Source organism: Calonectris borealis, chromosome 4 (assembly GCF_964195595.1).
Source record: "Calonectris borealis chromosome 4, bCalBor7.hap1.2, whole genome shotgun sequence".
Classification (NCBI taxonomy): domain Eukaryota; kingdom Metazoa; phylum Chordata; class Aves; order Procellariiformes; family Procellariidae; genus Calonectris; species Calonectris borealis.
This window is the reverse complement of record NC_134315.1, coordinates 81,603,748-81,862,549: the sequence shown is the minus strand read 5'-3', so window position 1 is coordinate 81,862,549 and position 258,802 is coordinate 81,603,748. Positions and strand designations below refer to the sequence as shown.

At 44.4% G+C, this 258,802-nt stretch overlaps 1 protein-coding gene and 1 long non-coding RNA gene across 7 annotated transcripts; both read right to left on the bottom strand.

Annotated features, from left to right (window-relative positions):
- Window positions 1-41,781: 41,781 nt before the first annotated feature.
- Window positions 41,782-42,439, bottom strand: LOC142082519 (uncharacterized). Its single transcript, XR_012673721.1, has 2 exons — window positions 42,378-42,439; window positions 41,782-42,134 (listed from the first exon to the last, which is right to left on the bottom strand). It is a non-coding gene; the product is annotated as an uncharacterized LOC142082519 (long non-coding RNA).
- A 17,864-nt stretch (window positions 42,440-60,303) lies between these two features.
- On the bottom strand, window positions 60,304-218,346 carry CAMK2D (calcium/calmodulin dependent protein kinase II delta). 6 transcript variants are annotated; one of them, XM_075150291.1, is made up of 25 exons: window positions 218,233-218,346; window positions 217,632-217,936; window positions 216,641-216,735; window positions 156,963-157,022; window positions 156,435-156,478; window positions 156,242-156,347; window positions 127,428-127,482; window positions 118,941-119,006; window positions 116,267-116,339; window positions 110,426-110,528; window positions 104,286-104,369; window positions 103,162-103,256; window positions 101,523-101,645; window positions 100,399-100,482; window positions 99,628-99,670; window positions 95,564-95,601; window positions 93,989-94,021; window positions 89,664-89,723; window positions 88,054-88,095; window positions 85,430-85,478; window positions 69,586-69,661; window positions 68,304-68,398; window positions 66,803-67,031; window positions 62,890-62,939; window positions 60,304-62,346 (listed from the first exon to the last, which is right to left on the bottom strand). In XM_075150291.1, the coding sequence occupies exons 2-24, from the start codon at window positions 217,697-217,699 to the stop codon at window positions 62,933-62,935; spliced, it is 1,728 nt and encodes a 575-aa protein (XP_075006392.1). In that variant the 5' UTR covers window positions 217,700-217,936; window positions 218,233-218,346; the 3' UTR covers window positions 60,304-62,346; window positions 62,890-62,932. The 6 variants fall into 6 exon arrangements, with proteins under 6 accessions (XP_075006392.1, XP_075006393.1, XP_075006395.1 ...); XM_075150292.1 differs by lacking the exons at window positions 88,054-88,095; window positions 89,664-89,723; window positions 93,989-94,021; window positions 156,242-156,347; window positions 156,435-156,478; XM_075150294.1 differs by lacking the exons at window positions 88,054-88,095; window positions 89,664-89,723; window positions 93,989-94,021; window positions 156,242-156,347; window positions 156,435-156,478 and having other exon boundaries at window positions 95,564-95,598.
- Window positions 218,347-258,802: the final 40,456 nt, after the last annotated feature.

The window sequence follows — 258,802 nt, the reverse complement described above, 5'->3', positions numbered from 1 at the left end:
CCCCCCCCGCCAGTCAGGGAACCCCTCCCGCCCGCCGGAACCACCCGCCGCCACCCAGGGACCCCCCTCCCCAGCCACGGACCCCCCCGCCCGCCGGGACCCCCCGGCCCCGCCGATACCTGCTCCCGCTCCCGCTCCCGCTCCCGCTCCCGCCGCCCCGTCCCGCGCGCTGCTCCCGCCGCACAGGCGCCCCCTGGCGGCGGCGTGCGGTACTGCGCCCCGGGGCTTTTTGAAGCCTCGGCGATCAGCGCGCACCTGCCGGGCGGGGGCGGCCCGACCCGCGCCGACCAATCAGCGGTGCCGGCGCCTCCGGGCAACAGCCAGTAGCGAGGCGGGGCGGGAGCAGTCCCCCGCGGTGGCGCCGCCTAGCGGAGGAAGAGCGCCCCCGCCCGCAGCCCCGCCCCGGCCCCGCGGCCCCGTCTCTGCGGGGCCTCCCGCGGGGCTCCGCGTCTGTAGCGCGGGCCGGGGCTCGGCAGGGCCCGAGCAGCGATCCTCGTTAGTGGTCATTGACAGCCCCGGAGCGCGCGCCAGCAGCGCCTGCCACAGCCCCGCTGACTCAATTACAAGTCACGCTTACCCTTAGTTCGCACACGGGCGGACAGAGCTGCCTGTACCTGAACGTACAGCGGGCGCCTGTTCAACGTTCCCCTCCAGCGCGGGGAGGAAACCCCCGCCGAAACGGCTCGGCACCTCTCGACGGGCGAGGGGCGAGGAGCTTCGGCCCGGGTCCCGCCGGACGACGGGCCTCCCGGCATGGCCGGCTCCAGGCGCCGCCAGTGAGGTTAAGCACAGACATGAGCCCAACAGCCAGGTTTGCCATTGTAGCAAGGTTCAGCTTTGCACGTGGTCGCTCCCTTCTGAGCCACAGTAAGTCAGGAAAACATCTTCCCTAGTGAGAAATTAAGGCAGGAATGGACGGATGCCTAGAAGCCGTTCCAGCCGCATTTCCAGCAACAGCCGTCCTCCCTCGCCTGTTCAGAGTGAAGCCCAGCTGGTTTTTAAGATGCTGTGCTTAGAAAGGTGCTTAGAAGCACCCAGGACTCACCCGCACCTCTGATGTCGTCTCCCTGTAGCTAAAATGCGGTTTTCAAGGCTGTCCAGCATCACATCTGGGCGATGAAGCCAAATGCCGAAGGTCTCGAGCGTCTCCGATCAAACTCCTCCGCTGTTCTGCAGCCGCGCTACATCTACATCCTAAACGCACGGGTGTCTGCACGGCTGAGCCCGCCTAAGCTGCTGAACTCGGTTTCTAGAAGTAACGCTTCCCTCATTTCTTCCCCCCCTAAAAACGTCCGCGCTCCCCAGGCACCAACAAAGTCATCCCAGGCCCATTTTCCTCCTGACCCTGAGCAACCCACCCGACTCAAAAGAAATCTCCAGTTCCAGCTATGGTCATGGCTATAGAAAATTACCGTAGCCAAAACCAGTTTCCTTTTAAATTCTCATCTAATGAAAGACGGAGAGAAAGGGCAGTCGTGCCACACCGGGAGGAAGGAGAGCGTGAAGTGTAAAAGCTGGCCGGTTTAGGTTTTGAAATGCCATTCCAGAAACCTTTCCCAGCGTTCGCTCTTTTCTTGCCTGCACAGGTCGGAGCGTATTTGCCCGCACCCGGCGCGTGTCCCCACGTCAGGGTGGCTGCCCAGGGGTCTCGCTGGCTGCACTGGGAGTTCAGAATTCGCCAGGGAGCATTTCTTTCAAGCTGTAAAAATCCCGTATGAAAAATATTTGGGGGTACCTTTTGCTTATGCTTTTCCCTATGAAAAAGCTTTCTAATTTCCCACCTAAATTTGCTCGTGGCCAGCTGATACCCAATAGGTGCCTTTCAATGCTCTCTTGTAGCTGAACGCGTTGGTTTTGTTTCCTGGTCTTTACTTCTGAGATTCAAGAACGGCGAAAAATGAGATCCTGCCTCAGCACGTGCTGTACGGGCCACACAGCGGGGAGATCTTTGCAGTTTCTCTCCCGCAAAGGGCTCCTCTTCCAGTCCTTCAGCAGCATCTCCCCGAGTTTGTTTTAAATTAACCTTTCCGCAACGTGTGGGCTGTGACTAACACCGACTATTCCAGGTGAAGGCTTTCCAGTCCTCCGGGGAACTTCCAAAACCACCACCTCCACTTCATGTCGTGCTGTCCTAAGATCCCACCGAGTTACCAGCTGGCTCGTACGTTCCTTGGGTTAATAAACCCAGCGCTTCCTTCTTCCCCGGTGTTTCTTACCGACGAGCTCCCAGGCTTAACAGCCAGAAATCACCGCTGCGACACAAACCGCGGCCAACAAAAGCACTCGCCCTGCGCCGGAGGTATTTTGGGAACGACTGCTCCGGTGTGCAGAGAGAGGGGGTCGTTGTCCTCCGAGGCCATCGCGAGCGTCGGCAGCGACATCCCACGCCACAGCAGTGTCACGGGCTGCTTCAGGACCCGCAAGAACAAAACCAAGTCGATAACCGCACGCCCGAGCATAGTTCATCTCCTGCACAGCAACTTCCCCTCTGACAGCTGAAGGACTTTCAAAGGAGGAGAAGAGATTCGACCACAAGGCAGGCACTTTGTGATCGACGCTTTGTGAGCCGTTCTGAGGAAAAGAAAGCCGATATTCCCACCGTCACCTCCGTGAGCCGCTCACCCGGGACACAAACCCGAGTCCCGCTCTGCTGGCTGCAGGCTCCCGCACCCAGGCAGCGGCACCTCTCAGCGTACGCACACCCACAGAACCGGCACTTCCCGCTGAACAGGGACATTTCTGTTTTCTCCTGGCAGAAAAGGCTGCTTTGGAGTGAGGTGTTCCAATTTCAGATTTTTTTTTTTTCTTCGTCAGGCCAGACGGGACGGTTACAAGCCTCACGATGTATTCGGAGGCGTCTAACAAAATACACATGCCTAATCTCGGCGTGGGATTGATGCTCCCATCCCGCACAGCATCCGTCGAGACCTCCTCGCTTCTGCTCGGGCCACCCGTGCTGCTGGCCGCAAATCGTGACAGCCCGGTACTTGGGCTTCACGTGCTGGGATGGGTCTGGGACCTGGAAGAGCTGAAAATGTTTCTCCCTTGCCTGCCTGTCCCCACACTTATTGTTTTAGATGGGTCTTTCTAATTTCAGCTGTTGTTGATGGATTCGGAGGACAGTAGGCAAATCAAGTAGTAAAGATTCATTCACAGTCTGTGCCCATCAATCGTTTCCCTGCTCTCACGAGAAAAAAAAGGACGGCACTGCCCACGCAGTGGATCCCAGGATACGGATCACAAGACCGCGGTGTGTAGGGTGACTCTGCTAACAGCCCGTGTGCCACACACACGCTTCTCCCTGCTTGCCCTCAGCGTGCGTCACCGCCGAGAAGGCACTTTGACGCGTCCCAGACCGAGGTGCTGTTCCTGCCCCCCCCTTCCCTCCGAAGGGTGCTGGCAGCCCCGCTGGGAAGCCGCACTGGAGGTGGCAGCGGAGATGTCGGAGCTGCTTGGTTTCGGCTGCTGATGGAGGCATTCAGAGGCCCCAGCAGGTCCCCATCACCCTGACGGCCCCACCTGAGCCCCACCACCCCCACGCCCGGCCCCATTGGCCCCAGCTCTGCATTTAAGCTGGGGCCAGGGGGCTTGTGTCTCACTCTGGTGGTGGCTGTGTTGTGGGGCCTCTTGTTTTGTGTTAGTCTTGCTCTTCTGTGGCTGTCCTTGTTTTCTGCTTTTATTGGGGTGGTGTTCTTGTTCTGCCTTTGGCTCCTGCTTGGGTGCTGGGGGCTCTGCATGCGGAGGGGGGCTCTGGTTTCCAGCTGTCATTAGGTTTCAGTCTGTTTGTCTTCCAGTTCTGTTGTGGTCTGTCTGCATCCCCTGAGTTAGTGGCAGTGTGGGGCTTAATGGTTTTTTTTCCACTCCCACTGGCTGATGAAGTAAGGCTGGAGCACGTTCTCTTTAAAGCGTACCCTGTGAGGCAGGGTTGGTTCACGTGGGAGGGTCTGGGTATTTCTGTTTTGCCTTTTGCAAAATGAAGGGCCATTTACACCCCAGGCGTGACCTTTGCCATCTTGGGGAAAAACCACCTTTGAACTAAATGTTTAACCAGATTTTTAAAAACATCCCGCTTCTACCACTGGGGAGTGCGGGTTGCAGAGAAATTGGGGGAAAGGAAGGAGAAAGACTTGTTATGTTAGAGGCTGCGTGAGAGGCTTCAGATTCTTGCCCACCTACCTTAATCTGGAGACTTTTTAATGAGTGTGTAAAACTACAGAGCCATTGCAACCACTGCCCTGCCGCTGACTTCCAAGGCGGCAGAAGGCACCAGGGGATGCAGCCGGGCCAAATGCTCAGCCTGGTTACAGGGTCCTGGAGGACCTCCTTGTTCTCCTGGCCTCTGGCAAGGTTTCTGTCCTCCGCTGAAGCCCAGTTCAGGTAAAAGGGCCGTCTGGGTGACCTGTGCCCCCGGAGCGGTGCTGCGGGAACCCCTGAGCGCAGGGACACCTCCTCCAGTTCAAGTGGGAGCCCTGGAGCCTCTTCTCTTGCCCTGGATGTGGAGATCAGGTTGGGCCTGGGGCACTCGCTGGCCCTCCCGAGATGCCCTTCCTCCAGCCCTCAGCCCTGTGAGGAGGGCGAAGGCTCCCAGTGGGCCTGGTGGGATGAGCGTTACCCACTTGGGGTCTGGGTGGGAGCTGGGTTTGGGGAGACAGAAGCTGTGCCGGTAGGGCTGCACGCTGTGCCGGGGAGCGCGGGGTGCTTTGGGGGTGGCCCTGGGCTGCTGCCCCCCGGCTGGGATGGGGGGGTGCGTGCCGGAGGGTGGCATCTGCGGAGGTGGCGGTGAGTCCCTGAGCCTGGTGACAAGCGTCCTCAGGCCGAGGGGTGCCTGGGAGCAGGAGGGGGAGGCTCTGCAATGCAGCCTCGCAAGAAACCCAACCTGAAGGGCAAACCAGGCACCCCTGCACCCGGGGCAGCGGTGGCCGCAGGTGACAGCCCTCTGGCCCCGGGGCTCGCAGCTGGGCTTTGGGCTCTGCTCTCCAGTCCCTCCGGCCTCCCCTCCCTCCTCCCCGCCCCAGGAGCGTGCGGCTGCTGCGGGGCTCTGGCCCCCGGGAGTGGGGGTGCCCTGTGGGAGCGGGGTGGGGGGCTGCTGGGCGCTGGGGTGGGGCTGTTCCTCCCTCTGCTGTAGCTGGGAGCGGAGGTGACGCTGCCTGTGCCTTGTTAGCAACAGGTTTGGGTGGGGGTGTGAGGTGGGGTGCTGGTCCTGCTGCTCTGGGGGGTGCCCCGGTTTACTCCGGGTGTGTTTTTCTCTTCAGTGGCTTCTTTCACCCAGCTGAGAGATCGCTCGGCCAGCAAAGCTCTGCTGATCTGAGGGGGAACTGGCTTCCAGCCGTGCTTCAGACTGACAAGGAGACATCGCTGGGTGGCCAAGGGACCGGTTTGGCTGAAGACAAGACAAGGAGCACAAGGAGAAGTGATTTTTCCCCTCCCGGTTTTTAGAAAGCCAAAAAGAAAAGAGCAGGATTGGATCACTGGCTTGAAGAGCAGCAGAAGTTCTGGAGAGGACGTGGGAAAAGGGCTATCTCGGGGACAGCCGATGGACACAGGGAGGGAGGAGAAAGCGTGGCAGCGATAACCTGAGTAACGAAGAGAGGAGGCGCCGGTGCTCAGGGGAGGAAGGTCCCACTGCAGAACTCGTGTTGGCGAGTCCTGGTCTCCTGCTGTGTCCAACAGCGTATTCCCCCTGTCCTGGTTTCGGCTGGGGTAGGGTTAAATTTCTTCCTAGTGCTGTGTTTTGGATTGAGTATGGGAAGACTGTTGATAACACACTGATGTTTTAGTTGTTGCTAAGTGCCCTGCTAGTCAAGGACTTGAAGGTTAAAAAAACCCAAACAACCAAGCATTGGGAGGGAGCCCAGCCAGGACAGCCGGCCCAGCTGGCCAATGGGGTATTCCATACCATGTGACGTCATGCTCAGGACATGAATGGTAGGCGTGATCCAGGAGGTAGCGATGGCTACTTGGTTATCGGTCAGCGCGGGTGGTGAGCAATTGCTTTGTGCATCACTCATTTTGTATATTCTATTATTATTATTATTTTCCCTTTTCTGTTCTATTAAACTGTCTTTATATCAACCCACGAGTTTTTCTCACTCTCACCTTTCCAATTCTCTCCCTGTCCCACAGGAGTGGAGAGGGGAGTGAGCGAGCGGCTGTGTGGTATTTGGCTGCTGCCAGGTTAAACCAGGACACCCCCGACAGTCAGAAGGGAGCCAGCCCATTCCTTTTCAAGGCGTATTTTAAAATGCTGTCGGAAGAAAGGCTGTAACTGCAGAGCCCCTCTAGCTTTAGTCAACGCAGTTATTGGTTGGCGAGGCAGGAAAATAATTGCGCGGTCCTTCACAGCAGGCACACGGGAGGACACCGGCTGCACCCAGCCCTCCCTGCCCACGGGATGCACCTTAACTCTCCGAGCTGGAGAATGCCAAGGTGAGGGAGAGAGAGAAATCTCAGAATCCAAGACGCTTCAAGGACCGTTCCTTGCAATAATGCAAACCCGGGGAGGCAGTCCCAGCCTTTTTCTCACTCACCAGCAGTCTATGTTTTGTGATAACAATAAAAAACCTGCGCTAATGGGCAGGTCTGAGCAATTCGTAATAATAAAACCAAACACAAAACCCCAAGCCCTCTGCCCCCAGTCAAACCAAAGACAGAGAGGAGAACACGAGGAGCATCTGGAGGAACATCCCTTCTCCCTCACCCTGCCCCAAGAGGCTGCAGGAGCGGGGTCTGCCCTCGGCACGACAGGACTCTCCTCCAGCCACTTCAAGGCAACCCCAAGGGGTGAGAGGTACCGGCCTCACCCCACAGGCTGCTCGACGCTTGTCTTTGTGCCTGTTCTCACTGGCAGAGAAGGCTTTGTATTACCACCTCCAGAGCTACATGCAAAAATGGGGCAATTAAAAATAACTTAACATGGACAAAAGCTGGTTGAACTTTTCTGAGGCCAGAATTAACCTCCACCCAGCTTTCGCTGAGCATGGCACAAGACCTTTATGAAACAGCCCCTGGAGCACAGCGACTCGTCAGTGTTCCATAGAAATAGCCCCTGTTTGCCCCGGAGCCGGAGCAGGGCAGGCTGAGCGCCTGCTGGCAGCACGAAGGGAGCTGTGCCCGGCCCTGGGAACGGGAGCTCGGAGCGGGTGCGAGGGTGCGGGTCGCACTGCCAGCGCTGGAAGGCAGGAGGGGAAAGGAGAGGGATGCAGGGGTGCTGCTGCTTTCGCCTTTGTGCCAGTCCTGTGACCCCCGGAGAGCAGCGATCGAGAGGCTCCTGCCACACCGTGGAACTGCGTCTGAAAGAGGGCGGAAAATCTCTTCCTCTGGGGCAAGGCGACGTGCCGAAACGATGCCCGAGAGAACCGCGCCGGTGACCGAGGAGTTGGTTCCCATCGATTTAGAGCAGATGAGTCCCTTTCCCTCAGCCCGGCCGCTGATAAACCCCTGACACCCCGTCCTGTCCCGCCCGGCCGTGAGCCGGTGGCCGGCAGCTCCTCGCCCCCCAGCCCATCGCCATGGGGAGAACAGCCCCAACGTCCGGGGGGATCCCAAAGGCCCTTTGTCCCGGACAGGCCCCGTGTGCTCGGCAGCGCGGGAGGGATCCCTGTGGTTTTGGGGAGCACAAAACCTGCCTTTCACCGGGGCTTGGGGGGACGCTGCTGCCCCGGGAGGCGGCTTCGGAAGAACCTTTTAAACAAACCTCCAGCCCCGAGGAGAGGAGAGGGGGGGGAAGGAGCCCACCCCCAGGGCCGCGCTGCCTGGGGCTCGTTTCCCTTTCCCGGGGCTGGGCAGGACAGCCCCAGGCCCTGGGAAGCGGGGCATCCCTCGGGGGCGGCCGGGTACCCCGAGGGTGCGGGACGGGGATGCTGCGGGAGCTGGGTGCTCGCCGTGGGGTGCCCCACGTGCCCCCAGCCGCAGGAGCAGCAAGAACCGGAGGGTTTGGAACAAACCCCTGGGGAGGAGGGGAAAGGCGACAGCAACATGAGGCGCCATTTACTTTTATGACTATTATTTACAAACACAGCCTCTCCCCACGGCTAACTGCGCCTCCCCAGCCCCCCGCCGGCCCTCCGTGCTCCCCCCACTCCAGCGGGGCTCAGGCGCCGGAGCCTGCGGAGACCCCGGGCTCTGCCCTGGCCCCACAGCCGGACCCGCCGCGTTCCGGCTTCTCCCCTGGGATGGGGCCGGGGGGTGGCTGGGGTGGGTGCAGGGACCCCCAGGCCGGGTGCACCCCTGGGTTACCCCGTAGTCACACAACCCCCCCTGCCGCTGCTGAATTGCCTGGGGTTTTGGTTTTGGTTGTGGTTTGGTTTGGTGGTTTTGCTGTAATATAAATGGGAAGGGTGATGGGAGAAATGCGCGTTTACGAGGGGTTTAATGGTTTAAAAAGCTCCGGGGGCTTTGCTGCTGCTTTGCTCCCTTTTTGGCATGGTTTGTGTGTGGGGCTTGGGGTTTATTTTTGGTGTTGGTTTTTTTAGGCGGGGGCTTTGCGGGGTCAGTTTTGCCGCTTCACCAGCTTTTTCCCCCCACCGGCCGCCCATGGGGTGGGCGGGTGGGTCTGCTGCTCCTGGCGCTTCCTTTGCACCTCTACTTTTTATTTTTGTCGTTTTTTATTTTATTCTTTTTCTTTTTTCTCTTTTTCTCTTTCTTTTTTTTATTTTTTTATCTTCTTTCTCTTTCCTCTTTTTCCCGTTTTTCCCTTACTCCTTTTTTCCTGTTTTCCTTGTTGTCTCTTTTTCCTTCTCTTTTCCTGGCCCGCTCCCAGGCTCTCCGGCGCCGCGCAGCAGCAGCTGGGGCAGCCCCACAGCTGTGGGCACTGCCCGGCCGATGAGAAAGGACCCGCACCGGGGGTGGGCTCGGCTGGGGGCGGGGGGCGAAGGGGATGTGATGGCGGGTGCAGGGTGCAGGGAGGGGGCCGGGGGCTGCTGAGCCCCCCGGGGTGCGTGCGGGGGAGCTGCGGCCGGGCTCTGGGTTTTGCTGCTGCTCCCTCGCCCCGGGGCTGCCTGAAGCCCCGGCGGGTCTTGGGCGCGGGGGTGCCCAGAGCCTGCGGCCGTCCCCGGGGCGGCAGGGCCCCAGCGACGGCTTTGGGGAGCGCCCTCGCCCCAGCCACACCGCCCTGGAGAGGGGCTGCGAGGAGCCTGGCCGTGCGGAGGAGAGCAGCCCTGGCCCCCGCGTTCGTGCCCGCCGTGGGCCTGTGGGCCCCGAGGTCTCCGTGCTGCCCCCGGGACGCCCGTTGGGTTCGTGGCGCTGATTTTCCTCCAGGACCCCCCGGCATCGCGCCGAGGAGCTGCGGGGCCGGGGAGAGGCGGGGACCGGCCGGGCTGCCGCCGCTCGCCCCCTCGGGATCCCACCCGGCGGAGGGTCCGTGGGGGCTGCGGCTGCCGGGGCCGCACAGAACCGGGGGTCCCCGCCGCCTCTGCGGAGGCCTCTGGGGCCGGTGATAGCGGAGAAGAGTTTCCTGGAATCCCGCCCCGCCCCAGACAGGTCAATGCGCTGCTGGCCCCGGGAGCCCGGGCATCGCCAGCCCAGCCGGGGGTGCAGCTTTTCTTGAGGGGTGCCGGGGCTTTCCCTGTGCGGGGGGGTAGCGCAGAGCCGCAGCCCGCGCTGCAGAAGCGAGGCGTCTGGTCAGTGGTGGCCTGAATTCCTCACGAATTACAGCAGCAGCCTCTCGGGGCCGATTTTCAGGCTCTCCCCATACGGGGGTGGCTCTCCGGAGCCTGCTCGGGGCTCAGCCCCGGCTGCTGGGGTTTGGGGGGGCCCCTCCTGCTCCCCGATGTAAAAACTAGTTCTGCTTTTTGTTGTGAGCTCGGCATTTCCCCCCCGGCCCCCGCTTCGTGTGTTTTGCCTTAAGAGCACGGAAAAGGAGAGAGAAGTGGAAATGGGGATGGGGACAGTGACCCCAGCGGCTGGTGTGGCCTCTCCTGCCCTGCGCGGGCCTCTGGCGGTGGTGGGAAGGCCGGGCTTCTGCGAAAGGCTGATTTCTGACACCGAAAGGGTGGGCTTTCTTGGTTTCCTTACTATTAACATGGCAAAACACTTATTTCCTGACCAGCCTGGAATGACTTGAGCCTTACGAGGCACTTGGGAACCTCCTTTTGTTTCCTGGGTTGCATTTTGGTTACTGGGTAAAGGAAAGCGTCACAACTTTTCTCATTCTATTCTTATTCTCATTCTATTCTTATTCTCATTCTAGACTTGAGCTATCAGTGTCAAAAATGATGCCGTAAATGAGATTTAGAGTCTCCACCCTGTCCCTTATACGGGACTAGACGTGGGGAAAACCGTTCGGGAGCGAAGCGGCGCCTCTCCGCCTCGCCCCATCCCCTCCCCGCCGCGGTGCCACCGTGAGCTGCTGCCGGTGGCGGTGGGTTTATTTCCCGTGAGGTTCCCGCTCGGGTGCTGCTGACCCTGCGGCCTCCCGGGCCCGCCCCGCCACATCCGCGAGTGTGTCGCCACCCCCCGCAGCCAACCGGGGGTTTATGGCGCTGCAGGGACGCCGATGACGGCCCGGGCCGGGGGACGAGAGGGAAGCGCGCCCCGGGGAGCGGGCGGGCGGGCGGGCGGCAGGACCCGGGGAGGCCCCGGTGGGCGGGGCGATGTCTATAAGGGAGCGGGCGGGGCGGGGCGGTGCCAGGCGCGATGTCTATAAAAGGAGTGGGCGGGGCTCGGCGGGGCGGTGGCCCCGGGGCGGTGGGTGCGGGCGGCTCTGCCGGGGCTGCCGGCGCGTCCCGGGGCTGCCGGCGGCGCGGGGCGCCGGGGAATAAAGCCCGGAGGGCCCGAGCCCGGCGCCCCCACCCCGCCGGGCCCCCGGCCCCTTCCGAAGCGCCGCCGGGGCTCCCGGGCCCGGCCCTGCCCGCGGGGCTCGAACCGGCTCTGGGGCTCCGGGCCGGGCTTGGAGCAGAGGGCGAGGCCCGCGTTCCCGGGCCGGGACAGCGGCTGCTGGGGGGCCCCGGGCCCGGCTCCGGCCCAGAGCCCCAGCGCTGCGCGGTGGGGCTGGCAGCCGGCTCCCTGGGCCGGTTCCGGGCTCCGGACCAGAGCCCCAGCCCCGCGTGCTGCAGGCTCGGAGCCGGGCCCGGGCCTGGTTTTGGGGCTCCAGCAGCCAGGGAGCCCAGCGGGGTTTGGGGCGCCAGCACACGGCGCTGAGGCCGTGAGACGTGTTCAGGTCTGGGAAACGGAGACCGAGTCCTGCGAGTTCAGGGTTTGAAACCGGGCTCAGAAACAGAGACTCAGTCCTGCGTTTTGGGGGCTCGAAACAAGGCGCATGTGGCCAGATCCAGGGCTCAGAAATCGAGACCAAGTCCTGGGAGTTTAGGGTTTGAAACCAGGCTCAGAGCTTAGAAACAGAGACTCAGTCCTGCGTTTCGCAGCTCCAAGCCACAAACTAAGTCCTGGGTTTTCTGGGCTTGAAACCAGGCTCATTTGGCCAGTTCAGGGCTCAGAGGGACTCAGTCCTGCGTTTGGGGGGCTTCAGAGACCAAGTCCTGTGTTTTGGGGGCTCGAAACCAGAGTCTCATGGCCAGATTTAGGACTCCAAATGAGGCTCATGTGGCCAGGCTTACTGCTCAGAAACAGAGACCAAGTCCTGCGTTTGGGGGGCTCAAAATGAGGCTCATTGGGCCAGACTCAGGGCTCAGAAGTGGAGACCAAGTCCTGTGTTTTGGAATCTTAAAACCAGGCTCATTTGGCCAATTTTGGGGCTCAGAAACCGAGACCAAGTCCTGTGTTTTGCAGCTCAAAGCCAGAAAGAGTCCTGCATTTATTTTGGGCTTGAAACCAGGCTCATTTGGCCAGTTCAGGGCTCAGAGAGACCAAGTCCTGCGTTTGGGGGTCTTCAACCAGAGACCAAGTCCTGTGTGTTTGGGCTCACAAAGAGAGACCAAGTCCTGCATTTGGGGGCTCGAAATGAGACTCATTTGGCCAGGTTTAGTGTTTAGAAACGGAGACCAAGTCCTGCGTTTGGGGGGCTTCAAACCAGGCTCATGTGGCTAGGTTCAGAGCTTTGAAACAGAGACTAAGTCCTGTGTTTTGTGGGCTTGAAACCAGGCTCATTTGGCCAGTTCAGAGCAACTCAGTCCTGCATTTGGGGGGCTTGAAACAGACCAAGCCCTGTGTGCTTGGGCTCACAAACAGAGACCAAGTCCTGTGTTTTGGGGAGTCAAAATGAGGCTCATTTGGCCAGGTTTAGTGCTTAGAAACAGAGACTAAGTCAAGTCCTGCGTATTGGAGTCTTGAAACCAAGGTCACTAAGCCAGTTTTTGGGCTCAGAAAGAGAGACCAAGTCCTGCATTTGGGGGGCTCAAACCAGGCTCATAGCTTCAAAACAGAGACCAAGTCCTGCGTTTGGGGGTCTTCAACCAGAGACCACGTCCTGTGTGTTTGGGCTCACAAACAGAGACCAAGTCCTGCGTTTTGGGGAGTCAAAATGAGGCTCATTTGGCCAGGTTTAGTGCTTAGAAACAGAGACCAAGTCCTGCGTGTTTAGGACTTGAAACCGGGCTCATTCAGCCACTCCTAGAGCCGAGAAGCAGAGCCCCTCTCCTGTGTTTCGGGGCTTGAGACCAGGCCCCTGTGGCCAGGTTTAGGGCTCACACAGACAGACCCACGCCTGCATTTGGGGGGCTTCAAGCAGAGACCAAGCCCTGCGTTTTGGGGGGCTCAAACAAGGCTCATGTGGCCAGGTTTAGGGCTCAGAGACAGAGACCAAGTCCTGCGTGTTTAGGGCTTGAAACCGGGCTCACTCGGCCAGTGTCAGAGCTGGGAAACGAGACCAAGTCCTGCGTCTGGGGGGCTGGAAGCAGAGCCCCAGCCCTCTGCTGGGGCCGGGCTGGCCGCGGGGCAGCGCCTGCAGCCCCGGGGGGGCAGGAGAGGAGCCGGGCTCGGGGCAGACGGTGCCTGCCGGAGCCCCCGCACCCAGGGCCGGGCCCCGCGCCGCCGGCCCTTCCCCGCCTTTATTCAGCGTCTGCACGAAGCCGCCGCCTTTATTCCGTGACCGCGGCCCCGCAGAGCCCCCGGCCCCGCCAGAGCCCCCCGCGGCCGAGGCGGCGCCGTGCCCGCAGCCCCGGCGGGGCACCCCCAGACCCGCGCAGGCAGCAGCCGCGGGCAGGAGCGAGCAGCACCGGACTTGGGCCCCGGGCCCCGCCCGAGGCCTGGCCCCGGAGCGCGGCTCCTCCTGCCCGCGGCGGCGGGACAGAGGCGGCGAGGCCGGGCTCGGGTGAGGCCGGGCCCGGGCCTACCGCCAGCGCTGCCACGGTTCTCCAGCCCCGGGACCCGCACCCCGCCCGCCCAGGAAGAGGCGGGCACCGGCCGGAACTGCCCCGCCGGCACCGGCAGGGCCCGGCCCCCCGCGCCCGCGAGGCCCGGCCCCGTCCACGGCCCCCACCCGGCCCCGCCTCACCACCCCCAGGCTCCGCACAGCCCCAGCAGAAGCCCCGGGACCGGGCCAGAGCTCCGTCCCCGCGCCCCGAGCCATGGGTCCCGCCCGTTGCTCCCGCCCCGCTACCGGCGTCCGCCGCGCTCGCTGCCGACGCCGCTCTGGCGGCGGAAGAGGAGGCGCGTGCGCAGGGCGGGGCGGGGAGGGGCGGGGCCTCAGCGCGCCTGCGCGGGGCGGGGCCTGGCACAGGTGCGAGGGGCGGGGCCAGGCACAGGTGCGAGGGGCGGGGCCTCATGGCGCCTGCGCGGGGCGGGGCCTGGCACAGGTGCGAGCGGGGCGGCCCCAGGGCGCCTGCGCGGGGCGGGGCGGGCACAGGTGCGCAGGGCGCGGCGAGCGGGCGGGGCCCCAGGGCGCGTGCGCGGGGCGGGGCCGAGCAGATTTGAGCCCCGGCGGCCGCCGTCGCCCCCCTTTTCCCGTTCCTCCCCCGGTGGCGCCGCCCGCGGCCCCGGGGCGGCAGCGGCCGGGCCGGGCTCCCCCGGCGGGGCCCAGGTGAGGCGCGGGGGGCTCGGCCCGTCGGGCCGGGGCCGCGAGGCCGTGGAGCGGGGAAGGGGCCGCGGCCGAGCGGGGCCGCGGCCCCGGGGGGTGTCGGGGCGGAGGCGGGTGGGCGAGCGCCGCTGCCCGGGCGGCCGCGCTGCCGGTGGCTCCGCGGAGGAGCCGGCGTAGCCGCGGGGCTCGGGGCGCCGGGGAATAAAGCCCGGAGGGCCGGAGCCCGGCGTCCCCCGTCCCCGCCCGGGCCGCCCGCGGGCACACGGGGCCGGGCCCGCTCCGCGGGTCCCCCCCTGCCAGTTCCCAAGCACCGCCCGACACCGCCGGGGCTCCCGGGCCCGTCCCGACATCACACGCGGGGCCGTAGGGGTTCGGGGCTCAGCCGGGCGTTTGGGTGATTCAGAAGCGGGGCCGGGGCTCTGCAGCACGGGGCGAGCCGGGGTGTGCCAGGCCCGAGAAGGGAGCCCCGGTCCCGCGTTCCCGGGGCCGGGCGAGGGGCTCCGGGGCTGGGGCAGGGATCGAGTCCTGTGTGTTTGGGCTCAGAAACGCAGCCCCCGTTGGCTGTTTCTGGGGTCAAACCCCGGGGCTGGGGTGGCCGTGGCTGGGGGGGGGGGTGGGAGGTGGGTGGCAGGCGGGTGTTGGGGGGCAGGCGGGAGGGGGTGGGCAGGTGCGTGGGCCCCCACCGGAGGTGGGGGTCCGGGGAGGGTGCGTGGACCCCTGCCGGAGGCGGGGGTCTGGTCGCGTTGGTCCCCGACGCCTGGGAGGCTGGCATGCACCAGGCCGAATTAAACGTCTGAGATAGTCTCTGGGCGAAAAGGCACTTTTCACACCCTCCTTGTGCGTCCAACTGTTTATTCACCGGACTAACCATAAACTCGTTAGCCCATATTTAGACAGTGTACAATTATGACAGTTCATATTCATATACAAGTCGTGACAGTGATTGATTTACGACCTGGCCAAAAGCCAGGATCATTTTAACAAGCACAAGCTGTGATCGGCTGGAGGTGAAACCGAGGAGGAGCTGGGGCAGCAGCAAAGGAGCTGGAGGCGGAAACGAGCTGGAGCCGCAGACAGGGGGGAGCTGGAGATGGGCTGGAGCAGCAAACTGGGCTGGGGACGAAACCGGGCTGGAGATGAAAACGAGCCGCAGCCAAAACTGCAGTGGAGCTGTCCTCGAGCTGGACCTGAAACAAAGAGAAACAATGACCTGAAGCTGCAAACGGGCTGGAGCCACAAACAAACTGGACCCATCCATGAGCTGGACCAGAAACAAAATGGGGGCAGAAACAGCCAAGCTGGAGCTGAAACGAGCCAGAGCCACCCATGAACTGGAGCTGTCCGTAAGCTGGACCTGAACCCAGGGCAGAACCAAACGGGAGCCGCAAATGAGCTGGAGCCAAAACTGAACCAGAGCCGTCCAGGAGCTGGACCTGAAACAAACGGGTGCAGAAACACTGACCTGAGCTGCAAATGCACTGGACCAGAAGCAAAACGGGCAGAAACAACCGAGCTGGAGCCACAACGAACAGGAGCTGAAACGAGCCAAAGCCATCCTTGAACTGGAGCTGGAAACAAACTGGAGCTGTCCATAAGCTGGACCTGAAACCAGGGCAGAAACAAACAGGAGCCGCAAATGCGCTGGAGCCGAAACTGAACTGGAACCGTCCAGGAGCTGGACCTGAAACAAACGGGGAGCCCAAACCAAAACCAAACCTAACAAACAAAAAAAAATGGGGGCCCAAACAACCGACCTGAAGCTGGAGGCGTGCGGCCCCAGCCACGCGCAGGGCAGGCGGCAGCGTCGGCCTTGGCGCAGGCAGCCCGGCTTCTTCCTGGGGCTCCGCACCCCACGTGGCTCCCGGCGTGGCTGGGGCTCCTCCGTCCGTCTGTCTGTCCGTCCGTCCCTGCACAGGGAGAGACGTGGGACAGTCAGCTCCTGGCAGCGTGGCCCGGCCCAAAGACCCCAGAGCTGCTGCCCGGCAAACCCTGCTGCTCCCGGGCACGGGCAGCTCTGCCCGGCCCCCTCGGCAGCAGCAACCCCGCACCGCGCACCCGAGATGGGAGGGGAGGCAGAAATGGGGACGGGACACCAGAAACGTCCCGTTTCTCCCCAGAAGGGTGGGCGACAGCCAGGATCTGGCTGAAAACCCACCTGCCCTGTGCAGCAGCCGCACAGACCGACTCCAGCAGCCCCAGGCAGGGGCTGGCACCGCACCAGTGCCAGTGGGGTCTGGGCTGGGCCCTGGCAGCGCCCATTCCCACCTCCCCAAACACCCCTCGCAGCCACGGCTCCCCGAAACATGCGGCCCAGACCTGCCCGGCCCTGGCTCAGGGTGGGCTGCGGGGATGGGACCCATGGGGCCCCCCAGGGCCCCGCCTGCACCCACAAACAGCCTCTGGCCACGGTGGGACCCTGCCCAGGCAGGTGCAGGCCCTGGCCCCAGATCCCCGCCGGCACAGCCGGCCCCGGGATCCGAGTGCCTCGGTCTCACCGCGCAGCTCCGCTCGGCCGCCGTGTCAGGGCACTCACCTCACCGGGCACGTCCTCCCCGCTGGCATCCCCCGGCGCTCGCTGCCTCGGGGCCGTGCTCCTCGCCCAGGCACCGGGATGAGCCTTCCCCACACATCGGCACAGTCATGCGGCATCGCCTGGGCCCCCAACACCTCCCGAGGGACCGGCAGCACCGGGACGGCCGTCGCTCCCCGTGCCCGGCCAGGCCCAGCTTCGCCGTTTCACCGATGGGGCTGCAGGAGCTGGGTGCGGATCCCGGGAGCAGCTTCTGCTCCCATCGCAGCACATTTTGAGCTGGAAAATAAGTTTTTAAGTAAAACATGGGAGACAGGAGCCCCTCTTGTTGGGAACAGGACCGGGAGGGAGACGCAGCGTGTGAAGCCCATACGGCTGTGGCCAGTTCATGGTTCAAATGGGGGTTGATCCCGCAGCTGAAATCGGGAGCTGCCGGGGACCCCCAGCCCCACAGGCCGAGCTGCAGCCCCTGCCCCCGGGAGGGGACCCCAGAGGGTCGGTGCCGAAACCCGCCGGGAAAGTCACCGGGCCCCAGCCGGGCACCCGCGGGGATCCCGCACCGGGGGAGAGGGAAGGGGAGCGCTCACCCGCGGCTGCCCCGCGGACCTGCCCGGAGCGGAGGAGCGGAGCAGGACCCGGCACCTGCCCATGAATTGGCAGCCGGCCCGAGCCGACCAAGGAGAGAGGCTGGGACGCAGAGCACAGAGTCCCCAGAGGAGACGCTTGTTCACGCGCGTGAGGCGTCCCAGCCAAACTGGGGCACCCCAACACCCGGGGTTCTCGCACCCTTCACACGGTCGGGTCCAACACGTTTGACTGATCACTGGCACCCACGCTACCGATGACCGATCCCAGAAAAACTTGGCAGAGCAACTCCATTTCTGCGGCGTTCTGGCTGCTTGTCTGTTGATCCAGACGCCCCTGGAGTCCGTCTTGCCAGGGTCACTTCTCTGTGACGCCAGCCGACGCCGGGAGGGTTTCAAAGCCACGTCAGAGGGGCTGGGATGCCGGCGTCACCTCGGATGTCGGGGGTGTCCTTTATCCTTCAGGGACAGCTCTCAGCTTCCACCAAGCAAAGTCCTTATGTCCAGGGCCGGGCTGTCCGCTAGTTTTACTTAAGCATGAGCAATATCAAAGTATAGAATAGATTAGAATAGAATAGATTAGAATAGACTGGAATAGTTCAGTTGGAAGGGACCTACAACGACCACCCGGTCCCACTGCCTGCCCACCTCAGGGCTGTCCGAGTTAAAGGACGTTGTGCGGGGCACTGTCCAAATGCCCCTTGAACACTGCCAGGCTTGGGGCATCGACCCCCTCTCCAGGAAGCCCGTCCCAGGGTTTGACCACCCTCCCGGTAAAGAAACGCTTCCTCGTGTCCAGTCTAAACCTCCCCGGTGCAGCTTTGAACCTTTCCCGGGCGTCCTGTCCCTGGATCCCCGGCAGAAGGGCTCAGCACCTCCCTCCCCACGTCCCCTCCCCAGGAAGCTGCAGAGAGCCAAGAGGTCGCCCCTCAGCCCCCTTTGCTCCAAACCAGACGAGCCCAGAGTCCTCGGCCGCTCCTCACGGGACCTGCCTTCCAGCCCCGCCACCAGCTTTGTTGCCCTCCTCTGGAGGCACTCAAGGACCTTAACACCCTCCAGCCACTCCTCTCCCAGTTTATCCTTGTGCCCGGCGTTACCCCGTGCCAGGTGCAGAATCCGGCATTTGTTCTTGTTCAATTCCACGCCGCTGATGATTGCCCAACGCTCCGACCTACCCAGATCCCTCCGCAAGGCCTCTCGTCCCTCGAGAGAGTCAACGGCACCTCCCAGTTTGGTACCACCGGCAGAAGTGCTGGTGGTGCACCCAGCTCTGCCCCCAGGGCACAGGTGAACGGACAGAACCGCACCGGCCCCAGGGCTGCGCCCGAGGAGCCCGGCTGGCGGCCGCTCCCCGGCCAGATGCAGCCCCGTCCCCTGCAGCCCTCCGAGCCCTGCGTCCCGCCAGCTCTTCCCCCAGCGACCGTCGGGTCCAACACGTCTGACTGATCGCTGGCACCCGCACTAAGGGTTACTGATCGCAGAAGAACCTGGCAAGGCAACTCTGCGGCGTTCTGGCTGCTTGTCTGTTGATCCAGGCAGCCCTGGAGTCCGTCCTGCCAGGGTCACTTCTCTGTGACGCCAGCCGACGCCGGGAGGGTTCAAAGCCGCGTCAGAGGGGCTGGGATGCCGGCATCACCTCGGATGTCGGGGGCGTCCTTCATCCTTCAGGGACAGCTCTCAGCTTCCACCAAGCAAAGTCCTTATGTCCAGGGCCGGCTGTCCATTAGTGTGTTTTACTTCAGCGTGAACACTACCCACGTCTCCAGTAAAGCTCCACCACCTCATCGCGTTTGGTGTAGAGCGGGAACTAGTACAGATGAGCAACGTTAATACGCTTTCGTACGATACAGACCGACTGATGTCATCGTTAGGGAAGGGCATTTTCTTAACACACCCCGGGCAGGGGGCACGCGCAGCACACGCCGCTGCCTGGAGCCGCCCCCGAGGCCCCTCAGAGCGAGTCCTGCCGGGAGGCGTCAGCCCCCGGGGCTTCGGCTGAGGGGTCTGCGGTCGCCCCAGACCCCCACTGCTCTCTCCCGCACCCCGAGCAAAGTCCCCACTCACCAGTGGTGGGAGCAGCCATGGTGCCAGCCGGTTCCCTCGAGACGTGGCTGTCCTCACGCCGGCGGCCCTGTGAGCGAGTGGCCCTCGTGCCGGGCACGCCGCAGAGCCCCGCGGAGCTGCCAGAGCGCAGGCAGCGCAGGCAGCACAGCCACGGCAGCTCCCGCAGCCGGGAAACATCGTGGCCGGCAGCCAGAGCCATGTCTGTCCACGGTCACTCGTGGGCTCCTGGCAAAAACCCGGCGGCTGAGAGACACCGGGGTCAGGCACACGGACGGGAAGGGCTCGGAGAGGGACGGGGAAAAATAAAACTCCGTTTTCTGTGGAGGAAAGAAAAGCGTGGTAAAAATTAATGCACAAATACAACAACTGCTGTGCAAAGTCAAAACTTTTATCTGAACCGTAACCTGTGGCTAGCAAGCACACACAGGGGACTGGTGAACAGCCGCTTAAACACATCAGCTGATAAACTGCGTTAACCAAAAGGAAACAAAAATGCATTTAATTACACCCTTGAGCTCACCCAAAACTCCTACAGAAAGGCTGTTCTTGTTTGGGTGACCTGAAGAACCGCTGCAGCAGTTCTGGTCCCAGCCCTGCTGCCCCCAGCAGCCCAGGGGACGGGATCCCCCCCAGCCCCGGCCCTGCTGGGAACCAGCTGCAGCTCTGGGGTTTCTGAAGGAAGAAACAAAACCCATTCTTCAGAGTAACTGCCGACACCTGAAGCTGAGAACCAGAGGACATGGTGGACAAACCCAGGCACGAGTTGCCACCGACCCCCCAAAATGCAGTACAGTACAGGGAGAGGTGTTGTGTCCCCGTGTGCAGCTCGGGGATCCCACCAGAACACAGACCCCTGTGCCAACACCAGGGGTAGCGTCTCTCCTGCCAACGCGGGAAGGGTGACGCGTGAGCGGTGCCCGCACACGTCACGCCTCGCCCACAGCGTCATCCCGGCTGTACAACACGTAAAACAACACGCCAGGATGAGCAGAGCTTCAGGAGATGAAACTCCTCAGCCATTCCCAGCACGCGCAGCCAGGAACAAGAGCGGGGCTGGACACCGGCCGGGAAGCTCCCCGTGACCGGAGAGCAGCAGCAGCTCCCGGGATGAGAAGTGGGGCACGAGCCCCCGTCCACCGCCGCGGGGGTCTTCACAGGGGACGGTCACCCACAGCCGCCCCACCGGCGTCGCATCCGAGGTCGCTCCCTGCGCACCCTCCCCGCGAGGCGGCCGCTGTGCACGGGGGCCCCGCACCCCCTGGCTGAGCCCCGCAGGGCCCCTCCGGGACAGAGCTGCCCCCCCTGCCCCAACCCGAGGGTCCAACACCCCCAGCCCCACGGTCCCACCGCCCCCGAGCCCCAGCCAGGGCCCAACACCGCCTCACGCCCCAACCCGAGGGGGCCCAACACCCCCAACCCCGGGCACCCCCTCACACCCCGCCCGGGCCCGGACACCCCCTGCCCAAGCCGCGGCCGGGCACAACCACCCCCCCGGGCCCAGGGTTCGCCAGGGGTACGGCGGGGCCCCCCCGGCCCGGGCATGGAAGGGACCCTCCCCCCCCAGTCAGGGACCCCGCCCGCCGGGACCCCCCCACGCCAGTCAGGAACTCCGTCCCGCCCGCCGGAACCACCCGCCGCCACCCAGGGACCCCCCTCCCCAGCCACGGACCCCCCCGCCCGCCGGGACCCCCCGGCCCCGCCGGTACCTGCTCCCGCTCCCGCTCCCGCTCCCGCTCCCGCTCCCGCCGCCCCGTCCCGCGCGCTGCTCCCGCCGCACAGGCGCCCCCTGGCGGCGGCGTGCGGTACTGCGCCCCGGGGCTTGTTGAAGCCTCGGCGATCAGCGCGCACCTGCCGGGCGGGGGCGGCCCGACCCGCGCCGACCAATCAGCGGTGCCGGCGCCTCCGGGCAACAGCCAGTAGCGAGGCGGGGCGGGAGCAGTCCCCCGCGGTGGCGCCGCCTAGCGGAGGAAGAGCGCCCCCGCCCGCAGCCCCGCCCCGGCCCCGCGGCCCCGTCTCTGCGGGGCCTCCCGCGGGGCTCCGCGTCTGTAGCGCGGGCCGGGGCTCGGCAGGGCCCGAGCAGCGATCCTCGTTAGTGGTCATTGACAGCCCCGGAGCGCGCGCCAGCAGCGCCTGCCACAGCCCCGCTGACTCAATTACAAGTCACGCTTACCCTTAGTTCGCACACGGGCGGACAGAGCTGCCTGTACCTGAACGTACAGCGGGCGCCTGTTCAACGTTCCCCTCCAGCGCGGGGAGGAAACCCCCGCCGAAACGGCTCGGCACCTCTCGACGGGCGAGGGGCGAGGAGCTTCGGCCCGGGTCCCGCCGGACGACGGGCCTCCCGGCATGGCCGGCTCCAGGCGCCGCCAGTGAGGTTAAGCACAGACATGAGCCCAACAGCCAGGTTTGCCATTGTAGCAAGGTTCAGCTTTGCACGTGGTCGCTCCCTTCTGAGCCACAGTAAGTCAGGAAAACATCTTCCCTAGTGAGAAATTAAGGCAGGAATGGACGGATGCCTAGAAGCCGTTCCAGCCGCATTTCCAGCAACGGCCGTCCTCCCTCGCCTGTTCAGAGTGAAGCCCAGCTGGTTTTTAAGATGCTGTGCTTGGAAAGGTGCTTAGAAGCACCCAGGACTCACCCGCACCTCTGATGTCGTCTCCCTGTAGCTGAAATGCGGTTTTCAAGGCTGTCCAGCATCACATCTGGGCGATGAAGCCAAATGCCGAAGGTCTCGAGCGTCTCAGATCAAACTCCGCCGCTGTTCTGCAGCCGCGCTACATCGACATCCCAAACGCACGGGTGTCTGCACGGCTGAGCCCGCCTAAGCTGCTGAACTCGGTTTCTAGAAGTAACGCTTCCCTCATTTCTTCCCCCCCTAAAAACGTCCGCGCTCCCCAGGCACCAACAAAGTCATCCCAGGCCCATTTTCCTCCTGACCCTGAGCAACCCACCCGACTCAAAATAAATCTCCAGTTCCAGCTATGGTCATGGCTATAGAAAATTACCGTAGCCAAAACCAGTTTCCTTTTAAATTCTCATCTAATGAAAGACGGAGAGAAAGGGCAGTCGTGCCACACCGGGAGGAAGGAGAGCGTGAAGTGTAAAAGCTGGCCGGTTAGGTTTTGAAATGCCATTCCAGAAACCTTTCCCAGCGTTCGCTCTTTTCTTGCCTGCACAGGTCGGAGCGTATTTGCCCGCACCCGGCGAGTGTCCCCACGTCAGGGTGGCTGCCCAGGGGTCTCACTGGCTGCACTGGGAGTTCAGAATTCGCCAGGGAGCATTGCTTTCAAGCTGAAAAAATCCCGTATGAAAAATATTTGGGGGTACCTTTTGCTTATGCTTTTCCTATAAAAAAGCTTTCTAATTTCCCACCTAAATTTGCTCGTGGCCAGCTGATACCCAATAGGTGCCTTTCAATGCTCTCTTGTAGCTGAACGCGTTGGTTTTGTTTCCTGGTCTTTACTTCTGAGATTCAAGAACGGCGAAAAATGAGATCCTGCCTCAGCACGTGCTGTACGGGCCACACAGCGGGGAGATCTTTGCAGTTTCTCTCCCGCAAAGGGCTCCTCTTCCAGTCCTTCAGCAGCATCTCCCCGAGTTTGTTTTAAATTAACCTTTCCGGAACGTGTGGGCTGTGACTAACGCCGACTATTCCAGGTGAAGGCTTTCCAGTACTCCGGGGAACTTCCAAAACCACCACCTCCACTTCATGTCGTGCTGTCCTAAGATCCCACCGAGTTACCAGCTGGCTCGTACGTTCCTTGGGTTAATAAACCCAGCGCTTCCTTCTTCCCCGGTGTTTCTTACCGACGAGCTCCCAGGCTTAACAGCCAGAAATCACCGCTGCGACACAAACCGCGGCCAACAAAAGCACTCGCCCTGCGCCGGAGGTATTTTGGGAACGACTGCTCCGGTGTGCAGAGAGAGGGGGTCGTTGTCCTCCGAGGCCATCGCGAGCGTCGGCAGCGACATCCCAGCCACAGCAGTGTCACGGGCTGCTTCAGGACCCGCGAGAACAAAACCAAGCCGATAACCGCACGCCCGAGCATAGTTCATCTCCTGCACAGCAACTTCCCCTCTGACAGCTGAAGGACTTTCAAAGGAGGAGAAGAGATTCGACCACAAGGCAGGCACTTTGTGATCGACGCTTTGTGAGCCGTTCTGAGGAAAAGAAAGCCGATATTCCCACCGTCACCTCCGTGAGCCGCTCACCCGGGACACAAACCCGAGTCCCGCTCTGCTGGCTGCAGACTCCCGCACCCAGGCAGCGGCACCTCTCGGCGTACGCACACCCACAGAACCGGCACTTCCCGCTGAACAGGGACATTTCTGTTTTCTCCTGGCAGAAAAGGCTGCTTTGGAGTGAGGTGTTCGAATTTCAGACGATTTTTTTTCTTTGTCAGGCTGGACGGGACCGTTACAAGCCTCACGATGTATTCGGAGGCGTCTAACAAAATACACATGCCTAATCTCAGCGTGGGATTGATGCTCCCATCCCGCACAGCATCCGTCGAGACCTCCTCGCTTCTGCTCCGGCCACCCGTGCTGCTGGCCGCAAATCGTGACAGCCCGGTACTTGGGCTTCACCTGCTGGGATGGGTCTGGGACCTGGAAGAGCTGAAAATGTTTCTCCCTTGCCTGCCTGTCCCCACATTTATTGTTTTAGATGGGTCTTTGTCGTGGTTTAACCCCAGCCAGCAAAAATAAACGCCACGCAGCCGCTCGATCACACCCCCCCCGGTGGGATGGGGGAGAGAATTGGGAGGGCACAAGTAGGAAAGCTCCCGGGTTGAGATAAAAACAGTTTAATAATTGAAATAAAACTAAGTAGAACAGTAATAATAACAGTGAGAACAACAACAATAACAGAATACACAAAGCAGGCAATGCACAACAGAACCGCTCACCGACCGCCGACCGCGTGTCACGAACGGGGGGCGAGCCCCCCCACACACCTGGTTTTTATACTGAGCATGATGTCACATGGTATAGAATACCCCATTGGCCAGCTGGGTCCACCACCCCGGCTGTGCTCCCCCCTCCCGGTGCAAGCATCACCCAGCAACAGCCAAAGCATCAATGGGCCATCAACGCTCCTTTCACACCGAACCCAAAACACAGCACACCCCCCAGGCTACTGGGAAGAAAGTTAACCCTGTCCCAGCTGGAACCAGGACAATATCCACCCCTTATTCTATACCATCTACATCATGCCCAGGTCTCACATTTTCCCATACATTCCAATTAGTCACCGCTCCTTTTCCCTGCCTTTTGATATATACGCACACAGAGATATCATTCCCTTAGTCCATGGGCCATCCCTCTAAAACGTCCGTTGAGTTCATTTAGTCCATGACTTCGGGTTCCACCTGTCGTAACAGTCTTGCAGGGCAGGAGAGATGGTGTGTGGTGTCGGGCTCTTGCATGCGGAGGCCAGTTCTGGGCGCTCGTCTGGTTCTATCATTGTTGCACCTTGCTCAGTTTCATCGGCGTTCATCCTAAATTAATCTGGGTGATTCTTACTGTAATACTGTTAATATGGCATATGGTAACCATAAAAGTGATGACATACAGTACTATGTAATAACTAACATCGTACAATTCAGTTCATTGGCTATTTTCACCCAAAATTAAATCCCCCTGAGGTACACACCGGACTTCCCCATCCTTTCTCATCACCCACCAAGTGCACCCAGGTCCCTGAGCAAAAGCAATCCCACGGATGGGTTTTCCCTTGCCAGAGGCAGGAGCAACCCAGACTGTCTTCCCCAGCATATTTCTCATATGCACGACAGGGACTTTATCCCCCTCTACAGCACGTAAGGGTTTGGATTGGGCAGGGCCAGCTCGAGTGACAGATCCCCTAGTGTTCACTAACCAGGTGGCCTTTGCTAAATGTGTATCCCAATGCTTGAATGTCCCACCACCCATTGCCCTCAGTGTTGTCTTTAGCAGCCCGTTGTATCGTTCGATTTTCCCGGAGGCTGGTGCATGGTAGGGGATGTGATAGACCCACTCAATGCCGTGCTCTTTGGCCCAGGTGTCTATGAGGGCGTTTCGGAAGTGAGTCCCGTTGTCTGACTCAATTCTTTCTGGGGTGCCATGTCGCCACAGAATTTGCTTTTCAAGGCCCAGGATGGTGTTCCGGGCGGTGGCATGGGGCACAGGATATGTTTCCAGCCATCCTGTGGTTACTTCCACCATGGTGAGCACATAGCGCTTGCCCTGTCGGGTTTGTGGGAGCGTGATATAATCAATCTGCCAAGCCTCCCCATATTTATACTTCAACCATCGTCCTCCATACCAAAGAGGCTTTACTCGTTTGGCTTGCTTGATTGCAGCGCACGTTTCACATTCGTGGATAACCTGTGCAATAGTGTCCATGGTTAAGTCCACCCCTCGATCACGAGCCCATCTATATGTTGCATCTCTCCCTTGGTGGCCTGAAGTGTCGTGGGCCCACCGAGCTATAAATAATTCACCTTTATGTTGCCAGTCCAGATCTACCTGAGCTACTTCGATCTTGGCAGCCTGATCCACCTGCTGGTTGTTTTGGTGCTCTTCACTGGCCCGACTCTTGGGTACGTGAGCATCTACGTGTCGTACTTTTACAGTCAGGTTCTCTACCTGGGCAGCAATATCTTGCCACAATGCGGCAGCCCAGATGGGTTTACCTCTGCGCTGCCAGTTGTTCTGCTTCCACTGCTGCAACCACCCCCACAGGGCATTTGCCACCATCCATGAGTCAGTATAGAGATAAAGTACTGGCCATTTTCCTCGTTCGGCAATGCCCAAGGCCAGCTGGATGGCTTTCACCTCTGCAAACTGACTCGATTCACCTTCTCCTTCAGCAGTTTCTGCAACTTGGCGTATAGGACTCCATACAGCAGCCTTCCATCTCCGATGTTTTCCCACAAGGCGACAGGACCCATCCGTGAACAGGGCATATTGCTTCTCGTTTTCTGGTAGTTTGTTATATGGTGGGGCCTCTTCAGCACGCATCACCTCCTCCTCTGGGGATATTCCAAAATCTTTGCCTTCTGGCCAGTTCGTGATCACCTCCAAGATTCCTGGGCGACTGGGGTTTCCTATTCGGGCCCGTTGTGTGATCAGCGCGACCCACTTACTCCACGTAGCATCAGTTGCATGATGTGTAGAGGGGACGCTCCCTTTGAACATCCAGCCCAGCACCGGCAGTCGGGGTGCCAGGAGGAGCTGTGCTTCAGTGCCAACCACTTCCGAAGCAGCTTGAACCCCTTCATATGCTGCCAATATCTCCTTCTCAGTTGGAGTGTAGCGGGCCTCGGATCCTCTGTATCCCCGACTCCAGAACCCTAAGGGTCGACCTCGAGTCTCCCCTGGTGCTTTCTGCCAGAGGCTCCAGGTAGGGCCATTCTCCCCGGCTGCGGTGTAGAGCACATTCTTCACATCTTGTCCTGCCCGGACTGGCCCAAGGGCTACTGCCTGAACTATCTCCTGTTTAATTTGCTCAAATGCTTGTCGTTGCTCAGGGCCCCATCTGAAGTCGTTCTTCTTCCTGGTCACGTGATAGAGAGGGCTTACGATCTGACTGTAATTTGGAATATGCATTCTCCAAAAGCCCACAACGCCTAAGAAAGCTTGTGTTTCCTTTTTGTTAGTTGGTGGAGACATGGCTGTTATTTTATTGATCACATCTGTTGGGATCTGACGACGTCCATCTTGCCATTTTATTCCTAAAAACTGGATCTCCTGTGCAGGTCCCTTGACCTTACTTCGTTTTATTGCAAAGCCGGCCTTCAAAAGGATTTGGACTATTCTCTCCCCTTTCTTGAAAACTTCCTCTGCTGTGTTGCCCCACACGATGATGTCATCAATGTATTGCAGGTGTTCTGGAGCCTCACCCTGTTCCAGTGTGGTGTGGATCAGTCCATGGCAAATGGTAGGGCTGTGTTTCCACCCCTGGGGCAGTCGGTTCCAGGTGTACTGGACACCCCTCCAAGTGAAAGCAAACTGTGGCCTGCACTCTGCCGCCAAAGGGATGGAGAAGAAGGCATTAGCGATATCAATGGTGGCGTACCACTTGGCTGCCTTTGACTCCAGTTCGTATTGAAGTTCCAGCATGTCCGGCACGGCAGCACTCAGTGGTGGCGTCACTTCGTTCAGGCCACGATAGTCTACTGTTAGCCTCCACTCTCCATTGGACTTTCGCACTGGCCATATGGGACTGTTAAAGGGTGAGCGAGTCTTGCTGATCACTCCTTGGCTCTCCAGTCGACGAATCAGCTCATGGATGGGGATCAAGGAGTCTCGGTTGGTGCGGTATTGCCGCCGGTGCACTGTTGTGGTAGCGATCGGCACCTGTTGTTCTTGGACCTTTAACAACCCCACAACAGAAGGATCCTCTGAAAGACCGGGCAAGGTGGACAGCTGTTTAATTTCCTCCGTCTCCAGGGCAGCTATACCAAAAGCCCACCGGTACCCTTTTGGGTCCTTGAAATACCCTCTCCTGAGGTAGTCTATGCCAAGGATGCACGGAGCTTCTGGGCCAGTCACGATGGGGTGCTTCTGCCACTCCTTCCCGGTTAGGCTCACTTCCGCCTCCAACACAGTTAACTCTTGGGATCCCCCTGTCACTCCAGAAATACAAATGGGTTCTGCCCCTTTATAGCCTGATGGCATCAGGGTACACTGCGCACCGGTGTCTACGAGAGCCTTATATTCTTGTGGATCTGATGTGCCAGGCCATCGAATCCACACAGTCCAGTAAACCCGGTTGTCCCTTTCCTCCACCTGGCTGGAGGCAGGGCCCCTCTAGTCCTGGTCATCATATTCGCTATCTACTTCTTGTAAGTATGAGTCAGAAGTCCCTTTGTTAAGGTCGGAAGTGGAATCAGCCCTTCTACTCTGTCTGGGGAACTCACTGGAGACCGGAGCAGCGGTTTTCCTGGAAGAACCCCCTTTTGTGGTTGTTTTCCCTTGCAACTCATGTACCCGTGCCTGTAGGACTGAGGTAGGTTTTCCATCCCACTTCCTCATGTCCTCTCCGTGGTCACGCAGGTAAAACCACAGGGTGCCCCGGGGTGTGTACCCACGATGTCTCCTCTCTTGAGCAGAGGGACGCTTGCTCCTAATGGCTGAGACGCTGGCCCGTGCAGGGGGGAAGCAGGACATATCCTCTTTGATTTGCTGGACCTCCTGAGACAGTTTCTCCACAGCAGAGACACAGGCCCGTAGGGAGGAAGAGAGACTTTCTTCATATTGCCGGAGTTGGCCAGCCAGTTCATCCACTGTTTGTTCCTCTCCATCTCTCCAGGTCATTACTGCCAATGAGTTTGCATGTGACGCTGGTGCGCTCCGTACAAACTTCCGCCACATGGGTCGGGTGCATTTGACCTCATCTGGGTCTTTGGATAACTGCTCGTTGTTCAGGTCATCATAAATCACTTCCAGCACGGCTAATTCCCTCAGGTACTGGATACCTCTCTCCATGGTGGTCCACTTGCCTGGGTGGCATATAACATCTTCCTTGAAGGGATACCTTTCCTTCACACCTGACAGGAGTCGCCTCCAGAGGCTGAGGACTTGTGCCCCTTGTCCAATTGCTTTGTCAATGCCCCCTTCCCTAGAAAGGGATCCCAGCTGCTTGGCTTCCCTACCCTCTAATTCCAGGCTACTGGCCCCGTTATCCCAGCATCGGAGCAGCCAGGTGACAATGTGCTCCCCTGGACGACGGCTGAAGTCTTTTCGCATATCTCGCAGCTCCCCCAGGGATAGGGATCGGGTGGTCACCATCTCATTCACGGGTTCTGCCTCCTCCTCCTCCTGTTCTCGTGATGGCCCTGGTTCATCTTCATCCCTTACTAGACGAGCTGATTTTCTTGTGCATTTTCTTTTTTGTATAGGGGCGACTGATACCGGTGTGGGTTGGTTCTCTGTCGCAGGGGGCGGAGTAGCTGCTGTGCCTGCCCTGGGGGGTGAGGGAGCCGCTGTGCTTGCCATGGGGGGTGGGGTAGCCGCAGGGCCTGTTGCTTTGTCATCAGCTGCAGGGACGTTTCCTTCCCCTTGGGGGTTCTGAGTGGTGTTAAATAGGGCTCGGTAGGCGTGGGCCAGGCCCCAGCACATTGCAGTGATTTGCGTCTCCCTGGAATGGCCAGGGTGACAGCACACTTCTTCCAAATATTCTACTAATTTTTCAGGGTTCTTCACTTGTTCAGGGGTAAAGTTCCAGAACACTGGGGGTGCCCATCGCCCTAGGCATTTGCCCATGCTATCCCACTCGCCCTGCCACTCATAGCTATCCAACCTTGGGGCAGATCTCTGGATGACATTCTTAAATTGCTTACTAACCTTGGATAAAACCGCAACAATATTCCCAAGGAGTACCAAGAGATATATCTTAACTACCCAGGGATGTTCAAGGTACTGGCAAGTTATTTTAACAAAGGAGATGAAGGTAGCGAGGGTGCCATTCTCTATTTCCTCCATAAAAAATCTCTCGGAGGAAAAGGTATAATTGCTAATGGTCTCCATGAGGTGGTACCCGAAATGCAGAAACGGCTTCATTACGAATCCCAAATACCAAATAACCCCCAATGCCAGCGTTTTAGTAACAAATCTCCCAGGCAAAACATCATTAATCACGGCAGAGCACAACAGACTACAAAACCCAACTCCAATTTTTAACAGGTACAGTAAAAACAAGAGCATGGTGCAGAACAAACGAATATGTCACCAGATATAAATTCCTTAATATGTTCTAAATAATCTGTCGTTATCTCAACCCTTCGTGCCCCACGTTGGGCGCCAAAAAAGGACTGTCGTGGTTTAACCCCAGCCAGCAAAAATAAACGCCACGCAGCCGCTCGATCACCCCCCCCCCCCGGTGGGATGGGGGAGAGAATTGGGAGGGCACAAGTAGGAAAGCTCCCGGGTTGAGATAAAAACAGTTTAATAATTGAAATAAAACTAAGTAGGACAGTAACAATAACAGTGAGAACAACAACAATAACAGAATACACAAAGCAGGCAATGCACAACAGAACCGCTCACCGACCGCCGACCGCGTGTCACGAACGGGGGGCGAGCCCCCCCACACACCTGGTTTTTATACTGAGCATGATGTCACATGGTATAGAATACCCCATTGGCCAGCTGGGCCCACCACCCCGGCTGTGCTCCCCCCTCCCGGTGCAAGCATCACCCAGCAACAGCCAAAGCATCAATGGGCCATCAACGCTCCTTTCACACCGAACCCAAAACACAGCACACCCCCCAGGCTACTGGGAAGAAAGTTAACCCTGTCCCAGCTGGAACCAGGACAGTCTTTCTAATTTCAGCTGTTGTTGATGGATTCGGAGGACAGTGGGCAAATCAAGTAGTAAAGATTCATTCACAGTCTGTGCCCATCAATCGTTTCCCTGCTCTCACGAGAAAAAAAAGGACGGCACTCCCCACGCAGTGGATCCCAGGATACGGATCACAAGACCGCGGTGTGTAGGGTGACTCTGCTAACAGCCCGTGTGCCACACACACGCTTCTCCCTGCTTGCCCTCACCGTGCGTCACCGCCGAGAAGGCACTTTGACGCGTCCCAGACTGAGGTGCTGTTCCTGCCCCCCCCTTCCCTCCGAAGGGTGCTGGCAGCCCCGCTGGGAAGCCGCACTGGAGGTGGCAGCGGAGATGTCGGAGCTGCTTGGTTTCGGCTGCTGATGGAGGCATCCAGAGGCCCCAGCAGGTCCCCATCACCCTGACGGCCTCACCTGAGCCCCACCACCCCCACGCCCGGCCCCATTGGCCCCAGCTCTGCATTTAAGCTGGGGCCAGGGGGCTTGTGTCTCACTCTGGTGGTGGCTGTGTTGTGGGGCCTCTTGTTTTGTGTTAGTCTTGCTCTTCTGTGGCTGTCCTTATTTTCTGCTTTTATTGGGGTGGTGTTCTTGTTCTGCCTTTGGCTCCTGCTTGGGTGCTGGGGGGCTCTGCATGCGGGGGGGGGCTCTGGTTTCCAGCTGTCATTAGGTTTCAGTCTGTTTGTCTTCCAGTTCTGTTGTGCTCTGTCTGCATCCCCTGAGTTAGTGGCAGTGTGGGGCTTAATGGTTTTTTTTTTCACCCCCTCTGGCTGATAGAGTAAGGCTGGAGCAGGTTCTCTTTAAAGCGCACCCTGTGAGGCAGGGTTGGTTCACGTGGGAGGGTCTGGGTATTTCTGTTTTGCCTTTTGCAAAATGAAAGGCCATTTACATCCCAGGCGTGACCTTTGCCATCTTGGGGAAAAACTTCATTTGAACTAAATGTTTAACTTGATTTTTAAAAACATCCTGCTTCTACCACTGGGGAGTGCGGGTTGCAGAGAAATTGGGGGAAAGGAAGGAGAAAGACTTGTTATGTTAACGGCTGCGTGAGAGGCTTCAGATTCTTGTCCACCTACCTTAATCTGGAGACTTTTTAATGAGTGTGTAAAACTACAGAGCCATTGCAACCACTGCCCTGCCGCTGACTTCCAAGGCGGCAGAAGGCACCAGGGGATGCAGCCGGGCCAAATGCTCAGCCTGGTTACAGGGTCCTGGAGGACCTCCTTGTTCTCCTGGCCTCTGGCAAGGTTTCTGTTCTCCGCTGAAGCCCAGTTCAGGTAAAAGGGCTGTCTGGGTGACCTGTGCCCCCGGAGCGGTGCTGCGGGAACCCCTGAGCGCAGGGACACCTCCTCCAGTTCAAGTGGGAGCCCTGGAGCCTCTTCTCTTGCTCTGGATGTGGAGATCAGGTTGGGCCTGGGGCACTCGCTGGCCCTCCCGAGATGCCCTTCCTCCAGCCCTCAGCCCTGTGAGGAGGGCGAAGGCTCCCAGTGGGCCTGGTGGGATGAGCGTTACCCACTTGGGGTCTGGGTGGGAGCTGGGTTTGGGGAGGCAGAAGCTGTGCCGGTAGGGCTGCACGCTGTGCCGGGGAGCGCGGGGTGCTTTGGGGGTGGCCCTGGGCTGCTGCTCCCCCGGCTGGGATGGCCGGGGTGCGTGCCGGAGGGTGGCATCTGCGGAGGTGGTGGTGAGTCCCCGGGCCTGGTGACAAGCGTCCTCAGGCGAGGGGTGCCTGGGAGCAGGAGGGGGAGGCTCTGCAATGCAGCCTCGCAAGAAACCCACCCTGAAGGGCAAACCAGGCACCCCTGCACCCGGGGCAGCGGTGGCCGCAGGTGACAGCCCTCTGGCCCCGGGGCTCGCAGCTGGGCTTTGGGCTCTGCTCTCCAGTCCCTCCGGCCTCCCCTCCCTCCTCCCCGCCCCAGGAGCGTGCGGCTGCTGCGGGGCTCTGGCCCCCGGGAGTGGGGGTGCCCTGTGGGAGCGGGGTGGGGGGCTGCTGGGCGCTGGGGTGGGGCTGTTCCTCCCTCTGCTGTAGCTGGGAGCGGAGGTGACGCTGCCGGTGCCTTGTTAGCAACAGGTTTGGGTGGGGGTGTGAGGTGGGGTGCTGGTCCTGCTGCTCTGGGGGGTGCCCCGGTTTACTCCGGGTGTGTTTTTCTCTTCAGTGGCTTCTTTCACCCAGCTGAGAGATCGCTCGGCCAGCAAAGCTCTGCTGATCTGAGGGGGAACTGGCTTCCAGCCGTGCTTCAGACTGACAAGGAGACATCGCTGGGTGGCCAAGGGACCGGTTTGGCTCCAGACAAGACAAGGAGCATGAGGGAGAAGTGATTTTTCCCCTCCTGGTTTTTAGAAAGCCAAAAAGAAAATAGCAGGATTGGATCACTGGCTTGAAGAGCAGCAGAAGTTCTGGAGAGGACGTGGGAAAAGGGCTATCTCGGGGACAGCCGATGGACACAGGGAGGGAGGAGAAAGCGTGGCAGCGATAACCTGAGTAACGAAGAGAGGAGGCGCCGGTGCTCAGGGGAGGAAGGTCCCACTGCAGAACTCGTGTTGGCGAGTCCTGGTCTCCTCTGCTGTGTCCAACAGCGTATTCCCCCGACAGTCAGATGGGAGCCAGCCCATTCCTTTTCAAGGCGTATTTTAAAATGCTGTCGGAAGAAAGGCTGTAACTACAGAGCCCCTCAGTTAACAGTTATTTGTTGACAAGGCAGGAAAATAATTGCTCGGTCCTTCACACCAGGCACACAGGAGGACACCAGCTGCACCCAGTCCTCCCTGCCCACGGGATGCACCTTAACTCTCCGAGCTGGAGAATGCCAAGGTGAGGGAGAGAGAGAAATCTCAGAATCCAAGATGCTTCAAGGACTGTTCCTTGAAATAATGCAAACCAGCCTTTTTCTCTTTCACCAACAGTTTGTTTTGTGATAACAAAAAACCTGCGCTAATGGGCAGGTCTGAGCAATTCGTAATAATAAAAACAGACACAAAACCCCAAGCCCTCTGCCCCCAGTCAAGACAGAGAGGAGAACACGAGGAGCATCTGGAGGAGCATCCCTTCTCCCTCACCCTGCCCCAAGAGGCTGCAGGAGCGGGGTCTGCCCTCGGCACGACAGGACTCTCCTCCAGCCACTTCAAGGCAACCCCCAAGGGGTGAGAGGTACCGGCCTCACCCCACAGGCTGCTCCACGCTTGTCTTTGTGCCTGTTCTCACTGGCAGAGAAGGCTTTGTATTACCACCTCCAGAGCTACGAGCAAAAATGGGGCAATTAAAATAACACAAAATGGATAAAAGCTGGTTGAACCTTCCTGAGGCCAGAATTAACCTCCACCCAGCTTTCGCTGAGCACTGCACAGGACCTTTATGAAACAGCCCCTGGAGCACAGCGACTCGTCAGTGTTCCATAGAAATAGCCCCTGTTTGCCCCGGAGCCGGAGCAGGGCAGGCTGAGCGCCTGCTGGCAGCACGAAGGGAGCTGCGCCCGGCCCTGGGAACGGGAGCTCAGAGCGGGTGCGAGGGTGCGGGTGGCACTGCCAGCGCTGGAAGGCAGGAGGGGAAAGGAGAGGGATGCAGGGGTGCTGCTGCTTTCGCCTTTGTGCCAGTCCTGTGACCCCCGGAGAGCAGCGATCGAGAGGCTCCTGCCACACCGTGGAACTGCGTCTGAAAGAGGGCGGAAAATCTCTTCCTCTGGGGCAAGGCGACGTGCCGAAACGATGCCCGAGAGAACCGCGCCGGTGACCGAGGAGTTGGTTCCCATCGATTTAGAGCAGATGAGTCCCTTTCCCTCAGCCCGGCCGCTGATAAACCCCTGACACCCCGTCCTGTCCCGCCCGGCCGTGAGCCGGTGGCCGGCAGCTCCTCGCCCCCCAGCCCATCGCCATGGGGAGAACAGCCCCAACGTCCGGGGGATCCCAAAGGCCCTTTGTCCCGGACAGGCCCCGTGTGCTCGGCAGCGCGGGAGGGATCCCTGTGGTTTTGGGGAGCACAAAACCTGCCTTTCACCGGGGCTTGGGGGGACGCTGCTGCCCCGGGAGGCGGCTTCGGAAGAACCTTTTAAACAAACCTCCAGCCCCGAGGAGAGGAGAGGGAGGGGAAGGAGCCCACCCCCAGGGCCGCGCTGCCTGGGGCTCGTTTCCCTTTCCTGGGGCTGGGCAGGACAGCCCCAGTCCCTGGGGAGCGGGGCATCCCTCGGGGGCGGCCGGGTACCCCGAGGGTGCGGGACGGGGATGCTGCGGGAGCTGGGTGCTCGCCGTGGGGTGCCCCACGTGCCCCCAGCCGCAGGAGCAGCAAGAACCGGAGGGTTTGGAACAAACCCCTGGGGGGGGAAAGGCGACAGCAACATGAGGCGCCATTTACTTTTATGACTATTATTTACAAACACAGCCTCTCCCCACGGCTAACTGCGCCTCCCCAGCCCCCAGCCGGCCCTCCGTGCTCCCCCCACTCCAGTGGGGCTCGGGCGCCGGAGTCTGCGGAGACCCCGGGCTCTGCCCTGGCCCTGCCGTGTCCCGGCTTCTCCCCCGGGATGGGGCCGGGGGGTGCCTGGGGTGGGTGCAGGGACTCCCAGGCCGGGTGCACCCCGTGGGTTACCCCGTAGTCACACAACCCGCCCTGCCACTGCTGAATTGCCTGGGGTTTTGGTTTTGGTTTTGGTTTGGTTTGGTGGTTTTGCTGTAATATAAACGGGAAGGGTGATGGGAGAAATGCGCGTTTACGAGGGGTTTAATGGTTTAAAAAGCTCCGGGGGCTTTGCTGCTGCTTTGCTCCCTTTTTGGCATGGTTTGTGTCTGGGGCTTGGGGTTTGTTTTTGGTGTTGGTTTTTTTTAGGCGGGGGCTTTGCGGGGTCAGTTTTGCCGCTTCACCAGCTTTTTCCCCCCACCGGCCGCCCATGGGGTGGGCGGGTGGGTCTGCTGCTCCTGGCGCTTCCTTTGCACCTCTACTTTTTATTTTTGTGGGTTTTAAATTTTATTCTTTTTCTTTTTTCTCTTTTTCTTTTTTCTTTCCTTTTACATTTTTTATCTTCTTTCTCTTTCCTCCTTTTCCCTTTTTCCCCTTACTCCTTTTTTCCTGTTTTCCTTGTTGTCTCTTTTTCCTTCTCTTTTCCTGGCCCGCTCCCAGGCTCTCCGGCGCCGCGCAGCAGCAGCTGGGGCAGCCCCACAGCTGTGGGCACTGCCCGGCCGATGAGAAAGGACCCGCACCGGGGGTGGGCTCGGCTGGGGGCGGGGGGTCGAAGGGGATGTGACGGCGGGTGCAGGGTGCAGGGAGGGGGCTGGGGGTTGCTGAGCCCCCCGGGGCGCGGGGGAGCTGCGGCCGGGCTCTGGGTTTTGCTGCTGATCCCTCGCCCTGGGGCTGCCTGAAGCCCCGGCGGGTCTTGGGCGCGGGGGTGCCCAGAGCCTGTGGCCGTCCCCGGGGCGGCAGGGCCCCAGCGACGGCTTTGGGGAGCGCGCTCGCCCCAGCCACACCGCCCTGGAGAGGGGCTGCGAGGAGCCTGGCCGTGCGGAGGAGAGCAGCCCTGGCCCCCGCGTTCGTGCCCGCCGTGGGCCTGTGGGCCCCGAGGTCTCCGTGCTGCCCCCGGGACGCCCGTTGGGTTCGTGGCGCTGATTTTCCTCCAGGACCCCCCGGCATCGCGCCGAGGAGCTGCGGGGCCGGGGAGAGGCGGGGACCGGCCGGGCTGCCGCCGCTCGCCCCCTCGGGATCCCACCCGGCGGAGGGTCCGTGGGGGCTGCGGCTGCCGGGGCCGCACAGAACTGGGGGTCCCCGCCGCCTCTGCGGAGGCCTCTGGGACCGGTGATAGCGGAGAAGAGTTTCCTGGAATCCCTCCCCGCCCCAGACAGGTCAATGCGCTGCTGGCCCCGGGAGCCCGGGCATCGCCAGCCCAGCCGGGGGTGCAGCTTTTCTTGAGGGGTGCCGGGGCTTTCCCTGTGCGGGGGGGTAGCGCAGACCCGCAGCCCGCGCTGCAGAAGCGAGGCGTCTGGTCAGTGGTGGCCTGAATTCCTCACGAATTACAGCAGCAGCCTCTCGGGGCCGATTTTCAGGCTCTCCCCATACGGGGGCGGCTCTCCGGAGCCTGCTCGGGGCTCAGCCCCGGCTGCTGGGGTTTGGGGGGGCCCCTCCTGCTCCCCGATGTAAAAACTAGTTCTGCTTTTTGTTGTGAGCTCGGCATTTCCCCCCCGGCCCCCGCTTCGTGTGTTTTGCCTTAAGAGCACGGAAAAGGAGAGAGAAGTGGAAATGGGGATGGGGACAGTGACCCCAGCGGCTGGTGTGGCCTCTCCTGCCCTGCGCGGGCCTCTGGCGGTGGTGGGAAGGCCGGGCTTATGCGAAAGGCTGATTTCTGACACCGAAAGGGTGGGCTTTCTTGGTTTCCTTACTATTAACATGGCAAAACACTTATTTCCTGACCAGCCTGGAATGACTTGAGCCTTACGAGGCACTTGGGAACCTCCTTTTGTTTCCTGGGTTGCATTTTGGTTACTGGGTAAAGGAAAGCGTCACAACTTCTCTAATTCTATTCTATTCTAATTGTATTCTAAGTCTATTCTACTCTATTCTATTCTAATTCTACTCTATTCTATTCTAATTCTACTCTATTCTATCCTAGACTTGCTATAGCTATCAGTGTCAAAACTGATGCCGTAAAGGAGATTTAGAGTCTCCACCCTGTCCCTTATACGGGACTAGACGTGGGGAAAACCGTCCGGGACCGGAGCGGCGCCTCTCCGCCTCGCCCCACCCCCTCCCCGCCGCGGTGCCACCGTGAGCTGCTGCCGGTGGCGGTGGGTTTATTTCCCGTGAGGTTCCCGCTCGGGTGCTGCTGACCCTGCGGCCTCCCGGGCCCCCCCCCGCCACATCCGCGAGGGTGTCGTCACCCCCGCAGCCAACCGGGGGTTTATGGCGCTGCAGGGACGCCGATGACGGCCCGGGCCGGGGGACGAGCGGGCAGCGGCGCCGCGGGGAGCGGGCGGGCGGGCGGCGGGACCCGGGGAGGCCCCGGTGGGCGGGGCGATGTCTATAAGGGAGCGGGCGGGGCGGGGCGGTGCCAGGCGCGATGTCTATAAAAGGAGTGGGCGGGGCTCGGCGGGGCGGTGGCCCCGGGGCGGTGGCCCCGGGCGGCTCTGCCGGGGCTGCCGGCGCGTCCCGGGGCTGCCGGTGGCGCGGGGTGCCGGGGAATAAAGCCCGGAGGGCCCGAGCCCGGCGCCCCCACCCCGCCGGGCCCCCGGCCCCTTCCGAAGCGCCGCCGGGGCTCCCGGGCCCGGCCCTGCCCGCGGGGCTCGGGAACCGGCTCTGGGGCTCCGGGCCGGGCTCGGAGCAGAGGGCGAGGCCCGCGTTCCCGGGCCGGGACAGCGGCTGCTGGGGGACCCCGGGCCCGGCTCCGGCCCAGAGCCCCAGCGCTGCGCGGTGGGGCTGGCAGCCGGCTCCCTGGGCCGGTTCTGGGCTCCGGACCAGAGCCCCAGCCCCGCGTGCTGCAGGCTCGGAGCCGGGCCCGGGCCTGGTTTTGGGGCTCCAGCAGCCAGGGAGCCCAGCGGGGTTTGGGGCGCCAGCACACGGCGCTGAGGCTGTGAGACGTGTTCAGGTCTGGGAAGTGGAGACCGAGTCCTGCGAGTTCAGGGCTTGAAACCGGGCTCAGAAACAGAGACTCAGTCCTGCGTTTTGGGGGCTCGAAACAAGGCGCATGTGGCCAGATCTAGGGCTCAGAAATCGAGACCAAGTCCTGGGAGTTTAGGGTTTGAAACCAGGCTCAGAGCTTAGAAACAGAGACTCAGTCCTGCGTTTCGCAGCTCCAAGCCACAAACTAAGTCCTGGGTTTTCTGGGCTTGAAACCAGGCTCATTTGGCCAGTTCAGGGCTCAGAGGGAGTCAGCCCTGCATTTGGGGGGCTTCAGAGACCAAGTCCTGTGTTTTGGGGGCTCGAAACCAGAGTCTCATGGCCAGATTTAGGACTCCAAATGAGGCTCATGTGGCCAGGCTTACTGCTCAGAAACAGAGACTAAGTCCTGCGTATTGGAGTCTGGAAACCAAGGTCACTAAGCCAGTTTTTGGGCTCAGAAACAGAGACCAAGTCCTGTGTTTGGGGGGCTCAAAATGAGGCTCATTGGGCCAGACTCAGGGCTCAGAAGTGGAGACCAAGTCCTGTGTTTTGGAATCTTAAAACCAGGCTCATTTGGCCAATTTTGGGGCTCAGAAACCGAGACCAAGTCCTGTGTTTTGCAGCTCAAAGCCAGAAAGAGTCCTGCAATTATTTTGGGCTTGAAACCAGGCTCATTTGGCCAGTTCAGGGCTCAGAGAGACCAAGTCCTGCGTTTGGGGGTCTTCAACCAGAGACCAAGTCCTGTGTGTTTGGGCTCACCAAGAGAGACCAAGTCCTGCATTTGGGGGCTCGAAATGAGACTCATTTGGCCAGGTTTAGTGTTTAGAAACGGAGACCAAGTCCTGCGTTTGGGGGGCTTCAAACCAGGCTCATGTGGCTAGGTTCAGAGCTTTGAAACAGAGACTAAGTCCTGTGTTTTGTGGGCTTGAAACCAGGCTCATTTGGCCAGTTCAGAGCAACTCAGTCCTGCATTTGGGGGGCTTCAAACAGACCAAGCCCTGTGTGCTTGGGCTCAGAAGTGGAGACCAAGTCCTGTGTTTTGGGGAGTCAAAATGAGGCTCATTTGGCCAGGTTTAGTGCTTAGAAACAGAGACTAAGTCAAGTCCTGCATATTGGAGTCTTGAAACCAAGGTCACTAAGCCAGTTTTTGGGCTCAGAAAGAGAGACCAAGTCCTGCATTTGGGGGGCTCAAACCAGGCTCATAGCTTCAAAACAGAGACTAAGTCCTGCGTTTGGGGGTCTTCAACCAGAGACCACGTCCTGTGTGTTTGGGCTCACAAACAGAGACCAAGTCCTGCGTTTTGGGGAGTCAAAATGAGGCTCATTTGGCCAGGTTTAGTGCTTAGAAACAGAGACCAAGTCCTGCGTTTCGGGGGGGGCCCAAACCAGGCTCAGAGCTTTGAAACAGAGACTAAGTCCTGCGTTTTGCGGGCTTGAAACCAGGCTCATTTGGCCAGTTTAGAGCTCAGAGAGACCCAGTCCTGCATTTGGGGGGCTTCAAACAGAGACCCAGCCCTCTGTGTTTGGCCTCAGGAACAGAGACCAAGTCCTGCGTGTTTAGGACTTGAAACCGGGCTCATTCAGCCACTCCTAGAGCCGAGAAGCAGAGCCCATCTCCTGTGTTTCGGGGCTTGAGACCAGGCCCCTGTGGCCAGGTTTAGGGCTCACACAGACAGACCCACTCCTGCATTTGGGGGGCTTCAAGCAGAGACCAAGCCCTGCGTTTTGGGGGGGCTCAAACAAGGCTCATGTGGCCAGGTTTAGGGCTCAGAGACAGAGACCAAGTCCTGCGTGTTTAGGGCTTGAAACCGGGCTCACTCGGCCAGTGTCAGAGCTGGGAAACGAGACCAAGTCCTGCGTCTGGGGGGCTGGAAGCAGAGCCCCAGCCCTCTGCTGGGGCCAGGCTGGCCGCGGGGCAGCGCCTGCAGCCCCGGGGGGGCAGGAGAGGAGCCGGGCTCGGGGCAGACGGTGCCTGCCGGAGCCCCCGCACCCAGGGCCGGGCCCCGCGCCGCCGGCCCTTCCCCGGCTTTATTCAGCGTCTGCACGAAGCGCCGCCTTTATTCCGTGACCGCGGCCCCGCAGAACCCCCGGCCCCGCCAGAGCCCCCCGCGGCCGAGGCGGGGCCGTGCCCGCAGCCCCAGCGGGGCACCCCCAGACCCGCGCAGGCAGCAGCCGCGGGCAGGAGCGAGCAGCACCGGACTTGGGCCCCGGGCCCCGGGCCCCGCCCGAGGCCCGGCCCCGGAGCGCGGCTCCTCCTGCCCGCGGCGGCGAGACAGAGGCGGCGAGGCCGGGCTCGGGCGAGGCCGGGCCCGGGCCTACCCCCAGCGCTGCCACGGTTCTCCAGCCCCGGGACCCGCACCCCGCCCGCCCAGGAAGAGGCGGGCACCGGCCGGAACTGCCCCGCCGGCACCGGCAGGGCCCGGCCCCCCGCGCCCGCGAGGCCCGGCCCCGTCCACGGCCCCCACCCGGCCCCGCCTCACCACCCCCAGGCTCCGCACAGCCCCAGCAGAAGCCCCGGGACCGGGCCAGAGCTCCGTCCCCGCGCCCCGAGCCATGGGTCCCGCCCGTTGCTCCCGCCCCGCTACCGGCGTCCGCCGCGCTCGCTGCCGGCGCCGCTCTGGCGGCGGAAGAGGAGGCGCGTGCGCAGGGCGGGGCGCGGAGGGGCGGGGCCTCAGCGCGCCTGCGCGGGGCGGGGCCTGGCACAGGTGCGAGGGGCGGGGCCAGGCACAGGTGCGAGGGGCGGGGCCTCATGGCGCCTGCGCGGGGCGGGGCCTGGCACAGGTGCGAGCGGCGCGGCCCCAGGGCGCCTGCGCGGGGCGGGGCGGGCACAGGTGCGCAGGGCGCGGCGAGCGGGCGGGGCCCCAGGGCGCGTGCGCGGGGCGGGGCCGAGCAGATTTGAGCCCCGGCGGCCGCCGTCGCCCCCCTTTTCCCGTTCCTCCCCCGGTGGCGCCGCCCGGGGCGGCAGCGGCCGGGCCGGGCTCCCCCGGCGGGGCCCAGGTGAGGCGCTGGGGCTCGGCCCGTCGGGCCGGGGCCGGGGCCGCGAGGCCGTGGAGCGGGGAAGGGGCCGCGGCCGAGCGGGGCCGCGGCCCCGGGGGGTGTCGGGGCGGAGGCGGGTGGGCGAGCGCCGCTGCCCGGGCGGCCGCGCTGCCGGTGGCTCCGCGGAGGAGCCGGCGTAGCCGCGGGGCTCGGGGCGCCGGGGAATAAAGCCCGGAGGGCCGGAGCCCGGCGTCCCCCGTCCCCGCCCGGGCCGCCCGCGGGCACACGGGGCCGGGCCCGCTCCGCGGGTCCCCCCTGCCAGTTCCCAAGCACCGCCCGACACCGCCGGGGCTCCCGGGCCCGTCCCGACATCACACGCGGGGCCGTAGGGGTTCGGGGCTCAGCCGGGCGTTTGGGTGATTCAGAAGCGGGGCCGGGGCTCTGCAGCACGGGGCAAGCCGGGGTGTGCCAGGCCCGAGAAGGGAGCCCCGGTCCCGCGTTCCCGGGGCCGGGCGAGGGGCTCCGGGGCTGGGGCAGGGATCGAGTCCTGTGTGTTTGGGCTCAGAAACGCAGCCCCCGTTGGCTGTTTCTGGGGTCAAACCCCGGGGCTGGGGTGGCCGTGGCTGGGGGGGGTGGGAGGTGGGTGGCGGGCGGGCAGATGCATGGGCCCCCACCGGAGGTGGGGGTCCGGGGAGGGTGCGTGGACCCCTGCCGGAGGCGGGGGTCCGGTCGCGTTGGTCCCCGACGCCTGGGAGGCTGGCATGCACCAGGCCGAATTAAACGTCTGAGATAGTCTCTGGGCGAAAAGGCACTTTTCACACCCTCTTTGTGCGTCCAACTGTTTATTCACCGGACTAACCATAAACTCGTTAGCCCATATTTAGACAGTGTACAATTATGACAGTTCATATTCATATACAAGTCGTGACAGTGATTGATTTACGACCTGGCCAAAAGCCAGGATCGTTTTAACAAGCACAAGCTGTAATCGGCTGGAGGTGAAACCGAGGAGGAGCTGGGGCAGCAGCAAAGGAGCTGGAGGCGGAAACGAGCTGGAGCCGCAGACAGGGGGGAGCTGGAGATGGGCTGGAGCAGCAAACTGGGCTGGGGACGAAACCGGGCTGGAGATGAAAACGAGCCGCAGCCAAAACTGCAGTGGAGCTGTCCTCGAGCTGGACCTGAAACAAAGAGAAACAATGACCTGAAGCTGCAAACGGGCTGGAGCCACAAACAAACTGGACCCATCCAGGAGCTGGGGCAGAAACAAAATGGGGGCAGAAACAACCAAGCTGGAGCTGAAACGAGCCAGAGCCACCCATGAACTGGAGCTGTCCGTAAGCTGGACCTGAACCCAGAGCAGAAACAAACAGGAGCCGTCCAGGAGCTGGACCTGAAACAAAACAGGGGCAGAAAGAACCAACCTGAAGCTGCAAACGAGCTGGAGCTGTCCATAAGCTGGACCTGAACCCAGGGCAGAACCAAACAGGAGCCGTCCAGGAGCTGGACCTGAAACAAACGGGTGCAGAAACAATGACCTGAAGCTGCAAACGAGCTGGGGCAGAAACAATCAAGCTGGAGCCACAACGAACAAGAGCTGAAACGAGCCAGAGCCATCCTTGAAATGGAGGTGGAAACGAACTGGAGCTGGAAATGAACTGGAGCTGTCCGTAAGCTGGACCTGAACCCAGGGCAGAAACAAACAGGAACCGCAAATGAGCTGGAGCCAAAACTGAAGCGGAGCCGTCCAGGAGCTGGACCTGAAACAAACGGGGGCAGAAACAACCGAGCTGGAGCCACAACGAACAAGAGCTGAAATGAGCTAGAGCCATCCTTGAACTGGAGCTGGAAACGAACTGGAGCTGTCCGTAAGCTGGACCTGAACCCAGGGCAGAAACAAACAGGAGCCACAAATGCGCTGGAGCCGAAACTGAAGCGGAGCCGTCCAGGAGCTGGACCTGAAACAAACGGGGAGCCCAAACCAAAACCAAACCTAACAAACAAAAACAAATGGGGGCCCAAACAACCGACCTGAAGCTGGAGGCGTGCAGCCCCGGCCACGCGCAGGGCAGGCGGCAGCGTCGGCCTCGGCGCAGGCAGCCCGGCTTCTTCCTGGGGCTCCGCACCCCACGCGGCTCCCGGCGTGGCTGGGGCTCCTCCGTCCGTCTGTCTGTCCGTCCGTCCCTGCACAGGGAGAGACGTGGGACATTCAGCTCCTGGCAGCGTGGCCCGGCCCAAAGACCCCGGAGCTGCTGCCCGGCAAACCCTGCTGCTCCCGGGCACGGGCAGCTCTGCCCGGCCCCCTCGGCAGCAGCAACCCCGCACCGCGCACCCGAGATGGGAGGGGAGGCAGAAATGGGGACGGGACACCAGAAACGTCCCGTTTCTCCCCAGAAGGGTGGGCGACAGCCAGGATCTGGCTGAAAACCCACCCACCCTGTGCAGCAGCCGCACAGACCGACTCCAGCAGCCCCAGGCAGGGGCTGGCACCGCACCAGTGCCAGCGGGGTCTGGGCTGGGCCCTGGCAGCGCCCATTCCCACCTCCCCAAACACCCCTCGCAGCCACGGCTCCCCGAAACATGCGGCCCAGACCTGCCCGGCCCTGGCTCAGGGTGGGCTGCGGGGACGGGACCCATGGGGCCCCCCAGGGCCCCGCCTGCGCCCACAAACAGCCTCTGGCCACGGGGGGACCCTGCCCGGGCAGGTGCAGGCCCTGGCCCCAGATCCCCGCCGGCACAGCCGGCCCTGGGAGCCGAGCACCCCGGTCCCACCGTGCAGCTCCGCTCGGCCGCCGCGTCAGGGCACTCACCTCACCGGGCACGTCCTCCACGCTGGCATCCCCCGGCGCTCGCTGCCTCGGGGCCGTGCTCCTCGCCCAGGCACCGGGATGAGCCTTCCCCACACGTCGGCACAGCCACGCGGCATCGCCTGGGGCCCCAACACCTCCCGAGGGACCGGCAGCACCGGGATGGACGTGGCTCCCCGTGCCCGGCCAGGCCCAGCTTCGCCGTTTCACCGATGGGGCTGCAGGAGCTGGGTGCGGATCCCGGGAGCAGCTTCTGCTCCCATCGCAGCACATCTTGAGCTGAAAAATAAGTTTTTAAGTAAAACACGGGAGACAGGAGCCCCTCTTGTTGGGAACGGGACTGGGAGGGAGACGCGGTGTGCGGAGCCCGTACGGCCGTGGCCAGTTCGTGGTTCGAACGGGGGTTGATCCCGCGGCTGAAATCGGGAGCTGCCGGGGACCCCCAGCCCCACAGGCCGAGCTGCAGCCCCTGCCCCCGGGAGGGGACCCCAGAGGGTCGGTGCCGAAACCCGCCGGGAAAGTCACCGGGCCCCAGCCGGGCACCCGCGGGGATCCCGCACCGGGGGAGAGGGAAGGGGAGCGCTCACCCGCGGCTGCCCCGCGGGCCTGCCCGGAGCAGAGGAGCGGAGCAGGACCCGGCACCTGCCCATGAATTGGCAGCCGGCCCGAGCCGACCGAGGAGAGAGGCTGGGACGCAGAGCACAGAGTCCCCAGAGGAGACGCTTGTTCACGCGCGTGAGGCGTCCCAGCCAAACTGGGGCACCCCAACACCCGGGGTTCTCGCACCCTTCACACGGTCGGGTCCAACACGTTTGACTGATCGCTGGCACCCACGCTACCGATGACCGATCCCAGAAAAACTTGGCAGAGCAACTCCATTTCTGCGGTGTTCTGGCTGCTTGTCTGTTGATCCAGACGCCCCTCAGTCTGACTTGCCAGGGTCACTTCTCTGTGACGCCAGCCGACGCCGGGAGGGTTTCAAAGCCACGTCAGAGGGGCTGGGATGCCGGCGTCACCTCGGATGTCGGGGGCGTCCTTCATCCTTCAGGGACAGCTCTCAGCTTCCGCCAAGCAAAGTCCTTATGTCCAGGGCCGGGCTGTCCGCTAGTTTTACTTAAGCACGAGCAATATCAAAGTATAGAATAGATTAGAATAGAATAGATTAGAATAGACTGGAATAGTTCAGTTGGAAGGGACCTACAACGACCACCCGGTCCCACTGCCTGCCCACCTCAGGGCTGTCCGAGTTAAAGGACGTTGTGCGGGGCACTGTCCAAATGCCCCTTGAACACTGCCAGGCTTGGGGCATCGACCCCCTCTCCAGGAAGCCCGTCCCAGGGTTTGACCACCCTCCCGGTAAAGAAACGCTTCCTCGTGTCCAGCCTAAACCTCCCCGGTGCAGCTTTGAACCTTTCCCGGGCGTCCTGTCCCTGGATCCCCGGCAGAAGGTCTCAGCACCTCCCTCCCCACGTCCCCTCCCCAGGAAGCTGCAGAGAGCCAAGAGGTCGCCCCTCAGCCCCCTTTGCTCCAAACCAGACGAGCCCAGAGTCCTCGGCCGCTCCTCACGGGACCTGCCTTCCAGCCCCGCCACCAGCTTTGTTGCCCTCCTCTGGAGGCACTCAAGGACCTTAACACCCTCCAGCCACTCCTCTCCCAGTTTATCCTTGTGCCCGGCGTTACCCCGTGCCAGGTGCAGAATCCGGCATTTGTTCTTGTTCAATTCCACGCCGCTGATGATTGCCCAACGCTCCGACCTACCCAGATCCCTCCGCAAGGCCTCTCGTCCCTCGAGAGAGTCAACGGCACCTCCCAGTTTGGTACCACCGGCAGAAGTGCTGGTGGTGCACCCAGCTCTGCCCCCAGGGCACAGGTGAACGGACAGAACCGCACCGGCCCCAGGGCTGCGCCCGAGGAGCCCGGCTGGCGGCCGCTCCCCGGCCAGATGCAGCCCCGTCCCCTGCAGCCCTCCGAGCCCTGCGTCCCGCCAGCTCTTCCCCCAGCGACCGTCGGGTCCAACACGTCTGACTGATCGCTGGCACCCGCACTAAGGGTTACTGATCGCAGAAGAACCTGGCAAGGCAACTCTGCGGCGTTCTGGCTGCTTGTCTGTTGATCCAGACGCCCCTGGAGTCCGTCCTGCCAGGGTCACTTCTCTGTGACGCCGGCCGACGCCGGGAGGGTTCAAAGCCGCGTCAGAGGGGCTGGGATGCCGGCGTCACCTCGGATGTCGGGGGCGTCCTTCATCCTTCAGGGACAGCTCTCAGCTTCCACCAAGCAAAGTCCTTATGTCCAGGGCCGGCTGTCCATTAGTGTGTTTTACTTCAGCGTGAACACTACCCACGTCTCCAGTAAAGCTCCACCACCTCATCGCGTTCGGTGTAGAGCGGGAACTAGTACAGATGAGCAACGTTAATACGCTTTCGTACGATACAGACCGACTGACGTCGTCGTTAGGGAAGGGCATTTTCTTAACACACCCCGGGCAGGGGGCACGCGCAGCACACGCCGCTGCCTGGAGCCGCCCCCGAGGCCCCTCAGAGCGAGTCCTGCCGGGAGGCGTCAGCCCCCGGGACTTCGGCCGAGGGGTCTGCGGTGGCCCCAGACCCCCCGGAGCCCCACTGCTCTCTCCCGCACCCCGAGCAAAGTCCCCACTCACCAGAGGTGGGAGCAGCCATGGTGCCAGCCGGTTCCCTCGAGACGTGGCTGTCCTCACGCCGGCGGCCCTGTGAGCGAGTGGCCCTCGTGCCGGGCACGCCGCAGAGCCCCACGGAGCTGCCAGAGCGCAGGCAGCGCAGGCAGCACAGCCACGGCAGCTCCCGCAGCCGGGAAACATCGTGGCCGGCAGCCAGAGCCATGTCTGTCCACGGTCACTCGTGGGCTCCTGGCAAAAACCCGGCGGCTGAGAGACAGCGGGGTCAGGCACATGGACGGGAAGGGCTCGGAGAGGGACGGGGAAAAATAAAACTCCGTTTTCTGTGGAGGAAGGAAAAGCATGGTAAAAATTAATGCACAAATACAACAACTGCTGTGCAACGTCAAAACTTTTATCTGAACCGTAACGCGTGGCTAGCAAGCACACACAGGGGACTGGTGAACAGCCGCTTAAACACATCAGCTGATAAACTGCGTTAACCAAAAGGAAACAAAAATGCATTTAATTACACCCTTGAGCTCACCCAAAACTCCTACAGAAAGGCTGTTCTTGTTTGGGTGACCTGAAGAACCGCTGCAGCAGTTCTGGTCCCAGCCCTGCTGCCCCCAGCAGCCCAGGGGTCGGGATCCCCCCCAGCCCCGGCCCTGCTGGGAACCAGCTGCAGCTCTGGGGTTTCTGAAGGAAGAAACAAAACCCATTCTTCAGAGTAACTGCCGACACCTGAAGCTGAGAACCAGAGGACATGGTGGACAAACCCAGGCACGAGTTGCCACCGACCCCCCAAAATGCAGTACGGCCCCAACGCCCCCCCACGCCCCAACCCGAGGGGGCCCAACACCCCCAACCCCGGGCACCCCCTCACACCCCGCACGGGCCCGGACACCCCCTGCCCAAGCCGCGGCCGGGCACAACCACCCCCCCGGGCCCGGGGTTCGCCAGGGGTACGGCGGGGCCCCCCCGGCCCGGGCACGGAAGGGACCCTCCCCCCCCAGTCAGGGACCCCGTCCGCCGGGACACCCCCCCGCCAGTCGGGACCCCCCCCGCCAGTCAGGGAATCCCTCCCGCCCGTCGGGACCCCCCGCCGCCACCCAGGGACCCCCCTCCCCAGCCACGGACCCCCCCGCCGCTCAGGGACCCCCCTCCCCAGCCACGGACCCCCCCGCCGCTCAGGGACCCCCCTCCCCAGCCACGGACCCCCCCCGCCGCTCAGGGACCCCCCTCCCCAGCCACGGACCCCCCCGCCGCTCAGGGACCCCCCTCCCCAGCCACGGACACCCCCGCCCGCCGGGACCCCCCGGCCCCGCCGGTACCTGCTCCTGCTCCCGCTCCCGCTCCCGCTCCCGCCGCCCCGTCCCGCGCGCTGCTCCCGCCGCACAGGCGCCCCCTGGCGGCGGCGTGCGGTACTGCGCCCCGGGGCTTGTTGAAGCCTCGGCGATCAGCGCGCACCTGCCGGGCGGGGGCGGCCCGACCCGCGCCGACCAATCAGCGGTGCCGGCGCCTCCGGGCAACAGCCAGTAGCGAGGCGGGGCGGGAGCAGTCCCCCGCGGTGGCGCCGCCTAGCGGAGGAAGAGCGCCCCCGCCCGCAGCCCCGCCCCGGCCCCGCGGCCCCGTCTCTGCGGGGCCTCCCGCGGGGCTCCGCGTCTGTAGCGCGGGCCGGGGCTCGGCAGGGCCCGAGCAGCGATCCTCGTTAGTGGTCATTGACAGCCCCGGAGCGCGCGCCAGCAGCGCCTGCCACAGCCCCGCTGACTCAATTACAAGTCACGCTTACCCTTAGTTCGCACACGGGCGGACAGAGCTGCCTGTACCTGAACGTACAGCGGGCGCCTGTTCAACGTTCCCCTCCAGCGCGGGGAGGAAACCCCCGCCGAAACGGCTCGGCACCTCTCGACGGGCGAGGGGCAAGGAGCTTCAGCCCGGGTCCCGCCGGACGACGGGCCTCCCGGCATGGCTGGCTCCAGGCGCCGCCAGTGAGGTTAAGCACAGACATGAGCCCAACAGCCAGGTTTGCCATTGTAGCAAGGTTCAGCTTTGCACGTGGTCGCTCCCTTCTGAGCCACAGTAAGTCAGGAAAACATCTTCCCTAGTGAGAAATTAAGGCAGGAATGGGTGGATGCCTAGAAGCCATTCCAGCCGCATTTCCAGCAACAGCCGTCCTCCCTCGCCTGTTCAGAGTGAAGCCCAGCTGGTTTTTAAGATGCTGTGCTTAGAAAGGTGCTTAGAAGTACCCAGGACTCACCCGCACCTCTGATGTCGTCTCCCTGTAGCTGAAATGCGGTTTTCAAGGCTGTCCAGCATCACATCTGGGCAATGAAGCCAAATGCCGAAGGTCTCGAGCGTCTCCGATCAAACTCCTCCGCTGTTCTGCAGCCGCGCTACATCTACATCCCAAACGCACGGGTGTCTGCACGGCTGAGCCCGCCTAAGCTGCTGAACTCGGTTTCTAAAAGTAACGCTTCCCTCATTTCTTCCCCCCCTAAAAACGTCCGCACTCCCCAGGCACCAACAAAGTCATCCCAGGCCCATTTTCCTCTCGATCCTGAGCAACCCACCCGACTCAAAATAAATCTCCAGTTCCAGCTATTGTCATGGCTATAGAAAATTACCGTAGCCAAAACCAGTTTCCTTTTAAATTCTCATCTAATGAAAGGTGGAGAGAAAGGGCAGTCGTGCCACACCGGGAGGAAGGAGAGCGTGAAGTGTAAAAGCTGGCCGGTTTAGGTTTTGAAATGCCATTCCAGAAACCTTTCCCAGCGTTCGCTCTTTTCTTGCCTGCACAGGTCGGAGCGTATTTGCCCGCACCCGGCGAGTGTCCCCACGTCAGGGTGGCTGCCCAGGGGTCTCACTGGCTGCACTGGGAGTTCAGAATTCGCCAGGGAGCATTGCTTTCAAGCTGAAAAAATCCCGTATGAAAAATATTTGGGGGTACCTTTTGCTTATGCTTTTCCCTATGAAAAAGCTTTCTAATTTCCCACCTAAATTTGCTCGTGGCCAGCTGATACCCAATAGGTGCCTTTCAATGCTCTCTTGTAGCTGAACGCGTTGGTTTTGTTTCCTGGTCTTTACTTCTGAGATTCAAGAACGGCGAAAAATGAGATCCTGCCTCAGCACGTGCTGTACGGGCCACGCAGCGGGGAGATCTTTGCAGTTTCTCTCCTGCAAAGGGCTCCTCTTCCAGTCCTTCAGCAGCATCTCCCCGAGTTTGTTTTAAATTAACCTTTCCGGAACGTGTGGGCTGTGACTAACGCCGACTATTCCAGGTGAAGGTTTTCCAGTACTCCGGGGAACTTCCAAAACCACCACCTCCACTTCATGTCGTGCTGTCCTAAGATCCCACCGAGTTACCAGCTGGCTCGTACGTTCCTTGGGTTAATAAACCCAGCGCTTCTTTCTTCCCCGGTGTTTCTTACCGACGAGCTCCCAGGCTTAACAGCCAGAAATCACCGCTGCGACACAAACCGCGGCCAACAAAAGCACTCGCCCTGCGCCGGAGGTATTTTGGGAACGACTGCTCCGGTGTGCAGAGAGAGGGGGTCGTTGTCCTCCGAGGCCATCGCGAGCGTCGGCAGCGACATCCCACGCCACAGCAGTGTCACGGGCTGCTTCAGGACCCGCAAGAACAAAACCAAGTCGATAACCGCACGCCCGAGCATAGTTCATCTCCTGCACAGCAACTTCCCCTCTGACAGCTGAAGGACTTTCAAAGGAGGAGAAGAGATTCGACCACAAGGCAGGCACTTTGTGATCGACGCTTTGTGAGCCGTTCTGAGGAAAAGAAAGCCGATATTCCCACCGTCACCTCCGTGAGCCGCTCACCCGGGACACAAACCCGAGTCCCGCTCTGCTGGCTGCAGGCTCCCGCACCCAGGCAGCGGCACCTCTCAGCGTACGCACACCCACAGAACCGGCACTTCCCGCTGAACAGGGACATTTCTGTTTTCTCCTGGCAGAAAAGGCTGCTTTGGAGTGAGGTGTTCCAATTTCAGATTTTTTTTTTTTCTTCGTCAGGCCAGACGGGACGGTTACAAGCCTCGCGATGTATTCGGAGGCGTCTAACAAAATACACATGCCTAATCTCAGCGTGGGATTGATGCTCCCATCCCGCACAGCATCCGTCGAGACCTCCTCGCTTCTGCTCGGGCCACCCGTGCTGCTGGCCGCAAATCGTGACAGCCCGGTACTTGGGCTTCACCTGCTGGGATGGGTCTGGGACCTGGAAGAGCTGAAAATGTTTCTCCCTTGCCTGCCTGTCCCCACATTTATTGTTTTAGATGGGTCTTTCTAATTTCAGCTGTTGTTGATGGATTCGGAGGACAGTGGGCAAATCAAGTAGTAAAGATTCATTCACAGTCTGTGCCCATCAATCGTTTCCCTGCTCTCACGAGAAAAAAAAGGACGGCACTCCCCACGCAGTGGATCCAAGGATACGGATCACAAGACCGCGGTGTGTAGGGTGACTCTGCTAACAGCCCGTGTGCCACACACACGCTTCTCCCTGCTTGCCCTCACCGTGCGTCACCGCCGAGAAGGCACTTTGACGCGTCCCAGACTGAGGTGCTGTTCCTGCCCCCCCCTTCCCTCCGAAGGGTGCTGGCAGCCCCGCTGGGAAGCCGCACTGGAGGTGGCAGCGGAGATGTCGGAGCTGCTTGGTTTCGGCTGCTGATGGAGGCATCCAGAGGCCCCAGCAGGTCCCCATCACCCTGACGGCCTCACCTGAGCCCCACCACCCCCACGCCCGGCCCCATTGGCCCCAGCTCTGCATTTAAGCTGGGGCCAGGGGGCTTGTGTCTCACTCTGGTGGTGGCTGTGTTGTGGGGCCTCTTGTTTTGTGTTAGTCTTGCTCTTCTGTGGCTGTCCTTATTTTCTGCTTTTATTGGGGTGGTGTTCTTGTTCTGCCTTTGGCTCCTGCTTGGGTGCTGGGGGGCTCTGCATGCGGAGGGGGGCTCTGGTTTCCAGCTGTCATTAGGTTTCAGTCTGTTTGTCTTCCAGTTCTGTTGTGGTCTGTCTGCATCCCCTGAGCTAGTGGCACTGTGTGGTTAATGTTTTTTTTTTCACTCCCACTGGCTGATGAAGTAAGGCTGGGGCATGTTCTCTTTAAAGCGCACCCTGTGAGGCAGGGTTGGTTCACGTGGGAGGGTCTGGGTATTTCTGTTTTGCCTTTTGCAAAATGAAGGGCCATTTACATCCCAGGCGTGACCTTTGCCATCTTGGGGAAAAACTTCCTTTGAACTAAATGTTTAACTTTTAACTATTTAATTTAATATTGAATTTTAAAAACATCCCGCTTCTACCACTGGGGAGTGCGGGTTGCAGAGAAATTGGGGGAAAGGAAGGAGAAAGACTTGTTATGTTAGAGGCTGCGTGAGAGGCTTCAGATTCTTGTCCACCTACCTTAATCTGGAGACTTTTTAATGAGTGTGTAAAAGTACAGAGCCATTGCAACCACTGCCCTGCCGCTGACTTCCAAGGCGGCAGAAGGCACCAGGGGATGCAGCCAGGCCAAATGCTCAGCCTGGTTACAGGGTCCTGGAGGACCTCCTTGTTCTCCTGGCCTCTGGCAAGGTTTCTGTTCTCCGCTGAAGCCCAGTTCAGGTAAAAGGGCTGTCTGGGTGACCTGTGCCCCCGGAGCGGTGCTGCGGGAACCCCTGAGCGCAGGGACACCTCCTCCAGTTCAAGTGGGAGCCCTGGAGCCTCTTCTCTTGCTCTGGGTGTGGAGATCAGGTTGGGCCTGGGGCACTCGCTGGCCCTCCCGAGATGCCCTTCCTCCAGCCCTCAGCCTGTGAGGAGGGCGAAGGCTCCCAGTGGGCCTGGTGGGATGAGCGTTACCCACTTGGGGTCTGGGTGGGAGCTGGGTTTGGGGAGGCAGAAGCTGTGCCGGTAGGGCTGCACGCTGTGCCGGGGAGCGCGGGGTGCTTTGGGGGTGGCCCTGGGCTGCTGCTCCCCCGGCTGGGATGGCCGGGGTGCGTGCCGGAGGGTGGCATCTGCGGAGGCGGCGGTGAGTCCCCGGGCCTGGTGACAAGCGTCCTCAGGCGAGGGGTGCCTGGGAGCAGGAGGGGGAGGCTCTGCAATGCAGCCTCGGCAAGAAACCCACCCTGAAGGGCAAACCAGGCACCCCTGCACCCGGGGCAGCGGTGGCCGCAGGTGACAGCCCTCTGGCCCCGGGGCTCGCAGCTGGGCTTTGGGCTCTGCTCTCCAGTCCCTCCGGCCTCCCCTCCCTCCTCCCCGCCCCAGGAGCGTGCGGCTGCTGCGGGGCTCTGGCCCCCGGGAGTGGGGGTGCCCTGTGGGAGCGGGGTGGGGGGCTGCTGGGCGCTGGGGTGGGGCTGTTCCTCCCTCTGCTGTAGCTGGGAGCGGAGGTGACGCTGCCGGTGCCTTGTTAGCAACAGGTTTGGGTGGGGGTGTGAGGTGGGGTGCTGGTCCTGCTGCTCTGGGGGGTGCCCCGGTTTACTCCGGGTGTGTTTTTCTCTTCAGTGGCTTCTTTCACCCAGCTGAGAGATCGCTCGGCCAGCAAAGCTCCGCTGATCTGAGGGGGAACTGGCTTCCAGCCGTGCTTCAGACTGACAAGGAGACATCGCTGGTGGCCAAGCCAACCAGTCTGGCTCCAGAGAAGACAACGAGCAGGATAGTCTAAGAAATACTAAGGTAATTTCTTCTTCTATAAGGCATACGCTACTGATACTGTCTGTGTTGGGGAGCACGTAGCAATACGATCTTTAAACCCGAGTTGCTAAGGCCCTTTAATGAAACCAGTATACTCCTCATCCTCCTGGCTCTTCCATTCTCTCAAATATCCTCTTTACGTCCTTTTGGCAGACAGTAAGACTTGTAGGATGTAAAGCAGCTCTGTCTTGTGTGTGTGAAAAGCTGGTCTTAACTGGGGAACAGTGCTCATAGGAAGGTGTGAATGCAGTGCGACTCAAACACCGAGATCCCCTATTTAACTATAGAGGGGAGTCAATACTCTCCCTTGCTGCCTCTTGGTGCACCTCAGGGTCCTGATCTGGAGAAACCCATTACGAAGCGGAGATGAGCAAAGCATCAACTGAGGACTTCTAAGCTGTTGTTATTGGTAGCTGTTCACATATTGAAATCATCAAATGCATCTGTTTATTTAAGTAGAGACACTTGTAATGTTTCCTACCCTCAGCTTTGTGTTAATTAAGCTTCATTGCATTTTTGCAGCCTTTGTGGCACCTTCAGTTGACAGGTGCCCAGGGAAAGGGATCCTTTCTGCTGTTATTAGAGAGATTTTGACAAGTTTTTTAAGCTGCATTGAAACACAAACTAGATCCCTCCCTACTTATTTTTTAGTGAAAAAACAGAGAAAGGCTGTCTCAAATATTCACTCAGTGGTTATGGCACTGATGTTGCACAAGGGACACTTACGCTCAGATTCCTAGCCTGAATGAAAAAGAGCAAAAACTCCCCACTTGTGTCTTCCAGATCCCTGTCAAAGTGCTGCTGTGCTTGTCTGTCCCCATCACAGAGTATTTAAGTATTTATACAAAGTGGTTTGGTCCCAACAGGAGCCTGCAACAGTGCCTCCAAAAACAGATCACAGAATGATGTGCCAACACCAGTATGTTTCTAACCATGTGCACACAAAGATGTTTGAAACACGATTTTCATACCAAATCAACTGTGTTGCTGGACTCACAGATGTATTTCAAACCACAGTGATAGCTTTGAGAGGCATTTCACTTCAGTTCTCATTAGGGGTCAGCACAGGCCAGCCTGCCATGCTTGCACTTATCAGTTAAATGCTTCTATTGAAGGATGAATGGCTTGCAAAATAAAATTCCCTCTTCTCTTTCCCCCATTTTTATCTCTGCCCTAAGTAGTTAGGGCAGAATTTAAAAAAAAAAAATCTATTATTTGTCTTTAGAAGGGATTTGTTTGCATGAGTACTTGCTGTACGCTTTTTAAAAAAAAAAAATTTTTGTTTGACTACTGGCATGCAGGAGAATTCTGCCATTCTCATAAGCCACAAATGTGCAGTTTTCCAAGAGTCACTGATAATTTCAGATGGCTCAAACTGTATTCAGAAATGGCTTCAATCATGTTGTGAAAATGCTGTGACCTGGAGATACAAAGCAAGTTCCTGCAGGTGTTCAGCGGAAGCAGACCTTAGCTGGGTCCCTCTCAGGTGCTGGAAACTAGTTAATACTCCCAGGTCCTTCAATATACTCCATGTATGTATTTTTAAGCCTTTAACTAAAAGGTAATTTTGTTTAATTTTCACAGAACCCTTTAATCCACTGGTTCTCCAGGGCCTAGAGAGACAGTCTGAAAATGACCAATACAAAGAATAGCAATTAAGGCATGGAAACGGAGACTGCCACATCAGAGTTAAAAGTGCACATATCTACATGGTATTCTACAGGCAGCCCCAAGGCCAACCAAAGGATCGGAAATTAAGTCTGCAAACAGCAGGCCGGGCATGCTACCATTCCCGATTATTATGTGTAAAGGTGCTCTGCTGTATTCTAACTCCTGTTTAGAATAACTTTGCAGGAAGATTAGGTTTAGGGAGTGCTGTCTGTGGAGGTTTTCTAAGTTAGCGTGTTCAGCTGCTAGGAGACAGAAAAGAAAGCAAAGCTGTCAATTATTCACCTAGAACAAACAGATTACCTGTCACTAATCTGCTTCCCAAACAATTTCTGAATGATTTTATTAAATCATCTTCCTAATTTACTAAAATGTATTACAATATTTACTTTTATCAAAGCCAAAAGAATATCCATCTGTCACTGTGAAAGAAAGTTAAGCTCCTTAAGCGTACTTCTGTTGGTGCAGTATGATTTGAACTACTAGAAAAAGAAATAAGCACTTTCTAACTTCTGATAGTGTCTTCTTCCTGGTTTGGTAATACAGTGGTTTGATGATTTCAAATTTTGTTGATGTAGTGGGGTATAAACAAGGCTGTTCACACATACATACTGTTTTGTTTTTTTTCCTTTGTAAAGACTTGTTTGGAGCTCAAGTATCCACATGAGAAACAGAATTCATTTATGAAGGTCACAGTAGCATGTTTTCCATAACTGTATTTGCCGCAATGAACAAGGCAGGCAAGTTTTGGCATGGCCCAGCCGCTGTACTTCAGTCTCTAGTAAGTTTGGTTTAGAAAAACCCCAGAATGCACCATTATCAGTTTCAGAGCTGCTGATCTGGAGTGTCTTTCTTTACTTCTCTTGTGTGCATGCAAGAACTGGAAAGAAATCCAGTGACTGATGTATGAAAAGGTGTTTTTCCTTGGCTTTAGATAAGGTATCTGGAGAAAAACATGTACTAAGCTGAATCTAATGAGCCCTTCTGAGGGGCCAGGCTATCGCCCTCTCCACTTGGAACAGTTTGCCTGACCTTATGGAATATTTTTGTAAGAACTTTGGAATATTTCCTGTAAGAACTGTGACCTGTGGCATTCGCTGTGAATGAGTTAAGTGAGTGATGAAAAAAGAGCTACTGCTTTTTGGACTTCTCTTAATTTGGGTTGGTCACTTTTCTTTCCTCCTGGGGTAAAAATGCTTAATATGGGCTTGTAGCAGAATTCAGTTTCCTGGGAGTGATCAGTATCTCACTTTCAAATGGAGAATGTCCCCGGTGCCCAACACTTGCTTTTGCTTGTATATTGAGGCAAGTCACTCGTGACAAAAGGGACAGCTTGGCACTGCAGGGCTACAGGCTGAGCTTCTCGTCGTTACTACACAACATCCATAGGGTAGCTGGGTCTCTTCTACTCAACAGCAGCCAGTCAGCTAGTGGTCGGGGCACTGTGAGAGAAAGGAAAACTGGCTTCTGCTCCCAGGACTACTTACATGTTTTATACTCATCTTTTCTTGTTGCCGTCACCCGCGAGTCGGGCCACACCAAGCTCTCAAAAACCAGATGAGAGCCGTACTCCTTCCACCCTCACGGAAATGTCCAGCTATTGTTTTTTGAGGCTGTTTCTTGGAGCCAGTCCAGGTACTCATGTTCCTAGATTAGAAGGTACTGGTGCTCAGTTTCTCTTGAAGAAAAGTTGATTTTTTTTTAATTATTATTATTAAGGGTGCTTTGTAATTATCGAAATTGTCACAGCTTTATACTGTAATACAATTTGAGTTTGAAGAAACCTACTTTAGAGCTATTGATCCTTCTCCATTGCCAGCCAAAATAAAGCACCTGAGAAAGGGCATGATATTATAGTATGAGACATTCACAGAATGACGGATGATAAGGGAAAGTCCAGTTCATGTGTGCTGTAGAGATGACTAGAAATAACAGGTGTGGGAAGCAATATAAAGGTCTGTGTTCGAAATTGCTAATCTGCAACTAGAATTAACCTACTGGTAGGAAAAAATAATTGGAATTTTATGGGAGTCAAAAACTGAGGGAGGAATTGCTATTTTCATCAACTTTACATGAAGACATATAGCTGTACACAGTTCATTTTTTAAGTTGTTCACCTGCTCTGGACCCTTGACAACAAACTAGTATGTTGGTAGATAGGCTGCCTTAAATTGCTTAAAAAAAAAAAATTGCATATACATCTTCTCCAGTGGTAAAACTGGTTTAAGAATCCTACCCTTTCCCATCCAAAGGTTATTGTAGGTAACTCCTTTGTTATGCTGATGCAACCTCTTGTCAGATAACCTTGCAAAACTAGACCAGTAAAATGACCTGAGTTAAAAAAAAAAATCTCTTAAAAAACCCCAGCTTTTAACCGTGATCAAAAGTGGGAATAAGTACCTGGAGTGGAGACAGGAGGCACCTTTTGAAATAGTATTGTCCTGCAGAAAAATGTAAGACTGCAATGTGAGCATCAACATTTTAGTACACCAGAGAGACTCCAGAGACCCGACCTCTAAAACAAAAAGGGAATTCAGCATTTAGGCACTTCCAGCACAGTGAAATGGCAGCCCACTAGGAACCTGAAGCAGGAACAGGAGCTACACCCAAAATTGTGATTGTAGAACTGCTACACAGCTCATAGCCCTTCTACAGCAGTGCCTAGGTTTCATGGTTTTTTAAGTGTCCAAGGCACTTAGGATTTCATTTCAGCATACGCCCAGCAGCACTCCCAGTTGAACAGCAGAGCAGCCGTGCTCTCAGCTCATGCTAAAACTCTAGCTCAGGCCAGGGAGCAGATATCCAGATGCCCATTTTGCATGAGTAACTTAACCAAATAAGCGTGCCGAGAACACGCCAAGCTCCTGATGTTCACAAATCCCTCCTTCGGGGCAGGGAGAAGCGGAGGCATCACCTACACGCCTCAGAAAACAAATGTGGGGGCAGAAGGAAATGTACAGCGAGAGGGTGAAAACCGAGTTCAAGACAGAGGTTTTCTGACAAGGGAAAGAAATAAGGCTCAAATGCAACTTAATGCCACTTTTCAGAGGCTATTCTGTGGCTACGCAGACTCAGCCCTTGCTATTTTAAGGGAAGCAACCTTGTCCCAACTGCTTGCCACATTCAACTGTCTTAAGTTGGTTAACTAATTAGAAGTCATTATGATGAAAAAGGTTATATAGGCCAAATTTCCAGTTAGTTCATAAGATGGTCCAGACCCATAGCTGGGTTCTGGCAACATCTTTAAAGAAAGCATGCAACATTTCTGTAAATGCAGAAATACCGTTCTCCTATCTTTTTACCTTGTAAACCCTGTTTTCTATCAGCTTGTCTTTTCTGCATTGATTCTCCTCCCCTCATACTCTGTGATTAAATGTTCTCCTCTTCCCCAGACTTACTGTCTGCAGTGCCTTTCGCCTAGGCTCAGAGTCTGGACAAGAACATGCTGGAAACAAGCAGCCTTGCGCTGCTGTTCTGCAGCATACGAGCATGCGGAATTGCTGCATTCTCCTCGTTTAACATGCATGCTGCCTCGGAAGCAGATCCTGCAACTTGTTCTGCTCAGCCACGGATATCTGCGCAAGAGAGGGAGGAGAAGGGAGGAAAGGCTTCTAGTTTGCTATACGTAGGATTCCTTTCATGCGAGGCATAGACAGTCCTCAGGATAGGTAAGTCTCCCCTCTCATGGGGATCAAAACCTCCCTATGCTCCTGTCAGGCCTCTACTACAGCGGCTTGCCCTGCAGCAACCAGACACTTAGCAGTTGGACCTTGCAGCACTGAATTTTTAACCCACTCACCCACAGCTGTCTGTATTTTACCAATAATTGGTTAGGAAGAAAGAAACTGAAATGTCCTGAAGCAATTTGGATCAATTCTCCAACTAACACAGTTAATTTTTTGACTAATGGTCTTTTCTTAAGTTGAGTTATGTATAAAGTATGACTGTACAAATTTAAGAAGAAAGAAAAGCCCTGAGAAGAACAAAGTAATTCTGTTCTCTGCGAGCACACAGTCCAGAGAGATGATACATTACAAAGGATTGATAGTACACTGAAGAAACAGTAAATTAATCTTTGACATAATGAACTCCGGATTTAATATACAACTCTACGAGATAAATGTTTATTTTCTTAACTGTGTCCTGGGAGCCCATTTTTAGAAGGCGGAGTCAATCTGATACCTCTAGGTATATGTATACTGTGTATTCAAGACCCAGCAAATGGACATTTCCAGCCTCTGAAATATTCTGTGTTCCTTACTCACATTAAAAAAGTGAACGCGTGAAAGCATTGGATTCCCTTCTCCTCAGAACAAATAGCTGCTTCTTGTGCATGCCTAAATAGAAAACATCATTACAAAAAGCCACCAGGAGGCAGCATGTTAAAACATTTGTGCTATAAATGGACATCCACAACAATTAAAAAAAAAAAAACAACCCAAACAAAAACCACCAAAAAACCGCACCCCTCTCCCCAATCTTTAACCTGATATTTAGCAAGTGTTTCCTTCCCACCCCCCTCCTCATCATTATGCTTTACATACTGATCTCTTCCTCTCTACATACCTGATATTAGTAGCAATTCCACTGCTGTCAAACAGCTTACTGCAGGCGCACAGTTAAAATGGAAGTCAAACTGATTTCTGGAATAGCATTTAGTGGAAAAAATGAGTAAACAAAGTAGGTAGAAGCGATATGACAAAGTACAAAACCTCCCAACAGACTAAACCACTTTTGCTTCCTCTGGGGTTTACCGAAACATTCCAAACCTCTGAGCACCCTCCTAACTATTTTTCTTTTTGTTTACAAATACATAGCAAAATGCCACCCAAAAGGAAGCACTGACGTTTTCCCAAACCCAGGAATACGCTCTCGCTCCTTCCACAGGCGGTACTCCTGGATGGCTGCCACGGGTCTGGCTCACGGCTACGCTGGCACAGAAGCCGAGAAGTGATCCAGCTCTGCGTTTCGTTGCATGACCCGCGAAAGCTGGAAGTTGTCTCCTCTCCTCCGCCCCCTCGGTCCTTCTTTTCTGCTGGTATGAAGGACTGTTCCCAGTTGTGGCTCAGCGTAGGGTAAGAGAGCCTAAAATCACTACAGACATAGGCGGAAGCTTTTAAACTGATATGTTATTTTAAATGTTAATTATTTATGGACTTTAATGCATTTCGGTCTGCAACATATGGTCTGCAACGCTAAACATACAATAACTGCTCTTACAGCATCTTCTGTTACTGATGAGGCTGAGCGTATGAAACACAGTAAGGCAGCTACAGAAATGTGCAAGCTACCTAAAACATTTCTAAATATAGACCTATAAATACAAGGTATGTGCAAAATCTATCAACAAAGTACAGCATAAACGGTGTACAAACGGGTCCTCAAGAAAGGCAGTTAAGAACTAACCAAAAAGTCAAATCACAAAAGCAAACACTCGTATTTTCAAACTGCAAATTCGGCTCGTAAGAAACTGCATCTGTGTCTCCGACTTCTTAATTCAAACAGACACTACACATTTTCCAATGCAAAAATCACAATTAACTGGGAAATTAAAACACGAGCACAATGTCAGCAGAAATCACAAATTTATTAATCCTTAAATATATCAATCATTTACCATTATGGCAAGAAATATGTACACTGTGTCCCATGGTAAACTGCAGTGTTCCAAAATGACAGAAGAGAAGAGTATAATTCAATTGTGGTGGAGAGAACAAATCACAATTTCCTCACGTCTTGGTGTGGAAGACAAACTTGGTCTACAGTAATACGTCAACACCACATGCTATGTTAGAAGTATAAAAAAACCACCCTACACCTAATTTGTTAATTTTAAATACAGTTATGCCACTTATAGCCGCTTCACAAAAAAAAGTAAAGAAATTAATGAGGAAAAAAAATGAGGCCATTACTTTTTTCACAGATCCCATTGGCAGGTTAATATGGCTCAACACATTTATTGTAGATGCTTATTTTAAATACATATTGTTTAAAATCATGTAGTAATTATCAGAGAAGCTTAAATCCATCTACCATACATCCACTAGTAACAACATCAACATGTTTAAGAACTGCTTTTGATTAGTAATCAACACAGAAAGGTGAAATGATACAAATTAGGAAGCTTTCCCATTTTAAAAACTTCAGGCTGCCGAGTTGTAAATTTTTAACCGCTAAAAAGGACATTGATTGAGATATCATGCACTGTACAGCGCTGCAGAAAACAGTTAGCCCTGTTGGTAACAGAACAATTAACAAATGGAAAAAAAAAAAGAAATAACCGATCCCTGTATTTTTCTATTAAAAGTGGAAGGGAATAAACCTAAACGCTTGCAAGGATGTATTTTCACGGCAACATAAGGGAAGCAAAAATAGCCCCGGTTACAAAGTTTGTGACACCGAGAGCGTTCCCCGCGCAGCGTACCGGTGTTGGCAGCAACCCATCAGGGGCCAAAACAATTTGGTAATGCTGCAAAGATTGTTATCCTTGATACTGTTCGCTGCGTGAGGATTTTAAGAAACCAAGAGCAGATTGAGAGGGAAGACAGGGGAGAAACAAATCTGTGGTAAAGTGTTAGAGTCTTATTAGAAAACTGGTGTATCCGTAATACATTTCCAGAGAAGCAACAGCAGCAGTGTAAAGTAAATAAACTCTTCATACTAAGCTTTTAAAGCCTAATACTTCTCGAATATATTAACCACACAACTGGTCTATAGCTTAATCAAAATTTTATATTTTTTTAAAGCCTCCTTAAAAATCTACAGTACACCCTAAAAGCGATAAAAATCTTTCTCTATTCTTCCATTTTAATCCTCAAAAACTGCCCCTCAATCATCACTTAGTTCCTTACAATTTTAAATTTTGCTTAATCATCCAATAGAAATTTTCAGTTAGCATAGTAAGAAAGCAAAGGTCAAGACTCAAAAGAAAAAAAGAAGCTGCTAGCTCACCAGAACATCGACAGTTAATTCTGAAGTGCCCAAGCCAGCAAATGATGAGATTTTTCCAGTTTACACAGCCTAATAAACTAAGAAGGCTTCAGCTGGTATAAAGCCAAGATATTTTCATTTCCACATTTATCAGTGATTTTGTCCATCTACATGCTGTAATAAAAACCCGTTTTATAGTAACGGAGCTGCCAGCGGAAATCCTAACCATTCCTACCAGAACCAAAGAAAAACCCTGGGACTCAGGGGAAAAGGAGGAGTCAAAAAACAGTTCTTAAAAAAAGAGGATAAAATGTACTTTTTCTTTTTTTTTTTCTTTTTTTTTTAATAAACAGGATAGTTTTTGAAGTTGTCTGTCCAAACTTGGCATAAATGGAGAAAGTGACAAATGTATTCTGTATCTACTGCTGTCCATCAAATATTTTTTTTGCCTTTTATCCCTTTTTATTCTCTATTTGCATGGAACATCACCTTCATTGAAATGTTAACAGTGTACAGATGGAATATACAGCAACATGGTGCATCACAAATGTGTTACATGAAGAACCTTCACAACTTCATGCACTCAGAAACATGCATGAAGAGAACGGGATGGCCAAGATGGTAATCAACCAGGTGCGTTGGGTACAGAAAATGCAAGAGCGGCACCGCTGATATTTTTAGCTAGGAGGAAGAAAAAAAAAAAAAAAACAGATTGCCATTACTGAAGTAACATCACCACCAGATTAACAATACATGCTCAAGTGTTAGCCAATACTATTTAAAAAAATCTCCTCAAGATCATTTAACACAATATTGTGAAGAAAACCAAGGGAAAAAAAAAAAACCCAAACGCTCAGGCAAAGCATTCTTTTATTTTTCAAACCACTTTACAGACATTTTCCATCTTTACAACATGCCAGAGAGGCTGTTAAAATAAAAAAGGAAACTGAGGCAGGAAGCCAAAGTGCCTTAACCAATTTCTTCAAGGAGGGAGGGCAGAATTCAGATGTGAATCTCTGAGTTTAACTCACTTCCTCAGCACGTACATTACAGACACTGCCACGGACTGAGATTCTCACACAAAAATTGAACCAAGTAACAAGGAAGAATCGGATGTCATTTACATGCAAGACATGCTAGAGCCGTATGCAAAGGGAAAACGAAAGAAAAGGCGCGTGTAAGCAAGTAGTTAACTAACTCAGCTTATCATATCATTTGTATTACCGTAGCATCTAGGGGCCGAAGTCATGATGGGGATCCCGCTGTGCTAGGCACTGTACAAACACAGAACACACTCTTTACTTAAGTCTTCCTGTGGTTCGGTATTTAACTTAAGAAAGTATAAGAAGGTGTAAGGTGTGCTAAGTGAGGGAACATCAGCCTGGCAGCCTCAGGTCTGAATTTAGGTTTGGAAGTCAGTTTTAGGTCCAATAGCCCTTTGACTGCCCATATCCACTCTCTGTGTAAATGCAGACGCAGTTCTGCAGAAACACATAAGCTCAAGTTCTTAAGAACATGGAATACAGAGAAAAATTTCCTACCATGAGTCATATCACTCGGAGAAAAACAATGGACAAGAGAGAAACCAAAGTCTGTCTTGTCTAACTCGCAGCAAAAATGACAACTAAAATTTATTTATGAGCTAAATATACATTTGTGCTCATATTCTTTTCCAAATAAATTATCTGCCATAAGGAAACGTTTCCATATACCTATAGCTACCAAAGAGCTCAGTTCTGTCCTTAGATTTATGCACACTCCTCACTGTAGTCCTGAAAACAAATAAGCTACTGTGCTCGCAGCAAATGATTTGACATAATCTAGGATTCTATGTTTGCAAAAGCAGGTCACAGCTATAATTGCTTTTGCAAGTTTATTAGATTTGAAATTCTTCTTCAGACATTATGTGTAAGATACTTTTTTATTACGGAAGTGCCATTATTAACTACTGTGTGTTGGTAATAATTAAATAAATAGCTGAAGACTGTATAAATTTCCAATAAAAGAAAAGAAAGGAAGGGTAATCAAGAACAATATTTTAATTAAATTTCTTCTGTAGTTTTCCAAAATAGAGTTACACTGCTGCTCTGACTGGGAAAAGCAAAGGTGAAGCTCGAGGCAGTCTAAAAGACGGTCAGGATGGGTTACGGAAGGCGAGTTCTGGCATGGCGCTACATGGGAATCTACCAGTTAAACTTGAGAAGATGGGGATTAAAGAAAGAATATGTAAAATAACTAGAAGAGACATGACAATGCTTGGGCTGAAAGGGGAATTATCAGCCGAGAGGAGACTCATTAGTCTTTGCCAATGACCTGAGCACAAGTAGGACTGGTCTCACGTAGTGTACTTACACTTAGGTGGAAGGCACCATAAATACAAAGGAAAGCAGGAGTATTGTGCAAGAACAACCAAATAACCTTGAGGGCTGGGTAATCCAGCAACGTTACATGTAATAATAGCAAGTACAAAGCTGCATGCTCAGCAAAAGTTTCTATACACTCATTGGTTGGAAATGACAGTTGAGGATAAATACGTGGCTGTCTTAGATGATCTGCTGATGTGATGTAGATCACACAACTGCAAAAATCATGCCAGAACGTAGCAGGCGTGGCATTCTCAACGGGGAAAAGACAGACATTGTGAAGTTAAATAAAGCCCTGACCACAATTGTACACAGTATTTCAGAAGAACCCAAGCTAATGAAAAGACAAACCTCAAACCAAAAAAGACAGTGAAGAGCTATTAAGGTAGCCAGGAAAATGGATATACTATCAAAAAAAGCCAACTACGTTAGCATTGTTTATTTACCCTACGAAAATAGAAGGTGGGAAGTGATCTAATCAGCCTTCGCATAAAACAGCTCGCGTCTGCATACCTATCCCCAGTATAGGAGAACAACGATGAAATAAGAATAATCAAGGATTCATTGAATACAACTAAAATTTAGACTGGAAAGTAAGGTTTCTAACCATCAGACCGATGATATTTTAGAACAGTGATATGAACAAGTCCAAAAAACCCCTCTGAATTCAAGATGAGGGTTAGGTAAGGGATTTATGGATGTTGTTGCCAGCGCTACATAGGGGCTACACGTCTAGGGCTACGTTGCAATCTCAGAGCATCTCTCCTTCAGCCTTAGCCATGCTCTAAGGCTTCGAGCCCCTACCCCTCCTCTGGGACCTTTTCAGCTTGGATACCCTCCCGCAATCCTGAAATCTCCTCTGTCTGACCCCATAGGCTCAGAACACCCACTGACATAGGCACAACCCTGCAGTCTGAAAAAAGTTACCTCTCAGCTTCTTCTGCAGCTGCAGAAGCTATTCAGTATCTCTCTATAAAGTATTATTACAGGAATTATTGGGCAAATTCTATAATCCTCCATGAAAATAGTAGTAAGACGGCTATTTTGTTGCCTTCTGGTTTTGGTGTATAAGTGTCATAAATTACCTTTTCTCTTTAGGATTGTTTCCTATAAATATGGTTAAGTTAAAAAAAAATTGACACCCCCCCCAACCCTTCTCAAAAACAGAGGGGGAAAAAAAAACAACAAAGGAAAAGATTAAATAATTCTCTAGCCCACTTCATGTCATTCTGCTGTAAACGCTTACTGTCCAGGGTGCACTGGGACAGGTGAACATGTGTCACTTATAATTTCTGGCTCTACACATACCCAGGTCAGATCCCTTGACAAAACACTCCTTTATGAAAACATCAAAAATCTATGTAACGCTGCATTTCAAGAAAATGTAACTACTCTTTCAATATTATCTGTTTAAACACCAGCAGTGCAGCTAGAAAGTGAAAAACAAGAGCGACATAGTGTCTGCTCCCATGGGTTTCAGATTTTTAAATAAAATACAGTAGTTATCACTAGGTAATCGAATTACTTTTTCCCTAAATAAAAAAAAAAAGAAAAAAATTCATTCCCACTGAAGTTTAACACTTCATTCTATCATGTTCCTTATTTTATTAAGTATTATTTCATATGGGAGAATAGTCTTGCAAGGAGTAATATATGGGACATGATGAAGTTCGAAGGATGAAATCTAAGCTCCTATCCTAACTCATGCCAGGAAGTTCAGCCACTGTCCACATTAAGACACCTCACGCAAACGTAATTATAAGCTATTCAGAGGGTTTGCACCTGAGCTAATCAAGGCCTATACCAATTATATACTAATTTGGGAACAGCCTAACCTAAGCCAGAAGTCAGCGAGGTTGGGCTCTGAGGGACACAGCGGCATTAGCGAAGGCTGCAAGCAGAAGAAAAGCAAAGGACTTGAGCAGAACCTCTCGAAGAAGCCGTGACTCTTTTACCTTGTTATCGCAACTATGAGCGTGCTGTAATTTACGCCGCTGAAAATCCGGCTCAAGGAATTCAGGTTTGCGCGCGTGGAGTCACGGCGTGACTCCGAGGGTATGGGAGGGCATGCAGAGGTGCCCGAATGAACAGAAGAGAAAAATGGTGACGGGAGAGCTCTGAGGCTTACCCACGTAGATGTCGTAACTGTCGGACAGTGACTATTCAGCAGTTAAGCAAAGAGAGTGTGGGGACAGAGATAAGAATGTGGTAGGTTCCTGTATGACTTAATTTGCGAAGTAAATACGTAAACGGGCTCAAAACCAACTTGCAGTGAACATAACTAGGTCTGAGTAAGTAGAGGTGGCTGGAAATCACAACGAGTATTACTCAAACTTCAGTTTTTCAGAACAGTGATACTTTTTTCCTTGAAACTTTCCGGTCAGCTCTAACAGCTCCATGTATCCTATTGCTTTTTATTTTTTCAGGTTTTCCTGAAATTCTATTTCAGGTTTTCCAATCTTATTTTGTGTGACTTGTATCAATCAAGCCTTATCGACATTAAAACATTTTTCTGCTCTTCAAGCTGTCAGTTCAGGGACTGAGCTGGATCAGTGGGCATCACAGTTGAAAACAACAACAAAAAAAGCATTATTTTAAAAATATTTGCACCAATACTATATGCACACTACTGAATATAATACAGACTGCATAAACGACCACAAGAAATTACACTATCAAGAGGACAGTTTCATAGTTTTTAAGGCCAAAAGCAGCTATTAGACTATCTGGTCTGACCTACGTAGTTTAAGCTTGTGGTCCGAATTGTTTCTTACTTGATAGGTACTGTTGGTGACCCTGAACGGTGAAAATGAACGTTCTGCCATTTCCCGTCACGACGGTGCCAGACCCGCGTCTCCTCCGACTGCATAGTCTTTGGCATCCCGCTTCCATCCATGTACTGCGTGAGCCGGATATATGCGATGCAAGCGGCATCGTCACCCACAAGGTGGACATGGGGATTGAGGATGATGGTGTGGATTGGCTTATTACTTTTGGATAAAGCTAGGAAACAAACACACACACGCAGAGGATAAATGAAATTTTCTCTGTGTAAGCCAAAATAACTCATCTCACGCCATTTTACAAAACAAAAATCCCAAGCTTAGCAGATACAAAGCAATAATTATCGTTTACTGATAATCACGACTGACAACTAGCTCAAGTACATTGTAGAATTGAGCGCAGTCACAGCATAAATATGTTTTCCCCTTTCCTATAAGGAAACCAATCAAATGTTTAATAGTGCATATTATTTAATCCATATACATACATGGATTATATAAAGCGCGGGCCACCATCTTGAGTTTCACAATTGAGTTTTCCACTTCAGTTTCACTGCTGCGTCTAATGTCTAATGACATTTGTACTTAATATTTTCAGTTAAAATAATTCTGCTTTTAGCTCACTCTTGTGACATTTTATTAAGTGTCGAGTATTGATATCTATGAAAACTAAAAAGCAGCGGTAACGAAAGGAAACATTTTAAGGAAAAATATGGAAAATGCTGTTTTGGAGATGGATGAGAATTTAGGAATATGATAATCCCATTTTATGCTCAGACATTTCTCAGAAATTATTGGATAAGCTGGTATCTTAATTTACAGTATTTTATTTCCTTTTGAGTCAAGTCTACTCTAAAATGATTACCTATATTACATGATCCTCCAAAACCTTACTAAATCCACTCTATGGGTAATTTTTCTTTCTTATAGCTGACATGATTGTAATATATATATATAAAATATATATTGGTGTTCTCATATACATATATATATATATAGACACACACATACCCCCCAATACAAAAAAGACAGCCGATCAGGTCCTCAGCGGTACAGACGGAGTGACTACAATGTCTTCCCCACTACATCACATACTCACTGGAAGTGCTGACTGTTAGTTGCAATCACTGTAATCACACCATTTAGGGACCTTTCTTTTAAGTATACTCACAGCACGATTTTCTCTTTTCCCCAATGGAAAAAAAAATAATGTATGAGAATTACTTATCTATGGTTTGTTTGTTTTTTTCTTTTATACCTCTTGACTTTCCCTTTCCAAATACCTGAAACTTTCCTCCGCTATCCAAGGTGCCCTATGATGGGTGAATGAGCGCAGCAGAAACAGACAGAAAAACACATACAGCGGAACTCTGAAAAAAATAATACTCCCTTCCCCTGCCCAAATCAATGAATTCTCAAAACCAAAATGCTAATTAGACTGGAGAAACACAATCACAAGGAACAGATGAAGGGAGGAAAAAGGAATGTTTACCATTTTCAAAGTAAAACCGGTGAAAGTCCATCCCTTCTACTAGATTACCCAAAGCTTCAGGTTCAAAAGATGTAAGGCCTGGATCACAGATTTTCCTGTGGAAAAGAGGAAATTCTGTAATAAACACACGCAGTTATGTGACACAACTTTGGAGAGATTACTTTTTAAATGTTTTCGTTTTTTCCCATTGGACATGTTACTTACCTGTGCCATCACACTGGAGAAGAACAGAATTTAAATGGGGAGAAGTGATGGAGTTCTGGTTTCACCTAAATTAGTACATTTGGCTGCTTACTTTAGGTGAACTAGATTTCATATAAATCATCTTTTGACCAAAAAAAAGACTGCCAAAGAAGGCCCCACAAGTCAATGGTATTACAAGTAGGAATTTTTACTTGTGACTCTGAAAACTGCTTCCGTGCGATCCAAGGGATATTTTTTATGTCTCGCATCATTATTTAAGCAAGATTTAATTTTTTTTTTTTTAAACTGACAAAATTTAGGTAAGAATTTGGAATAAGTTTCCACTTGACATTTGTACAACAAAGCTTTTAAAGTGATCATACCAATTGAAGTTTAGTGCTTGGCGAGTCTTTAAACAGGACGAGCAGCGTCGCTGTTGAACTGTGAGGCTTGTGCTGCAACAGGATAGAATCCACCCAGAGAAACACAGGAGACCAAAAGAAATGCTGAGAAGGGCTTTCCTCTACTTTTTAAAATTTTTTTTTTGAGGTAGGAAGAGAACAGAAGCAGTGATGGAATTGTGTCTTTGCAGAGAAAAGCTGAGAGAGAAATCAGTCCGCTTTCCCCCAGCAAATTCTTGCACAGTGCTCAGTAGAGGCTGCTGGAAGCTAAATTCCACGTGGTCTTTCACGCTCTGAAGTACAAACGGGATTCTAGTTAACATCAACCTCTACATACAATAAAAATTTTCTGCTAAAAGAGGCTTCTGCTGTGCTTTCTGGATTCTCAATCACAAACACGACTTTAATTTCCTACACCAAGACAGATCACTGCATGTTTTGCGTGGGGATTGCGATCCTGTCTCGGCTGAGTAGTACGCTGGATTTACAGGAGCGGCTCCTCTGAAATTGGCAACCAGGCGCGTGTAAAGCCGGGCAAAGCAGCAATGAACACGTCTTGTGTTTCTGGGGGGATCCGAGAATGAACTTCAACAATACATCAATACAAACATAGACACTCATATATAAATATGCATATTTACATATACAGTGTGCAATACATCAGCTCTCCTCACTCCCTCCTAAATGAGAACACTTACGTGTAAGCTTCGAAGTCCCCGTTGTTGATAGCTTCAATCAACTGCTCGGTAACCTTGATAATCTCCTGCTTACGAGCTAGAAAGAGACACAAATACAACTCTTAAAACGGAAGGCGAAGTGGAAGGTGACAGCTGAAAGGCCGTCAGAAGAACAGCCGTAACAAAGGTATTCTGTCATTCCTCAGCTGGCGCAACAGCCACTTCTCTTCCTTTCCTACGAGCACGGGACATGATGGCATATTGCTGCTTTACGCTGTTTTGCCTTCAGTGTACGCCTGTATTCATGAGGAAATTAAACGCGTGTCAAGATCAAGCCACTTTCCTTCTAATCATCTTTCCTTCACTGCAGGATCTGCTGCTTAAAACGAACCCAAACCCCAACTCTTAACTTCAAATTAAAGGAAACTGATTATTGTTTTACAAGCAATGCTCTCACGTTTCATATACGCTGGGGGCCTTTACCTTTTAAGCGTCTAATGCTGATTTCCAGGAATCTTTGTAACACTTGGTGTTCGCTTTGGCCAAATGTGTACATTTAAGTAAAGAGGAATTTGGGCCCTAAGCCGATCATCAAGCTCGCCTGGTGCAAAGCTCGCGGACCGCAGGTAAGGCACACACACCCACACAGGTCTCACTGCAACGCAGCTCCTTCAGCTCTGACTTCTGTGATTGCGCCTAGCCTTCGCTGGTCAAATGCTTAATGCATCTATATTACAATAAACCTCAATGAGATCATTCGGAGATAGTACAGTACATCTGCGAACTAATAATAATCAATGCTAAATAGTAACAGAAGAATAATACATTAAAACCAAGCAGAATATGTATTTCTAGTAAGAATATTCAAACACAAGCAGTGTTTGCATATGCCTTAAGGCAAAAGTACGTGAAACAGTTTCTCCTTTATCTATCAGTCCAGAAATAAGCCCAGAGTTCAGTATTTGTTAATGTTGATAGGAGTTACATTAAAACAGCGCGGAGCAAACAAACTCCTGCACAGTGGTATGGTTATTACTAATACCGGTTACTCTAGGAGGGCAAAGTTTAAGGACTTTATCAAGATGGAAAATCTGACTTCACTTTGAAAACTGACTTCTACTTTTAAAAACTTGTTTTTTGAGGAACGGAGGTTGAAATTTTTGCACTGTATATTCATCATTTGGTAAAGTTCAACCTTACACCGATGAAGTTCAACCAGAGTGGCACTGCTCTCAAATACAGATTTTTGTGAGTTTAATGCTAAACGGGTAAGGGAGATAGATTTTACCGGTACATTTGCAAGGATTTAACTTACATTCAACTCCTTATTAAACCTCAGAAAATCAATTTGGAAGACCAAGCTTGAAATAAAAAGAAATGCAAGAAACCAGGCTGTGGCAGCTCTCTTGCGCAAGCAATCGTCGTAATTCTCCTGCACACGCCTACACGTGGACTAGACTATTAACACACACGCAAATACGCTTGGAATGTTAAAACCGAAGTACTGAGAAAGCTCACATTCTTCTTCAGAAAGAAAACGCTGGGGAGCATAGGCAGAATGCAAGTCTCCAACACCACTGCAAGAACTGGCGTCGTGGTGTTAAAGAACCTTTTAATTTCTTTTATGCTCCACCATCCCTTTTAGTAAGTGCAAACCTAATATATCGCGATAAAAAGCAGCTAAAAGAAACCAGCAAGGAAAGAAGTGATGGAGAAAAAACTGGATAGAAAAGTCTAGCAAGGCTTTTTGTGAGTAGTTCTTGACTACTAGATAGCATGATGGGTAAGAATATTTCAAGTATGAATTGCCTTATTTTTCACAAAGATTGTGGAAAGAACAAAGAATTTTAATGAAGAGATGTTTTGACTGCAGATCAGCAATGCCTCCATTGTCGTATTTTTAAACAACATAGACCAAACTGCGGACATTGTATGGCATTGTCAGCACAAGCCAAGGGGTAGGATGGTTCAGTAAGAAATAATGGTGCAGTGTTAGAAAAGGCTGGCAAAAAGAAATCCAGACTTCATGCCGTGAGGAAATCACAAGTTTTGCACGCTACATCTCATATACGTACAACTAAACTAAAGGATTTGATTAAATAACCTGGTAACAAATTCCAATCAAAGACTAGGAAATTACAGACTATTAAATCAGTGGAAAATGAAGTAAAAATCTCTGATGAGCTGCTACATAATCATGAGATCATGTTATTGGATAACTGTTAATGTAAGCAATGAAAACACCTACAAAGGTACTGTAGTTTCCACACACAAGAGACATAAAACCACACGGACACGTAATTTTACTTTCACTTGGCTCGAGACAATTGGCAATATTCCCTTTTTCACTAACATCAGTCATTTCTTTTTGAAGTTTTACCGTGAGAAGCCCCCAGTTAACCTACGTGTTATACATACTCTGACAGGGAAGAACAAACAGCGAATATCTGAATACATTCTATTACACGACATTCTGTGATCCAAGCCCAGAGGCTTATTAAGGTGTTTTGTGTTGTTTTAAATGGATGGTGTGCAACAGCTCAATTTAGTTGGATGGTAACCTGACTCACTGGCATCTGTTCGTGCCTTCTATAGTATGAGTTAAAGGAATGTGAATGACAGAAGTTCCTCTGTGGGAATCTTTGAGATTTTGAGACTTGATTTCAATCTGAATGAGAATGGAAATTTTTGCTAGCGTACGTTTGAAAAAATTGTTTTGGGTCCATCAAAATGTTGCACTTCAATCCTGCCTTTGATGTTGTACTACATTACAAGATCTATTACAACATCAACCCCAGAAGGGGGAAATTGAACCGCACTGCCAAATTGCTCTTTTTCCTGTTTTTTCTTCCAAAATGAATTTGCAGTGGAACACACATGTTCATGAAGCTTTCTGCTAGGAGCCACCTAATATTACAGAATATGGTTCCAGCAAAGTTTCTCTGGGCAGTACTAACATCTAGTAGAGCTGTGTCTGCTGACCTGTCCATGGAATATAAAACACATCCATCGGGAAGCTCTACGGGCCAGCAAAGTAAGTCAAGGACGTAAAGGCAGTATCACTGGCTCAAATCAATCACCGTCCCACGCCAGCACTAGCATCAGTTCTTCCAGTACTTGTGGAAAGGCTTCGCAATTCACGATGCGGACCGTCAGAAAGATGTTGCCAAATCATCTGCCTTCCAACTCGTTTCTCAGTTTTTCTACAAAATTACAAGCACCACGTGAAACTCTGTATGAAAGCAACTACGCTGCCCTTCCCTTTCAGTAACACACAAATAATTACACACATACTAGAAAATTAGATTTCTTCCTATTTCGTGATCTGATATGCAACCTCATCGGCAGAAAGTGACTATGTGGACAAGTAGTGGAGAAGAAGACAAGACAGACGTGGAGCGTAATTTAGAATCTGGAATTCCAGAAATGATTTATCCTGTGTGCAAAACCCCACCGTGTTCTCAGCTCTTACTTATTTGAGAGCAAGAGTGAACGTTACAAGAAAAAGATGGTCAAGAACAAGGCAGTATGAAATATTCAGTAACATCAGAAATCAAAGAATAATTAAAAATCTCAGTAGTCGCTGTGATTATACACTAACCTCCTCCTGATTGTTTTTGAGGATCTTTTTTATCTTACCATTTTGTACTTTCTGTGGAGGTATGCGTGTGGGTGCAGGGAAACAGAGTACAAATACAGACCAAAAGCATTTCAGCCTATAAACGCATTGTCTAGGAAGCAGAGGCGGAAGGCGGCGAGAAGGAAAATGCAGCCCTGACTTGGCAGCCATGTGAATCAAGTCAAATAACGGAGCTTTTCCTTAGCACGAAGGAAGAAGTAGGGAGGGCACTGAAGATGAACTAAGGTGAAACGGGTGTTGGTAGGAACAAGGTCCTGCTATTGCAGACAACACTTGACAGAAATAATTAGCGCTTATTAAAGCGGTAAGAAAATTACCAATTTTTCATTATAAATTTGATGGACTCCATGTAACATATGCTCTTCCAAACCTCCAATTTCTTTTTCCATCTAAACACATTACAAACTACACAAGGACAAGAAGGGAACACGCGATGCACTAGGGCAGAGACATCTGGCCAGTCCCCATCTGCCAGATAACTGTCACTTACAATCACCATTTTAATTTGATTCTTTTTTTTTTTTTTTTTTGATCCAATAGTAAACTTTGCTTGAATTGAATTCTAGGAGGATTATGCCGTTTGACGTACAGTGGCAATTTTATGCTATTATACTTTTTATTTGATGTGCAGTAAGAACTTCCTAAATAACGTCCTTCAGCTTTGGTTAAAGCTGGCCGGAGATCTGTGTGCCCTCTCACGGCGCGATGAGACGATCGGACTGAACCAAAACGTGCAGTTTCTTTGGGTGCATCACGGCTGTCTTATTCTCTCCCTTTAAAATACCATCACGTGTTCAGAGCGCAAGGACTGTATTTAGTCTTATGGCATGTAAGAGTTTGTCTGATAAATAACAAAAATACTGATACAGGAGGAAAACTCAAAAATTGTAATGGGATTCTGATCAAACTGATGCAGCTACTTTTTCTAAGGGGAGCGGTAAGAACCAATTGAAAAATTAAAGCCTAACCCATCTATACCGTCTCAGAATACGGCAATGGCTTTCTATGGCACAAAATTACATCATCTCTGTAAGCCAAAGATTACTAGGCAAAAATACACGTGGTGCTTTTAAAACAACTGAGGTGTGAGGGAAGAACGTTGTTAAAAGCAGTCAAAGGCGCCGAGCCGTTTTCTTGAAAAACTAATAATGAAAAAGACTGCAGATAGTATAGCAGAAAGCTACCATAAAAGGGCAAACTTCTGTGGAAAACATGGTAGCTTTTACATTCCTTGCTCAGAATACAGGTGAAGTAAATCCATTAAAGAAAAGACCACGGACCTACCCTCTAAATATAATTTTTACCCCTCTAGGGACAGCGAGTTAAGGTAATAAGATATTAGCAGTTCAAAAAAATACGACCCCTGCTTTGGCAAGTGAGTAGGTATATGACTAATGCAAAGGCAGTTCAAGCAAAAAAGAGCTATAAAAAGACCAAATAAGAAGAAAAGAACAAACTAGAACATTTTGTAACACTGGCTAAAATTATTTCTGCAGTGCCGCTGTAGTACGCATGTTAACTTTAACTGAGTTATTAACCTCTAGCTATATTTCACTACCTTTCTTCCCCACTAAGCTACAGGGTGGGGATAATTTTCATAACTAAAGAACACCATTAACACTAATATCTAAAGGACACAAAATAAGTAAGAACACCATTTACTCAAAAAGCATCTAACACTATAAACGCCTTAAACCTACAAGGTGCAGCCTCACAGCTAGTGAAATCAGGTATCACAGGGAAAAAACAGGACAAAAAACCAGCAAAAACTGTTTTTTTAGGAGTGAACTATGGGGGTTTTCTTCCCTTCCTGTAGCCCCAAGCAATGTTTGTAAACTCAATCTACAAGAATCACACAGAAACGACAGATGTTTTGGTATTTTAATTGCAGAGAGAAGGTGTAGAATAAAAATGAGCTGTAGATATGTGAAAACGAAGTCTTCAGAAATACACGTACCAGAAACTCATGTTTTGTGAAACACGAAAAAGAATCCTTGGTAACTGACTGACCACCATATTACCCATGAATTTTTTCAAAACTGACAACAGTATTTTTGTCCTGAAAATAATAATTTAAAACACCTTGTGCTTCATTCCAATGTAGGAGTATCTTTCTACTATTATCAATACTCTAGACGATTGACTATGTAATTACTATACTGGAATGGTTATTAATTACCCCCACTGATCTTACTGAAGTAGGAATACACTTTTTTTATTGTTCTTCGACATATTTCTTTTAACACAAAATAATCCTAGGAACACTCATCATACTAGCGAAGTACAAACCCAGTATTTTTGGTCTTTCAGACAATAGCTTATCAGATAAGCGCAGTGCAGACAGCACTCGCAACAGGGCCTGTGAAATCCACAGCAAAGACAAACCACCTTCATCTTTCAAATAATACCCAGATCGGGGAACTGCATACCCCTTACTACCGTTTGCTTTGAACCAGATAGCGATGAAATCCCTGCTGCGCAGTAAAACACCTTTCCAGAAGCATGAGGTAGCCTGTTTACAGACTAGCACGTGAACTCGAAGATGATTAAAATGATTCTGCTTCTTACCTGCTCACACGCTGTTTCTCAAGAAAAAAACCCTTCAAACTTTTCAACTCGGTACTCTTAACCACCTATCTTGGTACACATCAGACTGGATTAATCTCGCAACGTTTTTGACATGTATAAGTACAGACAAGCGGGTTTGTTCTCTCAGCTCCCCTCCCTTACAGTCAATGGAGAGAAGTAAGCGCTTGGAGGGCACGATTCATCATACCCTAAAATAGATCTTTAAGACAAGCGTGACTCATCTGACCTATCTGCGTCGACTAAAGGCAGGCTAGACAACTAGCTCAAATAGAGACAGCTATACTATGGAGGAAGGCTAAATCTGGGGAGACAAATCCTACCCGCTGTGCTACCATTTTAAAACAGTACAGTCCTTATCAAGGTGACATTGGTCTGCTAAAATTGAACGGGACAGTATGGGGAAACCTAGCTTCAATTCTAACCTGAACATCGGCCCAACAAATAGCAATTAGATGGAAAGCATACAGCCACTAATGTTATTTCTATACTCTGAAAATAACCAAAGTTTGAAAAGAAAGAGGAAGAGACTAGAAATTTTATCCTGTGTTGTATAATGAACTCTGGCTATATGGATGTACCAAATGTCATTCAACTTTACAGCATGGACTGCTACCCCAGAAGCAGAGGAATACAGCAAATGTCAGCTGCTGCCCCAGAAGCAGCAAATGTCACAAAACGTTTTTCAAAACCATCCTCTTCACACCAATATTTGAAAATTCTCTGCTGGTAATTTCTCTTACAATTTATTCCACAAATATTCCAAGAAAGTAATTTCTGTGAAGAAAATAAAAGGAGGTGCTGCATGAATAAACGACTGATTGAATCTTAGCTCTAGATAAAAAAATACCTAGACCCTCAGATGACAAGGCATGCTCCAGGGGACTTCTCATTCAAGAAGTTTATCAAAATTTAGTGTATGTAAGATTAGAGCTTATCTCTCACCACACCGCTTAACCTTAAACTTTGATATGAACTAAGACATCTGAGTTGTCATCTTACATGTAACATCTCTTTCCTAGCGCCTGCTGATTCCAAAGGTTCACTCTGATTCATCACATTATGAGATGGGTGGTCGGTTTGCAGAATTTTTTTCAGGCTATCGACTGTCTTTCACCTTTCTGAAAACCCGTAAACCTACTACTTGCCTAATGAAAAAAATGTAATTCATTAGATATGTAGGCAAATATCTGAAAAATTATCCCAACACTTTTCCACCCTATACTGACAGAAAAGACCAAACAAAATGAATGCATCTCCTATTTAAACCTTTCTCATAATGTGATGTTAAGCGACTTGTCATATGCCCTACATAGTTTCTTTTTACTTATATGAAATTAATTATTTGTAAAGATGCTGTCTCCTCGGAGCTACCATACGATTAAACTAATATTTATACTGTGTGGCAGATGTTGGCGAATGTTTGTTTTTTAATGACAAATTACCTACAGTCTCAGAACAAAGCTACATCATGGTCACTGCACTTACAAGGTACTGCACTATGGTTTCTCAACATGTTACATTAATCATGGAATCTGGCTGCTGTCTCAAGAAATGATGTTTAAAGTCTTGATAATTGAGACATTAACAAGCTTTGCCGCTGTGCACATTTTTATTTAAACTGTGCTCCTTCCTAATCACTCTACCAATTCAGAGGAACTGGTGTTTTACAATGGAAAATCAATAATACATTCTCAATTCTACATCTCTTTCCTTTTAAATAAGCTTTAAAAAGCAATGAGATGTGTTGAGATAATAATAATCATCATCATCATCTCCAAACAGTAATTCTAAGAAATGAGGCATTTGCCTATTTTACTCATAGGAAAACTGCATTACCTTTAAAAATTTATTCCTCAATACCTCAAGCACCTAGGGCTGGAATGGAGATGTTTTATTCTCCAGGACTTACTTTCACTATGATAATCCTTCCTCAACTTGTCCTTTCTCAAGATGCCACATTTACATCATCTTTTTCCCATGTCTGTGACAGCAGATTGAAACCTATCAAGTTTACCAGCTAAGAAATCAGTATTTTTCTTGTTGATAATTATAATGTATACCGATAATTATAATAATCGTTACTTAACAACAAACAGAGAGTAAGTTCAGTTTTATACTACGCAGAGCTAACACTATAGACTATTTTTGTTCCCACCTTCTTACCACTGTTGCTGTCACGAAATAGCTGGCAGGTACGGGTATTCATCCAGGTAATCTTTGCAGCCCTTCTCATTTCCTGAACTCTTTTGACATAAAGAAACTGCACGTGCCTCTGACCACCACCTCCCATCCTAAACTTTGTAGTCTGACTTCACTTCGTAATTTTTTTTTTCTTCTAAGTTCTCCAATTTGCTCTTCGAAAACACTGACTTGCATTCTCCTGTGATGCAATTTAAAAATCATAATCACTTGAGCCTATATAATTCTCTCCGGCAAGCCCAGTAACTCCCATGTGGTTTACCAAAAATACTCAGCAGTATTAACTTTCACTGATTTTTTAGTATTGCTCACTGCTAGTGAAAACTATTCATTACTATAGCTCTTTGTAGCGGTTATCTTTTTTCTGGTGAACGTAGGTCTGCCGAATGTACACAACTCGAATAGCCTCTTTATAGTAATATTGCAGAGACCTCTCTCGTCTGTAGCAGATTCTGAAACAGATCGTTAGAGCTATCCCAACAAAGCTCCACTTCAAAGCCAAGGTAGCACAAACACATCTTCCGCTAGCCACACCGGCAGCTTTTACCCTAACAGCCTACCATGTTCCTAACGTCTTCTCTCAGCACTTATTCTTTTTACTTGTACTTGAATTAATTCTATTCTTGGTAGACAATAACTGCTTTTGGTTTTCTGAACTTTCTCAGGCCACGGGACTGCTGATTCCTATTAAATGTAGAGCTACAGAAAACACGGCATATCACGGCCATTTCTAAAATCGTATTACACCAGAATCACACATTTTTACAACAGGACAGGTGAGGTTTCGGGGACTTTACAGTTTCTTTGGTCACTTTACTTTGTTATTTAATGAAATTAAATATTCCTTTTACTGCAATGAAGTTATTTTGAAGCATCAGAATAAAAAAATACAAGCAAGTCTGGTGCATATTCAGATACTGGGTTAACTTCTGCTGTTTTGCCTACTAGTGTTTTGGCAAATTCTAAATTTCTAATCTATAAATCCTTTAAACAAAACTGAGTTGGCAGGCTAACTACCAGATGCAGTAGTACCATCATGTCTCCACCAAGGAGCTTTACCAGAATAGTTTCACCTAATCCTTTTCCTGCAGATGGTTGTTTAGTTTGATCGTTGTTGCATTCCTTAAACTAAGTTCTACCTGCACTTTTTAACAGGATTTATTTTGTGGAACAAAGTGGCAAAGAAGTGTGCTTGTTTCTGAAGTCACAGAATGAACAGAATAAATACGAGATTGTTCACTTTCTTGAAATGTCACTGTATAGACATACCACCCCATTTCTGCACCACGCTCTTTCAGGGAAACTAAAATAATTCTACTTTTTTCAAGGATAGTGGTGTTACCTGAGGTACCTCTGTTCCTAAATGTGGTAACAAGTAATGAACATCTACGTTTAAACATTAACAGTGGTCTTAGCACCATTAACTACCCAATGAAGCAGGAAATGTGAGGCTGCTAGCATTCATATCTGAAAACGCTGGGTACATAACAGATTTTCTGGGGACATATACTGCGGATGGAATAAAAGCCTTATGGCACGTGTTACTGGTAGCTTGAAACGTTGTACAGGTCCACGTCTTGCCTATTAATTGCTCTTTTCTTTAAGGTTCTGCGCAGTTTGTGCTGTTGGTATTTGTAGTTCTAGTTTGATATATAGTCATCTTTATTGATATATACTACCCTGCTCCTCCCTCGGAAGGAAGCTATTCTTTCAACATTACCTGACAACAGTCGTGACCGGAGACAGCCCATCATCTCGGGGACTGATCCCCCTCCCACCTGCATTAGTTGCACCTAGCAAAAATTTCACTCAAATTTAAACGAAGGTTCAGGCCAATTACACCCGGCCCGTGTTTCCGAGGGCCCACCTGCACCTCACCTTTACCAGCGCACGTGCCCACCCTTACTACCCGCGCAACCACCCTGACACCCACCGGATGCAGGAGCAGAGTCTGGCAAGCAGAACCTACATTCCTAGGAAGTCATTCCCCGTTTCGACTCACAAGGTCCCTCCACTCTAAAGAATTTCTGACTTAATTTGTAAACAAGAAATGCATCTACCCAGGCCTTTTATGGTCTACCAGTATACAAGCTACTAACACAATGCCTTTTTCCTCTCGTATTTAAACTGCTCAAACATAGTCTCCTCGCCCTAAAGATCTCCTTTACAGTTAATTGGTCACTAATCATCACAGATCTCCTCCTAGGCCAAGCACGAAACTTTTCGGTTGTCATGAATCAATGCTGCAAGCGAACAGCTGTCACAGCAGCTTTAAGGTTGCTTTATCAACGGTGATGCTAAAGAAAGTAACCTGATGACATACATAAACATAACAGGTGATTAACCTGGAGACCCTATCCAGGATCCAAGCCGGAGGTGAGAGTGAGATCTATCTCCAAGTTGAAAACTCCTGCAAAGATTACCTCTGAAGGTACAACTTTCTGAAACACGTACCTATTTATACTGCTCTTACAGCTGATGATAATATGTTTACAATTAAAAAAACCTGGCCAAGAAACAAATATCTAAAAAAACATACCCCGTACTTTTGTGAACCCTACGAAAAGGTCATTCCCAGATCAGACAGATCACAGTGTTGACCTTTTTCGTGCTACTGTCAGATGATGGGGAGGGAGGAGAAGGAGAGACAAAAGAGATCATCTGAAGAGATGAGTCTCTCAACTTACACCGTACAGAGGAAGGAGCGGAGTGGGAGAGCTCAGACTCAAGCGAATGACTCTCCGAGTTTGCATTTTTCGTGGACTTGCCCGCTGAATTGATGGAAAGAAACACAACATATGAACAAACAAAGATGAAGAGGTAGAGTGTGATCAGACTCCTCAGCAGGCACCGGCAGCAGGAGCGGCCGCTGGGGCACGGCAAGGGTGGTGACCAGTGAGATGAAGAAGCAATGGAAGAGGAGGAGTGGCGGGCTGAACATAACCTCTCCACGTCACCCTCCTTTGTGAGAGCTGTAGGAGGGTCAAGTAGATGTGAAGGAAGAAAAAGAGAAGGCCAAAAGAAAAATAACGATAATTTAATTACAAGCAACAAGAACTTATAAAACCTTTGAGCACACAAACAATGTTAATGATGGACTTTTGGGAGGTGGTGTGGGTGCCAAAGAAGAGGTGTAAAGGGCGTAGCCATAAATGACTCTGTTCAGATGCCAGCGCAGATTTATTCCTCTATCCAGTACTGAGATATACAGGGTTTTGAAAGAGCTTTTAAAAAAATGTTCTTAGAAATTTGAAGGTTTTTCTTCAGGAAAGTATGTTCCAAACGGATTAGTTTAAATTGGTTTCTTTCTACTGCTAAATAAAATAAAACCAACGGGTATAAAATGAAGTAAATTAGCAAAATATATGAAAATACATGCCTCCTGAATGGTTAAAGTTTTGAAGAGATGTACCTTACCGATGTATGAAGTAGCACAGATTAGCCAGAATTTACCTAATCTGTAAATGCCCTACGAGTCAGCAATTTTTCCCATCGGGAATCATCATTCTTACTAGTGCTTTCATTAATTCATTTCCAGGGGCAAAAAAATACCATAAGAAATCTAGATTTCCTGACCACGATAAATTTAACAACTCAGCTTTCTAAAAGCCTGTGTGCATTTCTGGCAAAAATAACGATGGTATTCTACAGCATCACTGAAAAAACCATATCAATCTCTTATCAAAGAGACGCTGCCAAAGAGTCCCAGACTCATTACTACAGGAAGGAGAAATCCCACAAGCAATTCCAGAAAAAGGCATTGCCCACGGTCCAGTTTTCAGTATGTTCTTTCTGTCCACTCCTGCCTTTATATTTAGGAGGGATCACTGTCATGCCGATAAGCCCATGATCAATCGTTAAGGTCAGAAATTTATGTTGGCAAGGAACCTGAGCTACAGCTTCGAGTCATTTCAGTCTCAAATCCTAGAATTAGCTTATTCCTTGAATTATTAAAGCTCACTATTGTTTGCCAAGCACTATTTCTAGTGAAAGAAATATGTTCCAGTCCTAAAAGATGTAAATGCATACATAAGCAAGACAAAGTTACAGACACTAAGTTTTTCAATAAATAACAAATGAAAAGTAAGCCTGATTTCACTGCCTTCAGGTTAAAATGTCTGCCTTCCAACGTGAAAACAGGGTGAGATCCTGACATGAGAGGAGAATACTGTATGCATTCCCTGACAGATACGAGGTAAGAATCTGTTCCTAAAGACACATTTGTGATAGCTGATTTAAAACTTTTTTTTTTTAAATCGCTACCTTTCTTAATGAATCGTAACATTTGTAATACTTTGACAGTACACAGACATGCAAGGAAGAGTCATTCTCTGCGGGGTGTGGGTCATACCGCAATACTATAAAACATGTACTAATAATACTTTTCGGTTACAGAGTGGCATCCCCATTTCCCTTCTCCTTCGTGGGAAGGAGGGAGCCTCTTCCCATGTTGTACGCCACGCTGCGAAGAAAAGCAAAAAGATTTTTAAGGTCCTTTATCACCTAAGGTGGGAAACATTCCTTCTAGATCTCAAATTCGGTGACAAGCGTCATCTTGAGCCTATGCATAAGGACCCAGACAGTCGGTAATCGGAGAGAATTCTCTCTGCTGCCTCCGAAATCCACTCGTCCCTATCAGTACCTTGCCGCCAGCTGCAGCCAGCAGCCGTTCCTGACAAGAGAACAGCTTTCTCTCTGTTGTCCTAGAAAATCTACATCCAAAAGTTTGGTGTAGGGGGAAAATATCTTTCCTAAGTGCCCTGCTAAAGCATGAAGCTTGAGCTTGTCATAGCTGTCAGGGTTGCAGGACTGCCTATTCCCTGAATCATTCTAGAAATTAGACCCTAGGGGTACTGTTAGCTTTAATTTATAATAAATAATCTGAAAAGCAGCCTCCGGTGGAAAGACTGGAAGTGTGAGAGGAATACTAAAAAGTGAAAACCAAGCAAGCTTGTAAGCATCTAATGACAGGGAGATTATATTTGTTTTTTAAATAAACAGAAAATGAAATCCCCATACACCGGAATAAAATGTGCCCTGGTGTCTGGTGACCAGGGCAGTGGTACCGCCGTGTACCCGATGCTGACACAGCCGCATCAGTGTGCGAGGTTATCGTGCCCATCCCAGACGTCAGCAGTTCGAACTGTGGTTCTCGGTGGGGAAGAAGCATCCCACCTTCGCGCCACAGGTGAAGAGCAATACGACGGCACTCTGCCTCCTCTCCTGCACGCACAGTTAACATCGTTCAGCTCCTCCTTCTGGAAAACACACAACGCCACACTCTTTCTGGAGTACAGCCTCAGCTCACCTTACTGGCTTAGCCGCTTCGTGCCCTTTGTATCACTGTTAGGTAGCAACGGGGCAGGAACCTACACAGAACAGAAAACTTCATCTGCTAAACCTTTTACATCAGCTACAGCAAAGAGAAGGGCACAACCAGCAATCACAGGTCTCTCAGACCTGTGATTACTGCAAGATCCTTTTGGGAATAAAGTACAACGTGGCCATCCCATCTGCTCTTAACTGTGATTCTACGGAATCATATAAGATTATCACATACATCTTATATTATCATATAAGAATTAGGCGAAACATTTTCATTGTTGTTTTTCTTATAATTGTATTCCTGAGATATAATTCCGTGCGCTAAGCTTGAGACAGAATTTTATAAAAATCCTACCGTTACAACATCATGTTATATCATCACGCAGAGGCCCTATAATTAAATTATTCATTTAATGAGGTTAGTTGCTAAACTACACACAATGGTTTGAAGGAAGAAATACAAAGCGTTATGAGTAGAGGTAAATTACACTGTATTTTCCTCTGCATCAGCTGCAGATACCTACAATTGTTCTCCAAGCCATTACTTCGCATTAACTGAAACCGCTATCACTAGGCTGTTACTTAAAGCGAGTGGGCACTGGCTGTTAATGCACCCAAGACTTTGCTCAAGTGGAAGTGAAATGATTCACTGAAACTTTGAGAACAAAGTGCCAACATCAGCGACTTCATCAGAGCTAACTGCAGCTCGCACAGTCACAACTTACAGCTGCATTGCTACTAGCAGTGGATAGAAAATCTTCTTTCTACCGAGGGAAAACCACCAATGCCAAAGTAGAGAAACTTCTCGCAGCCCAGCAGACTGCAGACATTCGCCCGTCCACCAGCCGAGCTCCTCAGCCTTTCCAAAAGCAGGGAAGAGCAGCAGCAGAAACGCGACGCTGGGCTCTGCCAGGGGCTTGCTCCGCTCTCCCGCGCACGCCTGCGCTAAGCTGCCAGGACGTACGTGCCCGATGAATCTCACGTGCAGCGTAAAATAAAATCTGCGTTTTCCACACGGCGCTCCTTGGACAGCCGCCACCCGCAGACTGCTTTCATGCTTACGCTGTCCGTTCGTTACCCTGGCAGTACGGGTATTTTTATCAAACATGCATAGCGCCTGTTCTACCGGTCAGAAACTGAGCGCTAGGTATTTTTGATAGAATTCCAATCTCTTCTAAATTCTGCAACTCTCTCATGCTCTTCAGAGGCCAATGAAGCTCTTTAGCAGATTCAGGTCTGTATTTTAGGGCACAGCTTTGCTAATGCATGTTTTTAACAGTTGACTTAGGCATTATACTACTTCCAACATAAAGCAAACTTTATATTACAGCGGTTCACTAAGAATTCTCTTTTCTTTTCCATTCTCCACATGTTACCTTTGCTATCATCTCTGGCTTGCGTTTCACCTGTACATAGAATATTGTTCTTTGAGGCTGAAAAACAATCTTTTCTGTCAACCGGAGATACACAAACCTAATACTCTTTTTTTAAAACCCTTTGTTTTAGAACACAGTGTTATTAAAGTAAGTATGAGTAACACCACGGTATAATATTTAGAGGGGAAAAAATTGAAACAAAACCAATATCTGTGAAGTTACAGAACTAATTTTACAAAAAAAATATTGATTTTAGTTTTTTAAAGAATAAAAGAAGATTAAAATAAGTGTATGGACAGAACAAAAGAGAAACGTGAAAAAACACTGGCATCTGAACAGAATAAAAATTAAAACGGTGACATCAAAAAAAAAAAGGCAAACCCAAAACACAAATGCATGCTAAAAGTACATAAACTAAGTAAGAGTTACAAAGCACTGACTTACACATTTTTAATCTACTACTATTATTACTGGAACTAGTATCTTAGTTAATAAACAGCAACTTTATATTCTTCATTCCAAAACATCATGGCAAATGGTGTTTTGGGAAATGAAAAGTCAAAGGTAAGTCTGAAACATGTCAGAAGAAGAGCATAAAAGTAATTTCTTTTAAACAAGGAAAAATACTGTTCTCTCTTAAGATTCATTAGGACTTTCTGTGTTTAATGAGCTAATGAAATACATTCACATAACTCATGTTATTGCTTCTCCAAATGTTTCAAGCTTAGAATCGTACCTTTCACATCCTCATCTTCGATGGTTGTATTGGAACTCTCCGTTGATTCCTGTTGAGAAGTAAATAGAAGTAGAATGTATAACCAAGCCAAGACTTCTTTGCGTGCCTTTGAAAAGTACAGTTAGTTACAGGTATCATGCAAAGCCTTGAAGCAGGGTGGGATGTAATTCACAAACAAATGGTCACACACCGATTAAGACATTTCCACCTGAAACTGATACCGAACATTGCCATTCTCTACAGTAGGGAACAGAAATACATTTCCTGCTGTCTAAGGCTTTTACTTCACAGGAATGTAAAGGCAACTTTGTTTTCTTTAACAGCCGACTGTACAAAGTCCGTCTGAAATGTTATATGAATTACCTCAGCCAAGTAGGAGAGCTTGCCATTTTAAGCTTAGTGATTAAACCAACTGTGCAAAATAAGTCATTCCATTCCAGCTTTCAAATACGCAGACTTCTGCACGCTACAAGTTACAACTGCTTTTCTGCTCGTATGACTTATGCAATGTATATTAAAACAAAGTCTCCCAGTGATTTTAAGGACATTGGATCAGATTCTGTCATTTTTATACTGTTTTGGTGATAAAAAATTTGTTTGAAGGAGATGGAGAATTGATAAATATACGATAACGACTTTGACAAACTAAGGTATCTTTGCAGTGGTATTCTTCAACCCACCAGTCACGTAGAGGAATGACTCATCTATCAGACAGTTTACACTTAAGCCACCACACTGTTAAAAAGGCAAGGATACTGTATCTCAGTCTTTCATGAATTACCAGAAACATGAAATATTATGGGTACATTCAACAAGGGCACTGTCAAATCTAATAGGTACACAGTTTTAGAAAGCCGGGAAGTTTTTAAACTTGATTTTTTTACCTGTATACTTACTTGAAAAGCAGAATCAATATAATTTTTTTTAATTCACAGCTCAGTAACAAAAAGGATTAACTGGTCTGTTTTTATTTGATAGACAGAAGATAGGACTGGTATTGTCTTTAACTTTTAAAAGGATTTTACAATTAAATAATAAAAGGTAAATTTGACAGTGCCCTTTATTTACTGTGTCCTCACAAGGCTGAGCCGAAGGAATGTTCAAAACGGTTAATGCATTACTCAGACCTTAAAAAAAACCAAAACGTATGTGCATCCATAAATAAAACTACACGAATTAATCCACACACAAACAAAACCGAACAAGTCACCATGCTTTTCCTCAACCGGCTGGTGTTAGACGTTTCACTCTACACAGAAGTATCATGCTCTATCACTTAAAATATTAGATAAAGTACTTATAAGTAAACAAAAACCCCCACACAAATACAAGTTGTAAACACCATGCACAAGCTCACACGGCAGATGTAGCCTGTAATATTGAAGCATCCACTCCAGTTGCCATACTACAACGATCAGTCTGGCAGACAAATTTGGGAGTAACTCTCCGCATTAAGCGGTTTGCTTGTCTGCTGTGACCTTTTGGGACATTGAGTATCTGAATTGCTATGATTACATAAGAAAGTCAAGTAGATGTAGTCACGCCAATATTTTATCTGGGTTTTCTGGTCTTTAGCGGACTGCAGCGACAAAGATTAGACTCGTGTTCAAACACAGGCTGTTTGTCGCCTGTGAGTTTAAACTCGGGGAGCTGAAAAAGTAGTAACGTGAAAATAAAAGCTCTATGTTCGACAGATGCAAGGTACAGAGAGGAATGGGATATACAAGCACAATACACACCATCAGCACTTTCATGCTTGAGAAATGAATGTGTTCAACGTCTGCATGCGTTATTTTTTCACTCGGATTCGATCCTTCTCATAGGAAATAACCACATAGTTAAGACTAGATAAATGAAATGTCAATTCTTTAAGTCAACACTGTAAACAGGGACATTTTTGTTGAAGAGTAAATTCTTTCCAGGAAACCTAGGAACATGAGTTATATGTAAATGATGATATTTCCTGGCCCTTTTCAAGTCCATGCATGAAAAAACCAAACCAAAACACGTTTTAGGAATCAGCTGCCAAACGCAAACATCACAATACACAAGAAAAAAGAAAAGAGCGTGAAGAAAACGTATAAAAACCAAAAGACCTCTTTGTCACTTGAAACGTTAACATTTTTTGGAAACTGCTCAGTGATGTTATGGAAGAAAACCAAAGTCCTGTGCAAAAGACACGTCACGACATGGTGTATAAGCATGCTGAGAGACAGCAGATGGGATAAACCGAAATGACATCTTTATCTAAGGTGACAACTGCACATAAAACCCGTCAGTATGATCTCACCACACTCTGAGAACAACGTTCTTGGGTTTTACTTAGACTGCAGCGTTTTTGGCTGAAACGGGAGAGACCCCAGGCTCCCCCAGCCTGGCTGCGCAGGGTGCTGAACTCTGCCAACCGCTACCGACTCCCCCCGGAGCTTCGGCAGCTCAGCGATCAGCAGGACGCACGTAGCAGATGAACACAGACGAAAACAGGCTCAAGAGACACCAGGTGTAACAAATGCAGGAATGAGTTTTTCCTTGACAAATTCCTGGAATGGCCCTATTTCGCTGTGGAACAGTGGATGAAATGTGGGGTGTGGAAAAGCGAGATGGAGTTGATTCTTTCTGAATACCTTATTTCCATCAGGGTTGTGGATTACTGTAGTTTGGGGCTCCTGAGCGAGAACAAAATAAAGAGAAAAAGAGTTCCCGTTGGTAAACACATTCTCATTAGCGTGAGGGAGTGCAAGAAGAGCCAGCTCAAACGCTGAACCCTGACAAGAGCTAAAGCAAAGGTTAACTGTTGTCAGAGGGTGAAACTGGATGTCTCTAAGACAGATTTCCTCAACAGCAAGCCAGCAAAAAAAGACCATCTCACCTAATGCAGCGGCATGCAGAGACCTTATTCATGACCAACGCGTACAGGGCTTTGAAGCTCCGGGGACCTGCAGAGGCTCTCTTTTGCTCGAGGGCATACTGAATGATTTGCGCGTTTTCCTGTCCGAGCCAGGCAAGAAGGCCAGAAATCGCCTCTTTTCTTTAAGCATGTTTGCTTGTTTTAGTATTAGGTGATCAAATGAAAATACAGATGAATCCATAGGGATTAAGGACGAGTTAACTACCTCTAAACACTACCCTGTTTTGGAAGATGTAGATTACTACCAATGGCTGCCCTGGCAGAGCAGCGTAAAAGTAAGCGAGAGAGATCTTTGCGTCATTTTAAAGTGCAATTTCCCCAAATCCTTTTCCCTTAAAAAAAGATTACATAATCTTTGAAATGGCAGTGGACTATCGTGCACGGCTATGTCTGGGAACAGACTGCCATATACTCATGCATGAAACCTGTTAACTGGTCCTTAGAAATGACTTAGCAATGTTTGCTTCAGTGCCAGCTGCACAAAAAAATTCAAGAGGAAAAATCTCTCCCGATGTGTGCGAATGATCCGCATTTTCAAAGCTATATACGCAGGCATACGGGAAACGACACCTCACAAAATTAGGTACTTACACGCTGGCATTTGTATTTGTGAGCCTTGTGATACGTGTATGCCTAAGAAATAGGAGCTACTAATAAAAGCAAGACTGCAACAGAAACGTTCATGAACAGCGCACTGATTAGTAATATGTTCCTAACAGAGCTTATTAATGAGTAATAGCTCCTGCAGATTTAAATGTAAGAGAAACAAGCAAAAATGTTTAGCACTAGATGCCTCTTGATCCCAGTGAAGACTTGCAAAGTCCTGCTGAGTTTTAGGAAATATGGAATGAAAATCTGAATAAGGTCTATTTTATGGTAGCCTAGCAATAATCCTGTTAGCTCTCCTTGGTATCAATACTTGTACTACGACAAAGGAGAGAAAATAATAGAGCTGCTTTTTTTTTTCTTTTGTGCAAAAGGTTAGCATTAAAAAGATGGAAACGGTCATCAGGCAAAGAGCTTAGAGCAACACAAAGCGCATTCTACTCACTTTCTGGCACAGCATGCAAAAAATCCAACTACAGTTACAAACGCTATGACTCTACCGCATCCAGCCTCCATGTAACATTTTCTATTAATAAACACGCTCTAATCGACTTCCTCACAAAAAAAAAAAGAAAGCATAATTCAAACAAAAAGTTTTTCCAAAACCTGTTTTTAGAAAGCAAACAGAGTAAATGCATGAAAAAGCAAAAAAGAAGGAAGAACAAACAGAAGACAGTCAAAAACTTCAAGATAGCATGAGAAGGAAGATTCCAGGTATACCAGCGCCGGGGTAGGAATATTTTCCTTGGGGCTGGTTACCACGTTCGTTTTGTTGTTTATCTGTAGGTATGCAGAAAATAGAAACAGACAGGCCTTAGAACTCGCGGTAGGCGCCGTATCTATATCTCTCTGTATAGAACATCTATATACAGATATAGATATCTATATATAGATATAGATATGGAAATAAAGAATCACAGAAAGATGAACTTATGAACTTGAAAGAACATTAACAATAAATCCGATAGCTAGCTGCAACTCCTCCAAACATGCTAGCTACGGGTTTTCAGATGCACTATACGAAGGTCTATACAAGGTATAGATGACTTCAGCTGTGACACTTAAAAGAACAGAGAGCCTTTAAGTAGCAGCTAATCACATACAAGAAGAATAATGAATTAATATGGGTTTGAATAAAGTCCTAAATAGCCGTTGCAAATTCTTGACATGCAACAGTGTTAAATAATTGCACCCAGTTGTTCTTTATTTCTAATTACCTATCACTACCGTAAATAATATTTGATTATTCATAGCTCTCCAGGAATCTATAGATTTGTTCTACTGGCTTCGAGGAACGGATTTGAACAAATATAACTGATTCCAGGTCTGACTAAATACAACTGATGCTAGGAAGAGACTGGTGCCCCTTTAGCTTTTTTCGGTTTAATTTAGACAAAAATAATTGGCAGTCGTGATTTTCTGCAGTTTCAAGAATCCTGCAGTAATTGTGTATCAGCCTTTCAGTTTTGGTACTGTAACCTGAAAGCGTAAGGTTTCACACTATAGCATCTGTAGCCTTACTCCACAAATCAGTACGTATCTGCTTAACTTTACATGTCGGTCATCCTGTTAATTCTTAAGCTTAGCACAGTACCACACCTTTACAAGACTTTTGGCTTTTACTTATACAAAATTTTAATTCAATTTAAACTGTTTAGCAGTAAGTTTAAAGGTATCTGATTCTTTAAATCCATTTTTAAGATTCAGCTTTCATAAATACCGTGGTATGAAAAGAACAGAAATACTGAAAATAATGTACCGAGCCACTTTTTACATGCACTAAGAAGCAAGATTAAAGTATAGTAAAACTAGTTTGAAAAATGTCTTTTTTTTAACAATAATTAGGAAAAAAAATTTTACGTACATTTTGGTCATGTCTAATTTTAACAAGAGCAGTCCAAAGCAGCATGCAGAACTGGGTGTATAGATATATATTGTCTGCAAAGACTTTGATCCACAAAAAAAAAAAAAGTTGTACTGAACCTTCTAGTCACAGTACTTAATAATAAATGCGCAAAACAAAGCAAAAAAGTCCAGAATGGTTTCATTAATGGATATTTGTCAAAATGTAATGAACTTCTTCATTTAAAGAAACAAACGCTAGCAATTTTGGGGTCAAAATTTGGTATTTTTTCTCCTAAAAGAAAAGCCTTCCTAAACCAATTAGAAAATGGCAATATGCTAAGTAACGTATATGAAAAGGCATAACGAAAGAGGAAGCCCTATAACGGTGGACCAAACTGAGCTGTCCATGAAACATCTGACTTCTGATTTAAACTTCCCGATGACTCTGTAGTCTCAGATGAAGTATTCAGCTTCTCCGCCACGCAGGCTAACACGTAAGTTTTGTCTGTGCCAGGGCTTTGCTAAACTCGAGCCTTCAGAAGTTAGCACCGCCGGGGAAATTCACTGAACTTCAGGTCCTCGGCGGTTTTTGAAGATTATTTTACTTTGGTACAGATGCGGCTGCTGACCTAAGCCTGCAGCTGAACTGACTCTTACTTAGGGTATGTCTAGATTATGGAAATGTCAATAGGATTTGCATTAATTAATTACAGACTGCAAATTTCCTTATCGTAACCAGCATTTAACTGGCTTTGAAGAATATAAAGCAGTCTCGTTAGTTAATGTCAGGGAACATTATTTCGACACTAAATGTTATTTAGTAATATTTGTGATAGGAACCATTCTCTCACACAGAATAAAAATATTTTTCTTTGATTTAAAATCAAAGTTCACACTGCTCTACAGCAGGAGGATAAGAAACAGTTATTTTTTTTAGCAATGGTCTTTCTACAGAAACTGTCATTAAGAGTCATTGTTGAGTTCCAAGTGTTCAGTTTATGCCCCAACTTGGCCTAGTTACTGTCAAAGAAATTTCATTTATCTATTCACAATTACAGCCGTAAGTTGCAGGGGTGTCGGAACTCAAGACAGGGAGAGAATAAATACCTTCGTGCATAAAGTCATTCATGGGGCGACATAAGTGTATCAACTCACTTGCTTCGATATTTATGGGACTGTGAGATGGGCAAAACCTGAACTCCTTACTCAGGAAAAAACATTTAAAAAAAACCCCAACCACTTCAGCAAATGAAAGTTCTACAGGAGAATTGTGGAATAGTGAGAGCACGTACAACACTGCTGGACGGCGTACTAATATATTCCAAAACAAGAGAAAAATCACATATCAAGTTGTGTAACTGCAAGTTCATATTTTTATGAATGTAGTCATCAAGAGACTACGAATAAAAAGGCTCTCACAAAAGGCAGATAGACATAAAGCAAAAACATGAGGAAAGAAATGAAGATTTCACCAGATTTCATACAGTCCTATTCAGTAGTAGCTTCATACAAAAAATAAAGTGATAAGCCAAACGGATGCTTGTTGTTGAATACATAATGAAAACAGGTTAATCAAATTTCAATTCCAATTTTGCCTGAGTAAGGAGAGCAGGCTTGGGTCCATACTCCCTTGGTGAAAGTCCTATAAAAATAAACAATATCCATTACAGCTACTGCTGAAAACTGCAGGAAATATATTCAAAACTTCTTAGTAAGATATCGAGAATACAGCATTCATTAGTAAAAGCAGAAAGAGATAATGTAATTCAAAATACAGTTACTTCTTCTGTGTAAACAGAACTTGGTAAACCCTTTGAAACTTAGAGAGAAAGCAGCAATAAGCCTGTACGCTTTCTCTCTTTCACAGAGCATATACGTGTGCTTTTATTAATATATGAACACACATGGTGTATTTTGCATCTATTTTTAACAGCAAAGGGAAATGATTCCCAAGGGAGTAAAATATTTTCATATGAAACAGTTAGTCTGAAGTTGAATTATGCTTAAGTGGTGACCTTCTATTTGTGGTGAAGAAGGAAAACTTTTATACTAATGCATCGCTTGTCAAAAGCCACTCTCTTAGGTCTGACAGTAGCGCAGGACACACACACGCAGACGCTCCAAACAGCTGGGCACGATTGTAGAATCATTATTGGTCTTTTTTCAGTGTATTATAAAAATATTTTAGGAAACAAAACCTGTATCTTGGGACGTAATCTTTCACATGGTACTTCTGTAATAAAAAGTTAAAGCATGCTTCACGTTTGGGGTACTAGAAATGTCCCCACCGTCCCTTTCTGGTGGCCCTCGTTTGGACACTGCTACCACTGAAATTCTATGTTCACCCAAAGAACAGACTATTTACCTACATAACTACATGTCTGCTCAGACCTGACCAGCAAATCTGTGCTCTTCAAGGAGAGCTGTACTTCCCAGGGAAAGCTGCGGATGAGGGATATTTGCCTTCTCTCCACCGGCAGCAGCAACAGAAGCCGGCTGGGACATCGCAGCTGATCACCAGGAGCATCTCAAAAGATTCAAAACCGTAATAAACAGGAATAGAGAAGGTCGCTGTGTGGGATGACAGAAGCCAAATGAACGCGAGACTCTAGAGCGGGTTGAGGAGGAAGAAAAGTTACTGAGACTGACTGTCAGTTGGGACATCTCGTGACAAAGCCCTGAGCTGTGAAGGAAGTTAGCTGGGAAACTGTAGTATGGAAAGGCTGTGAAGTTGGTTTTTTTTTTACTCCTGAGCATTTAGCACGGCATCTCGGTCTGCAGCGGCTCAATTAAAGCGATACTATTGCACTGTGCAATGTGGTTTGTGTTACATTCTATGGTATTAATACGATTAGCTTTTAAAATAAAGAGGTTTTAAAAATTAACAGAAGGCTGTTATAAGATTATTATTTTGTTACTATTTTTATTTGCTAAGGACAGCTGCATTGGCCAATGTTACATCTACTTTTTTGTTTCCGTATGTCCCCAGGTTAAAAAAGAAAAAAAAAAACTTGCTTGAAAGAACTGCAGAACAATTCACTGTGGATGGCATATAGCAACTGCAGGCTTAAAATTCACAAGGTTGTACTTTAAAGTCTTGCAGCTTCTCACAGTATGTTAACAAAACTAAATGCAACTGTGTGATTTCTAGGTGTGAACGTTTCACAGGAGGAAAAAAATCTGTCGATAAAGATCCTCACCATCATCTGAACACTCGAACTGGACTTCCTTTTCTGAATTGACCAGTCAGAGAGAAAGGAAAAGAAGAAAATGTGACTGGTTGGATTTGAAGTATCAAGGCACGGAGTACAGTATATTTCTGTTTTGGCTTTTTTTTTTTTAAGAAAAAGACAGCTTAAGCTGTAGGAAGGGGTGGAAAAATGCTATGGAGTATATAGTATCTCAGTAACAGAAATGACAAAAATAGACTTCCCCAGATGTAAATTTACTCCCTTTGCTCCACATGACCATGCAGACAAACAGCAGACACATAAAATGTGCCGAAAACCAAAGTATCAAATCCCAACAAGTGTAATAATTTAGGCAAAATTTTGGCAACAATTGTTTCCAATATTATAATAAAAATTGAGATATAACAAATACCATCGTAGACCTGTAGGAGGAATGATATTTAAAAAGGAAAAGCTGGTCAGATAGAGTACGTAAAATTTATATATTCCACAATGAAACACGTTAAGGGTTTTCCACAGGAATGACAGAATGATACTGAATGTGTGCTTCTCCACATAACTGGGATATCTACTACTTGGCAATGAGAAGCACTGAAATCGTAGTGTACTCACTTCATTTTAAGTCAGTCTCATGATTTTTTTGATAGGAAAAGTGTGCATATGTGGGAGAACAGGAACAAAAATACTATGAATCTGGTATTTAAGTATACAATGTTTTGTTAAAGTAAAAAGATTAAATAGAAAACTAAAATTCAGGTCAAAGACACACTTCTGAGTAAACACACAGAGCACAGAAGAATATCTTTTGAATCATATAATGAAAGCTTGAGGCACTTATTTTAGTCTTCAGGAGTCCTCCGAGAAAAGAAATAAAATATTTTTCATTGCTGAGTGATATTTTTTTTTTTTCTGGCTGTTTTTCAAAGTATTTATCCAGAACGTTCATTTGTGAAGCATCTCTCCTCCTGCAGGATCTGGTGACATGAGAATAGGAGCTCTAAATCATGTCTGAAAGCTGCCAAAATGTTCCCTTCTTAGCAAGGTCTATTAGTCAGGATGAGCTGATTTGTTGAGATAGTAAACCCCTCAAGTTCTGCCAAATATAACAAGTACATCTGGCAGAATACACCTCATGTGGAGCCAAGCCTACCAGTAAACTTTTGGTCTTCCATGAAATCTAATGCAAAGTCAAGGGGAAACACGGAGGCAATAGAGCTGCAGATAAACACCGATACCTAAAAAGCTAACACGCCCACCACCAAACCATTATTTACATTTATAAGCTAATTAATAACACTGAGTCATTAATTACACAATCATCCTTCATTAAAATAGCTAGAAAAGCATTTTGTCCAGTAGTTTTCTATCTTCCACTTACGAAAAAGCTTGTTTTTCAAATATTTCTTTTATTTCATTTTTTAAGTTTCACCTACTAACTTTAATCACTTCAAATATACAGTAAGAAGGACTTACTAACAAATTCTATAAAGGAAAAAAGTAACAATAATCAATTCTAAAAACTGGCAGAAGTTACAGATAGGCGGTGACTAATAAAAGGTATTTTAAAGCACATGTTTAGCCTACCTTAACTCCATCCGGCTTTTTCAGTAAACTCTTGGCTGCTGTAAAACGAGACAAATAATTTCAGTGTCAGGTGCTTACCACCGAGGTCCCCCACCTGCGCAGCAAACCCCCATCGCCTCCCAGCTGCAGATATGTTTTCAGCTTTTATTTCCTCCTTTTGTTGCTCTGAGTACAGGAAACGAAATATTTAAGAAACTGAGATTATCATACAGCTCTCTTTCCATTGATTAAAGCTGTAGGTTAACTGTACTTATAGAAGGAGAGACCTCCTCGGGTGGCAGAGAGGAAATGGAAGCAGGGCGGGTGTAAAAGCAGCAGCTTTGGATACGTTCATTTTTTCAACTGCGATACGCTTACAGTTGTTGATGGGGATAGTTTGATACGACTGTGTTCTGATGGCAGGGACTTTGATCAGGTGTTTGTAGAGCCCACTGGCATCTTAATGATGTTGTTAACACGACAGTGCCATAAAAGTAACCACTATCGGATCAATGAGGCTCCTAAAGAGCATAGGGGGGTAACAAAAGTAAACTGGGTTTTAAAAAAGCGCCTCTGGGCAATGGTTCTTTGGGGATTTCCCACCACGACAGCGTCAGTCACCTTGCGTGAAAGGGCAGGAAAGTTGCAAGTAAGAAAGGAAAAACAATCCAGTGGAGGAGCGCTGCCTCTTTTGGAGGAGCGCTGCCTAGGCGTTGGTAATAACAAATGGTAGGCTTTGCCTCAACTTCTAATGAAGAAAACCTGTTATTTTCTGAATCACGTTGCTGATCAAATTTCTTCAAAGCAGTGGGGACTGTTGGGCAAAATTTCACTTGCCATAATGTTATTATCCACGTGTTAGGCTTTAAATTCCATCACTTAAAACTGGCACCAAGAATGGGGCCAAAGCATTCCACATTACTAAATTTGGAGGGCTAATGTGCAAACAAGCACACCGCAGCTCTGAACCTGAAAACATTTACAGCAGCAATACGTGCTGGGTGACCTACCAAATTCAAATAAACTATTCACTAAAGCGTAAATGCTTCGTGACTCACCGCCAAAGACTTGAAGAATAATAAATTACAAAACAAGCCTGGCGTTTTTTGTTTTTATTGTTGGTTATGACCCAATCTTCCTATCAGAAAGCGTATCACGGCTTAGGTTGTAAGAAAGTGCTGTTCTATATACGCTGTTTTCCTTAGAAGTAGGAAGCCTTTTTGAAAGGGAAACGCTGCAGCAAACAATCTGGCACAATCAAAGGGAGACGGTCCTGACACGGAGCTCCCATCATTACCGGCACCCTTCTCTTTAAAACAAAACAAAAAACAAAACCCCAGTTGGACCCTGCAAGCCTAAGGCTGCTCAAACTAGCTGAGGATATTGGAGTTATTGAGTATGTGGTTTAAACTTGAAGTTAATTTTTGCATTTGTGGCTTATTCTCTGGGTACTTCTGCATTCAGTGCTCAATTAACTCTGGTTCAGAGTACAGAAAACGTAAGATCACCTCGGAAACTGTACAGAAATAACTAATGTCCGTTATTGTGTTGTTTACATTAAAAAAACCTGGAAAGTGAAGCCAGGTTAATGTTTATAATTTCATTAATATATCAGCCCTCCAAATGCAGTTTATTAATTATGGACATCAGCCAACACTACCGTTAAAACTCTCACAAGGCCCATGATTTACGACTAAAATGCACAAAAATAAATTTGCCTGTACTATTCAACAGGACCACTGCATGTTTTTATTTACAGAAACATGTAAATTGATATTGAAAATGAATTGTTTTACACGTACTTTTGAGATAGGATACATCCTATTGCAAAGTGTGCTTACAGGACCTGATGCAACATGCCCTTAGATTGTACGCTACCACAGATATTGTGGGCACTCCATTAACTTCAGAAATTCATTTAAGGAAAGCGAAGGGGAGGAACTATTTCTAAAACCTAAGGCCAAAAAACCCAGAAGTTCATTGCTTTCGAAACCTGTTTTATACCGTTAGCCCTTACAAAAATATGGGAAAACTTAAATTAATTCTTACAGGCTGCTGTGCGTTACAAACTAGGTCCTTTTGCTAAATTTGCGCATAAAACTTCTGAGTTCTTTTAACGCTTAACAAACATTACATGTTATGTGTAAAAACGATTAAATGAAAGCCAGTAAAATGAGGGCACCAAAAGCAATAACTACAAGTATTGTGTTTATGGCATTGCCAGCGTGTCCTTCGAAATGTGCCTAGTACGGATTATTATGCAGTATTTTATGTTATAGGACGTATTCCATCCTCAACTGCCTTTGTTGCCTTTGGCTTGGAATGTATTTTTAAGAATATTTTGATGCATCTTTCTTTAAGCACAGATACTGCATACAAATCAAATCTTTAAAGAATTTGCAGTAGCAAAGCAATTAGCATATTCTAAGTTAAGCCCACAATGAAAGATTTCTTGCAACTACAAGCAATAGCTATAAAAAAAACCTAAGGCAGCGCTAATAGGCCAGAAAGCAGACTGAAAAGAAACGGTGTTGTGACAACATGTAGAAATTAAAGTGATTTAGGACAAACAGCAATTTTGATTTAGAAGAGAAAAAAGATGTTCCTTTCACGTGCTGAGGGTCTTACCTCACAAGAAATATACATTCCACATAAAAGGAAGAAAGAAAAAGGAAAATAAAACACTTTTATAACCACATCGTTATGGACAAATGACCTTCAAAAGCATGCTTTGCAATGAAATACAATGAATAAACAACTTGAAAAAATAAAATGTCATCAAGGAAAAATATGGGTCACTATGGTGTAAAACAGAGATGATAGGTGAAAAAAATCCAAAACAAAGCCAAAAAACCTGTCTGCTTTTCATGCCGAAATACTATTTTAAAATTACTTCAGCTTTCTTTGGTTCATGACGGTTGAAATTGACCCTTACATACACAGACAGTGACAGTTATGAAAAGTGATGAGAAATGATGTATTCGTTTGATATTTAATAATAACTCATTTTTACAAGATACGCCGCCTACAGCATTCCCACCTTTAAAACGAACTGGCAGATACTGGCAATTCATTAAGCATGAACCCAATGTAATTTACAGAAATGTAGTCTTCTATGTTATAGGTGTGTCTTAGATATAGGAACTTAACTAAGAAAGAAATTGTATTTCAAGTACTATGCAAATTGAACAAGTTGTTCTTGCATTCGTGATTATGTAATTTATTTTGGATGATTCAGTGCTTATTATTATTCAAAACATGCCCAAAGCACTATCATGTTTTTGTCCGTAAACTAATCTATGTTACGCTCCAACAGCTACATCACAGACTAGGAGGATATGTAAAATTGCTGATTTTTAAATTTAGTGTTCTTATTCACTATTGCACTATGGCAAAACGAAAAATTCAGCATAGCACCAAAATTTTGTCAATACTACTATTGAGGACAAGTCTCACTCTACTAACAGCAAACTTATTTTAGCTTTTGCTATTCAAATTTGTTTGGTATAAAGATCTAAATCTCCAGGGATGTCACTACAAAATTATTTCAAAACGAGGAAACATCTCTTGTTATATCAAGCTAGACCTTAGAAGAGAAGAAAAAGAAAGACTCATTTTACTACGTTACTCCTTAGCAAAGCAATAAAGAATGAACGTGTTTTTTTTTTTTTTAAATACAAGGTGCAACAGAATCCTGGAATGACATTTCATGTATGTATGTAAAAATAAGTTTGTAAATGTTGTATGGTGATACTTATGCATATAGAGCTATATGCATTATTTTCAATTTTCCTCCACCAAAATAGGCAGGAAAACACTGTCTGTCTTTGACAGATAACACTAAAAAAGTAAAGAGAAGGAACTCACATTTTACTGAAAAACTGTCATCTACAAGAGATTCTATTTGGCCCAAATAGTTTAAATTCTCTTGTTTGCTTCTGCAAAGGAGACAACTTAAGATATATAATATTTAGATGCTCCTGAATAACAAAGATCTTTCTGTACTAACGAATCCTGATTAGATCTTAGTCATCACAGACATCAACACATAAAGACCGTATTAATCTGGAGCCCAATGAACATACCTGAGAAATTTCTGGTAGCCAGCATAGTTGTCAAAATGGCCCCCTGTGTACACATACATTTTCTCAAATTAGCATCACGCTTGTGTAAAACTCTGAATGTGAACACGACGCAACAAAAAGGGAAACACATGCATAAATTACACCAATTATGAAATTAATCCTGAAAGAATGGATTGTCTGTGCATTACCTATCATACGTGATGCCATGAGTGCATAAATTGTAATTTAATCTTAATTACACACCTATCAGCAATCTGATAATATCAAATATTTACCAATTGTGAGTACGTAATGCACAAACCACGAGTACTCACAGGCACAGTAATTATCAGCAAAACACACAGCTGAATATGAAACAGACTTTACTAATGTGCTTAGATTCTTTTTTAGGTAGGAAAAGGCATTTATTTGTAATGTGCTAATTAGAAAAGTTCACATCTGCAAAGTTATCCTGTCTGGTCAGGAAAAAACAAAGGATAATCTAAAAGAATAACCTTAAGGATTCTCCTTCAACGAAATATTTTTAATGTCTATAAATGAAGATGATTGTTATTATTTTGAATCCAACGAAACTATGCTATGTTCTATTCACTTTTATGAGAAGTTTAAGACCCTCATACGAAAAGCTTATCATCTATCAAATAGTTCATTTAAGCATAATATTCAAGAAAAAATTTGCTTAGGGACCATTTGTTTTACACATGGAACACGAGCCAACATTCTTTTATCTTTCCAAGATTAGCTACTCATCCTTGCAGTTTTCATTCTTACCTTTAGTTTTCTTCTTGCATTGAATTTCTTCAAGCAATCTACAGTCTCTTGTCTGTGCATCATAGAGGCAACAGTAGAACGTTGCTAAGAGAAGAAGAAAAGAATCATTTTAACGCACCCAGCCAGACGTCTAGCATTTTATTTACTCTACAACATACATATTACAACCCACATGGTCCAAAACTTAGGCCTGTAATTTCTACCCTGTCTAACTATCCTTTTGTGCAGGTTTCTACACATTTGGGAAATTTCCAAATCAACAAAACCAAGATCCCATTTTACTCAGCCTTCTCCATGCGTAAAGTTCTCTCGAAAGAAACAGGGACTAAGAAAAAGACAAAATCTTAGAACTTGGGTTACGCAGTATAAACATAATCGAAGTAATATACCGAACTATGATTTTGGAAAATATGTTTTAAAACAAGAAGGAAGCTTTTCTTTAGCGTTAGTGATATTAGGTGAGGTACAGCAGCTGGAAATATTTCAGAGAAAATTCAGCGGTACCTGCATTTTCCCTGTAACTCAACTTTATTTGCATCACAATTTTAAAGGCAAGATAATGCAGCCTACTGGAATGAATAAAGAGTTGGGAACCAACTATACGTCTCACTGTGACTTTCAAAGTACCAGCCCAGACTACCTGGAAAGTCAAAGTGTAGAATGTACTGAGAATTGGAAAGTAGTCCTGGATCCAGTAACAGATAGGCAGCCTTTGCTACCTGCAAATTGACTTTTAAAAAGTCCCTTAGCTTCCTGCCTTTACATTTCATGCTTATCATAATGGTTATAGGGAAAAGAAGATGTAAAGCGTTATCTAACTCTAAGTTACTTTCTTGTACATTTTTTTCCTCTGAGAATTTAAAATAATCCTCTGATTTTGGCAGTGAACTTCTGCACCACAAAATCAAGGCAAAGGAGTTCATTTCTCCAAAAGTCTTATCCCAGGCTAAGACCTCAATATACGACACTATTGACTATATCTGTAGAATTACAATTTTACACTCCCCTGGTTGCATGAGTAAGGACAAAAAATTATCCTTTAAACACCTTCACTGTATGCTGAAGTAAACTATAAGCTGATTTGTCTGCCAAATTATCCTGTTAAATCTGTGGAAATTACTTACGCAGATCCATGGATGCTTTAGTGCTTCTGATGCTGTGATACGTTTTGCTGGGTTGATGGTAAGCATTTTATTGATAAGGTCTTTTGCTTCAGGAGTCACTGTATCCCATTCGGGTGAGGGAAACTTAAGAAAAAAGAAGTATGTGTATATTATCTTGTACAGTCTTTACATAATTTTACCTAAGGATTTTTATTGATACGATTTCTGTAACACTAATTGCTAGCACAACCAAGCAGTTTTAAGGGGAAAAATGCAGTTTGCCACAATTACAAAAGTTTGAGTTAGCCAGTTTTATAAATAATGTTTTTCTCCTTTACTATTTTGACCTTTTGTTTATTTGGTTCAAACGCACAGCATTTCTATATTTACAATAACATGATGCCGATTGAAATTCATAGCATAAAATAACAGTGGCAGACAGAATAACAAATTCCAGTCATCTGACAGGCATATGGTCATACAGCTCTTATAAAAATATTAAGCATTACTATTCAATCTCCTTGTTTGCTTTCTTTCAGTGTAAATCTTAATGCTAACTGTATAGTCATGGTATATAAATCTAACTAGTTATGAATTTAACACCCCCCTTCTCAGCAAAATATTTATACATGCACTCAAAGCATCTGCTCAAATTCAAAGGGAATGAAAAAAACCCCGTGTCTTAAACTGCTTTTGTGAACAGACCTTAACCTTGAGGATTTTGTGTTTTCCACAATTAAATTCCACTATTTATTCTTAGACAATAGGAATTTGATATTATCTAGGCACAGTTCATCACAAGTACATATTATGTACGTATAATGCAGATGCATAGTTCAGTCTCTGCACTTCCTATTTCTTGCCCTCTCGGCTGAAATTGTAATTCCCCACTGTCTCCCTGTTTGTTACTGTATGATTACTTGTTCACTAGGAAGACGACTTGACAGACCGTAAATTTATTTTCACTGAAAGGCCATAGCGTAACAACTCCCTTTTCAGTCATCACCGTGCAGGACTGGAGTCAAATAAGAGGTTAAAAATTACAAGGTTCCGTCTTTTCCTCTTCATCATTCACAAATTACTTAAATCTGAGGACCAACAGCCTTCTGTCTGTTTAATATAATATAAATGGATGATGTTGCAAAATTCGTAATGTCACCAAATCATCAGTTCTTACTTACCAGCAGTTGTAATGCTTTTTGTTGGAATACACATAGTTAATGAAACTATTCCTTTTGAAAAGCTCTATAGCAGCCTGTATTTCCAAAAGTGGGCATCAAGGTGTGTATTTAGGAAGCTTAAGACTTCTTAAAAACAATTTAGAATAACTGATCGGTTGAAGTGACAAACCACAGGCCCTTGGGAGTTCAGAGAGGTCTGAAGAGGCTTGTCAGGATAACATAAGCTTGCATGATTTATACAAGGACCAGACAATGAAAGCCTGGAGCCACAGGGAAATTAGATTTAAATTAGCATGGGATGTTCCCATCCCAATAAGGTTCATGTTACTAAAGAGACATTTACTATATTGAGTGGCTTATAAAAGATAAACAATACACAAAAATTTAGGAAATAATTCTAATTTCACTTTTCACTCTATAAAACTCCTATTTAGAGGGACAATTATACATAATGGAATAGACAAGAGTATGGTACATACATCGTAAGCACCAGCCTTGATCTGCTGGTAAAGCCTGTGCTGGTCTTCATCCCAGAAAGGAGGATATCCCACCAGGAGGATATACAGAATGACACCTGCAGAAAATTCACAGTAGTACTAAGCGATTTCAAGAAACAAACCCCAGAAATTCATTTCACACCTGACAACCATGTAAAACAAATGGCTCAATAGTATTATCCCAGCTACTGAAAAATACTGCCCATTCATACTGGAGAAAATAGTAAGTGTAGGGTTCACCAGATAACCTCCTATGCGGAGTGTGGGCAAGGATGAGTATCTGACACAACATCAGATCAGGAACACTGAAAATGTCTAGCTAGCTGGAGAAATAATTTTCAATGATCACGGATATTCTAGGAAAATGCATTTTTTACCTCTGGTTTTATCATGGCTTGTACTCGTGTCTGTAAGATTGTGTTTTGACTAATCTCATGCAAAGAAAATTTGGGCAACTCAATGTATCTGTATAAATATATGGTCAATAGGAAATTAAAAAGTCCATCTGCTGGTCTTACAGGATTCAGTATGACTGAAGAAAAGTGCTTTCATAAATACAACCAAACAAGCGTGCGTAGAAATAAAATAAGGAAACCACCAATTGTTCTCAGCTAGGTAGCTGCCCCTTGCCAGCACCTTAAACTACACTGTTTCAAGAACTGGATGATAAAGTAATTGCTCTGTACTCCAGTTCACAAAACATGTAGTTTCACAGTTTAAAACTGCAGTTCTAGTACCTTGGTCAGATCACATTTCAGGCTGCTTGTGAACTGAAAGTAAGGCCCAGCTCACAGCATAAATTGTTATGTTTTCTAACAAGTTAGGTATCATGCGCCCGCGGCTATTTTTTTAATACTTTGTGACCAAAGTGTGTTATGTAGACATGGCCAAGAACGCCATGATAACACACCTTCACAAATAATTGAAAAAAAAAAAAAGAAGCTGGTAGAATAACAAAAAATCCAATGACCTCTTCTAAAAATTAATATTGAATTTTACTAAATACATATTATCTGATGCAGAATGTAATGTATTCTGGACATCATCTCTCTCCCTCAAAATACTTTACGGTGGACTGAACATTGTCTTTCAGAATAATTTCTTACCACATGCCCACATATCCACAGGTTTTCCATAAGGATCTTTTCGTAACACCTCTGGCGAAAGGTATCCTGGAGTACCAGCAAAGCCTGTCAAAAGGCAAGGCAACTATTCTCAAAAGCTGTATGTGCTCCGCAAAAATCAAGCGATTCTCATCTCAGCCCACAAGACACAGGACATGATTTCCCAAGCCATCCACCACTAACCGCTTCATTTTGAACTTTTCTTTTTACGGCCAGCCACCTAGAAGTAACAACAGTGGGAACGCTCGTGCAGACGTGGCACGTCCCCTTCCGCCACCACGGCTGGTAGAGTCGAGAGGACAGCCACACGCCGGCTGGTTACCATCTAGACTGGCACTCCAGATTCAACAGTGGTGTCAAGGATCTGGTGACAGTGCAACAGGGGAAGGTTTCCAGAAAGATTACGGGATAGCTGACGAAATTTCATTCACGGCTTCTGCATGTAGCGAGACATCCAGGAGTGAGGTGCAAATACATTTGGCTCAGGGTCAAGGTCAAAAAAGGTAGCAGAGTAGGAGGAGTGTGGGAAACTTTATCTGAGTGATCCCCTTGGAGATACAGAAAGACAGAAAATGCACACCACGCGTGCCAAAGACTGTTCCTGGGTTGGTTTTTTTTTAATCATTAGCCTAATTTAGTCTATTTTAAAATAGCCCCAAACTACAAAAATTAAAACTGTAAACATGACTTGCATGGGATTTCTGGGAGTCCATCAGCTGTGAAGACTGTTACCAGACACAGAGTACTTCCACTGACATTTAAGGGGAACTAATTAACAAAACAGAGGGGCAGCTAAGCTGCAGCATCGTAACTGTAAGGAGCACGTGAAGAGCCCTATTCATCGTACGGGAGGGCAGATTTCCGAGTAAACAACACGTAGGGCTAGATTTAAGAAAAGCTTACGTATGGAGAGATCTCTCATTTAGAAGAAAAAAAGAAAGTAAAAACACCGTCCAAATTTTTTCACACAGCAGTGGAAACTCCATTCAGCCAATGCCAGGTGGTGGCAAAGTCAATGTTCAGAGAGGTTCAGGATTAGCTTTCACAAGAGCACTATGGCTGTGACTCGGTGACAGTAAGACCCCCAACTTAGGGCTCAGCCTTCGTACAGCCCTCACTGTTCGTATTTCACACAGCTACTTCTAATACGATCTTTCCACTTGTAAAACTCATTTCTGTGAAGTCATTCCACTTCTGGAAACCTTCTTACAAAAGTTCACAAAAAGGCCTTGAAAATTTCTATGTTCTTCGTTCTTTATCCATTACCAGCAGTGCTGCTTTCTCTTAAGAGAAATGCAAAATGTAGGTATAAATGTAGACTTTTCTTAGGACTGTAATTGAAAAAACTTAATGACCAATAACATTCTGTACCATTTCGGTTAGTATGTCTGTTCTTTCAAGCATCTTTGCCTAAAATAAATGCTTGGGAATTCTTGAAAGGTGAGAATTTGGTCGCTTTCACGAAGGACCACATGTCATTTCTGAAATACCACACTGGATTCCACAAAACTTATGAGAGACGGTGATAATATATAAAGCGTACAGCTACAGAAAAAGGAAGCCTTTGCCCTGCAGCTGGCAATCATTTTAGGGTGGGAGGAGGAAATGAAGGAACACATTCTATGTATTCTACTGAGAATGTAGCTAAAATATTTTCATGAAAAATAAGCTTGTTTTTTGCAGTCTCCTGATATGAGACCTATGAATTGCTTAAGAGTACTATCATACAGGAAACACATCTTAAGCTCCTTTGAGAAGCTGAAAAATATATGTTCTAAGTAGCTTTAAATAGAGTGATGTTTTGTATCTCTTCTTGGCTGTAGTGCTCTACATTAATATTTTTGTTCATTTTAAAGGGGAAGTGAAGTTATCTCGATTTTCAAACTTACCATAGCTCCATAAACACTTCTATGCATCACTTGAAAATAAACTTCAAAGCAAAAATAAATATAGTACTGAGCTAACTTTATCTCTTGATGAAGATACAGAACAGGTCTAAACAGAAATAATCGGTATGGTTTTAGTACATATTCTGAAGTTGTTTAAAGCAGCAAACACAGAAGAGTACACAGTCATGATTTCAGTGAAAAACAACACACTGAAATTCTTAACTGTTCTTTATCAGGTAATTCTGTAACTGGTCAGAGGGATCCCAACAGGAGTGTGTACTTTTCAGAAAACTATTGCTAATAGTAGTAGTTACTTGAGCTAAAACAACTCGCAAAACTGGGAACCGTTTGTGACTGGACAGCGTCTAGAAAAGACTGCATCACCCTGTGCTCCTGTCACGGTACGATTTAAATAAGCATCCAGAGGCCTAAGACAAATGCCGCGCTGTGCTGAGTTCAGCGGTGCCTGGGTACACGAGATGGCATGTTACTCAGCCTAAACAGCTTACAGTCTCAAAACCCTCTTATGCAAAGATTACGTATATACTTAACTTCATGAATGGTGAGCACGTCTCTTGAGTCAAACCTGGATTGAAGGTTCGCTATAATCCCACAACATAAACTTAAATTAACATAGAGAGGTGTATCTTAAACACACAGCAGAAGAGATTACTGCTCTAAGATCTGCCCTGTGCTTTCATCACCTCCCTGCTAGACTTACGGCCTCTCAGCACCACTCATGCAAGGATTACAAAATAAAATGGCAGAATAAAACAAAGCGTAAGTTGTACATCTTTGCTAACATACCTCCCTTTGACTCAATAAGAATTCAGATGAGCAGCCTGGTGAGAAGATAGGGAGAAGGTGGTGGCAAGAGCAGGCACCTGAGAGCAAGCCCGGGGCAGTAGCCTTCTCTTGCTGCACAGCGGGATCCAAAAGACTAACTGTACAACCTAAATTTAATGCAACTAGCAAACTAATTCAATGAAGCTACTCAAAGGACTTAAGTGGTGCATATTTTAGTCCTAGTTGCAGGGCTGGACTTAATTTAAGACGAGATGCAACTAGGACTAAATCTAGCTACCAGTGAATTAACTGCAGTCCTTCCACTGACTTCAGAGAGGGGCAATGCCTGGGGGGGTCAGTGGAGCCCGCCCGACACTTTCCCAGTACATTAAACACCTGCTAGCAGAGTGGGGTGTTTCAACTAAACCCTGTAGCAAACAGGCAAAGAACAGGTTTGTTTTACAAACATGCAAACCAGGAAAGTAGCCCGTTGTACCCAAACACACAGAGCTCTAGCTGGTTTCCTGCTGAGGCATAGCCATGGTTTAAGCAGAAAAGAGACCATCGTACCAGAGGACTACACCCAAAAAAAAAGAGGGGGGGAAAAAAAAAAAGAAAACCATACTGATGCAGAGCTATAATTAGAATCAGAGCACGCCATGAGTCACTAAGTGCTGCAGAATGAAGTGGAAAGCAGAAAAATCTCCTGGAAGGAAGCAAGAAAAAGTTCAAAATGTCGAGCGCATCGGAGTTCATGTTTTGCCTCGTTAAAGCAGGCATAAGAAGATGAAGGCAGGCACTCAGACCATTACTGAAAGGTTTTGCAGAGGAAGTTCCAGAAAAGGTACAGAACCACTAGTCTTATCAAATACCACAAACTAAAAAAAGACCCACATTAGACTACTTTCTATTACCTTGCTGCTAGCTTACCTCTTCCTTACGTATATATTTTGAAGACATTCTGTTCAATCTCCTTTCTACCCAGTGCAGCATGGCAGTCCTCATGATGCTACGAGTCTAAACCAAGCACTTCACAAGAACCAAATGAGAAAAAATAAAGTGCAAGGTTTTACAGGGAATTGCAACCTCCTGCAACCTCCACCATCTGTATGATATATTCATACAGATGTATCATCTAGAGAAAATATCCCTGAAGTCAAGTTATTCTGCTGACTTTTTTCGTGAGATGCTTCCTGCTTACCTGATGTTTTTGTCATTATAACAAATCACTTGAGTTTTGTCTTATTTCTATTCCACTCCTTTTGTACTGGTCTATTTGTTAATGTGCAAGAGCAATCCCCTCTGTCTTTTGTGGATTACTGAAATCCATTTATATAAAGGCTGGGATTTAAAACAACAGGCTAGCTTATAAAGCTACCAACATATGTCCAATGGTACTGCCTGTGCACCCACATGTAGTTATAGCCTAGATTTCAAACACTCAATCTCTCAACCCACTGCCTGCAGAAAATCCTTTGTCCTTTTATTCTAAGCTTTGACAGCAAGCTCACAATCGCTTTGTTCAGTTTTAAACTGCACTTTCTAGCTGCTGTAAGGGAGAAGAGGTAGCTGCTATAAATATTTTATTCTGTATTTTTTCCTCCTAGGATTTACAATAAATTTTGTCCTGTGCTTCACATCTGTTCAACGAGGGCGGTATGCAAGATAGACGTATCACATTTGTACATGTCCTATTATTTAAAATGGCCAGTATGAAATCTTTTCCACCATTTTCCTTTGGGCATCTGTTAACTGTAACAAACAATCTGCAAGTAGCATTTTTTTTTTCAAATTAACAAAAAAAAAAAGGAATAGTTTAGTGGAATTGGAGAGAAGTGCATAATATTTAACTCACTACTCCATCCTCTTCTCATAACCTGAAGCGGAGTGTTGTACAGGGCACGTCAGATACATTCCAGGTACCGATTCTGGAGACCTGGCTTGCACCGCCGATTGCCACCTTCAGGAGGGCAGACACCCTGCCCTTCCAACATCTCATGAGCAGGCCTGAAGCACAGAACGTGCTTTCTTCTGGTGGTCACACACACACGCACGGAGTTTGCTTCCACATTCCCATACACCTCTGTCACCTTCACCATCAAGCAAGCCTACTCTTGATCCCTTCCAGATGAAGATAATGTTTTCAGAATCACTAAAGTGGCTGAGAAACTCCAGTCCCAACTTCAGAAGATGTTTGTAAGCTGTGGATAGACAACCCTTTCCAGACTACGGCGCAAGGTTCCAGATGCTTTTAACCACCCTGTACCTTCCTGGGTTTATGCTCTCCACAATCTACTATGCGAGTTGCTTCTATATTAACGAGCGTACAGTTTTAATAAACGAGCTTATTTTGACCTCAGTGGGTCAAAGAACAGTTTTATGAACAGTTTTACTTGCAGATGTGAAGGGCCAGTCACCTCTAGGACAGCAACATAAACAGCTGGGACAGATAACTTGTACTGTCACAGCAACATCTGGATGTGGATGACCGTCTACAGTCTCAGGTACTCAAACCCCCTTTTCCTTCTTCGTTCAAGTCACATTCCAAAGTGCTACAGAAAAAAGTTTTCAGGTATTTCCAGCTGACAGACAACTGTTCAGACAAAATGTTTTGATGACTGGGAGGTACGGTCAGCAGTATTAATCTACAGTTTTACTCCTCAGTCACCGAGCATCTGCCTGGAAACCACCCGTCTCCCTCCCAGGCTCTACACCCGTATTTCCTTCCCCTAGATACACAAGGGACAGCGGGGGAGAAGGGGCTTGTGTGCACCTACGTCTCAGTCAAACTTACAGGCCGACAAAAGCTATCACAAGCCAGGAATCAGGAAACCTAAGTTTCAGGGTCAAGAAAGTCAGTGGCACTTAGACTACATGCAAAAGGGACATTTGTAAAGCTGTATTTATTAGAAGCATGAATTTAAAAACCCTCTCCCCTCCATCCTACCCTGTACCAGTACTGCTGTGCTGGCAAAATCCCCAGTATGAACACAGCCGTGCCAACAGAAGAGACCTTTGCCAATTTATTTCATGTTGTTTGGTAAGGTGATTTACCTTTGCCAGTGAAGAGGAGGCTACGAGGCAGAGCCACTTCTTGTCTAAGCGAGCTCTGAGATTTGGAAATGTAGCCACAGGTCACTTTTGAGGTGTTGGGGGATTTTTGTTTGTTTTTTCTTTTTTCTTTTTTTTTTTTCTTTTTTAAACAAACAAGGTCTGCTGCCAAGCTCTGTCCAATTTGGTGAGAATTACAGATAACATTCTTCCTGGAGACAAAGGTCTGAAGTGTAGTCAGCTGTAGAGACTGAACTATGAACAAAACACCCTTTAAGCTACGTATCAAGTAGTCACACAGCTGCATGTTTTACACTAGGGTGAGAGTTGGGTGGCTTGGGAGGTTTAATGGCTATGCTGAATGAATGGTGAGACAAAAATAAACTATTTACTTACCAAACCAAGCCTGTTGTTCTCCTTGGACTTCTATAGCCAATCCGAAGTCCGCCAGTTTTACTGCTGCTCCCTTGGATTTGCTAGCTAAAAGTAAGTTCTCAGGCTTTATTCAGAGAGAGAAAAAAATTGAGATGAAAAGATAAGTAAATATATTTTAGACAGGTTTTCACTTTTTTTAGTTACGGTAGTCTGGAAAAGAACAAATACTTAGAGGAGTGAAAAAGAGAAAAAACCCATGCGTTTTCTCCATGAAATTGCAAAAATTGAGCTTTTCATTTCCTACTTGGAAGGAACCACCAGGCCTGTAAACAGCCTTCACGATCCCATGACAGCAAGACTAAGGACAGCACGCAGATCTACTAGAGAAGGAGGCAGCCAGAATGGTCATACGGAACTGCAACAATTCAGAGACTCCTAAGAGCTCACTACCGGAAAAATGCTGCAGAAAAACCCCAAAAGACACCTATTCTTTGATTAGTAGTCTAACCTATGCAGTTTGCAGGATTAGGCATCTATAACTGTCAAACATGAGTATGTTTTGCATGACAGCTTAACAATAGCAGACGTATTATTATATTTGTATTTAGAGGGCAGGTGTATTTACATTGCAAATCTTTCAGCAAAACAAGCATGCCCACGTTTGTCCTTGCAGAGAACCTATTACAAATAACAATATAAGTTTGCAAAAGTTCCCACTTGGCTTTTTTTTTAGGGTATGTTGGTCACGTCTGAAATCAGATGCTACAGTACACTCACACAATTAAAAGTAAAGGATCTGAACATAACAATGGTGTTCATTCTACTGTTCATAATGTATCCTTTTAACTTCATTTAGCAAATAGATCGATAGCAAATTGTCCAAAGACAACTTTATTTTATGAACCTTAACTTTTAAAAAAAACCCAAAACACTTAAAAAATACTGTAGAATTCAACAGTTTATTTCAGAGAACTGTGACCTCTATGGCATTTTCTTTCTTTTCTCCATTATTTTTAACGAAGGTTTTGTTCTACACTTAATAACAAAACCTCACTTTCAAGGTTATGGCTGTGACTCGTCCAGAAGCAATTTTTGTAGTGATCTATCGCAAGGGTATTCACTATATCCAGTCTAGCACTGGGGACCCAAACCTGCAAACTCTCAAAGGCGTATTTCATTTTAAACCCAGCAGCATCATATAGGTTTCCAAGGAGCTATTTATATGATTACACTTAATCCCATGCAGGTACTGAGCTTGGAAACAATTAAGATCATAAGCTTCTTTCAGCAGAGGCTATCTTTAATACATCTGTCAAAACATGCTTGAGCCTAATTAAGACCTCAGCCACTGTGATACTTCTATTAATTAACAACACAACTGGCCCTGACAAACTCTTTAGTCTAAAGGTGTTTTTTTCCCTCTCACCAAACCGTAAAGAACATTTTTTTCAGCAATTTACAAACGCCGTTCTCTCACTCTCCCTTTGTTGCTATGTCATAGAAAAGACAGTATTAAAACCCTTTCATCAATAGTTACTTGATGAATCTTCTATTTCTACATTTTTAAAAACTGAGATTAAGGTCTCTCAGAATAGAATATAATCTTTATAGTCCCTGAAATTATCAGTAACCACTTCAACTACATTATCTCAAACACTGACTGAATAGCTGAGGGCTCTTCTCTAGGTTCCTCAACACCGATTTAAGGAATCTCACGCTGCTTGTCATTTAACGACACTAATTTCAACATATAGTCACATAGTTCTTGAAGGTTTCCTATCAGAGGGAGAGAAGTTACTTCCTGGAATGCACTTCTTGTATAAACCTCTTAAAGCAATGGATGATCCTCTTTGGTTGTGACCTTCAGCGGTGAAATGCCTCATCCTCTCGGTTGAAAGACAAGCACTAACCTACCACTTCGCAACACGGGATTCCAGTCAAAATAGCAGTTTTGTGTTTTCTGCTGCTGGGTTTTTTCGGTTGGTGGTTTTTTTTTTTTTCTTTTTCCCCTTGGGATTTTTATTTTAAAATTCCATTACGTGTCTTTACTCTGCCAATCCAAGCGCTCTGCAGAAACACCCTGGTCACAGGTGAATATGTTTCAACAGAAGCCGAAGCAGATTTCCCGATTCACTCCCGTGCCAAAGACAACAGCCTTTTGGGCCGCGTTGTGTGGGACTACGCGCTGCAACAACATGCAGCTGTCATTTCGGGATGACGAGAGGCATTCTAGGTAATTATCATGCATGAGCTTAGAATGACTGCAATTACTCGGAAAACATTAACAGCCCAGCGTGGGTCACGCAGGACTCGTACTCTGGATTCAATAGTGTCACCTTGTGTTACCGGTAGACCGGCTGCAGTCAAGCATGTAGAATGGCAGTCTTTACTAAAATTACTTACAAATAAATTAACATGATTTATGCCTTGTTTTTCCAAAGGTCTTTAATTCTTAAGAGATCGAGTACTTATGCCTCTGTGTATTTTTCTTTGAATGTAACTAGAGCATCTCTGGGTTTTTTTGTTTGTTTTTCATTTAACTCCAACAGGGAATGCAAGAGGGTCACAATTATAGCGCTTCACAAAAGCAGCAATGCTGCTGACTGCCAAGAACTGAAATTCCTACACGGAAGTGCACTTTTACCCTCCGTTAAAGACAGACTGCCACTACCATGTTAATTTTTTCTGGATCTAGGATCCACCACCGTTCTGACCTATACCAAGGATTACAACCAGAGCAGCAACAAGCACTTCTGCAGGTCATAAGAGGCTGCAAAAGCTCCTCTCTGTTTGCTACTAAATTACGCTACAAGGAAAGGTAAATAAAATGAGACTGTCCAAAATCTCCTCCTCTCGTTGCCCTCTCCACCCCCGAAACATGCCATCAGATTGTGGTCTGAGTTATCGGAAAAAAAATCCACCAAGTTTTGCAGTTTAAGGATCCATGCCAGGCCATAACCATCTTCTGCTTGTCTTGCAGCTCTGGGCTTGGGCCTCGGCATCTTCTCTTTGGTACAGAGAGTTCTGCTGGGATTTCACCACAGTCTTTCATTTCACCCTCTGTTTTTTTTTTTTCTTTTGCCACAAAGCAGTAACTGAAGAAGGATGGTTTTCTGCTTCCTGGAGTTTTCACTTTCAGAAATGAAACCGGGTACTACAGCTTGGCAAAAACACTTTTTCTCACACAGTTTTTCCAATTTATCCTGGATTTGCCAGAGCAAGAAATCCACACACGGTTTGGAACAGGGAACGCCTGGATTTAATGCATTTCCAAAGAAAGCCATTTTGCGTGAATGTATGAGAAGTACTAGAAAGCATTCCTTATTCTGTCAGCTTGCATGGCTACGATCCTTTTTTTCAATTCCTTTTCATGCTAGAAGCATGGTACTGCATGTACGGTGAGGGCAGGAACCGCTGGAGCAGCTGGACAAATTTGACATCCTTTCATTTAAACTTGTTCCATGTTATCCGGCTGCCATGTGAGATTTATGGATTGGACAGAGACTTGTCAGTCTCCAGAAGCGCAAAATGGCTAGAGAATTTTGTGTGCGTGCCTTTGCAATCCATCGTGCTCTCTGAGCTTTCAGAGCGTAACCCTTTATGTTCCTACAGGACAACCACAGAGACTTCATAAATTCAGACAATGGCTGTAACAGTATACTGTTTATTTGGGAGCGAAGGATGGCAAGAAGGATGACAGCATTCTGATTCCAACCTTATTACTAATGATAACCACTAGAAAACTCCTATCCTGGGAGGAAATTCCTGCTCCCCATAACTCATGCAGAAAGGAAAAGAAGAGACAAAGAAGCTGTGCCAGCAGGAATTAGCGTGTTTCGCTGCCTTAGCCCACACGCCATTTTTTCTCTGCCTTTGTAAAGGATCTGGTATTTCAGATACTGCACTTCCATTTGATTTCAAAATAAACCACCTTCTTTTACTTAAGGATCTTGAAGCCCAAGTGCCCAAATTAAGTCCTCTCCCTTATCCACAAGGCTAGTTTACTACCAGCTTTGAGACAGACTTGTCTCTCTGCGCTTCCCAGTGAAAGAAAATGATCTTGTTTCTTTCCATGCCAACAGGCTTTAAATGCAGAGAGCATCTCTGCAGCAGACGTCTCCAGCCATTTGGATATGTAGATGGTTACGAAAGAGGTAATGCTTTTCCTGACACAGGAGCTTTCCTTCTGAAGCTTCTATCCCAACGCTACCATTCGTCCGGAAGGAACTCCTCTCCTCAGGTGATCATGGTGAGAACACTGTAGAAATTCCTGCTTCCTAAAGCTGTTCTGTAGTTCATCATCTGGAGGAGAGAGGGGTCTTTGTGCCAGCAATCTCATAGCAGCTGGCCTTTCCTCGCTAAAATGAGGGAAATGCTAGCGTGCTTCCCAGCAGCACTCCAAGTTACGCTGACGAGAGATGGAAAGTTCCCCCCAGACCCTGCCCCAAAAGCTCTGGATGCCAGAGAGGAAGATGGTTGCTTGAAAAGCAACTCCTGCTCTCCCTGGTGCTGACCACAGGTGCCAGCAGACTCTGGTGGCTGTCCTCGCAGCCCAGCTCTGGACAGCCAGGTATCGGCAAGCCGTTAGCAGGCGCTCTCCGGTGAACGCTAGCGGTTCGTTCTTGCGCGTAGGCGAAGCGAAGTTTTAAAAAAAAAAAAAAAAAAGAAAAAAAAAACCACAAAAAAAAAAAAAATAGGGAAAGAAAACCGTTTACACGTCCACTGAGGAAGGCTGTTTTTGCTCGGGTTTGCTGCTCTCCGGGGCGGGCAGCGGCTCCGGCTACGAGGGCTGGACGGGGCAGCAGCACTCACCTTGAGGTCGCGATGGACCACCCCCATCTGATGGCAGTGTAGCACGGCCTCCAGGATCTGCTGAATGCAATGACTGCATGCAAACACCAGGGGCGCGGGTTAGTGCCGAGCCCGCGCTCGCCGCCCGCACGCCCGCAGCCAGGCGCGGGGGCCGGCGGGGGCGGGGCCGGGCGGGGGCCGCGCTTCCCGCCCCGCTCCGCTCCGCTCCGCTCCGCCCCGCGCCGCGGCAGAGCACGACGGCCTCAGGCACCGCCGCTGCGGGACCCCGCGCCGGGCCAGCCTCGGAGACGTGCTTCGGGTCGGCTGCTTTGTTTTGGGGTTTAATTTAGCGGTGTGTTTTTAAATGACAATTTTTAAAAGGAAAATTGCCGGAAAAGCGAGCGAATTTTGCCAGTAATTCGTCGTATTAAACGTTTGGCATCCTCTGGGACTTTTTTCCCCTCCTTTCCTCACTGAGCGTGCGCTCAGAGGCGTTAGAAATGGTAGCGGCCATTGAGGTAACCGAAAAAAAAAAACCACCAAACCCCACTCCAGGCGAGGGTGTTTTAGGTAAATGATTAACTTCTCGCGGTCCAATTTAGTCGGCAATTAGCGTCACTTGCCTGAGGGTTCGTCAAACGCTAAGGCAGCAGCGTGCGACCGGCTGTTCTGCTGCTGCAACCCGGGGTCTCGGAACAGAAGTGGCGTTTACATCTGCAAGCTGACATACATCACAGCCAAAGTTCACCTCCGAGTGCGTGCACAGCGATACAGGGACACCCTCAACAGAACACCAGACACGTTCGACAGCGTGGGATAAATCCAGCGCCTTGGAAGGAGGCAGATTTTTTGGCAACCATTCCCCCTTGTGCCATGATGTATATTAGGCCTGTAGACTTGCAAACTGGAAAGAGGCGTCATGCATTATGCGTTCGTCTAGTTGTTTCGAGGGCGAGTAGGATAGGCAAGGGAACATCGCAGACATCCCACCCTCTGCCCGTACCCAGCGGAAAAAAAAAAAACAAAACACCCCAAACTCTTAAATCCAATTGATGGGCACCAGATACTGACCTTCAGGTCTCTGTGAACTATGCCATTTAGATGACAATGATTAACACTTTCTAGAATCTGCTGTATACAATGACTGCAAAGATACAAGGGCAGAATGGAAGGGAGAACGTTTTAAAGGCACATAATCACATCAAATACAAAATAAAACAAAACTTTAAAAAAAAAAATATAAAGAACAAAATCAATTTTACACCTCCTGACAAGTCTTGATTGCACATTGAACTGGAACAAAACAATGTTGAATATAGAGGTATTTCCAGCTCTAACACATCCAAAAAACAAAGCAAAACAAAAAAAAAACCCAAAACAAAACCAAAAACAAACCAAAAAAGACGTTTAACATGGAACATATGACACCTATGAGATAGAATCATTAGACTGTATTTTCATTCAGCAGTATGGAAGCTTTTTGCAGTTTCCAAAAACTGCTATAGGAAAAATAAAGTGGAGGCAATAAAACAATTAGTCATATGTTTTGGTTTTTTTAAATTTTTAGAGTGAAGTTAATATTACAACAAGTGCTGAAACAAAATGTTCAGAAATGAAGTGATATACAGAAAACAAATGAAACAAAGTCAAAAGCTAAGGAAAAGAAAAACATTGCTCATTTTGAATTTAATGGTTTCTTAAAAACTCTGAGTAGAAGAAAGCCAAGTCATTCAAAAAGGTGGCATGCATTTTCATTTAAAATATCGTCAAGCACTAGTTTAGTTAGGAGTCAACTCATGAAATGGAAATCCACATTAAAAATGTAGACAAACGTTTTATTTTGGTGCTTTAAATAATTTAACTAGCACCTATTTTTCCATGCCCAGGTTTGCAAGTTTTGGCCAGCCTGCGATGCCAAAAAGCACAACCAAAGTATTCATCTTTTAGAGCACTGCAACTTTTTCGGAAGTTTTTCGGCACCACAAGAGCTTATAAATTTTTTTTTAAAGGTATCCTTGTGGCAGAAGTCAGCGATGGTAAGTAATACGTAGCAGTCAAGGGCCAAGGATCTGATACTGCTCATCCAAAACGTTTTGACCATGGAATTCAGAAGGAATGGTCATAAATCAGTAACTGGAGCCCAAGCCTGAAAACCCTTTCTTACGCGAGTAGTTCACAACTCACTGAACTGGACTGCTTGTAGGAGTAAAGACTACTTGCGTGAGTAAGGGCTTGCAGGAGCAGACCAGTATTAACAGTCCTAGGATATGCATCTATAAAGTCCATTAACTATTTCTATAGGGATACACACACACAGGCACTATATATAAATATATATATATACACACACATGAATATATATATATAAATATATAAAAATACAGAGATGCATGATAAATAAATACTTCACTTATTTGCTCAAGTTTTTACTAAATATATAAAATGCATATATATATATCGCATATCTATATATATATGCACAGCCCCTTCCAATATGTCATAATTCTAGAACAGAAAAAAAATCATTGCAATTTTTCCTCTTAAATCACAAGTATCTTAAAAACACACAATGACACCATATGCTGGCCTTTGGCATCAGTATTAGAAATTTTGCTTGAATGACAGCAGGCAAAAAATCATTCAAAAATTTTTTAAACATAGCTCCTCTCCTTCCACCCCACCTAAATTACTAATTTTGTTTCCTCTTCTGCAGTGTGTTTTGCTATGTGTTGTTCCACATTTAAATGCTTAAAGTAATGATGTTTCTACCAATCCTACAGAAATTAGTAAGAGCAATAAATAGTGGAAGCTTCCTAATATTCAGAGTAACTTCTTGTTTGTTCATTATTATCCTACCACTGTTGTTAGGGTCACTTAATGCTTTCTGGTCATCTGCCAATTAATTCCAAATGTAAAGGAGTAACTGAAAATTATAGGTACTAAATACTCATCAGTGGTGGTGTGTGACTACGAACACACAAAAACATGAGGATTCTTTAAATTTACTTTGAGATAAATTTTCTGTGAAGAGTGTAGTGGTAGGACATATTTTCTTTCAAGTAATTGACCACAATGTTTAAGATTCATAATTATATGAGAATATTTAAGGTTTATTATTATATGAGGGCAAACAGATTCTGAGATGGAAAAATAGCCCTGATACTTTATGTCAGCATGCAAATTATGATAATCGTCAACTTATTCTTCAAATTTTTCAACAAGTACTTGCAGAAAATTGCTAGAGATTTCATATTTGAGCTCAGACTATGAGATGCACAGTATAATTGCTTATTGATGAAACACGACAAAAATGTTTAAATAAGAAAAGGAAATTAGTACTTCTGGACCGAGAACAAAAATGATATTTAATGTAAAATTCTTTCAAGACCAACATATATTTCAAACTTTGATCAGCAAATGTAAGAATCCCTAGATGAGATAGCTGAAATGTTATGTCCAGTTTGCAGAGGAGAACTTCCCAAGTTTACAAAGATTTTTAACAAACTGAGATCCAATTTCAGCTTTTTCAGATCAGCAGTCATCAAGACTTCATACGAGTTCTCCACCACACGGTCGTGAGCTCAAAACGCCAAACTGTCCCCTTCCGAGCCTAAGAGAACTCCAGGAGAAGTCCTAGAGTCTCACAGCCTGTGCTAGTGAAACTGATGCCAAACACCATGAGATAGATATCTAAGTAACTATCCTAGAATTATTAAAGGCAACATTAGAAAAACAAATGACTTACCTGGCATCTGCTTCGCTATAATATTCTCTTGCAACTATATCTTCAAACAATTCACCTCCAGTGACTCTGTTAGAAAAAGCAAGATGGGAAAGGAGATGTCAGAAGCGCATCTTAAATTAACTTGACAGGGAGAAGTCAGAGAGCAATAACTGAAATATTCGTACAGAATTGCAAGAGGTCTTGACCAGCAAGGTGAAGGAACTAAAGTGGAAGATTTGTCCATCCAAATCATTACATGAGTAAAAAGGATGTGGTGGAAGAGCAATCATAACTAGAAAATAAAAGCAAAGAGCAGCAGCTTATTGGGCGCGATGCCATACATCGGTTGAGGATGTCAAGAGTAAGTAGTAAAACTACAAGAATAAAGGGAACTGACCAGCAAGGAAAATTCAGAAAGGAAGTTCAGAACAGTTCAGGATAAATTGAGAACTGCAACGTGAGACAGATGTAAAGAAGAAGAATGCAATAATGCTAAAAAGGGAGAAAGGTCTTTAAGCGTGGGTCAAAACACAACAGAGGTGTACCCACGCGCCAGAGGGGCTTGCTTTTCGTGCCTTTCCGAGAAAGAGGTTACTGAAGCTTACTGGAAGGAGAGCATCAGTGGAGGCAGAGTACCTTAATCAGTTTAACGGCAGATTTTTTTCCTAGAAAATTTTCAGTTGTCTTTGTCGAGAAAGTAGGAATAGTTTAGTGAAAGTGCCACTTAAAATAATTTAAGAGGCATTAATGGTACGAGAGAAGAACTGTATGATCCAGAGGATGAGTAACAGAAGCAACTGTGCATGGTTGCATACTTAGGATTTCATTGTACAACCAGTGGTTTAATAGTAGGAAGTGGTTAAAAAAGAAATAAAACTGTGTTGTTATAACCCAGAGATGACAGTCCAGAATGAGTCACCAGCAGGATGCTGCCACAGTCGTGGAGTGCATTTGAAATAGGGTGACAGCAATGTCCTTTCGTACAGCAGTAAAATCCCTCCGCGTATCGTACACAGTTCTGGTCACTCATGTTCAGAAAAGGGAATTGAAACAGCAATATGAGCCGAAAATTGCTACTAGGCTATCCACTCACTTACTCATCGTATCCTCTCAGAGAAGCAAAGTCAGGTTAGCTTGGCAAAACAAAGTTTAAGAGGGATGCAAATAAATACAAGACAAAGAGCATAAACCGTGCTCTCCATGGAGGAGAGTTGTAAGGGACAATACTGGTACAATAATAAGTAAGTGTACAATAGCTGTGAATAAATATAGGGTTAAAATCAGGAAAGGTTTTCCAACAATCATGAAACTGGTGCAGTTTTTGGCAAAGTAACTGAGACAGGTACTCTCTTTTTAAGATGAAGATTGATGAGCTTTTAAATAAAATCGTAAAACTTGCCTGCCTGTGTCAACAAGAGAGTGGACTCAAAGAAACAGGAAGACCTTTCCTGTACTATACTCTAACATTTCTCTTTTACGGAATACACTGGCATACTTTCACAGCTAAATGCAAATCTTCATATATTCAGGTGCTGTATTGAACGGCTGAAAACAGATGCAAGCCTTGAAAATGCACACAATGTGGAGTACCCAAGCGCAGAGCTTAACCAGAGCACTGAACACAGCCTCGACAGACAGGATGCAGGAGTTAGTCCGATTCCTGCTTTCCAAAACCTTGATCCTACTGATATGCCGTAAATAATTCCTAGATGGGAGACTGATGTTCGTATTCCATTAGTGTTCATGAGTGTAGTGAATTTTCATATAGCACATTATGTTCTCAATAAATTCCCAAACGTAAAAGCCAGAGTGGGCTACAAGATGCTTAAAGATTAAGATGCTTAAAAATCTAACTACAATGAATACAATCATTATTGAATACAATTAAGTTTAATAGGATTAAAAAATTAAAAAGGAGGATACTGCGAATCTTCAGAGCCATAACATTCATTTGCAAATTGCTGTACTAACAGTTCGTTGTAGATCCCAGTTATTCTGTCACATTAGATGACAACAGAAATGACCTGCTCAACCAGTAGCACAGCTCCTTTCTTCAGGAAGGCCAGTTAAAAACTTTATTTTCATGTTTCCATTTACATTTAGGCTACACCATCCTTTTCCTGAGTTTATACCTGACTTTGGAAAGTAATCACTTTCAGGTAACAGAATGCTATTTTGTACAAAAGTCTGCAATAAAATTTGGAGGAGGTAAAATAGCCGGTTGCTTAATTCGTACACTCTTTTTCTTTTTGTCTTCTACCTTCCAGAAACTGGCTTTGGTTGCTGTAACACAAAATGTTTGATTGATGCATATTTTGACAGTCTTTGATACTCCTTTTTGCATGTGTATTTGTCTACCACAGTTCTGGCAAAGAGGAATAATTCTCGCTTTGTGATGAATGAAAAAACAAAGCATCCTTTGATCTTACTCTTCCCTAAAACACTCGTTTTTGATCCACGCCAAAAAAGAAAAGAAAAAGCTTTTGTCATCAAAGCGCATTTCAGCGGCAGAGAACACCAAGCTGATGCTTGTTCTTCTCAAGCACGGAGAAGAAAGGGGGATATGCATTCTTATTTGCTGACACTAAACTTTTGCTTGGCATTCATAACCATTGTTAATGATGAAAAAGTAAAAGCAGGCACAGAGCAGGTGAATTTCACTGACAGCCGAACAAGTAGTCACCAATTCCTGCGCTCTGTCGCTCTGAAGATACATTAGGAGTAATTCTCAGAAGACAGCTAAATGGCCATAATGAAGGAAGGTAGCACAGGGGACTGAGAGAGGTCAGAACTCACCTGCGTCTTCTGAGCCTCCGACCCTGAGAAAATTGGTAGAGCCGTGTTAGTGGCCTTTGCTCATTGAGCGTGCATGAGCAATGTGCTCTTGCGTCAAAAAAGGTCAACTGCATCGCAGGACAGCCAGGAGGTTGAAGGAAGCGATTCTTCCCTTGCGTTTGGCACTCGTGAGATCACACCTGGAGTACTACGTCCCCTTTTGGGCTTCCCAGTACACGAACGACATTGACATAACGAACTGTGTCTAATGGAGGGCCACCAAAACGGTTAGAGTTGGAGGCGCGTGGAGAGGCTGAGATAATTGGGTTTGTTCACTGTTAGGACGGGAAGGCTCAGGGGACATCTCATTGCTGTCTACAACTCTCTAATGGGTGGATACGCAGAGACAGCATGAAAGGCAGCAGACAAGCTGAAACACCGGAAATACCAAATAAATGGAAGGATTTTTTTCTTTTACTGTTATTATAATTATTTACTGTGCACTTACTGCTCAGAGAGGTTCTGGAACTTCCATCCTTGAAGATGTTCCAACCTTGACAAATCCCTGAGCAACCTGATTCAACTGGACCTTGTTCGAGAAGAGGGTTAGACCAGATAACCTCTAGGGATCCTTACCGGCCTACGTTATTCACTGATTTTATAAATAAAGAACAGAGCAGTTACCAATAAACTTCTTTTTATACTCCATACACTTTAATACCAAAGTAGCCACCAAGCATTCTACTCTTTATTAGACGTCAGGTGGATTTTTTCCCCCTGTATCTTCAATTATGAAACACGATGGCTAGGGAAGGACCTGAGATATCTACCATGAATAGAAACTACACAAATAGAAGAGATCCTTAGTTAAGAGGTTCTCCTTGCCTAGCGAAGGCCATGACCTGAAACGAATGTGCGATGTACTCTTTGGAGAATGCGTGGCTCTCTGCTCCTGCTCTGTTATCAGCAGGAGCACCAAAGTGCCTTACACGGAGAGGTGCGCTGAAATCAGAACTCCTGGAGGTTTTGCTGATCAACAGAAATACTTAGGCTGATCTCTGAAATCAAATTACAGAAGAAAATTAAAATAGAGGACTTACCTATAGTTTGACTGCTGCTTCTGTTGAACTTTCCCCCCACCCCCCCGCTAAAATAATGAAAAACTGATATATCATACCATTTGGGTGGGGTGGGAATCATACACAGATTCTAGTCGGGATACTTAAATTAGAAGACAACCCCCAGCAAAGTTAGATCTACAAATATATCCAGGTAGGCTATACACAATATAAGTGAAGATCATATAGCAGAGGGTAAAAAGTAAAAAAACCACAAGCAACTTTGGTCCTTCACTATAAAGCTACATGAAGAGCTGCCAAGCAACTTTCTCCCCACAAGATTAAAATGGGAAGTAAATGGATCTCAACGCCTTTCTGATACAGATGTCTTGTTGAGTTCAGTGAGGTCCTATTTCATGACAGGACGTTTATGATACGAGCTCTAGTAACTTTCAGGGTACAGATTAAAAGCCACTGGTTCTCACAAACTGTTATTGTTCTTCCGTAATTTTCTGAAGAGCATGCTAAAATGGCAACAAACAAAGCACACGGGTTTGTTTAAACAAAAGAAGTACAAGCAGCACGTAGAAACACCAAGGCCCTCTGCACCAGGTATGGCTTTCAGAAAAACTGGAGAGAGAGGGGCAAGCAGAAGGATTCCACGTACAAAGGATGCTCTTTCTATTTACCTCTATTTACCTATTGAAGAGGTACACTAAGAAGCAGTTTTTAACTGCTTCATTCAACTGACTTTCTACACTCACTAAAACAAATTATTGTATTTACAATGTTAAATGCCACCGTTTTTTGTTGCAAACATCCATAACAACACATACAAAAATATTCAACTTCATGTACCATATTCGATTGATAAGGAAATTTACAAATATAAGAAGATATTTAAAAGGAACTCCCAAATTAGCAAAGCTAGCTAAAAAAGCTTCTGCCGATGATCGTGTTGGTGGTGTTTCCTCCTAGCTTACATTTCTTATTTCTTAAATTGCTTTCATAATGAAGATGCGAGGAAGCAGTCTTACAAAATTACAACGGGCATATACTTTTTACATTTATCTGTGACCTTTCTACTTCCGAAAAAGAAAGGTTTGGGCACTTACCCTAGGCAAACATTGTTCTGCCATTAGGCTTTTTTTTTTTTTTTGTATTTTTGTTTCTTCTACACAGTACACAGTACAGTCCCTCCACTTGGAATTCAACAGCAACGCCAGGATTCTAAATGTACCAATTGTTGCATCTCATCAAGTGCATTAAAATGGGAGACACTGAAAAAAGAGAATCTCATTGACTTGCACAAGAGAGTCTTCAAGTGCTACAGCTGTTTCCATTCAGATACAGCAATTAATACTGACAGAATTGATTGGATTTGAACTCATCTAACATCATTAACGCTGAAGACAATCTCATTCGTGCTTAGCAACTGAAATGGCCTGATAGAGAGATGCAAATCCTAACTACAGTTGCCTTAACCAGTAAGGGAAGAGGAGTAGAAACTTCATGAAGTCCAGTACTAATCCTACTATGCACATTTTATTAATCCGCAAATCACTTCACTATTATCTAGTGAGAGAAACGTAACAGGAGCGAGTCCTTTGCTTGGGAGAAGCATCACAGAAGGCTATCTTAGTTAATTTTCTAAAATATGTAGGAGCCATGTTGGTAGATCAGCCTCTGTTCCTTGGCAGCGACATCAACAAGACCTTGAAAATCCCTGCTTTGCCTAGTCAAGTGCAAAACAACTACCATACTCCAGAATGACACCGCCAGGTATATCTTTCAGAGATGGGGAGTCAGCAACCAAAGATAAATTTTATATATATGTATAAAAAATATATATGATATGTCAGTACATATATATATGATAGTCAGTACTTCAGTGCATCCATTTCTCTCACATGCAGGGCTTCTTACAGGAACACCCCAATACCGTATTTTATCAGAAAGCGCATCTTTCATTGTTCAATGTCCACTTTCCACATGGATTTTAAAAGACTTCCAGCTTCCCATTTTGACACTAGAACCCTTCACCCAAATGCCTGTAACAGAGTACATTAATCACTTTTTTCCTCCAGATAAAAGCACAGCTATCTTTGAGGTATACCAGCGAAGCAAAAGGCTTCTCTTCCAGATTGCAGACATCTCTATGACATTAATTCAAAAGAGATTATTAGAAATTCAAAATACAAAGTGACAATGATTGTTTTTTTCTATTCACAGAAAAAGTACTCTTCCTCTTCACTTTCTTATGTGGGATGCAGTCTAAGCGAAATTTCTAAAGAAGCAGTTGAACTGAATCCCACACAGTCTGAAAGAAATCGTTAAGATAATGACATGATGGTATGCGTGGGTGGAGCGACAGTGTTACACCACAGTCAGGCTCCTGTTGAATAAAAATTAAATAAATAAATAAAAGCATGTACTTGGCCTTCATATGAAAGAAGTACTTATGGTACCTTTTTTGTGGCAGCTCTTTAATGCACATTTAAACAAGCCACTAACCCACGGTATATGTAACTGCAGTAAAAGAAGTTGTTTCACTAATAAATAGTATTACTGAACATTAAAGCAGTAAATTTCTTAGTCTGAATGAAAAATTAACTGTGAACAGCCATCCTAACTAATTACGCAAAAGTTCTTCAAGAATGCAACACATTGCTTTTCCGAAGACAACTATCAGTTGTACAGTACAGTCACTACCTCTACCATTTAAATGTTTTCTTTTTTTGCAAAATAATTCATTTTGACAAAAAACCCAAACCACATGTTCAAAACATAAAAAGCTGCATATATGTGTTGAAGCCCTCTTTCTTTGAAGAGGATGAAAAACAAAACCATGCAGACCGTTCTAGATGAAAAGCATATGTTTGAGTCTGTTCCTATGTTTCTCTTGAATGGGACTGACGGGGAAACAGAGGAAGTTCCAGCCGGTGCAGAACGTTTCCTGCAGAATCTAGTTTTCTGCCAAGACAGTATCTTTGGGTTAGGTATTAATTTTTATTGCAGAGTACAGGCTTCTGTTTGTTCTGTTACTATCGAGATATAGATACTGGTATCTACAACTTCGAAGTTCTTCAAATGCCTTCTAGTTCACATTGCAATCATAACCTCGTGAGATATGTCTGGCATTATATATCCAGTTTAAGGCAGAAGTGGACTAACTGTAATTACAGTAGGCCATCGTTTCTAACAGTACAGCAGTACAACAAAAAAATAAAAATGCCACCAGTTTATAAAAGGGATATTGTCCCTAGAACTAAGAATTCTGCATGCACTTCTGGGGAATGTTCAGGATAAAGAAGATTTTTCCAAATCCGCATGGAAAGATTTCCTTTTGTAGCCCTTACAAAAAAAAGCGAAACAAAACCCAGTGCATGTCAGAGAACAAGTATGCATGTTGTGCCCTGGAGCAATTTCCAAGCCAACAGTCAGAGCACTTACCTGGGATATATACAAATCAGATGTAAGTTCCTGTTGAGCCCAGTTAGGATCTGAGTACTGAACCCTGAATGCCTTCACTGCAGACAGACTATTCAATATTTTTGTTTTGCTAGTCTGAAATCTAGTCTTGAAGAAGTCTTCACAGATTTCTTTAAAAAAATTAAGTCAGAAAATAAAACAGAATGTATCCTGAACACGAAAGCACACAATTGATTGTGGAAGATCCAGGTTCTAACTTAGGCTGAATGCAAATATTTCAGTTTGTATGCTTAGAAACGAGCTATTTCACATTTCTAGGGGAAGTAATGTATTCTCATTCTAACCAGCAAAACCATGTCGGGCCTAAGAAAGCTCTTGGGGGGGTGTGTGTGTGTTATTTGTCAAAACCGTAAACCGCCCTGGAAAAGTTTGCAGTTGAAATAGATAATTTTACTTAAATAAGTCAGTTTTGAAAGACAATTCCTAACCATTCATGTTTGCCCATACCCAGAACCAAAAGCAGTAACTTTTCAAGTGAGCGGAAAAGTTTGCCTGTCCCAGGGAAGAATGAAGAACATCAGTGTCTCTTTTTAAGTTAAGAATCTGAGACACATAGTTCATGTTGTAACCATCCCTTCTTCCACTAAACAGCCTTATCTAGAAGAAACAAGCTCCACATGCAAGTGGGAAATAAGGAAACTTCCTTTCTATATGCTGGGCATTCTACATTCTGAATGGTGTCAAAATGAAACATTCTATATATCAGTAAGGTATGAATCGGGAATAAAATACTGAAAGAGTCTTTCCCTCTGGGAAACTCAGGCTTACCTTTCAATCCAGCAATGGACATTTTCTGTAGAGCAACTATTCTTCCACATGTTTTTTTATGTTTCCTTTACAGACAACTGGTTTGCAGCAAATTATTTTTTCTGAGTCGTATGTTTGCTTAGCTTTGGCAGATATCATGCAACTTTCACTTACATACCTACATTTTATATTAAAATCCACTTCAATAGTGGCCCTACTTATTCCAAGTTTTTAATATGGAATTCTTAACAGTGACACTTACAAATCAGCTCTTGCACATGCAAATGACCAAATATGTCCTTCCAGCTCTGTTTACATCTATTTGTCCAACTCATTGCACCAGAACCATGCATTTATCTTGTGAGCTTCTATTTACAGCTAAAAGTTTGAATACCACATCCCCAACATGCTAAACGTATGCAAAACACATACTTACAAGTCAAAGACTAAGTAATGGAATCCTTCTTCTGATATGCTGTCATGAAGCCGCACTATTGAAAGGGGGAAAAAAAGATAAACACCGGTCATCTTTTTCATGTCTTTAATGTCTATCTTTGATTTTGGGGGAGAAGGGAGGATTAGAATTCTACTGCAGAGCTGGTATTGCGTCTGTGCGTGTTCCCACCTGTGGTGTTATTTTTTTTAAATTCTCAACCCTCAGAATCGTCTTTTTCATAAGGTGAGATAAACAAAGAAACCAAAAGACTGTATGTGCAGCTCATTGTACGGTTATTTTCAAAGGAGCTCTGCTTTTGCTACGCCACAGAAGGCGGCTGCCGTCATTTCCTACCGCCTCCTGCATGTATGGGCACGTGCACGCACACTGCACCTTGCCTTTGCCCTTCATGCTGAATCACGACTAAACTAGTACTAAAAGCACAGTCAGATTTCATCTTAATATATTGTAACTCCCTTTTTCCTAGGCAGAACCTCCAATCAATCTCTTAAATAGCATACGCGGGAGTCCCCAGTCACTGGACTTTTATTATCTTAAAACAGTATTCTTAATACAACTATTTTCTCAGCAGTATTACATCTTAAAAGTTATAAACGAAACAAGATGGGAGAAAAAAAGCCACAATTAATCACAGATTTCAGCAGAATAACAAACTTCAAGGGTTAACAAATTCCGTAATCAGACAATAGATGCTGATTTTGAAAGAGAAAGCATCATTGCAAACGAAAAGCATTTGACTATACTAAAAGAAACAGGGTCAAAAAGGGAATAAGCCGTATTCCTGCTCATATTTCTATTACACATCCATAAATATTTTCCTCTAATCTTCTTACCTGCCATCCACTTCAACCCCATGAATGGTGAAGAGTCACGAAGAGATAAATCTACGGGCAGACGGATGCCCACCCACCTGTGCTGAATTTCCAACAGTGGCAACCAACACCACAGCTGAAAGACTGAAGCCAAGGGACTGGGACTGCCCACCGCCCGGCGGCGGGTGCTCAGCCAGACCTACGGCCAGCAAGGGGGGGCAGGAAGAGCGCTCGGGGGTGCGGCAGCTCGGCAAGGTAACTGCCTCATTAAATCACCAGGAAGAGCGATTTCTGGAAAGATGTAAGGTGCGTGAGAGGAGTTGCCAGAAGCAAAAGGATGTGATGGCTAGAAAATAGCCATTAGCTTTTCCAGTGCTTGTCACAGCCGACAAGCTTACAGCATCCGAATGATTAAAACCCCACGTCATGTCTACATATACCTATGTATCCGTATCTAAAGTTTTTTCCCCGAGAACGCACTAGTCGGCTGCAGAACCTTCATTCTGAATTTTAAGAATTCAAATCACATCATGGTAAAACTATGAATTAAGTCCTGCGGTTTTTCTTAATTACTGTAAATGAAACGGCAATTTCCAATGCTAATTTTCCCACAATACATGAAGCTTTGTCAGTAGTTTGATCCAAATCATTAGCACTTCTAGAACCAAATAAAAAAATCAGGGTACCCTAAAACTGCTTTATGTTCAAAACTGAGCTGATGAAGAAAGTGTAAAAGAAGAGGATTTTTCACATTTCCCCAGATGGTAGCTTTATGTATTAATCATTTTTCATACAATACGTGACATTTAAAAAAAAAAATCAAATAAACATGACTTTTTTACTTAATAATATTTAGCCCAGGGAAACATCTTGTGTTTACACAATACTGAAGAGAAAACCAGCTCTTGGCTGACTCACTGCCCAGAGCTCGTGATGATTCAGAAGAGCCAAGTAGGTCTAAATCAGAATTTGTGGTTTTGGCTGGTTCTATATTCTAGATTTGTCTAAGTTTTTACGAGGTGCAAGCCTTGAGCATGAAAGACCACAGTAATACATTGCTGCCAATAAACCCCCCCCCCCCCAAAAAACCAAAATCAGCTTTCTTTCTGGTTGTGTTCTGTCAGTTGAGATTTCAATACCCTCAAATGTCTGGTCTTTAAAGCAAACCAAAAGTGAGATGAGACACCAAGTACTAGCCTGGAACGGTACCCTGAAATTTCCATCTCTGAACAGAGACCCCTAAAACATCTGGCTTTTGTGTACACTACTTTGTACAGTGGCATCAAAGATACTACTCACGAATGAGTGCCCAGAAATTAGCAATGGGATTTAGTACAGACCCTTGGGTATGTCACAGAGATGCAACATAACCCTAAAATAGTAAATTTTGGAGTGCGGCTAGTATGATTTGCATATGCCTCTCCAAAAAAGTTTAAAACTTTTTAAGATTTAATACATAGCAAATTATACCTTTTGATTGAAACTGCCTGTTCCTGAAATAGATCCGTAAGAACTCAAAGCATGTTTTTTTTCTGTGAACGCTTTTTTTGGATTCAAAGCAGCATTCCTGCCCTTGCTGCTCGCTAACAGCATTATATTCAGACAGGCAGAAGTCTTCATATTCGAGTTCCCATATCACGTATGGATATTAAGAACTACCAAATACTTCTGGTGAGGCAGGATATTTGCTGCCAACTGCTTTCAAAGAGCTCTGAAGCATGCACAACAACCCAGATTTTTGAAACTTCTTTAGAGAATTGAAACAAAGTATTAAATCTTAAAATTTAGAAATGAAATCCACCTTTAAAATATTACTTTGGTATTAAAACCAGACAGTCTTGGCTTGAGCTTGTGGCTAGAAAACAGTCAACAGCCTATATTCATACGCATACTTGCCCAGTTTTCATGGTTCACTGCTCCTGCTCCAGCGTGGATTTGCTAGCAACCAGCTGGAGCAAAGGACCGTATTCTTTAATTACCGCTGTATTTTTTAAACATTGAATGGCTTTCTTACACACATTTTTGAGAAAGTCATCTCCTAGGTAAGAATGAAGTCAACATGAGCCTACAGTCCTTAAGGCACAGTTTTAAAACTGTGACCCTGAAGCGACAAAGTCGTAGGAGAAGAGTAAGCTGCATTTCATTGCCTTTGGTTCAAGGCAGTACAAACCCCTCTTCTCCCTCATTTTTTTTTTTAAATAATCATGACTACCACTGGTACTGCTAGGAATATCTATATTTAAGCTTGCAATAAATACTTACGCAGACTGAAATAGACACACTATTCCAGCTATTACATATAGGTATCAGCAGCTCCATACAGAACAGTAGCTCATTCCTACTGTGTCAGAGAAGATAAATACCTTGCCCACCACCACACAGCACACCAAAACCAGTTTGGTACAAGTTTTATCTTGGATAGGGGCATCTGTGGTAACCCTGTTACTAAGCAGACCAGCTTCTGGGCTTCGCTGCCTGCCTGAAACGGGAGGTGCTCCTGCTTTGTCACCTCCTATTCTAGAAGAGGGCTTCTCTGTTCGGTGTCACCGCAGAACCATAGCTGCCTTCTGACTAGAAAAGGGTTGCGATTTGAGATGATGGACGATGTTTTTTCTCAGCCTGGTGAGGCTATTTCCTTACTAGCCAAACTCTAGTCTGACAAGTCGATGGGGATATCTTCTTCAAGGATCACGTTCGTTCTTTTTCTTTCCTCCCAAATGTCTGAATCATAGAAGTGAGCCAGGACAAATCCTCTGAATCAGGATCACATGCCCCTGATTGCCTCTGAAAAGAAAAACAGGCTGAGGCAGCCAGGGAAGACCAAAATTGCCTTTTGGCAAGTGCTTTTGTTGGCTTCTTCAGTCAGTTCAGATACAGTTTTATGCCAGTAAATCTGCTAGGTGAAAATCCCAAATAAGCACGAGCAAAGGAGAATAATCTGTGGAGAAGACAAGACAGCGGACAATCCGGAGTAAAGGGTGCAGGACAGCAGAGAGGCAAGTCCAGCGTGGCCCAGAGTTTGCTACTGCATTCTGCCTGCAACTCAGCTTTTCACTGGGAAAGACAGGGGATGTCGTGATGACAATTTGAGAAGCTATTCACAAAGTTTAAGAGGTGATTCACTACAAAAAGTATTTGTGTGTTCATTGCAAGCGTATATAGTTCTTCACACACACGTACCAGGCAGGATTCAGGCACGACAATCCAAAAGGCAGCAATTACAAAGATTATTCATCCAATGTAAGAACTCCCATCAGTAACCCACACTGCAATTCCTATTCCTCCAGAGACACAGAAAGCATTCATCGGTAGAAACAGTTCCATTTCTCTTTTTCGAAAACATTACAGTTAGACCTAATCGTTCTTAATTGGAGTTATTTCATGAGTGCTGTCATGAACAAACACATTATAGGGCAGAACGGACACAAGAGGAATTATTTTTTCCCTCCTGCCCGCCGTAGCACTATGGTCATTCTCCTCCAGTGGGTTACAGAGAAGGTGTTTCACAACCTTTGACAAGAAGGTTGTTGCTCTTCAGCAAACCAGCTGGAACGCCCGATAGGAATCCAGGGAGCACACAGCTCTTGCTTTTGGAAAAATACTATAAGCCCACAAACGACCAGGAACATCCCTTTGGCTTCAGCACCGATTTCCATCTGAAATACTTTCCAATCACAACTCTGCGATAATCATTATAACAATTTAAGGGAGAACTCCTATTAGCTTTATTAGCTTTGTATTTAGCCATTAGTGTGGGCAAGCTCCAATCACGCTGAAAAGTAAAGTGATCTCCTTTATTTGACTTTTTGTGCTGAACTATAGTTTTTTGTGTCCATTCTACAGAAAACAGCCTGATATAATGGCCAAGCAACCTTATTACCTCCTTTCTGAATTTCTGCCTTTAAAGAAAAAAAATCAAAATAATAGTATTCCACATACTTCCAATGAAAATCAAATTCTTCCAGGTAAGGAGACAAGTCAAGCAGTAGATAAAGTCAGATAAAAATTCTTCAGCATAAAGATATCTGATCATATCTAAAACCATTGCCCAAAATATTTATTTTGTGAAACTGCTGAAGTGGTAATTTTGATAAATTTGGTATCTGAATTAGTTCACATTACGAAGATGAAATATTGGAGAAGACTGAACTTCAAACAGAAGTTACGGTCCATGGTCAGTACAGCAGTTGCACAAATGGGCATGGAGGTGTCAAACTGCCGGAGCGACGCTCATTAGGGAAGACTCTTTCCATGCAATCCCATTCATCGTGTTTATTAACAGAGCATGGAAAGGGATAACGAAGTTAATGGTAATGTAGTTAAAGACACTCATTTTCCCTTTGGTGCTAAAGATTAAGATCCATGGACTCCCAGAAGCATTAATCCTGTAACTCTCTGAGGCTAGACGTCTCAAATTAGTGCACTGTTAGGAAGTTATAAAGCTCATTTGTCAGTAGTACAGGTTTAAAATGGGTTTGAAAGTCACAAAAGTGTATGTAATATTTGTTGAAATATGTAAATTATTTCTTGATGTTCCAGCCTTCCTGCAAGAAGAGTGAAATAAAGGGACAGATGTGCTTCCCCCCATGTTCACTTCCAAAAGTGTCTTAAAGTATTTATGCAGATCTTATGCAGATCACTCGTATTAGAAAAAAAAACTTTAAAAAAAGAACTTAATTACTTAATGGAAGGAACTTAATGGAACGACTTAATTTAATCTTGGGTTTTCTATGAATTAGTATCTGCCTGCCAGTAGGTATGGGCTAAGCTGTTGCATTTGAAAATAAAGAGGTAAAACAAAAACTGAAAAAAACCTCAGTCACTGAAAAGGTATAACCAGGTATGGGTTTTGGTAATATTTGAACCACTGAATTTTCTATTTCAAAAAACTTGTCTATAAGCATTTTCTGCTCTCTCGTCTCTGACAAAGAATGCCTCGCGCTCAGCAGAGCTGCTTGGCTGGGAAGTGGAAGATCTGCAGTGGCTTAGCACTGGTAGGACGCAGATCTTCCTGCAAAGTCACCCTTTGTCATCTTTCCTGTTCTACTAAATAAACCAAGGTGACGAGGGAAGGAAAATACTGCTAGAACTTCATCAGAAGCTCACATGGATGCCAGTGCAGAAGTCATTACAGCAGTGCCAAGAACGGAGACCAAAGTCAAAATTCATCCTATAGTTTTTAGTCTAGATCTAGCTAAACATGCTTGGGATCCCAGGCTAAACATGACAGAAGTGCATATGGGAGCAGAGCTGCGGCTGCAAAAGCTTGCAAACCACTGCTCAGGAGTGCTGCTGTTTGCACTGATCAGACATCTGCTTCCTTCAAAAAAACCCCATCTTCACGGCAACCTCCTTCTCTATACCTCGGTGCTCCACATTTTTCCATCACTGTCACTACTTCCTCTCTTCTGATGCCCGGGATAAATAATCTCTGCTGAGCAACCGAACTCCTTAAATCAGTGGTGCGTAACACAGTCACGACTGTAGCCTCCAGATGTTAAACTCAATACAAAACAACTCTGCTTAAGTCTCTGTGTAGTTGCTGCTGTGGCTACAGCTCCTATCTTGTGCAGCTTAGATACTTCTTGGAAAACAACCGATTATAAATATCAGTCAAACCTAGTAAGAAAGCTGGATAAATACTCAGGTACTCGGCACTGAATCTCTGCTACCATTAACAGACCAATGCCCAATGGCTGCGTCAGGGAGCCGATACACGACCATGCAGGCGTACCCCCCGTACGGCAGCTGTGTGGAGCAGAGGTCCTCCGTCATCTGCTGAGCCACCAGATGAGGGATGCCCAAGTCAGAGAGCAGCACTTGGCTCTCGCCGTGGGTGATCAGCAATGCTCCTCGGTGTGCGGGGAAGTGTCCTTTTCCCCCCGCTCACGTGTCAGGAGCTCAGAGACAGAAATTTCAGCAGCACCGTTAAAGCTGAGATTGCTCCTTACGCTTATACTTCCTCATATACAATACTTTTCTTCTGAGACCATGAAAGCCTGGGGCCCTCTATAATAAAGTTGCTCAGTTACAGTAGAAAGAACTTTGCAAATATTAGTAAGAGCCATTACCTAACAATCTGAAATATTTAGAGGCTAATCTGGTAAGATTAGTACAGTAGCAATGCTCACGGGCAGCTGATTTCTGAAAGACATTAAACATAGAGTAATGCTTTGCGTATCTAAGAAAATAATCCTCCCCCATGCTGTTAAATACACAAGTGGTATACTATCATACTTACTATCGTTAAATGACTTTATGCAAGTCAGCAGTGCTGTGTATGCCATTAACAGGTCTGTATTTAGCAATAGTGAATCAAAACTATATGGTTTCCAAATTCATTCAAAAGATAAATAACTTTTTATTACAGTGCAAATTCATGGTTATTTAGGGTCAACGAGTCGAGAAAAAATCCTATTAACCTGCATCTGTACTGGTATAACGAAAAATGACAGGGAAAATAATTAGGCAATTTAATATTTGGAAAGACTGCATTTGCCCCCAAGGCACTGTAACAGTAGGTGTTAACTAGTATGAACAAAATGCCATATATTCCAAAAATGCTCATTTGTGACCAAAACCCTCCCCCAACAAGGCCCTCACGCAATAAAATTCTGTATTCTGATTAAATGCCAGGAATATTTCCATTCACTGCCTCCATTAAAACCCCTCAAGTCTAACGCGTGCTTAGAAGTCAGTTTGCCAAACTGTTAACTTTGGTAAAAGATTCGTGCTACACAGAAAGTAAGGAATTATTTGCCAAAGTAGATAAAAGACCAAATTTTGAAGTGAGACTAAGTAAATCCAGGTACTGATGTCAGAGCAGACGGCCTCAAATTACCGACTCCTTTGGCATGATGAGGCTCTTGGTTCATTCCTGCTGGATGACTGACAGTTTGAACAGGTCATCAATACCTGTTGTGGGAAATGTCAGGGAGAGAGGAAAAAGAAAGAATGCTTTAGAAAAAGTATGTTTTGTGATCAGAGGAGCCTCACTGAGCTACTAAACGCTCTAAAAAACCCCCAAGCAGCTTCACAAGCCTTAACCAGGGATGTGTGAGTGCAGACAGACCCTCAGGTCTAGCTTCTACGCGTGCTTCAGGCACTAAATAGCAAACAGAACTTAAAAGACACAAGCCGATTCAGCCTGAACATCAGAAATCTAGCTGCCAAAAATTAAACATACCAAATCAAATTAACTAATTAAAAAAATAAACAGGCATTCCAAAACATATCATTCTCTATTAGTAGTCTCCAGGGAGAGTAGCTGTAATAGCTCTGACGCTTTTTTCTTTAACCAACAGATTTTTGTTGCTTTTCAGATCACCATAACACAGGTGTGTGTGCGTTTATGTGCGCACACACGCACCGAAGAGTACTGTGGAATCGCATTCTGTATCTTGGAAGTTAAAAGGAACAGCTGGAGTTACACATCTTTAATTATTCATATGAAAAAGAGCAAAATTGTATATCGTTGTGTAAAAAAAGAACAGAGTACTAAAACGTACACCTGTATCTTTATGTCTTCATTTAATATATAATCATGTCATTTACTAGAAATCCTGTATTTCAGGTTGAGCTAATTCCTCTTTGCAGTTAAAGCCCTGATTTTGTAAGTTTAACAAGATTTGTTACAACACAACAAAAAGCCTTACAAATGTCATCAGACTGAGCCTTATGAGGATAGCTGCATGCATTAAAAGAAACCTGACACAATTTTTTGCTAAGAGCAAACTGATGTCTCAGCTGCCACTGTTGATGCTTTAAGCATGAACATTTTTTAACCATTTTAGCATTCATCAGAACTTGTAAGAAGAGGACGAATGACAATCTACACAAGAATTTCACGACGCGTTAACTAATTAAAGGACAAGCTGTTACACAGAGATGTTGTATTAATTAAAACTAACAGGTTCGGCAAACCACACAGCATACTTTAATGGAGGGAATGTAATTTGCTTAATTTTTCTAAAAGAAGGGCCTAGTTCTCACATTAAAGCAAGTCGTCTTTATAGAGCAGCGATGACGACATTGCCACAATGGTTGGGCAGCTCGTCGATTGCCAAGATTCATTATGAAGTAACGTAGAGAATTTTAGCAATCCAAGAAACTGAAGTGATGGAAAAGATCAAATGAAAAACTGAATGAAATCCGCTCAACGCGCAGAATCTAACATCCTAATTAGACAAGCAAAAATGTCTATTAATCCCTGCCGGAAAGGTACAAGTTTGTATCTTTTTGATAGATACTTTTGCCAAATGTAAAGGTGGTAGAAGAAAGCGTTCAGCTAGACTCTGAATGCATCGCAAGAAAATAAAACCTCAGACAGAATTGCCCAATTGTCAAAATTAGGCTATGTCCCTTTTAATATTTACAGTGCTGCCCAACGTTGAAAACAGATCGGTATAGATAATATGTAGGACCTACATGTCTACAAAATTGCATATTGGGGGGGTTGTAATCATTGGGCAGGACACAGCCTCCCTTCTTGGCTTTCCTCTCTTAAAACACATTAAACACAGAAATATAAACAATTTCTATAATGACCACTCAGAGAAGTATGTTTGTTTATTTTTTAAATGCTCCCCTTTCATGAGGACGAGGCCCCAAGGTATTTAAAGGCCATCAGCTATTGAAAACAAAATCACTCTACTTGAAAGATTTTGAACAAAAAGGAAAGCAGAAAATTGTAATCCTGTGGCACAGCTCAAGAAGTACCACCGAAGTGTCACCTACTGCACTAGAGCCTCTCACGAAGGAGCAAGGCACGCACAAGCAGCTTTAGGCAATGTTTTCAGAGCAATTAGCACTGTGTTTAAGGCACCTTTAGTAACAATCACTTTCAGAAAACCTAGGCCAAATTCTTTCAGTCAGTAGCAGCAATTACTATAGCTAAACATTCGAAAACTTTTCATTTTTAGCTTCTTTTTTTATTTTAAAAGCTCATTCGTTAGTTTATCAAAGTAAAGATCATCAAAGTAAAACCAAAAGGGGATGACTGTGTATTCAAGGTAACTTAGTAAAATTCTTTGTCTGAAAGTTGATTAAACTGTGATAGCTTATAGAAGTAAGAAAAGATAAAAGATGATCTTTACTGATATTTATGTCAGATATTGAATTTTTTTTAATAACTGAGCAACAATCCAATTCTTGTATGCAGTTTGAATTCAGTGACCACTTCTATATAACTATCCTAACAAAGAATATTTGTAATTAATCTGAACTATTGATTTGACCAAGGGGAATACTGAAAACGTAGTATTTATATACACAGTCATTGTTTCTTGGTCTCTCAATGCTTTAAGAGAACAAGGGCCTTAAAGTTTTAAAACAGGTCATTCTGGCAGCTGGACATAACTAAAGCATGAAGCTATTCTCTCCACGATTATTTTTCAGATCGTTATACTACATCTACTTTGTAACACTATGGAAATGCAGCAGGGTTGAAGAACCAGCTCTATCGCCTGATGAATATATTAAATGCACTGTCAATTGCCATCTCGCCGTTAGAAATTGCATGCAAATTTACCCTAACTGAATTAGTGAAGCTACAATAAATATTATGCACCGCTATCTCTCCTAAGGCTGACTAAAAACTTGACATTCCTGCTCAATTCTTCCCCCCAAGATGCATAGAATTTTTCATTTTACTAATAACACTAAAAAATAATTTTCAGTCTATAAAAATGGAAAAAAAAAAATTCCAAACCTAAAACCCAATACTGATTTAAAATACAAATATTCATTTTGTTGAAGGATTTTCAGATTTTTGACAAAACAAGTGTCTTTTGTGTAAAGCAGATATATTATGGAGAAAAAAAAAGAAACTGAAAAATTTTCTTGAACCCGTTTAGAAGGGAATCCCAGTCTCTTTGGTGGAATACGATCAATAAACTTTGGTAAAGAAGATGTTTGTAAACGAACTACATTTGTGAGGAATTTAATAAATAATCATGTAACGTCACAAAGAGCAAGCTGGTCTTCTGCTATTTAATGGAATGTAAACCTTAATTATTAAGGATTTCATTTCCCCCCAGCTGTGATAAAAATGGCCACAGAAAGTATTCCACTTCATTGTACCAAGGCACTTAATCACTTTAAGAACCCGACCAGAATGAAAATCTGTAACAAATATGCTCCTACAAATAACCAAACGCATGTAAACATTTGCAGCAGTCCTTTCCATATGACTGCATCTATTGGGGGGGGAAAAAAAAAAAAAGGAATTTTGCATGCAAATGCCTTTTTCCTGTTGTACTTTTATATTCCGGTATTCCAGTGGCTTCCACAGTTAACAGAGCCTTCGGACAACTGGCAACATCCTTCTATCACCCCCATCCCATTCACCCAGTTACACAAAGCTGTAGCCCTGCAGTGAGCCGAAGGAGATGACAACTCGGACGTTCACATCTTTGAAAACCCCTTAGAGTCACTCAGAAGAACACCCATACAATTGCAGTTTGACCCGCTATCTTCATAAAAATGGTCTCTCCTCTGATTTCTGTATAAAACAGCTCACAACGACCCGTAGGTCAGTAAGCCTATGAAATAATCTCCCCCAGTAGCTTCTAATGTGATACTCATGCACACAGATATGTGTTTTTGTATCACATTATTCATCCTAGACATAAAAAACTGCTCTGCAAATTGGCTTTTTAATGTAAATAAGGAAGACTAATTATCCCTACGGGAACAAATCCCTGACACTCGTGATGAAGGAATCCGGGCAGATGTCATTTCCAGCTATAACAAAGAACCGGACACATATCTCCATGAGGCTAAACTTTGGAAACTTTCCATTTCCTACAATACTTCCCAAACAAGAAGGTGCTTTTGGAGAGGAAAGCAAAACAAACCAAATTTTCTTGCTAAAACATTACTGTGTTAGGGGAGAGAAAACACAAGCGCACTGGAATCGCCTCATTCAGCTCCCAGTGCCATCCCACTGCCAACTGTGGAGCGTGAAGCAGGGGAAAAAACCTCTCTGGAGGCTGCTGATCTGGGGAAGCCGGGCTCTGAGCTTCGTCTCCCTCAGCCAAGCAGCTGGTCCCTGAGCCCAGCACGAAGCATCCCTTTCCAGCATCAAGGAACCATCGGAGCAAATGCTCTGTAACGGACCTGTGTGCAGGCACTGACTGCGTGCTTCTGACCTCAGCGTTGTACGCGGGGGGAGAAAGGAAAACCTCACAGGACCTGCCGCCTTACATCCACGTGAAACTGCTCCCCAGCCGATCTCCGAAATGAAAACACGCTGGCATCCTTCTCCCCGTCGGTCAAGGCAAATCGTCGAGACGAGGAAGCAACGCGACAAGCCACGCGCCACTTTGAATAGGAAGGCTGTGCGTCTAATCCTTGGGAAAGAATGGCTTCTGAGATTTAACAGATTTAACAAGTTAGGCAGGCAACAGCACAGTGCGTGAGGGACGCTCCTCCTGCTCTTGACTGTTGTGGGGACGAAGTGCCTCCTAAGCTCTGGCCTTAAATATATGTTAGACACTGTGCATGAAACAGGTTGAGTGTAGTTTTTCAAGATATACATGTATATTTCAAAATTATCATTACTGTCATGTCAATCTCTTGAAAACACAGAACTTCAGAAAAAGCTGCTACCGAGCTTTGTTTTTTCTCAAAAATTACACTTAAGACCTTGTAAACAATAAGTAACGATAAAGTTCATTTTACCTCAAGCTGGAATAAATAACCTTTAAAACAGAAACTTTAATATTCCTCTTATTCCAAAATACAAATGGATTACAGAGAGCCAAAAGAGACCTCTATATTTCCGGCTTCCCCGGTTTTCCCAGCGGGAGGACAGAGGCCAAAGCGAGAGTCGCCTGCTCCCCAGGCAGGAACGTCCCAGACTGTAGAGTGAGTACTACAAATACTACTTGTTAAGACCTTTGTCTACAACAGAAAAATGCTCTAGTTTATCTTACGATGTTGGCATAAAAACAAAGTTTATACTTTTTTAATTCAGCTTAAAACAAAATATGAGCTAATTTAAACTGAAACAATTTCCCAGTTTACAGAACAGTAAAAACCAGCTGCATCAGTTTAAAAATAAATCAGCTTTTGATTAAGTTGGGGCAGCTTTTCTATGCAGATAGACCTAAAATTCTACTCCCTACCTGTCAAGTTTAACATTAAGTACCATTGTGCTAGAAGCGTTACATCAAATGTAACTCCTACTGCCAGTCCCCCGTGAAAGATTAAACATAGGAAATCATGAAAGATTAATCGTTATCTTTGTGGACAACAGAAATCAGTCTGATCTTGAAATATTCTGGATTCGCAATGAAGATCATGCATTGTATCATTATCTTTTCTGTAAGACAGGGAAGTTTAAAGCACATGAATTACGTTATAGATGTAGTCACACTTTTTAGTGAAGTGGTTATAAACATTTGACAAACAGATCTGAGCTCATTTTCTGAAGACTTACACGCAACTATCTTTATGCAGTACGACCACCACCAGTGCACACCGACCCACTTAATAGCTAACACCTTTTGAAGGCATCTGGAATTTAATGACTATTTCTTTAGTTTGGGAACAAGACCACCAAATCACTTATCTCCTCTACTCCAGGCACTAAGACAGACTCCAGGCACTTTTGATTGCAATACTAAATGGCAGAATATGGCATTGAAATGGTGATATGAGTATTTTCCCAAATTAAAACCATAAGTTAAAAAAAAAGCTAAAATACCAAGTCAACGTTAAATTATTTCTTGATTATGCTGTGCATTATTCTAATGCGCGGTAGTCCTCGGCGATCAGAAAATGCTGTTATTCTGAAGTGATGGCAGCATTTGCAGGCCATGGACCTGCTCCAGGAAAAAAGTTAGTTCTAGGACAATAAAGTCAACTCCATGGAAGAGACCCACACTGCTATAAAATACAGACAAGCTTTCATTTCCTTCGGAAGCTCTTGACCCGCCATTATTGGAGACCAGGGAAGCATTCAGGGGAAATATCACGACACGCACCTCCACAGCCACTATCGGACACCAGCCAGACCGGCTGTTGGGCTGGTCCAACGCAGCCCTTCCTGCACGCCTCACGTGAGCAAAGGACCAAACGCAAACAGAAGACTCCTACCTTTTCAGGTTTTGCAATTATTCATGTATCTTGCTACATACATTTTCTTGCAGTTTACGCCTGCTTGGCTACATCTTTCACCTCTGTGGACTGCTTCATCCCATAATTATATATGCTATACCTTTTCTTTACAGATGATGAAGCCTATCTAAACATTTCTGTAAGACGACCTTTTCATTCACTAAATGTGAATTAAAATAACATCTTCCAAGTGAACCAAGGCAAAAGGAAACATCTTTTTCCCCTATTATCATTTCACATTCTATATTTTGAGGAATGAACCTATTACTTTCTTATGTTACACAGTACCACTGTAAATTTAGCCTCTCTGTGCTTTTATCTGATAGCTTTTTTTATATCTGTGCACGAAAATAAGGCTAAAGCCACTTCCACAGGATCAGGTCCCCAAATTTTGTGTTACCAGCTTTGAGGAAGAAAACCTAAAATGGATGAACAGACCTAGAACATCTTTATAATCATATCTCTGTCCTTGGTGTCCTCTTTCACAAACATCAGTCCTGAATATCCGGAATGTGAGCAGAGATCAGCACCGTGCATGCCACCGCAGCAATGCATACCATTGCAGTTTGCGGTATATAAAACTCAGACGTCCCCTCAGACTTGAGATTACCCATTCCTTATGCAAGAACTTCTTTATGGTAGCAACAGGGGAAATGTAGGGACTACGTTTTTTCTTCCATCAGTTTCCCGAAGAAGCCATAACTATTGTGAAAAGAGCAATTACATAGGTTTTATTAGGACCTGATTAGTTTCTCGTGACAATACATTGGTTAGTACGCAGTGAAAACTCCCCGAACATACGCAGTCAGGGAGCCAATAGGCTCGCACTCCTTTGCTAAATATTAAAATAAAACTATACCATTAATTTATCCTGTTTTAACCGAGCATTGCGCTGTGTTAGTACACAGAACGGCAATAGGCTACGGTAGGTGGGAGAGCTTACCTCCTCCGAACAAGCGGCCGGGCTACAGCTTCCCACAGAGGCAGCAGCACAGAACGGGAGGCTTCTGGCTAACACTGACTAGTTCAAATGTTTGCAAAGGTTCTTGACTTTGCAGAAGGATTTGTGCTGCTACTTCCCCCCCTCTTAGCAGGGCACGATTTAGCACACAACAATTAGAGATAAATATTTTCGTTTGCAGGTTTCCTAGGGCATGTCTTTACTGCAAATGGGAACATGATGTAGAGATATCCAAATGGACTTTAAACAACTGTGCGCCTCTATTAGTTTAATTGTATCAGCATGACTTATTTAAGCTGCTCTTCGACAACGGCAAAACCAAAAAGCAAGCCTAGGCATCTTTACGCTAAGCCGCAGGTTACAGTGAAGATGCAAAGAAGTCTTGTTTCTTATACTCACTACAAATCTGAAAAAGCAGACTGTCTGAAGAGTCTCAAGGAAAAAAATTAAGGTTATGTAATTCGTCTCTTATTTCTAGCTATCTGTATGCTGCTGCCGACATCCATACAGCATCAAACGTAGTGAACAAAAATTTGCCGTAACGTAGATAACCAAACGCTTCTACGATCAATCAAGACAACATATAAGCAGAAGCAGCTTTCAGTAACTTAACAGAGCGTAAGGCTGAGAGATTCAAAGTGCCGTACCAAGACAGGGTGTTTCCATAATAATCCCACTCCGTCTTTATCCACTGGGCTGGGCTCAAAACCATCTGTATTATTTTCTGAGTGAATGTGGCTTCCCCCCTCTATCAATTAACTATCACAGTAAGTCATGCTACCAGAACTGAAGACAACTATAAATTACTATCATTTTCCTAACATACAAGTTTACAAATGAATGATGATCCCAAATGATTGAAAGGGTTTGTTTTACAAAAAGCAGGGAATGCATATTAACTTAATAGATGACAAACTTGAGGCTTATGATGAGAAACTGCCATTGTCTTTTAATCACAGTCTCACAATAAATGGAAATTAGAGAGTTTGTCCTGTCCCGTGGGACCATTTGTAAGACTGTAATTAGCTCAGTGAAAACCCACATAAACTTGGATGGAAGAGAAGCTGCAAGAGAGAGCTGGAAGCCAGTCTGCATTCACAAAACCAGACTACTAGTTGCAGTTGAAGCATGTCTCTAAATATTGCTCTTATTTAGCACATCCAGTAACTCCCAAAATATATATCCTACAGAAGATAGCTGCAAGCCATGCAGCTGCAAGTTAGACTTTAGATCATCAACCAATTCTTTCCCAGGAAGACTGCAGAGCCAAATTCAACATAATCCTAGCAATTACACCGTCAATATTGGACCAAGTATAAATTGATGGAATACAATGGAATAACTCTCAAGGTCACCTGGTAAATAAATGCACAACAAATAAATCAATTAAAAAGCACTACTTGGACAATACAATTGCTGATACGCATGAGTGCTATTCACTGCTGTGCAGCGCAAGGTGTGGATTTGATTACAATACAATACCAGAACATCTTCAATATACAAGTATCAGGAGCAGAGTGCCGTGCTTGGCCCAGTGTGGCTGTAATGAGAGGTTGGATGTATTTAAAGGAGACAGACATCTAGAGGACAAACTAAAATTAGAAGCACATTCCCATGGGCAGTCCATGAGAATACTAACACGCTGGTGAAGCCACTAAAAAAAGAACTTCCAAATGTGGAAGGTGGCCGGGAGGATAGAGGTATCATTACAACCCTATCAACTGGAAAAAATCCCGGATCAGCAGTTTTGTAGGAGTAAGAAAGTCTTCAGTGCAGAAATCTGCGAAAAACGGACTGAGCAATTACAAGGTATTTATCCATTGCCAACGATGGAGGTTCGTGGTGTTTGCAGGGTAAAAGCACTCACTCTGTGCTAGGCTGCAGCCTGTGAACAGCCGAGAGACCAGTCCAGCTAGCGTCCTTTGGTATGTCCTGGCTTTGACAGATACTTCCAGGAGCAGAGCAACACAACAGCCTCCCATCACGCCGAAAAACGAATTTGTGACTTTTTAAAGGCAACCATTTGAAGGAGTGAGGAAGATCCTAAAGGACACCTGAAACACTTGCTACAAGACAGGGGATGGCTAGGGGGACGGCTGCCAACCTGGAACGGATGGATTCTGCCCCCTCACCCTCGAGCACAAGGGGAAGATTAGCCAGACCGGCCCAGCCGCTGGCACACCGCTGCCACGCAGGGGACATCCCAGCAGAGCGACGGACGTGCTAGGCTAAGCAGGCAGGCCTGATGACGACAGACCTGTGGCTATTTGGAGGGGGGAAAAAAAAAAAAAAATCATTTTGCTGTGGTAAGTACTTTACAAGAGAACTCCTCTTAGGAAAACACAGACAAGAAGCTCTTCAAAATCTAGATGTTTTTGGTGATTTTTGTGAGATGTACTGGCCAGCAGTCTCCAGCAGGCAGCTGCAGTCATCGCTAAAATCACCACAGTTACCCCAATCTGAGCAAGGAAAGAAACTGTACTATATTTTTTTCCTCTCTCATGACTTCTCCAGAAGACGACACGGGGATAATCTGTACTACCACGACTCATAAGGCGCATTTGCACAGACAGAGAACACACCCTCGGTCTGCGTTGCTGAACAGAGAAGAGCCATGGACCGATGCTCAGCCAGCCTCCTGGTGTCACAGCAGTACACAGTTTCGCTGTGCTTTGTGCATGATCTTCTATGTGAAATTTTACATTTTTAGTAAGTAGCCAGATTCTCCATGTGCTGTTCTCAGTATATGATATCCTAGATATTATCAATCTCTTACCGAATGGGCATTCCATTGGTATGCAGAAGATGCATGTGAAAAGCAAAAAGCAAGAGGAAAAAGGATTTCTGCACTTGACATGACGTAGACAAGTTCAGCCTATAAAATGTACTTCCAAATGCACGCCTCGCAACTAATTAAAAACTGTATTCAAAAAATCAGGCCCTGTTTACAGTTTTTAGTCAAATCACGCTTTCATTAAGAATTTATGTCACAATATTTAAACATGAAGGCGGATATTTTTTTAAGAAAAGAATAAAAACATCCTAGCAGGGATGCAGCTGTATTCACGAATATCCACTTTTCCTTCCAGTACCCTGTTTGCTGATCAGCGGGAAAGGTTTTAGAGAACGAAACGTTGCAAACGCCTTGCTCCTTGCCCTAAACTGTTCTCTTCTGCAGCATCTTGCCCAGGAAAGCATCCTGAGAGCAGGCTAATGCGATGCTCAGATCTAAAACTACGAGCACGAAAACAGACCGTACCCTGAACTACATCGTATCTTGTGATTACTTTTTTATTTCAATCCAGTCTAAGCACTTATTAGGACAGCTTAATTTGTTGCTAGCTATTATTTCCCTCAGGTGTTCTCCAGCAGACGGCCACCACGATGCTTAGGGGGCTACGGGTGGCACCTAAGAAGGGAAGGCTGGAACCCGTCTTGCTCCTGCCTCCAGCGGGGAGGCCGTGGAGATGGCAGAGAGAGTCTTCTCCAGGGCGCAAATGGCAAGACCAGAGGCAGCAGATGCATGCTGGAGTATGGAAAATCCCAGCTAGGCATAAAGACACTTTATTTATTTATGCTGACAGGAAGGTGGTCAAACACTGGAGCGGGGCCCGGAGTGGCTGTGCAACCTCCTGCCCTGGAGATTCTCCAAACTCAGCAGGACAGGCCCCGAGTAACCTAATTTTACTGGACACGGCTATAGCCGGGGGTTGGGACTGGATGACCTCCAGAGACGCCTTCCAACCCGCATGATTCCATGATTTACAATGCTTTTTTTCAGGGGGCAGGGTATGTAAGGAAAGCAAGACGTCTGGGCAGACGGGAGTAGCCCCGAGGACTGCCCCTCCTAATGAGCCGCCTGGGTTAGTATCGTCCTTGGAAGAGAAGCAAAGACATTCCTAAGCTCCACAGCGAGCTCCCAAAGCGCCGCTCCTGATTTATGACGGCTTAAGTCCAAACATGATCCGTGGTCCAAAGTCAGGAGACCTTCCTTTCGCCTCTCGCCGCTCCAGCTTTCCCCCATTCCCTCACTCAAGCGCCTCCTCCTCCCCGCCGGTCGTGCCACCCTTCCTCCTCTCCCCCTCTCCGAATTTATCCCTTTCTGCATGTCACAGGGAACTGAAGTTGAGGCAGCGGAGAAGAGGGGTACGGCTGGGACAAACAGCCAAAGACTTTCTCCTTGGAGACCCCCTTCCAGAAGCAGGCACCGATTCCTCCCCCCAGCCTCCCTGCCGGTAAGGTGACGGCCCACCCTCCCCGGGCTAGGGTGCCAAATGCTCCAAAATGGGCAGATTTAGGCTGCTTGGGAAACGCTGCCCGAATGATAATTCTCTATTTTCTCTTGGGAAAGGGAACAGGCCGAGACAAAAGCGTCCCGCAGAGCGGGTTCAGCCCGCAGCCACAAATGGCGAGGCTGGAGCTGGGTTTATAGTGGAAACCGCCCGACAACAATTTTACCACCCATACCGGAGTTGCGCTAATGCCATCCAAACAGTGACATCCATCCACACTACCGAATATACTGTAACCTTTTTTCAGTTTGGGTTTGGTTTTGGTTTTGTTTCCCCAACTCAAGTAAGAGGTTCACAATATTTTTTCCCAGCATTTGGGTATCGATCCAAGAACCAGTGCAGAATTCACTTATTAAAACCATCGACAACGTTGTCTGTACAAAGCAAAGGGAACAGAACTTACAATATCCCCTAAAAATGCTCGAAAAATGTCTGTGCTAGCTTTACTGAAAGAAAAAGCTTACTTTAGCTTAAGTAATAGAGATCTATGTTTTTGGAGGAAAGGGTCCAGAGGAAAATTACATATTTGTGGTTTAGCTGGGAGTCACAATGTCTATCCGTATGCATAACACGTGGTTGCAGATTCATAACAAACAAAGCTTTCAAACAAAAAAAATGTAAGTTCTCAAAGATCCGTCTCGTGTGTGTAGAAAGAGAGCAATTCATTTTAATCTAGCTTATTTATACGGTTCTTGAAGTCAGCAATGCAATTACGAAACTCTTCCTTCCAGAAACCCTATATAGAAAGTAAAACGGAGCAAGAGATCAAAATACAAATGGGAAGTGTGGCAGCCATCCCAGTACTCGCCCCCTGCAGCAGGTTCCTCAAGAGAGACGTTGAAATTCCACTTCCCCTTTCTGTGGATTACTCTAATTTACATTTAAAATGATTGGCTACACAAGCGTAACTGACTTTATGGGAAGAAAAAATGTTTAGAAGGATCTGGAAACACTACGCAAAGGATTTTCATGCACTTAAGAAAACGTACAAAACCAGCTATAAGCAGGCAAGGAAAATCCTTCAAGGTCTGGTTCACACTAGATTTATACTTTATCATTACCTATTTTGGTGCCAATTAGGCATATACTTTCTGAGGCAAAAAATGACAAAATTTGTGGCAAATCTTAGTGAAACCTCATTTCCCCGGTATATTATGGATGTTGCTACAGTTATCAGGGATATTACAACCAGCAATGCTTCACTTGAGCTAGAATAATCCTGTCCTCCATTGAAAGGAAAGAGAATTAACCTAGTGTGGCAAAGAGTAGTGTCATCGTCTATACTAAAAGACATTTTTATGCTCCACAGTAACCCAGAAGAGTAAAACCTAAAGATTCAATGCCACTCTTACCAGAATAAAAGGATTACGCTGTAACGGAAACAGAGGCAAAAGCTTTAACACCTAATAAAGCTGCCTTCACACTTCTTTGCTTTCGCACGCAGACAGACCACATTATCTGACACTTGATACATTACATGGTGAAAATTACTGACACGTTGATTAGCACCAAACAACTTACAGTATTTTAACTATAGGGTTTTTTTTTATATTTCACTCACTGTTAGGGCTGCCAATAGCTCTACAGAAAGCCCTTTCCCCACCAAATTCTTACAACATCGTAAGTGAAAACTTTCAGTCTCTTCATCTTAAACATCAACCACGCATTCACAATAATTTCACCAAATTAAAAGAAATCAAATGCATAGTAATAACAAAAACTGCTGAGAGTGAGACGGACTGCAGAAAAGTCAGCTGCCACAAAACCCACGATGCCCTCCTTGTGCGTTCTTGCCTGGCTCAGTCTCGTTACAGTACATTTAATTTTACAAATAGCTACTACAAAACCAACTTCTGTATTCTGTTGTTGCACTTCACTATTCAGCTACAGGCTGTAGCCACAGCTGAGTTTAAACACTGAATCTGTTATTTTATAATACTCATTAAATTTTACATGAAGTATGAAATCATGTTATATCACTGGTTTATTTGGTTTCTTGATGTTTTATTTTAATTCTCTCAAGGACTACGGTTCACTTTATTCATCACGGAAATTGTAAATTGAGTTAATTCAATAGAATGGACGAGATTTAAAATTGTTGAAATGATCAGCTGATCTAAGCAATAAAAATAATTAAAGCAAGCAAGGTCTTCTACATGCATCAATCCCACAGAGTTCTGGTTTCTCTATGAGGTAAACAAAAGCTTTTTTTAATATATATATAAAAAAACTATATATATATGTATTTATATACATAGATGTAGTTAATATATTCCTGAGGACCGTGTTTATTGAGCATAAATGTATATAGTTGAGGATTTGTTGGATTTTCACTGCATCAGGAAAGAACTGTGTTATTACCTTTTAAGTCTGTATCAAAATATTTTTGATGTAAAGAGTAAAACCTGAAATTAAGCTCAGAAAAAATATTGTGCTAAAGAACTACATCCCCCAAACCTGAACAGGCCTGATTTTTATTCCATATTGGGTTTATACAGTAACTTAACTAATGCCAGCTGACCTACTCCCGATTTTGCCACGAGTCAAAAGAAGTTCAGAAAGCATTTACTAAATCCACATTTGCTGTATATTAATAGTGTTTCTCTTCAGATTCTTGTGAATTTATGTGAAGTCCCATGCAAAATCTCGGCGAATATAAAACATAAAGAACACATTGTCTTGCATGAAGGACACAGAAAACTCACATATCTTTAATTATCCTCTGTCCAAAAAGGGCAAGACAACAGGAAGTTTCTTATTTTCCCCCCCAACATGAAGGATTTAATGACTTCTCTGCTCATGATTTGTGTTACTGTGGGGAGAGATGAGAAAACCCCCAAATGCAGGCTTTTCCTCCTTTCCTTCAGGCATAAGGGTACGCTCCTGAGTAAGCGAGCTGAACACCAGCATGAAGAGTTTGATGAGGAGCAGTGCCAAGTCCGGGTGCTATCAATTTCCTCAGCGGTTTATGAGAAGTTCCCAGCTCAAAGCATGGAAACCAGAGCAGATTGCAAATAGACACCAACACATTTATGAAATCAGTTTCGTGATTTGTCCTTTTTCCTGGTGTCCCAGACTGTCCTGCATCTAGCCTCCTCGTGACCTGCTGCAAAGCCACCCTTCCTTGGAAGGATGCTGCTCCATATGCCCATATGCTGGTCCACCTATAGTTCTTCGTGGAAGACAGACTTTTCTGCCCTCCAAAGCACGGCAATTCACGCGAGTCGGCAATGCCACAGCTCCAGCCCGACCGAGGCTACGCAAGCAGATCTGCACAAACCTGGCTCAGGCCGATTAGAGCTGACATGGCACCGTTTCTGCTTGGCAGTCCTACTTACCTCTAAATACCCTGACTTACAAAGCCATTCAGGGACAAGCTGTCCTGTTGCCAAAAGGAGTTCATTTATCACCTGAAGGGCTGCCACATGTCAAAATGTAAAATCTGCTGTGGCCTTTCGGGAGGGGATGAAGATTCGTCAGAGGCTGATGCAGTTGGCTAATGGATCCTGTCTGCTTGCCATATCTTATACGCCACCCATAAAGCAAAGGGAGGAGGCGGCAGCAGGCAGGGAACGATCTGCTGTAATGAAACCAGGCATGTTAGCGCTGCCGTGTGAAAACCAGGAGATTCTGGTTATTTACATGACCCTACTACACTGCACATAGCATTTCTGCTGCGTACAGCTTTTGACAAGTGGGAATGTAAAGATGGCAGAAGCCCTTCGAGTAGCTACAGACAGAGAGAGTGTCACTCTGATTTAGAAAAACACTACCCAAACTCAGCACAAACCCCGCAAGAGCAAACTCAACCTGGAAAAAAAACCCACATTATTATCAGGTTTGACTCAGCTGTTTTCCAGATTGGGTCAGGACTTGCATCATCAGGCTTTTCCATCTGTTGGGACCTCGTAAACCAAAATTACCAAAGCGGGCTCTAAATCAACATCAAAAGTAATAATAAGATGGTGCAACAGTGTTACACCATCAAAAATATGTGGATTGCTAGACTAGAAATCAGAGTGCCCTAAAGTTAAAAAAGGACCGAGAAATCGAAGTTTACCAAAAGAAGATAAAGGCCAGAAAACGGGACAATGACAGTGGATTTCTTGGTGAAGAGACGATTATTTTCCTTACAAATTTTCTTTCCAAATTTCTAAATTAAAAAATTGGAAGCACTAGTACACGTAACAGCTGTGAAAGTAATAGTTACACAAGATGACAAATCCTTCATGCGTATTTGTTCAGTAAAGGAGGTAAGCTTTTATATAACTTGATGTGTAATCTTACAAAGAAAAAGCACTAGGTTCTCCAAACAGTAAGGCTTAACCTACATTTACATCTTGCATTTTAAACTCTATTATGTTAGCAAGCTGTAGTAAGTAAAAAAGAAATCCTATAGGCACCGATGTTGTTACAGTCATTTCATCATGGTGAGAACCCGAGAAATACAGCAATGCTGAAAATCAGACAAATGTACAAACTACTGCAGCACAAACTGTTGGACCTCCGTTACTAAAGGAACCTGAGCTATGTTTGCCCAGAAATTTCCGACCACAATATAACAGAGCAGCAGGTCAGATTACTCAAGAAACGCTGGAAAAGGAGAAAATACCAGTATTGCCAAAAACTGATCAGGAAGAAAGGACTCTGAGCCTCCACGAGGTTTTCTCTCAAGGCCTGAAAGTTCAGCTAATGGATTTAGCATCATTTTAATTCTCACACAAAATTCAGCGGGGCTCGCTTTCTACTACAATTACTGTGATACAAAGAACTGAGGCGAGAAGAGGCAGAGATCACAACATCAGAAATGAGTATTGCTAAAGGAATAATCGTAGGTGAAAAGGAGGAGGAAACCCTGTATTTTTTAAACAAACCTTCATATATACATTACTTAAGTGGGAAATGGAGGTTTGAAAAAGGAGAACAGGAAATACTATTTCTGATCCACTTTCCTTTTAGGCATTTTTCCTACACCGTTCATTAGGCATCATGACTACATAGCTGGATAGAGAAGAAGAAAACATGGATTTCTTCAAATAAAAAGAAAAAGAATAAAATAAAGAGAAGCTGAAAAATTAACTGCATTATTTATATGCAGAGCAGTGCCTGGACAGAGATATTCCCGGAGCTATACTTGTACATGAAGTGAAAACATCTTCTTGGAGGAAGATTTCCTTGGCAATTCTGTGTTGGATATAAACATAACCAGTAAGGACTGTCCAGCTTCCTAAGCACTACAGAAACAGAATCATTACCTTTCAGTCTTTCTTCAACAATATTCAGCTTCCCAAAAGTAATGGCCTGTACATAGTTCTGAATACCAGGAGTATATACATCTTCAGTAACAGACTGTTCTTAGTATAAAGCTTAAAAAAACCTCCACGCTTCAAGTCAGAAAACATCATACCCCTAAGTTATTCTCATACTTTCACTGCCAAAAAACTAACTCCTATGTTTAACTTCATCACTATAGTCATGTTTCTTTTTGCCTTTTTCTTGATAAATAACATTTTCTGGTTATCTTGGTAGACCTCCTCAAATCACCCCCATTACCTAGATCACACCTATTGACACGTGGATGTCAAAGCTCAGCACAGTACTGTAGAAGTGACTTCTGCTGGCCGATACAAAATAAATACTATTTTCCTCTTTCTGACTGTTACTCCCATGCATCTGAGAATGGTCTTTCCCCTGGGTGTTTCAGCATCCCAATGAGATTTGTGTTCAAGAAGTTATTTCCTGTTATCACAGGCTTTTCAAAGTCACTCTTTTGCAAGATGCAGGCACTCCTCTTTTAAGACTGATGTACATTCTTTGTTCTCAGATATGTGAGCCCACATCTGTTGGCTGTAAGGCTCCTTAGTCCCACCATATCAAACTGATACCACTTCAATTTTTTTCTTTAAATCTGTTGATAAAAATACTGAATGAGACTTCCTTAGAACTCTGCCACAGATAATCCCATCATATGAGAACTACCGTCTTACAGTTTTATCTGTTTTCCTAATATCCCTAATAAAGAATATGCTGATTTTCAGTAGTATAAAAATTAGCACATAATACAGTGGTAGAACAAATGCCTTACAGAAGGCAGTTGACGCTAGTAGCTAGATTCATGACTTCATTGAAAGGGTATCGAGTGCACTTGGCAAGATCTGTTTCTGAAAAAAAAAAACCAAACCAAAAAAACCCACCAAAACATTTGCTGCATCTAAAGAGCCGTTTTCAAATGACCGTATGCTCCTATAGGCTTAGTTATGCATAAATATATGTATCCATATCAAGCAACACAACATCTGTGTATTAAAATGAATTATCATAGATTTCTGCAATTTGTAAGGATTTGGCAGTGCCAGATAGCTGGATTTTGATTTAGTCAGCTTCTCCTCCCAACACTTGTCTGCTGAGAATAATCATCAGTGATTTAAATTTTCATACATGAATTCAGAACTTGGTATCTCACCCTAGTGCAACACCATTCTTTCAGTAGAAATGCCTAATAAGAATTAAGCTCCCTCAATACGTACTTAAATACTTTATTTGTGAACATTTGGTAGAGATGTTCATTCCTGAAATAATTATCTGATGTCATAAATACTTCCAAAAAGGCAGCAGAAAATACAGTTGTTTCCTCTCAGATTTTTGTGTTTAACATTTTACAATGACTACTTGGGACAGATTCAAATCAAGAACTGAAATGAAAATATTTTCATGTGTGTCTCCTTAATTTCCAAATTTCAGAGTTTTATCCTTTTGAAAGAAAGCATTCTGATTTAGTCTTCTATTTTTTCCCCATATGCTGTGCTTTTCCAAATCTTTTGTTCAAATTCTACATTTAAAAAAAAAATTAACACACTCGTGTCCAATTTTAAGACTCCTCTGCCAATATCAGAGGAACTTCTGAAGTTTAGTGCATATGAATACAGACTAAAATTGAAAGCCTTTTTAAAATGTCATCCTAAGATTTCCTAACTGCATCATGGCACTCATTAAATAAAACCACCATCAAATCAGGTATGTTATATCATGGATATAACAATGGTATTGTTGGGAAGCTAAAAATAGGTATGTCGATTGTTAAGAAGTTTAGTCCTGCATTCTTTCTTATCCTGATGAAATAACTAAATACTAAGTATTTTTCTAGGTAGGTGCTAACTGGACACCTACCTTGGAAATACAAAACCAGTGATCTGTAAAAGTTTTCGATAATTCTCTATTTTCTCTGGAAAGATAATTGGAAAATACTTCCAGTGGTTTAAAATCTTTTTAAACTCTGTTTCTCTAAAGAAAAAAAATCTTGCTCATATGAAAACTACAACGTGTTTACTTACAGGCTGAAATCTAAAAATGTGATTCACCACACCTGTGCTGCTTTACCCTGACTGGAAGGAAAGTATGAAAAAGGGTTTTTCACCCTAAAGTATCTGGTACAGTCTTAAGACTTGAAAGATAATTAACCAAAGAGACCAAGCAACACTCTAAAAAGGAGTGCTATTATATATGTATTATTTTAGAAATAAAGTTAACCTGAAACTGACACCTTTCCTTAAGTCACTTTTAGAAGGGAGATTTAATCAAGCTAACTAGGTAGAATAAGGACGAATAAGCCCGAAAGAGAAAGGATTACTGAATTTTAACTTCAGAAATCTGCCGCCCTGCAACAAATGTGTAATTCAAAAAGACAAGCAACTAAGAAATACTACATTGGAGGAAAATAAAGAAAACCACTGAGATCATCTTTGAGAAACTGCCCAATCAATTAAACTAGATCTCTGCTTTCCTATAGAGATCGCATTTGAAAAATTATTTTCTATAATTTTTTTCTTAACTTTCATAAATTACACATACTTAGTGTTAACATGACAAGTTCCTTTTCAAAAAAATCTTTTATTTTCTGGGCTGTTAGAAATCAATTTGTGGCAGTAAATTTAGGAGAAAATATAGATGAAGAGAAAAGCGTGAGTTTTATATTCATGGACTTGCTAAGATTTTTAAACAGGCATACCCTTTGTCATATACATAGCGCAAGTAAAACTGGTTTACAAGGGTTAATCCTTCCCATTTTGAGACATATAAAGCACACTATACCCTCTGCTGTTACAGCTGAGTTACCTCGCTCCGTATACTTCCTTTTTCACTATTAGTGCTTTCTAGAGTGATGCAGTATTATTACCCTGGGCTGACGCTGGGGTTAAGCCGCAGCTGGCTGAGGGCTCGGCTGCAGGGGAAGGGGCGAGGGCAAACCCCCGCTGCAGCCCCGCAGCCCCCGGCGCAGCCCCGGGCCGAGGGGAGGGCAGGGTGGCCCAGCGGGCGACTGGACAGCCAGCTCAGCACCCAGACACGGACCTCTGCAGCCCAGCAGCTTAGCGATAGGGCTTCAGGTGCCTGAGAGTATTGCTTTTGAAAAGAGTTACCTTTCTGAGTTTACAAAAATGGTTTCTCGTTTTCAGACCACATTTATGATCTTCCTCCAAGAGAGAAACCAGATACAAAGCGGCCTTCACTCCAGCAATTATGCAAACAAGGAACTAGCGTAACTACACGAATTGGAAGAGGTTTTTTCGGGCAGATACACAGGCTGGCAGAACAGCTGACAGTAGAAACTGAACGAGGACAGAATATAATGCCTGCTGCCAAACCCTGGCGCGTTAGCGCCGAGTCGTGAAAATCTCCTCTCAGACAGATCTAGAACGCGGCATCTTTTCTGAAACAGGAGCGGAAGAACTTGCCTATAATCCTTTGACTGCACCTTGGTGCGGGGAGCGACGGGTGGAATTTGTGCCGACTTACAGAACCCTACCTGCCTGCCGCCAACGCCGTCATCGCCCGTTTGCGTTTCCAGTCACGCGTTCACAAACGCCAACGCTGTACGTGGAATAGCTGGCCGGCCACAGCATCTGACTACAGCCTGACATTGGTTCCAAGCTACTCAAGAAACTGAAGACCTGCGTTTGCATGAAATCAACTTAGACATTTGTTTCAACTCAGTTCTGTGCGCTTCAGCTCTTCCACTTCATCAGTTTATTATTGTTTTTTACTCATCTTCCCTGGCTTGTTCAGACTCACAAATATACTCCAGTCGCAGCAAGGCTCAGGGAGATGACTCCAGAGTCAGACTAGCACCAGACGTGTAACCGCTGCTTTCCACCGAGGAGCGGCACCTCCTCCCCGCAACGAGTTGTACGTTCCTTTGTCTTGCATCACTTCACAATGCAAAAATTTTGGCTGGGATAAAATAACGCAGATAACACTACTCTTCCTCTTTAACCAAATTTGCATGTGAAACCTCTTAGCTTTTGAGCTGCGTAAGAGAGCTTTTTCAGAGATTTGACATTTCATTTTGAACTGTGGTATGTTTGTTTTCAATTTATGATTATTATTAAAAGGAAGGAGCTGATTCTTTCCCAGGCATGAAACAATTACATTCGTCTAAAAATGTCATGAAGACCAGTATTTGTTAGTTAAAAATGAAAAGGAGAAAAACTAACCAGACGGAAGAGCAAGCAGACTGCTAAGTGCTTTTGGAGAACCAAGCATACGTGTTTATTTAAAACATTCAGTGAGATTATTAAATAGTTTTTCTGACCACAGCTTTTAAGAACGTACATGGGGACAGAGGAACAGGACGGACAGGAAGATCCCACCCTTCCGCAGAACTCTCAGGTACAGCAAATATTCTTGAGAGAGATACCCTCGGCATATAATTCAGTGTCTGAAAAACCCAGATACAACTCTTTAAAGACCTGTTTCTACTGTTTCTAAAGCAAGGAAACAGACACACCCCACCCCCCCAAAATACCTTTTTTTGCTTTCCATCAATGCTTGAGTAGAAAACATACAGTTCTGGAAATAAAAGGAGCAGAGCTTTCTGCATCTACCTACCTTTTCTGCGGAAGAACAGAATCTCAAACACAAAATAAAACAGGATAAAACAAGCATCTCAGTAAAAACAACACTAACTCTCATTTTGCAACATACGCTGTTAGATGACATTCTTCAGCAGGTCTCAAAAAGTCATGAGCAGCACTGGAAATAACTCCTCCTACACACGGCTCAAAAAAACCCCAAACACCTGGCATCAACTGCTCATTGATGGCAGAGCAATAGCTCAGAGATGAGAACAGTACACGTTGCTTTAGGTGATCTGTTGGGATATTACATCCCATAGTAGAATTAGAAACGAGCACCACATTATGAAGAAATAGTCTTGCCTGGAGATATTTCCACTTGACTTCTCTATTGAGCTGCTATTTGTATTTGTTGTTTTGTATTTTCCCTCAATTTTCTACACTGCTCTCTACTGTGTAAAGCAATTAAATGTTCCTACCAATATTGGGATGCTTCAAGAGGCGACAGATTCTAGCTTCTCTTTCCAGTTTCTGGTGATCTGCAACAAAGGAAAGCAAAACAGTTGCTTTTAGCGTGAAGATTAACACAGTTCAGTGTATTTGCTTTACAGAAGCAAAAAAAAATACATAATCTGATGTGGTCTTTAAAAAATACCTCCCTTATTTAGATCCGTTAAGATTTTACATTCAAACTGTTTGTAATATTGAATCAGGTTACTGCATCCAAGCACTTCTTTGATGGACTACCACAGGCAGTCCCATTACAAAAATCAAGCTGCCGATTTATTGGGGAGAACAGGAAATATTCATGCCATGACCTATAATTACCAGGCAATAAACCACGTTACAACATTAATCAAAATAAGGACAACCTGAACCCCTAGCCTTGCCTTAAATCCTACCCGGTAACTGCGTTAACGATACCTAGCGCACCAGGTACACCGCTCGACGCGCGGCAGCCGCCCGACAGAGCGCCAGCGCTCCTGCCGCCACGTGCTCCCGCCGCAGTAGGATGCTACAGGCACTTCCAGTAACTAATGACCAGCAGTTATTATTTTCCCAGCAGGGCTAATCTCTCTCTCAGGCTGATTATTCATTAACCTGAAGATACCCTGAACGCGTAGGTCCAGGTGCACCATCTGTTGGCTCCCCCTTTCCCGGCCATTTGATTCTTTTTAACCTTCGGGTAGAGCAGCAGGCTGTAGGTCTGAACTTATACACCACCGAGCCCTAATGACACTTCTGGAGATAAAATACTACCACTTGCCTCAAACTCCATTTCACTTAAGCTGGTTTTTTTATGTAGCACGCTTTTATAGTATTTGCTCCAAATACCACCATTTATAGTACTACTTCTGCTGCATTTTGGTTAACAGTAAGTAATACAGTACTTGTTTTATATAATACATACGAGAGTGTTGGGGCGGTGCATAAATTATTTATACTGGAAATACCTGAAGGTCTACAGGTATGTTAAAATGTCTAGTGTCAGGCAGTATAAAACACACACAGGTAACTCGGGCAATAAAATACATAATTTGGAGATAACAAAAATAGCCAGCTATAAAAAAATTGCCTGCTGTAATCCCGTAATTCCAACAGACTTCTAGTGCATTTATTCTCACTTTCTGCAGCATAATTTCTATGGCTGCTAAGAATACTAAGCCTTTGTCAAGAGGCAGAAAAGCAGCACAGATTCAATTTTATAACATTAGCTAAAAATAATTTTTCAAAATTAGAAGAGAAGTAAACTGTAAAATGTTCTTGGAGATGAGGCTTTTCTGCTATTATTTTAACTAGCTCCAATCTGATATCCAAGGATATTACAATAACCAATCCTTCATAGGGACTCAAACTTCAAATGTCCCACAAGTAATTTGGGTTGCGTTATCTCCGCAACCCTGGTTATCTGCGTTATGTTTGAAAACACTCCTAACGATGGAAAGGGGAAATTCTTAACTGTCCTCCCACCCCCCAAAACAGTAGTCCACACAGTTTTGAGTTGAATAACCAGCATTTAGAGAATAGAACAAGTTTAATCTACAAAAGAGTATTAGGCATCAAAATACTACAGCAAGAATGAAGAAGTCACCTGTTTTTGTAATGCAGCTCTTACAGATCGGTGTTTCAAACTTGCTGCAACTGGTCTGTCACGGTACCTGTTCTCTCTCATAATACCATCAGGGTAATTAGGTTATCTTTCCAAGCCACTACATCATATACCAGTTTGCCATCAGAGTCTATTGGACCAGAGTCAGACCAGGGTTCAAGAAAAAACACACCAGAAACCCCCTCCTCTTCGGTGCCCGAAATCAGTGGCGTGATCCTGACATCCTCCTTTTAGCTGGTGCCCAGCTCTGGGTCTGAAACGTTCAGACCCAGCTCCTTCAGGCCAACCTCACACCAGCCTGGGCGAAGCCAGACGACGATCAAATCATGATAAAGTGCGCACTGATGCAGTAGTAGAGATTAGGGCAAGCACACGCAGTTCTGCTGCTCTAGCAAGTCTCTCTATAATAAAGGGAAAAAACAGTCGCAACGCAAAATGTCAGCCTCTTACAGGCAGAATTATTTAAAAAAAGAAAAAAAACAAAACATAGCAAATATACTCACTTGGAAAAATCCAAGTATTTGGTTTCTTCACTGCAAATCTAACTTAATATGGTGACAAAAAAAAAAGTATCCATTTATTAGAAAAACAAGCGCTATCCTGCAACGTGTTTGAAATAATGAAGCCAGAGTAATAACTTTTGAAGGCAAATAACACACAGCATAAGCATGTTTAAATCTCAGTTAATTAGAAGGGAGCTCTTCTGTACATTTTCCCCTGTTAGGGATGCTATTCTCATATTTTTTGCGTACTAAAAATACACAAATAAAACACATAAAAAGCTAGCTGTTTTCATTCAAATCATACCAATGAAGACATAATTTTTAATACAATATTCTTTGCTAAAAAGTTTCCAAGACTTTGAACCCCAACAGACATCTACAGCATAACTCAGTTTGTTTTCTCTACAATAACTGTAGTCTTTTAAATAAAGTATGCGAACATTAAATTACAAGATTTACGTGACGCAACTGCAACAAGCATCACAAATTTCCCAAAATACTAACTTTGGAAAATACAACTGTTTGGAATATAAAAAATACGCTACAATTGAAATACGGTGCTTTAACCCTTAAATAAAATCATCCTGTGTCGCAATAATTACACGGTAAGGTTAGTTCTGAAAATACTAAGAAATTAACACGTTTAGAAAAAGTTGCTATGGATGACAACTCTTAGAGTCAATAATTTAGCATCAGATGTCAAAAGAAAATTAAAAAGCTCAATCCTTACTGCAAAGTGTCCAGGTAGTTAGATATGTATGTTTAAAAAAACTGTAACAGATTTAAAATAAAATATAAAAAGCAAACTCCATTTTTAAAATAATTAGCACTTCAAGTTTGTAAAACACTTTTTAAATCTGGAGGAAAAAACAAGAAAGAAAACCTCATTATTTTTTCTACAATTTGTACTTCCCAGTATTTTCAGTCAACTTTAACAATAAGAACAATTGAATCAATTCTACATGTGTTAACAGTCCGGATTATTTTTGTACTCTTTTAAGAAGTAAGCAGTCTTCTGCCCAGAGGTGCAGTTCTCGAGCTAGTCACCACTTGCCAACTGAACCATCATAATTCTCCGTGAGGCCTCAGAGCCTACGCCACTTGCATGAGAAAATTTGTCAGCTTCACCCTCTTCTGTGTTTACTTTATTGTTAATTTTAAAAAAAAAAAGTTATTTTAAATTTCAGTAGTTCAAAATATAAAAACATATTTTAAAAACCTGCAAGATAAGCTCAAAGTTCTTTTATAAACTTAAACTCTTCCACTGAGATTTTATATTAAGATTTTTAAATTCAGTTGCAGCAGGTTTGAAACCCAAGCACAGACATATACAGTTACAGCACCTTCATGCCCACCAGCGTTGGCTGTAACTTAATCGTGGGTTGACCAATTGCCATATTACACACAGCACACAGGGAGATGACCTGAAATGCAAACTAAACTAAGCTTGTTTTAGAAGAAAGATGGAAATACGATCAGTGTCTCAGGGGGGAAAAAAAAAAAAGAATCAAGGGACTATTGGTCGTTTGGCACAAGATGTCTCTGTGTGGTGCACTTTAAAAGGCTATTCTGTACTACCTCAATCTATATTTACAGAATTAGCCAGCATAGCTAGAAACCTGGAAGGTGTCCGAGAGTCTTCTATGAAGTGGTAAATACATCCTCTGTCGACTCTTCAGGAATAACACAGATATAATAAAGCACTTCATCTCCGACTTCGAATATAAAGTATAAACACTTGAAATTTCTTTGCTATTAATTGCTATACCACAGCTTCTGAACTGACACCGTATATGATTAATTTCTCACATACACTAAACCTTTTCATGGGTCGTTTAACTGTTACCGTACTACACCAGAGAGCACGCTGAACGCACGGGGAGCAGGCGGGTACCGCCTGGGCCAGGCAGTCTAGAGTGTGAATGATAGGCTAAATTATTACTGCATGATTTAAGAACAATAACTGTATCGATTAAAAAAGCACGCCGGATATTTTTGTAACTCACAATAAAAACATCTTGCTCAGATATGCTGCTGGATGCACTGCGATATATGAAGGTTACATCATCGTGATCGTTATTATCATTGACTGCATAATATTCCCAGATTTTCACCCCAAACTTAACTGGCATATTGACTGGTGCCAATTAGGTGGTATGTAGCGTCACATAAATTATAATAATGAGCTCTCTGCATTTACCTCATTTAGTTGCTTGTATCAGAGTAGTTGTTATTATACCCGTTATAAAAGGAAACGCTAAGTGAATGGAGATACCTCACACCATACACATTGTGCCACAAGGCAGCAGAAAGAGCATTAAATACTCCTTGAACCAGGGATTTAAGTGGACGTTAAGGTCCAGAAGATGACAGCTGCACTTCCAAAGAAATGAAGTAATCCTCGGTGTTGTTAGAGGAGTGTCAGAAACCTTCTGAGTAAGTCTGCAGTATGTAGGTTTTTGTGGGGGGAACCAAATGCAAATTTAACCTCGTGGGGTACCCAAGAAGACGACTCGCCTTGAAAGCCTGCATGTTTCTTCTACGTGTTTCAGGAAATACTGTGTTCCTTCCTTCCTCCACTCAGCTTATCTACAAGTACATCCAACTGCAAATGCTGTACATAAATATCTATTTCTGTTACCCTGTTTTCAGCCAGGTTTCAATTACTGATGATCTGAATGTGAATGTCAAAGGGCGGGTCAAACCAAAATACCTCGAGCGCTCAGCTCCCAAACATCTGAGGCGCAAGAAGGTGTGTGCCGCTGCACCGAGGGTTGGTTAGCAAAGTCGTGTCCTGCCACGACGAGTACAGCCAGAGAAATTACCTAGCAGGCGGCAAAATCCCACGAATCCTGAGAAAGCTTGTGATAGCGTCTAGCATGAAACATTTATGGTACAACGGTATCAGAGGAAAAGCTCTAGAAAAAATAAATTCAGTAATAGGTCACAAAAAGTTAATTCCTCTCATTTTTGACAGTGTATAATTCATCAGCTAAAACTGTGTTCAGCTGTCAGCATGAAAAGGGAAAAATGATTATCAGTAAAAGGAAGTTAAGCTTTAAAGCTAAACATATAATAAAAAGGGAACACACAAGTACATTTATATACTTGCTTCCTTTGCTCTCATTTAATTACCTATACTCGATTACAAAAAGGTCCCCTACACTCTCTACGTAAGAAACTGCAAGGAAATTAAATGAAAAATACAAATAAGCAGCTCAAAAAGCAGCAAAGCGAATGCAGAAGGAGGAATGCTCTATAAATTCTAGATTATTTTATGAAAGCAAGTCTCCATTTGTGAACAATGGCATCTATCACAGCAACAGCTAGTTATCAAGATTGGAAAAAGATTACTGCCTGCGAAACACTGATACAATCAGAAAGAAGGTGCCAATGAGAATAATACAGTTTTATTAATGGAAAAAACCTTGCAGCCAGCTTCAAACAACTTTAATGTGACACGTAGCCAAGAAAAAGAAAAAAGAAAAAAAAAGATCTAATGCACTGAACCATGAAAAATTCAGCCTTTACAATAACTAATGAAATTCTGTGAAACCTGAAACAAACAGAATACGGATATGTAAAATTTGGGGTACTGACAGACTGTATGAATGTAAAGACTTGAACTAATCCTAATTCGATATTCTAACAGACCAAAATCTCATACTACAATTTATGACGCCTACCATCAGAAAATTACACTGTCTGTATAGAGATTATATTAGGTAGGCAAATAAAGTAACAGATCAAGTGGTATTAAAATTAACTTTATTACAAAAACTCATATACATAGACTATACCTATTTCTTGGATTAAGTCATAATATATTTTATAATTAAAAAGGGAGATAATTAATGTCTTCAGCATAAATCTCTTCTACTATAGTGTCATGATTCTTAATCCGAAGTGGTGATCCTGCATGACCACCCAAATTGAGCTTATCACCGTGGCAGAAATGTCTACCGCTCCCCACCTATCAACATAGGTATCTAAAAATCAAACTTCTCCAAAGCAAAGCCTCTTTCTAACAATAATCTGTAGTAACTTTTGTGGTTTTCCTGTTGTTATTATTAGAGCTTGCAGTCCACAGCCAACAATGTACGTGCATCTCCCCGTGTGCTGGTTTTGGCTGGGATAGAGTTAATTTTCTTCACAGTAGCCGGTATGGGGCTGTGGTTTGGATTTGGGCTGGAAACAGCATTGATAACCCAGGGATGTTTTCGTTACTGCTGAGCAGGGCTTACACAGAGTCACGGCCTTTTCTGCCTCTCACCCCACCCCACCAGCGAGGAGGCTGGGGGGGCACAAGGAGTTGGGAGGAGACACAGCCGGGACAGCTGACCCCAACTGACCAAAGGGACATTCCATACCATATGATGTCATGCTCAGCACGTAAAGCTGGGGGAAGAAGAAGGAAGGGGGGGGACGTTCGGAATGATGGCGTTTGTCTTCCCAAGTCACCATTAGGCATGATGGAGCCCTTCTGTCCTGGAGATGGCTGAACACCTGCCTGCCCATGGGAAGGAGTGAATGGATTCCTTGTTTTGCCTTGCTTGCTTTCCCTATTAAACTGTCTTTATCTCAGCCCATGAGTTTTCTCATTTTTACCCTTCTGATTCCCTCCCCCATCCCACCGGGGGGGAGTGAGCGAGTGGCTGCGTGGTGCCTGGCTGCTGGCTGGGGTTAAACCACGACAGTCCTTTTTGGTGCCCAACGTGGGGCTCAAAGAGTTCGAGATAACGACAGGTTTGATTGGAATGTGCTAGATGGAATTTATAGCTGTTAGTGCTGTTTAGCTATTAATCGGCAGGCTCCTGTGCTCACCACAGGGCTTGCTTGCCTTACTGTGTATTAGAGTCTAGTGCTCGTTAGTGGCTGCTTTTTGCTTTCGCTGCTGGCTGTGCTGCTGATCACCTCACTGCGCTGTGCCTGGGAACAGTTTGATAACAGCACTGGTAATGCGCCTGGGCTGGCAGACGGCCAGGACATCGCTGTGGTTTCTGTCCTGCTGTACTGGGTAGGCTGGAACTCCAGTCTGAACTCTAGTCGAAGGGACTGGGACCTGTGGATGAGTCCACGCAGGAGCAGTACACTCCAAAGCATCTGTGGCCATGGATAAGTCCACACCAGAGCAGGTACATCTCAAAGAGTCTGTGGCTGTGGTTATGTCCGTGCCGTAGCAGGTATACCTCTGAAGGATTGTGGCCCACGGATAAGTCCACGCTGGAGAAGATGCACCTCGAAGCATCCTCGTGGCTGTGGAGAAGTCCATCTGCAGCAGGTATACCTTGAAGCATCAGTGGCTGTGCATGAGGCCATGCTGGAGCACCTCAAAGCGTGCGGCCGTGGATAAGCCCATGACAGAGCAGAGACACCCCTGGAGGGATTGCAGCCATGGGTAAGGCCATATTGGAGCAGGTTCATTCCTGAAGGAACTGTGGCTGTGGGTAAGGCCACGCTGGAGCAGGTCCATCTCTGAAGGCATTGTGGCCCACGGAGAAGGCCACGCTGGAACAGGTGCACCTCAAAGCGACTGTGGCTGTGGATAAGTCTATGCCGCAGCAGGTACACCCCTGGAGAGACTGTGGCTCACAGATAAGGCTCCCCTTGGAGCAGGTACACCCCTAAGGGACTGCAGTCTGTGGGTAAGTCCAAGCTGGAGCAAGAGCAAGGGGAGGAGTTCATTGCCATGTTAAACGCTATGGTCTGGTCCAAAGGGACCAGGGGTAGAGACTGTAATGGAAATACCTTTAAATCATTGTAACCCATGATTGGAGTTGCATGTTATGGGAATTACTGTATGTCATGGTTTAATTTGGCAGGCAGCCAAATACCACGCAGCCGCTCGCTCACTCCCCCTGTCCCCCCCAGTGGGACAGGGAGAGAATCGGAAGGGTGAGAATGAGAAAAACTCGTGGGTTGAGATAGACAGTTTAATAGAACAGAAAAGGGAAAATAATAATAATAACGATAGAATATACAAAATGAGTGATGCACAAAGCAATTGCTCACCCCCCGCGCTGACCGATAACCAAGTAGCCATCGCTACTTCCTGGATCACGCCTACCATTCATGTCCTGAGCATGACGTCACATGGTATGGAATACTCCATTGGCCAGCTGGGCTGGCTGTCCTGATTACGTTCCCTCCCATCTTGTGTACCTAGCTCAGTCAGTAGGCACGGGAGCTGTCCTTGGACTAGGAGGGCACTTAGCAACAACTGAAAACATCAGTGTGTTATCAACATTCTCCTCATACTGAATCCAAAACACAGCACTAGGAAGAAATTTAACCCTATCCTAGCCAAAACGAGGACACTATAGCAGAAACCACCTGAACCAATGGAGGACAAGCCTTACAAGAAGCGGTGCAAGTGCAGCAGTGACCCGACCCGACCTGGCTTTGATGCCCAATAACTCCAAGCAAGACACCATCTCTCCTGTCCTGCGTGACCACCATAACAGATGGAGCCTAAAGTCATGGACTGAAGAAACTCAATGGACATTTTGTGGACATTCTGGACACTTTGTGGACATTTTACAAGGGCGGTCCATAGACTAAAGGAGTGATATCTGTGTATTGTATCAAAGTATGGGAAGGGTGGGGTGGTTAATGAGGATGTATTGGATAGTATGGGACCTGAGCATGACATAAATGGTATGGAATAAGTGGCGGAGAATGTGCTGGTTTTGGCTGGGATAGAGTTAATTTTCTTCACAGTAGCTGGTATGGGGCTATGTTTTGGATTTGAGCTGGAAACAGTGCTGATAACACAGGGATGTTTTGTTATTGCTGAGCAGTGCTGACACAGAGTCAAGGCCTTTTCTGCTCCTCACCCCACCCCACCAGCGAGGGTGGTGCTTAGCTGTCAACTGGGGTTAAACCACAAGGCCCCAGTGCTAACTTTTATAGCTTAGCCCCTTTCATTGTCTGTACATTTCTTTTTTTCCCCAATATTGACTGGATATATTATTACTCAGTTTGAGATGATGTATGCTTTCTCACAAACCTTGCTTAATCTTTCTGAGGATGGTCGCTACAAGCTGCTTCCTATTCTGTGCAATACAGTTCCACACTTTTCAGGTTTTTTTCCATGTTTTTCTTTAGACAGCTGAATGAAGAGAAAACAAGGAGCTATAAGTCCCAAAAGACTCTTCCGATTGCACCGCAGCATACCTTAAAGCCTACCCCAGACCATCTTGGCCCTGTTACATTCTCCTATGGAAATCAGAAGACAACTGCAGAAATTCTGACAACAGGATGCGCTGCACACACAGCTGTACTTCTTTCTAGTATTAGTATTATTTTGACTAAAGACGATTTTCTTTTGCTCCTTGTTCCTCCTTCACAAAAAAACAAAGCTCCTATTAAAAGGAAACCTCGTGATGCATTAAAATCGCTCTCTTGGTGCTTTTTTGTTTCTGTTAGAATTAAAACTTTACTGTCGCAGAACGTGAGCTCTGGGCACCTAAAATCTCACCAGAATAAGCTCTTGTATCTTAACAATAGAGATCAAGAGACTATTCCCTGAGAGAAAAGGTGTTTAAGGTCTTTGAACTGATAGCAAACCAAGCTTCAGAGAGCTCTGAGCCTGCTGAGGAGACGAAGCCCTTTGCTAGAAACTTAAGCCTTGCTCCGCATCATTTCTAGGCAGTTCAGTTGTCAGGTAGGACCTAACCACCCAACCTTTTAGCAGTTTCTGGGCTGTGCAAAGACACACCTAACACCTGGTAACACTTAGGCAGGTAGCTGTTGAATGGGAATTTTCCTGGGCACAACATAGGTGCGAGGCACTTGGGGGCTGCTTACACCCTGTGTCAGATCTGACCCTTGCTCACCACATGCAGGACATTTGTATGATCAAGGGTTTAGACCTGAAAACTTAGCGGGTCTGTGAATGTTTCACTGAGGAGCAAAACCTTTTCTTTGTGCTCCTCTCTATCATAGGAGCGCCAGATTTTTTTTAACCTGTATGAGGAAGGGAGGCACGTAAGTGGGCTGCGACCCTACCGACTTGCGCAGTGCGTAGTCATTCACATACTTTCCAAGCCACGCAACAAGGACACAGCTCTGAAGGTCTCCCACCCCAGACCGCAAGCACATCTAGAGCTGCTATAGACTTTCAGGCCAGGACCTCTCCTGTTTTGCACGGGTTCCCCTGTATTCTTATTTTTTATTGAGTCATTTAAAAGAATGTATCTTCCCCAAGTAGCAGTTCTGGGGCCAGTTCCCAGGCTGCGCTGACGCCATTAAGCGCCAAGAAAAGGGAGACTTGCAGCAATACTGCCCTCTTCCCACGGCAGCGGCAGAGCCTGGCCGTCCATGGGAACGGGAGGCAGACCACGCTTCCCGACAGGAACACAGGTTGTCCAAACAAACTTTCCCCTCTCACTTTTGAGGAACAAAATGGACTGGCTGGAACCAGTCTATGGATGATGTTGCTACAATGCAGTGGCACAGATGAAGTTAATCAGCTCTCCCTTGACAAATGTGTGCTGCATGTAGCAAAAATACATAAAATTGCAATGTTAATATTACAATAAACCCTTCCATGTGTGCAGATTCTAGGCCAAAAAACCACAGAGCTGCAAAATTTTCTGTGGGGAATAAAAAAAAAAAGCATCAAAGAAATCTTACCTTACAGTACAACCAAAATGTTAAATGTGATGCCTGGGTGACCTGAAACAGCAGCCATATTCTTTCTACACGTTTTTCCCTGGCAGTCATGCAAACCAACTCTTTGTAGCTCAGTGGGGGAGACACACAGGTTAACAGAGCAATACAACTTCCCCCACCACCATCCTGATTTTGTCAACTTCTCTGACAACTATAAGGAGAGAATACAATGAAGTATTCTAGGTATCATGGAATGTAAATATTTGTGGTTTAAGAGTATATTGTGTAAGAGGAATGGTGTAACAGTAACGCCTTGAGTCTAGGAATGTGGTTTATACACAACCTACTGCATCAAATAGATTTTTTAAGCGCTCTCTGAGGAAGTATTAAGGCTCTGGAAGCAGTCCAGTTCCATTCCTTAGAACTGATCATTTCTGTAAGTTGAAGTCATTAGTGGGGACCAACAATATTACTAAGCCCCTGACTGAGCTGGTTCTTATGAAAGATAATTTACAGACCTTTAGCACTTTGCAACCTAGTCATTTCCAGCCTATGTGAGAAAACAAGAACCACATTTATTCATATAACGGTACATCACACAGCCCTTTGAATTTTCCATTACTGACTTCGTGCTACAGAAATGCTCACAGATAAACCTTCCTTACTCCCTCACTATTCTTAAAGAAGGTAAATGCTAAGGAACAGAGTCCTTCATTTCCCAAAAGCACTTTTTCAAAATAAATGCTCTAGCATTCACTACCCGCTCCTGGGGAAACTTTTGAAAACACAGTCTTTACTTATTCCTCTCTTTCTAGTATTTATAGCTAAGAAAGCGGGACATTCTTGTAATAAACGATTAAGACACTAAGAGTACTCATCTGACCCACCCCTCCTAATGTTTCCTGAACAGGAGCACGCACCAGGTGTTCATTGTTATACAGACGTCTTTTCCATGGATACCCGGGTCCGTAATGGATAAAGGTATGCAACAACAATAGCAGAGCCAATTCTTTTATTAGGCCATTGGCCAAAAGCATCAACAGACCAGAAATCAGGGCACAGAGTGTGCCTCCAGTTACTTCTGGGGCTATGTTCGCATACGCACTTCTATTCAATCAGTCTTCTGAATATCAAGGAAAAGCAAAATATATTAATCCAAGATGCTTTGTAAAATAATGAATAAAACGCACACCTGTTGATCTTCAAATTCTGCCCCAGGGCATTAAGAAAACAAAAGGCACATTCGTGCTCAGCTGTGAAGGCCACCAACAGCAGCAGTTTTCAGTTGGCTAATGTTCCTGTAGGGCTTTCTTCCACTTCCCACCCACTTTCTAAGTTAATATTTTGGCGTTCATAGTATGCGTGAATTTGGTCAACAGACACAGAGACTTCATTCCTACCCAAGAAGCACAGATTAGAGTCAGAGATGGTACGAGTGTCTTCAGGCCACTTTATCAAGACACTTTAGCCCTGATTTCTATGACAACTATGACCAAAAAAAGTGCATGATATTCCTGCGTTTCTTCTGTTTCTAGCACCGCTGCTGAAATTGAAGAGCGCATGATGTACTTTAAAGTGAGGTGACAAAAAGGAGTAAAGAGAACACGTAACATTAATAGCAAAGCACTGAGCCAAGATTTTACTTTTTTATATGATTTGTGTTTAATGATGTCCAAAATGAACAGACGGAAGAGACCAACAGAATGAATATAAGAACACAGACTGGATTTTACTCAAATGTGGGAACCTTCAAGCAGTTCTTAAAAGCATGCATTCACACGGTGCTGAGTTCAAGCTAATAAATCCTAATTTTTTTCCCCTTTTTATATTCTAATTTGCTGTGGATTTAAACAGCCAGCTGGCGACTCGCTCACTTCACTGTTTTGAGAGAAGGGACTTAGAAAAGCAAGAAGAGCATTAGTAAAAGTCTGAATCTGCTGCGTTGTCCCAGCAAGCCACACTGGCACAAGTGAAAATAACTTCAAACAACAGTCCCTAGAGAATAAAAGGTAGTTATTGTTTATACGCATTTTGCCTATTTCTGAGTTAAATACCCTCATCAGGTTAGAGAAGATAAATTAATATATATATTAATTTACTTTAAAAAGTAGAGATCTATATTTTGTATATTATATAAAAATATATGCACAAGTATATATAGTCATTTTATATATTATATATATTTTAGATATTACATAAACAGTACATCTACTGAAATTGAGTAATATGCTGTAAAGCTCTTCAGTGCCAATGTAAACAGAAAGGCCCTGAGAGCCAGTAAGTGCAAGTTTGATCACCCAGTCACCTACAACTGTTGGCCAACCCATCTTCACCTGACATTTAACTCTGTTTACAGTGTGTCCCATCCTCTCTCCTCCATACCACCTCCTTCATCCTCATCTCCTGTCCAGTGCTGCATCTTGTACCATCTCCCTAATATATCTTCATGCAAGACTTACATTTGCCTTAACAGGAAAACCCGAATGCACTTTTCATACTGAATCTTCTCCTTACTACCTCTTCCTCTCCCTACAGCAGTATATTTTCCTTTGCGACTCAAACTTGCAAATTCTTACAACCGATAGTCAGCCAAATCTTCTTCAATCGTTCCTCTTTTTGGACCATAATTTGTTTACAGTATTTCTCATTTCGTCCTATCTTCTGTTTTCTGCTGGTTTCTTTAAATATTTCCAGGCTTCTCAGTCATGATTCATATTGGAGTAGTTCAGACATTAAACATGACAAGTTATATTCCAGAATATGCAAGCTTACGCCACTTGCTCTCAGCAGGAGTTAAAGCAGAGCACGCATGTAAGCAGACCAAAACCCCTGAGACTGCTTTATCACAACACATTTCAGCCAAACGGCAGCTTCCATTTTTCAGCTTTTGCAGAGGAATACGTAACAATTCAGCAGTTGGAGTTTCAGGGTGCTTACCACCTTTTTGCATCATACAGTTTGACAGGTGTGGAGAATACGATTAAAGGAGAGCAATTTGAAGAAAACTCTAAATGCCTCATACATTGAGCTTCTGACACCAATACTGAAATAATTTGTAATTACAAAATGCTGCTGAATCAGCACTTTAGTTCCACGAAGCATCTGTCTGAAAGCCTTTCTACACATCCCCTTGTGCTCATAGCTGTGAAAGCTAGATGATGTATTCACAAAAATCACAAATTTGGTTTCCTGATTCAGTCAGAAATGCCCGAAGCAAAGGGAGTACATGCAGCACAAGTGAGTCAGCATGTACAGCTAATGGAAATGACAGCTTCGCCCCACGCAGGGGACACTTCAAACTTGGTGAGCAGCTTAATGACTGCTTGCTTTTAAATGGAACTTGATAAATTTATTAGATTTGTGTAACACAGCCATCAGACGGCTGTGTTATATTAAGTATAGAGGTTTTATTTTCCAGTCCTATGTTCCGAGTCAAAACGAAGAGAAGCCAGCCTGCAAAACACTAAATCCTTGAGTACTTGCTCCCACATATTTCCACATACCCTGTTTATAACACCAACACTGAAAATGAGTGTTAGATAACTGCTCCTTAATGAATAGCTCTAAACGATAATTAGGGAAGTTTTTTTTCCGTTTCCTAACTTATTTCCTGCAGAAAGTTGCAGTAAGTTTGCAGGAAACAACAGTATTTGGAAAAAAATTCTTAGGAATTGAAAGTAAGTTCAGAAAAATACATCGTGTATAAGAGATGCCTGGAATTTCAGGCGTCGACTCAGCAGTCTAACAAGCACTGAAGCATCTGCTTGCCCTCAAATACTTCACTGGAGAGGGATGGGCTTAAGCACATACTTGAATGCCTTGCTGAACTCCAGTCCTACAGACCCCATCTTAAAGAGGAATAGTTCAACCCATTAAATCCATTAAGAGCATTCTAAACTCTGAACAGACTTTTGTTTGACAACTACAATTTTGAAGGCACCTTCAAGTATCTCTGTTTCTAAAATAATGCTGTTGAGACATGAGACATACATGAGACATACTCATATTCCCTCCGAATGTTGATAAAACAATATTGTCTCGTAATAAAAAGACAAAAGAAATGCAGCTTACTATAAACCCAAACAACACTGCCAGCTACAGCAATGTGTAAACTATGGTAGCAAATGACTTTTTAACTTGAAATAAATCATGACCTACTGACTGACACTAGCTAATTTTAATATAAATGAGTAATTACTACATGTAAGACACCAAGTCGTGACGACTGCCTAGGGTATCCGCTTGGCTTGAATAGACATGAGTAAGTTGCTGATTTTGAAGCTGCTGCAAAGAACAACTTCTGCACTCTGACTTTAAGTTCTTCACTCTGGCAATGTTTATTTTTAGAAAGCGTATCAATGATCACCATCTTTTGCCTTGATGTCATTTCTAGAACAAGATACTGCATTAATTGTTTGGGAGGGAGAAGCTTTTTTCTTTTTTTCTTTTTTTAAACAGAAGATGACCCATGAGGATGTTCAGTTCACCGATAGCTTAGGGATGCTAGAGTATTCCATATTTAATAGAAAGGGAAAGAGAGTAGTCAAAGGCAGAAATTCCATTGTGCAGAAAAGGTCAACAACTTTTATTTCTAACATTTCCTGCAGTCACTGTTACTTTAAAACTAAACATTACACATGACTTATTCCACCAGAGACTAAGGGCTTCTTTTATGCAAATCCACTTGAAATCACTGACATTTATCTTAATAAAAGCTCATGGACTTTAACCCCCTAGGAGGAAACAACTGTAGAACTAGAACCAAAACCAAAAAGAACAAAAACAATGGTTTGGCAACTATCATTATGACTCAGAGGAAATTTATTAAGCACATCAAAGCCAAAGCTTTTCCTAACAAAAAGAAATGCTAAGAATACATAAGCACATGCCCACAGGAATATTTCTTCAAAAATAACAGTAGGCTGTACTAGTACTATAGGACTAAAGATACTATTGTATTAATAACAATATCCTAATGACTAAACCTCAGTATTTACCAAAACAGTAGGTCATAAGTAAAGTAGGTATTTATTTCTACATGGCCCATAAAAAGCTAAAACAGTAATAATAATAAACTCAAAAAGGAGTTCCACATGAAACAGTAATTTGATAATCTTCCTTCCATTAACTTATTTTAAAAGAAAGAAGTGGTTTATGACTAACCCACCATATTATTTTTTTTTCTGCCCTGCCAAGTTGCTAAGTCTTTGCTCATAAGAATAACAAATCTCCTCCTCAAATACCATGTGCATGAATAGGTTTTAACCATCTGAAGCTTTATATTGCAGCAATCTTTGATACCAGGATTCTCATGCCATAACCTCCAAGCTACATGAGTATGGTCATATTCTGAAAGTGGATCATCTTGACATTATTTTTAGGATCGCTTTTCCGTAACTCAATTCACTGAGTTGGTAAAAGCATTTTTTTAAAAAAACACGTTAGTTTTGCAAACACATACTACTAAAAGATGGTACTCAAATGGAGTCTCTTCTCACAAAAAAACCAAGTCTCAGAGGATTACTGTTGAAGTACCACCACAGTAATTTCAGTTAATGCTAAGTGGTGAATCCTTTATTGAAGGTTAGTGGTCCAATTTGTATTAATCTACAGTTTTGTCCCTCAGTTTGAATAGATCTCTTATTCTTTCAGTTTGATTTTCCAACAACGCAAACCCACTGTAATTGACTGAACCATGAAAACACAAAAGCCTCTAATACTTGAAACAAAGGATAAATGCCCAAATCCTCCAAGTGTTTTGCCTCCTAACTCCTCATTTGTCTTATTTCAGTACGACATTCACGCCTAAATAGCTTGCCTGATTCAACAGTTGCCATCATTACACTCCGTTCCGCCCCCCCTTAAGGTGAGGATAGAATAAACAGGATTTTTTAAAAACAGCCACAAACAAAAGTAAAAGCAAACATTACCAGGTATTTAAACTTTTCCTTTTGACACATTTCTGGGGTTTATTGTGTAAACAAGCTCTCTTCCTTAAATGTGTGCTTTCATTAGCCTCTGCACTCTGTGCCATTATATCCAGAAGATAATCAAAGGAACTGTAATTGTATAGAAATCCTGTATCAGATTAAGCTGTCTAGTGCTACAAGCAAGAAGTCCCATGGGGCAAGCTAGCCTCTTCGATGGCCAGTGGTTGCACAGAACCTGCCTGAAGGGACTTGCACTTTTTTCCGCTATTAGGGCAACTAACGCTTGGGTATTCGCACGTATAGTGTTAATTCCCAAGCTGCTATCCTCTCCCCTAGCTACTGAGCTTCTTGGGAAACACTGTAAAACTGGGTTCTCTCTCTGTTGGCAAAACAAACAGGGTAAGTAGACCATTCTCTGCCTCAGGAAAATAAAAAGATCCTAGACTACACGGAGAGAGAAACAGAGCTGTGAGGAAAAGCTGTCAAAAGGAGAAAAACCCAATAATCCTACTATGTCAAAAACCACTTGACCCATTTCAGTTTCTCACGGTGTCAGGTTCATCCCTGGTACAACTTCAGCTTTAAAGATATGATCTATCTTTTAAAACCACATGCAGCTTTCAGGGATAAAACAAACACAGTCAATAGGCCATTCTAGATAATGAATGTTTATCCCTTGTTTCCCTAAATAAAGACCCCAGGAAGATATACTAACATTCCAGAGAGTCCAAATGCTGGCACAGTGACTACTGTCAGCTATCTGAAAGGCTACAACTGGAATATCATTGATATTAGCTGTCTGAAAGGATAAAACTGGAGTAATTTAAATGGCAATCATTGCACAGTATTTTATTGATATTACAGAAGACAACAAGAAAGTAATCAATATAATTGGGAAATTATTGAATTTAATTACCCTGATGATTTAGAGAAAATAAATATATAAGAATATATTTACAGCAACATGATTTGTTCAAAATACCCACGTTGTCACTTTAAGTCAGAAATTTTATTATTCTGATTTGAGATGGTATGTTCGAGGTGTTCTATTGCCAAACCCTGATCACTGATGCAAGTATGTCTTTGAAAAATCACAGCACAGGGCTCTGGCTAAAAAAAGCAGCCCTTCCCCCCCGCCCCCAAATGCAGCCCAAACCAGACCTAAACAACAATAAAATGTAATTCAGAGTCAAATGGAAGAATTTCAATTTACTCAGCAGCTAGAGGTTATTTCCAACAAGTAAAACTGGTGTTTTGTTCAATTCCCATTCCCTCTAAGTATCAGCCTCTGGCATTGTCATCATTTTTTCTAGGATTTGCTGCATATCTGAAAAAGTTATTTAGTGGAAATACTTGAAATTATGAATGATATGTACCACTATTATTAAACAACCAAATTTAATGTGGTTTCCATGGTACAGCTGAATATTCTACTTAAAATATACACTTTTCCACTAACTGAATCTACTGTAGAGAAAAACCTTTCTCTTCTGCAACTGAGGTAAGGGAACTGGAGGAGGGAAATAACCCAGCCTCCAGTTGTGTTATTTAATTAAAACTGCCAGTTCTAATTAAATTGCTGTCAAAGCACTGGGGAAATAGTAGCACTGTTATACCAAATTTATAAAACGGAAATTCATTACTCATATACTGTATTTGCCCACAGCCCTTTCAGCTAATTCCAAGAGCTCACAGTCAGTATGCGTATTGAAGAGCTCTGGGAGATGGAAAGGCTTTATAGTTCAGCATAGAAAAAGTTCAGCAAAGAAGCACTTTCCCTTTGCTTCTTAAACATCTGTGAGAACTGACACAGAAAGCATAGATAATGCACAAAAGCAAATCTCAGCAATTTCTGCTTCTTCCCAATACAGCTCATCCGTTTCAAAACCAAATCTGCATTTTAGTGCCTTTCACCACCTGTCACACAGCTGGACATATTCCAATTTCGAGGGCAGAGAAACCTCTGACAGTACTTTTTCAACTGCCCATGGCCTTTGAGAGAACAAGTCTGTGACGGGAAGGAAGGTTATAAAATAAACTCTCCAGAATAATTCACTAACGGACTTTTTCCTAATACTTCTAATGAGTGCTAATGATTAAAGCCAATCTGCAGAATCATTCCTAGTGATACGGGCGCATGCTATGATCCTGGCCCCTAGTCTGAAAATACACCCTGAAAGACACTTCTTTTTCCAAGCCCCCTTACAGACAGTGCAATAATGCGGTGTGGTAAGATACTTCTCCTCTTTAAAAGAAATACAGGTAGATTTTGAAATTTTTGTTTTCTATCTTCCCTCTTCCCCTTTTCACCCGCACACACCTTTTTTTAATTTTCTCTTTATCACCAATACTCCTAGAGAGAGGAATGAGAGTTAGATGTATTTTAGCCAGCCTTTCTTAATTGGAAATAGCTGAAGATATGGCTAAGGGCAGAGGTGCCGCTGAACCAACATGTGCACAAAACCTTGCCAGGACAACAGAGAAAGCTCGGTCGGTGAGGGAAACCTCATACAGATTTCTTTAAAATCAGCCCCCTCCAAGACAAATTACTACTGTATCACACCAGGATTCTCCGTAGACATCAGGTACAAAAATGGGCAGGGCCAGTTTAATTTAAAGTTACTCTTTTTACTTGGGATTTTCTCATACGCTTCTTACTAAGATCAAATCATTTGCCGTTTACTCTGCTGTCTTCTGACACGGTGGAAACCACTCAGCAACCTTCCCTCTTACCCAAGAGTTCCTAGTTAAGGCACCTAGGATGCGGTGCTCGCCTTCCATTGAAGATCCAAACACCCTCTAAGCAAGGCATCACTTCTGTCACATCTCTGCTGGTCAGAATAAGGCAAGTCCTGAAGGCCCAGCCAAGGACGCAAAGATGACTTACTGCATCACTGCTCACTCAGAAAATCACTACCTAAACCAGCCCCCCAAACCTAGAGGCGACCAGGTGCCTCCCTGCTTGTATAGAATTTAAAAGTTCAAGTAAGATTGCACTTGTGCAACCTAGTAGATGTTTCCCATGTATCTTTTTGTGCTTAAGAATGCAAAGAAGCTTCCTGCTTAGTTGATTTTTACTTATTAACAACACCCTGACTAATGTGCCATGAACTTCCTGCTCTGAGATTTCCAAATTAATTGTAACCACTCCACACCTTTACACATCATACCATTTTCTGATTGCTTAGGTAACTACATGTGAAACCAAGCTATCTATTAGCTAAACTGGATGACCATCACGACAAGAATCTCGCTGTCAAGGAGACCAGGATTAGGCTGATAGCAGAAAAACCTTCAATTCCCCAAACTACGGTGTGGACAGATGTTGATTTCTGGCACTTACTGTTGCAACTACTGAATACAACATGCAACAGTGTCTACCGCAAATACAGCTGAGCAGATTTTCCTCTGGAATCTGCCCCCTTTTTGCTCCTCAGGCAACATAAAGGGAGAGTGTCTGCAAATAAGCAGAAAATTTCCTTTTAAAAAAAGGGAGGTCTCCGCTTCCATCTTTGCTCCAAATGTTCGCTTAAATGAACGTATCAAGGATGAGAAAGTATTATACTGAGGAAGCATTAGTATGCTGTGCAGCATCAGTCTAGCCCGGATAGACTTTAAGTTAGCAGCCTATCTTTAAAGCACGCTAGGGCTAATGCAGTTTTCACAATTAGCAAGTCCTAATTACCTTCCTTGCACCACCCTTTCACTTCTGCATAACGAGTACGACAAACTCCCTGATGCTATGCCGCAGAAGGGAGCGATTGTGCCATGGAAAACATTACTCTGAGTTGCCTAACTTTCACATTCTTAAAGCCTGATTCATGAACCGTATCACTGCTGAACTGTGCGCAAGGTTATTGCGCATCACGCGCGAACACAGTTGTCTCCAGTCTTCATCCCCCCAGCTCCCGCATGCACAGTGCTGCAGGTAGGACCTGCGCTATGCAAGGTAAACACTAAGAATCCAACTGGAGGTATGATAGAGCGCCAAAATCCTCATTTCCAACAACCCTGGAAATATTAGTAGTGCAATTATCTCCTCCACAACAACGTCCACTGATATCTGCACATTCCTGAATTTAGTCCTGAACGAGGACAAACGCTCTTCGAAAGGTAGATTTTTTTAAATTAAGAATTTGGAGGAGCTCTTACTCAGAGAAGAGCTAATAGGCACCTCAGTAAACGTACAAAGCCAGATTCACGCACCCTTCCTCGGCAGAGGGCCAGTCACTGGAGTCATTATTCTGGGAGAACTCTCACTGATGGAACTGGTCCACGGCGCGCAAATTATGAGTCATGCTACAAAAACTTGGCTCCTGTAGTTGTTTCCCTTCTAATTAAAATTCACTCAAACATGCCACAATCTGGCTTTTACCATAACAATATCAATATCTGTGCCTGCTGCCAAAAGACTGTTCAGCACCGCAGACTGGCTCCAGAGGTAGCACATACACATAATACTGAAAGAGACACTGAAAATCATCTATTTTGTTGCTTCTCTCCTTAAGGGACCCAGCTACAAGCAGCCAGAAATCAAGCTGCCCTTTTTTTTTTTTTTTAAAGAATCAACTGAAGCAGCAGTAATACAGTGTAAAAGAAACATATGCACAAAGTAAACTGTTTCCATATATTATAGGCTAGCCTAAAAGATTTATTGAACATGGCTTGCCTTCACTTCTTTCTCCCACAGGGTTTGTAAAATTCCTTCTGTTGCCTTTTATTTTTAATTGGATGTTTTGAAGCAATGTTTAGTTCATTTATCTTTATTGGTTTTATTTCTGCTTTAACTCTCTTGAGAATTTCCTCAATTGCTGCTTCTATTTTTAAAATGTACTCCAAAGATACCAGTGAAGATTTTGTGACCTGTGCAACTATCACGCATACAGCTGAGCCCAAAGAAGTCAACATGAAGATTTTTCTCTTGCAAAAAAGATTCCTCGGGTTTGTCTGTTACGCATCCTTATGGATCAGGCTACAACCAAAGCCAGTGTCACTGTCACATAAGATTGTCGATGGCTGCTAAAATGAAGTTACACTTAAAAGTACTTTGAGGCTTCATATTTGTGTTTCTTCAGCATGCACTAACCACTAAGGAAAAAGATGACAATACTTGACATTATTGTCTCGGCTTTTGAAGAGAAAAAAATCCAGTCACCATCAGCAGAAAAACATCGAGACTAAAAACAACATTCCTATTAAGAATAAGAAACTGACCCAATCTTTTTATCTATAATATAATCAAAGTACAAAAGACTTAAAAGAAGAAAAAAACCACCTTTAAATCACAAATTAATAGAGGTTTCTTTTACAAGCCCATGTGCTCACTGAAACAGTCTTGCCTTTAAAAACAGACCAGTGTTCTGCTGTTTTTAATTAATGTTCTGTGCTATCAGAGATTTAACTAATAAAGTAATTAAAATCCCAATCAATGAACACTTCCTGCTTAATGTTTAAACCAGAACAAACAAAACCCACAAAAACCCCAAAGGCATGGAGATGATGTGCATACCTAAACACAGAAAGCAGCGTTCAGGAACACAAGCTGGTGCTGACATTAAGTTACTGGAAACAAAGCGTGACCGAGAAACGCGCTAGGCTGAGGAGAGAGGAAAACTGTCTGCTATGTCTGTTCTACTGAAATGTATGGCTTAAAAGAGCTAGCTAAATCATTTGAAGAGAGGGGAAAGCTTTTTCCAACACTGACGTATCTTAAGTTCTGCGGATTGCAGGCACACGAGCAGCGTTAATGACTCTCACGTCCGAGATAGAGCTGATCGTACACTGTGTATATACTGCCAGCGCTGAAGGCTAGCAAGAAGATACGAACTGGAGAGGAAAACGTAGTGACTTTTCTGCTAGACTGTAAATGCTATTCTTCAGACCTTTAAAGATCCAGAGGCAGGAAGTTGACTCTTCTGTTCCTAACAAGTATCTCATTCTGGAGCATGAACATGTCTCATCATCTGTGATGTCCAAGTTACACGACTAACTGAACTCCAAATATGAGCGACTGCCATATTTCATTCAAGGTGTTGGACACAGTTGCCCTCACTCCTGACCCCTGGCTGTTCCCAGTCAAGCTAGCCTTGAAATGGCCACACTGTGACCGTTTCAGCAGAGCTGTAAGACAAACTATGCCAGCGTGCAAGAATATTTAGATATTGTCACTGTCCCGACAGAAGCATGAAGACTTCACCTTTGCAAGGGCCATGTAAGAAGAGCAGAAATACTTTTGCCAGGCTTTCAGAGATGCTATTCCACTTTCTATCACTACTCATTAATCATTACAGGCCAAGAAAATCACAGTCCATATAGAATAAGAGCACAAAGTCTAGTGAAAAGACCACTAAAATTTACTGTGCAGTTTCACAGCACATCAGGTTTAAGAAAACAGAAGTTAAGCTTCAGTCTGTTGGGTTTCAGTGCAAAACCAGTACGCTCCCCCGTATGTCTACCACAAAGCACTTCATTGTACAATCTCTTTGCAACCAAAATTACTTCCCTTCTGTATCTGTGTGAATAGCCTAAGGTCCTTTACCAGGAAGGAGTCACAATCAACTTAATTTACAATTTCTCTACAAAAAGTTCAGGAAAATATTTCTCTCAAAACAAGAAAGGTATTTCTTATTTGGTCCCAGTTTCTCAAAATAAAATGTGAAAACAGTATCATATTATCAGCAATCAGTGAGCTAGACAGATAGCAAAGCTCTTATGTCAAGTGACAGATTTCAGATGCAAGATTTGCATTTTCTTCTTAATTCTCAAGCTGGAATATAGCATATATCATAAAAAAAGCATAGCATATAAGCATAGCTTATAAAAAGCAAAGCACAATTCTGTATCCCATTCCTACGGCTTCCCTTTCCCAGCTACAGGCTTTGGGCTTACATCCACTTTTGTGCGTTTAGAAATCTGTGTTCTCCATTTGTAAACAATCCTACACACAAATTAAAAAAAAAAATCACCGCTTCATGAGAAATACTATATAATCAGCTGTGGATACAGAGGCAAAACAAATTCAGATGTGTCTGAAGAGACAGAATGCTTTAAGGTTCATCAAGAAAGCTACACAAAGACAGTAAGAGCAGCACTTGCTTCCTGCTAATTAAAGGGCTTTTTCAGATTATAGTAATAAAGCAGCATATTTTAGGAAAAGACTCGGTACTCCTCTAGACACTGATTTTTTTTAATTTGGTTTCTATATAGTCACTGAAAATATTGGTGATAGGAAAATAGCAGATGTGAAATTAAACAGTTAAGATCTTATGCCTACTTTTGACAAAACTGCCTAACAAAGTGCGTTCCATTTTGCAAAATATACTAGTTCTTTATTCCTCCCCTAATAATAAGACAAGCTATTTCCTTTATTATTAAAAAACCAAACCAAACCAAACAAACCAAAAAACCAACATAAAAAGAAACACCACCCCCCCAAACCAAACCAATTCTTTTCTACAGATAACAGCTATTACCTGCATTCCAATGATGGGGAGAAACAAGACAGATTGAATATTTTGTCTATAGTCTTCCACTAGGTAGAAGACAGCAACACAGAGAACTACATTTCAACAACCTAACAGTGCCATAGAACACTTAACCAAAATTTACTTGAAGCCAGAAGCATTATATTGTACTAAGATTTAAATATTAGCAAAATTCCAGGTCACCGATTTCTATAACAAATTCTGCTCAGTTCACGAACTCCAAATTTAACATTCAGACCTCAAAAGAGGCAAGCTGAGCGATAACCTTTCTGCCTTGGTCATTGCCGTTACAATTAAACACTAACCTGAACTTCTCTCCTCAACTCTCCAGGGTTTAGCATAATCCAGAACAGAAAGTAAATCCCATAACTGTTTCAGAGCTTCAGTACTAGATACAAAACAAAACAAAAACCCAAACCCAAAAAAACAGAAGCCATTTTCAACCCAGGAACAAGAAAAAAAGAGTTTTGCTACATAGAGGCAATTACTCTCAACTGAGGCGGAATAAGCTATTTGCCTGTAACATCTTTTCTCACCATAGTGGAATTTTCCTGGGAAAACACTTTTGGTCTATAGTCTAATGTATTTATTTTTTAGTTTAGAATGCCATGCTCTCAGAAAGTAATGGACACAGACATCTAGTAATTTGTACTTTACAATGATTAACTACAGTAGGAAAAAAAGAAATACAAGTCAACCCTGAAAACACTCTCCTGTTTAAGTGCAGTTGAAAACATCACAGTGATACAGGTACGAAGCAGCTAGAGGTGTGGAATTTGCCAAGACGAAATGACTGAGGAAGGGTGAAGTGCTAACTCGAACGTCAGAAGCAGGCAAAAAAGGCAAAAGCAAACCACAGACGTGTTAAGAGCACCAGGAATATGAATAGATCTAAAAAGTGCTTGACTGCAGTGCTAAAGTAGTAACCACTGAATGGCTTCCACTTCACCTATGCACCTCAAGCTAGAGCTTAAAGCTTAGAGCTTAAAAAGAGTATTTTCAGGCATTACAGATTCTGCATCCACTGTGAAACAGACTTTTCATTGTATAAGCTTACACACTGCCAACGGCCTGCAGTGAAAGAGATACTCTCCAGTTCCAGATACCTAGCACCAGTCTGACAACTTGTTACTAAACCCATCCCACCATTTACAAGTTCACTGACAGCAAGTTCCACAAATCCACTTAGTTAGACTAAAGAACAACATAACTCTGTTTTGACCTTGTGGTACAGCAAGTTTTCCAGCTTTAGTAAAATTGGTTTTCTTCTTGTCCCAGCTAATGGTGCTGAACAACCCTTTTGGAGTCAGGCTTCAGTGCTAACATGAGATACACGTAAGTAAGAACGTGCTTCCTCCCCAGAATACTGCAGAGACTTGACCAAAATTAATTATGGGTAATAAAATCCAGACTATTTCTTTAAGATCACTTTAGACAAACAGCTTTTGAGAAGCGTTAAGAAGGAACTGCAAAAAGCTACAAACACAGACAATTATCACTCTCTCATTAGATGTATAGTATGCAGTGAAATATCTCAACCTCTTCTAATTTTGAGAAGACCTGCAGCTGCTTTTGACTCAGTTCACTGGCACACGTGAAGAGAATATCTAAATCATAATGAATTTGAAGGGAAAAACCTGGGATTATATATGTATATATATAAAAAAATAAAAAGGAGACACACACACAGACTAACACACAAACATTTCCCCCCACCTCACACCACTGTTTTCACAGCAGAGCAGATGTACGTAGTAACACACCATCTTACACAAAGAAAGGCCTGGCCATTAAGAATTTCAACAAACAAATGTCCCTCTCAGGGACATTAATCTACAAAAACCAAAGCAAAAACTTCAAATAGAAAGAACAATTGCAAAGCTAAATTATTTCAGTGACACAAACTACTAAGATTGCCTATGGCACTAAGTGGTCCTTTAAAAACGTACATTAATTCAAGGGCATTTTCAGCAACCCTGCTAAAAATGCAGTTTTGGTAATGCTGTGACATTTCTCTCCTACTTTTTTCATTTTTTTGCAATAAAAGAAATGCTTTTCCCTAAGCAGCAACTTCTGGCATATATTTTAAATAAGGCTGCACCACTCTTAACATTGGAGTTTCCATACTAAAAGCTTCTGATTGCAGTACTCATGAATGTGTGAATTCTGCAAGAAAACACAAGATTTCCCAACTCCAGTGATTTATAAGCCTGAATTCAGAAACAGTGCTCCTGAAAAGAGCTATTTTACAGCTTCAGGTGTAAGCAAAAAGTGTTTTAAGAAGCTGCCACCCACTATGTGCAGTTTTAGCAACTCATCTTTTAAGATTAAGAGCCATGTTTATTTTTATCCACTTAGTGTCTTCAATAGATTATGAAAATCAGCAGCTTGGCTGCAAGTAGCGCATTACTTAAATGTGCAAGTGCTTTGTCAAAAAGCAAAACAAAAATGTGTTAATGAGGCTTGTGTTTTCAGTAGCTATATACCCACAGAAACATTTTAATACACTAAAAGGCTGAAGCAGAAGCACTGCAATACTTCAGTAGGACTTGTAAGCACTCACAGCTTGAAGTGTCAAGCAAATGAAGCTAAAAGAATCAAGGGAAAATCGATGGTCACAGCCCTTGTTGAGCATTCTGATACAGAAAACACGTCTGCTTTTGAGTTGCCAGGGCAGAGACCCAATATCATTTACAGCAAGGGAGGCACCAAAATATCTACGACACTTGAGTCTCATTTCAAAAATAATTGAACCCTCATACACCCTTGGATTTATCACTTTACTCTAGAACACAGTATTTCAAGCAAGTTGGATATTTTGCAAGTGATCTTTGAAACACAACACCCACCACTTTTGAAATTACAAGAGATATATTTAAGAAAAAAAAAAACCACCAACTGCACATAAAAATCTTACCACAGTTTCAGCATCCTTATGTACCACTGTTTTCCATTATCTTAGGTTATACCACCCCTGTTGCTCCCTTTCTCCTGCTCTTTCCACCTTTTTGTACCACAAACTGCTCTTAAAAAGTTTCTACTCTGCTCTTGCCAAATAAATTTCCAAGCAAGCCTCAAAATCTTCATTCACAAAATCAAGTTTTTTCCAATGAAGTGTTTTATTACTTGATGTTTACCCATCTAAAATTCAGGATGAAAAAGTGGAGAAGGAAGGGAGGCTGATCTTTTTCTTACTGTTTCGGGGGGGTTCCCCCACGTTATTTACCATACTCACTTAATGGTTCCAGAAAAGAACCATTAAGTGGCAGCTTCCCTCCACTCCCTCAGCATTTTCTCTGTCATTGAACACCATATGAAGTTTAGTCCACGAGGCAGTTAAAAACACATTATGAAAAGCATATGATGTACATTACAGTCAGCAGAGGTTCACAGAACAAGTGGAAGTTTGCGGCTTCATATAGGCACACTGACACACTATACCTTCACAGTAACACCTGGCAATATATTTAAGTGTTCACGTACAGGACTCCCACACAATTCAAGTTTCATTTCTAAACGTTAGAGTAAATAGAACGTATCACTTCAAAACTTGCAACAGACCACCTTTCCGTCAGAAGCATAGGCATTTAGAGGCAGTTCTTCACACGGGAGAGATCTAAAAAGGATAGCAAGTACTTGCAAAAGCACTATATCTCTACATAAAGCTCACACTGGCCAAGCGTCTAGTTATGCATTCCTGGATGTCTCTTGACTCTCTCTCACAAATACTGCAAACACAACTTAAAGATTTTCAAACCTGACTATTGCTGACAAAAACGTGGAATCTCAATACTGCAGAAACAAAGTCACAGATTTAGAAATCTAAATTTGGATTCATGCTCAACACTGAAAGCACCAATTAATATACTCAAGATTTAATGCCAGAAATAAGGCATTCAAGCCAGTAATTATCTGTGTTAAGTATAACCAGGACAGCATTCCACTTGGTAGCATAACAACACATATTACGGCACATTTTATTTCATTGCTTTAATCCTACTTTGAGAAGAGCTTCATAAAAATAATGGAACAAAATAACTTGCATTCCCTTGGCTTCTATATCCACACAGTCTTTGTAGCAGAACATTTTTCTGAAATGCAATCTCATCCCAGAATTCAAAAATCAAGTTGTATTATAACCAACAACAAAACTTCAGCAAACAAAATTAAGTCTTTATTTGTATTTCTGCCTGCAAACAACATTCTCTGTGCAACTGACTCCTTATAATGTAAGGAATCAGGCCAGTATTTTTACTGCTGATGCACATAAGAAAGTCACAGACAAAAAGTTTTGAATATAATTCCCTGCAGTAAAAATAGGAGTGAAAGGCAGCAGAGAGGTATTATTGCCCCTTGAAACAGCACTCTTGATTAGCATGCCTTATTCAAAAATGACTAATATTAATCAAAGTACTCTCACCAACTTCAAACGTGCTCAGAGTGAGTTATGAACCCCAAATCTCCCTTTGAACGGTATAATTGGTGAGCCACTAAGAACAGTTATTCTCTTATTTTTTAAATGCTGAAAGGTTAATCGTAGCTGTCTACAATTACGAAATAATGTTCCTCATCCTCCTGACCACAATAAGTCACCGAAGAGTGATCTGAAGCACTTTTAGGACAAAGCACTATACGGCTAGTTGACTCGATGTACCAAGCTTGGTCACGAGCGCTGATCAAATATTACCACGGAACTACATCACATGTCTCGGCCTCATTCCACTTGTGCGCCTTGCAGCTGCCTGACCCAGCCATTCCCCCCTTCCTGAGAATTAACGCTCCCAACATGTACAGAGCAAACTTCCTGCGCTGCACCACGACCGATACACACCTTCTTACCCAGCCGTATTGACAAGGAAAAAACAGAGGACATGTGGTCACTCTCCTGAAGATGGTGTGGCTCTCCTACACTTAAAAGCTTCAATTGACAGCTGTTACATTGGCACGTGACAGTTCTGCCTACCTTTACTGAGTTTCAGGTAATGCTTATGGCAGTTAAGAATGTGCTTTTAAAAAAAAAAAATTGCACTCCCACAAAAAAGATTCAGTAAAGACGACAAACATGGAACAGGCATATGAGAGGGGAAAAAAAAGCAGAGAATGGAGAAAAAGTGCACAAGACCTAAAGGAGAAAGGATGGCCGACTGCAAGACCTCAAAAAAACCAGCTTCTGCCCCCAGCTTCAAGAAGGAAGAGCAGTAGTTTTGAGGCAGGGCAACAGTTTCAAAGCAGCTCCGCGGGTCCTTCGCGGCTAGACCAAGAGAGAAGGTTTCCCCGCTGTCCTGAGCGCCTTCCTTTTACTGTTGTTACGCATGGCTATGTAACACTTGTAAAACCAGACAGATTTTAGAAATTTCTGAAGCCATGTTGAAGTACAGCTAGAGAAACATGATTTGAGGACTCCATCACACAGACAGTGTTATCCACAGATATTAGCCAAAGGTGCCAAGATCCCTACAGATCCTTGCTTCTGCTACTGAGCGTTCTGAAAAAGTGAATTTAGTTATGGGAGAAAAGCATCCATATGGATATTCAGGGATGTGTTTTGGTATTAGGGGAGAGGCAACTGGGAATATTTTGAGAAATCAGGCCTAAAATGAAAACCTATTATGTTTCAGATTCTATTTGATCTGAAAACATTTTTTCTAATTAAAAAAGCTAATGACTTAATACATTTCTAGTTTGGTATGATTGGCGAGGTCAGAAGACAGTTGACAAAAAAAAAATCATAGTGCCTCTTGGAGATTAATGATCAACTCTATGCAATCAAATCCAACCAACAATTATTTATAGACTAATCCAAATGCATGACAGCATTCCTCCACCAGGATGTTGAATTACTTCAATATTATGTGCCTGATTCCTTTCAGTAAATGTATAATAAACACAATTTGTAATGCCGTGGTATCAAAACCACCTAAATTCTCAAGTACATTCATTCCTAATATCACCCTCTCCAAGGATGCTGCGAAGGCGTGTCACGCTGCTGAGTTATCACATAGTGCCTAAAACAGCGTTTCTCAAAGATTTTTATTCATGTCACAAGCTTCTAGGCACCATTGCCTTTGCACAGCTCTTCTTCCTCTTTGCTTCCGTTCCCCGTTGCCATTTCTCATCCTAAGGAAGGGAAGGTAGTTTGCAGCAATTACAACTGGTTTCTTTTTCACTACCAAGAGAACTCAGCTTTTTGCCAGCAAGGAAAAGGAAGGGATCCATTCTCCTCAGCTCACCTTCTCCCAACAACCTTTGAATCCACTCATGACTGACCCCTAATCCCACCACACCAGGTGTCAGAACATTTAATCTGAGAGAGACCACTGTCAGCAATGCGTCTTTCAGGTGTATAGAATACCTCAGCAGTAAGCTGCCTCGCAAAATAAAAAAGATTATTTTAAACCAGAAACTTCCCGTGTCATGCTTTCAACTAATAAGCATTTTCTCAAAAAAATACCACCACCAGCAAATTTATGACCAGGTGCACCCTGAAGCTGAAGTATGAAACAAGCTTATTTAGCATGTAAATTGCTGACCACCCCTTGCATGCTGTCATTTCACTGAAGTAATACAATCTCTTTCAGTAATTATTAGACTTAACATCAGTTAAGAAAGGGAGGGGAAAAACCCTTCTGGATTGCCTCGGGGATAACACAGCTTGAAACTCAAGTAATTCAACTACTAAATATTGGAAGTTCATAGCTTCTCTTAAAAAATCCTCTTGCAAGAGGCAGTTTGACACAAGTTATCTATTCTGGTGATCTTCCTAACTAAATTGCGTATATTTTAAGTGAGGTATAAAAAAATAAAACTATACAGACTTAGAGTTTCATGAATGAAATGAATGAAAAGTGAGTGTGGCTGTATATACATCCACACTGGCACTAGTGTGGCTAGAGAAACAATACACACACTGGCAGGGATTTCCCCTTCGCATCTTTGATTAAAACTCCACTCGTGTACAAAGGCACTGCAGCAAACGACACGTTTCCTAGGAAGCGCTGCAGCCCGGTACAGCTCTGTAAGGATACACCAAACACATGAAACTGATGTTTCCAAAGTCTACGCTTAAGAGACTTCGGTTCAACATAAGCTTGCACTTCTGAGGGTGTCACACAAGAAAAGGACTTCCTAGATGTCAGAGGGGTGAGAGGCAGATTAAACAGCTAACTGGCTAACCATCAGCTATACATTATGCACAGTAACTCTTCTATTTAAACCTAGAAGCATTAGTATAGAAGATGAGACTGTTTTATTTGATGCCATACAATATGATGTTATTACTAGAAAACAAATCTTAGCTGCTACAAATTAATTTTAAACCATTATGTTGAAAAACTCGTGTACAGTTGACCTGTAATAAGTACTTTAATCCAAACTTGATTACCTAGGAAATTCCCCTTGTAAAATAATAGAGTAACTCAAACAGTGATGTCCTTTCTCATTTAAAAAGTAATACTGGAACAAAACATACTTCTTACTCATTTGTTTATGGTAATATAAATATAAAATATAAATATAAATATAATGGTAATATAAATATAAATATTATGGTAATATAAATATAAATAAAAAAGCCCTAAGGCCTGGCCAATTATAATTCGCAGTCAGAATGTCACTCAAGGTATGTAGCATTACGTCCTATCACCAAAGTGAAAGAAAAATACTAGTAGAGAGGTATGGTCAGCTGATGTGACCGATTTCATTACAAATGTATGTTATATATCTAATTAATCAAAGAAATCATTCAAATCACTTGACTGTGGCAGAAGATGAAAAGGAACTACTGAACGGGGGAAGAGGGGGAACCACTATCAGGAGCTGGAAAGATAAACAACTACAGCTTAAAAATGAACTTCTCTGCTAACAAAAGCACAATAGACCAAAATGTTGTGCAATGTTGGCAACGGACCACTCTGCAGACAAGGCCCATGGAAAGAAATACGTGGAAATAAGCAATTTTGACCAGAACTAGGCCAAGAAGTGTTCAACATACTGAAATTTTCCAGACAAAAGCTACAAAGAGTCATAAAAAAGTCTCATTTCTCATTGCATAAAAGATGCGGCTGTTCTGACTGCACATTTCAATTCTTTGCCTGAAGCAGCCACTATCTGACTGACCCACATCCATTTTATTCCTCAGAAAAATGTGCAGAAAGTTTTGTTTGACATCTAGCAGTAACATCTCAGTAAGAGAGGCTGAATAGAAGACGACTGTTTAGTTGCTACCTGTATTAACTGCAAACCCCCCCCAAGATCTGCCTTTCCTTTGGGAAGCCCTCTTAAATTCATACAGGAAAAAAAGGACACTGCTGATCCTCTTAATTATCTGAAGATACTTTCAGGCTATTTGATAATCATTACAATTCCTAACATGAACTGAAGGGATGAATCCTTCGCAATAACATAATGAATATATTACTAAGATAAACAGTATATCTGTAAACTGCTGCTCATCAGTTAAACTAAATGAAGCTCAGAGTGTTTCTCAGCATTTCAGAAAAATACGTAGTTAAAACCCTTCTGCAAAAATTAATGACATATGTTTCTATGCAACTACAGAGATTAACCTAAGCGATCCACAAAATTACAATGAATAACAAACTTCCTGAGAGCTTTAGCAATGCATAAACTTAACTACACTACTTAAGTAGAACTCAGTTACTAAAGCATTAATTAGGAGCCATTGACCGTATCACAGTTCATAGTTCAGAAATCACATGCATTTTGCTGTCAAGTGAGCCAACCATTTCTTGGATAAGTTAAAGATTAGAATTTACATTTAAACCAGAGTCTCTCCCTGCCCCCCCCTTTTAGAAATCTTCATTATACTGACACAAGCATTTATAATACTGGTGAAATATCAGAGAATTTTTTAAAAAAAATCATTTATTTGTTGTTTGGATTAAAACACAGTAGTTTGTACACATTTAAATGATCAAGTCTGCTACAAGGGACCTTTGATAATTAGTTTGTCCAAAACTGCTAATTTTAAATAGACTTGGATAAATGCCATAAACAGTCCTATCATTCTATGGCTTTATAAACTTAACAGAAAGTAAACAAGGATGAAAGTTTAAATATCTATAATTCCTAGCTGATGACCCACAGCAGAAAAAATAACACTTAAAAAAAAGAAAGAAAAACCTCAAAAAACCTGTCTGAAATGCAAACCAATTCACAACTGCTAACAAATGATGCACCTCAACTGCAGGTAAACTGCTCTGGCTTTGAATCTCATCTAACCTTCTTTTCTTGGTTTATTTACAATCATTTTTAAAATCTATTTTGGATACTAGCAGAATGAATAATATTCTGATCTGCTTTCAGTTAAGGATCCAAAAGGAAAGAAACACTATATAACTCGGTTAATTAAGTAATTACCTATTTTTTTCTCCCTCCAGACTAATGAATCAAAGAATAAATTGGTCCCAAGCTGAAGTTCTCCTACTGTACAAGGCTGGTCAGCTCACCTGAACTCTCCAATATAGTCCTGAACTTTCACTTGCACATACAACTTCTCTAAGTTGTATATATAACTAACCAATCTTTGCTCACATTCCTATTAATTCATATACTCTTGTATGCACATACTGCTATAAATAAGGTCTTAAATGTTCTTTGTCAATATTTGATTCTCTGAGCTCATTTACTCCATCTAAACAGCAGAGTTAAAACGCTTACCCCTTCCAAAGCCACAAAATTATTTTTCATCAACTATTTTATGATGTAGTGAACTTCAGAAATTTTTAGGGCTATCATTTTGGAGGTTCGTAATTTTTCTCCACCAAGCCAACCTAGGTTTCTGGAAGCGAAAACAGCAATTGGACACTCAAGAGCTGCCTGCATGCCAAAACGTGCCTGAAACTCATTCCCATGCACAACTGGGTGTGAGTTCCTGGCTGCTGCCTGAAGACCAGCTCAAGTACAGAAATTGTATTACTTCTGTATGCAGCAGTTCATAGATAATGGAGGGAATAAACTACTATAAAAATTTCAACTCTTGTGTAAGCTTTCAGCCACACAGGCTCTATACTTAAGTTTCTACGATTAGAGTTTTCCTTTATTTAAATAAAATAATGTCAAGGTTTTCTAGCTAATTTGGCAACCCTCGTGTAAAAATGTTGTCCGTCACCCACTAATCCCAGTGCATCGATTAGTATTTGCCTTATTTACAGAATTAATACTTCTAATTCATGAAGCCAAACGATCCGTGGTTGATTATAGAATGCTGATTTACTCTAAAGAATGTATGTAACTAGACATTATTAAACAATTCATTTTCTTCATCATTCTCACACTAGACTTTCAAAAGCTGAGAAGTTTGGGCACCTTTGGCACTGCACCAGTGTTTTAACATCTGATCTGTTGTTTGCTGTACATAAACAGGAGACTACCACAAAGAAATGCCAGTTGACCTTTTGGTCCCAGTGTAAGTGAAACAGCTGTACAAAAACCCCATTAATAGGTTTTACACAATGCAACATCATCAAATGAAAGAAATGAATACTTAAAATTCAATTTAATTTAATTATATAAGTAGTTTATCTGGACAGCGTTTTATTCATGTCCCCACTTGACACGTCCATGGCTATTTTAAATACAAACAAGCTTAGAGAAAACACATGCTAGTTATTGTTTGCTTTGACGTTGTTAAGCAACTGGAAGTTTATCAGGTTTCTACAGCCAATTAATTGTCCATCCTAACTTAGCAGAAAGCGAGATCAATGGATCAAATCCTCAAATAGCTTTAAGCTCTGCACGTAAGGCTTTGCTTGCTACTACCAAAGAGAGCTCTGATAACTCCCCCGAGGAAAACAAAACAAAAAACCCCCACACTTTTATTGAGATCTCCCTCTGCATTTGTACTTCAGCTTTTTCAGGGGAGAAGAAACACGGTCCACCAGGACAACCTAAGCTCTTCTGATGTAGGAATCATCAACAGATCCAAAGGGAAATAGCAACAGTCTATCTGAACTCACTACGTCATGCCGTACAAAAGCCGGAGGGGAGCACACGTAAAAGAAGTCACTTCGCCCAACACCTCCATAGCTGGGACTGCTTCGTGTTCGCGTGTGCACCAGTGCCGGCAGTGAGTGATGGCTTTATGAGCTTCAGTTTTACTTTGTTACACTGCAGAGGGAGAAGAGCCATCACTATATATAACATATTAGCATAGCTTAAGAAAGCAAAGCAGCAACTAAGGTTTGTTTCTTTTAACAGGAACACATTGTATCAACTTATCAGTTAACACACACCAGTCCACAGAGCCCATCATCCCATTTTCTGACGGTTTTCATAAAAGATTACAATGGATTAGAGCAACATTTTAAAAACACATTAAGACTACATTTTTTTTTTAATTAGGTATCCCACTAGGAAAAAACCTAAGCTCCACAGAATTGACCAAATCGAGCTTCTGCACGTAACGAAAAAACAGCTTGCAGTTATACAGGAAATACAGTCTTACCCTGAATACTTCTGATTTCTCCAGGTCCTGCGTAGCTCTAAACTAACATCCTCCAACCCCTTCTAATTTCCAAGCTGAAAAGTGGTACTTCTGAACCACTACACGGGACACAACTATACCTCTGCCACTTAGCCATGTTATCCAACATCATGAAACGTCCTGAAAGAGCTACAGAATTCAGTGTACAGAAGGACACTGAAGCTACTTATCAGGTGCAGCGTGCAAGAGAGTAATGTAAAGTCACTCTTCCATGGTTAAACCGGTGTAAAACTAATGAAAGTTCTCCCCCCCCTTAAGTATTTGTTCAGAGTGTAATAATGTGCGATAGTAACAACCATCTCTCACAGAAGATTCTAACTTCAACCTTTCACTTCTGAATTACATCAGTAAAACGTGAAATTTAAACACGCTTACCTCTTTCAAACACACGTCTTCCATCCTGCTTATCCCCACTTTTATTTTCTTCGCTATTAAACTACTTCAAGAACTTCAATTTCCCATTTCCCTCAGCTAAGAGAATCCCAGGCTACAGTCTGACAGTTTGCTTAATGGGCTGGATACTGTATAGATAGCACTTCTATTTAAAGATACATTTTTAATTGCCCACTCATATCTCAATTTAACATATCTGCAGTTAGGGGTCATGTGTCAATATTTCTGCTTTTAGATCAAATTAGACAGTTCAAAAGGTTTAATGGGATGCAGAAGAACGGGTTCCAGACTGAACAAAATTGTCCATTCATCAATAACAATGAGTTTTACTCCTTTTTCTCTTTTCTAATGGTTCTAAAAATACAAAATAAAAATCTGAATTTTAACAGATAAAAATAAAACGTGTATTCTGATAGCAATTAAACATTGCACATCCACGCATTTTAAAACTTTCCATCTACTATCAAATTACTTGTGAAATAAGGCTCCAGCACACCACAGTGCTCTCAAACGGACGTTCACAAAATGGCTACATCTGGTTTTCAATGCGCTGGCCTAGTCTTAACTTTGGCCTTAGGAGCCCCAAACCTCTCTGACAATTCCCTGGTGCAAATGCTCGGTCAGCTACACCAATTTTTGGAAATGATACTCCATAGGCTTTCATATCCCAGTAAAGTAGACAGGTGTCTTCCTCTCTCCATCTGGGAGATCGGGGAGGGAGAGAGAGGAGGAGGAGACACAGAGGGAGAATCTAAACCACAGAAAGGAAGAATGGTGTCTTACTGTCGTCTGCTGTTGAGTGATATACAGAAAAGTTTTCACTGCAACATCTTAAAAGGAAGTTGAAGTCAACAGCTGAAGAAAAAACAAACATCATGCAGCAAAAGAATCTGAAAGGACTGGCTATACGTATCACTACACAGTAGATAAACCCAACAGCAGAAGAAAATAGTGAAGATACAAAGAAAAAACAGCAGGGGGAAAATACTGTCAAAAGCAAATATTTCAAATCTGGACTCAGTGAAGACAACTGAAGTATCAACAGGGCTGGGATGTCACCCAAGGATTCAGACCAGGTTGAAACATGGAGGACTTTTATCCCCAAAAACCATTCCAGGAACCGCCAAGAGAGAGACCCTTAAGGAGCGAGTTAACCTTTGATTAGAAAAGTTTGTCTAACTCACGTTCACTCAGTGCTAAAATTCTTTGGCTCTTCGGATGACTCTAGAGATTAGCACATCAGTAAACAGCCAGTAGAGTGAACATGTTGAGAAGTATTTTCATTAAGGCTAGATGACTTGTTAAGGTGGCTTTGTTGAAAATCACATTATGATCATACCCAGAAGGGGGAAAAAAAACCAACAAAAACCAACCCACATCTAAGCAATAATTATTACTTTTTAAATTATGAATTATCATGAATATCTGGATAATTTTGCCTGCGTTTGACCAAGCTTTTGGGGAGCTGGAGGGACTTTTTATTTATTTACTTCTTACTAATCGTATCATCTTGCCATTCAACCTGAAAAGTTGCTAGTACGAACGTGTGCGATAGTAGTAGGGTAAAAATGCCTAAAAATATGTAAAGGTGTAAATTTGATTTATTCAAATTAAGAAAAAATAGATTGATAACCTGGTAGATAACCTGTTAAAAAAAAAGCCTACGAAGCTAAATCAACCATTCAGCTATAGTGAATATACGGACAATTTTCGACCACTGGATATCAGAATCACACAGTTCAAGACTTAAACTAAAAATTTAAAAATATTTACATCCCTTTCAACATAAATATTGAAGAATGCATTACTCCTCTGCTCTGCTTAATAAGTTTGTTTTATATTTGGCTGGTGCTTCTTTATGACCTATAAACATAACCTGTCCAGGGCGGGGGGAGTAATCACTTAGCTTTGAGTGAAGGACAGACTAGGCTAAAATATTAGTCAGTTCCTTCAGGCTAAGTAAAATTTCTTCTTTAATATCCACGAGAATATTAATCCAAAAATATAGCAGCTTCTCCTACAAGTTTAAAAGAAATCAAGAACTCATTCTGCCTGAAAGAATGTTCCTCTTCAGAAGTATATTCAGTTCCTCCACGATATGTGAGAACTACAGCGTTTCCCATTCACTTTCCTCCATGAGCAGTTCAGCAAGATTTTGGTTCGCGATTTGGGCAAAAGATATCGCAGTTTCTTGAGGAAGTTTCTCAATTGTCCATTTTCCCCTAGAGGAACTGTTATTTTTTTGGTTGCGTTTTTGGTTTTGGTTTTTTCCCCCCTCCAAGAAAGGGGAACCCCCCTCTTCCAAATCAGAAGAGCTTGCTCAGCATGTTTCATTGCACTTCTGAAATTTTCAAAACTTTACAAATCTCTTCACCTCTCCACTTGTTCAGAAAAAGATTCTACTTCACTTAATTATCCCAAAATAAGCCTGTCTTATCCATGTCAAAATTTGTGAAGGTAACAAAGTACTCATTCAGAGATAACTAGCTTCATTTACAAGTATAAAATGCACAGAATTATTTATCCAAACTCACTAGTCATTCTTTGAAATTATTCTGTTACCAGTGATATTCTGTCATTCTAAGAAATAACCTAGACCAAGGCTGCTTCTGCAACAGTGAGAAGCTTCATAAAGAGAAAGCATACTGCAAAGTCTAAAAAACTCACAAAATTATTTACTAGGTAGCATCACTGAAGCCTTTCTTACATTACTGCTTTTAAAACAAGTTAAACAGCAATGACGTTTTTGCTTTTGGCAAAAAGACAAGATGTATTTCCTAGTTTTGCCAGAAAAGTAAGAGCAGCTAGGATAGACTTCTTTAAAATAACCTAATATTAATAGCTTAGCAATTTCTTTAAGAAGAATGGGTTATGCACAGAAATAATAGCTGAAGAACTTCCTCAGAAGATTTGTACATCTATGCAGTAACTAATGATAGCTTACAGGCACACTTAAGTATGGAAGGAACAGTAGCCTGAATATTTAATGTGAAAATGACCTTAAGCTACATGAGAGAGACTTCTCATGAAAACTGAAGTGATAATTGCAGCTTTTCAGTTAAATAGCCTTTTCAGAGATTGTTGTTCTTATCTTTTACACGTGCTTTTCACTGTCCATCCAAAAAGCATAGTTTGATTTGAATGTAAACAGTCATCTTTTCAAAGAGTTTCTTGTGAAGGGATGGTATATATAAACATATACTAGGTAACTATGGCAGAAAAACATCCTTTCCACGTTACAATCTGCCTCCTAGTATGAATGTGTTCCTGTGAGTAATTCTGTGCAGCACAAGGACATTTTCTATTCCTTGAAGGTTGATTCTATAGTGTATGGCAAAGCATCGTAAGCAAAGTGAAACGGCTAATAAGCTTTCACAGCGTCACAACATCGTAAGTAAAAAAACTATTCTCTTGTTCCATCCTTGCTCCCTCCATTTGCTCTTCTCTCCTACTGCATTTTCTTTATGTTCACAAGCCACCCCTGTCTCATGTAGAATGCAGAAATGTAGGAAGAGGGGTGAAAAAACCTAGCAGGACCATTGCTCACAGGAAGCAAATATTCCATAGGACTCTAGACGAACATCTTGCAAAATCAATTTCCTTAGCAGCCAAATGAGCCTGTAAAAGCCTATATAAATATCCATTTCAGCCCCCTAAGAAGAAGGAGGCATACGTTGTTAATGCTGTGCCTATAAATATCTTGAGGGAAGAGTTGTGAAGGAAAAGGCCTGTGCAGAGCAACTAAGAAGCTTATCAGACAGAGATAATCCCTTTCAGGAACACGCAAAGACATTGAGAAAGGTGAACAAGCATTACAAGATCTGTATTTCACAGGGAACATGTGGCACCTCTGTAGCAATAGATCTGAAAACTAGGAACCATGGCAAGCATCCTATATCAGACTTTCATTAAGAGGAGCTCAATTTGGTCATCTCCTCTGCACGACACCTTCTTCACTAACAGTAATTGCGTCACTTACAAATCTCACTGCAAACAGGAATTCATCAGGCAGGCAGAAGCACAGCTCATTTCTCAAACAAGTATTTTGCAACAGTTAAGCTGCACATTATTCTCTGACTCTCAAGAAAAAAACTCTGTCAGAAACAATATTGTTTAAAGAACACTGTACATGTTTTATGGTCATATGATCAAACAGTCATTTTAAATACAGTGTGCCAAATCTGAACAAAATTAGGACAAAAAGCAAAACAGCCTTTCACCTTTCATCACCATTACCCTTCCCCCCCAGTAAAAAAATACTTAATATTTTGCATTTTTATTGTTGAATATTGCTCTACGCTATTTTTAGTCAACTAATGGCATAAAAATGATTCCATTTAAAGAATGTTTTATTATGGCATATGAAAATAAAGACCAAGAAGTAATACAGGTTAACGCAGTATTATACGGACACCAGAAGTAGCTCATTTGTGAGGATATAAAGACTTTTTAATCACTTGGTTTTGAAACATCTTGGACTAAAACAGAAGCCTACATTTCCCTTCTGCGTGTCATTAAAACTCATCCAAAACAAGACATTCTGTACTATACCTCAGCCCTTTCAAATTTTTGATGGATTTTATATAATAGTGTTTACAAGTGAAGCTTATAGGGACTGTCACGTTTGTGCCATACCAGCAGCAAGAGAGAATACTACTCGTCATATCACTGTAGGAGACCCTGAACACGATTACAGCTGAAGCTGTGGAAGCTGCAACAGGCAGGCAAAGTACAAGCAAGTTCCCAAACATGCTTATCTTGCTTGTTATTCCATTAAACACTACGCAACTGTTTAAAATCTCTCAGTCTGCTTTCAAGGGCTACCTGCAAAGAATTTCCCCCTCTCTGTGTCCCAGAAGGAGAGGCAAGAAGAAGACGTAAAAGTTTAACGGGAAAGTGATTTAATCAAACCGGTAGTCAGTTTACAGTTTGCACGGGTAGTTCACACAACAGCACACGGAAAGGACAACTAACCTACGTTAAGATCCAAGGACAGAAATCTCATTTCTCTTCCTTCCTCTCAATAGCCAACCTGCCACATGGCTTTTTAGTCAATAAGACTTTCAGAACTATTACAAAAAAATAGTAGAGATGCTCAGTTCTATCATTAATAAATTGCACACTAGCTTCCTTTGCCTCTTGATTTTTATAGTAAACATAAATAATATCCATCAAGTCTAAATTACCCTGGTAATTGTCCCATGTGTTATTCAGATATATAAATATATAAAATGTCACATTTCAAATTAACCAAACTACCAGCTGGCATTATCTGCCAAATCTATCGCATACACTAATTACCTGTGCTACTAACACACATTTGTTTTTGTTAGAACTATGCAATCACTGAGCAAACCAAGCTGATCACTATTCTGGGTTTGAAATGGATTTGAAATTATGATTTAGCAGAGTATGTAAACACAAGCAGACTTAAGGTGTGTTTAGTCCCACGGATTATTCACAGGCTTCAAGATACAGAATTATCATGCTGAACCAGGATCTAAAGCTTCCTAAGTAACACAGGCTCACCACCTTACAATTTGATTTTTAACATACAGTAATATCAAATTTCACTGATACTAAAAGCACTATCACCAAACTTTTTGGTAAAATGACAGCATATATCTTGTTCTTGAAGTAAGCCTGCTTTCCAGGCTACTACTGAGTATCCCATATAATACAGAAGATTTCTATATTACTAGTATTCTAGAGGTGGGAAGGTATTAGCTCTGATTCTTCACTTCAAAATTAAAATTCTTCATTGGAAAGCTCTATGCAAATCATTAATCAAACAGCCTGGTAGCAAATATTTCAAAAATCTAAAACCTAGTGCAGTTCAAGAGGTAGGAAGTGTATAGTAATTCTGTGGTCTCAGAATGACTGGCTGGATATAGACCAGATTTTGGTGGAACAGTGTCACTTGGGACAATTACTTTTAATTTTATTACTGCATAAAATAAATCAGATTTCTTGTTTCAAATCTACCAACATGACCTCAACAATAAAATAAACCCCAAAATACTAGTCCTCCATCCAGCAGAGCAGCATGATTTACACTAGAAAATTAGACCCTGGTAAAAAGAAAGTTTACACTGGCAAAAATTTCCCTCCCAGGAAAGGTCAACCAACTTCTAAATAAATAAATAAATCTTTGTATTTACATGTAAACAAAATCTAAGTGAAACCTTCACTGCAAGTAGTGAATCGTAGAAGCATATTACAGAGTTTCAGGTGCTATTTTAAATCTATCAAGTAGGTTATGTATTAATCAAATGGTTATCTGACCAGACTACTTGTACAACTGTTCCCATAGTCCACGTTAGACCTACACAAACCCCCCGTATGCACTGGAGAAGGAGCAGCAAGACAAACAGTACTTAGCACTGGGCATGAAGGAGAACAAGGGAGTTTCAAACAGACTCACTGCAAATTCTTTCCATAGTCCGTTTACTAGAATCAGCAAATAGGCTCTACCAATCAGAACAGTTAAAGTTATCTTTATTTGGCTCGACATTGCCTGGATGAGTGACAGCAATGCTCTACATGCATAAAATGTTTGTGACACTCTGCAATTTTCCTGTTGGCTCCAGCGTTAATGGGGATAAAACACTGACAGACTACTTCTAACGGTCACGTGCTCTCTAACGTCATTCCAAATGTACAAGTAATTTTTCAAGTTACATGTATGTTTTTAGAAAGGAATGGCAATTTTACAGAGTGTCACCCATCCGCATTACAGTACAGATTTCACCCACATGCCCTGACCAATTCCAACTCTCCCTGGGGATTCAGCCGAAGCTGGTGAAGGGATCACCCCCAGAATCCTATGCTTGGTTTGACACAGGATGCAGTGTTACTAACACATAAACAGAATTACTGACATGGTTTTGATCATTTGCTCATTTTTTAAAAGACCAAAGACAGTTCTGAAATCAGCCCTCTATACTGTGAATTTTTATAGTCTTCCCAGGGGCAATTCTCTGGTTCCCAATTCAGTTCCTGATGTTCAAGGGGGATCACTGGAGAAGTACACAAGAGTGGAAAATATAATACGCTATTTGCTAAAAGAAACATCAAAAACCAAAAGTTAAAGGAAATACTTGGTCTTTTATTATAATTTCTTTGGCAGAGGGTACAATTCAGCCATCTGCCATTTTAATAGCATTTCCTCCCCATCTGTCCTTGGCACCGTGCAATTGCATATATCTAACAGTTTCACAAGTTATTCTTTGAAGTTAATTCTGCTGAGACAACGCATCAGAAAAACGCGGTTCAGAGGAGGAATTACGTATCACTATGATTACATCAAACACAGCCCACCACAAGAGTACAACAGAAACGCAGTACTAAGTGTTGGCCGTGACACTGGTGATAAATGCAGCAAAAAGCTGTCACAGAATCACAGAACGGTGTGGGTCACGGGAGACAATTACGCTGCCCTACCCTTTGGCTCCGGCAGACATGGGGGATTACGCTGAAGCTTGTAACGCAAAGATCAGATAAAGGAGAGTTCATCATGGATTCTTCTCAGATGCCCCCCCATGCTGCGCTCCCAAAGCTTCACAGGTTTTTGCCACAGATGATTATTAGGACATTAAAAGAAGTTCTTACTAAGCTGTCGCACACTTTAACTTTCTAACTACCACCTCTGCAGTGGAGGAAGATGAGAGATTTCAAGAAAATTTCAGTTTCTGAAATTTTTTTAATTTTCAACCTGTTGTCACCAAACTGCTACAATGATTGCTGTTTGGCATTTGCCAAAACACTAAAAGCTTCCATTTTAGACTTCCTTATTAGTGGGGTCGTTTTTTTTTTCCCCCCTTTTGTTGACAATAAGAAAACCAGTGACACTCAGGTAATGACAACAGACTGACACTGAACAAATGAATAGAGGAATTTTTTTTTTTCCAATTTTTTTCTTTTTTTTTTTTTTTTAGTTCAACCTCCAAACACTCTCAAGGGACTGTAGATTCTTCCATAAGTTATTTAGTCCTACCCAAAAAAGATAAAAAACCCAAGCTGACCAATTTATTTTTCAACCGAATGCTATAAGCAGGCAATAAAACCGTAACTGATTATTTAGGCCTTTGCACAGTTGACTAGGAAGTAAATTCCTCCACCATCTTTAAAAATTGCTTTTCCTCTTTTATAATCAACCGTTGCAAATTTCCAAGTCAATTAAAGGAAGAACATTACGAGTACTCAGACGAACTCTGATAACTTGATGACAGGTTTGACAACATCGCTCACTCCTGCGCAGCCTTTCATTTTTGTGTTAGGCAAGAAAGCTTAGTCATTAAGGAAAACTTCAAGTGCATTTGCAATGCTTGTCACTCAACAATCCACCACAGAACATCAATTCATTTAATGAGAATCAGGCTGAAGTAGCAGCGTACCATTTTATTGAGCTGTTTCACAGAAAGTCTCATGAAAATATGCAAAATCTTCCCACACTAATAAGGTAAAGGTATCACTGTAAATACCTAACTAAAAGTTAACTATATTGCAAAGTCTTATTCTGCTCTGTTTTTTCATGTGAGATCATTCAAGGTAAACCTTTAATAGTTTACTACTGAATACTCTATTAGCAGCAGACATTTTTTCTTAATGCATTTTTCTTTAGCTCTTATGATAAAATGACAGGATAATGGGATGCCAGGACAATATTTTCACTTCTTGAAAAGGCAAAACTACCAACAAAAACCAAGTTAAATGAACATCATGCTTTCCAGATAAGATATCCAGCTTTTTTCCCCTCGAGATTTTTAATCCTTTAAAATAACCATGAAGTTTTCTCTCTTGTGACCATTATCCATGCCAATGCTTCCTTTTCTCTAGAACCTCTTCTCCTTAATCTGGGAGGTAGTCCATATTCACACGTGTTAAAAGAAGAGCCCCTGGTACCCCGAGAGATCCCAGCTGGCACCCCACATATTTTTACATGATTATAGATAGGTTAAAACTGAAATTCAGAAAGCTGAACTAAAATTAAAGCAGCATGGATTTCTGGTAGGAATGGGTAAATGTTACCATGAAAGAAAAGCGACCTTCAGAAAACACTACCACATGCTAAGGATATGTTTGCAGTATTGGAACAGACTTCAGTTCAAAGAATAAGAGTGTAAAATAAAACCAGAGCAAATCTAAGCTCAGAAACACATCTGTAGTTTCAAGAAGAGTTCTGGTATAAGTATACAGTTTGCAGTGGTACTAACTGCACATTTAAGGTGCTCAAACGCTCTACATGAAATTATTGTGGTCAAAATGTGTGCCAGAATTGAAATATATCCAAAACCTAAGCACATTCAATTCAAATAAGCATGCATGTTAAAAGAGGATTTTCTAACATTTTAACCTACAAGAACTTTTGTTCCATTGACTATTCACATAACACAGAAAAGGATAACAAGCACATTTCAAGCAAAAGGAACAATATGAAAGAGACAGTGTTTAAAATAATCAGATTACCTTGTAATGAGGTTATAAGGGCCCCATCTCAGAGATGGGATGTAACTATTTCAATCCCCAAAAACCCAAACACAAAACCCACCAAAACAAAACAAACAAAAAAAACCCCACCAAACCTACACATGCCAAACTCAGAGGCCTATTTTATAAACCTTCTCAATTACCAGACTTGAGAACAATGGTTCTCAAAGCAGGAACTACTTAATACCTTAACAAAATTGATGGAATAAGAGTGCATGAGGATATAGGAATAGCACAGACTCTGAAACTATCCATATCCTTTGATCTCAGCAGAAGTTGCTAAGGATACAGGTACTAGACTAAACATGATCAGGTTACAGCAGTTGAAGAAAATTATTGCCCACAAGTGGAATTTCCTGACTGTATGCAGTTAAGTCTGCCACAGTTGCAAAATAAAGCACATTAGCCTAAACATCATGTACTGAGGTTCTCAGACCAAGTCGATATGCACAGTTTCTTTGATGGTTCCTTCATATACTCTTTTCTTAGCAAAGAAATAACCAGTGTGTTAATAACATGGCGGGGAGGGGAAATCCTTCAAAGACATAAAACATCAAATGCAAATGTTTGCATTCTGAGCACCCCAGCATGCCAAGTCCAGAAGCAGATTTAGTCTGCAAATACCCAGAATTCACATGGATCATTTTATATAGCTACATATCACCATGTCAGCGCAGATCTACTTCTACTACTCAGATTAGTAGTAACATTTCCAAAGGAGCTGACAGTATCTGCTTAATAAGAGAATTGCTGGGGTTTTTACCTCTTATTTTGAAGCCAATTTGAGTAATTCAGATAGCGTCATTCTAATGCTAAAAATGCATTTATGTAATACAATTAAAGAGAATGTTTTTTTCCAGTCACAGCCGAGATTATTCAGTAACTCTGTGCTATGAAATACAGATTCAGGTGGGTCAACTTCAGATATCTGAGCTTTGAAGTGTTACTAAGATTGTTGAGAGGAATGCAATTGTAGCATTAGGTATATAGCTCTGTTCACTGGATCATCCTGGATCTGATTGATTGATTGAATAGAACTGATCATCCTGGATCACCAAGTTCAAGATTTTAAACCCGCCTACTTAGCCCTTATTTCCAGAAGCTCTAGATGCACTTTACCATGGAACTGGAACTGGCATCAAGTGCCCAGCTCCGATGGGAAGCTCAGGGAAGCGAGGTGCCTCACTCACCACGGTCTCTGCCAGCCCCTCTCCCAGGGAAAGCTCTGACGGGCAATGCCACGCAGCACCAGCACGCTTACCTGAGACAAGCAGCATCCCAGTCCTCTTGCACAACCCCTCAGACCAACATATTCACTGGTAACTGCCAGAATTACCTCACAAAATGCAATGAATACAAACCAGCCAAAAGAACTACACACAGCGCAATTCACGTAACCAAAAGCTCATACATTTTCCCTGTTCAGGAAGTTCCTGCTGTCCACCATGAAATACCAGTTGCCTATAAACTAGTTTGAGAAATATTAAGGGAAGAGACCTCTAAGGGGGGGGGGGGGGGGGAAGGCTATGCAATGCACTTGGAAAAACCCTCAAAATCCATATTGAGCTAGTTAGGCATTTTTAAACACTATGTTTTACTGACTGAACCAGTCAACAACAATTAGCAACATTTTGAAAGTGTTTCAAAAGTGTTTTCTTTAAACAATGAACTGAGCTGCTGTAAGTACATTTGCAGAGTTTTCATTTTCTTTAGCCATTTCGTTGAATAGATGAGCACCTGTGGTTGCAGAAACAAAAGTCAACACTCAACAGAAACTACTCCTAACTTAGCTTCATTTCATGGAGCTATTTTCACAGTAGTTTCCACTCGACCTTGCACAGAGGTGCGAGTAATGGCAGGCTGTAGAAAGCTACTACGTCAGAAACTGAACAACACGTCTGTGATGGAAAGAACCGGGTTTTGACTTAGGTCTCAAATATGTGTGATCTTCAGAAACTGTACCCCCCAAAAAAAAGAAGAAAAAAGCATCTACCTACATCTATGCATATCAGTTACTGGTTGGGTACAGCAAGTCCTCTAAAACATTATTCTGGGGACTTTTTCCAAGCAGGGATCAATACCTCCTGCAAGGCTCCATTATTTAATATGTAGAAACAAAGAAAATGAGACATCTGGGGATTAGTAAAAATGGAGATTACCAAACTAGCTTTGAAATTGGTAGGAAACTGGTAAAGGGGGTGACAGGAAATGTAGTGATGAAAGGCAAAGCTGAAGTAAAATTACCAAAGAAGTTCCTTCAGTATCTGTCTCAGAATCAGTCAAATGAATCTGTAAATAAACACTGGAATTTACCAGACAAGATCCTCCCATGCAGAGGATTACTAAAGGTGATTACTAAAGCCACTCAGAAGACTTCACCTGATTTTATTTTTGTTTTCTGGTCAATTCCAGTCCCTCATTCCAAACATCCATATATGTATATATGTGAGTGTATATATATATACACACACACACACATATAACATCCATTTTTTTTGTATATATATATGTAAAAAAATTAGCTTAGAGCATACATAAGGAAGAATGGCCATAATAATGGCAAGTCTATTAAAAAAAAATTGAAACAATATCATCTTTGATCAATACACTGATGCAAGATGAAGAATTCTCTGAAGGACAACCTAGGCATAGACAACACTTCCCATGAATAAATTTGGGCTATAAATCAGAAAAATCTTCAAAGTAAAAAAGCGCAGTACTAAATTCTCTCTTCAGTAAAGCAAAAAGAACTAAGCCCCTCACCTCCCCAGTTAATTTTAAGATAGAGCTTGATTACTGAATGAGATTGTTTACTGTGCCGAAGTACTCAACTTCACCTTGGATACCCTTTTTTATTTCCCATTTTTCACCTAAGGCCAACCCCAGGTGATAGACGCTCAAATGTTCTCTTATCCTGTAGAAGTCTGACAGTGGATAAATGTGATTTGAAAGTGGAAGGGATTAGTTTTAGCTAGACTGAATCTGTTACATGAAACAGGAAAACCAAGAACAGACCACTGAATTAAAGGAAAAAAAAAAAAAAGAAAGACTCTAAATTTGACTTTCATTTTGAGTGTTGGTAAATGACCAATCCCTACCATTCAAAACTATCTAAGCAAGAAGATAGTTGAGGTCAGAGGGGAATCAATCCTATTTAAAGGGGATGGAGGGGAATCAATCCTATTTAAAGGACAAAGGAAATGTTTTTTCAAATATTTTGTACTTTAAGGAGTATGAACTTTGTTGATATCTAACAACTTCATGAGATTTATATGGCTACAAGAATGTCTTGTGACCAAAAAAACCTATTTTGAAAACATGGACGGAATATTACACTTCATGATTTTGAAACTTAAAAAATCTCCACCTATTATAGATTTGAAATACACCTAATTTGTGAGTCCTTGCCCCCTTGCTTCGGGTTTCCTAAAACCATCACTGAGATAGGCTGAGCTTACCGCCATTAGTATGCAAGGCTAGCTGCGTCATCGATCTGGTCCCCAAAACATCTGTAATACGAACACACGTTTCCTAGGAGGAGGGACGGACCACACATAAGCAACTTCTACTCTGGGAAAATTAATCTCATTAGTAAACGTGTTTTGATTAACATGGCATAGAAAGCAATTTATTACTTAATTTAGATAGATAAATCATGTTAACCACAAATAAACAAAAATGTAAAAGACACCAATTCTTGCCCTCATTACAAGTAAAATTACTTTAGTTAATAGGTCTTTTAGCATGAAACATTTTCCTACAGCAAACAAACCGGCTGGCTACACACAAGCTCTGCCAAGCTCTGCTGGATCTTTTTCTGCATCTAGCATGTGCGCGTGCGCACGCACACACACAGCGCACTATACCAGTGGCCTTTGTTTCCTTCTTTCCCCCCAAAAATGCAACAGCTAAGACAGACAATAAAGTGCTACAGGTATAAAAGAAATGCCACCGGGTTTTGGAAGCTCTTCCATCCAGCACCGGTACACATCATCTTACAAATCTTACACTTCTCCAGTATTAAAAGACTACGGGGAGGCTTTAATTGAAAGGGTGAGCAACTAGGAATGTTTTTAACATGCTAAAATTTACTAAGTATAAATGATGAATATCAGCAAGAGCACCATGGAAAGATGCAGAAATTTGACAGAAAATCTCTTTTTTTCGCCTCCCCCTTTTGGGGTGGTGATACTAAAAAGCCCTGAAAAAAGGGTTTTTTTTAATGCCATGATCAGCAGGGCATTTAGTCCCACGAGCATGTATCAATGCAATCCTAACCACAATCTCATAGCTGTCCATGCTGTGTAAAGAAAGCAAATACTAAGCAATCTACCTCACACCTGAGTTTCATTTAATTTTTAAAAGAAGTACACATAATATACATAGCATAAAAAGCACCAAGGTGAGCTTTGTATTTTCATAGCTATAGTGTTTCATAAATAACCAAAACTTGTAGTTTTTGAAGGTTGCTTTCTGTACTGAAATTTAGTTGCATCTTGGAGACACTTAACATTTGTGACATCTTTCTATAAAAAAAGGCGGAAAACAAGGCTTCAAGCGAGTTTTAACAACCGAAGTTCAGCAGCAGCTGGAGCTGCCTCAAGGGAAACCGAAGGTCATCTGCCCTACAGTACAAAACCTTCCGTGCGAGCACAGCAACAGAATTCCGACCACATTGCAGGATGTTTTAACTGAATATACATCTTCACTTACTAAGGATATGAATAAAATCAGCCAAATGAATAAGGTTTCAAGAGAACTCTTTTAATTTGGTGGTTATTTATCCTAATGAGCAACAGCCTATTAAAGCCATTCCTACAAGAAGTCTCCCAAACCAAAATCATACCTAAGCACTAGCTTGAAATCTGCTATGCAATACAAACAACTTCAAGGCCTCCCTTGACGGATTAAATCACAAACCTATCTCTCCAAGAGGTTAAAATTTAAATGAAAGCTTAGGCTTGGCAAATCCCATCAGATTGTGAAATATGGATATTATGTAGGAACCCCATCTGTTCATGCAGCAAGATGAATATGCAACGTGACTGCTGCTGCAACACTTGCATTCACATTGCGGAAAATTTACAAGTAAGCAGCTCCTGGCTATAATTAAATCAGGAACAAAGTTCTGAAAACACGTGCAATAGATTGCTTGCCACAAATATGAGCTTCGACGCTCTAAGTTTATGTTTCTCTACCTCTCACGTGCTGAGATGATGACACTTTACAGCAGAGGCGTGTTATCCTTTCCACTTACATCAAGGTTTGTTAATCTTCCTTGTTGGGCAAGGTACACTGTTCACTGTGGCGCGGCGAAAGGAGAGCGTGTGGAAGACTGCTTTCTGCCACGTGAGCCGGTGCATTGCCCATAATGCTGTACAAATCAATTAACAGTTTCACAGGTAAGGGGAGCTGCCAGCTGGAGGCCACAGGGTTGGACGAGTTGTTCGGAAGGCCTGTATACTTGCCTGCAGACTATACACATATTTTCTTCAACATACCTTATATCTGACAAAATTCATGCACATGTTCACTCAAACATTCAGTTCATACAATTTGGGTTTTTTTTTTTTTTTGCTTATAGATCAGATCCTGAAGTTTTTAATTCTGCACATAATAACCTCTGACTAAAGATGGGTTTGGGTGAAGTTCTACATCCAGTGGAATGTAACCGCAGCCATGCTTTCTACAGCACTGCCAGCTGTATGTTGGCAGAGTAAAAACGGATGCACAATAAAAAGAATCAACTCCCTACACAGCACGTTTAAGATGGGGCGAGAGGCTGTCCAACTGACAACCCAATTGACTGATTTGGCTGTAACTGAGCAAAAGAAACCACGCGACCAGCCGTGAACTTTTTCAAGAAGCATGCTCCACATTCAAGGTGAAAGGGACTGCCAAAACATAAATTAATTCTGTTTTTCTGGACGTCAGACAGTTCTCTTGGAAAGCACCACCAGGATGTTAACTTGTTGCAGCAGCGTATAAAGTCTTGGTAGTGGTAAGAATAAAAGAATGCCTCCCATCACAAGATAAAATGTTTCATCTTGACCAGCAAATATCCACAGCATCCCATTTCCATTATTAACTAAAATCCACTTCATTACTTTTGAGAGGTTTTGGGGTTTGTTTTTTCAATTAAGCCTGCATGTTTTACTCTCCAAGTTTCCTGTGAAATACTTGCTACTTACGAAAGGTCAGGAATTCACGTAATAGAAGCTACCTCAACTCAGCAGGTAGCAAAGTTCCTTTCTACCAAATACAACCAACTTAAACCAATAGTCGCAAAGACTTATCTGTAATATCTTGCTCAGCATATTAACTATCATTCTCTAGACTTAAAAACCTAATTACAAAAAATAAACATATGCTGTAGCACAATTTATGCTTCTCAATTTCCACTAAAGAGGCCCTGGATTAGAATAAAAGCTACCTCAGGGATACGATATATTTGCCAACTTGCATAAGTTCCCCTCCCCAGCTTTTAGCTAGCACTTCTATCCAGTGGCATCTATGGAAGCAACAGATTCAAGAGAAATTAAGTAAACTCTCAGTTCAGCAGAATACATCCACCAGCTTCCAATCAGATACAACAGGAATTAACAGGGCAGCAAAGCTTTAAAACGAGTTTTCTAATTCAAACAACTGAAACTCAATGCATTTCAGAACAAGCTGACAACCATCTAGAAAATGACATTGGATAACAGCACAACTGTCTCCCCTGGAAGAAAATACTAAACCCATGTCACACAAATTCTCCACTCTCTCTGACAGGACGCACAAGACGTTTCTCGTAATACTAGGATTAAACAGAGGAGCAGTTTGCACAAACATGCACACCAAGATATACACAGAGCTCAATACATACAAGGAATAAACAGACAGATTGGATTTCTGTGTCTCTGCAAAACATAGCAGATGCTTCTTCAAATTCAAGGCATAATTATTTCTAACAAGGAATTAAACAAAAGGAACTACCATCTTTAAGTTAGGTTTTTGTTCTCTATTAACCTTTTTCAATGAACAGAGGAAGTTATGTTTCTCACATATTCTTTTAAAAATCCCCACAATATCCTTACAAAGCATTTGACAAATATGCAATAAATGTATACGAAGGAGGAAGCTGGACCCTGACATATGAAACACCCTGGCCTACATTTCTCAGGAGGTCAAATGAAGGACAGATACATGAAAAGCACTATTTTGGCAGTATTTACATTTGTAAAGCAAAATATTTAGCTAACTTTTATTTCCATCTCTCAGATGAGGCACTTCCCAATTAAATGAAAAAAAAAAACCAACCCAAAACAAACCCCACAAAACCCCCCCAGCCTTTGCCTATCTTCCAAGCAATAGTCAAAATGGTCACCATCAAAAAAAAACCCCCAAAACCCTAACCCAGACTTTGGAATTGTAAAAGTGTAAATAAAAGCAGCAGAGATGACTTTACATACCACTAATCATAACCAGAGTAAGTGAATAAACAATTTTTAGTATTTGGACAAATATATACCTACATATGGTAGGACCTGCACATTATAATACCATTTTTATTTTAGTTAGATTTTAAGACTAAGAGAGGTTTTGAAATTAGGTGCAGAACAAAGCCTCAGAAATTCAGTCTCAATTCTTCCTGGAACAAGCGTATTTCTACCTTGCTGTCAATGAGGACAGAGGCAAGTCACTTACATACCGCAGCTGACCTGGGGTTTCAGATTGCCATAGACATAAACCAATGTTTTCTCTGTACAGTATGATATGCAAACAAACAGAACCAATCTACAATACAGGTTAAATGTTTACCATCGCGCTTATTTCCTTGTTTTCGTATTTGACCAAAAGCTTTCATTTGGAAGTACTATTTGGACATCAGTAGTAAAACATTACCAGGGAACACAACTTCTCTCAGACCAGGAGAGCACATCCACACTTCAGTGTAAGAGTGCAGATGCAGAAGCATGAATACCTGAGTAAAGGTATTCAGTTCATATTTTCCCCTGCATCTAGTTCTCCCTTCTCTCCCGACAGAAGCCATTCTGAAAGTGGAGCTGTTCAGATATGCAGTTAAGTCTTTAGTTTGCAGTGAGTAAAATAGAAAGGGGAAAACAGAAGCACATATCGGTGCCAGAATTTCCAACTTCTGACAGGAAATGGCAGGAAAGCAGTAGCCAAATAAGTCCCCATTAACATCGTTAACATTTGTTGTTAACGTTTCAGTGGAAGTGACCTGAAAGCTGAGAGGGGGTCCAGGCCAAAGTAGTGGTAAAACACAATGAGAGAAAATGGGAAGCTCCCAAGAGAGACAGATGCATTCAACTGATTTATAAATTTTAGGCATGCTTAATAATCTCGAGGTTCAGACAGAAAAACGTCTCTTATGTCCTTCCCACCCCCCCACCCCACGGAGCTTGGTCAAACTGAGACGACAGAGAACGCAAATACCTTTTTAAGTCTCCACGCCTCCCCCGAGTTATTTTACATATTGGATTTGGGTCATGTGTCCATTGCAATCAATGGCTACACTTCCACAAACTTCAACTTTAAGGACAACTTGTAAGCACTGTTTTCAGAGCATCACTTCAAACTATGAAGCTACGTGTCAAGGCCATTTCTCTGAAGCATGTGACAAGAACAGCAGCAGAGTATACTAGAATTCCTTTCCCCCCCATCCTCCATGTTAATATGGAAATATGTTAAAGCATGCGCTCGAATTTTAACTTTTCCTAGTACATACCTCCCAGTAAGAACACCAGTAACAAGCTTTAAGCAGTATGTGCATCTTCAAATTGTGATGTAATTTGTTTAAGGCCCATCAGCGTATGAGCTATAAAGGGAGTCTCCTTTCGTAAGAACAACAGTCACAACGGAGAGAGAAAATAAATCCTTTGCAAAGAAAAACAGAAGTGGCATTATCAAAATCATATAATATTTGCTATGGATAATTTAACTACAAATTGCCAGGAAAATGCATTTCAAACCTATTTTAAACTGTTAGAATAAATTACTACCAACCGACACTCATCACAATGAGTTTCCAAGTCCTCATTCTCACTGGTATTTGAAAGCTCTTCAGATTTTCACTAAAACCAAAACATAACAAAAGCTCCAAACCTTCAAAACAGAACACCTAAGAAAAATTTTTTTTGTTTGAAATAACACTCTTATGAGTGCTCTCTACCACTCTGAGCTTTCTGAATGGAGTCCATTTTAACAGATAAAACCAGTAGCCTGCTAAATTATGGTAATTTGCAACTGAAACAAATACTTGCAGATAAATATGCCAACGTATCCATGTTAAACCGCAACATCTATGTCAAACTGAAAAGAATGCCATGACTAAGCTGAAGGATACAAAGAGCACAAACATTAAAAAAGGACAACCACATGTTAGCAGGTAAGCCTTCTTACATTCTGTGGAAAAACATTTTAAAAAACATTCTGAACACACGGAGGGAGGCAAACATACTGCTTCTCAACAGGTAATTAACCTGAGAAACAGACTAGCACAAGATATTGAAGAAAACAGCCAAAATCCCAAGCTTAATTCTTGTCCCCACAAAGACAAAAACTGCATCACTGGCAACTAAATGCCCCTAAGGATAGTAGTCATGTGTGGGAATAACTTCATGTGTACGTAAGAACAGAAATTAGCATTAAAAATGCATGTGTTATAATAAACTTGCACAGGTAAATGTGTGGTTCAGAGATTAAGATCTTTAGCTAGATTAGGAAGAATTATTTTCTCCTCCTGTGGAGTACAGGAAGCCTTATTACAGCTTGCCTTCCTGTAAAATATCTGGCACTGACTGACACAGGCTACCTGACTAAATGAAATGTTGGTCTAGTGACACAACAAAATATCTCTGTGTCGTGAAAAACTACGCTTAAAAATACTACCCTATGTGCTTTGCATTTAATTCATCTCCCTAATGTATTTTAAATCACTTTAGGGATCATGAGGTGCTCTAATCGGACACTGAAATACTCTTCCCACAGCAAGATTACTCAACACTGCCACTAAAATACTGTTCCGAAAGGGTGGGGGTCTCAGCCTCCTCACCCATCAGAGCTTCTTGCAGGGAAGTGCAATCGCTCTAGTCACCTCTGGCTATGCCTTGCATCTGCAGTCACAAGCTCATAGGAAATACTCTCTTCTTTGAAGAACAGGAAGATGCCAAAAAAGATTTGGGAAATTTCCTGCTAAGAAGGAAGATAAATAACCAGTGAAGCCTCCAAGGCTTAAAGCTCAAAAGCTCACTGAAGCTAATGGAATGGCTGGTCCCCGAAAGCTCACGAGAGCTTTTCCACAAAGAAGTGATAACCTCCAGGTGATTCTTACATTACTCTTAAAAATATGTATGCCCATAAACAAAGCGGTTCGTATTTCTGCTGCAGCGATCTACGGGCTGGGAGAGGTGTGTCTAGGCAATATTTATAAAAGCACCCTAGAAAAGAAAATGGAGTGGAACATCATCCTCCTCTCACAGATGCCATCAAAGGCACAGTGCTTTTGGCCACTACAGAGAAAATGTCAAATCGAGTTACTGGCAAAAATTACACCCAATGAAAATATATTACTAATTGATCTTTTCAAAGCAAACACTTGTCTAATTCTTTTTTTTTTTTTTTAAAGTCAGAAAAGAAGGCCCAAACCTGTTAAGAAAATGGGATCTGTTTATATGAAATCAATTTGGATCAAAGCCAGAAGACTCTCAAAAGAGAAGATAAAAGATGTACAGATAATGACAAAAAGAAAAAGATGATTTGTTAATTATTTGGTACTTGGAACAGACAGGGGAACAGTAAAGTCACCTCACAGAAGTTCACTTTTATCCATATTGCTTTCAACACAAGAAAAACAACACAGAGAAGCCCAAAACAGCACACTTCAGAAACTAATAAGAAAATCCCAACAACTTCATCAGATGAAACGATACAAAGCCCAGAACCAGCAAACATACATTCTTCACTTTATTCTTATTTTTCTGTGTGCCTGTCCACTGTTGCACTTAATTTTAGAGGGGTACGTTACATAACTTTTTTTTTTCCCCTTTTTAAAAATCATCAGCATAATCAAGTCATGCAAGCTTGTCTAGATACTGTATTGATACAAAACTAGCTGTTGATATTCTAATATCAATTTAATACTTAAACTGACTTAGTAAACGCCAAGTCAAAGCTCAGAACTTTTAAGTACAGCTTAAGAGTACTTTAAGAAGAGAATATATGTTATTCTGATAAGCAAAAGTGGTTTTGTATACTGAAATAAAGATATTTAAATTGCAAATATTTATCATTTCTATTACTAAAATCAGAAAAACATGGAATTGGAATTGCCACATAAAGTCAAATATTTAAAATTGTAATTTCTTTTGAAGTGTTTTTATTACATTTTGGACAACAATTCGTAAATAAGAGCATAGCAGATATAAATAACATCATCAACTTAAAAGCACAGAAGTTACTTCTGCTAGAACAGGGGGCATAGTTTCCTTTCCCCTCCAAATTAAAACCAAAGCCCATGCCCCTGCAGACACGCAGTTAGTCGGAAATTTCCCTGAGAATACACCTTCAGCGGCATAAGTCTGTGACCAGATCAGTTCCTCAGTTTAGAAGGACGGCTAAAGTAAGGATTCGGATAAACCTCCAAGAACATTTACGGCTGAGGTGAAGGAGGGATGGGGAGACAAGTACTTTTATGACTGGGCTGAAGCCAGTTAAATAACTTTTAATTTCAAAGTTGCCTTAAGCAAGTTTTATTTAGTCTTGACTCGTCCATATTATACATTGAAACTGCTCTCCTTCAATCTCGCATGCAAGAAGGCCCAAGTTCGACTTTGTGCTTCAAAGACTTCCAGAGAGCCAGGCACTGTACAGGAGATAGGCATTTCCAAGCCAAGCACCTCTTAACTCTGCTCACAGATGAGGCTGACCCAATGAACAGTCCTTTAGATTTACATCATAATTGGTACTTCAAGCTAGAAGTCTGAAACACAGAAGTGAACTGCTACCTCATCATAAAGCAGTTCAGATGTGAGTAGAATGAAACTTAGAATTTAGATTTGAAAAACAGTACCTTCGTTATAAGCTGTATACCTATTATCAGCCAGGAGAAAGTATCACAGTTTGAGGCTTTTTAACATTTAGTTTTTGCACCACAAGTGCAATTAAAGCACACCTTTCTGCAATTAAAGAATTGCCTAATAAGAATCTGAAGATTTCTCTAAGAAGCTTGCTCTTCAAAAGCTGCTTAGTAGATTTCAAAAAGCTAAAAACCAAAACAACCACCACAAAAAACAACCAAGCAAATATAAAAACCTCAAACACTTCTGGGATCTCTGAAAACAGAAACGGAAACACATTCCCTGCATTCATGGACATGTGTTCCGATAAGAAAGGATATTTCACGGTTCAGCTTGGAAGTGTAACCCCTTCCTTTTTGGGCTTAGGTGCTAAACCCGTGGAAAAATCTCTGTGTGAATTTTGCCTCATTCCACCTTATGAACCCAATTCTCCCAAATATGCTTCCACTCATTAATGGACTACACCAAAGACCAACTTGATCCTGCATGAACAAAAGAGTACAAAAACTAAAGCCTGAAACGTAGTATGTTCCAAATGATGACTTCTAAGGAAGACGTAGTTTTGATTAATTTAGCCTAGCATTTCAAGATTTATCCCATGATATATAAAACCCATGGCACATAAGTCACCTGGTGCTGATCTTGCTACAGCTTCCCAGTACAGTTGAACGGTACTTAAATCTATGAAATCACACAGAATGTGGTGGTTTATTTTAAGCATCAAAATTCAACAGATCACGTTATTGTGCTAACAAAAGAAAGAAGGAAGAGCTGTCTTAAGCAAACTTGTGAAAATATTTTACCTCAAGTATTACAGTTTTCTTAACCTCTCTCCCTTTAAATCCATAACTCTCAAAGGAGTGTTTTATATTTAAGTACCTTTTGGAAAATAAAGGAAAACAAATCTCACAGTGAGAGTATGAAAACTAAAATTCAGCAAAAGGTAAAAAGTAAATTGTCACACAGCTTTCATCAGCTGAAAATAAAGAGTATTGACACAATGTTGAAAGATCTTCATCAGAGAGCAGCATGTTACCACAACATGCCATAACGTCGTATGGAATATTTTATGTTCAAATTTAATGAATTAATTCAAACTGCTGCTTACCTGCAGCGATTCCTTTGCATCAAAAGCAAACCAGGCCCTAAACAGGTTAACACTCTGACATTGTTTGCTTCTTCACTTCCATGTTCTTTACCACACCACAAATTCATATCAAACCACAGATAACGTTACGGGAGAATAATCCGTAATCCCCCGACATCCTAACACAAGCACTCTGACTTGGAATTAACAAGCAATTGACATACCACCATTAAGGCTTGCTTTCGACAACAGTAACCCCCAGTATGTGTATATTTACCTCAAATGTATCACAAACACATATCCATTGATACTGAAAATATCCAGGAAATATACACATCACCCAGAAAGTATAAACAAGCTGTAGAGCAGGTACTACCTTTGGGTTGTAACAGTAAAACAGTTCATCACTTAATCAGAATGACTTGCTTCACAAATGGTTAGTTCATAAAATGATAATTTTCTTCCTTAACATAATTTTCTTCTCATAACAAAGTTTAGTATGAGGTAGAAGACAGTTTTTTCTCATGCATTCATAATCAGATAGGCCTTAACGTTCATGTTTAAATGCAAAGGAAACACAGAATTCAGTAAAGCTATAATATTTAAAATAAAAGCTATAATGGAAACTTATTATTTCCCAACCTTCCCCAAAAAAATCAGCTTGCAAAATGCTTGCAAGCTGCTATTCAAAGTTATCTAAATACAAAAATGAAGAGGCTGCATTATGTTAAATTGTTTTAGTATTTGTACATCTTTTCTTGAAATGCTTTACAGCAACCTCAGACCTCCATGCAGTCAATCCATGAAACATTAACATAGGAAAAAAACAAGCACCAAGGAAATGAAAAAAAAAAAAACATATTAAGAAATGTTTAGCTATTTTTATTTTTTTTTTTAACGCTTACCACAAGAATGCAAAAAACGGGGGGGGGAGGCATCATAGGTTAAAATATACCCACCCCTAGCCGAAAGCTTTTTGGTGTTGATAATTTTGGCAGCGTACTCTTGTCCTGTGGTGATTTTCATGCATCTTCTCACGACGGAGAACGCCCCTCTGCAAACCAAGAAGCGGACAGAGCGTCAGCCCGAGTGATACAGTTCACTGCCATTACCGGCGCGAGGGTCTTAACGGGTTTCAGGGAGAGGTGTGATGTCGGCAGAATTAACAAACCAAAAAATTAAAAAAACCAGGATTTTCAGAGAGTGCCGCTCAGCACTGATTTTATTCACCAAAACAGTAAACTCTGTTCAGAGTCGCCGGGTACAAGCCGTACGACCGAACCCAGCCCCGACTGGAACCGCCGGCGGCCGGGCGGAGGGAGGGCACGTTGTCACCACCCCAGGGCCGGCACACACCGTGAGGACAGTGCGGCGGTGGCCCCGACCCCCTCCGTGTGTCCCGTCCCCCCCCCGCGGTGACACCGGCGCCCCGCCGCCCGCCCCCGCCAGGCCGCCAACATGGCGATCGCGGCTGAGAGTCGCCGGCCCCGGCCCCGCGCCGCCTCGCGCCCCGCCGCCGGGGGGCGCCCCGCCGCCCCTCACGGACCGACCGCCCCCCCCACCCTCACCGCCGTCTACAGCCATAATAATAAAAAATAATAAATAACCCTAAGGCAGCTCCCGCACCGCCCGCCTCGGGAGGCCGAGGGCAGCTCCCCACCGCCCGCCCGGAGCCTCTCGCCGTCCCGGGGCCGATCCCCCACCCCGCAGGTAACGCCTGGGTGCGCGGGGGGGGGGGTCGTGAGGCTGGAGCCCGGGCGCTCCCCCCGGTGGCCCTCCGTAGCTTTCGCCATCGGTAAGGCGGCCCCCGGTCGCGGCAACCCCCGCCGGGGCTCACGCACCGAGCCCTCACAGCCAGCGCTGCCATCTCCCCCCCGCCCCGGCGACGCCGGCTCCCCAGCCCCGAGCCGGCTGCCCCGGCGGGGCGCGCCCGGCGGGTTCCGTCCTTACTTCCCGAGCTCCTCGAAGAGCTGATACTCGTCGGTGAACCGGGTGCAGGTGGTGGTTGAGGCCATCATGAGGACGGGCGGCCGCCGGTACCTCCGGCGGCCAGGGACGGCGAGGCGGTGACGGCGGAGGGGCTGCGAGGCGAGGCGAGGCTCCGCGCCGGCTTCTCCTCCTCCTCCTCCTCCTCCTCCTCCTCCTCCCCGCCGCCGCCTCCTCTCGTGACGGGGCTGCCTCCGCGCCCTCCTCTCCGCCAGCTGGCGCGTCCTCCCCGCGCAGGTCTCCGGTCTCCGGTCTCCCCTTCCTCCGCCCTTTAGGGAAGCAAATAAATAACTAAGTGTCTCTCCCTCCCAACCCCGCCGGGGTAGGTGGCGCCGAAAGGGAAAGCGAAGCCGGGGCGGGGGGCGCGGCGCCGCCGGCCAAGGGGTGCCTCCGCCTTCCGCTCCCCCCCGCGGCGACTCGCAGCCCGCCCGCCGGCGGGGCCGCCGCGCCTCTGCCCCGTCTCCCGGTGCCGTGCCTCCCCCTAGCGACCCCAGCCCGCCGGTCGCGCCCGCCCCGTCGCGGCTTTCTCCGCCCGCCGGGGACGCTGTAGCGAGGGGACCCTCACGCTGCGGCCGGGGACCCGCGCTGCACCGGCAGCGGGGGAGGACCCTTCCCCTCCGCCCCGCACGGGGGACGGCGGCGGGAGGCGCTCGCGCCCGGCGCTTCCCGCCCTGAGGAAACGGATGCACCTGCGCCCCGTTCCTCGGCGACCGCCTGACGTCACAAACCGCCCGGCCCGCGGGGGGGGGGGGGGCGGTGGCGGCCGGGCAGGGGGACCGCGCGTGCGCGGGGTCTCGGTAGCGGCCGTGGGGCCGCCGCGCCCGCCCGCACCTGCCGGCCACGGGTATCGGCGGGAAGGCCCCGGCCCCGGCCGCCTCAGGGCCCGTCCCGGGCTCCCCGCCGCATCGGCCGCCCCCGCAGCGCGGCTGGGCTGGCCCCGGCCGGGGCGAAAGCGGCTGGTTGGCGGCGGGGGGCTGTGTGCGGGAGGCGGTGCTCCCTGGGGGGACGGCGGCCTCCCCTCGAGGCGCGGGGGCTTCCCGCGGGTGGTCCAGATCCTGGCGGGGGGGAACAACGGCTGCGCCCAGCCGTGCCGGCAGAAAGCGTGCGGTACCGAGTGCCCCGCTCCTCACCGAGCGGCTGTCGTGACAGAAATAGCTTCATCACAATTAACTGTCTCCTTGGGTTCACCGTAAGGCAACCAGTATTTCACAATTAAGCGAGGGTCGTGCTAAACGAAGCCGGTATCTGCGCATCCCTCGGCTGGTTTCCGTGGCCATGGCGGTCGGTCACCCGGAATCCGGGGGGATCCAGCCTGAGGCGTCAAAAGCAGCGACAGGAGAATGGCTGAGAGCGGGAGTCGCTGGAGGCGTCGGGAGGAATGTCGGGACGTAGACGTTGGCCATAGGTTTACGGAGACGTTGAGGCGTAGGTGCGGCGAAGGGAGCACCAGACCCAGGAGATAAGAGTAGTGCGGTATTGGCTGCGCAGAGGGAGGGGAAGGGTTGAGAACACAAAGCGGAGAGCACATGTGCGGTGATGAAGATAAAATGTAATAGTAAACAGCTGTCTCGGTTCTTTGACCTTGGGCTAATTTCTGTCCCAAATAAGGGCAGGCTTCTCTGTTAAAATAGCATGCAACCGCATCATCAAAGACCACAACTGAACACAAAGCGAGGGCTTACCGGGCTGCCTAAAGTGTATTGACATTCAAGAGAGAATTCTGCAAGATGCTTTATATGCGTTTGATTTTGAAGTGTTTGGAATGCAATTGTTCTAATGTTTCTGAAAGCAATACTAAAAATGCCGTTGAAATAAATAAATTGTGAAAAATGTGTGTATGTTTAGATTTGGTTTATCCATAAGATTTCCTTTTCTAAAATATTTAAAGCTAAAGTAATAGTGGCAGATCAAGAAGCGCTGGTTGTTGGAACTATAATGATTTTTAAAACCAAAACTCGCTATTTCCCAACTTCGTAATTTTTCCTTTAAAAAGCTTTTCAAATGTACATGTGACCCCAATACCTTTGTAACTTTACTGTTGTTTCTGGCCTAGGCTTTGCCAATGATTATTTGCTTCGCTTTGGGCAAGTGGTGGTGTTTTGCTTTTATTCCTTTCTGATAAACTGAGTGGTGGTGAGACAAGTAACAAATTAACATCTGCGCAGCGCTTTAAACATGTAAAGCGTGGAGTATGGCAGTTTGCGGTACAACTAGAGCTTCGCTCTAAAAGGCAGCACGTAGCTTGAGTCTAAGTAGGCAGTGTAAAGCATCTAAATCCTTATTTTGACACGTGAGAAGACACACGTATGCAATACCTCCGCAAAGTTTTCTTTTACTCGAAAGCTCCAGAGTTCCTAGAACCAGGATCCAGAGCTGTGATCTTGTAGAAAGAGTTAAAAAACTGCCAACTCTTCCCTAAACTAACGTGAACGCCTGTGTGCGTACAGTGTGAATGCATGAGCCTGTCCTCGAGGGTAATTCTCCTCTACAAACACACTAAATTCGTGGCACAGGGGCGGCAGCGAAGGAAGACTTTGCAACTTGTGAGCAAGCACAAAGCGTTTGCTCTGTAAGTTCCTCTCCAGGGAAACGTGACGTGCAGCAGCGCGACTACGAAAATTCTGGAGGGTGTTTCAATTTAGACCAGCAGATTTACATTGAAGCAAGAATGAATCTACTCTCAGATCGGTGAAGGGAACGTGCGTTAAAAAGTATTCAGAACGGTAGCGTGTTTTTTAGTTCTAACAAAAATATAACATGCGAGTTGTGCCTCATTTTGTATGTATCTGCATAAATAACGCAATCAGCAGTACTGAAACCCAGAGTGGTCTGATGATTGTGAGTATTTACGGCGGCATGTCTGCCGGGTTCCTTATCTATATATACATAGACATTAAAAAACATATTCCCGTCCTATGTCACTTTTTCCTGATGGTATATTCTGACAACAAAGCATTTGGCCAAAGTATCTGTTAGTACTGTGCCATACATTAATTATTTAATTAAGAAAAAGAAGCTCAGAAGAAATCATTAAAGTCAATTCACTTTCTTTTCTTGCTGTTGTTTTTGTGTTTTCTTTAATGACATTATAAGGATGCATGAGCCAAACTGAGATTTAAAAAAAAAATTCCTTTTGGTTTTTTTCCCATTTCCCAATCTGGGGGAAAAAAAAAAGTCCAAGAAGGGGCCAAGGAATTCTGACAGAAATATCAAGCATGAATTTTATTACAGGAGCTAAGGAAAGAAAATAATTGTTTACAAGATCAGTATCATAGGACTTGGAGAATTTCCATAAGGAGAGATACGAGGGAAGTGATTAATAGCTTGGAAACACTTCAGTTCAGAGCTTTTTTTCTTGTTACAACAATCATCTCTTAAATGAGAGCGCTGAAACAAAACCATAATTTGTAGCTGCCTTTTAAGCACTCCATATATTTCCCAAATCTTTCCCGAGCAGACCAAAGCAGCCAGAATGGCAGCCAAGGATCTGGCCCAATAGGGTAACTTCTAAAAGCTGGCTGGAGCTTCAGGTTTCTATTAAGGCCACAGAAACAATTAATCTGTGGTTGATCTAGTGGATGCAGAAAGTCAGATCTCAATAACGAACCAAAAAAAGGCTTAAAAAACATCCCAGAGCATGTTTCTCTTCTCCAGCAGTTTTTTTTTAAAGAGAGCAGTAAGCAGTTCGAGTCTGTAAGAAACCGAAGAGCTGTTCCTCTAAAGTTTCTGCAGTTTAACAAAATGTTACAGCTCCGTGGAATGAACTATATATTCTACTTTAGAATCCGAAACAACATTTATTGTGGCAAAGGAAATTGTATTTATTTTAAGTTTGCTATTCAGCAAGCTCTTTGCTTCATACGGGTTTATTTTTAGACAGCCAAAGTGAGGTTTTCATTTTATTTCTGATCTTAGAAATACAGACTTTCAATTTGCTTATGTTTTGAAGGAGTCCGAGAGCTTTCAAAAGGTCATTCGTGTAGACTTCTCGTTATGAGGGCTGCTAGGAATATTGTATATTTAGTTCGTGAACAACTGCAACAGCCATTTACAGCAGTGGTCTAGACAGAAAATGGCCTGAAAATGAGTAATCTTGGGTTTTGATAAATACTTGCTTTATGACCGATGGTCTTGAACAGAAATCCTTCGTCCTTCCCGAGGCTGCACATATTCTTGTGGCAAAGCGCTTACCGCCTTGGGGCAACTGATTGAAAACACTGAAGCAGTTACAGGTACATTATTGCAGTAAAGCTGAAAAACTGTAATTTGATCAATAAAATATCCCTATCTTGTTGATTTAAAATGTGATCCAAATGCTTCCTTAATAGCACATTGAAAGTAGCGTTGTTCTTCCGCAGAGGCTCGCGGTGATAACGCATGACAAACGTCCCCGAGCTGGCCAAGGGGGTGGTTGTGGGCTTGATCTAACGCCCAACAAGGAGGTGGAGGAAGCCGAGACCTGTGGGATAAAGCACCAAAGCGAAACGTTTCTGCTAGCAGGATCAGCAGGGAGGGCGGCGGGTGGGAGTACAATGGAAAAGTCAGAGGAAGGATGTCAAACTAGGAACAAAGAAGGAAGAGAGGGTGCTGCGTGGGAGCGAGAGGACGGGAGAGGTGTTAGACAGCAGATGGAAAGGGGAAATCAGACCAACGGACCTGCGGCTGATGGAGTTACATGGCTTGTGTAGCGAGAGATGAGGAGGGAGACAGAGAGTAAATGAGTTTTCTAACAGGAATGGAGAATCACAGAAACATATCAAATGAAGAGGACGGGGAACAAAGGGAGAAAACTTTTTTCTAAGAAAAAGGAGTAAGTAAAAGGAAATTGAAAGACAGCGAAACAGTTGTTAGGGTCAGAAACAAAAATAATCGATGTGAAAGTGGATAGAAAAATGAATATCTGGAGACAGCAGGAAAAATGGAGAGAGGTTAATCAAAGACAAGACCAAACAGGTATGAGGAAACAAGGAAAGATGTAAGAACAGGATAAAAAAAGGATCAACTGTGAGAAATCACACAGAAGACAATATACGGGTTTGCAGTTCATTGTAATAGCTTGAACTGGAGGCAGCAGATTTCAGGTCAGTACTGAATGTCGCACCATACGTTGTACCTCTCTCTTGTTTTCTCATTGGAGATGTTGGACTTTCCTAAATAAAGTTTTTGGGGGTAGAAGCACTGGTAACATCACCTGGTCGGCGTGCCGGAGACTCACTCGTCGTAGCCTGTCGCTTCCAAGTGATGACGGTGGCCTAAGGTGTGTCCTAATGTCTTCTGCTGGAGGAGCTCCCTCCCAAACATCTTCTGACCAGCGCTGACTCCAGAAACTGGTGCCGGTCCCAGACATCCCAGGTCTCCAGCGAGTCGCCAAGAGCTGCGGTGGAGCTCCTGAGCAACCTGACCTAGGGCTTGTTTTCTTTCCATGGGGAAGCAATCTTGCTCAATCCCTTGCTGCACTTGTTCCACCATGTGTGCATAAGCACTCAGAGAAGTAGATCCTTGAAGGTTCCCCAAAGAAAATTATTTATTTATCCATTATTTACACTCCTGGCAAGCACCTTAATACCTGGCTATGCAGTATGTGTGCTCGCTGTTATCCTCCTGCTGGAGCACTCTTACGTAGGATTAATTTACTTTTCAGTGAACCAGAAAGATGTTGGCAGAATAACTGATTTGATAGCTCAGTGATTCTGTCACGCTTTTGCTATGCGGGAGACCAAGACTTCTCTCTGGCCTAGAAAAACCTCACTCCTGACGAGTAGGAGGCATTGCTGGCCATTTAACTCCTACCTCTAGAAGCACTACAGGGAGAACTAGGTGAAAAATTAATGCGTTTTTTCTAATCTCTTTGTATGTGTGTGTGTGTGTGGCAAAGACAAAAACACAGGCTTAGCAAAACTGAGATGTTTTGCATTGGAAAGGAAACAGAAATGCTCTAATAAGATACAAGTTCCAGAATTTTACATAATACTTTTTTCTTCTCTTTTATTTGAAGGTATTTTTAATTAAGAATGTTCCTTTAACATAATGCTTTTGAAGAGAGTGATTTCTTTTTAATGCGCTTTAATTTTGAGCTGAGTAATTTTTAATGAATTCCTAGCAAACAAAATGTCACATTATTTACACAGCTCTTCTTACAAGCAAGTAGCAGAGTCATAAACGCTCCAAGAGTTATACCTTTTGCCACTGACTTGCACGACACGCATTGGGATGATAGATATTATTAAAAAAAAAAGATACTTCAAGCTGTGAATGAGTTAGTCAACGGAGCAAGGACTGGAAGGTGAGAAGGGAGAGCAGAACACAGAAAAGCATGCAGAAGGTTGCTATCTTATGCACTTAATGACTGAAACCCTGTCAATGGGAGGCCAGATTCAGGAATTCAGTGACAAAGTCAGCAAACGCCGCTGCTCTAAACAATAACATTTTGAATCCTCAGAGCTAACTAAGGAAAGTGGTGTTTATCGAAAGTGTCCAGAACGCTTCAGTAAAGGTATTAGAAACTGTAACGTTTAGAAGCATTACTGCAAAGTTACAATATATTTTTAAAAAAGGGAGGGGATGCTTCTCCTTCTTAAAATCGAGCCATTGACCAACTGGATTATTATTGGTTTCACCACCAGTTATATTTATCTGTAAGCAAACACCCTTCCTGTCTGAGTTGAAAAAGGACTTACCCCAGTAGCTACTAAAGTTAATGGGATTCCTCTCCTTGTTTTCAGCAGATCATCTGGTGGAGATGATAAGGTAAAGAGAACTGCTTGGACGAGTTGAGCTGTAAATATTCTTCAGCAGACAGGCTGGCTTACAGTCTGCCACGATTACTGCTGAACCTCAAACGTCGTTTTGTAGAGGAAGACAGAAAAGATTTTTCCAGACCGCACTTTTCTTCTGGGCACTAGAGCCACAAGAGGCCCCAGCCTGAATTCTGTAAGGCCCCCCTGGGCTGTAAACGGCTTATCCGTATTTGCTACATCCAACACCCAGGAGCTGATATCCCAAATGCTGTCAATAACTATCTATCGGGGCGCGCACCCCTATGCACAGTTACGTTGCAGTTAGAGGGTACAGCGAGGAACAACCACAAAAAAGAAATAAAATGATGAAAATTTTCCAGCAAAAATATCTTTGATGTTAATTTCAAGAATTAAAATTGAATGATTCCAAGGTGCCACTAAAGTGGTCTGGATTTTCCTCCCCGTCAGCTGGCTAACATAGTTTACATTTAATAACTTTAAGATTTTCTTTGTTCAGAGTTGCCAACATTAACAAAAAACTGCTCTGGTCTGAAACAGAGATGTGACAAACACAGACATAACTGTTACAAATCTCTCTGAAACTCACATAGACCCAGACCTCATTAAATTCCTCCCCGCTCTCCTTTGAGGAGGAATGGGAAAGGGATCTCCCACGTAGAAGAATCCACCGTAGGTAAGACGCCAGGGAGATACATCACGGTGACAAAGCTCCTTCCAAGGAAAGGTAAAGGAAGAGACACACCAAAACCCACCTGATACGGCCCCAGAAACTCAAGTTACTTTTGGAAAATGGCTCATGAAATCTTGTCCGTGCAAGGGTGTAGATCCGTTGCTGACAATGCTCATTTCACGTGTCGGAGCTGTTGAACTACTTCAGGGAAACTCGTACTGACAAATATAAGCAAATATAAGGGAGACACAGCTGTAGGGTCATTCCAACCTAACTTGCAGAGTTTCAGGAGGCGTCAGGCCTCCGAAGCGTGAGCAAAAAGCCCAGCAATTTTGGAGGTGGTGTGTTGGAGGAGGTGGCACGTGTGGCAGAAGCTGAAGGAGCGGAGAAGGGACATCCTGACGAGAGAGTGCTGGCTCCGACGGTGCTTCTGTAGCTTCCTCTTACCGCTCTTCGAGGGTTTGGTTTGTTTGATTGATTTCTGTGGTTGCTTTCCAAACGTTTCTGGAAGTTTTAGCACCAGCCTTGAACCCTGCATGGTTGGATGACTCAGAAAGGATAAATGTATCTCCTTCCAGAGTTCCCAGGGGTTTGTTACTTCTGGTCCAGTGGTGATAGACTCTGAGAAATACATGCATTTCTCTGGTGTGGTAAGAGGTCTGATTTTAATGTTACCTTGTCATAAAAATTCAAGAGAAATATATGCATCTGGAAAAGCTGGCTATGACAACCTCAATATCATCAAGATTATGAATTAACGATGATCTCGGCTGACATACTTCACAGAAACTCACAGGTCTACAAATGAAGTAGAAACCACAGGAGTCTGCATTCGCCCATCTGCCGTGCTCCCCTTGCATTAAGCAAGCTCCATAAAGGCATCAGAGAACGCAGGCAACTCCAAAATGCTACAAACCCACCGTGACTACATGCTGCTCTTACGAATCCAGTACCACAGCTCCCATAAGGACTGGAAGACGAAGAGGCAGTGAAGGAATGGGAATAATATGATGTGCTTCAGTTACTCCTAAGTCACCCAAAAGCCTGCTGGATATTATTGCCAGTTCATAGAATCATAGAATCATACAGGTTGGAAAAGACCTCTAAGATCATCGTGTCCAACCGTCAACCCAACACACCATGTCCACTAAACCATGTCCCTAACACAAGAAGGAGCAAACCCTAGGTTGGGCTAACCAGGGACCAAAAGTCAAGGATATATATTAGAAGTTCAAGACATCTCTATTCATTCGGTAGAAATCGCGTGCAATCGTTTAAGTCGTGGTGAATCTTCATTCGGAATGCTTTTTGGTGATCGTTTTGTAAATATTTTCAGGCATTTCCTAAAACAAACGAGGGAGGTGACTCGAAGTAATTTCATCTACCACACGTTTTAGATTCAGAGCATCCTTTTGATGAAGAAAGTTGAAGAAGGAAATTAATAACAATGTCCCCTGCTTCCCATACAGGGGCATTCCCAGCACTGGAGACCAAAAGGCTTTCCGAGAGGAGGTGAGGTCAGAACCAAGCAGTAACGGAGTTAATCAGAGCTGAGAAAAGAGGCAGGCTTGAATTTTATGGGGGAAATAAGTCAATGTTGAGATTTTAGAAGTAGGGGAACATTCTCAGAGGGGTAAGAAAAGGGAAATATTTTGATGGCAACAGTTTGGACAGATTGAACCAAAGAGGGGAGAAAAGGTTTGGTCGGATAAAGGGGAAGATCTTGAAAGAACCAGCGCACAGGCTAGCGTTGAGACAGTGTTAACTGGGAAGAAGGCTGACTTTTGAGAAAAACACAGTTGTACGATTTGTGGAGGCTTTAAATATAAGTAGAGGAGAAATGCAGTAACTGGTCTCGTGACCTAGACAGCAGGGAGTGCTAACAGTAAGAGAAAAATGAAAGGAAATAAGAATAAAGATACGTACAACTTCCAAACAGCCAGCCTATAGACTAATTTAACTTTGTCAGAATGCCATGTCTTACATCCTCACATGTTGCACTCAGCGTACTTCAGAATACTCAGAGCCACAAATATATGCTTATTTACTGGCCAAAAAATACCGAGTAAAAACGATTCCTTGAATTAAGTGCAAATTGTCTAAAATGGCTCACTGGAGCAAAACTGTGCGAATAAGGGAAGTTTCGGTTTCCTTTTCAAGTGGAGTTACTTTGCAAAATGTAAATCGTTAAGACAAGAAACCCCTTTTTTCTTTTTGTTTTTGTTTTAATCATTTGCAAGAGTGCCAGCATTTCCCAACATTTCCTTTACCGTCTTATCTCGAGCTCCACAGAACATGTATTGTTGTAGCATGGAAGATCTTGATAAGGGCACAGCTGTGAACGTGACCGCTCTGTTTCAGTTCTATGTAACATGGTACTTGTTTGCCCTGCTTTTATGGTACAAAAGGCTACTGTAATGATCTTTTCCGTCCTGTTTATTGAGCAAATTAAAGATGATCCTGTTCTCTGCCTACGTTCTCTCCAGATATACATTAAAGTTCAAAGCGTTTGCTTCTTGCTTACATTTGGGTGGGTTGAGGGCAAGCGTCTTCTCCAGCCTAGCCCTTCACCATCCCCTCGCTTGAAATAAAGAGAGACATTTCACAGTGGGACATTTGACCAAATGAGAGCATTTCCAGGCGAGAGGCAAAATCAGCAATTTCAATATTGGTTTTTTTCTGCTCACCTTTGCTATTGGGAAGCGGCGTGGATGGCTCACAGGAGGAGTGAAGGAGCCATCCAGATAGAGTCCGTGCTGAGAGGGACAGGAGCAGCTCCCGTGCAGCGGCCCTTCGCTGAATGGAGCAAAACAAAGGGTGACCTTAGACGGAAGGCAACGCCATACATGAACCTCCGCTGCCATCGGAATTAATAGGCAGCTTTATTAGACACCTGTTTGGAAAGAGCAAATAATAAATCACTGGCTCCGACAGCTACTATGTCAGGGCACGTACGTACCTGCGGAACACCATCTGAGAAGCTCAGAGGCTGCGCTCACCAGGTTCGGGGGGGATGGACACCCCTTGTTTCGGAGATTCTAGCGAAGAAAGTCGTTGCAAATAGCTTTTGGAAATACTGTGTTACAGGAAGGAACTTTTAACTCGGCCTGGGTCTTTGTCAGCTTTACAGCACTATCTTCCTTTCAATGTATTAGCACTAAATAACTTGTATAAGTAAGCAGAAGGAATTTTTCACACTTGGAGCACTGGTTTTTCTCTTGGAACTGTGAAATATGATGGATGTGCTACTATCATTTTTTATTTCAAGCAAAATTGATGGCCAATACAGGGCATAGAAACGTGCTGAATTAGATTCATCTCCTTAATTGTATCTAAGCTTTGGGTCAAGTAAATATTTTTCTAGTAATTACTACGAAATATAGTGTGATTCATACCCCAAGTAATGATTAGACATATGCAATGTTTTCATTTATGCTTTATGTATACCTTTACTAGTTATTTTGGCTGTAAATACAGATTTAACACATTAATACCAGAATTATCAGTATCTTTTTTTTTTTTTCTATTTCTTTTTTTTCTCCTGAATACGTTGTACCACACCTCATACTACTGGTTATTGGCACAGAACGGTACCAGAAGGGCAATGATAGCCACAGTCTGTACTGCAGGAGCTTGGTAGTTTAAGATCAATGGGAATTACTCGTGTGCAGTCTGTTTTTTACCCTCGCTTACGATATGTGAATATTCAACACCGTCTCCTCCAGTTGACACAAGCTATAGGTAAGCTCCTTCTCCATCCTTACTTCTATCTAGAGAATCTTTCTGATTCAGAATTGCAGGGAGGTCTTTCCATTTATTAGGAAAAAAAAAAAGACCTGGTAAAATCCAGAGGAGAACAAAAAATGGTATTTCCTGGATGATATCCCGCAGAGACGTAGCTTCTCGGTTTCTCCATTGGAAAACCGTCCTTCCTTCAGCTCATATTTTTCCTCTATGATTCCACCTTCCACGGCTAAGTACCACAAAGGAGAAAAGAGCACCTAAATAGCTTAACCACCCTGGAAGGCTTTTCTGTCCCAGCCTTACACGCTGCAGTCACGACCCCGCTACGTGGTTCTTCCTTTGAACGACAATACCAGAAGGCCCAGGAACAGTTTGGCTTTTTAACACTCTGTAAGACGGGTTCCCAAAATAGCATCGAAGTGGTGTCACAAGCAAACTAACTACTTCTCCGTGCAAACAAGTAGTCTGGCTGCAAAATTACCGGTCCATTCACTTCTCTCGTGAATTTTGGCCATCAGCATAAAATGCCAGAAACCAATTAAAATATGACCGACACATGAAATGAAGTATATATAAACCCAGCAGGAAATGGTACCAGATATTAATAGACAATAACTACATGCGCTCACCAACGAGAAAGCTTGGGTTGCCATACCCTGGGAAAAACAGTGATCAGCAGTGTATCCAGAGGTCAGTAGTGTATACAGTGTATACAGAGAGCTGATGTACTATCCCTGCAGGTAGGCGAGGCAAAGGGTGGAAAAAACTCCGTTACTGAGGGAAAAAAGTGACGTCGGACATCGAAAAAAATTTCCCACATTTAAACATCATTTAAAGGTAACTTTCAAAGATTTGTAAGGTACTTAAAATGTAAACAGCATTTAAAGATTGAGACAGCATTTAAAGTATTTTAAAAGTTTCTGAAGTATTGTAAAAGTATAAATTTATACCGGTGTAAATTCAGGATAATCGAGAATTAAGAAATCAGAGGACTGTGAATGAACTTTGTAGGTCTGATGAGCTCTCTCCTACAGTGAAATGGGTGACAAAGGAAGTTTATATCATATTGGAACCCTTCAGTACTACCACAACAGAAACATGGAATAACGTTACTACTCGGAGGAGCTGCAATATCCCTCTTCCTTCTCCCGCCGGTGAGATTACAGAAGAGCAGTAACAATACAGACAAACTATACTACTAGTGAAAAGATGCATTTAAGAGAAAACTCATTTCATCTGATGTGTAGGAGTAGGAAAGCATGCTGATACTTTATTTTAGGAGAAGATTCTGGTATTATTTGCCACATTGCGGTTCCAAAATACTCTAATGAAGTTAATAGTTTGGAGAGACATATATATGTATTTACGCATACCGATACATATGTACGCACATACGTATAATGGATAAGAGATTCTAGTTCTTGATAATTAACTGGATACATGTGGAAGACATCTGGACCACCCAAATTCCTGCTTGGTTTCTATAATGTCTTGTTCCTTTCATCAGTTGCTGAATCCTAAGTTATGACAGCTTTTTAGGCATGCTTGCTGTAATTACTGTGGTGCTGGGACGTCGCGCATCAAATCTCTGCAAGCCCTTTGGCTGCCGCCTCTGGGTGCTTTAACAATGAAGGAACTGAAGTAGAGTTTTCCTTTATTTACATAAACCCTTCCTAACATACTGTGCTGGATCAATTGGGGTTTTTATCATCGCCTAGACAATGTCAAATGACAAGGAGCGGAAAATAACATGGCTGAGCATAGTATCTGTTGCCAGATAAAAAGCAATAAAAAAGAGCATAACCCAAAATATCCTACCAGTTGCAAAACTCCTGCAGATGACAGAGGCAATCCATGTGATGGCGTGCGTATAGCTGCGTATATGTAGGCTGCGTCTGGCTCCCGCGGGACAGCGCACGCTGCTATACCCACTCTCTGTGTCAGGGGCTAAATTCCTTTACGTGCGGGTCAGGACGCTGCCACCGCACCCCGCTTTCCTCCCACGCCGCTGCTACCGCTCTCATAGCTTCCTGAAATTTAAAAGGTGACCCAAGAAGCAACTTCATGTATTTCTCTGCACAAACATGAGGATGCGTATTGGTAGATAGACGGCTGAAGCGTTCATTAGATTGCTTGTGCGAGAATCCTGGGCTCCTTCGTTAAGGAGGCAGATTTGGAGTGACAGCCTTGATTTACCTCAGCAACAAAAGGTTATAGATAACACCGATCAAACAACAATTGCTGGCACCGTGCGTGTTGAGAGGTAATTTCACGGTCAGAGATTAAACCAAGAGGCATTAGAGCTGCGCAGTGTTGACCAAGAATTTTCATCTCCTTAAATATTATTATATACATATAACTACAAACCTCTGGAGGGATCCTTCTTCATCTAGGCTCTGTATGCTGCTGCATTTGATGTATCAAAAGGTAAATAACCTCACCACTGGAGGAGAGTGGTTGGGTTTCATCAGGAGAACAGTGGTGCTGTACGTTGCGTGAGTGATGCCCAGCCTTCAGAATAACCAAGAAGAGAGGCACTGCAAAGGGCCAACCCAGATAAAAGCTCCTCTCCTAACGGAGTGCAATTTTCTCTCCTTCTGTATGGCAGGGAACAAAATGTCATCCCCATTTGTTTCTCTCTTCTTTTTTTTTTTTTTTTTTTGAAGTTACTTAAAAAATGTCAAACTGTATAGGTACGTCTGTATTGGCATTTACAAAGGTAGAGATCCATGCCTAATCCTAGCGCGTGACTTGTATCAGTGTGTGTCACAGAGAGATTTGCTGGTCGTTCTTTCCCCTTATACTATATTCTGTTCGTACTCATTCAAAGCCCATTTTTTAAAATAGAAAAAAACTTTTTGAGATTTCACTTTGAATTTTTTGTCAGTATTTGCAGGGCAGGTATTAAAGAAAGTTACTTTAAAGTATCCCTTTGAACAGCAGATCCGTTGAATGATTCACTTCCAGCTCATTTCTGCTAGAATTCAGATAAAGGAATTGATTTTTTTTTTTTTTTCCTTTTTAATCCTATTTGACTTTTGAAAGATGGGTAATTATTTAGTCTTTGTTTCATGTTACTTACCGTGAACCATGGATTTGTTTGGAGTTTGTCATGCTGTTTTTAGAAAACAGAAGGTGTCAAACCCAAACTAGGTTTTTCTTACAATGCCATTACATAACAATCCAATTAGTAGCTTGTTCGCTGCTATTAATAGCAGCTTCCGCATCTAAATCGCTTTGTGTAGTGCTACAGGAACTGGCAAGAAGAGGCTTCACATTAGTTATTCATTCTCAGAAGAGAACAAATGAACTTCATGGAGATCCACGAGATGCAGAGGAATGTGCTGTGCATTAGTGGCCAGGTTGCTGCCTGCTGAAATGGCTCGTTGCCTTTCCGGACCCGCAGGAGATGTTCAGAGCCGGTGGACTGTTGTTGCAAGCCTCGTATGTACGTCCATCTCTTACGTGCATCTCCTACAGAAGGCTACCAGAGACAGAGCTTCAAGGTAGTCCGAAGCCAGGAACTCTTTGAAGTCTTTTTCTTTGGAATAGTATCTGTAATTTGATATTTTCAAGTTTACACTGACTGACGTAATGTAATTAATTCTCCAGTGACGGTGATGTTTTATTGTGGTTCAGCTGGAGTTCTACCCCGAAGTTGGTTGCCATTGTCCTCCATTTCAGCTATTTCATAACGTCGGCTATTGCTGGTGGACGTTCGTCCGTGATGTTTGTCATGCTTGAGCGCAGACACATACACAGAGGAATCTGAACTCTCTTTCGAAAAAACGCGACTGGAGTTTTGATCATATTAAGCTGCTTGAGGTGCTGACCACAGCATCTGATCCAGAACTTTTTGAAACCTTCTGTACAAGACTTTTTTTTTTTTTTAAAGGAGAGATCAGATACGATTTCTATTTAAAAAAAAAAAAAGCTACTTTAAGAGTTGCAGCGTGTGAACTAGTTTGATCTTACATTCCTCTGTTCCTGAATTCCAACACGGAAGTAATGAATTCGTGAAGAGATTTTTCCATGGCCTGATGACAACCTTCCACTCTTCATCACAGAAATTTCCTTTTATATCAGACGTCCCACATCTGATATAAAGATGGGTCAAATTCAGATGCATATACATGCTTCTAAAATAATTTCTTCTCCTGAGGTCCATATTCTCCTCTCCTTGGGTATCTCCACTGCTCCTGAATTTCAGACTGTTTGAGGTTTTGCATCTCTCACGCTCTCCATCTCTCCACTATATCATGGTCCCCATCAGCTGCTGTCTGCAGGGATGTATCAGTCTCTTCCACCCCTCTTCCCTAGGCACAAGTTACTTCAAAATTAAGGATCTGCTTACATCAGTACAAAATGAGTTGCATAATTAATGGGCACGACTGAATATTGGTTCAGGTTTCTGTTTCTGCGTTGCTTCCTTGTTGATGTAGTTGTTCTTCAGACCCTTTTTACTTGACTCACAGATGTATGTCCTCCCTGGGAAAAAGAAAAAAGGAAAAAAAACCGAGAGAGATTTCCAGAGTCACCTACATGAGTAAGTTAAAACACAAAAAGAACACACACATTCTTTCATGGCCATATTGAACCATGCAGTGTAAATCACTAACAATGTTTTTGCTTTGGTCTGTCATTTCATTTCTTCCTCCTATACATGTTATTGCTTTCCTCTCTCTTACTGTAAACTATTTAAAGGTAGTAAATCACTGTAAAATGTAAAACTGAAGTATGAAGATGTGAAATGTGAGCTCTTTTTTTACGTCCCTACGTAATCTCTAGTGTTCTGCACAAGTGTAACAATAAATATTTTTCTTGCATTTTTCTTGCTATCATGACAAGGTATTAATTTCGCATGTTCACATATTGATCATCCATTTCAATGAGATTCATGATATATTTGGCCCTTTCTTACACATTGATATACCTGCAGAATAGACAGGAGTCCCAAGCGACTTGCACACGACGGCGGTGAATGCGTGGTCTCTTCACCTTTCACATTTATGGCTAACTCTGCGTGAAGCAAGTCACGGCTCTTTTGGGTTGCTGGTGGGAAAGTGGAGACAAAATGGTTAGGTTTAAGATGAGACTACAGCACTTTTTGTACTTTCACGCTGAAGGTACGACGACTCCAATGTGTGAAAATGAACGAATGTACAAATGGCAATCTGAAAGTCTGACATTGCCCGTAATGGAATGGTGTCTTTTGGTATCTAATGGAGATAAAGCTTCCTTCTGGCACAAAATTACTTCTCTGCCTGCTGACAGAACAGAACTAAACGCTGCTCCAGTGCCTGACGGCTTGCCCGCTGTTCATATTTCTGTCTTCCTGACTTAGAACTAGGCACAAACAGCAGTCAGGTTTTCTTTCTGAAAATACTTTAAACGATATTCCCTTGATTTTGACAAATTTCATGTAAAAAGGGGGAGAAAACTAAACTAAAAGCAAAGAAAGATTTGAATAATAGATTTTCAAAACTCGGCAAGCCATTCAGAACTGGAACAGCCCGAACAACTCTGAATCCTCTCTGAGTTTCAAAAGAGACTTTGCAGGGATTGCATTAAATTAGGCTGCTATTCTCCCATTTTGCTGAAAAAATGAGCATCATTTTTTGTGTAGAATACCTGGGTATGATAAGCTTTAAAAAACGGCTGGCAAAGTACTTGGCATAGAAAAGCAGGCTTCCCGCTTAAACCCAGCTTCACCTTTGGTGTGGATCTGTCGAGTGGAAGACTTACAGAAAAGTGACGGTGACCCATTTTGTTTTATAGAAAACGTGGATCTGATGCTCAGATAAAGAACCATATATTGCCTGAGTGCCTAAAGCTACTTATATCAGAGACGATTGCTTCATATATAAGGGTTTGTAGGATCAAACGAGCAGAAGGACATCAGAAATGCCCTGCTGCATCAAACCGTCGGCCCGTCCAGCCCCGGATTTTGTCTCTCGCAGTGGCAGAAGGAAAAGCCATGCAGGCATCGCAGCGCAGAGCCCAGTCCGGGGCCATCCCCCAACCACATGCACAGCTGACTTTTCTAACAGTACATACTATATATTGCATATATAAATAGTCAAGAGGAGATGGGAAGAAAGCGAGGGGATAATGTGAAATTTTCCCGTTCACAGAGAGCTACATTGTGTCTTGGAAGACGTCTCTTTAAAGGAAACCATTCAAAGCACTCACAAATAATTCATTCGATAGTTTACTGAACTCTTGATACGGAGGTAACTTTAGCCAGTGTTATAGCTGCCGATTTGATAAAACACACCAGTCGCCCACAGTAGCCATCACGTATATGCATATAATTGTCTGGCTTACCCTCCCAGACAAACTCGTTGCGTATTCCACAGTGGTCTTGTTTGCCAGCCATCACAATGGGCTTGTTAGTGGGAACTGCAAGCGATGGGCTGTTCCTCAGCCTCAACCAGCACTTTTCTGAGCAGGTCAGCTGGGTATCTTGCAGATGAAGAGGCATCACGTAAGCTTTTTGGTGTCTTGATGCTAGCTTGTCGTGGTTTAACCTGGCAGGCAGCCAAATACCGCGCAGCCGCTCGCTCACTCGCCCCCCCCCAATAGTGGGATGGGGAGGGAATCGGAAGGGTGAGAGTGAGAAAAACTCGTGGGTTGAGATAAAGACAGTTTAATAAAACAGAAAAGGGGAAATAATAATAATAATGATGATAGAATATACAAAATGAGTGATGCACAATGCAATTGCTCACCCCCCGCGCTGACCGATAACCAAGTAGCCACCGCTACTTCCTGGATCATCCCTACCATTCATATACTGAGCATGACATCACATGGTATGGAATACCCCATTGGCCAGCTGGGCCGGCTGTCCTGACTATGCTCCCTCCCATCCTCTGCTTGGTAGCATGGAAGCTGTCCTTGACAGGGCACTTAGCAACAACTAAAACATCAGTGTGTTATCAACATTCTCCTCATACTCAATCCAAAACACAGCACTAGGAAGAAATTTAACTCTATCCCAGCCGAAACCAGGACATAGCTTTATCTGCTTAGTGTACAGCACCGATAGTATTTCAGACACAATTAAAAAAATATCAAGCCATTCAAGCTGCTTTTCATCTGACAAACCTACAAGTGAAGGATTAATGTGCCCCAAGAGATTCTGAGAGAGAAAAGCTTTGTGTTTAGTTCAGCAGCCCTGCCAAAGGGTTTAGAAAGGCTGCTTCCTGAGCGTTAAAGCACAGCCCTCATCTGCATTTATAATTTAGCATCTCTGGAAGCATGAACAACAACAGCTTATGAATGAACTCACCCTTCATCTGTAAAAGAATAGGTTTATCCATGATGCAAGATTGTTTCTTTACTTCAGGATGTGGGGACGGGACTCTAGTTGTATCGTTTCTTTTATCACCTTCTCAATCTCAGCTGAAAAATAAGAAGACACCAATTTGACCTTGAAACCTCTGACTCGAGGAAAAGATATTTTTCTAGATGATTAAAGCACAATAGTTCTATGCAGTTCTCTATCCTCCCTGCAGTCATTTTTCAAGGTTCACTCATTTCTTCTCAAAAAAACCAACCAAACAAAAAGATTGAAAACACCAAGTATCAGTAGCAGTGCTGGCTTTACCAACTACGCACGTTTTGGGATGCTCACGGAAACGTTACAAGTTTCTGGTGTGACAAAGACACATGCTAATAATAGGAAGGAGAGGGCTTCAGCTGAGATTTAGACACTTTCTCATAGTGTGTTATCCTTAACAGGTAGGGTTGAATATCAGTCCCTAATATTTTTCCCAGTACAGCACATTTGTTTTGCCTTTCAGACTTTTTTTTTTTTAAGGTGGATGAATATGTTTAATAACTGAACTACTCGTAAGGGAAGTATCTCATGTGTCTCTTTAGAAGGAAAGCATATGCAAATAATTTATGCAAATTATTTATACGCAAATGCCATAGTTGAAGTTATGGGCGTTACAGATACTGCTTGTCCGTTGAAATTTCTGATCACGTTGAAAAGTTAAGTTACCGTAAGCTAGCGAATGGGATAACACGAACCAGGGAGATTCAAGGTAAAAGTGCCTCCCGGTTTTCCTAATGATTAAACAGGAGGCACAAGATCCGAATGTTTATCTTTCGATGCTCCTAGGACAACACCGGCTGCCCTTCTCAAAGGTATTTTCATTGTACCCGAGTTGCTGGGCTTCGTTCAGAGGTGACTGCATGAAACGTAATGGTCTGTTTTATGGAGGGAGTCAGGCACGCTGATCTATTGATCTCTTCTGGCTTTAATAGCTGTGACCAGAGAATTGAAATGTTGACGGCAGGTAATGAGTTTATCACGGAGAAGTTGCCTTTTTAGGGGAGGCTGGGTTCAGCCCTGCCTGTGATGAATTGCCGGCTTTCCAGCCAAGCCTTCTGGAGAGGTTATCTGCTGAGAGCTTGAAAACTACCTGGTCATCATTAAAACTGAAAGAGCTCATTTAGAAAGGTAGTGGTAGGGAATGAAGGGGCTCCCGTAGGAAATCCTGGATCAGAGAAAATAATCCAGGTGATGTGCAATTCGAAGGTATACAATCTGCAAGGATAATCATGTAGGAAACAGATAACCCCTGCAGCAGATCCAAAGCCAAGAGATCATTGGCATGATGAGCTTGTGGCCAACATTTTTAGTTAAAAACTGTAAATAAATAAATAAATAAATAAACAAACAAACAAACCAAAAACACACCAGTGTAAAAAATCTGGCCTGTATTTCCTATTGAGCCAGGAAAAGGTCTAGTCTTTCATGATGAAAAATAGGAAATAATTGAAGAAACACTGAGGGTACTGCTGTACAGAAAAACATGTTTATAAGGTCATTATACATTTGTATAAAGGACTATTTTCAGTTTATGAGTTTTATATTCACTGTAAAGATTCAGATAAGTTTTCCCAGCAAAGAATCATCCAAGTAGTATTGATAGAATATTTCAAATATATTTTTGGGGAAAAAAAAAAAAAGGATTATCTCTAACAAATTTTACACTGAAAAAGCATGAATAAATCGATTATGATAATCTATAGCGGCCTAAACCAAAAAGATTGCTTGCCACCTAAAATGCACAAATGCACAGGATGAGTTATAATGCTACCAAATTAATGGCCTCGGAGAGGGAAGACGGGAAACAGCTGATGAGAGCAAAGCCTGTAGAACAGAAGTGGTTCTACTTCATGCCATCAACAACAGTCTGTATTTGCTCGCTGTCCCACCTTTAATTAACTTAGAAATACGCTTGCTTAACTGAGTATTTGCTGGTTTGTTTCTTTGTGATCAGATTCATAAAAATGAACAGAATGGATTGAATCTGTGAAATTGCAATGTGGATGACAACATCTGAGGAAACAGGAAACCTCAGCAAGAAACTTATGAGCTACTTGGGTTTCTCTCCAATTTTTCTTATCTGATTCCTTTGCAGGTACGCCTGCCTACAGGCTTGTCTTTGTTCTAGGCATGCCACACACAGGAGTTAAACGTATAGGACTAGAAGGATGCTTCTGGGCCATTTTAGTCTTTTATATAAGGCTTCACCTCTCATCTTCCTCTGCTAATCAGATTAAAATTCTGCTCCATGCCAATACAACATTAACCGTTAGAAAACTTTGCTTAATATCCAGCTTATACATATCCATTTTCAGCTTGGAGCCATTTTCTTCTGTTCCAATGTTGTCCTTTAATTTCCATTAAGCTTGTCCCCAAATGCTGCTAATACCACTTCTGTGTCGAGAGTGCTATTGCATCCTCTTTCAGTCTTTGTTTTTAGTCTCTGATCAGAAGATAGGTTTTCCTTTTCCCTGACATCCTCAAATCTTCCCTTGCAGCTGGGATCAAATCCCTTGCAGATTTGATTTTCTCTTTCTCAAATATGGTCAAGCCAAATTCTATGAATTACTTATAATTACACGTCTAAATCTCATTATAATTATTATTTGGGGGGACATCTTGCCAGCCCTTCTCTATTTCTGCTAAAAATATAAAAACATATTTATATCTATATCTATTCTGATTCAATTCTAGCAGCAGAAATCCCATATAACCATCACCTGAAGAAGATAAAGCCACGCCTATCTCCAAATGGTTGTTTCCGAGTAATGAAGGAAACTAGATGCTCAGACGTCCAACTAGAGAGCCAAGATTCAACGGGGATTTAGTCCAAAAGAGGAGACTTCCCCCTCCCCAGTAAAGAAAAGTGAGTTTGGACTGGGGCATGAGTAGAGCCGAGTAGACCAGATTTTTGATTCATCAAAGTTTTTCCTCTTACCTGTGTTCTCCTTTCACTCGTGAACAGTGATAGAGAGAAAGAAATTGTTTCTGTGGGAAACGCTTGTGTTTTGTTTAGAAAAATACAATCTACGTGGTGGTTTTTTCCATTTAGTGAACTAGTAGACCACTTCACTGTATATATATTGCATATATATACACTGATATATATCATACTGATATATTTCCTAACTAATCATTTCTTTAAAATAGTCTCACGTTTCTGCTGTACAGCTTGTCATGAAATACCATGGCCCCAAATCCCATTTTTTTCCGACTTTAGCAGCATATTACTGTATTTCCAGGGGAGATACATATGAGTTACGAAGTTTGATTGTGCCATAATAGCTGTTCAGGGATTTACAACCCTTGCTATCTCTTTGTTACAAAGGTACCTGCCAAACACGTGAGATTTTCTTTCAGGAAAAACAATTAGCTACGCACAACGAAATCATGGATTATTGCTATTTTGGAACTGTTCCGAACTTCTGGCAGGGTTGCTCTGGAGACTCTTGCTGCAAGCCTCTTGATGGTTGGGACTCTATAAATATCAAGGTCAAGAGCAATCTCTGCTTATAATTGTCCAAAGAAATACGTTTCTGGTTCCTTTCATGACGTCATTGACCTTGAGAAAAATAACTGCTAAGGTTAAAACGTCTCTTGGTGATCTGTCGAGGAGCAGAATTGCTTACTCACAGTCATGACAATCCCCCCAGGGCCGGTATTTGTGACCTGCCAACTGCCGGATTGCGACTGTTAGTTTTGGAGGTTGGACGGTTTAGGAAAGATTAAGATAAATTCGCTGCATTGATGTCAGATTGAGAGGAGAAATGCCACTTTTTTATTCTGAGACGGATCAGTGGAAATAATTTTCAAATACTACTGATTATTCATGAGCTGAAAACAATCACTAATTCCTTGCAGCAGCAGAATTTTCTTATTTAAAATGAACATCATTGTTCATAAATAACTCCCAAATTACCATCTCATTTGCTTTCCCCAAAAGGTATTAAATGTGATCAATGTGCTTACATAGGGAATCAAACAAATGATAGAAAATTAGTCCGCAGCAAACAGACTGACTAATAGGAGTTTGGAGGGGAATGAAATGATGCACAGGGCAAGTTTGCTTTCTTGTCTCGGTTCTAGGCTGTGCAGAAGGTATCTCAGAAGGCTGACCTGGAGGATTGGAGTGCAGAGATTTATCATGTGTAACCATGGACTGCTGAGCACCCCAACCTGAGGGAGTTTAGCGTATCTTACAATGAACTGAGATTAATTTTAGACGCTGCAGGAAAAAATAAACCAGCAGGACTATGAATGGTCTTCCTTGAACAAGGACATGTGGTCGGTGTATAGGACTCTTACGTTTCTGGAGCTAACAGGCAAATCCGTATCAATAATAGTGCGCATCGGCATTTATGGCCTCATAAATACCCAATAAAATTTCAGATAGCTCAGAACCACATGGAAGAAAAGAATATTTAAAGGATCCTATTAGAAATCCTCCCTGTCCCACAGGAAAAGAGAAAATCCATAAGCGCACCATTGGCTGTGGAAGAAGTTTTAAGGCATCGTGGATAGTTCTCATGTTAGGGTGAACCAAGGGTGAACCTCCTAAGGAGGTTCCTTAAGCCAACACAGAAGGGAAAAATTGAAACAGGAAAGAGATAGCCAAAATTATTTAGCAGGAGCCAAGATGACAAGAAAAATACCAAGGAATCACTTAGCAAAAGTGAGGACGTACTTTAAATCTATTGCAGCGGATAAATAAAAAAAAAATTGGAATTTTGCATTAGTTAGCATGCATCCATTTTAGCTAGTATCACTTGCGTCTGGTGGGGCTTGGGGGGTTTGTTTGGTTGGTTTGGTTCTTTACAAATGAACTATTAAATCACTGGTTGGAGCCAGAATCAAGTGGGTAAAAGGGAAGTAATATCAGTACCCTATAAAAAACGTAGGTAATCATGTCGTGAGATGACAACCAACCGGACACTCACTGTCTTGAACAAAGCTCTACAAACTGAAGCACAAAGAGGAATTCATCCTGAGTTTTTGCTACAAGAACATCCTTGAGCGCTGAGAGTAGGAGTAAGTGCCCACCTGTAGGTCGATGCAGCCTCAGGCCGCCACCACTGAGACAGCCTTAGGATTTCTACACATTATAGAAGAGTCCCCCAACTCAAAAAGCCGTTTCCAACCCTAAATAATGGTATATTTTAGTTGGTGTTTAAGAGACAGTTTTACAAGCCAAAAACAATTTTATGCCAAATGAGATGGGAGGAAAAGAATTAAACTGAAGGAAGTGACAGACAATTGAGAACTTAACAAAAAAACTTCTAGGCAGATGCCCCCAAAACCACAAGCTTGGGCTGAAAAAGAAAACCGCAGATTAAAAACTAGCCTGGCTTTAAAAGAGATGAAAGTCACGATAAAGCAAGAGAAATATCGCTAATTCCACTTCCTTGGAAGTCAGGCTGCCCCTTCCAACAGCAGACCCTTCGTTCCCAAGCACGGGCTGACCCACCTAACGGGAGGAGATAGCAGTGATGAGAAGTGAAAACTGGCACTTTACAGAAAGGGAAGCAAAGGGCAGAAAAATACGTATGTGGCAAGCGGAGTTGAAACACGGAAAGCTTTTAAAATGTACTCTTGGTCCCCAGGCTGTCCCCGGCAGTTTCAGGCCGGTTTGGGAAGCAGTAACAGGAGTTATCACTCACCCCACCCCAAAAGCAGGAGTTATGTGTTCGGCAAGGTGAGAAGTCCTGCAACATCAAGGGTAGGTTGCATGTTAGAAAGCAAAGAGCAGCAGCCTTCTGCTCCCAAAAAGTAAAAACGAAAATGTCATTTTGAATATAGAAAAATATAGACAATTTCAGGAAATAGAGCTGCCTGGTAAAAAGGCCCCGTGCCTGTTTCGAGCTTATTAACGTCAATGGCAGGTTTTTGAATCTGACAATGCGTAAAGACTCTCCTCTTCTGGGTTGATGTAAGGGTCTGTCCCTTGGACAAAGTAAAATTTTACAGTGATGCCACAGGATGACCTTCAAAGCCGTCCTTTCCAGAAGGAACCGCAAAGGATCTTCCGATATACCAGAGTCCCGAGCACAAGGTTAGCAAGAAAGCAACGCACGCAGTGCTGGGCCCAAGCTCCTTCCTCTTCCCCGAGTCAATTATATATAAATTAAATTGGATTCCTATGTTCTCCTCGTCTCCTCTCACAGCCTTTCATCAAACAGTTATGTAAAATAAATATTTCCTTCCTCCATCACTTGCTAATGTTTGTCGGCATTAGCTGAAGTTGTCAGCCCAAGGCGAGAGTCAGCTCGGAGAAAGAAAATCCTAGAGCAGGATCAGGAGGCTGCCCGTTTCTTCTGAACTTGATCCTTTATTTCAGCAACTCTGCTGGATCCCGCTCTTTCAAACCTTTACATTTCTTGCCAGCTCAGAGGCTCCAGTTTCAACATTTTCTTTACGGTAACTCCTAGTTGTGGCAAGCCAAATGTACATATTTTTCAACATAGATAAACCCTCCTCACTCGCATCTGAGAATAAGACTAATATGGGAGCGTTCAATACATCTTACTATTAACATGGATACAAACAAGGCAGCCAAGTCAATAAATTACAGGAGATAGGCTTCTCCCGGAGGACGAGAAGGAAGTAAATGAATAAAGGTACATATGTTAGGCGAGGCTGAGTCCCTAACAAGACATCTGTGGAAGGGAGAGAAAGAATAAATCTTTTCCTTATTCTCAGCGGAACTGCATTAATCTTGCCTCAATTAGGCTTTTCTTACCTATTGCTTTTCCCCCATGAGCAAGCAAATAAAAACTGTAGCAAGGAAGGAGAGCGGAGAGCCACAGCCAAGGTAGAAAGTGAACAAAAAAGATGTAGGAAATTATTCTTTCCGAGCAAGAGACAGTTAAGAGATTGTGATTAAGCAAAGCACAGCTCCTCTCTCAACAGTTTATGACTTTACACCGCTTACGTGCTACATTTTCTCTGCCCAGAGCCAACCAGCTAAAACTAATCCTTTACAGAGCGTTTTATCAAACTGTCGGGAAGAACGGACCCTCGCTGTAGAGCCATTTTCTCCATCAGTCGCTGAGTCCTGGTGCCTCTTAACACAGCCCTAAGGGCAAAGATCTGTTTATTCCCCGCTCCCACTCTATTCGCTTTGGATGTCTGAAGAAGAAACGTGTTCCATTTTCACTCGTGTAGCGTACAGACTGTATCTCAGGCTCGGTAACAGAAAGCCACGGTCACTTCTTACGTTCAGGGTGCCCGTTTCACTCTTACACGAGTAGAAATTCCTGTGGTCTGTGCAATGCAAATGCTTCTTCGTTGTGGAAGTCTCTTTACAAGGTGCTGACAACTCGTCATCTGCTAATCTAATAATACAAGGGGGTACGTTTGTACCCCCACAGTAGAGCCGGTAAGAACACCAAGACACATTCATACGTGCCTTAGGCGTGTGGGAAGTGTGGATTTAGAGGGGACCTTCACAGGCTTCAAAGCGTAGCCTTCAGAGCCTGCACTCTTCGACAATGTTGGGGCACGCTAATAATCTCTTATGAGCAAATGACACAGAATGCAGAAACAGCAACAAAAATTATTTGCGGATTTCTTACCCAAAGGCTGTTTACGTTTGTTGAAATCACATTCCACTCCAGTCAATGAGATCTACCTTTTCTATTTCTGCTAAAAAAAAGAATATATGTATCTTCATCTGTCCGTCCATCTACCCCTCATCTTCTGATATACCCTAGCACCGCAAATCCCTATAATGTCATCGGATTACCACAACATTCACACCAGGTAGAACCCAGCCAGCACCTTCCTCCCCCATCATCACGCATCCTCCGGGAAAGCCTGAGCCAGGCAGAGGCCCCAGCCCAGAAAAGCCAGGGCTCTGGACATTCAGCGGACTTTCTCGAGCCCTGACTGAACCCTCGCCAGCTCGGGAAGGTCAGCTATTTCCTTCCACCTTACTCTGCCGTTCCCACAGCCCCTTCTCGGCAGTCCTCTGCGGTGGTCCCAATCTTCCCTTCCTTTCTCATTTCCCTTCCATTGCATCGCATACTCCCCGCCCAGGTGAACCGCCCTGGAGCAGAGGAAATAAGCCTGAACGCCCATCGGTTTTACTGCTACAACACCGTTCTCCTTGACTTGGCCTTCCACAGCTTTCCCCACCCAATTTCTATTTACGGCTTAAATTCTTCGAGGCGGGAGCTGTCTCATACTCTGTGTTTTCACGATGCCTAGCACAATAGCGATCTCTTTCGTGACCTTGGTCCTTTTGGTTTTTTGTCCTTTGCTTATATAATGCATATGATTCATTAAAATGAAGTCTCCCAAAACCATCTGTTTTTGTTTTTTATTTTTTCCTTATTCCTTGAAGTTGTCAAGTCAGCTTTGGAATATTTTGTCTAGACTTGATCCTTAGAAAGTTGATGTAACTAGGATGGGAAATCCTTTCCAATTTCATCTTTCGGGGATAATGCCATGTTGATTTTTGCTGTTTTCTGATTCGACGTTTGTGTTAGGAGAACATCTTTCTTCATAGTTGCCGCTTTCGTTTAGTTTTGGAAAAGATAATCCTTGGGTCATTAACGCTTTCTATGGTCTTGTTGAGCTTGGCAGAGTTTTCCTGCCTTACATTTCACAGCAAATTTTTCCCCTATGTATATTCCCTTGGAAGGTTTCCTCCATCTGTTTTGTAGTTTAATGCTTGGATGAGGCTCCGTATCTTGGGTGATGTGGCCATTTCTACATAGGGCATTAGCTGTTTTGCCTTGAAAAATGTACCAGCTTTGCAAATTAGAGGCTAATGATTTATAGCCCAAATGCTGCTATCTCATCACTGGTCAAACAATGACTTTTTTCAAATGTCAGATAACAGATGGTGAAGAGAAATTTTATTTCCTCTTCTTCCAAATCTACCATTTGAGCTAGCAGGGAAAATGTGAGAAGAAGGAAGAGCTGGATACATGCTTCAGATTTTAAACATATTTGTTTTTAATCAGCATTTGACTATAGAACTGGTCAGGTTTGAAATGTTAATTGCAATTTTTTTCCCTATTTTGGATAAAATTTCATACTCTGAAATCTGATTCAAAACTGACAAACTGTTTATTACTTTATAAAGTTCATCTGCTTTTGTTTTTAAGGCGTAGTGATGTCAAAGTACAATTGGTAAGTTACTCTAAGTTTTTAATCATGAAAAATAAATGAAGCTACATCGTAAAAAATGTGTTTATATTTTTTCTTAGCAAGGAATTGCTATTGCTACGATTTCCTTGTAGCAAAGTGTTCTGTTCTAGGAAGATGAGATAAACAGCTGAAAAAATGCCTATGGGATACACTTCATAATCCAGAATTTTATGTATGGTCTAGAAACATTACCTAGTATTTAAACATTGCATCGTGTGAGAGATAATTAGTAGTTATATTACATCTATACAAATGGATACATATATTTTTGTCCGTCTGTCTGTCTCTATTAGATTATTACGTTGCCGGTGGTATTCTGAGGATAACATACTTGAAAAGTACAGTTTGTAGCAGACAGGAAATGGTGGGTGAAATTTAGCTCAGACTAAGTCCTGTTTGATTTGGACAGGGTGATACTGCTGAAGGACTGAAACTTAACAAGGTGTTTCCTGTTCCTATAACCTTCACCACAACCTTTGTTTTGATATCTGTGTTTTATTCTGAATACGTGCAAGGGGTAATACACTCTATTCAGCTGGAGTCAACAGCATCTACAGAGTGACTGTATAGTCATAATACAGCCTGGTTTATTCCCCGAATGTCTCTGATAAGACTTGGTCCAACTAGATGATAGGGTTAAATGTATGGTTTTTCTAACTGAAGTTGTTTTCTGTCACGAAATCTTTACAACAAACTTGACAATTTTAAGTCTATCAAGATCTCTGTTGATGTTATTAGGAATTTTACTTGAATATAGATTGAGTAATTGTTAAATATTGGACATTTATAAGTTGTCTTGACCTTGAAAGTAACTATGCATTTTATTGGGAAGCAAAGTAATTGATTATGATAAGAACCTTAATAACTATGTAATTGATTATATAGTGGAAGACATCTTAATGTATATATCTTGCTATCACAAAAAAATTGCATATAGACAAGAAGAAGAAAATGATAGAAAAGTCCCATCTAAGAAATGCATGTTATGGCTATGCTACGAGCCACAGGGTTCAAAGAGTACGTGAAATTCCCTGGCGAGATGAGAACCAAGACTGAGTAGATTATTCATCTGCCTTTTCTGATGTATTTTCTGAGTTGTTTGGTTCAGAGAACATGGAAAATGTTTGGTTTATTCTTATAGTTAGTGCCGGAGATTTTTGTGCACGTTCTCATTTTTATAGCAAAACTCTCTTGTCGCTTCAAATGCACCCACCTTTTGCATGGTCTCAATAAACGTCCCTCAGGAGTAATGAAAACGCTCTGTCTCTTTTTTGAGCAAACCACGGCAATATCTTCTGTTCCAAAACTTTCCATTAGTGGAATCTGAATCGCTGCTTTGCTACCTTAATGGAAAAGGACAGGAAAAGATTTAAAATTTGGTTAAGTAATTTAAAGAACAGCAGCAATTTTTCATCCTTCTCAGCTGCCTCGGCCAAAGCTTATCCTAATGCTCCTCCAAATCCTTGTATTCTCCCCTGCATATTTAGCTGATGCTTAGCCTGCGCGTCAGCCCTCTGGGGACAGAGCCATAAACGTCTTCCTCAAAACTGCATCCAGCACCGTTCCTCTGGCAGCAAAACTTAATGACTTTGCCTAGGAATCAAAAAACAAATGAAGCCCCTCACTAAGAGGAATTCAGGTTATAGTTTACTTTCTTATCCTTGCTTGAACTCAGCCTTCTGCAACCACTGCAAGGCTTTCTCTCTTTAAAATTCACGTATTCTGTGGGTGGTGCTCGTAGCGTCTTACTGCCAGGGACGAAAGGGCAAAACCAAGCCCTGAACAACCACTTTATTTGATCACCTTGTATAGAGCAGATCTGTGACCAAAATAGGGAATGATTTTCCATTAAACTGACAAAAATAAGAGGATTGAATAAAATAAGTCTAACCTATGTGAAATGAATGGCCTGAATGGACTATGTACTGCTCTTGTTGAAACTGGAGAGCTGCGTTTATAGCAGTTGGCATACGACTGCGTAAGAGTCGTGGTGTTAAGTGTTTTGTCAGTGTTATGGTTTGGGGCAAAGCTTAAAATGTGCTAGAAAGCAAAGAGTAAATGAAAAGATATGAGTAGGTTTTGTTTTTTGTTGTTTTCTCCCCCCCCCCCCCCCGCCGAAAACTCAGTTTTAGAGCTAATCCTATGCTTTGTGAGAACCTGATTGATGATTTTTAGCATGACTGGGGTTGGCAGGACTCAATGTTTGTTACCAGCGCAGTGTTGCTGTGAATGCTGCTAACAGTATCCTGAGTGGTAAAACAAAAAAAAGATGAATTATATGTTCCAAAGATTGAGAAGTTACTAAGGAAATTTGGCTTGAGGAGAACATAAGAACATATTTTCTGTTCATTTTGGTGACATAGATAAATATGAAACTCAAGGGGAAAAATAAGCTTGTTTTGTAAGGTTGGATACACTGTTAATAATAATAATAATAATAATAATAATCAAATCAGATTACAAATACCGGATCCTCATGTAATGTAATTCACTTTCCTTCCATTGATTTAAGCAAGTACTAAACAGGCAGCTATGTCAACTTCTATCACCAACGGGTTTGGTTCTGAAGATGTAAGGAACTTGAGTTCTTAAAGACTTTTATGTTAATCGTTCCCCTGTTGCATAGAGAGGCTGATCATATCTCAGCAAAGCGCAGTCTGCCAGACAAATGAACAAAACCCAACTGCCTCACCACACGACCTCAGTTTAGATCATTCTGTGTGGGGACACATAGGGATATAGAAGTACATTTTTTTTGTATATATATATATGTATATATACACACACACACACATAAAAGTGTATATAAACAAACAAAATGGTACAAATAAATTATAGAATTATATATGTATAAACACATTCAAATAAAAATGACAAATTCATTATGATGACTTGATCACATGCCCTGCCTTTGCTCATTCACGTGCATTCATTCATTCTTCATGCTGGCTGCCCCTGAAGTAACAAGGTCTGTAACTAGAAAGAGAGTAACTTCTCTAAAACTCAAAGTATAGTAATCCGGGATTTAAAAAGTAAAGTGGTACCGTTACAGCAGACAATTGTAACTCTGGAGAAATAGGTCAGAGCTGCAGTTCATCTCAACACTGCTACCAACAAACGAGGTCAGGTTTTGCTTTCTTTTATTGTGCTGTTGCTTTGAAAGAAAAGACCTTTTTTTCTGTATTGATAAGAGTGCCGCATTCCCAAGCAGCAACGCTAGAAAAGACAAGAGTAGAAATTAAATCTCTGGTCTGCATGGCCTGAGGTATCCGGTCCCTCCTCAAAGAGTGTTCGCGCTGAAGGCTTCCAGTATTTCCCTTTGTGCGTTCCACTCAACACATGCACAACAAGTAAATCTTGCTATGCTCTTTTTAGTATTTCTTATAAAATTCCATACATTGTTGCAATTGAGTAGCATACAGCATGCATGAAAACCTGATAGCATTTTCCAAATATCCTCAGTGTAAAGAAGGGTAAACACGCGGGCTCATCCATAGCATTCTCTACCACGGCATCTGCATGCTCTGGTTACTTATTAAAGAGAAGTTGTCTCTACAGAACTATTCAAGGAAATGAAAATAAGAATCCCGGAATTTTCTGTAATTGCTTTTATGGAACGTAGTCATTCCAGAAGGAATTTTGTGCAGCTGGTAAAGGCTGTGTAACTACAAAAAAAATACAGCCTTCCTATAAATTCTCTATGATCCCTAAGGAAACCTCAGGAAGCAGGCTATTGCAATGCAGATTTGCAAGGTTCCCTGAAGAATACTGCACTTTCACAAATCCTTCCCTGAAGAGATTTAGCTTTTCAACAGCTTAGACTCAAGTACAATTAATTTCGATGGCCTCTGCATGCTTACAAGTCTAATGTTTAGATTTCGCATCAACTACCACATGAGATTCTTCCCGGGTCACTCCTCTGTGAGCTCCTATGGCCGTACTTACTTTGTAGCCGTCGTCATCCTCTATGTAAATGATACGCTTGAAGCACACTGGTCTCTCTGAACCCGCTGAAATGTAAAGAAACTGCCAATAAATAGTCAGTTAAGGCTTTTGCTGTCAAGTATGAGAAGCGTGAAAGAAATACACAGACACCTCCTCTGTTCTACACCATGAGATACAAATTCCATTTTGATTCAAAGAACACAACCTGTGCCTCAGACTGTTGAGGTGAATAATATAGACTCATTTGCAAGAACGCAGGTGAACGACTGCTACAGTCTTGTTTGGAAGCATTTACTAATTCATGCTTCTTGTTAATGGCAAGTATTCGGACAGACGTTAGTATTTATGCAATTACTCACGGTTTGTAAAAACCTGATCAGCTTGTGCTAGGAGTGAGCTGTTAATGACTTTCTGATTAAAAAAGTTTCTCTTATCAGGAACCATGAAGGTTTGCAGTCAAGGTTTTTTTAAGTTTTCTGCTTTGATATTCATCTAGATATATAAATCATCTATTAACTATTTGCAGAGGAAACCTCTTAAAACAATGAAATATAAATGAGTCATTTGGTGGAGGCAATGCATTTTTCTGCCAAGTTTTACCCAGACCGGTATTTGAGGTTTTTTATGCAGGGATAGGATAGTCTTAATGAATCTGGCAAAGGGGAATCAATATGAGAATAATTAATTTAACAACTTCTTCTTATTTTTCAAAGTGACAGATTGATGACGGTTCATGAAAAAGATATTAAGCAGTATCATTCTCCCTCTGCTGTAGGCAGATAAAGATAACTGGTCTGTAGCCATTCCCTGTCTGACACAGGGATCTTTCTACAGGAAAGTTACAAAGGCTTCTGGGTGAAAATAATGATGATATTTGAGACAGTAAATGTTTACACTTCATGGATGTATATATTTTAAAGTAGAAATATATCAATGAGTCAATACTTCATTGTCTGTAAAGATTTCACAAGTCGTGGCTGAATTTCCTAATTAATACTTGGGTGCGCCGGTCAGAGAAGAGGGCTCTGACATAAAGGAACAAGCGCAGCTGAGCAAGTAAGAACTGGTGATAGCAGGCGAGCAGGCTTGTTTGTCTGATCGCCTCGAGCAATTTGGGAGGAACTGCCAACAAATGACAGCTGTCGTTAGTAATAATCATGGCATACGGGGTACTTCCCAGAAAAAGCCCGATAGATTAAACCATAAAATTACAGAACAGTAAGTGCACGTCGTATTTGGTGTGGTTCTTTACATTTATTTTTATTTGACCCCATTTGTGATACTGGTTTGAATTGCTGGACTCGGAAAGTATAATTATTTTCCCTACAGCTTCAAAGTCGTTTTTTCTTTTATTTTTTTTTCCTCCTCTTCCTTGTCTCCTTTCCTTTTAATGTAAATAAGGGAAGGACTGTAACAGCCATACCAGCTGCTGAAATTTGCTGCTTGTTTGTAGAGGAGATAAAGTAAAAGCACAAGAAATGCAAATCACCTTGTCAGCCTCTAGTGGAAAGAATGCAACCGACTCTCTGCCTGGGACAAGGATAAATTTAACACTGAGTCAGAAAACATAAATTACTGGTATTTCAGGTAGGATAGCGTTTTCATAGCCACCACCCGACCGAATGGATGTTTGCTCTTACCATTTGCTGTGTCTTGTTCAGGAGATAAACATCGTTGCCGTGTTTCCTATTACAGGAATTGAAAGAAAACTTCAGCTGCGGTAGAAATGGAATAAGCACGTCTCCAGGATCACTCAGGGCTGGAAGGAAAGGCATTACGCTTTTGCAAATGCCGAAGGCAGCACATTCATACTGTGGCTCGAGGCAACATTCTCGGCCTCTAACGTGAGCGACGATACCCATATGCGTAAGTCTCAGTAAAAGCAGTATTTAGACACGTGCTGGATTTAAAGGTAGCAATCAAAGCAATAAATGAGCGTTTAAGCTACCACTTGTATATTCGTTCTCTCTCCCTTTCTATAAAGACAGTAAGTTTCTGACATTCTTGATATTATATAATATCTTCTTCTCTTTTTGCATTATTCTTGTCTGTAAGTATTTTTGAATGTTGTCTCTATCGCTACAGGCGGAAGTCCCCTTTAGCTTTAGGCTTCAACAACTCAGCTACCAATACTATGAAAACCAGAAAGCCCAATAACCCTTGACAGTTTACGTAAACTCAATAGCTGTGCCACTGAAATTTGATAGAAAATGTTGCAGTCGCAATATTCTACATAATACACTACATGAATTAAACAAGGGTTTGGTTCACTTTCTAGAAATAAAATGTACAATAATAAGTTTCCTAAAAAAGTGCACAGATTGTAAACTAGGGGGGGGTTATACCTTCTTTTTTTTTTTTGTAATGATTTCCCCCCCCCTCCTTGATCAAATTAAAGGAAATATTAAAGCCTGTGAACAACTATGATAGTTTCAATTTAGATCACTTCAGTTTTGTGAACACTTTCAATTTCAAATATGCGCTCAAGTAATTTCTCTCGACCAAACGCAAAATACTTTCCTTTACAGCTGCCCAGAATAATAAAGGATTTGAGCTCTCTTAACTCTTACTCTCCGAACTCCAAGGGGAAAATATTATTGCATGCTGAGAGTCATTATGGTGATTCCAGCCAAGTTATGAAAAACCCACTAGTTTTACTAGTCGACACTGATCCTTTCTGAACAATAATGGAGATTTTGGAAGTTTTTGTAGATAAGAGTTTCCTTCTTTGTAGATAAGAGATGCCTGCGCGGTCTTTGTGCAAGCGTATGGGTAACCGTGTCAAACTGCGGCATTTTGTACCTAATCCAACGTCTGCAGAACTCATTTGTAGCTCTGTTTGTTTCAAAGGGTTTTCGTGTTTGCAGTAGGTAAAATGGCTTTCGAAGCCACAGGAAGAGCCTGCTCTTGGGTAGTGCTAAGGTATAGCTGTAGGAAAGCAGAACGTAAGCTTTCGAAGACGTAAAACCGCATTTTGACCACGGTGTACCTATGGAGCAGAAGTCTCGTTAACATTTCAGTAATGCAGAATCAGAGTTCACAATCTCGTGAGTGCCTCTACATCTCACCTGCCTACAAATTTCTCAGCGTTTCAACTGGATAGGCCAACTTTTTCCCAATGCTTCCCCTACTAAGAATGAGTGACTCTCTTGAAAACCATCGCCGTTCCCGACTTACAACTCCCATACCTTCCCAGGAAAAAACACTTGATTAGATGCCACGTATGAAAACAGTATTAGAATACATTTACCGTATGTGGTGGATACCAATACTTGGTAACTTTTGCCTCTTACAGCTCATTCCCTTGGCCGTTGCACTTAATAATACCAAATCCTGCCTCGCTGCCTGGAGCTTTTGCTGCATTAAGATGCTGCTTTCACTTTGTCCCTGGATTCTTTTTGCTCCCGCATTTGCCAACTCTTTGGTGTAGACCTGAAGTGGGCACTCACAGTTAGCAACCAACGTTATTAACAGGAGCTATAGGTTGCCCAGATCTGATATTTGTCACACCAGCACCTTCCCATTGGTTTCAATGTCACAGCAATATAAATGGTATATAACAAACCTTTCCTATAGTTATAAGGAAATCTTTTTCACCTCTCTCTAATTTTGTACAATTGCTTACATGAGAATATATATAGAAATCAAGCATGACAGTTACATCAATGTAAAGTGACCTAAAATGACGCTCACGCAGTTTCTTAAAACAAAAATAAACAATCTAGATAATAAGTCCTGAGGGCACCCTCTACCTCCAGATAGGAAGAAGAGAAAAAAGTAAAACCTTAGGAAAAGATGAAAGTGTATGTTTCCTCTTTGTGATGTTATAACCACTCTGGGAGCAAAAAAAAGGTTATTAAGACTCTTCTATCTTGAATATATTTAGTAAATGATCTCTCTTTCTAATGTGTTAACTGCTTTTCGTACTTCACTGATACTTCACAATAAACTTTACTGAAGTCTCTGAAAAATGTGCAGCTGTGAAAAAAGCATTAGTGAGATGGTAGGATTGCATAAGCAAATAAATAAGACCAAAGTTGTGATTCCTTTATATGAAGCAACAAGACAGCCCTCTGCAGCCAGTCTGTACAGCACTTGCTACCTCGCGTCACGAAGTGTGCGGCAGAAGCAGAAGGATTAAGAGAACAAAAGTGATTAAGGGGCTATAAAACCTCTGGTACGACCAAGGACAGACAAGACGGAGGCTCTGCTTTCTGAAGAAAAACTCACAAGATGGGTATGTTAAAGTAAATCAAATAAAGGAGGTGACTCAGAAGCTTCTGTCTCTGCACCTCACCGCCCAGGAGCAAGATGATATTCAATTAAATTAAAGGTGTGAAAACTGGACTGACACAAAAATACCTCTCCATAGTAACTAAACTGTGGAACTCAACGCTACCAGAAGTCACCAAATCCAACAGCTTAGCAAAACCCACAAGGAGGGAATAGACATTTATAAGGACATTAAGATCATTGGGTTTTTATCATATTAAATGCCATGTTCAGTGATTTAGGCCCATACATAACCGGTGCAAACTACAGCAAGAGCCAGCGTGGAAAGCTATAGGTAGGTTCTTGCACCTTGTCCGGGAGCACCTGGTGCAGATACTACAGGAGAGAGAAGAGAATTTGGTTTTGAAGTTAAATGAATAAGAGAAGGGCATAAAGACACTGCCTGTTTACTTTTTTACCCTAACACATAGATTTACTTATTTTCCTTGCCAGATCAGTTCAGTTATATAAAATATACCTACACAGAATATTCCTTTCTTTTCGTAACAGTTTGACCAATATGGCATAATTCAAAAATTTCATACTTGTTTATTAAAAAAGTGTAAAGAAAGCTACTATTAACAACAAAAGTCGGTGATTTGTGTGTGTGTGCGTGCAGTGTACAAGAAATAATTTTCTTTGAATGCTGAATTTTTTTTTGTCTGTGTGTCAATTTTACTGCAAACATAACATGTGTGTGTGACTGTTTTTTTGGAAGATAATATAGCAACTGGAAAAAATGTATACTCCCTCTTCCCAATGTTTTCCCCAGAGCTTTATATAGCTTGCTATATATTGTTTCCTTAATAATGAATACTGTTCTTCTAGCATAGCTATCTTCTAACCGTCATCTGTTTTTACTTAAGTCATTCTGAAAGACTTGGGGTTTTTCTGTTTTTGTTTTTACACCCAATTCAACTAGTAACTCATAACATGCAGGTCAGCTAAGTGAGAAAAAGAAAAGGTCATGACAATCAGGAAAAAATTTTAAGAGGATTATTTAGTGCAATCAAGTATTTATTAATGCTTTCCCCTTCTACGTGATTATTATTTTCTGTTTGAAAATCATTTGTTGCAAGAAAATTGTATCTTCTATTCCTGTAATACCTTAAGAATACATATAGATATTTTCTTAGGTTTAATATATTTGGAAATGTTGTCTCAGAAGCATATTAGTTGACTTTTATTCCACTTTGACTTACCTATACTGTTTGACACAAGCCTTGGACGTGGCTATAATTAAATGCCATTAGTTAACTTCTCTCTGAATCGAACTGGAGCTGAGGCATCACAAAATACAGACAGGCTCCAGGATGCCTTTTTGGAGTCGGTATCCTCAAAAGTTGGAGCAGAACTGTACCAAAATTATATTTCTTTATGTGATTTATTCTTAATGCTGAGGCCAGCTTTTAATTCCTGAACCTGTGCCAGTTAGACTTTAGCCCATCAACAGTCATTCTTACTTAGAGATTACACTTTACTTACAATAAATTCACCAGCCTAGCATTTGACCATTTACTGCATTTTTCTGGCTAGCAGCAGAGCATTCTAATTAATTGAGCCAAATCTTTGCGTTTTCATAGAAGTTTTACTCAGCACTTGATTTGCCTAGTGAAATCTGTATTATTCCAACATTATATATTAGAAAATAATAAGTCAGACTTCTGCATAAAAATTACTGATAAACTATTTCCTGATATGCTTCACTGTTTACACATGTACACAATCACACTGCTATACAGATATTTTTCTAAACTGTAGGAGACCTCCCTGATGATTTTTCCTAAACGAACACAAGTGGGTTAAATAGCAAGTTCAGGGTTACGTGGTTATTACAGTTGCCAGGACTAGGAAGAGAGATCTGTGGATTTCAACAGAGAATTGAGAAAATTCAATAATATCAATAAATAATCACATCTTCTGCCTAAAAGCAAAACAATTCTGAAAGTAATAAACTTAAAAAGTGATAATGACATTGCAAACTTGAAGCAAAACTGAGATGAAAACCAAACAGAAGAGCAATTATGCCAGTATACTTCTCAGTATATCTTTGGCTATATTACCTTTCCTTGAGGGGCACCCTGAGGAGCTTTGAAAACTGTAGCTCAGTATATACAAGCCAAAGCTGAGTTTCTGTGTCATTCAAGGAAGACAGCACTTAAACACAGGGTAAAATCAGCTAATAAAGTTCAGAATCGCATTTATTCTCTTGAAATTCTTACGCCCTGAAGGCCTCTGTATGTTAACGGCAAAGTCAACAGGGCTTGGCCTCTTCAAGAGGCAGTCAGGTCTTCACAATACAGCTTATGTCTCCTCCACTGTGTCTTCTCCGGAGGAATAATCTCCGGTCCAAATGGGGTGGTCAGGATCCCTTCCACCTCCCAGACTTTTTAGATGGAGCGGAGAGCTTAAGATGATATTTAAGATCTCGTACCAGTAATAGACTTCATTTCATTCACTGATGAAGCCAATATACCTGTGCTTTAGTAAAGCTTAGCAGCTAAATTAGGCTACCTGTAAGAGTGCTGGAAAGCTTAACTCCCCCATAAATGTGACCACTCTCTATCTTCACTTAAATGTGCTTTCAGAAATTTAGCCTACGATCAGTTACCAAAAGCGCGCCCTAAAAAAACCCCCCCTGGCCCGCGAGAACAGACGCGGTGATACAAAACAGCACTGGAGGCCAACGGGAGAGACCACGCTACCTTCCTCTTTCCAACAGTCATCACTGCACCGGCCCCTCTTCACTGACAAACGTTTGCCAAATGCGGCTACAATAAAGGGCCGAGAAATGTTTGCCCTTAAGAATCTTTCCCCTTCGCTTTCCTGCTCTGCCTGGTGGCCAGCCTGTCCTGCAGTAACTGGGTTATACCATCTCGCCCCTTTTTCGGTTTGCGAAACTCTCCTCGCGGATTAATTTTTTTTCCCCTTTCTTTCAGTGGGTCGTGATTGTGGCATAACTTAATTAAACTTTTCTGGTGCCAGGTACTTCTACCTCAGCAAGGTTCTGTAGAAGGGAAAAGACGGTGTTTAGATTTGCTTTGAATGTCCTCGCAGCTGTGAAACGTGGATGGCAGAGCTGCTGGAACAAACTCTCTTCTGAGGTTTCCTGTACTTTCTGCTTGCAGGATTGCCAAGAATATTCCTAAGGCAGCTTTTTCACAGTGACTTGGAATTTCACACTCTAGATGAAAGCAATGCAAAAGCAAACGAGAAGCAGAGTTAAAAAGAAATAGAGTATTTCAGGTTAGCTGTGTTAAATACAAGAAATGAGCAAGTTTAAAGGAAAAGATTCCTTCTTTTTCCCTCCCTTCACCAACTAATAATTTCCTACTTAATATTCCTTCTGATTTCCCTGCCATCTGTCAACAGTGGCACAGAAGTTGCTCCTACTTTATCTGCTATTTACGGGCAAGCGCAACTTGACGTCTCAGACGAAAAGTCCGTAACCACACAGTTCCTGGATTTCAAAGAGCCTCTGGGTCTCCGCTTATATTTGGAAGCAACTGAAGTGGCACAGGAGCACAGCTGGCTCACCCATGTTTTTAAAAAGTACTGTCCCCTCTTAGCCTGGGGAAATTTAGTCCTGTAGGACTTTATCCTCTATGTGCTTAAGAATTCAACATCAAGCACCGTATCACGTTTTACCCACAAGGGCAGAGAACAGCAAGGCAGCTCTGCTCCCCACGACCTATAGGAAAAGTTGCTGGTCTCTTGAGAAAGCCGCCTCCATTCTGTGTGTGTGCAATCGCTCACATGAGAAATATTTCCATCTTCAGCTTCTCCGAGGACATCTGTTTAACTTCTGACTTTTTTTAAAAAGCACCTTTTCGTCAGCAGCTGAAAAACAAGGAGACGTGTTAAGAGTCAGCTCTGGAAGCGCTGCTGAACTCTTGCACGCGCTGTGCTTCGTGCCAAAGAGTTACAGCACTTGGGTCTCACGTGCAATGTTGTCTGTGGCATAACCGCGAGAACAGCTTCCAAGCCCTGTAGGTTTAATGAGTCTGAGCACACTTCTCACATCCCAAAGCAGAGCAGCTGGAACCTGAAACAAATATTCAAAGCTTCATTTCCTAAGGACCATACGTATGGAGAGGACCCAATGCTAGCGATAAACACTCAGAAGCCATTGATTTCGTAGATTTATGAATGCAAAAGTAAAGGTGCCCAAATTGCAGGGTCAGGTTGCTTAATACAACTGTTTTTCTCGCTGTGAGAGTAACTTTGCTAACACTGTATGATAATGCTTGCAAGTCTCTTGGCTTATCTTTCATTGCCGAAATATCTTTTATTGTACTAAATATACACAGAGACAGAGATCGAGAAGACATGTTTTAAACAGTCATCTACTGGTGTGAAAATCCACACGAATGCTTTTGTTGTGTGGAGCTCTTCATTCAGACGCAGATGAAGAACTGGATGAAGCATCAACGTCTTTCCTGCTTTACACAAGCCAATTATATCTGTGCAGTCGCCGATGTGTTTTTTTTCCAGAGGCTGAGCGTGTAAAGCCATAGCCTTCATTTGCAGGGAAATGAAAAGATCTCTGTAGATATCTTCCATCTCTTGCTTCTCTAATCCTGTTATTCTGCATTTCATTGCCCAGAAACTTTAAGGTCCAGCTGAACAATTCTTGGACCATGTTTCCTTTTGCCAAGAGCTGATATATTATTCTCCGAGAGGTGCAGAATTGGTTCCAGATATAATACCAGCTTTCCTCTCATGCTCCTCAGATGCCTATTCTTTACAGGAGCTGCTGCTAAACTTCTCTATGAGAAACACAGGAGAAAGAAGTCACAGCCACAGTATTCCTGCAGAAGATGAAAAGTAATATTGTACTTTGCAGGGAAGAACACAGCTTGGGAGGGAATGAGAATGAATCACAGTGAATCATTTTCACTCACTGAATATAGTACAGAAGTGGGGGTGGGGGGGAAGGGAGGAGCGTGAAGATATTTGCCTCTTTCATTCTATGAAGTAACAGCTAAACCTTCTCAGGACTCCTTTACAAGCTGTATGAAACATCTAGCGTAGATACACTGTCTGTACAAACACTTAGTAGAGGGAAATCGTACAGGGAAAAAACCACGGGCTGATTTAACCGTGGCAGTGAGTGCTAAGACGACAGACTTTGGGACACGGCACCCAAGGTCTGGGTGGTCTGCAGAGAGAGCAGTGTTGCACAAACCCCTACGTGAAATTACACGGCAGGCAGGTCGACACAATTCAAAGGTAACGGAGAAGTGTT

What these genes read in the sequence shown, in the direction of transcription:
- CAMK2D (XM_075150291.1), bottom strand. Translation starts at nt 217,699, where the DNA reads ATGATGGCCTCAACCACCACCTGCACCCGGTTCACCGACGAGTATCAG. An exon ending in TCAAGGCTGGTGCTTACGAT is followed by an intron (nt 101,646 to 103,161) that starts GTATGTACCATA and finishes TTTTTTCTTAAG; the next exon opens with TTTCCCTCACCCGAATGGGA. An exon ending in ATATTCCTACCCCGGCGCTG is followed by an intron (nt 88,096 to 89,663) that starts GTATACCTGGAA and finishes GTTCTCGCTCAG; the next exon opens with GAGCCCCAAACTACAGTAAT.